Here is a 251,868-nt window from a genome sequence, read left to right as displayed (position 1 = left end):
CACAGAAGCGGTCGATGCTCAGTGTGACCCAGCAAAACCCGGCACACCCTTCCCCATCACCACCACGTTGCTGGGCCCCCGACACTGAGCACACTCCGAGGGGCAGGACCTGGGCTGTTCCCCAAAGCGCTTTCAGCTAGGGGAGGGACAGACATGTACCCCAAGGTGCCAGAATGCTGAACTCCATGCCAGAGAGAATCTGAGGGAAGGTGGCTGGGACCGAGTGGCACTCCAGGCCCGACACGCCCAGGTGAGCCCTGGCCCTCTGTGCTGGGCGCACTGTCCCTGCTGCTAGGGAATCTTCCTCTGAGCCAGAGAAGATGCTGGTGAACGAGCCCAGTCATGGAAGTGACCCAAAGTCACCGGGTCCAAGTCCAATGGAGGTCAGGTCTTTGGATCCCACACCGGGACAAGTGTCCCAGAGGAAAGGTGGGGCAGGGGTCTGTTGCAACTCTGAGAAGAGCCCTGAGCTGGAGACTCAGGGTTCCCAGGGGCCCCAGGGCAACTAGTCCAACAGTGACCTGAAGTGGGACCCCTCAGGGGTCTCCCCAAAAAGACACTGAGTGAATCTCAGCATAGAGCAACACAGAACCCGAGGTGATCGTCAAAGCACCTACTTCCTGTAGGTTGTTTCTATGTATTGTTGATTGATTGATTGAAGAACAGTTCCCTTAACAAGGGTATATGGGCGAGGTGCGGGCGAGCTGTGGCAGGGCTGCAGTCAGATGAGGCATTGTGGCCTTGCCCTCGACTGCCCTAGAGGTTGGGCAGAAAGGTGTCCTGTGTCACTCTCGGGCTTGGCAGAAGGTTGTGCAGGGCATAAGGAAGGCAGAAAAGGCTTTGGGGTTTAGAAAGAGGGAGGTGCTTGTGGGAGGGAAGGACGGTGGGTACAGGGTTGGCCTCCCCTGCAGTGAAGGTGGCATCTTGGATGGTGTTGGGGGCCTAGAGGAGTTGACACAGTTGGGAGAGAGGAGCCTGACAAGGACAGGAGGCAGAGCTGACCCAGCAGGGAAGGACATGAGTGTCTGGCCAGGGAAAGGAAGGGGGAGCTCGGATAGGTTTCTTTTTTGGTACTGGGGATTGAGCCCAGGGGTGCTCAACCACTGAGCCACACCCCAGCCCATGTTTATATTTTATTTAGAAACAAGGTCTCACTGAGTTGCAGAGACTGGATTTGAATTCATGATCCTCCTGGCTCAGCCTCCTGAGCTGCTGGGATTTTAGGCGTGCGCCGCCATGCCTGGCCCAAAGGTAGTTTGAAGAGGGGAAGGAGCTGGTGATGTGCTCAGTGGTAGAGTCCAGCAGCCTGGGGTCCTAGGTTCAATCCCCAGCATTGCAAAAGAGGATTAAAAAAGAAGGAGAAAAAAGACGGGTAGGGAGAACAAACAAGGAGAAATTCCACAAGGTTCCAAGCAACACGAGACAGGCCCGGGGAGAGCCAGGGTTCTTGGAAAGCAGACAGATTGGTGATGGTGTCCAGCCTCGTTCTGACTCAGCCCACCATGTTCTCAACAGTCAAACTGGCTCCACTCTAGAAGGGGGCAGAGGTACCCATCCAGCGGCAGAGTTGGAACCTCCTGGTTGTGGGTGAGGAACCACGTGCTGCCTGATGTGATCACCTCCTGGGTCCCTGCACTGTCTCACCATGCATGCCATTGCATCCATTTCCTGGGCTCCTGGCATGGGCCACAGTGGCCCTAGGAGCTGAGGGACACAGCTGCAAGAAAGACATGGTCCCTGCCACTGGGGAATTTGCCTTCCAGTGAGAAGACCAGGAAGAAGACACAGGTGGGTCCAACAGAACCTGGCACCGAGGGGCCACAGCAGTCCCCAGAGATGAGGAACACAGGCCTGTGCCCAAGGCCTGTGTTTACTGCCCTCCCCTGGGGGACGTCCCTCTGTGTGAGGGAATGTGCTGGTACCTCCTTGCTTCTGAAGGTGGTCAACTCCTGCCTTCTTGGGCCATGAGGTAAAGCTCTAGATGGACGTGAATCTGCCAAATGTGGTACCAGGGTAAGGGCTCACTGACAGTTAAGTGAGAAGAACAGGAGGCAGGGTGGCATGGCCAGGGTGGGGAGCTGGGGGGTCTCCTATGGAGGAGCAGAGAACTCTGGGAGGGGTGCCTGCTTTCTGACTCGGGGCATTTGGAGGAGTGACAGGCTTGAGATGTGGGAGTCAGAGGTCCATCCCCACCTGGATGGATTGGCACTGATGCCTTTAAAGGGTGGCCCAGTGGCTGATCAGAGCTGCCTCTGCTGGACTCGCAGTTCTTCCGTACTGTTTTGTTAGCTGCCACTTCTCTAAATATGACTTTAGTCCCCCATGTTATCATGGGAGATTTAGCTGCTTGTCTGTGTGAGTGTGTGTGTGTGTGTGTGTGTGTGTGTGTGTGTGTGTGTGATTTTTATTTATTTTTTTGGTATCAGGGATTGAACCAGGGTTGCTTTACCACTGAGCCACATCCCCGGCCCTTTTTATATTTTATTTAGTGACAGGGTCTCACTGAATTGCTTAGTGCCTCCCTAAGTTGCTGAGGCTGGCTTTGGACTTGCAATCCACCTGCCTCAGCCTCCCAAACTGCTGGGATTATAGTTGTGTGCCACCAGACCGGCTGGCTGCTTGTATTTTAAGACATTCTCCTCACCCTACTACTATTCTTTGCTAGCTTCGTGGTTAAAATCTCAGAGAATAGTTATTTTTAAATATTATGTATATATTCTTTTAATCATTTATAACACTAATATTCTTTTAAGATTTTTTATTATTCCACTTCTAAATAGCTTTATTGAGATATAATCAGCATAATAACTGCACTTATTTAAAATGTACAATTGGGTAACTTTCAACATATGTATACTTCTGTGAAACTTATGACAATGACATGTCCATCACCCTCCAGATCTCCTGGTATTCCGTCTGATCCCTCCTCTCACCTCTCCCTGCCTCTCCGCCCTCATTGACAAGCAATCAACCATTGATCTCCTTTCCGTCTCCATAGAGTAGTTTGCATTTCAAGAATTTTGTGTAAGACATCATAGAGTGTCAGTTCTGTTTTGTCTGCTTCTTCTACTCAGTATAATTATTTTGAGATTCGTCCACATTATTGCAGGTATCAAGAATTCATTCTCACAGATAACACACACACACACACACACACACACACACACACACACACAGAAGATAATTCATTCCTAGTAGAATGAATGGGACATCCCTTTCCTATGTTCATATATGAATACACGATGAGTGAAACCCCATATCAGGTACAACCACAAGAATGTGTGTATGACATGTCAAAATACACTCTAGTGTTATAAAAAGAAAAATAAAGAAAGAATTAATTCCTTTTTGTTGCTGGTATGTGGCATGACTATACCGTAATTGTTTACCTGTTCGCCTGTTGATGGACATCTGGATTGTTCCCAATGTTTGGAGAAGACAAAGCAACTATGAACATTCATGTACAATTCTTTGTATGTACACTTTCATTTCTCTTGGGTAGGTACATTTTTAATTTTTTTAAGAAACTGCCAAACCCTTTCTAAAGTGGCTATGCCACACTGCCACCAGTAGTGAATGAGAGCTTTGGTTAGTCTGCATCCTTACCAGTACTTCCATTTTTAAAAATTTCAGCCATTCTGATCTATGTGGAGTGGTATCTCACCAGCATTTCATTTGCATTTTCCTGATGATGATTGTGACACAAAACCCATATTCATATTTGATTAACTCTCAAAAAGCTAGAAATGGAATGGAATGTCCTCAGCCTAGTAATGAATATCTACACAAATTCTACACTCAGCAGTGTGTTTGCTGGTGAGATACTAAGTGCTTTTACTGGAGGTTGGAGCAAGGCAAGATGTCTGCTCTCTTCACCTCCTCAACATTCTGATGGCGGTTCTAGCTCATGCAATAAGACAAAAAAAGAAATCAAAGGCATCCAGATTGGGAAAGGAGAAATGAAACTGTTCACAATGATACGATCATGTATGTAAAACATGTGATGGAATCGCCAAAAAAAGCTACCAGTACTGATAATGAGTTCAATAAGTTTGCAAACTACAAGATCAATAACAAAAATGAATTGTTTCTAGTTGTCAGCAATAAGCAATCAAAAATGGAGAAAATAAAGCTAATTACAGTAGCATAGAAATGTGAAGTAGAGAGAAAACTGACATAACACAGGTAAGACCTGTACACTGAAGACTACAAAACACTGCTGAGAGAAATTAAAGAATTAAATGAGCATAAGATTATACCATATTGATAGTTTAGAAAACTCAGTATTTTCATTATTCATTTTTATATTTTATTTTTAGTTATAGGTGGACACAATATCTTTATTTTTTATGTGGTGCTGAGAATCGAACTTGGTACCTCACACATGGTAGGCAAGTGCTCTACCACTGAGCCACAACCCCAGCCCCTCATTATTAATTTTTTCAAAAAAATTGTGTATAATTAACTGGGTGTGGTAGTACATGCCTGTAATCCCAGTTGCTTGGGAGGCTGAGGCAGAAAGATGGGTAAGTTCAAGGTCAGCCCCAGGAATTTAGCAAGACCCTCTTCCAAAGTAAAAAATAAAGAGGACTGTATATAATTCCATACAACGTACCGATCCATCTTAAGTGTACAGTTCCATGAGTTTTGACAAATGCACTGGCTGTATAACAACCCCTAATTGAGATAGAAATAATTTCTAACATTTTAGAAAGTTACATTTTAATCCTTCCTATTCAATCCCTCCCCTCCCAGAAACAGCTGATTCTGCTTTGTTTTGCCTGTTCTAGAATTTCCCGTAAATGGCTACCGTCTCGTTTTAAACCGAATTTATGACCATCCTTCATTTTTTAGACTTCGCTGGTTTTCTCCTTTCAATCTTTTAGTGGTACCTGGGCTTCCTCATTTTTGAATTTTTAAAACTTTGATTCCTCTCCCTGCAGTTGATGGGTCTCCAAATGTTGTCTTTTCATAAAGCTGTGTGGGTGATACATTTCCCAAACCCATGTCTATGAGAGAATGGCATTTTATTGTCCCCACCTGTGTACTATGGCTGCACAGGATCCATGGCCGCTTCCCTGCCTGCTAGTGTCTAGGTTGCCGAGTCTGAGGTCGCCTTGACTTTTGTTTCTTGAAGGTAAGCGACCTCCTTTTTCTGTCTTTTATTTTTGACATTCAAATTCTGGCATTACCCAAGGTAGAACATGGACACATTTTAGGAAAAGGCTGGTGACTTATTGTTCCTTGTAAAACATCATGGAATAATGAGATGGAAATTTAAATGTCTTGTCTATTGGAGTGCTTGCTGCACTCCGAGGCAGTCACCTTGGGCGTTTGTGCTCTGAGGATGTTTGCCTCTGCCAAAGGACCTGGCTGCAATGATGGCAGATTCTCTTCCTCTGAGGATCTGGACTTTTGGAAACAACAGAAGACAACTTGGTGCTAAAGTCTGGTGAAGGGGGCAGGGGTGAAGGATGCGCCTTTTGTACAGGAAAGATAGTGCCTACCATGTACCCATTCTAAAACTCCGCCCAATAATTATTTAATTAATTTGGGGGCTTGGAACCCAGTTCTCATGTATGCCACGCAAGGGGTCTATCGTTACCATTGAGCTACCCAGCCTTTTTATTTTTTATTTTGAGACATGGTCTCCCTAAATTGCTGAGGCTCTCACTAAGTTGCCGAGGCTGGCCTTGAACTTGCGATCCTCCTGCTTCTGGTTCTGAGTTAATTCTTAGAGAAGAAGATGCCTTAGCATCCATGCCTCGGTACCTTTCATATGCCATTCACTGTGCCTGAAGTGCCCTTCCTGGTTGCTTGGGTTTGGACCCTCTCCATTCCCAGGGTGCAGCACCTTGTGTACTTTCTCCCTCTTCCACCAGCTGGCGAGCAATTATGAAACATTTTTTTTTTTTCTTTTGAATCTCTGGTGCCTGGCACCTGGTAGGTCTTTTCTTGTTTTGGTACCAGAGATTGAACCCAGGAGTGCTTAACCACTGAACCACATCCTCAGCCTGAGAACACTCAGGGTCACCCCAGGGGAACTGTGCTGCACGAAATAATCACACAAGAGACAGAGAGTCTTTTTCTTTGGGAACCTGTGTTGGTTCCTGTGACCTGAAGAGTCTGCAGAAAGAGAGAGAGAGAGCTGACCCCTTTTATCTAGGAGAAGCCATTCAAATGAGGCAGGGGGTCAGGTTTCAGGGGCTGAGTCTCGCTTCCTGATGTCTGCTGTCAGCAGGTTGACTGACATCTAGGAAGGCCACACCCAAGGGCAGAGCAGGAGAAGGGGACACACAGAGGCCTTTCCATGGAACATTCTATCCCACAGGGCAAAGGGCTAGTATCACCAAGGAACAGGTGAGTGTAGCTGAACCCCATGGGTGACACACCTACACCTGAAGACACGCCTTCCACTTCCAGAGCTGGGACAACCCGGAAGTCACCACGAAATGTAGTGACTGGTCAGAGCCTCTCGCTTCAGGACTGGAAGGCTTGGGTCATTCAGAGTGGCTCCCACGCCAGCCCTCGCTTTTTAAATTTTTCATTTAGAGACAGGGTCTTGCTAAGTTGTGCAGGGCCCGCTAAGTTGCTGAGACTGGCCTTGAACTTGCAATCCTACTGCCTCAACCTCCTGTGCTGTGGATCACAGGCATGTGCCACCATGCCTGCCACCTGGGCCACCTAGTAGGTCTTTTCTTTTTTTGTGGTGCTGGGGCTTGAACCCTTGTGCATGTGAGGCGAGCACTTCTACCAACTGAGCTATGTCCCCAGCCCCACCTAATAGGTCTTAATAAACGTTTCTAAAAAAACAAAACCAAAACAAAACAAAACAATAACTGAAAGTGCTGGGAAATGATGTGCTGTCTTGAGAGGTCGGCAGCCATCTGGGCGTCTCGAGTCAGGGGGTGTCTGAAGCAACAACAGGCTGTCTCCCGCTGCAGCGCTCTTTTTCCTACACCAGTGGCAAATGTTTGTCAGCTCTCAGGGGTCAAAAAAGCCCTGATTTGTAGCATTTGATAATTTCTGAGGTGTAAAAACTTCCGCGATGGCTGATTTCAGGCAACCAATGTGATGTCAACTGGCCAGCAAAATTCCTGACCCTTTAAAAATTGGCCCTTGCAAACCGGCAGAAGCTGGCTTGAGCTGACTCCAATGCACCTGTGTAAAATCCTCTAGCTATTTAGCATTTAGACGGCCCTTTTGCTGTTTATTTACTACTATTATTTTTAACATTATTATTATTATTATCATTAATAGTAATAGTAGTAGTAGGGCTTAAACCCAGGGGTGCTCTACCACTGAGCTACACCCCCAGTCCTTCTTTTTTTTTACCACTTGTATATTTTTTTTTGGGGGGAATGGTCATGCTGGGCATTGAACCCAGGGCCTTGTGCATGCAAGGCAGGCACTCTGCCAACTGAGCTATGTCCCCAGCCCTTTTTTAAAAAAAAAAATATAGGGGCTGGGGATGTGGCTCAAGCGGTAGCGCGCTCGCCTGGCATGCGTGCGGCCCGGGTTCGATCCTCAGCACCACATACCAACAAAGATGTTGTGTCCGCCGAGAACTAAGAAATAAATATTAAAAATTCTCTCTCTCTCTCCTCTCTCACTCTCTCTTAAAAAAAAAATATATATATATATATTTTGTTGTCGATGGACCTTTATTTTATTTATTTATATATGGTGCTAAGAATCAAATCCAGAGCCTCACACAAGCCAGGCAAGTGCTCTACCACTGAGCCATAACCCTAGCCCCACCCCCAAGTCCTTTTTATTTTTTATTTTGAGACAGCATCTTGCTAAGTTGCTGAGGCTGGCCTTGAACTTGTGATCCTCCTGCCTCAGTCCCAAGTCACTGGGATTACAGGTGCTTACAACCACACCCAGTCCCCCCCCCTTTTAATTTTTTAATTTGTTATTTTTAGTTATGTATGACAGTAGAGTGTATCTTGACATACATACGTGGAGTATAAATATTTGTCCTGTCCCCTTGTGACCTGATAACACGTAACTGGGAGGGAGTTCAGTAACATTTGTTATAGGGGGACCAACTGCTCTCTCTCATGGTCTAGTTTTGGGTCTAGACAGGGCCTTCTGTCTGACAGCCAAGTGAAGTGATGCATCCCCCTTTGCAATTTAGATGTTTAATCCTTTCTTTTCAGGTGAGTCCAGGGAGCGTCCAGGCAGAGGTGGGTTCCTTGGGAGCCCACAGCTCCTGGCCAGGAGGTGGGAGGTGGATCCGTGACCTACCTCCTGATCCATTATTTTGTCACCGGTGGCTTGTGGAAGGTCTGTGTAGCAACTGTGTGACACTTTCTGAGGGCTCCTTCTCTGGATATAGGACGTAATAGAATGTCAAATGTTATAACGGACCTCAGGCATCTAGCTCTAAAACTCTTGCTTGCAGACGAGAAAACCGAGTCCCAGAGAAGGAAATGGTTTGCTCTAGGTCACACAGCAATTAGTGGCAATGCCAGGATGTGGCTCCAGGCCCCTTGAACTACTTACTGCTCAGTGTTCCTCCCTGACTCTGAGAGTCACTGAGAGAGCATGCACCTGTGCCCCTAGTTAGAGGATGGCAGAGTGGTCAGCCTGAGCCTCTGGGAGCTCGGACTGTCCCCTGCTTCCTGGCCTTTTCCAGACTTCCTTGAGAAGGCCAAGCCACCTTCCTGCGCCACATGTCCTGCTTGGTGGATCAAGCCGCAGCAGGGTGAGGATGTGACAGAGTCAGTTCCCAGAAGGGAATAATTCTGGTGCTGGAGATGAGGGGGAGGGAGAGGCAGGTGCAGACTTGGACCTGCTGTTCCTCGGAGGCAAGACTGGTGTGGCAAGGTTCCTGCCCTCTACCATGGCTGCTGGCCATTTGGGCATGGACAGTGTCTGCTGAGTGGAGACATTCCCAGCAATGTCCCTCCACCACGGTGCCTCTGGGGAGTTTCCAGACACAGCTCGACCTCAGCCAATGGCCTCGCTGGCACTTTAAGGATCCTGGTGCAGGGGCTGCCTGGTCCTGCAAGATGGTTGGCAGGCCTCAGGACAGCTGGCTCGGACTGGACATTGTTCTAGCAGATCCGGGATGTTCCAGGAACAGTGCTATAAATCCTGTTGAGTATTGGCCAAATGAGCCAGGAGGGAAGGGAGCCAAGGCCTTGGATCCGTTTGGCAAAGTCATCACCAGCACCTGTCCTCTCTAAGAGAGCACCAGGGAAGGGTGGGGGGGCTCAGAACCTTGCCTGGTGGGTGGGTGGGACCTCACTGGGTTGCAGAGGACGTTGACTCAGGTCGGGTGCTCTATAGTTCACCAAGTGTTTTCCTGCATATTATTTATTCAATTCTTGCAATAGCTCCAGTCTTGTTCCCATTTTTATTTTATCTTTATTTTTATTTTTTTTTTGTTCCCATTTTTAAAGTGTAGAAACGAGGCCATTGACAGGCAGAGTGACTTTGCCCAGCACACTCTGCAGCCAGGCTTGATTCCCGTCTGTCACTCCCTGTGGGACCTTGAGCAAGTCAGGTTACCTTTCTGAACCTCGGTTCCCACCTGTGAAATGGAGATAAAGCTACTTTATTTTTTGGTACCAGGGATTGAACCTAGAGGCACTTGACCACTGAACCACATCCCAGCCCTATTTTGTACTTTATTTAGAGACAGGGTCTCACTGAGTTGCTTAGCGCCTGGCTTTTGCTGAGGCCGGCTTTGAACTCTCGATCCTCGTGCCTCAGCCTCCTGAGCCGTGGGATTACGGGTGCCACTGCTCCTGGCTCATGCTCCTTTTTGTAAAGGGTTGTGCAGGAGCACGGTGCTTGCACATATTAGGATCCCGACAACTTGAACTTAATCCTTTTTCCCTTGCCCCAAATCACACAGCCAGAGACATGATTGAACTTCGATTCCCTTTTTAGTGTTCTGTTTTTCTCACTTTACTTTTTGGCATATGTAAGACAAAGTTGAGATTTTTGGAAAAGGAATTCTATTAAGACACCGAGGGGCCTGGATGCGGTGGCGCAGGCCTGTCATCCCAGCAATTTGGGAGGTAGAAGCAGGAGGATCTCAAGTTTGCAGCCAGCTGGGTGACTTAGGGAGACCTTATTCCAAAATCAAATCAAATCGAATAAAATAAAGAAAAAGGGCTGGGGGTGTAGCTCCGTGCTAGAGCACTTGCCAACTGTGTATGAAGCCCTGGCTTTGATTCCTAGGGCTGAAGAAGAAGAAAGGAAACAAACAGACAAACAAAAACCCACCCACCCACCCACCTAACAAACAAAACAAAACAAAAAAGAAAAAAAAGAAAGAAAAGGAAAAGGTTTGAAAAGGAAACACAGAAATGTAAACCTGAATGTGTGAGCAAGGGGCAGACAGGTACAGTATGCTCGGGGTGACTTGCTCAGGGCTCACCTTCCTCTGCCCCTGTTCCTTGTCCCCTTTCAGCATGCCTGGCTGGCTCAAACTTGCAAATGCCCTAGAGGACCTGCCCAGAAAGTTGCAGCGTTTTTTTTTTTTTTTTTTTGATGTGTCCAGTTCTGGGGGTTGGAACCTAGGGGTGCTCTACCACTGAGCCACATCCCCAGCCCTTTTAATTTCTTTTTTGAGAAGGGGTCTTGCTAAGTTGCTGAGGCTGGCCTGGAACCCGTGATCCTCCTGCCTCAGTCTCCTGATTCTCAGGGATCACAGGTGTGAGCCACCACCCTGAGGTGAGGAGTTTTTACTTGACAACACTAAAAAGTGCATGCCTGGCACAAGTCAGGTGCAATTCAAGCCTTGGTCATACCTGGTTTCTCTCTGTCAATCATTTTTCATTTTTGCGACTTGTGGTCGGATTGAACTTGACCTGCTCAAAAATTACATATTCAGTTACCTTCGGTTCCTATAAGCCAAGCTGATTAGGGGTCCAATTCTCCCTTCCTTCCTTCCTTTCAATCTTCCATTCATCTACCTATCCAAACATCCATCCGTCCCCATTCCTCTGTCCATCCAGCATCCGTCACCCACTGCACATGAGTCAGGATGTGTAAGGTGAGCAAAACTGAGGCCTCACTTTGGTAAGCTCACAGATCAGCTGGGGAGATAGGCAAGAAAATACCATGGTCATATGCTGCCACTCACTAAATACAGACACACACAGACGCATGCACACACACACACAGAGACACACACACTTACACATTTTAATGTCTTCAGGGGGCGGGAGGGACGATGATGTGCAGGTGTATGGAATTGCAGAGTCTTTGGAATTGGATGTCCTGACTCCCCCAAGCCAAGCAGGTCATGGTGACATTCCCTTCCTGCAGTTGAGGGGAGACCTTGGGGGGACTAGCAGCCTCACTTCCCCATGCCCCGATTCTTCCATTTTCTCCACCATATGACACACCTGGGCTTGGTTTTCACCCTCTACTTATGTCCCAGGGAGGGCTTGACCTCTCCCAGTGGTGGCCAGGATGGATGGTGATGGTCATCTTTATGTCTTGGTACTGTGACTCCCTGGGACCCACCTTTGCTTTAAGAAGCCATGTTCCTCTTTACCTCTGTGGACCTTCTCCCTTCCCCGCAGGGTCTTGGCTTGCAGTCGGCACACCACGGACATCCCAGGAGAGAGACCTGTGAGGCCTGTTCTCACAACTAGGTGCTTGTTGTTATCTGGGGGAAGGTGTTTTTTGGGAGATATCCAGGAAGTCCCCGTTCCTGCGGCTCAGTCACCCCTAGGATGATCCTTCTGGTGCCCTGCCCTCCAGCCGTCCTGAACTGTCTGCTCCCAGTTCCTGGAAGCCACCTTTTGTACCTTGGAGAGTTCTGAGCTCTCTTCCCAGAACACTCTTGTCCTTTCTGTCCTCTTGCTCTGGCTCTCTGCATGCACGTCACTTCCTGCCCTGAATTTCTTCCTCCTCCCCCCTCCCTGGGATGAGGCGTCCTGGCTGTGGGATTCCACGGCCCCCTCCTCTGCTTCCCAGCCCGAGTGGAGGTCAGCTGACTGGCACCCCCCAGAGCTCTGGGAGGCCAGGCCCCGGGCCCTCTCGCTGCTGTGTCTCCTTGTCCTGGCCACGCTGTAGGTGGCCAGTCAGTGTCATTGCACAAGTGAACTAGAGTGTGGAGGACATGGCTCTGAAGGTGACTGGGCTCTGGAGCACACGGGTCCCCTAGCTCAGGTCCCAGATGAAGAGTGTGGTGCGGCCTCACTGAGGCCGTCCACTTTGCATTCACCTGGAGGACTAGGTAGGCGACGGGAGCCAGAGGGGCTGGTCCCAGCCCACGTCCCCCACCTCCCCTCAGTTCCCTTCTCCTCCTGCTGTCCCTCCTGCCTTTGTGGGGGCCTGCCGCGGGCCCTTCCCAATGCCGAACAGCCCCGTGCCCTGGCTGGCCGGCTGTGACTTTGCTGCATCAGTTAGTTTCTTTCCTCTGGTTTTCCTGGTTTCTCTCCGTCCCTCAAGTACCATGTCAGTTCTTCCCTCCCCTTTGTTCCTTGATGCTGTTCAAGTTGAACTCGACGCCATTGAAACTGCTTCTCGAAGGTCACAGCTTGGTTCAGTTTTCACTCAGGACCCATCTGCATGGTCTGGTCTGATGGCTCTCGCCCTCCTCCCTCCCTCCCTCCCTCCCCACTCCTCTCTCCCTCCCTCCCTCCCCACTCCTCTCTCCCTCCTCATCCCTCCCTTCTTTCCTTTTTCTTTTCTCTTCAGTACTGGGGATTGAACCCAAGGATGCTCTACCACTGAGCTATATCCCCAGCCCTTTTATTTTATTTTATTTTATTTTGTGATGGGGTCCTGCTAAATTGTTGAGGGTCTTGCCGAGTCGCTGAGGCTGGCCTCCAACTCAGATCCTCCTGCCTCAGCCTCCTGAGGAGCTGAGGCGGGCACCGGTCCCTCAGCTTCACATCCTCTTTCTTTAAAGTCGCTTTGGTTCTCCTCCCGTTTTGCTTCTGTCTTTTCTGTTTCTGACTCGTCCTCTCTTGTCCTAGAAATGCAGGTGTTCCTCAGGTCCTTGCCTGCTGTCCTTCCACTTTCCTCCTCCCTCCATGGCTCTCCTTGACATGGACGACTCTGGATTTTTCCTGTTTCTTTAAGGGACGACCCATTTGCTATTTTCAAGTCGTGTATTAGCTGTCAATGTCGTTGGCCCTGGGAAGCCTGCTCCCTCCCCGAGTGACGGGCTGAGAAGGAAGCCTCCGATTCTTGAACCCTGAAGAACTGAAAAGGGGAACGTGGTCCCTGAAAATTGGCGAGAATTATATTTTAAAAAAAATAATAGAAGTGCTGACCTTCATTCTCCTTAGACCAGGCAGTTCCTTCGTTTCAGGTAAATTGCCCAAAGGGGTCCTTTCATGACACGAGTCTGGGGTAAGCGTCTGCGGTCATGTTGGGGAGAAGGCAGCCCCAGGTCACCTGAGTGCGCTCCTTTGGTCCAGCCCCTGCTTGTGACCTCAGCTCTTGGGCAGCAGTAGAGCCGCAGCCGTGTCTTTCTGGGTGGGTCGGGGGCTGCGTGGAGAAGCAGTTCTACAATCTGTGTGATTTGGAGGACCCTGAGCTGCAGATGGCTCTTGGAGCCCCGTTGGGCCAGTAGTTTAGGGACTGTCCAGAGCAGAGGTGGAGAGGGCCACCAGTGGACCCTACAAGCATGCCCACAGCTGGTCCTGCAGGAGACGCTGAAGCCAGGGCCACCAGGACCCGGGGCAGCGCCATGAAGGAGGGCAGACAGGGAGGACTGCAGGTGGCCTACCTGAGTGGCCACGCCGTCGGTCTCCCACTGAACTGTGGGCAGCAGGACGGCAGGAGCCACGAGTGTCCACGTCCAGTTCCCTGCACCTGGCCAGTGTCTGGAGGAGTGCAGGGCCTGGGCTGCTGTCCTTGGGGCCATGGCGCAAGAGCACCCCCTGTTGTCAGGGCTGGGGTTTCCTGGAAGGGCAGATTCTCTGCGGGCGGCTGGGGCTCCTCCTCAGGGCTCAGAGACGGGTTGGACGCTGTCAGGGCTGGGGGACCGTCTCCCTCTCCTCTGGGTGGTGCTCCGTCCCTCACCCCAAGGTGGGCACAAAGGCTGGGCCAGCGCCTCCGCCCTGCACCGCTGTGCAGCTGTGGCAAGAGGCCTGGGGGCCAGACCTCTGAACATCTCAAGGAGGTAAGTAAAGGTAGAAAACTCTTCTGCCCCCTCCCTGCTCCCGTGAATGCACCTTTACAGTAACATAATGAGAAAACACGTCACACACAGTCGCTAACATATCAAGGTGGATCGAATTGAATCATCGTACATCTCCGGGTATTCTGTTGATGAGAGATGAGTGGATGAGGAGTAAAGACAGATACCATCATTAAATCATTACGCAATTTTCCATAGAATTCATTTATTTTTTTTGCCTTTATGTCGGCAGAATCACAAATTATTTGTTTTGGTCAAAATTTTCACCTAATTTAATTTGTGTGCTGGTAGTCGTAGCGATCTAAAAGGTAACAGTATACAAGGCAGTTTCCAAAAAGTACAGCTTATGAGTATTTTCTCATTAAAATGTAATTTGAAATAAAGATAAAGCATTCAAAGGCTAAAGTTTATTTCCATACATTCCGAGCAGTTTGCGGGGTGGGGGGGTGGGGGGGGTTGAGGCAAGAGGATGACAAGTTCAAGGACAGCCTTGGCCACTTAGACCCTCTTAAAATAAAACAAACAAAGGAGGGACTGGGAACATGGCTCAGGGGTGGAGCACCCCTGGTTGGAGCCCCCAGTACCAAAAACAAAGCAAAACAAAAAACCACGACCATGGTTTTTAAAAAGTCCCTCCTCTTTTAACGGTCGACCGCCATGGTCTGAATGCTTGCGTCCCTTCAGACTTCATGTGCTGAAGCCTAAGGTGATGTCATTAGAGGCAGGGCCTTGGGAGGTGAGTGGGATCAGTGACCTTGGAGAGGAGGCCTGAGGGGGCTTGTTTGTTCTCCTATGAGGCACAGGCCCCCATCAGACATGGAATCTGCCGGCACCTTAATCTTGGACTCTCCAGCCTCTAGAAAAAAGAGCAACAAATTTGTTGTTTATAAATTACCCGGTCTAAGGTATTATGTCACAGCAGTCTGAATACCCTAAGATATCTCTCTGTCTCTGTGTCTCTCTCTCTCTCTCTCTCTCTCTCTCTCTCTCTCTCCCCAGTACTTACTGGGGATCAAACCCAGGGGTGCTCTACTTCTGAGCTACACCCCTAGCCCTTTTTAAATTTTGTTTTGAGACAGAGTCTCACTAAGCGACGTAGGTTGACCTTGAACTTGTGATCCTCCTGCCTCACCTTTCAAGCAGCTGGTATCACATGTGGCCCTACCAGGTCTGGCTTTGGCTTGGTGATAACTTGGCATCGGAACTGAGGGCTGGGGCGCGGCTCGGTGGTGGAGCCCTTGCCTGGCCCGTGTGAGCCCTGGGTCCCATCCCCAGGACCAAAAAGAGAAACAGAAAACCAACTCTCCTTCGACATCACCCCAACCCCAAGAGGACTCAGGATGGAGCTTTAGGCAGTCACCTCTGGACCTCCATATTTTCACATTCAAGAGTCTTACAAATGCTTTAATATTGAAAATATCCTCAACCACCACGGCACCCGTTGGGAAGGCTCATTCAGGAGTACCTGCGCAGTCATGATTGAAACAGGAAGGAAGAACACTCAGTACAGCATGTTGTTGTGCTATCAAAAAGGATTTGACGAATTAATTAATTTGTCTTTTCTTTTACCTAAGCCCGTCTCCCCTGAAATCCTGCCTGCACTCTAAAGCACGGTTTACCTCCAGTGCTGGCTGAGCCTCAACCCACACACCTGCAGAGCATTTGGGTTTTGCGGCCTCTGTTTGGAAGACATCAGGTAAGAGAAATGGAGAAACCCAAGTCACAAAAGAGGATGTTGGGCTTCTGTGGTGGATTGTGCCAGCACAGAGCTGAGCTCCCGAGAGACTGAAGCACCTGTGCATGTGTGTGTGGGCGTGCACACATGCGTGTGTGTTGTATAACAGCTTTGTTACAACTGTAGTCATGCACCGCACAATGCACCCATTTAAAGGGAATAGTTCAGCCAGGAGCAGTGGTGCAGGGTTGGAATCCCAGCTGCTAGAGAGGCTGAGGCAGGAGGATCCCAAGGTCAATGCCAGCCTGGGTGACTTAGCGAGATCCCGTGTCAAAATTAAAAATAGAAAGGACTGGGATGTAGCTCACTGGTTGAGCACCTCTGGATTCAATCCCTAGCATCACACACACACACACACACACACAAATAGTTCAGTGGTTTTTAGTGTATTCACAGAGTTGTTCAACCATCACCACTCATTCCAGAACATTTCCATCACCTCTGCCAAAACCCTGTACCCATTAACAGTCACTTCATATTCTCTCCTCCCCTAGTCCCCTGGCAACCATGAATCTCCCTTCTGTCTGTGAATTTGCCTATTCTGGGCATTTTATGCAAACAGAACCATCATTTGTGGTCTTTTGTGATTTCTTTCTTGCATTGCATAGTGTTTACAAGGCTCCTCCATGTGTGATGGGATTTGATACTTCATTTTCTTTATTACTTCATTTTTACTTTTCTTCTTGGGGGTACTGGGGATTGAACCCAGGGGTGTTTTATCACTGAGCTAGTGATAAAATTTTATTTTGAGAAAGGGTCTTGCTAAATTGCTGAGGCCTCATGCCTCAGCCTCCAGTGTAGCTGGAATTATAGGTATGAGCCACTGTGCCTGGCTTCACTCCTTTTCATGGTTGAATAATATATCAAAGAATGGATTCATCACATTTTGCTTATCCATTCATTGACTGATAGACATCAGGGTTGTTTCCAGTTTTGAGGAATTATGAATAATGCTGCTATTAACTATTCATATATAAGTTTTGGTATGTTTTTAGTTCTCCTGGGTATCTAGGATTGGAATTGCTGGGTCACCTGCTTCTTTAACGTGTGGGTGCATGCACATGTCTCAGGGCAGGACTCTTTGGCCCTGGTTTAAGGATGGTACTGGCTTGGTCTCTTCTGTGCCGTGGGGAATGGAAAAAAAAACAGCTTTGGTCACACGGGAGCCAGGTGGCCAGAAAATGGAAGGGCTGTCACTGTGGAAGATGACCAGTCATAATCTGGACATTGAAATGAAATGTGACTGTTCTGTCTGAAGGCGCTAACAAACTGGTTACAGGGCCATTACCCTCCCGATCACCCAGGCTGAAATTTCATTCCCCGTTTTGTGAATTCTGTCTCATCAACAGGAGTGCCCACATCTGTCTCCTCCTCTCCACTCCCGGTTCCACTGTCCTCGTTCGACCTCACGTTATTTATGACTTCTCGTTTCCTCTTTATGTTTTCTGATTCAGAGCTAATGCACAGATACACAAACCCCAAACACCGCAGAAATACAGCATGAAGAAAGTGGAGTCCCCCCTCACCAAGCCCCCAGGATTGATCATCATCAAGAGTTTAGTGCATTCTCTTCTGAATTTTTTGTATACGCATTAACATTATTTGTGTTTTAAAGCCAAGACAAGACAGTCCTGTTTCTTCTGCTCATTCTGCAGTTGGTTTTCTTTCCCCTATCAAAATATATTAGACAGCTTTCCATGAAAATATATGGGGCTCTCTGCACCATTCTTTTAAAGAGCTATAGGGAGCCTATTGTGTGGCCACACAATGGTTTATATAACCAGCTCCCTATTTATGGACACTTGGGTTGTTTCCAAGTTTCTGCCATAATAAACAAAGCTGCGATGACTGTCTTTGTATACTTATCTCTTTATGCATTCTTGGGAGTTTTTCTGTAGAAAAAAAAACTCCCAGAAATGAAAGTGTTGAGTCAGAGGATACCAACATTGAATACATTAGAAACTACAGGTTGAGCATCCTTAATCTGAAAACCCCAAATTTGAAAGGCTCCAAAATCTAAGACTTTTTTTGAGGGCCAACAGGATGCCATGAGCAGAAAATTCCATACCTGACTGCACATGACAAAGTGCAGCTGAAGTCCAGCCACACTAAAAATATTACATAAAATGACCTTCAGGCCAGGTACATAGGTATATGTGAAATGTCAGTTTCGACTTGAATCCAATCTCCAACATAGCTCATTATGTATTTGCAAATATTCCAAATTTTTAAAAAATCCAAACCTGAAACACTCTGGTTCCAGGAATTTCAGATAAAGGAAACTCAAACTATGCCAAATCTCCCTCCAAAAGTCTCATGCAGCTTATCCTATCATCAGCAGTTCATGAGAATACTGGTTCCCCTGTCGGTTCAACGCTAGGTGTTGTTGGTTTTCTTTTCCAATCTCAGCGACACGTCCTCTTGCCTACTTCATTGCCTCAGCCCCCTAAAATTCCCTGTACGCCCATTTTCTCTCATTTTACACATGAATCTGTCCAATACAAAGTTCTACTTTTGACCTTGCTAATTTAAAAATCCCTTTTGATGGTTTCAGTGACACACACCTGTAATCCCAGTGACTTGGGAGGCTGATGCAGGAGGATCACAAGTTGGAGGCCAGCCTAGGCAACTTAGTGAGACCCTGTCTCAGAATAGAAGTAAGTAGGTACTGGGGAATTAGACTGATCAAGTTGAATGAATATGGCATGTATGAACAGGGGATTGTAGCTCAGGGGTAGAGAACCATTGGGTTCAATTTCAAGCACTGCATGCAACAAAACATCAAAATCCTTTTGTAAAATTGTCAATACCTGCCCAGGACACTAATTCATTCAATCAACAAATAGTGATTGACTATCAACTGCGTGACCAGCCCTGTTGTAAGCACTGGGGGTATCACATGGAATAAGAATGATAAGGCCTCTGCTGTTGTGAAGTTTAATTCTTGTAGTGAGAGATAGGCCATAAAGGAATGAAGGAGTTAAAATGATCAAACTGTTATAAGTGCTATCCTAAAAATTAATATAGGAACATGCCATGGTTACTGCAATAGGTAGGTGGCCAAGGAAAAAAATGCCTGGGTAAGAATGTGGGGGAAAGGTACCTGTATGCATTGCTGGTAGGACTGCAAATTAGTACAACCACTTTGGAAAACAGTATGGAGGTTCCTCAAAAGTCTAAGAGTGGAACTATCCTATGACCCAGCGATTCCACTCCTTGGTATTTATCCAGAAGAACGAATATCAGCATGCTATGAGGATACATGCATTGCAATATTTATAGAAATGCAGTTCACAAGAGCCAAGTCACGGAACCAGCCTATTAAGGTGCCTGTTAATAAGTGAACGGATGAAGAGAATGTGGTCCACATGCATAACGGAGCCTCACTCAGACGTCAGGAAGAATGACATGATGTCAGTGAAGTTATGTCACCTGCTGGTGAATGAATGGAACTGGAGGACATCATGCTAAGTGAAATAAGCCAGACTTAGAAAGTCAAGGGTTGAACATTTTCCCTCATATGCACTGGGGGGCAGGGGGTAGGGAGGGAGAGAGAAAAAATTTTAAAAGGAGGAATTTTGTGAAAATTGAAGGGTGACCCATAGAGTAGAAGTAGAGGAAAGGGATCCAGAGGGAGGAAGGAGGGGGATATGGGTGAGAACAAATTACGTCATGTCCATGGATGAATAGACCATGATGAATCCCACTTGTGTGTATAATTATAATGCACTAACAAAATAATAATAATAATAATAATAATAAAGCAAGCAGATCACGGGGAGGGAGAAGAGGAGGGTAGGGAAAGGTACTGGGCAATGAGATGACCAAACTGTGCTGTGTGCATGTATGAACATGGCACAATGATCCCACTATTACATATAATGCACCAATCAACAATTTTTATAAAAGTTCCTGGGAAGAAAATACTTAAACTAAGCGGTAAGAGCCAGGGCCCACCGGGTAGACAAAGGAGCAACATGTGCTGAGACCAGAAGGAGATTGCCTGCTGAGGAGCTGGGTGAAGGCAGGCTGGCTGGAGAGCCGGGGGTATAGGCCGGAGGAGAGGCCGTGGGAGAAGAGGATCAGCCAGGGTTGGGGCTTTGATTTTTTTCTTTTCTTTTGAGGCAGGGTCTTCCTATGTTGCCTAGGCTGGCCTCAAATTCACAATCCTCCTACCTCAGCCTCCTGAGTAGCTGGAATTATAGGCATGGGTTACCATGCCTGGGTTTGGGTTCGAATTCTAAGTGTGAACAGAAGTCAGGGGAGCATTTGAATCATAAAATGTGGCCTCCTTTGGGTTCACTTGTTACCTTTCATTTTCTTTTTGGTCCTGGGGATTGGATTCAGGAGCTCTTTTTATTGGAGGCAGGGTCTCCCTAAGTTGTCCCGATGCCCTTGAACTTGTAGTCCTCCTCCCTCAGCCTCCCAAGTGGCTGGGATGACAGGTGTGAGCCGCCACGCCCGGTTCTGGGTTACCTTTAAGATGACCGCTCCAGCTGGGCATGCGACATTGACTGGAACCAGGCAGGAGAGGAAGCAGGGAGGCCCACTAGGAGAGTCCATGGTGGCTCGGGCCAGGGTGAAGGCAGAACAGACAGAGAGACGTGAACACACTTTGGATGGAGCTACGAGGTCCACGGAGGTGTTACTGAGATGCGGAGGATGAGGGCGGTATGGATTTAGGGGTAGGAAATCCAGAGCTCCGTGATACTCAAGGTGAAGCTTGAAATGGTGATAAGCAGTTGCGCAGAGATGCTGTGTGGGCAGTTGGAGAGCTAACCCCGGAACGGAGGGAAACCTGGGGCGCAGTGTTATCAGCGCAGACTGCAGCCATCAGCTGGCACCTGGTGCTGAAAACCCTGGGACAGTCACCATCACCTCAGGGGAACACAGTGACGGAGATGAAAAGGGATCAGGGGACGGAGCCTGGAGTTCTTCGCCCCTGTAAAGACTGAGTGAAGGAGAAAGAGCTTACAAAGGAGGGGCCTGAGGGGGCACAGCCCAGAGTCAGAGGAAACTCAAATCTGGAGGGTGTGGAGTCAGAGAGACCTAGAGAACCACGCGGCTGAACGAGGGACCGTCAACTGGCTAGGTTGCCCAGGCTGGCTTTGAGCTGATCCTTCTGCCTGGGCCTCCCAGGTCGCTAGGATCATGGGCGTGTGCCACCGCGCCCAGTGAGGACGGGGTCTTGACGTGCTTTACTGCAGGCTTGGGGGCAGAGAGAGGAGGGGCTTCCTACTTGATCACATCGGGCTGCCCCCTGACCCCAGGCATTAGGAGCAAGGTCATTGGCCTCCTGGTGAGAGGGTGAGGTGGCGGGGAGAAGGAATCCGTGGGACCCTTCAGAAACTGAAGACACGTCCGAACCCGGGTGATGTTCCAGGGCGCACGGCTCGGAATGACTTACCGCCAGGTCTTTCCCCCGAGGGAAGCCTGCTCCTGTTCCTCTTCCACTCTCGACTCCTGTTTGCTCATTTCCTCACTGGCGTGCGCTGGGTGGGACCTGAGCCCCAGGGGCGGAAGGAGGAGGCAGGAGAGCAGACCACACAGTGGAATAGGCTCAGCGAGGTTGGGGAGCCCCAGCGCAGCCCTGGGCAGCTGCAGGAGGTGTCCCGGGGCCTGCCCTGGCAGGACCGCAGGCAGGGCCGGCTGATTTTAGGAGGCCTCCTCGTTCTATTGTTCTGGTGAGGCTGGGTGGTAGCAGAGCCAGTTTCAGGCGGTGACACGAGTGTGGGAAAGGAAACGTGGTTGCCGTGGCTGCCCGAGTGTGAGAAAGATGGAAACTGTGAGTTTTGTGAGCAGGTTTCGCCCTGGGGAGGCCCTTCCCCTGACCTCTTTCTTTTTTCATGTCCCAGCGGGGTGTGGGTTGGCAGGGCCCATCAGCTCCCACGACGGCTCCAGTACTGCCCTGGCCAGGGTGTGTGTGTGTGTGTGTGTGTGTGTGTGTGTGTCCCCGTCTGGCGCTCAGCTGATCAAAGGACAAATGCCAGCCCGTCAGAGGGACCAGGGACTCTGCTGGATTCTTTGAACTAACTGCCAGTGAGGCTACTCAGGGATTGGAGGCCCACACATTGATGGACGTGCCCAGTTCTTGCTTTTGTACCCCCGCTCTCTCGTGGTTCAAGGAGGGATTTTTAGATTTCCAGAAGGACAGAAACTCAGTGTTATCCTGATGCTTGCTGTCAGCCTGGTAGATGAAGATGGTCTCCTTGATGGTAGAGGATTGAACCCATACGTGCCTCGTCCACGCTGGGCACCTTCCTTATCACTGGGCTACATCCCAGCTGTTTATTATTTTATTTTGAGACAGGGTCACTAAATGGCCCATGCTGGCCTTGAATACTGCCCATACTGCGTTATATCGAAACAGATATAAGGGTCCAGAAAGGCCCCAAAGCCTGTATTTGATCTTGACCTCTCCAGATGTTTGCATCGTGACCTTGAGCAAACTCTCAGAGTTCAGGGTCCTCCTCTGCTCCTGAGTGAGGCCAGTCACCCCTGCCCAGTTCTCGGTACTGCCCTGATGCTCCCTGAGATTCTGCGTAAGGAAGAACTGCAGAGAGAGAAGAGAGTGCTCAGCCGCTAATGGACCCTCTCAAAGGCCGGATTTCATCTCAGCCCAAGAGGGAAGGAATTACTTTTCAAAAGAACCAGGAGTCCTTGTACTCACTTGGAGTTTTCAAGACTGTGGATTTTATCATGAAAGTCTTGTGGTCGGCTAGAGCAAGAGCCCTGGGAGGCAGCCTAGCCAGTAAAATTCCAAATGCTGCTGGTCTCCCAGGCCCCGGTGAAATGGAAGGCCCTTATAGGCTGGGGAGCCTCTCGGAAGGCGACTTGTATGATTTAGAATTCCAAAGATGACTTGACAGCTGGGTATGTTCTTTGTTACTTAATAGGTTTTCTCCAGCTAATTCCCCTGGGTTCTTTCCATTTCCTGGGCAGAAGGAATATCTTTAACATCTCCCCTTACTATCAATAAGCTGCTGCCAGGTGAAAGGCGGAAAGTGCACAGATATGCAAGAGACGGGGGACCAGAGTCAAAGGGTCTCGGTGATGTGAGCTCTAGGGGGGAGTCAGGCTGCCCTTAAGGTCACCTAGGAGCCTCGGAGGGCGTAACAGATTCAGTCCTGGTCATTCTTACCTCTCCTGTTTCCTGGTGAACTCCGACTTATAAATCAGAGCTCAAATCATTTCCCCTTTGAAACCTTTTCCAATGTCATCAAGCAAAGTTAATTGGTTCTCCTTTGTTTTCCTATATTAATAAGGATAATGTTGGTTTTAAGGAACAGAGAAAAATCAATGAAAAATTAATGTATTATCTTAGATAACTGAAAATCTGCAGAGTAATTTTACATTTTGGGCAAGGTCTGATTAGGACTCCGGCTCTGTTTCTTATAGTTCTTTTGATCCACCCTCCCCTGGCAGGTTGGCTTTCTCCTTGGGCTGGCTTCTCCGTGGAGACAATGATGGCAGCCACCAGCAACAGAGACTACATGCATCCCTGGCAAAAGGAAAGAATAGTCTCCCCAGCCATAGAGCCAAAGCCCCAAGCCTCACTGCAGCTGTACCTACTACAACTGGCTGAGAGAATCCATGTACTGATCGATTCAGATGAGCAAGATCTCCTCCTCTTGAGTCAGTTGGATTAGGCCAGGCATGATTCCACATTGGAAATGAGATGGGATCAATCTTCCCCAAACACGTGGTTGCTATTATGCACAAGTAGTTCCCAAGGGGAAATGTTTTATGGAGAAGAAGAGGGCAATTACTGATGGGTGTGAAACCACCACCTGCCACTCTACTTCCTTGGTAATAGTTACACTAAAGTTATGTGCCACAGTCTCGGCTGGGCACAGAATCACGAGCCACCACACAGCTTTGTAGATTCAAACAGCAATTCTTTATTCCCGAACTCACACCGGCCTCCACACACGCTCTGGGGCAATCCCAGTTCTCCTCCGCCCAATTCACCTACTCCATGAGGCTTTTTTTCCAATATCCCATTTGAATCTCACAAGAACTCAACGGGAACAAGCAGCAGGAACACCCTAATCCCGGCAGCAATAATCTTCAACCTCCAACTTCCCTAAAACCCCTATTGTCTTAAACTGGGAACGCCTTAAACTTGTCTTAAACCGGGAACGCCCTAAACCCAAGGAGCGGGATACTTCCTCAAACTGCAGGATACACCCTAATCCTGGATCCACCCTCATCCTTGAGCAGGGTCACCTTTCTCAAACACACATGCAATGTCAACAGCGAAATTCCAAGGCAAGTCCATTTAACATGGGGTACGCTGGCAAGGAAATTTCGATGCGTCATTCCTACTTGGCAATGGCCCTCAGCAGTTATGGGTGTGCATGTTTCACTTTCTAATTCTCAATTTTGTTCCGGTCCAATTTATCACAGGTTTTTTTTTTCTTTTTTTTTTTTGTGCTGGGGATTGAACCCAGGGCCTTGTGCATGTGAGGCAGGCACTCTACCAACTGAGCTATACTCCCAGGCTCACAGTTTCTTTTATGGATTATGCTTTTCATAGTATATCTACAAAATCTTTGTGTAGCTCAAAGTTACAAGGATTTTCACAGATGTTCCTTCCTAGAAATTTTATAGATTTAGGTTTTGCATTAAAGCCTCAGAGACATTTTGAGTTAGTTTATGTGGTGTAAAGTGTGGGTTAAAGTTATTTTTTTTGCATATATATAGTATTATTTCTTTGAAAAACTCTATTTCCCTGAATTGCTTTTATAATTTTGTTGAAAATCAGTTGTTCATATGTGCAGATCTATTTCTGGACTCTTTATTCAGTTCCATTAATCTACTTCTCTTTTTTATGTCAATACTACACTGTCTTAATTATTGTGGTTTGGTAAGTCTTGAACTCAGGTAGACCTCTGCCTTTTTTTTTTTTTAAAGAGAGAGTGATAGAGGGAGAGAGAGAGAGAGAGAATTTTTCAATATTTATTTTTTAGTTATGGGTGGACACAACATTGTTGTTTGTATGTGGTGCTGAGGATCGAACCCGGGCTGCACGCATGCCAGACGAGCGCGCTACCGCTTGAGACACATCCCCAGCCCCTGCCTTTTTTTCTTGATACTAGGGATTCAACTAAGGGGCACTGGCCACTGAGCCACATCCCTAGCCCTATTTTGTAGTCTCATTGAATTGCTTAGCACCTCACTGTTGCTGACTTTGAACTCATGATCCTCCTGCCTCAGCCTCCGAAGCCGCTGGGATTACAGGAGTGTGCCACTGCGCAGAGCTCTCTCTGCCTTTCTTTTCCAAAGTTAATTTGACTCTTCTATATCTTTTGAATTTTCACATAACCTTTTAAATCACATTGTAACTATCTACCAAAAACCCTGCTGTGGTTTTCACTTAGATTGTTTTGGATTTCTAGGTTAGTTTGGGGAGAACTGGCAACTTAAAAACATTGAGTCGCCAATCCATGAAAATGGTATGTACTTCTTCATTTATTTAGGTCCCTGATTTCTCTCAGCAACATTTTGCAGTTTTCATTGCCTGGCATGTGTTTTATCAAGCTCACCCCACTCAAGATTTCTTTTTTCTTTTCTTTTTTTTTTTTTAAGAGAGAGAGAGGGAGAGAGAGAGAGAATTTTTTTTTATATTTATTTTTTAGTTATCGGCGGACACAACATCTTTGTTTGTATGTGGTGCTGAGAATCGAACCCGGGCCACATGCATGCCAGGTGAGCGCGCTACCACTTGAGCCACATCCCCAGCCCCCCACTCTAGATTTCTGAAGCTATTGTTTATTTCAAATTTTGATTGTTAATTGCTAAGAAACAAAAATACGACTGATTTTAGTTTGTTGATCTGCTATCCCACAACTTTGCTGAACTGACATATCTCTTCTAGTATTTTTTTTCTGAGATTCCATCACATTTTTCTATGTCATCATTCATCTATGAATTTTAGAGAGTTCATTTTAGTTTTTCCAATTTTCATGCCTTTTGTTTCTTTTTGTTGTTTCATTGCATTGGCTAGAATCTTCAGTATAACATTAAATAGGTGGTAAGAGAGGATGTGCTTTGTTCCCAGTTTTAGGGGGAAAGTGCCTAGTAATTTCATCATTAAGTATGTCATTAACTGTTTTTTTAAAAATAGATGTCCTTTATCATATTGCGGAAGTTTGTTTTATTCCTAGTTTGCTGCAGGTTTAAAATTGCGAATACGTGTTAAATTTTGTTGAGTACCCTTCTATAGCTGTAGACATGATAGTATTTTTTTTCTTTTTGTTGATGAACTTATGTTTCCTTTTTGTTTGTTAATATGGTGAGTCATATCCATCGATGTTCAAATATGAAACCAACTTGCATTCTGTGGCTAAGTCCCCCTCAATCATGTCATTTTATCCTTTTTACATACTGTCAAATTATAATTGCTAAAATTTGTTTTGGAGTTTTTGTATATGTTTATGAGAGATTTTGGTTTGATTTTTTTTCTTATAACATCTTTATCTTGTTTTGGCATCAGAATGATGTTGGCCTCATTGAATAATCTGGGAATACGTCTTCCTTTTTTTACTTTTTGGAAAGGATTGTGTAGAACTGGTACTATTTCTTTCTTAAGTGCTTCAAAGAATTGACTGATGAAGTCATCTGGGGCTGGGTTTTTGTGAGAAGTTTTAAAACTACAATTCAATTCTGTTAATATCTATTGTAGTATCTATTTCTTCTTGAAATTTGGTGGGGTTCTTGGTTATTTTTTTGAGATGGGGGTCTCACCATGTTGCCTAGGCTGGCTTGAGCTCCTGGCCTCAGGAATTTGAGCTTTCCAAGGAATTTATCCCTTTCATCTAAGTCATAAAACTTATTGGCAGAGAGTTGTTTATCATATTCTTTATTATCCTTTTCTCATCTAAGACTCTACAGGGACGGCACTTGTTTCCTGATATTGATGCATTTTCTCTTTCTCTGACCAGCCAGGCTAACGATACGTCAATTTTGTTTATCTTCTTAAAGATGCAGCTTTTGATGAGACATCTTTTTTTGTTATCCCCTTTTCTATCTTATTGATTCCGACATTATTTCCTTTTGTTATGATATGGCTCTGGGATGTCCCTTTAAGGCACACTGAAGGCTTGGTCCCCGGGATAGCAGTGTTCAGGGCTGGGGCTTTGGGAAGTGACTGGATCATGAGGACGCTCGTCTCATCAGTGGATTAATTCATCATAATTTGATGGCCTAATCAGGAGGTGGTGGAAACTGAAGAAGGTGGGGCCCAGCCAGAGAAATGGGGTCAATGGGGGCGTGCCCTGGACGGTATATCTTGACCCTGGCCCCTGCCTGCACTCTGCCTGCATCCTGACTGCCATGAGCTGAGAAGCTGCCCTCTGCCACACCCTTCCACCACGGTGTTCTGTCGCAGCCCACGAGCAGGGAAATGGAGCCCGCCAGCCATGGACCGAGCCTCTGGAACCAGGAGCCAAAATAAATCTTTCCATCTCTAAGTTGTGATTCTCAGGTATTCCTTCACAACCACAGAGGGCTTGCTAACACGTCTTTCTTTCGTTTACTTAAGGCTTAATTCGCTCTCCTTTTACCTAATTTCTCAGGGTAGAAGGTGAAGTCATTTATTGGAGACATTTCAGTGCAGGCATTTGGAGCCAGATGTGTCTCCAAGTACTGCTTGGTGGCAGCTCATAAACTTGCTGTGTTTTAATTTTCATTCAATTAAAAGCACTTTCTATTTTCTCTTTTGCCTCTTTTCTTCTTTGGCTTACAGATTATTTGGAAGTGTGTTATTTAGTTTCTCAATGTTTGAGGATTTTGCAGAGATCTTTTTGTTATTGATTTTTAATTCGATTCTGCTATGGTCAAATACTTTATGGGACTTGAATCCTTGTAAATTCTTTGAGACTTGTTTGATGACCCTGAATATGGCCTGTCTTGGTGGCGTTTCTATGTGCACTAGAAAATAAAACTGTTATTGGGTGAAGGGTTCTATAAGTGTCAATTAGATCAACTTGGTGGATTGTGTTAAGGTTTCTGTACCATTGAGGATTTTTTTGTTTGTCCCTTCTAGTCTTTATTACTCCCCGCCTCACACTTTTGGGATACTTTTGGATTATTTGGAGATATATATATTTATTTTTTAATTTTTTTTTTAATTTTTATTTTTTTAAAGAGAGAGAGTGGGGGAGAGAGAGAGAGAGAGAGAGAGAGAGAGAGAGAGAGAGAGAGAGAGAGAATTTTATTTATTTTTTAGTTCTCGGTGGACACAACATCTTTGTTGGTATGTGGTGCTGAGGATCGAACCCGGGCTGCACGCATGCCAGGCGAGCGCGCTACTGCTTGAGCCACATCCCCAGCCCCAAGATATATGTATTTTTAGTTTTCGGTGGACACAACATCTTTATTTTTTTATTTTAACTGGTGCTGAGGATCGAACCCAGTGCCCCGCGCATGCCAGGTGAGCATGCTACCACTTGAGCCACATCCCCAGCCCATGGAAAGATATTTTTTAATTCTGTAATTCAAAGTGGACAGTTTTCCCCCCAGTACTTTAAAGATGCTGTTCCATCATTCCCTGGTGCATTATTTATGACAGGAAGTCTGCTGTCACGTTTTTCTTTGTTCCTCTGTATGTAATGTCTCATTGCTTTGAAGATTTCCTTCTGATCACTGGTTTTTATTAATTTTTTTTTTCTGTTCCTACCTCCCTCTTTCCTCTAGGACTTCAACCGCACGTCAGACCCCTTGAAGATCACCGGATATATTGAAATGGGTTAATAGCAAGTGAGTTAACCTGAAGACACACAAATAGAAATACAGAAGGAAAAAAAAAGACTTAGAAAATGAACCTGTAAACTCTTTTTTTTTTTTTTTTGTACCAAGGATTGAACCCAGGGGCACTTAACCACTGAGCCACATCCCCAGCCTTTTTTAGATTTTATTTAGAGACAGGGTCTCGCTGAATTGCTTAGGGCCTTGCTAGGTTGCTGAGTCTGGCTTTGAACTTGTGACCCTCCTGCCTCAGCCTCCTCAGCCCCTGTGATTACAGGCTTATCCCACCATGCCTTGCTTGAACCTGTAAACTCTTGAGAGACCATGAAACAGAACCACTCAGCCTTGCTACACCCCATTCCTGACCCAAAAAAGGCTTGATAATAAATACTTGTTGTTCAGACCACTAAGTTCTCGGGTAATTTGTAATGCAGTGATGGCTAATTCACCCTGTTTGCATTTCCCTCTAACTTCTCCATAAAGAAGTCTCCTCTTTTTAGTGACTAAGTTCTAAATTGAGAGTCATGAATACACTATTAGCTTCACTTTCTTAACTTCCATGTATTTCTATCTCACCGCAATCAGGTTTCTCTCACTCTGTTTCTCACCAGATGCAGGGACTCAGCTTTTGCAAGTGTCATTTGTGAATTCCTTGGGGCTGTTTTACAGTTCTCGTCTGGCTTGACTTCTCCACTCTCTAGGATGCTTATGATCACTTCTTCTGATGTTTGATGCTCTACTATTTTCCTACCCTACCTTGTATTTAGCATTCTTTCTTGGCCTCCTTAATTTACTATTTAATTGCTGTTTCCTCAAGCATCTATTTTCCCCGAGTTCTCACCTACCCTCCCCGGGGGGCCTCAAGTTCACAGGTAGCTTCAACCACAGGCATTACGCTATGAGAGTCTTCTTATGGCTTCCTGCCTAAGCATCGTGACTTCCATTCCTTTGTTTTTCCCTCAGTACTGATGCTAGAACCCAAGGCCTCGAGCATGCTGGGCAAGCACTCTACCACCGAGCTACAACCCCAGGCATTTTATTTTTTATTTTGAGGCAGGACCTCACTGAGTTGCCCAGAATGGTCTGGGACTTGGAATCCTCTTGCCTCGGCCTCCCCAGTAGCTGGGATTTCAGGTGTGTGCCGCAGTGCCTGCATGACTGCCGTTCTGGCGCTCTGTGTCAATAATGGTTTTGACTGCAAGTAACAGAAGAAGCAACCCAAGCTGGTTTCAGCACAAAAAGTTGTAGAGTAAGAAGATCATAGAGTCAGAGGATGGGAAGGAAGACATGTCCAGAGTTGGCTGAATCCATGACTCAGTGATGTTGCCAAGTGCCTCACTTTCCTTCATCATCTTGCTCTGCTATCTTCAAGTTTGGCTCCCTTCAGAATCTCGAGGTAGCCCCAGAGATTCCAGCATCACATACAGATCCAGAAACATCCAGCATCAAGGAGAATTTTCTCAGAAGCCTCTTACAGACTTCCCTTTCTATCTTATTAGCTATCACTTGTGCATCCTGGTCCAGTCTCTGTTAAGGAGACGGCACAGCCGGGTAGCATTAGGCCAATTAAGGTTTAGTCCCCAGGACTGGTGATGGGGTCCTCCTCCTCCAAGACACACGGTCACTGGAGGAATGAAGTGCCTGAACTAACTTTGGTTCTGTTACAAGGAGAAAGGGGGACAGTAGCTGCTGGGGAAATAAATATGTCTGTCTCCCTCCGACAATATTGTCAGACAATGGACCACGTCAATACTTTGATTAACTCCTCCAATAGCTACACAATGACTTCTTTTTTATTTTTTATTTGTTCTTGATACTAGAATGTATTCTGACACGTTATACATATATGGAGTCCAACTTCTCATCCTTTTGGTTGTACATGGTGGAGAATTACATTGGTTGTGTAATCCTGTACACACATAGGATAGTGATGTCCGTCTCATTCTACTGTCTTTCCTATTCCCCTTCCCCCTCCCTTCCCTTCATCCCCCTTTGTCTAATCCAAAGTACTTGTGTTCTTCCTTACCCACCCTCCAACTGTGAGTCAGCATCCCATACCAGAGAAAACACTGGCCTTTGGTCTTTTGGGATTGGCTTATTTCACTTAGCGTGATAGCCTCCAGTTCCATCCACTTACTGGTAAAAGCCAAGATTTCTTTATGGCTGAGTAATATTCCATTGTGTATGTATACCACATTTTCTTCATCCATTCATCTGCTGCAGGGCACCTAGGCTGGCCCCATAGTTCAGTTATGCTACACAATATCTTCTGATTCAATCCCAAGTTGCCAGGACCGCACTGTATACAGGCTTCTGTGACCTGGTCTTTATCTGCTGTCCAGCCTTCGCTCCCACTGCGCCCACTTTGCTCCTCATCCATCAGCTCCAAACTCCGTTTCCCACCCTCGTCCTGCCAACCCTTGGGAAGCTTCCTGGAGCTCCCAGGTGATCCAAGCACCCCTCTCTAAATCCTCGCGGTATCCACCCTTCTCACACACCGTCTCTCTTGGTCCTCTTGATATTGAAATTTGTGGGCATCAATTGCTTGATAATTATTTTCTGAACCAATCTGCTCCCTACCGGCCTCTCTCCTGGAGCCCCAGGCCTGCCTGACCTGTGCTCTCTGTTTGGCTCACAGACCCAGGACCTCAGCCTGTCAGTGAGTGGAGATCCTTCCTCCCTACTGATTTCCTTGTCTTGCAGAATGAATGTCCAGCAAGCTGCTCAAATCAAGAACTCGGGGACTACCTATTTTCTCTCTGAACCCCATCTTGTCACCAAGGTCTTACAATCATTTTTTTTTTCAGTTGTGGATGGACACAATATCTTTATTTGTTTATTTCTATGTGGTGCTGAGGATTAAACCCAGTGCCTCACATGTTCGAGGTGAGTGCTCTGCCACTGAGCCCCAGCCCGGCCCTGTCACCTTATCTTTAAATGCCTCCCTAATCTCCTCCTTCCTCTTTCTCTTCTCCCTGCCTCAGTCCCCCTGGATTGCTGCAGCAGCCTCCAAGTTGACTCCCGTCTCCGACCTCAGCCTCATGCTGGAGCCAGAACGGGCCTTTTCAGGTCCTGGAGACCATCCTGCTAAGGGCAATAAGCCGATCCTGAAAACCAAAGGCAGTGTTCTCTGTGACATGAGGAGGCTGACCTTCACTAAGGGGGTTCATAGGACTGGACCAGGGGGAATGAAGGGAGGGGGGTGGGAATGGGAAAGACAGTAGAAAGGACTGGACAGGACCTTCCTATCTCCGTGTAGGAGCACACGACCAGCGTGACTGACATCACGTACAACCGCAAGAACGGGAGGTTGTACTCCATGTGTGTGTGACAGGTCAAAATCCACCCCACCGTCCTGAGATCTACAACAGAACAGCAGCAACAACAGAGAGGTCACTTTCCTGCTTCAATCCTTTTGTTCTTTTTATTTTATTAAAAAAAATTTAAACAGATGCAACACTTTTTTATTCCTTTATTTTATTTGTTCACTCTTATGTGGAGCCAAGGATGGAACCCAGTGCCTTGTGCATGCTAGGGGAGCGCTCCGCTCTGCCCCAGCCCCAGCCCCTCCTTTGGTTCTTTATTCCTTATCAAACTTCTTCTTTTGATGGTGCTGGGGGTTGAACCAGGACCTGGTGCATGATGGATGGCACCTCTGCAGCCCTTAAGCTGCTTCTCTGGTTGGGAGGCCTCCCAGTCTGGCTCCGATTTACTTCTTCAGCCATGTCCCTTAGGCTCACATGCTCAGGTAACGTCAGCCCCATGGGGTTCCTTCCTATTCCTCCAAAGTAATTCCCCAAAGTTCTTCTCGGCCTTGAGTGTGCATCTCCTCACTTCTTCCCGCCGTTGGCTCAGGAATCCTTATCCTCAGGCTCAGCTGAGCAGGACCACCCCTGGGGACCCCCTCCCTCCTCGCCTCCCTGGGTTGATCTGGGTGCTCACCCCCCTCTCACAGCTCCGAGCTCTGCTCTGTGCTGCAGTCATCACCTCATGATTTGGGTGCCTTCTGTGCTCCAGTCTCTGGGAGGAGATGCTGTCGGTGTTTCTGCTGTAGTGGGAGTTGGGGTGGGGGGTGGTGACAGGAAGCACACGTGGTTTCATCAGAACTGAGACAGTGCGAGAGAGAATGGTATAGGGCATTGATGTGACACACACCAGGGCACTCATGTGAGCTGAGGAATCACGGTGCCTTTTTTTTTTTTTTTTAATGGTACCAGAGATTGAGCCCAGGGCCACTTAACCACTGAACCATATCCCCCGCCCCTCTTTTTAAATTTAGAGATAGGGTCTTTTTAAGTTGCTTAGGGCCTTGCTAACCTCCTGCCTCAGCCTCCCAGGTCGCTGGGATTGCAGGTGTGTGCCACGGAGCCCAGCCCCTGGGTGCCTTTCTTGAGGAAGTGACGTAGGGTCTCTGGGGATGGGGGGGAGTTGGTGGCCCAGCAGAGAAGAAGGTGGGGAGAGGGTGGGTGGCCTTCCAGGCCTGGAGCGGGCCCTGAGCACAGAGGGAGCTGGTGTGGCTGGCGAGCAGAAGGAGCAGGTGCTGGGAGTGGGGAAGGGTGCAAGGGGGATCGGGGAGCTGCAGGAAGGACGTAGCTTTGACACTGGGCCTGGGAGGCCAGGAGGGTTCTCTGCAGAGGAGCAGCGGAACCGGACTCACATTTTCAAAAGATGGATTTGAAGGCGCAGGCCACGTGGGAGGTGTCTGGTAGTGATACCAACTCAACTCAAGAGGTAGACAGGAAGGAGGGCAGTGCTGAGAGTGTTCCCAAGACTGGGCCATGGGTGGGGAGGAGCAGGTGCCTGGGATGTCTCCCGTCATCTGGGGGGTGGGAAAGGGGGCTCTGCCTGAGGTGGAGGATCCTGAGCCAGGGGATGGTCTTGGGGAGACTCACCGAGTCTATCTGGGACATGAAGGTGAACTCCTCAAGGGTGGACATATTCGTCTCAAAGTCTCTGGTCCAGAACAGCAGGGGCCCCAGAAGTGTTTGCAGAACAAATGACGGGAGACCACTCTGGGGTTGCTGATGTGTTGGTCGAACACCCAGCACCCAGGCCTGCTCCTTGGATGACAAGGGAAAGATCCTCTGGGTTGTTTCTAACTTAGCCCCCGTCGAAGCTCTGATGGGTTATCCCAGATGGAAGCAGAGGGGGGCATTGTGGATATTCAGTGTATGTTTGGGGGTGTGAGAGGGGAAACAGGGACCCCAGGAATTGGGAGGGACTTCTACATATCCGCTCATCACAATTCGTTAGCATTTTCTGCTCAGCTGGGGGCACGGTGTGGCTGGCTGCAATGTGGCATTTTTAACCCAAGGTCTTGGAACAATTTCCTGCCATTAGCACACAGCATCCTTAGATCTCCCCAGAGGCTTGGGCTTCCATTTTTGCAGCCAGGGAGTTTAATATACACGGAAGCCTGAGGCTCAATCACACTGCTGAGGCACCTGGGTGTAGTTCATGTATCCATCCAGCAGCTGTCATTCATCTGTCACATGCCAGGTCCTGTGCTGGGCTCTGGGTGCTGAAGGGCAACAAGACAGGCCAGGTCCCAGACCTCTTGGGCTCATTACGTTTCATATGCATACAGACGCAGTGGTGCCACTGTCACCAGAGTCCCGTGTACAGTCCACTGGCAGGATCTGGAGCATATATCCTCACTTTCACGGAAGCTGGCCAAGCTTTAGTGTTTCTGGAGGCTGTGGATGATGCTGTCACTGAGAATTTAATCTCTAACCACACCTGTGCACTTGCTGGAAATTCACAGCAGTGGTATTCATGATGGTTGGACATGGACCACCGCCCAACTACCCAGGAAGAATGAAAGGCGAAGCGCCCAGGGATTGTGATGGAACAACACAGCATTGTCTAATAAAAACAGGGGCCAGCCACCGTGGTGCACACCTGTAATCCCAGCGACTTGGAAGGCTGAGACAGGAGGATCGCTAGTTCAAAGCCAGCCTCAGGAACTTAATGAGGCCCCAAGCAACTCAGAGAGACCTGTCTCTAAATAAAAAAGAAAAATTGCTGGGGATGTGGCTCAGTGGTAGAACACCCCTAGGTTCAGTCCCCAGTACCAAAAAACAAAACAAAACAAAAACCCTAAACTTGGTAACCACTCGGTTCTGTTGGTCATATTTGTAATGAGAGTTGGACTAGGCATGAAATACCTTTTCTGCTCTGAAGTCCTGAGAGTCAATTGTCCATAGAAGTCAAGCAGTTCCCAATCTAGTCAGGAAGGTAGACTTACTTATTTACTAATTTATTCATTCAATAAATACTTATGGTGTATCCACCGTGTTCCTGGCATTGATCCAGATGCCGGGGCATGTCAACACTTAATTATAATATGCTGCAAAAAGGGCCTCGGTAGAGGTCATGAAGGTGAACTCTTCAAGGTGGACATACATATTATTCATTTCGAATTCTCTGGTCCAGAACAGCAGGGGGCATAGGGCAGGGGGAACAGCTGACCCAGTCTGGGGCTTGGGGGTCTGGCGGGACCTCCTAGAGGAGGGTCATCTGAACAGGGCCTTGAGGGATGAATAAGAGACCTGTAGGCAGCAGATAGAGGGAAATGGAGCCTATACTACTTTGGGAGTTATTTTTGGAGGTGCTTACGTGTAGAATACGGGAAGATGGAATATGTAGATTATTTATAGACTGTTGTCCTCATTCCAGCCAGAAAATCAGGATGAGGAGCTGAGTTCAGAGAGCTGAACCCATGAAATAAGAATAACGCCTTTGCGTTCTGGTTGTCTTCTTACTTGGCATTTAACTGAGAGTCACGTGGGATCAAGGCCTCTTTGAATAATGCCCCTTGACCCATCAGTGCCACCAGATGCAGGAAGGGGAAGCATCTGGATCCTGCTGGGCTAGAAAAACATGTGGGAACCCTGGATTTTCATCCTCATCCAGAGGTGACCCAGGGTGGGGGTGGATTCCAACGGGTAAATAGTAGTGTTAATGAGAGAACTTGCAAAGGGTTTTGGAGTGTCTCCTCTCTTTCCTGTTTCTTCTTTCTCTCTTTCTACCCTGCGGTTTTCTGCATTCTTCCCTCTCTTCTTGCCATTCTTTCTTTATTCCTCTTAATATATATATATGGGATTGGACCCAGGGGTGCTCAACCACTGAGCCACATACCAGCCCTGTTTATTTGAGGCGGGGCCTTGCTAAGGTCTGAAGCTGGTCTTGAACTTGCAGTCCTCCTGCCTCAGCCTCCTGAGTCCCTGGGATGATAGGCAGGTGCCACCATTTCTTCCCTGCCCCCTTGGTCTCACTTTGCGCCTCCTGCTGTCTCTTGGGGTGCTTCTCTGTTCGTTCTCCTTTTCTCCTTCCCATATCTCATGCCTACCCCAGGATCACCCTTTTGTGTCCTTCCACTTGAGGGACCCCAGCTTGTCCTTCTGGGCATTGGGAGAGGGCCGAGTTGGTGGGGTGCTCTGAGCTGAGCTCCCTCCCTTGACAAGGAGATCTTTCTAAAGAGTCTGGACTGAAAACATGGAACTACAAAAGGCTCCTTCGCCCTGGCTCTCGCACATCCCTACTTGAGCTGAGACATCTCCAGACAGATAATCATCAGGCTTCCTACAGGAAATTAAAGACCTTGGCGCCGCGCAGTTGTTCACATCACTTGCGTTGCTCGCTAAGTTTTACCGAAGGCTCTGCTTCCTTGGTATGTGATAGAACAAATCTTTAATGAGATTTCTTTTCCAAATCTCTCTAATGAAGCCAGTCGTGTGTGTCCTCCAGATAAGCTCACAATAGGGCCAGCAGGTTCCCATTTGGGTGCAAGCCGCTGCCTCACCCCTTCTTATCTGAGCTTCGAGGACACTGAGCTGGCACATATCCTCAGGGTCCATGCTGGGGAGCTGCACTGGGGACAAGAGCCCTTGCAAGATGGTGCATCCAGACCTCTGGCTGGCTGGACAGATGTGGTGGGTGCGGTGTTTGTCTGTCTAGGAGCCAGGAACACCCCCTACATTTTCTTTGAGTTCCTATCCCTACCACCCACATCCACACTCCTTCGGCTAGCACCTGCTTCAGAGGATGTAAGGCCCCCCTGACCTACTCAACATGGCGCCCTGAACTACCCAACATGGTGCCCCTACCACCCTTTGGGTTGAGTCTGAGTATGTGATTCGTTTTTGACCGGTGAGATATGAAGCAGAGTGACTTCTGGGACAGTTTTCTCTTTTATTTAAAAGAGATCCCAACAGGGCTGCTTCTCCTTGTCTCTGACTTGGAAGGGCAACGATGGGATGCTTGGATGTGCTGTGGCCACCTTGTGATCAATATCCTAAGGAGGCAGAGCAGAAAATCAGAAAGAACCGACGTCATGGTGGCAACTGCCACCAACTTAATGAGCCTTGGAACTGCTCTCCCTCTTAGGTTCTTAGAGTGGGGGATAATAAGTGTCCTTGTTTTTCAGTTCTCTTGAGTTGGGTTTTCTTTCCTGGCCATGGAAAGCATCTTAGCAGATATAGACAGGGAGGTTCAAGATGGTCCACCATTAAGGGAGGTCCGGGTTCTCTGAGAGGGGCAGGGTGGGGAAATGGGTCTTGGAGTCAGATGGCTCCATGTTGTTGTCCCACACCGTGACAAGTCATGGGCAAGTCACTTAATCTGAGTTGAAGTTTCCCTGGCTCAGAATGAGTATTGAGTACCACAAAGATATTCAGTAATTGTCAGTTCTCTCCTTCTTAGACATGTTTATCTTCTAGCTATTTTTAAAGGGACCAAGAGGTGCCAGGTGCAGAGAGCTATTTAATGACATTTCAGTGCTGGGGAAATTTTACACAGAGACCGTTTTGAGTCCTTTACCCACAGTTGCTCCAAGTACAAATCACGTCTCTAATGCCAGCGACAGCGTTGAGGGGGAGGCCAATACACCCAATTCTCAATTCTCCATGGTGATGAGGGATGTGGATAATTGAAAACAGCAGATAATCCCCGAACCTGCTTTGAGTCACTGACTTCCACCGCCTCCCCCAGTGTCACTTTTGTGGTGCAGCTGACAAACTGCCACACGGATGCACGTTTCTCTGCATCTCTCTTTTGGTGCAATCACTTGGCAAATCTTCCCTTGGCCATCCCTTCAAAGTGGCTACGGCTGGGGTGACAGAGAAGCAGCAAGGGCCTTCGACCCCTCCCCCCATGCTACACATACAGTAGCCAAGAATGGCCTGGAAGCGGCAGGACTCTGCTTGGCCTTGCCCTGGGGCTTGTTTGACCTCGGTTTCTTCCAGCTCTTTAGGAAGCCCAAGACCAGAAGGCCTGGGGGGTCCTCCAGGTGCCCATGAGCACCAACATGCTGGGCACCTCTCCTCACATGGGGTACAACTAACTTCACGTGTGATGGAAGCACATTCCCCACCGTCCCCACCTGGGTACTTTTTGGATTTGGAACTTTTGGGATCTTGATCCAAGCCCTGCTTTGGAGTCAGTGAAACACCTTCATGCAAGAGGGATGAAAACCGAGGGGAGAAGACAGTAAACTTGCACTGCGTTATGTATCCACTAGGGTGAGCGCATTGGGCCAACCACTTTGCATTACTTCATGGGGAGACCAGATTTTTTTTTTTTTTGGATTGGGGATTGAACCCAGGGCACTTAACCACTGAGCCCCATCTCCAGCTCTTTTTTATATTTTATTTAGAGACAGGATCTTACTGAGTTGTTTAGGGCCTCGCTAAGCTGCTGAGGCTGGCTTTGAACACGCTATCCTCCTGCCTCAGCCTCCCGAGCCCAGATCTTTCCATTTACAACTGACTCTGGTTTCTTGCTGTCTCTGGTGCCAGACCACACAAAAGAATTTCCCAAGTCCAAACCTGGGGTTTTTGTCTTTCAGGATATTGTCCTTTCTCTCTACAGTAGAAGTTGGATCAGCTGAGATTTCTGGTCAGAGAGCACGGAGACTTCTTTACTGGGCAGGGGACTTGATAGCTCTTTGGGCCTTTGCTGGGAGGTGCAGAGTGCCCCCGTGGCCAGATCAAGGCCCCCATTGCTGGATACAGCCATCGTGAGATATCAGGCCTCCACCCTCTTTCTTTCCCTGCCTCCTCCAGCCCTGCTGGCTGGCTCAGAGGTCCACTAATGGAGGTGACAAGAAGTGGGAAGCCACTGGCATTTCTGACCCTCCCGAGCTCACATTTTCCAGCTCCTGGGGCCACCAGGAGGCTTAATCACGGGCTTTGCAGGAGGGAAAAAAGCACTGTGCTAAGAAAAGCGGATTAGCGCACCCCAGGCCTCCCAGGAGCGCCCGCGAGGGGCCGTGGGGATTGTTGGAGCAGCAATTGGTCATAAAGTCGGCCCTGGGAACACAATTTCGGAAACAATCAGAGGAGGCAAAGTTTCCTAAATGGTAGGAAAAAAAAATTCCCCGGTTAGAATAATGGCTTTTATTTGGCACAGACGCTTTCTGAGATGCACAGCCTCATCCATTCCCATCCTGAGGTGTGACTTTCCAATGCCAGATGGGAAGCAGCCAAGGCAAGGGTGCGGGGCTCAGAGCCTGGAACTCGGGTTTGAAATCCTGGGGCAAGTTCTTAGGCCTGTGGTGTGCCAGTTTCTCTGTAAAATGGGGACAACAAGAACTACCTCACAGAGAGAGAGAAATTGGTGAATGGGAGGGGGATTTAAAAGTCTTTGATCCTTTCTTCCATATATATCCCCCCATAAGTGTGTACCTGTGTCCCCAGCCCTATTCCGATTCCTCTCTCTGACTCTCGAGGGTCTTGGGAAGGAGATGGACTTCCCTAGTCCATTCACTTCCCCCAGGGTTGACGCGGTACCAATCTAACTTTGTCCTCATGGCCATGATGACGTCACTGGGCATAGCCTGAGAGAGACACGCACAGCTTCCAGAGGGCCACCTGGCCACCGTATCTGTGCTCTGTGACTTGTAGGGCCAACAGGATTCCCTGGGTGCCCTTTCTTTAAAGGTTCCATGTGACCCTTGGCAGCTCTGGAGGGTGAAGCTCCGTGGGCCGCGTCCAGTAGTGTGTGGTCTCTGGTTGGGGTGCTTCACACTGGACCTTCCTGTCCAGTTGGATTTAAGTCTGTGGCCTCAGGGAACTTTGTGGTCTTGGTGACCTCGTCTGATGAGCAGGTGGGCGTCTGGGGGTCAGGTGAATAAGAGAATTATGATTTCATGGGGCAGAGCCCAGGGTGGGTCTCATGGTGGGGAAAAGACATTGGTCCTGATGTCGTGGAGAAGATGTTCATCGCGGGGACGGGATTAGAGGTGGTAGCTCTCTGGTCACATGGTGTGATCCTGCTGGGAGGGAACATGCTCTGGATTAATGGCGGGGAGACGAGCAGCGGTAAAAATGATCTGATTTCTTCGTGGGGACACCCAAGGGGGTCTGTGTGGGTCAGAAGCTGGGACTCATAGCTGGGTATGCAGCTCAGGTACGCTCCTGGACCCCTGGCTCTTATGTAAGAACACAATGGCTGGGACGGTCTTTCCTGCAACCCTGCTCTGCACACGGTGGCAGGGCCTCCTGGTTCCTCTTTTCCTCCCAGAATCCCGCTGAGAGACGCTGGCCACCGTGATTAAGTGTCCGAGCTGCTGGGGAGCCTGTTAAGACACTATTGCTTTTCTAATTCCGGCTGAACATTGGTCTTGTCAATCCACCTACAGAGGTCGGGCTTGTTGCTTCCAATTTCAGGTGATTTCCATCTTGTCACTCTCCTTCCTTCCTCGGCCCATCTGATCCTCCGGCTCTTGGGCTGCCTGGTACCTCCTGGGAAGCATCCTGGCCGCCTCTGAGGCTTGGCAATTAGAGTCTGGGCTCCAGCAGGGAGGGCAGCTTTGGATTATTGCTGAGGAGGGAGAGCCCGTGGCAGTGTCCATAGCAACCCTCTGGCTTTCACCTTTACGGGAGAGAAGGAGGACAGGAAGCAGGGGAGGCAAGGGATGCCTGCCTTTCTCTACCACCCGCAGCAAGGTGCTGCTCCTCGGGGCTTGGCTCCCGGGTGTGCCCTGGGAGGGGGAGGGGAGGGGGCTTCTTTCCGCATTTGACACATTTGACAGTAGTGACTTGCAGTGGAGCCAAGGCTGGGAGCTGGGCTGGGGATGCCTGTGGGTGAGACGGAGGGAGGGGAGGCTGAGGCAGGCTGTGCCATTGGATGTTCAACTGCAGCTGAGAGACCAGGGGCCAGTTGAAGGGCACACATCAAGGAGACCTGGTTGGGGATCCAGCTTTGTCCTTAACCCGTGCGAGTTTACACAGGTCACCTCCCAGGTTGCAAGGCTTATTATTTTGCAAATAAAGGTGGGCCCTGAAGCATCTCTGTGGTCCCGTCTAGCCCTTTCATTCAAAGACTTTTAAATTGATGTCTTCACCTAGAATAGACAACTAGCCTCCCTTCTTTGGTAGCAAGAACCGAAGAATCCTAAATAATAGAAAATGCTTTTGCAAAATGTTCACAAAGGCATGGATCCAGTCCCGTGGAAGGAGGCTGGACATGGAGGCTGAGGGTTTGTTTTTGTTTGGGTGGGGGTCCATGTCTCCCAAGGTGCCTCGAGGGAGAAGCTATGTTCATGTGCCACCAGCAGAGGCCGCCAAACTCCTCACAAACCCTCCACAGGTTGCTCCGCCCCAGGTGGGTGAACCCAGGGTGAGCCTCAGCCAGTGGCCAGACATTTCCAGTGGGGAGCAGGACTTGGGGCCTTCAGGGCCTTTGCTCCTGAGCTTCTGACTGGCAGCTAGCTCACGGGGCTCTGGCCCAAACTTTTGGCCGGGTCCTGTTGTTGCTGTCTACTCTGACTCCAGGACCTTGGCTGCCTTTCTGTGCCAGGGGCTATAGCTGCCCTGGTTCTGGGTTGTTCCTTGGGCAGCTCAGGGGCCTGCTTTGGGTTTGGGAATCTGTTACAGACTTTTTCTTTTTTTTTTTTCCCCTCTGGGGACCAAGGAACTGATTTCTTCAGTGAGTCTTAATTGAGAGCATGTTTTGTGACAGGCACTGTTTTAGGCACTGAGGATTCAGCAGAGAACAAAATAGACAGAAATCCTGCTGAGTCTTCAGGGGATGGGGGATCCCATCATCTCTACTGCAGCGTGAGCTGGGAGAGGACTCAACACTGACCCAGCCGGCAGATGACAGGCTGTCTCCACTGACTTGGCCTCAAGCAGACACCTTTGGGTGGCCCCAGACTCTAAGAGTGAGGCTCAGATGCTAAGCCCTCACCGGCCCAGGGTCTCCAGATTCCCTCCCTCGGTCACTGGTCCTTGCCCTTGCCCAGTCCACGGGGGCAGCACTTAACAGTTTGCAAGTCTGTGAATGACTCCACTGATTCCCTGTGAGCCCAGCAGGGCATTGTGGGGACAGAGTTGGCACCCTGTGCCCATTTTCCATGCCTTCTTCCCAGATACACTTCTTTCCAGACACGGTATCAGCACCTTTCCTCTGACCCTGACCGCCTCCAGTAAATCAGCGTTCCCATCCGGACTGACTCATCGGGCCAGAACACCAAGTTCCCACAGCAAAACCATGGAAGAGGGGCCGGAGAATCAGGTATCCTAGTTTTCACAAACCAACTGTGGAGGGGCTTGGATGATCAGGTTTAGGCTCAGAGCCATGGTCATCATGGTCACTGGCAGGAAAATGGCAGACAGAGGGTCACAGCCCTGAGCGGCCCCCGGTGTGCTGCCCGCTTGCCCACGCCATCTTCTCCCGTGTGAAGACCAGCCGGCCTTCCACAGTCTCAGGGGCAGAAGATGGACATTCTTCCGGAGCTGTTCTCCAGCTGCCACCCGCGGGCTTTCCTGGAGGATCTGCCGCAGGAGGAATATCTTCTCTGGAGGTGGATTAGCCCCGTGGCAGTGACTGAGTGGACGGGGCATGGCCTGTTTGGCTCATGGCTTGGCCTCTTGCCTCCTCTGTGATTAAGAGCAAACCTGTCACCTTCTCTGCAGTTTGATGCCGCTTCCTCAGCTGTCCAGTGGGGCTGTGAATGCCACCCTTTAGCTATGGAAACCACAGATGCACAGAGTAGACCTCATAGCACGGGGTGGGTGTCCCTCCATATGTTCCCTTTCTGGTGACACCCCGACTAAAGCAAAAGCGTTTCAGCTTTTCTCCAGCAAAATGGGGGACTATGAGGAGATCGTGTGAAGCTGGGGAATCTTCCGTCTGCCGAGGTGGCTAAGAGTTGTGGTGTGTGGCCTGGTGGCAGGTGGATGTGGGTTGTCCCATTTCACTCTTAGGGAGGGTTGGGTGGGCTTTATCTATAAAGGGCCTCACCCTAGGGTCTGGATATCCAGGGACCCAGAGAAAAGGAGCCCGAATGGGAGAGGGGGTACTTGCGTCCCTGGCATCCCTGGTGGTCAGTAGAGCAGACCAGGGTCAAGTACTCCAGGAGGAAAATGGCCAAAGTCTCACTCATGTATAAACTCACTCATTTAGTTATTCAGTGCACACTTTGGGCACAGGGTGAGCCCCGTTATGTGTGTGTGTGTGTGTGTGTGTGTGTGTGTACTTCCCTCTCACCAAGGACCTTATGGTGTAAATCAAAAGCAGGGAGAAAAGACATGTACAGATAGCACCAACACAAGGAAAATGAAAAGTGTCCCCAGGGAGATACCAAGGACCAGAAAATTAAGAAAAGGGAATGACGTGGAGCTGGGAGAGCCAACAAAGGAAGGAGGTCGGAAGGCTTCTGGGACAGAGGTGACTCTGGTGCTGCTCCTTACATCCCAGGGGCGTGGTGGCCATTGGGAAGGCCTTCCAGGGAGAAGGAAGGAGACCCTGGTTCAAGTTCAGGGCTATTAGGTGACACTGAATGCATGACTTAGACTTTCTAAACTTCAGTTGAAGGAGGTGAGGACAACAGAGCCCCCTCCCTTCCAGGCCTGCTGGGAGGTGCAGAGGAAGTGATTTATTTGAAAGTCGTTGGAGAACTATGAAGTGCTGGGCAAATACAGAGGTTTGTATCATTAGAGCAACAAAGTTCCTCAGTAAGGGCAGAACAATGGTTGAATCTGGGGGAGCCCCTATGCCGTTCAGCCCAGGGCTGTCTCTGACTTATACGTACAAGGTCTGGTGAAAGTGGGGTTGATCTTTATGACACTGTCTCCAGAAGGCCAAGGACATCTCTCCAACCACTGGCTTTTATAGAACACGCACGATTATCTGTCATTGTATCCAACATCCATCCATCTACTCGTCGTCCATCTGTCCATCCATCCTTCCATCATCCACCCATCTGCCCATTCATCATCCATCTATCCATTGGCCCACCCCTGCATTCATGAGCCATCCATCCATCCATCCATCCATCCATCCGTCCATCCATCCATCCATCCGTCCATCCATCCATCCATCCATCCATCCATCCTCTATCATCCATCCGTCCATTCCTCTAATAAACCTTTAGTGAGTGTATTCATGGCCAGGCACCCTGCTCAGTGCCAGGGATACAGAACGAAATTAGACTCCGTCTGCTCTCAAGAGGTTCACACTTGGGGGAAAGACAGCCAGATAAACTCCGAATCACCACTTTCCAGTTAGTTCTACTTTTTAGGGATAAAAACATCTATAGACCACAGATTATGGAATTTTAAAGCTGAATGATCTTGGAAATCATCTCTTCTATCTCACTTATTTTACTGACAGGGAAATTGTGCTTGTCATTTGTTGTGAAAAGTGCTGCGACCTCTTTTTATTTACCTCCAAATGAACTCTCCCCAGTTTCCAGTTCAGTCAGTACGGTGGATCTCTGTGAAGCCTCCACTGTGCACCTGGTTCTGGGGACGAGCTGCAGACACAGGCCTGAAGAAGCCATCATTCCTGCCCTCAAGGAGGTCACAATCTGGGGACAGGACACAAACGACATGAGATGTACTGCTTCTCAGAGATTGAATAGACGAGGAGAGTGAGATCCCCGACTCGGAGCTCAGGGGAGGCGTCTTAGGAAGAAGACCTTGATCCGTGTCTTTAAGGGCAAAGGGAAACGTGTTAGTGAAGATGTAGGAAGAGCACGTCGGGGGAATGGCGTGAGCGACGTGGAGATGTGGAATAGCTGGTCAGCTCCCAGAGGCTGGTGATGCCGGGTCTTCAGGAGGAGGTGGTGAGGGAAGCTGTCGGAAAGGAGGGCAGGGCCGAGGACGCCTGAGGTGGAGCTGGTCTTCCTGGGTCTGGTGGACATGTCCTTGCTTACTCTCTGGGTATTCTTGAGGTAAGAAATTCCGCCACACCCCTGACCGCCATATTTGCAGACTAGAGAGGCCTAATGCGTCCACCTTTCATTTTGGGTCAGTGTGAAGGGTCATTGCTCATCCTTCAAGGCCTGGCCGCCATCTCCATAAAGCCTCCCTTGGCTCTCCTCTGCCCTCAGTGACCTCTAGTGTCACAACCATATTTTGTGGTCTGATTTGTTGTTCTCTCTCACCCCCAGAGGCACATAACTTGTTTCTTCAGTGAGGCCATAAGCTGAGGGTTGGCTGAATCTTAAAAAATTGGGTTTCAAAACCCATGTCAAGTGCTTGGATTTGGGGGTTGGAGGGCCTGGGTTTGATCCCAGAAATGCCACTAGTTGTTAGTAAGAGGGACCAAGTTTTAAAACCTGTGAATACATCTATTTTCTCATCTATAAAATGAGCAATGACCCTAACTCACGGGTTGTTGTGATGATGCGGTTGTAGTTGGGGATCAAGGCAAGAGCAGGGGACTTCCCGACCTTGGGGACTTGGACAGGCAGCAGTGGTGGAAGACATTTGAGCGCTGTGCATTGGAAGGGCAGATCAGAAAGGCTGACCGGAGAGGCCCTGGGCTGGGGCAGCTCCCCGCTGGTTCACTGACCCGTGGGCGTTTACCGTCAGGTTTGCCTCACTGGGGCTGAGAGTCTAGACTAGTGGCTCAAGGTCACACAGTGAGCCAGGGGCACAGCTGGAACTAGACAGAGGGCAGCAGGGGAGCAAAGCCTGGTCTCTGGAAGAGGGTGGGGGGGCGCAGTCTGGATCTAGGACGGGGCTGGGAGCAGTTTGGGTGCTCTGGATCGGCTTAACAGCCATCAAGACTCAACTCCTCTCCAGGACAAAGCCAGCCCTGATTTACATGTTTGCTGGTTTCTGTGGTGAAGATAACTCCCATCACGACTGATCTCAAGACACAGATGTGACACCGCTGAACACGGAGCCGGGAAGACATGGGCACAATGATCTTTCAAGAGCCAGTCCTGGCCAGCTGCAGGACATCCTGAGGGGTTCAGGGCTACCACCTATGGCATAGCCCCCCTACTAGTGACTCACCTCTAATATTCTCCTAAACGCCATGAGTAGGGACCTTTATTACTTCTGCGTGACAGAGAGGAAGCTGAGGACCAGAGGTCATCTTGCCGTGGCTATGTAGACATCCTGTGGCAGGCAAAGGCTCCAGACTGGAAAGTCTGACTCTGGAGCCCCGTCTCTCACCATGACCTTGTCCGCCTCCTGTTTAGGATGGGGTAGATCTAACCGGGGGTGGTGGGGAGCTGCCTTGGTAATGCCCTTTCCCAGATGAACTCTGCCTTCGGCTCTGGGGAGCTTGGACTTACCAAGGCTGTTTCTCACCCCTGTCTGTGATGGCAGGGCATGCTCTCACAGGAATAGACAGGGAATAGGGTCAGGAGGCTGGCCCGGAAAGGTGAGTCTAGACAGAAGGTAGCCCATGAGGTGGAGTGGGCACAGAAATGCCAGGGGTCTGCCCCCTTAATTGATTTTTTTCACAGGCTGGAAGTTGTATCAGGTATTAAAAGCCAATACTAACAGCACGTTTCAGTTAGTAACACCATATTAATGGTGATTTATTAGGAAATCATTAAAACTAAACAAGTGATCTGGAGCCTTGAACCAAACAGGTGGCTCTGTTTGGGGATGAGAGAGAGAGACAGAAATCAAGAAGACACACAGGAGGAGGAGGGCAGGCAGGGCTCCCTGCAGGGGGAGTGGTGGAAGATATCAGGGGCTCCGCACGGCCACGGGAAAACACAGGAGACCCCAGGCGTGCATCTGTGCCCCGGTGCAATGACTCCGTGTGTGTGTGTGTGTGTGTGTGTGTGTGTGTGTGTGTGTTCGTGACCACATCACTGATAATATGATAATCAAGATTATTGTGGAAGAAAATTTTAGTTGTCCAGGTGTCTGGGGGTGTGGCTTATAGTGATATGCAGGTCTGTTTTCACGGCAGATCAGGGATTGGAGAGGTGAGCAATGATACGTGGGAGGGGCCTCTGGGCTTGTTGGGTGGAAACTCTGCCCCTTCCTGACCTGGTCACTTGCTGCTCACTATTCAAGAGAGCTGATTTCAAAGCTCACTATGTGTGTGCATCTGTGTGTGCACAGGGCAGTGTGTGTATGCCTGTGTGTTTCCGTGTGTGTGTGTGTGTGTGTGTGTGTGCGCGCGCGCCTGCATCTCTCACTCTCCCTCTTCTCCTCTAGGGAAGGAGTGAACAGAAGCCAAAGGGTGATGGGGAACCAGAAAGCAGACAGGAAGAGGCCTCCCCTCCTTTTTAATTTTTTATCCTTTGTGATGCTGGGGATCAAATCCAGGGGCTGGTACATACGAGGCAAGCACTTTACCACTCAGCTACACCTGCAGCCCAGATGTCTTCAGACCCCAGGTGTGCTTGGGGGATTCCATAACAGTGTCTTTCTCTCTAATCCCTAAGTCTGTTGCAGTTTAAAATGGAAATAAATTCAACTCTGGTCCCAACCCTTTCGAACCCCCTGTGCACACAGTGGGAGCTTAATAAATACTTGATGATGATGATTCTGAACCTGGGAAGCTAGCAGCTGTTCCCAGCTCCAACTCTCAGAGCCCCATGGGGAAAATCAGGCAGGGGGTGACCATGGGGCGTCTTCAGTCTTTCTGCCAGATCCTCTAGTGACTCCATGCCCAGCTGCTAGGGAAGAGGCTGGAGCCGTTGTGCTGTGCGCCTCACACATCCTGCTTTGGAGAAGCTGGTTCTTCCTGGACCGATTCTCTCTGGCTCGTTCTCATCTGTCCTGTGAACAATGTTTCTTGAACATCCACTTTGAGAACTGGAGTGTCAGACTGACCCAAGTTCAAAATCCTAGCGTCTTTAATTACAAGCTGAATGACATCTGGCAAGTTTCTTAATTTGTCTGTACTTGAATGTCCTCCATCCTTTCTTTCTCCCAACGGTTTCCATTTGTAAAGGGAGAATGATGACATCATTTTCATGGGGTTGATGTAGGGGTTGGAAATGACAGAGAGGGGGTGCACATACTTTCCCCGAGCTCCATCAGTGGTAGGTGAGTTTATCCACAGTAAGAGGGAGTGAATTCCCTCTGCTTCTGTGACCTTGACGTGGCTACTCAACAGCTTCGAGCATCAGTTTTCTCCTTGGTAAAATGGGGACATAATGCTCGCCTCCTTGGGTGTTGGGAGGATGTACCTGGAATAAGATGTGTGAAACAATCTGTGCCTTAATAAGTGTTTGTCTTCCTGAGCTTCTTGCCCCTCACCATGGTGACAGTGCCCCTCCTGAGGACTGTCCCTCCTTCCCACTGTCCCCGCGGGAGCTTAACAACCCTGGTCACCGTGGGTTTGCGGGCTTCGGCCATACCTGTCACTGGAAAGAGGGCGGCAGCTGCTCTGCTCCAGGGTCGTGGAGCAAAAACTACAGTTCCCAGCCCTCGCTGCTGCGCTGCGGCCCGCCGGGAGCCTAGGACTGCAGGCCCCTCCTTCGGGGCGGAGCCTGGGAGGGGGGCGGAGTTAGGAGGCGGTTGGAGAGTTGAGCCGAGCCAATGAGACCAGCTGCTAATAAGTGGGCTTGGCTTACAGTATAACAGTGGCAGGAGGAGGAAAGCGAAGCTATCGAGCCAGCCAGCGAGGAGTGCAGCTCAGCCTGGCCTCACGCGCTCCTAGAGGACCACCTCCTGAGCTAGAGTTCTTTGCCCGCTCCTTCCTTCTCCAGGCTCCCCTGCTGCCCTTCCTCACTGCCCAATACAATGCATTCTTGAGAGGCAGCGTCTGGACTCCAGGCAGCCCCAGAGAACCGAAGCAAGCCAAAGAGAGGACTGGAGCCAAGACACTCTGGTGGGGGAGCTTGGATGCCTGGCTTTCTTTGAGGACATCTTTGGAGCGAGGGTGGCTTTGGGGTGGGGGGTTGTGCTGCAGGGAATCCAGCCAGGCCCCAAGATGGACACTTCTGGGCACTTCCATGACTCGGGGGTGGGGGACCTGGATGAAGACCCCAAGTGCCCCTGTCCATCCTCTGGGGATGAGCAGCAGCAGCAGCAGCAGCAGCAGCAGCCACCGCCGCCAGCGCCCCCAGCAGCCCCCCAGCAGCCCCCAGGACCCTCGTTGCAGCCTCAGCCTCAGCCTCCGCAGATTCAGCAGCAGCAGCAGCAGCAGCAGCCACCGCATCCCCTGTCTCAGCTCGCCCAACTCCAGAGCCAGCTTGTCCACCCTGGCCTGCTGCACTCCCCTCCCACTGCTTTCAGGGCCCCCCCTTCGTCCAACTCCACGGCCATCCTCCACCCTTCCTCCAGGCAAGGCAGCCAGCTCAATCTCAATGACCACTTGCTTGGCCACTCTCCAAGTTCCACAGCCACAAGTGGGCCTGGAGGAGGTAGCCGGCACCGGCAGGCCAGCCCCCTGGTCCACCGGCGGGACAGCAACCCCTTCACAGAGATCGCCATGAGCTCCTGCAAGTACAGCGGTGGGGTCATGAAGCCCCTCAGCCGCCTCAGCGCCTCCCGGAGGAACCTCATTGAGGCCGAGCCCGAGGGCCAACCCCTCCAGCTTTTCAGCCCCAGCAACCCCCCGGAGATCGTCATCTCCTCCCGGGAGGACAATCATGCCCACCAGACCCTGCTCCATCACCCCAACGCTACCCACAACCACCAGCATGCCGGCACCACTGCCAGCGGCACCACCTTCCCCAAAGCCAACAAGCGGAAAAACCAAAACATTGGCTATAAGCTGGGACACAGGAGGGCCCTGTTTGAAAAGAGAAAGCGACTGAGTGACTATGCTCTGATTTTTGGGATGTTTGGAATTGTTGTTATGGTGATAGAGACCGAGCTGTCTTGGGGTTTGTACTCAAAGGTAGGGGCTGTGGTTTCTCTTTATACCTTGAACAAAAGGAATATGTAGGTAGTGAGAGAGAGAGAGAGAGAGAGAGAGAGAGAGAGAGAGAGAGAATGAGAGAGAAAGGTGGTGGTGGGAGAGGCATTAGCTCAGTTATATGGAACACTCTAACTTCCCATGGTTTTCCTTCTTGATCCTGGGAGAATTCATTCCTCACTTCCTTTTGGGGGGGACATCCCCATACACTGTGTCTAATTTGCAGACTCCGTGTTAGGGAGGATTAAAGAATCCCTTCTGAGAAATCGTTTTTCCTCCTGGCTCACTTGTACTAAAGCATAACCCAGCAGCTTAACGCACCAATTAATTACACTCTGCCTTGATGTGTTTGCCAGTTCCTGCGACTTCCCCTCCTCTCCTCCCCTCCCTGCTCCACTCCATTTTCCCCAGGATAAAAAAGAAATAAATGTCTGGGTGGGGGTGGGGGATTCTGTACCCACTGCCCAAGTCCCTTCTATTCTCCTTCTCTTCCCAAGTTTCTATTTCCCTCCACTTCCCCCAAGAGGCTTGGGGCAAAATAGAAAAGCACCGGGTGACCTGAGACTCCCCAGGGCATCGGGGTAAAAATACAGGCGGAGGAAACCAGCAGTCTCTTCCCTCAGGAAAGAGGACTCAGGATAAACCTGCTGCTGCCTCATAAACATCCCTTGATAAAAATGGCTACAGGTGTTACCCAGGCAGAGCAGATGGGCACCGCCTTGGCTTCAGCCTGGGGGGACCGCCTCTCCTTGGGATGGGATGACAGGCTTCCCCAGCGGTCCCCGCGAGCCAGCGCCCCCAGCTCAGCCCCGGTTCTCCCCTCCCACCCCAACTCCTTCTCCTCGGGATAAATAAAGATGAGGGCATGTGTGAGTGTGCCCGGGTGGAGACGGCAGGCACTGGCTTCAGGGGGTGCTGGCCCCACCGCTGCAGCCTCTCGGTGGAGCCCCAAGACGGAGGAAGGGGCTTCCCTTGCAGGGGGAGTGGAGATGGAGGAAGGTGGGTTTCCGTTGATGCTCTACTTGCCAGGGAGCCCTTCTGCCGTGGGCTGGAAGGCTCGGAGACCTGGGGAACCCCTGGACAAGAGTCTTTCTTTCCACGGTACCCCTCAGCCCCAATTTGTCGGGGTGTGTGTGCGCGTGTGCGTGTGTGTGAGAGACAGATACTTGTGCCTATGCCTGCTTGTCGCTTGGATTTCTCTATTTATTGTCATTTTGGGCAGGGGGTGGCTGGGCTGGCTGGCGGGTAGCTGGGAGGGGCTCAGCTGTTGGAGGATTCAAATAGAGCTTGTTTCAGGCCGGGCACAGCTGCTGCGAGACTGTCACATTCCTTGTTGAAATCCAGCCGCAAAAACCTGGGAGGTGCTGATCGGATTTCCCCCATTCCCAGCATGTCACTTTAACCAGGGGTGGGCGGGCTAGCCCACTCTGGAATCCGGTGGGGCAGACCTGTCAGGCAACCTGAATATTCACAGTATAGACTCCCAGGCAGAGAGAGGGTCTTCCCGGACCCGCCTGCTCTGTGGGGGCAGCCCCAGCCGAGGGCAGCCCTGGGAAGCTGCTCAGTCTAAATAGCTCCTGCCCCTCGGTGAGCAGAGAAGCAAGTGGGGTTTCCCCTGGAAACGCAGCTCACTTAGTCATTCCTTGACATAAGCCTCTGAGTCTGCGGGTCCCTCTGCTCACTGCTTTCTCAGAGTCACCTCTCCTGCTGGGCGCTCTGCTTCCGGAGATAGGGCTGGCAGCCACCTTGGGCCAAGCCCTGTATCCCTCCAGTCATTGGGGGGGGGGTGTCAGCAGCCTTCCTAGGGGGGAACCGATAAAGGCCCAAGGGCAGGGGCCGAGGGGAAGAGGCCACACCAGGTGACCCTTGTGGTTCGAGCTCTTAAGGAAATGGTTTTTCCCAAAGACAGTGGCCATGCTCAGGGAAAGGGGTTTCTCCAGAGCTGGGGGAGGCAGGCTGTGGGTGACTGAGGGTGAAGTGACCTGCGGTGCTTGGCTTCTTCTGTTCCTGAGTCACTGACCCTGTGACTGGTGGTGGCACAGAGAGGGCAACGGTACAGAGGGTCCTGCTTGCCTCAGCTGGTGAGGTGGCTACTTCTTGTGTACCCTTGGGCTGGAATTGGGGCAGGCAGGGCTCCTTTAACCTGCTTACCCTCTGTCCTTCCATCTGGGTCCCCATGTTTTGAGTCACCTACGGGACAACTATTTTCTGGGCGTCTTATATGTGCCAGGCCCTGTGGACCCAAATGGGGAAGGGGGGGGGATATCCCTGTCTTGCCTGGGTGCAGGTGGCATTGTGTCAAAGAATCAGATCAAGGTTGGAGTCCTAGGTCGACCTCTTCCAGGGTGTGATCTTGGATAAGTCCTGCGGCCTGGAACCCATTGCCCAGCCGTCAAGAGGGAGACTGAGTCAGAGGAGCGTCAGGCACTCAGCGAGTGCCGGGTCAATACATGGGGCCTCTTGTGATTATGGTAAGAAGAGAGACAGATTTTTAAAAAATCAATCTAACTCTGGCTCTAGAATTAGTGGGAACCAAGACTTGTTAATGGAGGGGAGAAGTTATTGGAAGGGGCTGACTGTGGCCAGAGACCACTTTTAACCATGGGTCTGTTTTGGGGGGAGGTAAGCATCTGCCCCCCAGCTTCGTGGAGGAATGGGCTCTGGGACAGGAGTGTTTGGGTTAGGGTGAAAAATCGCCATGGGAGAGCTTAGAGACACTCCAGTAGCCCTGGGGACAGAGGAGTGACACTCCATTTTGCTTCAGAGCTTGTGTGATGCTTGGCTTGGCTGGCCAGTGTGAGGCAGGAGGATGGACAGGGTGACCTGGGCACCCCAGTCAGGTTGGGTAATTTTGCATCTCTGGTGGCGGTTCCCCCTCAAAGGCCTTTAGGAGGAGGACACTTTTGTTTCCCCCAGTGATTGAAGATGTGCCTGTGCCTGGTGCCCGGGTCGCTGGGTTCTGAAGTTCTCGGCCTTTCTTTCTGGGTTTGTGGCTTTTCTGCCTGTCTTGGGCTGGTATCTGTTCTGGGGAAGGGATGCGCTACCCAGGCTTGGTCTCTTGAGGAGGAACCCGGCACGTACCCGGATTGTGTTCAGAGTCGATGCAAAGGGGAGCCAGTGTGAGTGAGGAGGTTGAGAAATCAGGACAGAATGATCCCCGGCTCCCACCCTCACAGGCCGTAGGCGATGACACTGGCAGGCGGCTCTGCTGAGCGCTGGGGTTTCCGCCTGGAGCAGGGAGGCAGGGCGCAGGTACCAGGCGGCTGTTCTTTCTGAGAGACGCCAAGATGGTCCTAATAGTCTAAAGGTACTGGGCTTCCCCTGACCTGAGCGGGGACTCTGCTTTCTTTCTTTCCTTAAATTAGTGGCTTTCCTCTCTGCAGGTTTAGGGCCAGATCCTGTTGAGAAATCTTGGTGATACTCACTATTCCTCCATCAGGGTCAGAGCAAAGAGGATTTGGGGTCCTTCTTATTGTTCTTTATTTTCTTCTAGAGCTGGTTTTCCTCCCGGGGTCCAGAGTTAAAGATGGGGCCGGCCTGCCTTCCTCCTCCTTGGGTTGTGAGCCCCCCCACCCCCTCCCCAGCTTGACGGTGGTGGGGCTGTGGCCTCTCTCCAGGGAGCCAGTCACCAGGGCTGTGGGGTGGTCTTGTGGGAGGCTGGGACACTCTGGCGCAGCAGGGGGCACTTCTCACTAATCCTGTACAACCTCAAACACTTCCCCACCCTCGATTTCAAGATTCATCTGAGTTTCCCGTCTCAGGCAGAGCCATCCTCTGCCACCCCCTGCCCCTCCTGCCTAGGCGACCAGAGTCCTGCTCCTCCTTCTTTCCAGCTGCCTCTGGCTCCTCCCTGCACCTTTGCTGGGTCTGTTGCCCAGGTAACTCAGCTGCACTCAGAGGCGTCCACGGAAGGTGCTGGCTGGCGCCCTGTCTACTCCCATGAGAAGCTGCTTTCTTACCTCTGACCTTGGAGGCCACCCAGACGGCAGGCTTCTCCTCATGCCCAGAGGAGTCAATTCCTGGCCATTCACTCTTCAAAGAGAATGGTGCCCCTTAGGCCAGGGCCGACTTGCTGCCTGTCTTTTTGCTGAATGCCCAGAGGTCAGGGAGTCCACCCCTAGCCTCCAGTTGCAATAGTCAATGGTACCCCGTTCTTTTTACTTTTTGGTGCTGGGGATCAACCCAGGGCCTTTTGCATGCTACACAGACACTTTCCCATTGAGCCGCTTCCCCAGCCCCAGTAGCGTCTCAGTCCCGGGCTCTGCCCTGCCCTGCCCTGTCTCCAAAAAGGCAGTGCAGAAGCAGGTGCTGTGGGGTGAATGACTGTTCCTGCGAGGCCCAGGTGCCCTTGGGGGTGAGCAGGTGGCTGTCAGAGCAGGTTCTAGTGTGTTTGAGAGGACCCCTTGGGGCACGGTGTCCAGGGTCCAGGCATGCTGGGGAGTGGGAATAGGACAGGTTCCTTTTCCCAGACCCTCCCTGGGGATGACCTGGAGAGTTCCAGAAGGCAGAAGACTGTGAAGGCTTTGACCACAGGCAGTAGCCTGAGAGCCAGCTGCCAAGGGACTCCAGGGCCACATTTGATTGTCACAGGTCACACTGAGTGTGTTGTCCCCGAGGAGGGCCAACGACTTCTGGCAGTGTGAAAACAGGCTCTCACCCCCCAGGATGGTGACCAACTTATTTATAATCTTTGTGGACAGTCAGCAAATGAGTCAAACGTTTGTGACCCACAGGGGGACAGCTAACTTTTTAGCTGTGCCTTCCTCTGCCTGTCACCACACTATTTATAACTGTCCTGGGGAAGGCTTCACAGTCCATCCGGGCTTCCCCTCCCCGCAGGCGGCATTATCTGGGTGTACGGGCACTGGCCTGACGGTTGGGCGTTTGTCCCCTGAACAGGCTCATTAGAAAGCTATTTGACGCCGCCTGTTTCCCTGAGTCAGCTTTCAGGAAGGGGGTGCCCTGTCTGTCCCTGAGTAGCTGCTTCGAGGCCACTAAGATCCGCTTTAAAAAGTGTTAGGCAAAGAAGAACAAAATAAGACAAAAATGCAAGTGAGCTGTGCAGGGAACCCGAGTCCTGATGGAAATGTCCAGGCCCAACCGGGAGCTGGGGTTCTGCGGCCGTCATCTGTGAAGCCTGTCTGGGGGAGAGAATAAGAAAGTGTGTGGGGGGTGGGGGGTGGGGGGTGGCTGTGTGCTGATGACATACCACTTTTCCCTGGCTCAGTGACAGGAAGACCAGGGTTCTCATTGGGAACTGTTTTTCTTCTCTTGCTTTCAGAAATCCCTAAGGGGGAGAGAAAGGAGAGTCCCCTCGTCCTCTTTAAATAATGAGGGTGGGGATTCTAGGACTGCTGTTCTCAGGAGCTGCGGGGAGGAAGGTTCTAGTGCCTTTTCTCCTGGTGAGGAGAGTCCAGAGGGGGCTAGTGGGTTTTTAGGGCTCCTTCCCCCCACCCCTGTCATTCCACCCCCAGGGGCTCAAATGGGATCTGGGAGGCAGGAGGGGAGGCGGGGCTGGGGGCAGGATGATCCTGCTGTACCTCGAGGCCCAGCCTCCACGGTGCTGGAGTGTTGCCGGGTGCCAGGAGAGAGAGGGCGAGGACCTTTGTTGAGCAGTGGATGACTGTACATCAGAAAGCCCTCGACGTAGGTGATCCTCCGGGCGTCCGTTGCCGACGAGGTCACTGGCCGGGAGCCCGGGTCCTTCTCTCTCTCAAGGTCATGCCCTTTCCCTTGCCTGCTGTGCTACTGGAGAAAGAGATTATTTTTACTTATTATTATTATTATTATTATTATGATTTTTGTGGTTCTGGGGAACCCAGGGTCTTGCATATACCAAGTCCTGTACCCTGGGCTATACCCCCAGCCTAAATTGCTTAGATTCAAATCAAGATCTAAGGGCCTGAGGCCAGAGATGCAACATGTTGAGACAGGAGGCTCTCTACCAAGAAGGCGCAGGAAGGACTGGACGTGGGAGGGGGACGTCAGTGTGGCCAACAGAAGGCAGGGGTCTTTGGGGCCGCCAGGGAGAGGGGTACCTGCAGCGTAGCCTGAGCTCAGGGTGAGGCCGTGGAGAGGCCCATGGTGGGTCCCCGAGATGTCACACTACAGGGTTTGGTGATACTGCCCTCATGGTGATACTGGACAAGCTGTGGGTAGGTGTGGGGATTACAGAGAAAACAAGAGCCTGACCTTCAAAGACCTGGTGGAGGCTCCTGCCGAGGCCCCATCCCCAAGCCTCAGTGACCGCTTTCACACACAACTCTCAGCTCTGTCCGGCTCCTTCTGCGTCCTCTTGCTCCCTCTCTAGTGCTGCCGCATGGTCACTTCCCAGGGGCTCAACATCTTACATCCTACAGGTATTTCCATGCCTGTGTCCCTCATGGTCCCCACGATGGCCTCGGGAGTCACCACAACCAATTGAATTGCACAGATGAAAAAACAGAGCTGCAGGTTTCTGGGGCTTGGTCCAGGTGGTCACAGGACCGAGTGGCTGAATGCCAGGTGCAGGACAAATGGCTCTGGAATGAGGCTCAGGTCTCCAGTGCGTGGCCAGCCGCCACCACAAACCTCTGCTGGGAACTGGAGAGGAGACTACTAGGGCTCTCTAAGCTCCTGATTCTAGAATTTTCTTCTTTACGCTGGAATCCCCTTTCCCTATCTGACTGGGCCTCATGTCAGCTGCAGTCAGTGCTGAAGAAGGGCTGCCTCTGCTCCGGGGGGCCCTGGGGAGGGCTCCCACATCCTACTTCCAGTCCCTCCCTGAGTCTGGCCTTCCATTTCTTTAGTTTAAAAATAAGAGCGGACCCCCGTTCCCTTCTCTGGGATTTTGTCATCTGAGTTCAGGTCACGGTCCATCTCAGAGATGAGCAAGCCCTGGTCCTCCAGCTCACGTTCTGGAGGAGCGTCCTGAGGGCTGGACTGGTTTGTCATCTCGGTGCTCACAAGGAGGAATACAGTAACTGAGGCCGGGGACGCTGGGCTCCCTGGGAGGTGGAGTGGTCCTGAGGGATCAGACAGCTGGAATGGGAGGGTCATGGGCAGGGGCTGATGGCTGAGTGCAGCGAACACAGCTGGTTGTGTGGGGGGCAGCCTGAAGTCCCTGCTGGGCAGTGTCCACAGGGAGGGAGAGAAGATGGAGCGCGTCTCTGGGACTAGGCCTACTCTGAGAGGCTCTGGATGGGAAGTGGATGAAATGCCCATGGCAGGGCATGAGCAGTGATGGATTGAACGTTGAGTGAGCTGTCAGGAGCTCAGGGTTAAGGGCCTGGGATCTGGGTTCAAATCCTGCCTCGGTGGTGTACAGTGGTGGGCTCTTGGGAAGTTTACTGGACCTGGATCCTGTTTCTTCAGATGGTAAAGGTGAACCCCAACACCGATGTGTAGGAAAACCCCCAGCACAGAGCAAGGTACCCAGCGAGCCCCAGTATCTGCCAGCTGTTGCTTGTATTAGTCATTAGAAGGTGCCACCTGGAGGATCAGACTGGAGAGACAGAACTGTGGGTGTCACCTGTGCATGTTCCGCAGGTTGCTGTCAAGGAGGTGTGTTATTGCTAGGAGGAAGGGTCTCTGGAAGAGGAGGGACAGGCCCTGTGTCCCATCACGTCCTTACTTCTGGTGGCAGGTTCCCCGGGCGTGTTTCTGGATGGTCTCGGGAGAGGGAAGTGGATACTTTCGGAAGGTGGGGCTGGATCTCTGACACCTTCTTGTCCCGTGGGGCCAGTTACTCTCCGCCCCGAGCTGGCCGTCTGTGGCCTGGGCATAGCTGATTGGACGTGGACATTCACCCTGGACAGGTGGAGAGAGAACAAAAATAAACCCATGGGGCCGGGCCAGAGGCTGAGAGGCCTAGAGGAAGGTCAGGGGGACGTGGGGACACAGGATGACCAGGCAGAAAGAGGCCAGGAGACAGGGCTCCAGGGAGAGGGCTGATTGGGGCCGGGAGAGGGACAGGAAGGAGGAGAGTGCTCCGTGGTCTTGATGTGTGTCAGGAGAACACGACTTTCCCTTCAGGACTCAGGAGGGTGGTTTCTAGAATTCCAAGGGCTCTTTCTGCCTCGAATACCTGCTTACAACACCAGGGCTGTGGCCATTGGTGACTTTCCCCGGCTGGTGCCCAGGGGCACCAAGGGCAGCTGTGCAGGGGAGGGGTGACCCCAGCCTGCCTGTGTGGAAGCCGTTCTCCCCCCACCAAGCCTGGTCACAAGGTAACCAGGGTTGTCGTCTGAGCAGAGCCTTGGTGACACTAAATGAACAGCATGCAAATGATGTGTGAAGTAATATGCAAATTGGCATCTGTTATTTCTGAGTCAGCTTCTTGGGCATTTTTCTTAAAGGACAAGAGTGGTGCTTTGTGTCAGATGAACAGGAGGGTGGGCTTCAGGGATCCTCCTTCAAGGGCCGCAGAGGGTGGTCCACACGGGTTGAGTTTCAGGTTATAGACGGCAAGGCCCAGAAAGGTGGGTGCCTTGCCCAGAGTTGCCCAGCAAATGGGTAGATCAGCAGACCAGATTGAGCCACCTCTACCTAGTGACCTGTAGGTGGCTCTGAACAAAAGGAGGCCCTGTGGGGAGGCAGGAAGAAATGGTACCAGGCGCTAACTCTGGCCCACTCCTTATTGCTGGGTTTCCCGAAGGCCCGTGACTCAACCTTTCTGAGCCTCAGTGTCCCCATTTATAAATGATGAGAATCTTGATCACGGCTGGGTAAGTGGCCCGCGCAATGGCTGGCGCATTCCAGGCTGCCAGCGAATGGCGGTTCCTCCACGCGCCTTCGCTGAGTTGGCACCTGCCTGCAAGCTCAGGTTCCACCAGCAGGAATTTCTGCCCGGCCTCTTCTCCTTTCGGAGATTCTTGATTTTAACAAATTGGGGCTTGGCCATTTTCTTTCTTTTCTGAATTCCAGTGGGGGAGATGTTGGCTCTCTAAATAGCTCCTGCACGTGAGACCGGGTGGTGGCCCTCTCTCCTGAGGGGAGGCTCAGGGTAGCCCTGTTGCTCCCTCTGGGTGGGACCATTGTATTTGGAGGGGTGTGGAGCCATATGGCATACGGTGGCATGACCCGGGTGGCATGACTCTGGGAGCATATCTGCTTGGTGTGGGTCATGCCTTCCCTGAACGGCCTCGCTGAGTTTGGCTGGGTAGGCAAGGCCCCTGTGGGTAAGGTGGGGCTCAGACTGTGCTTACAGGGCTCTGAGGCCCAGAGAAGCTCTGTGATTTGTCCAAGGCCACTCAGCATTGCAAGCAGCAAAGGTAGAGCAGGAACCCAAGGATTCTGTGTTTTAGTCCTTGTTTTCTTTCTTCCAACCCCGTCTCCTAAGCATCCTTGGTTCCAGGAGTGCACAAGGTCTGTGGACCAAGTACTGAGTCAGCTCTAGGGATCTCTCCTCCACCAAACGGGCTGCTCTGTGTTCCTGTAGAACTCGAGCTTCAGCACAGCCCGAGGCAGGCCTGGCAATTTAGCTGTGGAGAGTTGGGTGGCTTCTGTGTCTGGAAAGTGGGCTCTATTTCCTCCTATTAAGGGTGGAACTGGAGGGTGGCTCAGTGTAGGGTGCTTGCCTCGCATGCTCAGGGCCCTGGGCTTTCATCCCCAGGACCGGGGAAAACAAAAACAGAAACAAATTTCCTCTCGTCCCTTCTGGTTAACGATGGCCCTTGCCTTGACTGTCTCTTGCAGAGCTCCGTGGCCTTGGGGATCATTTGAGGTCCTTCACAGCCCGTGGTTCCAGGCTGGACCTGGCATGTGGTTCTGCTCCCAGGGAAGTAATGGGGCCGGGCCGGGTGGGAGGGCATTTTGGCACAAGGCGCCAGGCTGGGTCCATGCTGTCTGCCAGGGATCCTGAGATCCCTCAGGAGTGAAATGAAATTGATGCAAGCTGAGAGCGAGTCTCTGATGGAGGTTGAGTCATAAGGGGTTTCCTCGAAGCAGATGGGATCGTATATAATGCTCCTGTCCCCGGAGCTAGGGAGAACACTGCACGCTCATAAAATGGAAAATGTCCTCCAGAGTGACATGGGGTCTTTTTGTTGTTGTTGTTGAACCCAGGAATGTTTAATGTTTAACCACTGAGCCATATCCCTAGCCGCCATATATATATATATATTTTTTTTTTGGGGGGGTTGTGTTTAGACGTACATGGCAGTAGGGTGTATTTTGACATATTATACATACGTGGGGTGCAACCAATACAAGTTTAATTCCATTCTTGTGGCTGGATGTGGTGTGGGGTTCCATGGGCTGTGTATTCATGTATGAGCACAGGAGAGTTCTGCTGATTCTTCCTGCTGTCTCTCCTCTTCCCATCCCCCTCCCTTCCTCCCCGCCCCTCACCCTCCCTTGTTACGGGTTAGCATCTACATATCCGAGAGAACATTTGGCCTTTATATTCTATTTTAAGAAAGGGTCTTGCTAAGTTACTGAGGCTGGCTTTGAACTTGGAATCCCCCTGCCTCAGCTTCCTGAGCCGCTGGGATTACAGGTGTGGGCCACCAGGCCTGGTGACCTGGAATCTTATTAAGGACCGAAAAAGAGAAGAGATGGGGAGGAAAAGGAAACACATATTTATTTATTTATTTAATATATCTTTTAGTTGTTGAGACACAATGCCTTTATTCATTTATTGTTTATGTGGTGCCGAGGATCGAACGCAGTGCCTCACGCGTGCCCGGCAAGTGCTCTACCACTGAGCCCCAGCCCCAGCCCCCAGAGCAAGTATTTATTATATGCTTTTATTCAGCTCATCTCATTAAATCCTCCTGACAACACTGTGAGGTGAATATACCCACCCCCATTTGGCCGAGGACAGGCTTGAGGTTGGGAGAGGTTAGGTGACTTGCCCAGTGGCTTCCTCTTAGCTGGGAAGCAGAGGCGTTGGGATTCAAACCCAGGGCCGGGTCCCTGCTGGCTCCAGCCGCAGATGGGCTTGTGCACAGCATCTCCTGGACTGGGCTCTTTTGTCCTCAGAGTTCTCAACCCCTGTCCCCTGCCCTTTCAGCTCCCACCAGAGCTTTGGTGGACGATTTGGGCTCACGGAAGGGTGCGGGGAGGTGGAGGGGTACTGTGGATTTAATGCAGAGGTGTGTTGAGTCTCCAGGAGCCAGTGACAGGGCAGGCCGGGCGGGGGCCCAGGAAGTCTCCATGGGTGGAAGGGGTCAGCTGAGCCATCAAAAGCAGGCATTTTGGGTTCTCGTCCCAGCTCTGGTTTCTGGCTGCGCAGCCTTGTGGAGGACGCTGACCTTCGGCTCTGTCTCCAGGTCTGGCTGACGAAACGGGGACGAGGATGTTTTCTCTCTCTAGAGATCGTGTGTCCTGAAGAGTGACAGAGACAAGATGCAGGGAGGACACTTGGTCAGGGCTTGGCTGTTGGGACTGTTAGTTTCTCATCGTGTAACTCGGAAAACCCCAAATGCAGACTTCTTTCCCCAAACCTGGAGGACTAGAGTGAGACCCGCTCCTGGCCCTGCCTCCTCCAGCAGGATCATCTGGCCCTCATGCTCTGGACCCCTGGCTCCCCACCCCAATTTCATAGAGATGCTCAGGCCTTCTGTCCCCGCTGTCCATGAGCCCCTCACCAGATCCCCCACCCCTCTGTCCCCATCCCCTCTGCTTGGGTCTTGAGTTGGTAAGTGTTGGTGAGGACCTGCTCTGTGCCAGCTGCTCGGATCAGCTCTGAGCTTCAGCACTGAGCAGACCCCGGGGCTCACCGTCTGGTGGGGGAGGCAGCCCTTGACCAAGGAATGGCAGGTGTGAGTGAGCTCTATTCCTCTCTCCCCCAGGTCTAGGGTTGAGCCCGGGGGTGCTCTACCGCTGTGCTACAGCCCCGCCCTTCTTATTTTTTATTTTGAGAAGTGTCTTATGAAGTTGCCCAGGCTGGCCTTAAACTTGCTATCCTCCTGCCTCAGCCTTCCGTGTTGTTGAATCACAGGCGGGCGCTTTGACCAGCTTTGACCTGGATGGATCTGAGTCTCCGTCCTGGCTCTGTCACTTCCTGACTGTGGGCCTGCGGGAAGTGCTTCAATACTCTGATTCTCAGTGTCCTTGTGGAGGTTGCAGGGGGTTGTCATTGTAACCTGGGTGCTGGGGCTGCAGCGAGGAGTCAGTGACATGCTGCTGTCCGAGCACCTGTGATGTGGGTATGAGGTCAGCAAAGGTCAGCAAAGGTCAGCGGAGCTTGTGGGTGGAGAGAACCGCCAGGCACGGCCCAGCACACTGGTCCCTGGCCTCTGTTTTGTCATCTGGAGAATGGGAGCGATGGGCGGGAGGAGCAGGAGCTTCCGCTGGCTGTCTTTGGAAGGGCAGTGGGGGTCCCCGGAATTGGCAGCTGCGGCGTTCCTGGCTGCGGGGTCTGTTGGATGGTGGGCTGGGAGGTTTGTCTTCCGTCCCCAGGTGAAAACCTGTGAAGGCATTGTGGTAAGTGGATTTCCCCGCTCTCAGGAGACAGCTGAGAGACAGGCCTTCTGGCCAGCCGCCCTCCCTGACGCCTCCTGCCCGCGGGCCAGCCCTTGGCACGAGGCCCGCTGGTCTCCTGAACCCTCCTCGCAGCAGGGATTTAATTACTATAATGTAAGGAGCCGCGGCTCGGGGCCTTCTGGCAGAGGGGAAGCAGATTTGTCTTCTCACTGGGAGAATAAAAATCGATGGAAAGGAACGGAAATGTGCCTTCCCCTGACTTTTCTGGGACTTTTCTGGGGTGGGCTGAGAGGAGCAGGGCAGCAGGGGACACAGTGTTCAACCAGAGACGCTGGGCACCTCCACGGGCCTTCCCCGGATGGCTTGGCGAGGCTGCCTCTGTTTCCCCAACGACCCCGGCCGACAGATCAGTCGCCACATGTTGACCACCTACTATGCGCTAGGCACTGCCCTTGAAAAACTTTCAGCTGAATAGCAAGTCCAGGCATAAAAACAGATAATTTTATCCATGCAACAAATAGCTATTGAGCACTTATTGTGTGCGGGCATTTTATTCTAGGTGCTGTGGATACTAGGGAAAAAAGCACACCAGGCAAAACTCCTTGCCCTCAGGGAACCTACTACAGGAAATGACATCAGTTAATGACATATGGTGTTATGTTGTGTTAGAAGTGCTATATGGAAAATAAAGCAGCAATGAGAGGCAGTAGGTTTTGAGGGGAGGGCTGAGGGTGTGGCTCAAGGGTAAAGTGCTCGCCTGGCATGCACGGGGCGCTGGGTTCGATCCTCAGCACCACATAAAATAAAATAAAGGTGTTCACCGAAAACTGAAAAATAAATATTAAAAAATTGTTTTTGAGGGGAGAGTGGGCGTTTTATTTATTTATTTATTTTTGGTACCAGGGATTGAACCTAGGGGTGCTTAACCACTGAGCCACATCCCCAGCCCTTTTAATATTTTATTTTGAGACAGGGTCTTGCTGAGTTGCTTAGGGCCTCGATAAGTTGCTGAGGCTGGCTTTGAACTTGAAATCCTTCTGCCTCAGCTCAGCCTCCTGAGCTGCTGGGGTTACAGGTGTGTGCCACCACGCCTGACCTGGTTATTTTATTTGATGATTATTATTTTGTTTTGTAGCATTGGGGATTGTGCCTATAACTGAGCTACATCCCCAGTCCTATCTATCTATCTATATCTATCTATCTAATTTTTTAGTTGTTGATGGACTTTATTTTACATGTGGTGCTGAGAATTGAACCCGGTGCCTTACACATGCCAGGCAAGTGCTCTACGACTGAGCCACAAGCCCAGCCTGAGTCCTTTATATTTTTTATTTTGAGACAGGTACTTGTAAATAGCTGAGGCTGGCGTTGAACTTGTGATCTTCCTGCCTCAGCCTCCCGAGTCATCAGGATTATAGGCATGTGCCATAGTGCACTGAGAATGCTCAGCGAAGGCCTTACTGAGAATGTGACGTTGGTGAAAGATCTAAGGGTGATTTCCTCTTTGAGGAACAAGGAAATAGGAACAGGAAGGTCCTGGGTCAGCTGTGGTCAGGACAGCCCTGTCCAAAAGAAACAGAACGCGAACTGCATCTGTCATTTAGGTTTCCTAGTAGCCATATTTTAAGAAGAGAAATGAGAAATTAATGTTAATATATTTCATTTAACCTGATATAACCAAAATATTATAATTTCAGTGTGTAATTAATGTAAAATATTATTAATGAAATATTTTACACTTTATTTTTTATACTAAGTCTTTGAGGTTGGGTGGGTATCATGTTTGCAGCCTGTGTCAATCAATCAGACACTAAACGTTCATTGGAAATACCTAATTTGTATTTAGAATTCATTAAGTTATAGTGAAATAAACACCCAAGTTGTCAAAAACATACTCAAGAGTTTTCCAGTAAATGAATGTTGCATTTGTTTTTTAATTAAAATTTGACAACGAAATGCATGAAAGGGGCTGGGGATGTGGCTCAAGCGGTAGCGTGCTGGCCAGGCATGCGTGCGGCCCGGGTTCGATCCTCGGCACCACATACCAACAAAGATGTTGTGTCCGCCGAGAACTAAAAAATAAAAATATTAAAAATTCTCTCTCTCTCTCTCTCTCTCCTCTCTCACTCAATTCTCTTTCTCTCTCTCTCTCTCCTCTCTCACTCTCTCTTACCAAAAAAAAAAAAAAAGAAATGCATGAAAGGCCAGGTGCAGTGGCCCATGCCTGAATTCCCAGTGGCTCAGGAGGCTGAGGCAGGAGGATCTCGAGTTCAAAGCCAGCCTCAGCAACTTAGTGAGGCCCTAAGCAACTCAGCGAGACCTCATCTCTAAATAAAATATGAAAAAGGGCCGGGGATGTGGCTCAGTGGTCAAGCGCCCCTGGGTTCAATCCCCGGTATCCCCCCTCAAAAAAGAAAGAAAGAAAAAAAAGATGCATGTAAAACCCGGTTGCATGGCCACATTGCACGGCTCGGTGGACCATGTGGCCGAGTCTGTGTACCAGACAGTTCTCAGGCAGCAGGGTGGCCCGTGGGGCTGACTTGGTGAGTGACGGGTGATGACAGGAGAGGAAGCCGCAGACTCTGCAGGGCTCTGTGGACATTACGACGAATTCCGCTCTCCTCTCGGTCGGATGGGAGCAGGTGGAGGGTTGTGAGTAGAGAGGTGAGGAACCCACAGGGAGGCAAGGTCAGGGGACCCTGCGAGAAGTTGTGGTGACGGTCCCGTGGAGGGTGGTGGTGGTGCCTGGGATGTGGTGGTGGAAGTGAGGTGGTAAGATGCTTGGGTCTTCTGAATATTCGGAAAGACGAGTTTTCTGGTGAACTGGATGCATTGGGGAGGGGGAGGGGGGAGGGGGAGGGCAGATGAGGGTGAGGCCAAGGCTTCTGGCTCAAGCAACTGAAAGGAAGGAACGGAGGAGACTATGGGAGAAGCCGTTTTGGGGGAAGAGGGCATTTGCCGTTGGACCTGTCAGATTTCAGGTGTGTCCATTTCAACGTCGTGGACTGTGCCTTAGAAGTCGTGAGAGTTGACAGGGCAGGCACTTGGGGCCACGGAAGGCTTCTGCCATGGGCCTCTGCCTTCCAGAGGAAGGTTCGGAGCAACTTTTCAAACATTTCCAATAAATTATCTGTGCACATGTGGTGTTCATTCCGTGGAGGTCACTGGAAATTACTGGGTGGGTCCATATTTCAGGGTCAAATCTCCCTCTTTCCCTGATGACCCCAGAGCAGTTTGATGAATATAGATGATCAGATGATCAGAACCCCCCTCTTCCCCCCAGCATGGCTGGAAATCCTGATATTATGGAAAGTCACTGAAATAATTCAAATGTTCAGCACCTTCAACTCCCAGGGCAGCGTGTGTGTGTGTGTGTGTGTGTGTGTGTGTGTGTGTGTGTGTATGTGTGTGTGTGTGGGGGGTGAATGGTCCTGGAGGGGTGGAATGACCTCCCCAAGGACTCACAGCTGGTGGGAGGGGAGGCGTCAATGTTGGGCATCACCAGCCTCAAGGCCAACCAACTGGCCTAGTATCCAAAAGTCCTCAGAGCTCGCAGGGCTTTCAGACACTGGTCAGGGAGGCCACCATATCTGGGGAAGTGTGGGAAGGGAGCAGGAATGGCCCTTAAGGTCCTCCCTCAACCCTCCCGATATCTGATGCTGGGACCTGGGCCACCCCACGTGGGCAGCCCAGGCCTGCTGGGCATGGGCCTTCTGACCTGGGCAGCCCAGGCCTGCTGGGCATGGGCCTTCTGACCTGGGTTCAGAGCTGATCCCTGGCCCTTATTGGCCGCATGACTTTAATGATTCATCTTTGCGTCCAGTTGTCTGTTGCCTGGGGCTGAGGGCCCTGCCTTGTAGGAGTTTTGTGATGTGAATGACCTGAATCCAGTGACTTGACACTTTGTTAAAGCTGATTTCCTTTCCTGCTTGCACAAGAAGCCTAAGAAATGCCCGTGCCCCACCGCTGGAGTGGAGGGAGGGGTGCCAAGGGGACACCTGGGCCGGCCGGGGGCTGGAGAGGCTGAGAAGGAGCAGGCACAGGAGAGAAGCGAGGTCAGGGGGAGGTCGAGACCTGGGATCTATCTGGCCTTTCCTTAACTGGGACACTTTTACTCTCCAGGGAGACATGGAGCCAAGTCTGGAAACATTTACGGTTGTCACAATTAGGGGAGAGAGGTTGCAGGCATCTAGTGGGTAGAGTCCATTGAAACAAAGAATAACCCCATGTCAATGCTGTGACATTGAGAAAGCCTGCCCTAGGTGACTCATTCTCACGGGCTTGCTCTGAAGACAAAAGAGAAGATGAGCGAGGTTGCTTTATTAACTGTGACTTGCCATTCGGTTCTTCTCCTTCTGTCCCCTTTCCCAAGGGACAGCTCTGTGTGGTTGGGAACTCTGGATCAGGAGTCAGAAGATCCCAGTCTGGCGCCTCGTGCCTTGATGGAATTCTTTCCTGGTTATTAGTCTCCGTGTCTTATTTTTCCCGGTACTGGGAAGGCAAGCCGGGGGTGCTTTACCACTGAGCCATATCCTCAGCCCCTTTTATTTTTATTTTTATTTTTTTGCTTTTGAGACAGGGTCTTGCTGAGTTGTTCCAGTCTACCTCAAACTTGCAATCCCCCTGCCTCAGCCTCCCAAGTCGCTGGGATTACAAGTGTGTACCATTGTGCCCGGCCACCATGTCTTTTGTCCTGGTAGGACTCAATGGGGCTGAGGTATGGGCCACAGAGGAGCCTGGACAGGGGAAAATACCTGATGTGACAGCCAATGGGGGGCGTTGAGGTGATGAACTTTCGAGCCCAGGGCTGAACGAGAACTTTAGGAAGGGGACAGTCCTGAAATCCCACTGTGCCCCCGTGAGGCCACGAGGCTCTTCTCCTGGGCCTGCTCCATCTTGCTTCTTGTTTTGTGTTTCCTGGAACAGGTGGAGCTGAAGTCTCCATTTGGGGAAGATGGAATTTGCAGGAAAATTCAGGGCTATTATTTCTGTGCGTGTGAGTGGGAGACAGAACTGGGTGAGTGGCAGATTTCTCGGTGGGGGGAGAAGCAGCTGAGTGTGCCAGCTCAGGTGTGGCTCAGATCCTTTTGAGGTGAGTGGGCCAGGATTCCCCAGTGGTCACCTGGAGAAGCAAGTCCCCATGCTGAGCTGACAACCAGCCCCCAGGAGAAGACAGTTGCTGTTGGGGAAAGGTCTGTAGCCATGCATTGAAGATTTTAAGATATTGTCCCGGGCACATTTTCACGGATGCCCATTCTGTGCCAGGTGCTGACCCTGGAGACGTTGGGGACACCAACAGGCAGGATATAGTTGAGGGGTGTGCAGGCTGCCATAACCGAGACACGTGAGCTACAGAGGAACAATGTCGTGTTAAGAGTATGCCTGTGAATGTTAGTGTCGGGATTCTTCTCCGAGGAGGAGGGACTGGGTGTGTGAGGCCTCATGAGTGTTCGGAGCTGAAGGGACAGTAGAGGCAGAGGCCCAGGGTTGAAAAGCGCCTGGTGCTCTCAGGGAGGGACAAAGCTGGCAGGTCTTCCTAGAAGTGCTGGGAAGACAGGCTGGAAGGGGACAGGAGCCCCCATTCATGGAGGTTTTGCACACCAGGCTGAGGAGCTGCACTTCTGTCAAAAGGCACAGGATCGAGGGAAGGTATTTCAGCAGGGCCAAGTGGCGAGATCAAGCCAGGACCCGGGGATGGAGCACCGAAGGAGGAGACTGGACGTGTGTCGCTGCCTTGATCTAGAGGAGAAATGAAGGCATGGACCCAACGGGGACAATGGGAAAAGGTCACCTGGGAAAAGGGGGGCACTCTTCCCTCCCCTGGGTAACTAACTGGGTTGGCTAAGAGCGTCGACATGAGTGCTGTGGCTTGATCGCTCACGGCTCTGCTCAACATCTAGCCCTTTCTTGGAGGGTGGGAAGCAGCGAGCCGTCAGGCAGCCTGCTGGTCCCAGAGAGTGGGGTGGCATGGTGCCCACGCCAGCAGGCACCAGCCGGCACTCGCGCCCTGGCTGGGGGGTTCTCCTTCTGGAACCCATCAGTGCTGGCTCCCGGCCAGGACCGAGGGAGATGGTGAACACCCTCTTCCTGCCTGTTTTCAAAGACAGGGGAGGAGTAGATACGGGCGCAATAGCAACGGCACGTTGGAGCCGATCGGCTCGGCCGCAGCTTGGGCAGCGTCTGTGTGTGGATGGAAAAGCTGGCTGGGCTCCGTGATCCTCGGTTCTGCCTGTGGGAAGGGCCGGGGGATGCTTAGCCCACGGGGGGGGGGGTGTGAGAGTGGACCGTGGATTCGGTGAGAACACAGGCTCATAGTTCTGGACTCAGTAGTGGCTACTGTTTTTAATTGATAAGGAATAGTGGTGAACTGGGCAAGATGAGAGAGTTCATCTCCCTGGGAGCAGTTTGATGGAGGGATCCATCTTGGATGGGTTGGCTTTGAAGGGCTGGGAGCAATCCCAGGAAGACATCCAGCAGAATCCTGGGTCTACCTCAAGTCAACTTTTCAAAACAACAGTGTCCCTGCAGGCCGCTCAGGTAGCGCGGTTGGAGAGTAGGTCAGCAGGGTCAGCATGGCCACCCCAGCCGCTGGCCTTGCTTGCAGTGTTGGCACGTCCCCTGGGTCCTCAGTGCCTCCCTCTGCCATGGCATTTCCCAGACTCTGGTTGGACCTCTGCCCGGGGCTCCATCTGAGTCCTGGCCCAGCTCCGGCTCCAGAGAGGAGGCCTCTGGATTTGGCACCAGTGACCTGATATTCACCCTGGCTCTGTTCCTTCTCCCTCAGAGTGACCCGGACAGATGTGTGGGCTCTCTGAGGGGCAGTATCCTCTTACTTGGAGTGGGGATGGTGGTGCTCTGGGGTTGCCGGGATTCCAGAAGATAAGGGACATGTTGGTGCCAACAGTGCTTGGCACACAGGGACCCCTGTGACTGTTCAGTAAATGAATGAGGGCAGGCCTGGCAGGAGGGGTAGCAGGGTGGGTGGGTGTGAGGGACCCGAGAGGAGGCCCAGGGCCCGGGGATGTGTGGTGTGGGGCTTGGCGGGCGTGACTCGGTTCCGTCACTACTAACAGGGGGGCTGTATGAAGTCTGTTGCTTGCCCGTATGTGCCTGGGGGGTGGTGGTGATGGAAGGCTGGGCTTGGGGGGGGGCGCTCTAAGGCCTACGTTACAGAACAGCGATGCGTCTGGTTGGAGCACCAGCACCAGCAGCATACAGAGTACTTGAATCATCAATTCCTCCTTCAGTAAGCACAGCGAGTCCCAAAGGGCAGTCCCCCAACGCCTTGATTACCCCCAACTGTGCTTCTCAAGGAGCTTCTCAAGGCCCGGCTTCCTGGGGCTCAGCCGAGCAGCTCCTCTTCCATATTCCTGTGCTCTTTCATTTCCTGAATGTGACCCAGCTGGCTGCAGCCACCTAAGGACAGTGGGGTACCAAGGGGCAGGGGAGGGAGGACTGTGTGCTCGAGGTACAGACAAGGAGGGGGCGCGTTGTCTGTGGAGCATGTAAAAAATAAAATAAAACCGACGGGAACTCGGTCTGTTCTTCATTATCATCATGTAGCGCCACTTCTGAACAAGATGGGTGATAAAACACTGTCCTCTGGGGACAGATGCTCCCCGCTCCACCTGGGAAGGCGGCTGCTTAATGATCCTCCTGAAAAGAGCCGGGGTGGCGGTAAATATCAGCAAGGAAACGACTGGTCTGGCCCCCGTGGAGCAGGCCCAGATGATGTGGAGAAAGAGCCCATTCATGATTGGTACAGCAGCTCCCATCTGGGGCCGGGGACCAGGGAGAGGGCAGGGCCTCACTGTGAAGAGGAGCAGGTGAGGACGGGCAGAGTGGAGGTGGCGGCTGTGGGCTGGCTGAGAGGGACGTCTAGGTCACTGGATGTGGGAGAAGAGAGGGTATTCCATCTCTGCAGCGTGGACCAGAAGGAGGTGTTTGGCTCCTTTTCTGGCTGAGGCCCTTGGGGGGGGGGCAGTGCAGCGAGGCTGGGGTCCACCTTGGCCCTGTTGCATCTTCCCGTGGCCAGTGTGGTAGGCCCCGCAGGGAGAAAAGCAGAGACCTCTCGGGTTCTGGGGCACGGGAGTCCGTCTTCTGGATCTGCTCCCAGAGGTGGGTGCCCCTGGTTCCAGTTGAGGCCTTCTTGGAAGGAGGTGGCTGTCTGGGGTTCCTGAGGCTGAGCAGCCAGGCTGAGCCCCGCCCACAGGCACTTCCCAGAAACTTGTGGCTCTGTCACCATGTTGGCTGGGTGCTGGGGAGTTGGCAGGATAGAATGCAGGAATGGCAAACAGGTTTTATCTGGGTGTCAACTCGGAACAATTGGTTCCCGTCCAGTTGCCAGGAGGGCTGTGAGGAGAAGGGTGGTGAGGTGCTATCTGAGCTGCTGGGTGGGAAGAGTGCGGGAAGACTGACTGGGAAGGAGGCGAGGCCCTGGCTGTCCCTGGGGCAATGGGAGGAACGTGGAGGGACAGGGTTCAATTGAAAGGGAATGATTCTGACTTCTTTGCGCCACATTTCCTCCTCCCTTAGATGCAGGTAACAATGTTGCCTTTCCAACCTGAGAGGGTCACTGTGGGCACTGGGTATGAGAGCAGTCGGAAGCACTTTGTAAAACATTAAAACTGAAGACAATGCAAAGTGGGGGTTGGATGTGATTGAGTTGCCAAGGAACCCAAAGAGACTTCACCATATGACATCTACGTCTCTCCTTCCTCTTCCTCCCCGGGGACACTGCGTGGTCTGAGCATGCCAGGCACTCGACTGCCGTGACCTGTGACCCGGGCGCTTGATAGACTCTTGGCTAAAGTGTCCACTAAGTGTTTGGTCACGTTTCTGACATGGACTCTCTCCCCAACTTCAGATTGAAGGACTGTGTTTAACGAAGAAAGGACAGGAATCTCTCCCTCTAGAACCTTGGGTCGGGCTCTCCATTAAAGGTAGCAAAATTGCTTTATAAAGTCTAAAAGCTTGACAGGAGCACGTACTAATAATGCATGAATTATGCAAATCTGTGTGTAGTCACTTGATTTGCATAATGGAGGGGCTGGAGGAGGGGTGGGAGGGGAGAGGAGTGGGGGTGGGGCTCCCGCCCAGATCTGGGTCTACTGGGGAGCCCCACCACCCCTGGGGTGGCGCTTGCTCCCCACCTCCCTGCTGGCTGAGCCTCTCCCCACCAGGCCTGTCCTCTGTCCCTCCATGGCCACCCCTCCTGCTGCCAGTCACCCAGGCAGGCCCTGGTTTTCTGAGGAGCTGCCTTCATTAAATCTCCCAGCCGCCCCTCGGCGCAGACAGCTTTCCCGAGAAGTCCCCTGGGTTGTTATTTCTCCGTGTCTGTCTTGCTGAAGCGTTGGACTTTGTGAAGTGCCGTCTGGAGTTGTAACTATGGCCGAGTGCCTTTTTCTCGGGCTCTCTGGGAAGTGAGAGTGAGGTGGCTGGAGCAGGGGACCCCCCACCGGAGCCGCCTGGATTCTCTCTGGGTGTTTCTGACCCTGGCTTTGGAGGGGTCAGTCTCCGACTGGAAGAGGCCTCCCCTTCTGCGTTTTCCTTCCAGCCTGCGCAGCCCTTGCTCATCTCAGGGCTTTCAGATGTGATGAGGGCCGGGGTGGGGCCTGAGGGCACCTGAGACCTGAGCCCAGGGGCGCTGCCTGAAATCTTAGGATGTGGGGGGCTCTGGCTGGGGGTGCTGGGAGCCAACCAGCTGGGGAGGTCTCGCAGGCTGGGAGGGGCCAGGCAGCTGGCTTTCCCCAAAATCACTGTTACTTTCTGGATAAATCTGTATTTTGCTCAGTGGAGGGATGTCAGGGGCCGGCCCTGGCTGAGGAGTGGGCAGGTGTGGGGACCTGGTGTAGTTCCTGGAGCAGCTGAGCACAGTGTCAAGGCCCCAAACAGGCTCAGCCCAATTAACACACTTGTTAAGCACCAAGGTCACGGCCCGGGGGTCATGCAAGGGCCTGGGACCCGGGAGACATAAAAGCACTCTCATTTATTGAGCGCCTACTGTAAGTACTCAGCTCTGTGCTAAGCCAAATATATATATATATATATATTTAATTTTTTTTTAAATATTTTTTTTAATATTTATTTTTTAGTTCTCGGCGGACACAACATCTTTGTCTATATGTGGCGCTGAGGATCGAACCCGGGCCGCACGCACGCCAGGCGAGCGCACTACCGCTTGAGCCACATCCCCCGCCCCTATATTTAAATTTTTAAATGTGTTCTTTTTAGTTATACATGACAGTGGAGTATATTTTGACATATGATACATACATAGAGAGTGACTGCCCCTTCTTGGGGTTGTGCATGAAGTGGAGCTACACTGGTAATGTGTTCCCAGATGAACGTAGGAAAGTTACGTCTGATTCACTCTCCTGTCTTTCCTGTCCCCGTTTCCCTCCCTTCTCTTCATTCCTCTTTGTCTGATGGACGAACTTCTCTTCTTTTCTCTCCTCTCCTTATTGTGTGTTAGTATCCACACATCAGAGAGAACATCTGACCTTTGGTTTTATGGGATTGGCTTATTTCACTTAGCATCATAGTCTCCAGTTCCATTCACTTTTTTTTTTTTTTTTTTGTGTGTGTGTGTGTGTGTGGTGCTGAAGATTGAACCCAGAGCCTCGTGCATGCTAAGCAAACACTCTACCACTGAGCCACATCCCCAGCCCTTCAGTTCCATCCATTTAATGGCAAATGCCACAATTTCATTCTTCTTTATGGCTGAGTAATATCCCATGTGTGTATGTACCACATTTTCTTCATGCATTCATGTGTTGAAGGGCACCTAGGTTGGTCCCCTAGGTGAACTGAGTTGCTATAAGCATTGATGCTGCAGTGTCACTATAGTGTGCTGATTTTAAGTCCTTTGGGTATATGCTGAGGAGAGGGATACCTGGGTCAAATAATGGTTCCAGATTTCCTGAGGAATCTCCAGACTGCTGAGCCAGGTGTCTACGTGTGTCGTGTCATTGATGTTTATAAGAACTTCATGAAGTCACTGCTGTTATTGATCCGTTTCATAGAGCAGTAAGTCAAGGTCATGTGGCCAAGAAGTGGCAAGCGGGGCTCTTAGGATGTTCTCAAAGCCCGATCTCCTGGCTTCGATGCCTGGCACTTCTGGGGTCAGGCCTGGCCATTCCCTAGGGGCCCTCTGGTAGCAGGGGTGTGAGCAGAAGGCGAGTGTGGTGCAGAGTGACAGATGCCGGGGAGGGGACGGGGAACCAGCGGCAGGGAGCATCACTGTGTCAGCCGGAGCAGGAGCAGGATTGTGCCTGGCCCTTGGGGACTGGGAGCAGCAGGTCAGGGGCTGGTGGGCAGTGGGAGCTTTCAGGTGCTCACAGCCTCCCCTGCCTCGCTCCTGGGGACACCCGCAAGGAGGCACTGACAGACTTCCACTCTGAGCTGCTGAGGACGGCCCCAAGGCTGGACCGATGGGGGTGGCTGGTGAGGGGGTGGCCCCAGGGCCCTCCCCTAGGCTGTATGTCCGGCAGGTGTGCTGACCTACCAGTCTGACCAGATGGCCCCCAGAACCAGGGACGGTGGGCACCCGAACTGGCTGTGGACCCTTTCTGTTTGGGGTGAGGCCATCATAAGCTCTGCGGAGGAAAGGCCTGGGGGGACCCTCCTAGATTATGTCGTCCCACCCCACTGTCACATAGAGGAGGACTCTGAGACCCAGAGTGGGCAAGTGACCTGCCTCAAGTCACACAGCCAGTGAAGAAATGGACCACAGCACTTCCGGTTCAGAGTGTTCTTGCTCATCCCTGGATTCTGCCCGCGCCAGGCTCCTTGCCCTCTGGTCATCTGTCTTACATCTTACCATCTTGTGTGTGGTTCCCTTGTACCATCCCAAGGAGATGCTCTTGGGCCAGGCCTGGGCTTTGTTCTGGAGAGATCTTCAGTGGCACTGTCTGTTGAGGACGGAGCAGAACCTGCGGATCCCACAACTTCTAGGAGGCCCTTCACGGGCTCCCTGCCCCCAGGCCCAGCCTTGCACACACCCTTCTGCCTGACTCCACATCTCGCCCTGCTCACCATCAAAGGTGCCTGGAGGGGCTCTGGCTCTGGGGTCGGGTGGGGGGACAAGTACGGAGCAGACAGAGCTGAAAGACTCTGCAGAAAGGTAGACGCGAGGGGCTCCTTGCTGGAATCACAGAGGTGGGGACCAGGCCCCTGGCTCGGTGCTGACCATCTGTGGGACGTCAGGCAAGTGCCGGAACCTGCGTGCCAATTTCCTCACTAGGAGGACAGATGACATGAGCATCATTGCTCAGGGATCCCCAGGCTTTGCTTCATTTTGGAATCACCCTGGGATCTTTAAAAAAAAAAAAAAAAGGCTGTGCTTGGCTCCCAGCTGCTGGGTTCTGATTTCATCAGTTCAGGGGGCAGCCTGGATGTTGGGAGGTTTTGAAAAACTCCCCCTTGGTGATTCTAGTGTGTAGCAAAGTTTGGGAGCCAGTGTCAGGGTTTGCTGGGGATGAAGGGAGAGGTGCAGGGGCCCGGGAGAGCTTGATGTATGCAGACGGTCATCGTCCATCTCACTGCCCCTCGCTCCATGCAGGTGGGGTCTGGCCGGGGAGGGAGGGGTTCATTTTTATGCCATGATGGGTTGGTCTTGAGTGCTGACCTTCAAGTGGCTATGAGTGGTTGGTCTTTACCCAGAAAATCCCCTCCTGTTCTCTGGGCTACCCTCGGTCTTCCAGCTAGGCACCCGGGTTCTGATGAAGCTGGGGTGCTGAGAGGTGCCCTGAACACCTGGCGGGCCTCCCCCGAGGTCCCCTGAAGGCGTCTGGGGGACAAAGGTGGAGGACCCTGGTGTGCGTCTGGACTGGGCGACCTGACAGGGAGCCTGGGGGAGGGCTGTGGGGGGCAGAGGCAGAGGGGGCTCCTGTGAAACTCCCCTCCTTCCCCTTGGCACCGGGTGAGGCTCTGCGACCTGAGTGGAGGCTGGGAAGGAAGACGGCCTCCGATTCCCTAGCTGTCCCCACAGGAAGTGGTGCATCACTGGGGCTGACAGGAAGGAAACGGCCCTGCTGCAGGGAGGGAGGGAGAATCCTGGCTGGGGCTGAGGGAAAGGGGTTTGCTCTGGAAGCTGTTGGGTCCCCGGTGAGGACGGTGAGGATGCTTTCCCCTCAGGCAATTTCCGATTTCTGGGCTTCTTTTCCTTTGAATGACAAAGATTAGGTCTCACTAATGAGGAGCAGGGAAGCAGGAGGGGCCTGTGAGATTGGAGAGGTGGGAGCCCTGGGCTTTTAATCAGTCTTTCCTCCCAGCTCCCTGCTTCAGGGAACTGGAAGGTGACAAAGCATTTTGTGATCTCAGGCACCACTGTTGCCTCTCTCCACCGACTGTACCTTTTGCACAAGGCCTTTAGGATCACTAAACAATCACTTGCCAAATCCTATCCAAAGCACCCTCAGAATAGGCGCCTTTCATAAAGTCTATCACCTTTAAGCCAGCATAAACCTGTGAAATTTGTACATTTCTTCTAAAGCATCTCTACAAATTTTACCATATTGAAATCACCACCCGGTGACCTTTCAGGAAATACTAGATAAATTGCAAGAGCTAAATAGACAAACCAAATGGAGTCAGGACAATTGCCAGGGCCTTCCCGGGCAGGCTCTCTAGAGGGCCTTAGAGATCCCTGATTCCCTGCAACCCCCCCCCCCCCAGCTCTGGGACCCGCCCCTGCCCCTCGGCCCGTGACCCCACCCAGCTCCGGGCAGAGAGGAAGCAGCTCTGGTATGTGGCTCGGCACCTTGTCCGTCTGTGTTTGTCTCCAGGCTCCATCCTTCAAAACACTCCCCCCAGCCACCAGAGCTTCTAGAAGTGCTCTTGGGGGTGGTGGGGCTGCCATCCTGGGCAAGCGACAGATGGTCCTTGGCCTTGCCAACCAAGAGCTGAGCTGGGGTCTGAGCCCTGTGACCTTCCCAGTGGAGCATTCTCCGTGCCATGCCAGCGCTTGGTCCCCTGGGCGTCAGGACCCATTCTTTTGCAAGCCCGGCTCCAGCCTGGCCATGTTCTGCTGCCTGGGCACCTCCCTGCCCTGCCATTTGGTGGTGCACAGGGGGTGAACACCAAACCCGTCTTTCATGTAGGGAAAACAATGTGGGAGGCCTGTGAAATCACATCACTTGGAGCCCTCAAGGGTTCCCTGGAGACTCGCGGCTCCTTTGGGCTGTGGGAGCCCCTCACTGTCTTCCTCTGGGCACCTGCCAGGGCCCCGGAACAGTGATGGGGTGGCAGGGTGGGGGGTGGGCACGGCTGCTGCCCGAGGGCTGCTAATTGCTGTTTACTCAGTGGCCACGGTCACATGTTTGTGGGCTCATTTCATGGATAAGTGAACTTAGTCACCAGCCTGGCTACTGAGCCATCACGGTTCCGTGACCTGTGTCCAGCATCGGCAGGAGGTGCTACTCGGGTCCCCTAGGTCGCGGTTGCTGTTTTCCTGGTGAAGTTACCACCTCACCCGACCTCGGCTGTGGTCAGAGACCCCACCACCCTCCAGCACAGGGAGGGACGGAGGGAGAGCAGAAAGGAAATCAGAGGTTACAGACTACACTGCGCGGTTGTCCCCTCTGTAGTTAAATAGCGTCACGAGGCACAGGGCACTATCAAAGTGTCCCAGGTTCATTCACTCTTTAATTTGATAATTGATTCCACAAACACTAATGGAGTTGGGCACTCTGCTGGATGCCGGGGGCTGGGAGACACAGCAAGATGGCAGAGACCTGGCTCCCTCGCTCAGAGACCCCCGGATTGGTATGCAGATACCGAATGCATTAGGTTGTTCCTCACTGGGCGACTGCATCAGGTGGGGGTGGCAGCTTCGGGAGGGTGGGGCAGTGGGAGTCTTAAGAGGGAGCAGGGTCTTAAAAGTTGACTAGGAGTGTGATAGACGAGAGAGTGTGATAGGCTAGGCGTGGTCTAGCCAGCACATGCAAAGGCCCAGTGCAGAAAAGATAGAGTGCGCTTTTGAAGGATTGGGACTGGTCACTCCCCCTGGCCAGAGTCCATGTTGTGAGTGATCTGTGGGGCTGGAGAGGTGGGCAGGGCTCAGACCAGTATCTCACTTAGGGCTTCGCCTGTGTCCCAGGAGCTGTGGGGAGCTGCCGAGTGGTTTTAAGGAGTGGGGTGCGTGGTTTGGTTTTTACATTCCTTGCTGTGGAATCTACAGGTAGCAGAAGGAGGGTGAGGTCCAGGGCACGTGGTTCTAGATCCGCATCTCACAGCTAGGCGACTGAGGCCAAGCGGGCATCCGTGTCCTGACCTGTAACGTGTCCCTGCCTGACATTTTCCTGTCCCGTGGCCGCCTCCATCTTTGGCCCCACACCCCTGGTTCTGTACGCATCCGTCCACCGCTGGCCACCTGATCTCCATCTCCTGGCTGTCCCCCGCCGTCGTCAGCAGCTGGCGGCAGCTGGAGGGAGAGGTGAGTCCTCCGGGAAGAATGTGCACTCCTGACCCCTGTGGTCCACCCACAGCCCGGCAGGGACACCTTCCTTCCTCCTGTCCTCTGTCCACCGGGTGCTCTGCTGCTCACAGCCCTGGGCCAGCTGGGTCTCTTCAATGAAGCAGTCCACTCCCTGAGCTTGCCCCTCTTCCACCAGGCCCCCAAGTGACAAGAAGCAGCTGATGCAGGGTGGCCACCTGGTAGTCAGTGACATCTGTGTGGAGAGACGACAGTGCATCTGGCCGGTGGCCCTGACCCGGGTCTGGGGTGTCCTCTGTCAACCTCTGGAGGGGTTGCCTGCACTGGTTCTTCCTGCCCAGGGACCCCGGCGGCCACTCTGAGCAGCCCTTGAAAGAGCCATGGCAGGGGCACCACAGCACCATGCCTTCCCTGCTCTCCCAGCCCGCTCTGTGCGCTGGGGAGGAGCCCCGAGGGGTTGGCCGGGCTCTCTGTTTTCCTCCGTCTTTGATCACAGCTGTTATAGTTAAAGGCTTAAACAATGGGCTCTAAACAAATAAGTATCTGTTTAGTCAGTGGGATGTGGAAATTAAAGGTGACTCAGATTGCAAGGTCCCAACTCTAAGTGCTATACCTGATGATCCCGTCTGCGGTGGAGTAGTTTTGCTTGGTTCTCCTCTCCTTGGGAACACAGCATGGTATTGCCTTCACTCATTCACTCATTCATTCATTCACTCATCCACTCATCCACTCATTCTCTCATTTATTCATTCATTCACTCATTCACTCATCCACTCATCCACTCATTCTCTCATTCATTCATTCACTCATTCACTCATCCACTCATCCACTCATTCACTCATTCATCCAGCATTTACTGTGTGTGTGCCAGGTCCTGTGTAGGGGATGGGGATGGAGAGACAGATAAGACCCAGTCCCTGCAAGCTACAATCTGAGGTGAGCACTCACTGGGAGTCCAGGGGCTGCAGGATCTCAGGGGTTCTACAGTTTCATTCGGAGCTCTACTCTTCTTTTGGAGGGGAGGGTACTGGGGATTGAACCCAGAGACGCTCTACCACTGAGCTACATCTCCCATCTTTTCTACTTTTTATTTTGAAATAGGGTCTCGATAAGTTGCTGAGGGTCTCCCTGAATTCCCCAGGCTGGCCTCGAATTTGTGATCCTCCTGCCTCAGCCTCCTGAGTCACCGGGACGGCAGGGGTGTACCACTATTTCCAGCCAGAACTCTACTCTCTAGCTGGCACTCTGGAAGCCTATTCCTGGAAAACAGAAATAGTGCAAGAGGGAAGAAATGTGGGTGCGGACAGTGAGACGAGGGTGAAGGGAGGAAAGGAGAAAGGAGAGAAAAGGAACAGCAGACTCCCATGAGAGAGAGAGACTCCAGGCAGCGCCCAGTGCCCAGCGGAGACTTAGAGCCAAGGGCAGCAAGAGCTGCAATATTGCTTCACTTGAAGGTGGAACCTTCCAGCTTCTTCAGCATGCAGCTGGAGGATAGAAGACTCTGAGTCTCCATGTTTGTGTATTTTTTTATCTGGACACACTCCTCTGAAAGCCCCCCTCCCCCTTCTGTTAGTAAGTCACCTGAAACATTCGAGGTAGATAAAGGACGGGTCTGTCTGGCAAACACGTTATCTGGCGTATTTGGCCAGGTTCCTTGGGGTGCTGTCCCATATACCTGGCCATGGGGTTGTGCTAGACCACAGAGACCCGAGGGTCACATCCCAAACTCTTATGCAGGTCACACCCGCAGGTCTGTGGAGAGGACTGGGAAATGTTTTGGCAGCAGAGTGTTAGAAGAACTGGGGCTTTCCCGTGTGACCTTGGGTGATGGCTTAAATAAGTCACGCCTCAGTTTTTATGTCAGTGAGATGGGAGTGGCTCTCCCTATCTCCCAGGGATCAAATAGGAAACTGTGCATAAAAGTACTTTGTAAACAGGAAAGCCCTAAACTGACGTCCAGGACACAATGAATCAGTGGCAAGTGTATTCTGATAATCAGCCCTCTCCACGGGTACAGCCTTTTCTGTGCTGAGGAATTCAAGCCACCAAGGGTTAAAGCAGGCTGGGCCCATGACTGCGATTGTCCATCATTGATGGAATAAACCTTAAAGGAGTGACATATAATGGCAATTAATCCAGGCACTTTGACACTGACTTGCTAAAAATAGTGTCTACTAATAATTACTTTGATTTGGCAAAATGATGCCTGTCCATGAGCCCGGCTGGGGCAGGATGAGCGAAGGTCTGCTGGAGGTGATGCTGCAGCCCACCACGGTGGGGTATGGAAGCTGGGAGACGGGGGCAGAAGAGCAGGGAGGAGCCCCAGTTCCCTCAGACCTCACGTCAGCAAATGCTGTCCGTATAGGGGGATCAACTGGGACCCTTTGAGAGTATCATGTTAATAGTTACACCAGGTAACATGCACTAATGACTCCCGGGTAGCCGGGATGTCCCGTCGCCCTACTCGTGGCCTGCACTAAGCGCGTGGGAATGCTGACAGCTACAGAGCGTTCCCACATTGGTTGTCTGCTCTGCCTCATGACAGCCCTGGGATCGAGGAGTGTTGCTCTCACTTCATGGATGTTGAGACCGGTGATGCAGCCGAGTGGTTCGGCTGTAGGCCATGGCCTGGCTTTCCCAGTGGCTGACCCCAGGCAAGTAGAGGACAGAGAACCAGAATCAGGAGCGCTGCGGCTGGGGGAACAAACGGAGCTCAGAGGGGAAGAATCTGCAAAGCTGCTTGCACGGAGCGGGTGTTCACATCCGTGGACAGAATGGGATGCAGGTCTCAGCAGGGACTGTGCCCAGGGCTTGTCTGTCTTGGGCAATCAGGAGGCTGGAGCTTCAAGTCTGACTTCTCTACCTCCAAGCTCCGTGATCTCGGAAAACTATGTAAACCGCCTCATGCCTCAGTGTCCCCACTTGTCCACTGGGGACGGTGACTTGAGATCCTAAATGGAAATGGATGGATGGACTCAGGGTCTGTCATGCAGCAGGCCCTCAGCAAACCCTCGTAGAGTTTGTGTCTGGAGAGTTCCCAGAAGCAGTGCCCTTCAGCAGGGCACCAGGGACCTCCTTCTACCTTAAAACAGCTTGAAGTGGGACCAATCAAGGGGGACTGAGCTGCTGCCTTGATTTGAGGAGGCCTCAAGTTCTTGGGGGAAGGAAGGAGATAAAATAAATCCATGTAGGAACCGAGAGATTCCTGGACTCTCCCGGGCTGTGGATAGTCTGGACACGAGGCGGGGACTTCAGGTCCTGCCACCCCTCGAGGTTCTGCCCTCCCGGCCAGTGGCCCCGACCTTCTGGGCCCTCTAGTGAGCTTTCTCGGAGAGGCCCAGTGACATGGGTGGCATTGATGGTGCTCGAAACAAAAGGTAGGCAGGTTGGCAAGGGTTTGGTGCCAGAGAACCTGTGTGTGTGAGAGGAAGGTTCCAAAAGTAACCACCTCCAGCCTATTAATAGCCGTGTTTGGTCTCTACCTCTTCTATCAACACCATCCATCATATCCCAACAATTGAAGAGCCGGTGCCAAATGGTTAGGAGTTAACCACGCGAGGCTGCGCCGGGTTTCTGAAAAACAGAGTTTCCACTCCTTCTGCGGCGCTGAGCTGCCAATTGTTTCGTGCCAACTGGTTATTTTTCCAGACCATTTCCCTGTATTTATGTTTAAGCTTTTGTGTTTTTAAGCGAAAGGAAGATGGAGAACCTGGAGAAGGGGATTGTTATTTCTCCCGATTTGCCCTTGAACGAGCCACGGGAGAAATGTTCCTTTTTTTTTTTTTTCAAACCTGAAGCGAGATCCTGCAGAGGCTGGAGACAGGGGTCTTGCCCTCTCCACGAGGGTTGGGGACAGTGGCAGGAAGAAGGGGCCTTTGGGAGAAAGGCCAGCCGAGCCTTGGTAGACGAAGGGCAGGGCTCTCCCTGGGTGTGGCCTCGGGAGGGACGGAGCCCTTCTCTGGGCCTTGGGTTCCTGGTCTGTAGGATGGGGGGGTTGGATGAGCTGCCTTCCAGAGAAGTCTGGATGTGGGGGGAGGACGCACTGCCTCACGTTGGTTGGCAGGACCATGGGAATGGGGGAGAAGGGAGACGCTTCTGCCCCCAGAACACAAGAAACTCCCAGAAGCCTCCAGACAGACGGGGCTGGTCTTTATCTGGGAAACTCCAGAGCAGCCTTCAGAGACGTCTGCGGAGCCTGCCAGGCTCTCGTTCTCTCACCATATGTGATTTCTGGGGATCTTGAAATTTTCATTTGGCCCAAACATTGCCAGACTCGAGGGATGGTTCTGCCCAGAGTGGGGACGGGAGCGGGTTTGCCTCCCAGGTGGGGAGTGGTCGGTGTTCTCCACCTGGAATTCTCCCAGGCGGTCGGGAGGTACAGATGGGGCTGTGGTGTGGCTTCGGTGCCTCAGCGGCTTCTGGTGCAGACGGGTAGGAGCAGGGGTCTCGGGAGGAGAGAGGGGGTCGAGCTGGAGCGGGGTCTGTCATTTTAGCAGGCTCTGCTGTGTCATGAATACGGAGGTGTGTTCCTCTGTGGCTGTCAGGTGGTACAAATCCCCAGCCTCATTTCACTGCAGATGAACGTGGCCAGCTCCTCGTAATTAGCTGACCACAGATACTGCAGGAAAGATGGGATCCTGTGTGCATGTTGCGGGCAGATGACGGGCAGATGACTGGAGCAGGGTAGGGTGACCGTGGACCCAGGCCTGGGCCGGTCAGGCTGGGAACCTGTTGGCTGGGACTCACTGCTCTCTGCAGAGCCAGTCGATTTCCTGCTGCTTTAGTGGTTTGGGGGCCAGATAGGTTTTAATAAGAGAAAAGGAAACTGCTTCAGAGCAAGCCACCCAGCAAGCACACGCATTTGTTTTAAATAGTCTAGAACACTTAAGAAAAGGGGAACTTCTGCACTCTGGATGGAATACAGGGAGGATGACCCTGGCAAAGGGAGCAGTGGGTGGCTGCAATCTTCCGGCAGGACTGAGTCATACCTGGACAGTGGATGAGGGTCAGGGTTTGGGGACTGCACCCCAAAGCTGGCAGGAGGAGTACTGGGGCTGGGACAAGAGATCTTCTGTCTGCACCTCCGAGGTGAAGGTGTGGTGTGGGGATCTTCAGACCTGATGTGCGGTGGCAGGAATGCAGTCATCACAGCTGGAGAAGGGATTTTCTTATTTTTCTTTTTGGGACTAGGGATTGAGCCCAAGGGTGCTTAACCACTGAGCCACATTCCCAGCCCTTTTATATACATTTTTTTATTTAGGGACAGGGTCTCGATGAGTTGCTTAGGGCCTCGCTAAGTTGCCGAGGCTGGCTTTGAACTTGCGATCCTCCTGCCTCAGCCTCCTGAGCCGCTGGGATTACAGGTGTGCACCACTGTGCCGGGCAGTGGGGGTTTTCTGACACCATTGCAGCTGTGTGATTGGAGACTGGCCGAGAGCACTCGCTCCCACAAGTGGGGGAAGATGGAAGATAATCGGCCACAGATTGCTTGTTGGAGAAGGACCCAGAGTGAGCAGGTGACAGATCTGAAGGTGACTTCCAGGATAGGGATTCAGACTTTTGGAGAACAGAGGAGTTTAGCGTCTGTGGTAGGAAAGCCAGATGGGCGGGGCTGCCTGCCCCTATGACGCTGGCCTGGGAGCCCCAAGCCTGGGCTCTAAGGTTTGCTCTAAAACAGGGTGCTATCTGATGGAGGGAAAGCCAGCCTCCCTGGGCTCAGAGTCCTCGTGTAGAATGAGGGGTGGGGACTAGCTGAACTCTAAGGGGACCTCTGGGTGTGGCCTTCTATGAGATCCCTGTGTGTCTATTTGTGTGTGGGGGCTCACTTGGTGAGAAAATTGGCATAGACACCTGTGGTACCCTAGATCAGGACTTCACAGAGGCATTTGTTTGGCCAAGCACCTGAGAAAAAATCCTGCTGAGGCAGGAGGATTGCAAGTTTGAGGCCAGCCTCAGCAGTTTAGCAAGACCTTACTTATAAACAAACAAACAAATAAATCTGGGGATGTATCATCTCAGTGGTAAAGTGCTCCTGGGTCCAATTCCTAGTACCCCCCAAAAGTCAAAGCCATCCACGGTAGAACCTCTTAAGGGCTGCCTTGAGAGGAAGTGAGTTCCCAGTCTCTCTGGAGGCCATCGAGCAGAGACCGGATGATCACGTGGCAGGAACCTCACATAGGTGAGCCATTAGACGATATGGCTTTTAATTTTCTCCAACTCCAAGAGTCAGGGACTCATTGCTTCTGTGTCTGACCATCTGTTTGATGGTGTCTCAGAGCTTCGACGGCAGCCCCACCTTCTGGCCCCCACCTTAGGGCAGCTGGTGTCTCTCCCGCACATTTTGGCATCAGAAATCTTCCCTGAAAGCCTAGTGCTTCCGCCTCACCTTCAGGGATCTCAGTGAATTGTTTGGGGTCAGGGTCAAGATCCCTCATTTCCAGGACCTGGGCTGGGGTGCCTGACGGGCGTCTAGCCGAGCTCTGAGCCCTCAGGAGGGGGGAGACACAGCCCCTCCGGTTTCACATGGAGCTCACAAGTTGGAGGCTGTGGTTTGGTTTCACGTCCTGCCTAACAACCTTTGCCCGATGCCTGTTGTGTTCTGGAAGAGTCCCAGTGGGCCGGGTTTGACCACCTTAGGAGCAGGAAGCACTGAACAGCCTTTCAAAAGAGCTGGTCATGAGTATATCCACCTCCTGCCCTGAACACCGGGCCTGGCCTCGGCAAGCACGGGATGGACGTTTGGTTTGTGGACTCTTGGCCCATACTGTGAGCGGTCAGGAAAATACATCATAAGAAGTGTGCAGGAGGGAGGGAGTTCACCATGCGCCCGGTCCCCTCTGCCCAGACCTTGTAAAGAAAACCCTCTCCTTAATTGCAATTCTGTTTGTGGCCTGAAGGGGTGACCCGGGCAACTTGATATTTTGGGAGCAGTGGTCTCCCAAGTGACCTTTTCTTGCTTTCCTCAGGGTCAGTGGCACAGTGGGAGAGGCAGGGCCTGGGGAGGATCATTTCCTCCTAATTGGTGTCCTGGTCCTCACGCTGGCTGCCCTAAACATAACCAGGCCACCCTCTGCTGAGACCTGAATGTCCTTGTTATTAACTGCATGATGTCCCTCAGACCTCAGCTCCCACCTCCATCTGGAAGTGACAAAGATGAGGGCCACAGGGAAGTGCCCCAGGCCAAAGTCACTTTGTGAGTTTTATTCTGAGACCGTTGGCTCCCCTCAGTTGGTCAGCATTTCCCGTCTGTCCCCCGTGCCTCACCAGGCCTGGGCCACACTTGCAGCAATGACACAGGCCTCCAGCCCTGACCTCGGCTGTTCACTGTCCCCCCTGCCGCTAAGCCACTGAGGTTTCATGGTGACACAGTTGGGGCCTGGTGCCAGCCAGGAAGGCTGTTGCTTCCCGAATTGCCACAAGATTCCCTGCCAGACCTCAGCTGCAAGAGTGCAGGTCTTTGGGTCAGTCTTGCCTGGGCTCAAATCTAGCCTCTCCCACCTCCTTGCCCAGGGACTGTGGGCAACTGGCCAATCCTCGCTGGGCCTCGGAGCCCTTACCTGCACCCCGGGTCCATGCAGCAGTTTTGAGGAAATAACATGGTGAATGCAGTGCCTGACCCACGGCCAGTGCGTGGTCCCTGTCAGTCGTCTGATGCTGGGGACTGAACTCAGGGCCGTGCCCATGCCGGGCCAGCGCTCTCCTCTGAGCTCTGTTCCCCGCCCGTCGGTGGTTCTTGGCATCATCTCCTTTAGTTTTCATGAATTTGGATATTCAGGATAGAAGCGGTTAGCTGCTTGACACGTCTCTAAATTTTGCTCCCTTCGTTCAAATATCAACATTTAATATTTAGGGACCTACTGTGGACAGTCGTCTGAGGGGGGAGACAGGGTAGAGCAGATGGAATCTGAACCTGCCTTCGGGGTCTTGCTTTCTGACGGGAGTGCAGACAACGCACGGCGTCGGAGTGACAGTGGGCTTAGACGGTGATATGTGCTCTTGTCACCCAGCTGGGGCAGGGCCGAGAGGGCCACGGACACCAGGTGTGGTCAGCCTCAGGAAGGGCCCGGCGCCCAGCAGGGGTCAGTGGGTGTTCGGCACTAGATTTATATTTGGGGTGATGTTTAGGCAAATGGCAGCCCCCAGCTGAGATGATGGGCCTAAGAACCTCGGGCAAGGATGGTAATTGGGGAGCGCCTAAGACTGGGCCCAAGAAGCCATCTACTCCCGGGGACAGATCGGACCCCCACCTAACGCCGGTCAGCTGCTGCATAATGACACGGCTGGGTCTGATTCGAGGAGGACAGTGGATGAATTGATCTCAGCTCTTTGTCACCTGGAATATGCCTCCCGCATTCCCCAGGGGTGTGGTGGGCGAGCCCAGAACAGAAGCAAGTCAGAAGAAGAAAAGGTGGCTGTGAGGTCGCGTCCCCTCTGCAGCTCCCGGACCTGTGGTGGACATCGCATCCCCACAAGGGGCTCAGGAAGCTGGAAAATGAGCCTGGAGCCTGGACCCTGAGATTTGGATGTGGCAGTCCACTGTGGCAGGTGCTGGGAAGGAAAAAGTCCCCCGGCTCCACCTCTGCACAGCCCAGGACCCAGGGTCTGTGAGAGGAGAGCGCTCAGAGCCCTTCGCCCCGGGTCAGCCGCTGGCCTCCTGTCACTCTTGGGATGGAGGGAGACTCAGCTGCCTGTCCAGGGCCACCTCCTCTCGTCCTTGCCACATGCCAGCCAGGAGCCCAGAGGAAATGCTTGCAGATCTTCCCGGGCAGTCTGCTTCCCGGCCATTTTTGACTATTCCAGCCCTACTGGTCCTCAGGGACCCCTCCTGCCTCTTTGCTGCCCTGCACTGGGGCAGGACCCAGCCCTCAGGGAGAGGCGTGGGGTGTGATGGGAGGGGTGGTGGTGCAGAGGGCAGCCCCTGGGGTGAGCTTCTGGGAGCTCTTGCTCAAGATTGAGGCTCAGCAGGCTCAGGGTGGGGGGTGGGGAATCCTCGGCATCTTGCACTGTGTCTGGACTCACAGGGCTCCGGGGAGAGATGTGTGTGGATGAACAAGGGAATGTTTGGCCCACTGTAGACTGTCAAAGGTGTCTTTCTGAAATGCTTGGAGGTATCTTTGTAGATTGTTGAAACCATCAAATGCTGATACTGGAGGTGTATTTAGCAGCGCAGGACCCAGGACCAGCTATTTCCCGCTGGGATCTGTGTGGAAACAGAAAGGGTATTTGGCCACTGAAGAATGGGAGCATTTCTTTGCATGCAAAAAGAAGATGTTTTATTTTTTCTTTTCTTTATTTATTTTTTTCTTTTATTTTTTTAGTTGTCAATGGACCTTTATGTTATTTATTTATATGTGGTGCTGAGGATCGAACCCAGTGCCTCACACAAGCTAGGCAAGGGCTCCATCACTGAGCCACAACCCCAGCCCCATATGTTTTGGTTTTAATGTACATTATCTCACATGCAGCCTCCAACGTCTGTGGGTTGTAAGTCTCCATCTCATCTGAGGATTCCTGGTTTTCAGAGTGGCTCAGTGTCATGTAGCTAATAAGTGGCAAATACATGATTTGAATTCTGGCCTGCTGGTTTCAAATCCCATGTAAGGAAGAAATGACAAAAACCCTCTTTGGAGCCAGGCACGGTGGCACGGATCTGTAATCCCAGAGATTTGGGAAGCTGAGGCAGGAGGATTGTGAGTTCAAAGCCAGCCTCAGCAACTTAGCGAGGCCCTGAGCAACTCAGCAAGATCCTGTCTCTACATAAAATATAAAAAATGGCTGGGGATGTGGCTCAGTTGTTAATCACCCCACTGGGTTCAATCCCCAGTACAAAACAAAAACAAACACAACAACCACCACCACCCCTCTTTGGTCTCCATGGTTAAAAATAGGAGCCTCATCATGGTCTGTGGAGCAGATGGCGTCAGTGAGTTTTGTGGCTGATCTTCATATCCACAATTTCATCATGTATGGAAATGCGGGAGGGGGATTAATTTAAGAAGTAATTAATGTTTGGAATGTCCCTTTTTACCTGTGTGTGTCACGGCCCATCATGCGCAACTGTATTTCAGGGAATAGTTAGTCCCAGAGTCTTTCCCGCGGGGGACTGAGGTGTGGAAGAGTGAAGTGACTGTCCGAGGCCAGGCGTTGACCAGAGGCGGCTGCGGCCCACTGCTCCCCCTGAAGCCACGCGCAGGGCTCTCCTCTTGTTTGGGGCAGCTGGGTGCTGGCACCTCCTTCTCAGGCATGTCAGAGGGGACAACTCGGCCTGCTTGCTCCGTTCTCAGGAAGACGGGACACAGAGGGCCTGAGCCATTCCAGGCCGTGAGTGCCTCCAATAGGATTCTACTGTAGGAGCCCCGGGGAGGTGGCTGGCGGGTCCATGACCACAAATGAAATCAGGGAGCTGGACCAGGGCTAAGACTCTCGAGCCCGAGGGGGAAAGATCAGAAGCTGAGGTCACAGGAAGGGCGGTGCGGGCACAGGGCAGAGGAAGGCCCTGGCTGTGGGCTGGCGAGAGAGCCCCCGATCCAGGTCTCCCTGGAGAACAGCTACCAGGAATGTCCCTTCCCCCGCCCACACAGGAGGGACTGGCTTAATCCGTGTAGCATTAATTAGCAAGAGTGTCTAATTAGGACAACCATTGCAGAACCACAGAATTAAGCTGGTGCCGAATGTCAATCAATTTGGGAAGCTCTCCATGAAACTGAAGAAAAAGTTAGTTGACCTTATTAAACAGAAAAGATTTCTAAATCAATTATTTCCTGAACTGAATTCACAAAACATAGAGATGTCAGGAAGGTACACCGGAACTTAATTCAGTAAATAGGGATTCTAGACATTATCATCTGTTTCCCTTTGGGGAAACAGTGACAGAAATCTTGAATGGACCCCATATGCGCGCGCGCGCGCACACACACACACTCAGAGGGCATCGGCTTGGTCAGGGAAGGAGCCTACACACTCTCTTCTCAGTCAAGTCTGCAAGTAGAGTTTTCTGTTGGTTCCAAGGCTGCAAACAATAAAACATATTTAGAACTTCACAGTCTCTGGGAAGATCTACTGTAATCATTACGGTTTTGGCCTGTCTTTGGAAGCTACAAGACGGGCCAAGACAGCAATTTATATGGCTGGCTCTGCGGCAGGGGACACACTCCATCACACTCTGAACCGCCTCCAGGGAGGAAGGACTGGAGCAGATCTGAGAAGCTTCACTGCAGAAATTGGAGGGCCAGCAGAGCCTGCGGAGGCCAGCTGGGTGCTGGGGCCCTGCTCAGAGCCTGGTGGCAGATAGATCTGGGGGTAAAACCCGACTTCTTCAGATCCCGACTTTGCCATTTGTTGGCCATGCCCTTGGACAGCTTATGTAACCTCTTGGAGCCTCCGTTTCCTCCTCTGTAAAATGGGCGGATGATGCCCACTTTGCATGGTAGGCCTCTGTCACACTCCTTTATTACAGATTATTGTCATCATTGAGAAGTCACAGATCTGTAGAGCCCTGGCTCATGGTTTGGGCAGAACAAGGACCACATGGATGGGGGGCATCTCCCAGGAACATGGCTTGACCTCCCGACCTGCTAGGAGCTTCCTCTGGAGTGCCCGGGGGTGGAGCCAGACTCCTCTGGGATGACAGGGACACATTGTCTCATAAAAAACCTAGGACATCTTTCTTTTCTTTTCTTTTTTTTTTTTTGGTACCAGGGATTGAACCCAGGGATGCTTAACAACTGAGCCACATCCCCAGCCCTTTATAAAATATCTTTACTTTAGAGACAGGGTCTTGCTAAGTTGCTTAGGGCCTCACTAAGTTTCTGAGGCTAGCCTCAACTCACCATACTTCTTTCTTGGCCTCCAGAGTTACTGGGATGTCACACGGGCACCACCGTGTCTGGCAGCCTGAAGCACGTTATGTAGAAAAATCTGGTCTATGGCTAAAATCTGGGTTAGTTTTGTGACCTTGGAAAAGTCATTTCAATTCTCCAACCCTGTGTTTTTTCATTATAATTTAGTACACAGAAGGAAGATTTGAGGTAAGTGTGTAAAGGACCTATTCCGAAAGCTCTCAATAAATGTTAGGTAAAAATAAAAGTGCTATTACTAAGTGCTTCCAAGAAGCACTTTTTAAGCACCTCTCATACTCAGAGCATCAGATAGGTTAGGGAGGTTGCGCGGTGTAATGTCGTTGTTATGCTGTGAAGCCACAGAGTCACCTGAGGTGGATAGGAAACCCTCAGTTCAGCCCCAGGGCTACAAGAGGCCCCTGGCTCCACTTGGCAGGATCATATAATCTCCCGCTGTGAGTTGAGAACAGTTACTGTTAGAGCACGGAATGGGCATCCAGTAAATGAAATGCAGTCTCTCTTCCTCTATCCCCACCCCAGGATGGGCTGAGGCTCCCGGGCACTCCTACAGTCACTCAAGGCACCGAGGGCACTTGCCACACCCCCAGTCCCTTTTTAATTTTTTATTTATTAACAGGGTCTCATTAAGTTGCTTAGGGCCTCACTAAGTTGCCGAGGCTGGCTGTGAACTTTCAATCCTCCTGCCTCAGCCTCCCGAGCCTCTGGGATTACAGGTGTGTGCCACCACGTCTGGCTCCAACATTTTCTATAGAAGTGTCTTTTAGTGACTCTATAGTGTTTCATCACTGTCTGCGCTGAGATTGAATGAACCGCTTGAATATTCTTGGGCCTTTAGGAATAAACGGCTTTAAATTATGACTTCCATCAAACGGGACACAGTTCCTATGCATCCTTGAGTGTGAGGGATTATCACTGTCAGTGAAAAGAGCTGGGTCACAGGGGAGAGACGTTGACCAGTTGGCTACAGGACTCCCTCCCGGAAACATGAGTCTCTTTTTAGTCCTTAAAGGAGAGAGTCGGGGCCCAGCAGGTGTGGCAGGCGCCCCACCATGTGGTGTATGGCAGCTAATTAGCCAGGCCTGTGCTGCTACTATCGCCCAAAGAACCGTATCAATTTTAGGCTTCACTGGAGTTCAGGCAGCAAAGATGATAATTGAACATCTTAGCAAATAAAAAACATTTCTGGTCCAGCCAGACTACTTCGACATGTTTTCTCGATATGAAAAAAGGGGGAGGGCTTATTATTATTATTATTTTTTTAATTGACGTGTGATGGGGAATGCAAGGAAATCTGCAAAGTATCAAGCATCTCCATTGATCCATTGCACAGCTTGGTCCCTGCAAAGATGGAGCCGGCCCAGGAGGCTGCACTGGCTAAAACTAAGAAGCAGATGGAGTTTTGCCTTTTAATGGAAAGCCTTCAAGTTTTAGGACAAATGGAAGAGGCTTGAAGGAGAGGAGACGGTATCTGGCCCTTTTCCCTTCACCTCTTCCTCTAAAAATGATGGAAATAGACTTGGATTCTGATTCCAGTTCATTTCTGCCAACAGAAATAAATTAGAGGCGGGGATGTGCAGCTGATCCCAAACTTTTCCTGGGGTAGGCGTGATGCTCCCCAGATGCTTTCAGACCCTTTTGAGATGAAGGGGATGGTCCATTTCTGGCTGGAAGCCGGCGTGAGCTCTCCCCAGGCCGTTGCTGCGGGGAAGTTCGTGGTCACAGAGTCCAAGCATCTCTGAACTCATTTCCTGCTCTCTTGAGCCCCAGCTCTATCTGGGGGTGGAAGGGGGTACTTCCAGCATCAAGTTGGGCTTCTAGAGATCAGAACCTTCTCGAAGGCAGAACTGGGTTCTGTTGATTTGTGTTCACATTGTGCCAGCAGAGCACCTGCGCCCCTTGAGACACATGTGCTCAGGAAGTGACAGCAAGCTGCGCTTCATCAATCTGTAGAACACGGAAGAGGCTAAAGGAAAACTGGATTCTGTTTAGAAAATATTTTTGTTGTATTTTCGTTTTCATGTTTTATCATTTGCAGTGCTGGGGATCCAACTGAGGGCCCCCAGCTTGCTAGGCATGTGCTCTCTCTCTGTGCTGCACCCCCCGCCCTAGACCATCTTCTGCACGGTGCAGACTGGGGACCTTCTCCACAGCTGAACAGCCCCATGCAGGGTAGAAAGTTGGAGTTTGTATATAAGCAAGACGAGAAACTTCTGGCACATCCTACAGTGTGAAGTACACTGTTGGGTACGTAGACGGTGCTCAACAATCGAAAAGTGGCTGAAATTGTTGTAAGAGTGAACAGATGAACAAGAAGGTCACTTCATTGGTTCTAGCTATCAAGTGGGACTTGACCCCGAATCTAAGAAATAAATGGTAAGATTGACAGAGACCAGTGAGGGCTGCTTTCACTGTCTCAGCCCATAGAGGATGGGTTGAGAGCGCAGACGTGGGCATCTGAGAGTCCTAGGTCCAAGTCCCAAGCCCTCCTCTTACACCAGTGGCTGCTATATGGGACAATGCTACCTAATCCTGCAGATCTCCGTCGAGTGTGTGTGTGTGTGTGGGGGGGGTGGTCTGGGGATTGAACCCAGGGTGCTCTACGATTGAGCTACATCCCCAACCATTTTCATTATTTATTTTGAGACAGGGACTTGCTAAGTTGCCCAGGCTGGCCTTTAACTTGTGATCCTCCTGCCTCACACTCCCTGGTCACTGGGATTACAGCCTGTGCCACCACGCCCACTGTCACAGCCGCCTTTGAATGCTTCTCTGACCTGTCCACAGGGACATTGCGCTTGCTTGACCTCTCCTAGCAATTCTATAGATCCTACTTGGCAATGTATCACATCTATCTTCAAAACACCTTCCACTGAGACATATCTACACATGTCTACAGAGTGATATCAACACAAATACTCAATGTGTCATGATCAAATCAGGGTAATGAGCACTTCTTTCTCCTTAAACATTACAATTTCTATGGCTGAATTTTATACTCTTCTACTAATTTTGAAATACATCATAGATGGCTATAATCATGGTTGCCCTGCTGTGCTACGGAAAACCAGAACAGAGTACTCCTATCTCACCATGTTGTGGTCCCTTGTTGTCTTAAGCTGCTTAAAGAATGTCTCACATTTTCCCCTGTTTCCCGTTGAAGAGTGGGAATAGTGCCTGGAGGTCAAGGTCCTGATTTTGAACTCTGGCATATGGTCACTCACCCCTCTGGGCCTCCACCTGTAATTAAGGCCGTAGGCTATTGTGAGGATGCACAGGTGAAACCACTTTGTCAACTGTGGTGGAGACTGCACTGGGTCTAGTCACAGTCCCTGAGGACAGAGGCCGTTCACTTCCTAGGTGGCATGCACCTCTCAGGACTTAGAGCACTTGGAAATGCTGCCAGGACCCACTGCCACTCTTGCTTGGGGCTGTGTTCCTGTCTTCCTTTGGGACTTGGAGCCAACTGTCCTTCCAGACTCCCGATGCTCAGGAGTGCACCAAATCCTAACCCAGCTTCTCGTTTGTGGACAAAAAGTCAACAAACAGAAATGGTGGCCAGCACTTACCGAGCCAGGCTTGGTTGTGGGTTCTCTCCGTATACTTGCCCCTTTCCCCCCAATGGCCCTGTGAGGTAGGAAATGATATTTGCTCATTTTATACATGATGCCACTGGGTGCAGAGAGGTATAGAAGTGGCCTGAGGTTACTCAGCTTTAAGTGGCTGTGTTAGGATTTGGACCCAGCAGATTGGCCCAGGAAATCATGCTCCTGAGCCAAGACCCAGGTTCTCTAGGTCACCCTGCCGCTGAAAGGTGCAGTGAAGGCCATGTGGCCACCCCTCCCCAGCCCTAGCAGGAGGGACCCCCAAGGGCCTTCCCCTGCCTCAGACCCACCTCTTCTCCCATGCTCACCCCACTTCTCCCTCCGGCAGTTCGTCTGCTTCTCTTGCCTCCCTCCCCTGCCCTTGGCCCAAGCCAGGAGACAGGAGTCTTTGCCAGGACATTTTTTTTTTTTTTAGATAATTTTTTTAATATTTATTTTTTAGTTTTTGGCGGACACAACATCTTTGTATGTGGTGCTGAGGATCGAACCCGGGCCGCACGCATGCCAGGCAATCGCGCTACCACTTGAGCCACATCCCCAGCCCCTTTGCCAGGACATTTTAATTCATTCCTTAAAGAACTGTGCATTATCAGAGATGGAAAGGACTTCAGCAATCCTCTAGTTCAGTGTGTTAAGAGAAAAACAGAGACCCAAACTGGCCTGATACCGATGCCCACGCCAGATAACAGCAGCACACAAAAGAGGATTACGTTCGTAGGACTTATGAGCATGAGGCAAAGATTCTGAATAGCACATCAGCAAACAGAATGCAGGCATGTATAGCAAGCATCATGCACCAGGCCCAAGTGGAGTTCATCTGGGAAGGCAAATATGGTTTCACCCTCAGAAGCAGAGGCGCAGCTGGGCGGCTGCTGAGACTTCAGGTCCAGGCACAGTCCAAGGCTCTTTGGTGGCTCAGGCGAACTTTGTGGCCCACCCTGCTCCCGGGAGGGACTGGTGATGGTCCCTCCTCCCCTTTGTACCACTTCAGAATAAAGCGAGACGCCTTTCCTGGCCTCCCTAATTCTCTTTCCATCTCTCCTGCAGGACTCCATGTTTTCGTTGGCCCTGAAATGCCTTATCAGTCTATCCACCATCATCCTGTTGGGGTTGATCATCGCCTATCACACCCGTGAAGTCCAGGTAGGTGCCCGCCTTCCCGCCTCATGCAGGGGCCCATCCTTTTGCCTTGGTCGGGGCTGAGCCGGTCCTCCCTGCCACAGAGCTACTGGGTGCCTTTACAACGTAATGTCCAGGATCTTAGCTCTTCTCTTCTGGTTTGGACCCTGGAGGGGGAGGGCATTGTGAGGTAGCCCCATGGTTTTAGGACAATGCGATGTTATCTTCATCTGGGGGCCTCCAGGGCAGACACATGGCTTCACAATCAGGGGTCACCCTGCTCTGGACCTTCTCTGAGCATCCTGAACTGTGAGAGTCCCTTGGACTTGCTTTTTCTTTCCGATCCTTTTCTGTTTTTTTTTTTCTGAGCTTGAGCCTCTGAATGAAAACCCTCAGCCAGGCAGACTGGTCTCTGTGTGCTCTGTACTCAACACGGGCGGGGAGTCTGCATTCTAAATGTATGGACACTTCCCCTGCAGACTCCAGACTGGCAGACAGACAGACAGAAGTCCGATGTGGTCAAGCAGGCCTGTTTCTTGCAGCCCCGGAGTGACTTGGCACCCAGAAAAGTGTTGACTTGGCTGACGTGGGAAGTCCACCTGGGTTGGGAGAGTCTGAGGAGGGAACAGGGCCTGAGGCAACCTGTCATGATAATGGATCCCCACCACCCCGCCCTGCAAGCCCATCTGCTCTGCTGTGGACCCGGGCAGGCAGAAGTATCCAGATGTTCTTTCTCACGTGGATGTGAATCTGGAAACCCTCCCGGTCCTTTGGCCAGAGGAGCATAGATGGATTCACATCTGGGTGGCAGGCGAGAGATTGATGAAGACCAGAACTCAGAGTCCGAAAAACTGGGGTTGAGTCTCTGCCACGACCTCTTCTCTCAGCATGCCGCCTGCCAGCTCCGTGACCTGGTGGGGTTGGTCTGTCCCTCGGGAGCGTGAGGGTTTTATTCCAGTCTCTCTGGGCCATTCTGAGGACGGACTGAGGAGGGTGGGGAGAAAGCCAAGTGTCGTTGTTCGGCCACACTGTGCAAACCTAGGTCCTGTTGTTCTCGTGTCTTGGGGTAGAGCGGTGGCACAGAGGCAGAGGAGGTACCTCCTGGTCCTAAAGACTTGACCTGCTCCTCCCGGGGTGTCGGGGCTGCTCTGGCCACAAGGGGTGCAGAAGCTTTGACTCCATGCCTCGTTGGCCAGGCTCCTGTCTGTTGATGACCAGGGGATTCTAGATGCTGCACTCTTCAGCCTCCGGAGAGTCTTAGGTGCTTGGGCTGAAGCTGTGCTCTGCGGGTGGGAGTCCAGACCCCAAGGAGCTTCGTTTCCGGAGTCCAAACTGGACAAGTGGGTGGACTTCACCCAGACCATTGTGCAGTAGACTCCAGAAGGGAGCCAGAGGATGGGCAGGGGGGAACTGGGGCTAAGGAACCAAGATAGGACAGGATGGCCACCACGCGATCCAGGCCAGCTCCCCACCCAGAACCAGCTGTGGGATCCAGATGGTCCCTCAGCCTCCGGGAGACCTCATCTATGGGAGTCTGTGCTGTTGTATGTCACCCTGCTCTTGTGGAAGGGTGCCACAGAGGACAAAGAGAAAAGGCAAATCATCAGACTCAGTTCAACCGCGGCCAGGGAGGGGGAAGAGGAGCATGTCTGGCGTCCACTCCACACTGTGTCCTGTTGGCCGGCTGCTTCCTCCTCCTGCTTCAGGGAGTGGGCAGGACAGAGCTGGGTCCTTCCTCGGATTCTCCTGGAGTCCTTGCTCCTATTCCTGGGCCTTCAGAACTGATCCGGCCCAGCTGCCGTGGGACCTCAGCTCTGCCCTGGTGGCAGGACCGTGTTGCTGGCAAGACAGCCCCTAGTGGGCACCTTTGCCCCACCCTTAGCTCATGGTGATCTGCTCCATCCCCAACCACAGGCAGCAGATGATTCTTCTTGGGTCACTTTTCATGATTTGAAGAAACAAAGTGGCTTTGAATCCTGACTCAGACACTTAAGCTAACTGAATGACCTTGGGCTGGTGACAACTTCTCTGGGCCTCAGTTTCCCCACTTGGAGTAGGACAGTCACCTCACCCGCTCTGCTGAACTCCTACCGGGGCTGGGAGCTATGGATAGTGGGGTTTCACAAAATGGGAACTTTTGTCCCCATCCTGTCACCTCTGCCCCACTCCCTCTAGTAAGGCCTTACCGTGTGTGCCAGCCGGCCAGCTGAACGGTCACTGTGACAATTGTCCTCACAACTGGCTGGCTTCCTCCGTCCCACAGTTTTAGCCCCTAGGACCCAGCTTCTTATCTCACCTGCGCCCACCCCAGGTGATGGAAGTCACCCGCTCCCCTGTCTCTACTTTCTTTGTCACTTCTCTCTGCATCTGGATGCACCCTTTCCCGTTGGAGGCTGATGGGAAGTAAACGGGCCCAGGGTGCCGACGGGAGGGAGATCTCGCTCCTTCTATGCACCCACTGGCACAGTGTAGTTTTGTGTTGTGTCTTTCTCTTCCCCCTGCAGGGTCGATGAGATCATTAATCATTTCCAGGGACCCGGTATCTGACCAGGAGCAGGTGTTTGTAGCACATTTTTTAATGAAAGGGGGCTGGATTGAAGACATCTGGTCTGGGTTGGAGCCTGGCTCAGTGGCAGGGCACTTGCCTAGCATGCGTGGGACCTGGGTTCTATCCCCAGCGCCTAAATAAACAAATAAATAAATGAACATCATTTCCAAAGCTAGTTTTGTCATTCCTTGGCTTTTTGGTCTTGGGACTTGTTTTCCTGTCTGTTAATTAGGGGTCCTAGGTCCTACCAACTTTGTAATTCCCTGGTGTAGGTCTGGCTGCTCAGCTATTGGGGACCTGCTTCCTGAGAGTGGAGGAAAGAGCTGTCCCGAGTGTGGGTGACAGAGGGTCTTCAGAGTAGAGTGCTTGGAAACATCTTCCCCAGAAAAGACCAGCTGTGCTTGTGTGAGGCTGGCCCAGGGCAGTGGGCGGCTATTGCATCTCCTGGGGGTCATGTCAGGGGCTTTTGCTAAGAATATACTCACTACTTTCCTCATCCCAACAATTGCTCGTTATTTTAGTAGGGACTAGATGACCATGACTCCTCCTCCCCCAAACCAGCTCCAGATGGACCCCAGGCCCTGGTCCAGCACATACTTGAGGCTAGGGGTGGGGTAGTACCTTCTAGAACAGTTATTTTATTTTATTTTTTTGGTACCTGAATTGAATTCAGAGGCATTTGGCCACTGAGATTCGTCCTCAGCCCTATTTTGTATTTTGTTTAAAGACAGGGTCTCACTGAGTTGCTTAGCACTTTGCTTTTGTTGAGGCTGGCCTTGAACTTGCAACCTCCTGCCTCCGCCTCCCGAGCTGCTGGGATTACAGGCGTGCGCCACTGGTCTGTTTCTCTACTCTCTCGATCTGTCTGTGCTGCTATGACGAAAGTACCTGAGTAATTTGTAAGGAATAGAAATCTATCTCTTGTGGTTCTGGGGTCTGGGAAGTTCAACATTAAGGCATTAGTGGGCTCAGTCGTCCAGGGAGGGCTGCTTCTGCTTCCGAGTTGGTGCCCTGTTGCTGTGTCTTCATGTGGTGGAAGGCAGAAGATGGAGAGACTGAAATGCTGCCTGAGGGCCTCTTCAAAAGAGCCTTAATCCCATTCACAAGGGGAAACCCCTCATGGCCCGGCCACTTCTTAAGGACCCCACCTCTCCATCCTATCACATCGGCAACACCTGGATCTTGGACCACAGTACTCCGGGCAGGACTCCGCTAGGCTCTGTGTGTGTTCCCCTGACAAGGAGCTGACTCTTGGGGAAGGTTCTCCCATCAATCGGCAGAAAGTGACTTCAGAAAATGCACCACCCCTGTCCCCAGCTTCCTTCAAAGGCTATGAACTCTTTCTTTTTCTTTCTTTCTTTCTTTTTTTTTTTGGTGGTGCTGGGGACTGAGCCCAGGGCTTTGTGCGTGTGAGGCAAGCACTCTACCAACTGAGCTAAAGGCTAGGAACTTTTTAAAACTTTTTTCATGTGGTGCTGAGGAACGAATCTAGTGCTCACACATGCGAGGCAGGTGCTGGACCACTGAGCCCCAGCCCCAGCCGCCCCCCCCCATTCTCTCTTTTTTTCTTTTTTTGTAACACTGGGGATTGAACCCAGGGCCTTGCACGTGCTACACAAGCACTCTACCACTGAGCTGCATTCCCAGTCCTTTTTACTGGTTTTCAAGACAGGTCCTTGCTAAGTGCCCAGCCTGGGCTTGAATTTGTGACCTGCTTTCTCAGCCTCCCGAGTACCTGGGATTACAGGTGTGCACTGCCACGCCAGGCTGAAAGTCTGCCCTTCCACCGAGGGATCTGGCCTCTGGGAACTCGCCTTCCGCCCTAGGGCTGTCTCTGGAGCAGGGAAGGAAGGCACCTCGTTTCCCACATAGTGCCTCTGTCATTTGACGATGGTCCCCCTGCCCTTCTTTAGTCTCCTCCTCTCATGGAGTTCTGGAGCAGAGCTTTCAAAAACTCAGGCATCTGGTGTTCTCAGCCCTTTGTGTCCTGGAAAGAAATGAAAACACAAAACAATGTATTTTGTTTATTTACCAAAACTTTGAAGACCATGCTGTCCTTGGGGAGTCCATTCTCTCCTGTAGCTGGGCTATAACCAACAGCTTCCAGTTCAGCAGAGCTGGCTACAGGCTCATATTTTAGATGCCACTGGCACGTCTCTGGCTCAACACATAAAGCTCTGAAATCTTTATTGCTCCCCTGATCTCCTCCCTGCTCCTGCTCTTGATTACCCACAGAGCCTCATCATTCATTCAGCGTGTATTTAATAAGGGTCTACTTTGTGCAGAGCCCGGGACGGGAGCCCAACTCTCCAGGCCAGAAACCCTGAAATCACTGTGGCTTCCCCAAGGGGTGGCAACCTAGAATGACTCTGTGGCTCTGATTGATGTCTGGAGCCATCCTGGAGGGCTGGCAGGCGGCTGACAATATGAACTTTAGAGCAACCCATCTTGGACTCCGCTCACGCTGTCTGTCATATTTTGGTGGGTATAGTGTGTAAGTCACTTAATCCTCCTTAATGGGGTTAATAATAGTCCTACCTACTACAAAGGTTGCTGGGCAGATCAAACTAGATGATACATGCAAAATGCATGTGAAGAAAACAGAGACTGGGAGGGAGAGGAGGTGGGACCAGCAGTTGTGCACAGGAGAGAAGGCAACGGGGAACACATTGTGTCCTCTGTTTTAGATCCTGGGGAAGTCACTGGGCACAGCAGAGCAGTCCCTGGGAGTGACTAAGTAAGGGAAGGGGACCAAGTAAGAGGAGAGGACCAGAGGAGCATCTGGAGAGGTCACTGTGCAGAGGGAGGCGCGACTGGTCTGTTGTTAGAGACTGGAGAGACCACATGTGTCTACTGAATGTCAGCAAGAACCGGCTGAGAGGAGAGGAGACACACGGGGCATCTAGGTGGGGAAGGATGGAGTGCCCCAGGTTGAGGACCTGGGAATGTGGACTGTGGCAGAGTTCACACTGTCTAGTGCCTGGGTAGAAATTTTGTAGGTCATTAGTTTCAATTTGTGATGACACGCCACATTAAAAGTAAAATACGTCAGGCTTGGAGGTGCACTCCTGGAATTCTAGTGGTTCAGGAGGCTGAGGCAGGAGGATCGCAAGTTTAAAACCAGCCTCAACAACTTAGCAAGGCCCTAAGCAACTCAGCTAGATTGTCTCAAAATAGAAAATGAAAAAGGGCTGGGGATATGGCTCAGTGGTTGAGTGCCCCCGAGTTTGATCCCCGGTACCAAAATGAACAAATGAAATAAAAGCAAAATATGTTGATAAGAGGGGCTGTGGCTGGGGCTCAGTGGTAGCGCACTTGCCTGGCATGTGTGAGGCACTGGGTTCGATTCCCAGCACTGCATATAAATAAATAAAATAAAGGTCTATCAACAACTAAAAAACATTATTAAAAAATACGTTGATGAGATCAGCAGGTGTATCTACTCTTTTTTGGGTGTGTTGATCCCCTCAAGTTCCAAAGTAAGGCCTGGGGTTGTAGCTCAGTGGTAGAGCACTTACCTAGCATGTGTGAGGCACTGGGTTCAATCCTCAGCACCACAAAAAAATAAATAAATAAAATAAAGGTATTGTGTCCATCTACAACTAAAGTATTAAAAAAAATCCAACGTAAGTCTGCAGAAGCTTCTTCAGTTTTCTTCAGACTTGACAGAATCATGATAGTGACAAGAAATGAGCCTTCATGTCATGAATTTGAAACACAAGGGATAAAAAAAAAGAAAAGAAAAAGAAAAAAGAAAAGAAAAAGGTGGGGGAGACTTTTCATTTACTAGGTGTATAAAAGTGGATATTTTTATTAAATACCAATAGAGTTCTCAGCGGACAGGGAAATTACTTCAAATTATGGGACATAAATTATATTCAAGAGACAGCTCACATTGTAAAAATGCTCACCTGCTGGGGCCTGATTGTTCAGGAGAGCCGAGCGTCCCCCTAGGTGGATGTAATGTGCTGTCACTGAGATACGGTGTCTCCTGAGCAGGAGGTGTTACTGGTCCAGGGGCTTCGAGGTCCTTTTGCTAAACCGGCTGGTGGGTCTTCCCATCAGGGGGTGGGCAGAGCAGCTCAGGATGAATCTCGCTCGTCTCCCTCTTCCTTCTCCCTATAAAAAAAGTGGGCTCAAGTTACATCCCCAGCTTGCCTGAAAGGTGACCTGGCACTGGAACTGCAGAGTTCTGTACTGGCTTCTCTAAATTAGCAGGTTGATCCTAATATAATTTATAAAGATGATGAGCCCGGGTCATACGTTAATTTACTCGACAACCATTTATGGGAGGACTATTTTGTTCCAGGCGTCGAGAATCCAGAGCCAACTCCTTCCTGCCTTTGGAGGCTGCTCATCTTAGATCTGGATCTACTTTGACCCAGAGCCGCGAGTACCTGAACAGGAGGCGGGTGTGAGGTTCCATGTGACCATGAGGAGGGAGCGTGCGGTGCGTTCCTCCTAGAAGGGATGAGGCCAGTTCCCCAGGGAGATGGTGTGAGTCAGGGGAGAAGAGGAGGAATTGTGTTTGTCTTCCAGGGGGAGATGGAGGCTCTCTGTCCTTGCAGACACCTGGTAGACATTTCCTCAGGTCTCTCTGGCTATTGGCTGATGGATCTGAATGACCCTCGTGGAGCTCTGGAGAGCCCGAGGCCCAGGCAGACCTTTCGGCCTAGCTTGGTCCCAGAGTCATCTCCTTAACCTGGATGCGATGAGAGGGGAGCAGGAGGGAGCCAGGGTGATTCTGATCCTGTAGGGGTGTCGGGCTTGACAAGGAAATTCCAGATGGTGGCTTCCTCTGCCAAGTTTACACCGCCCTCTGCTCCCCGTTCATTAATGCTCCCTCGGAGAGTCACAGCACACAGAATGTTGGAAGTGGGGATTGCCTTCCCGGGGACTCCTGGCCTCAGCCTTCCTACCTGTCCTGCCTGTGCCTGCGGGGGCTGCAAAGAAAGGAGACAGGGAGAGGGGGTGAACAAGCTGCGCCCCGACTTGGCCCGAGCAGTCAGAGCACCGTGAGACGTGGCCGACTGTCCTTTGAAGAAGGAGGTTCAGAGGCTGGCATTTTGGCAACCACCTGGGCATTGACACACCTTGTTGAGCGCTCGGTGGTTTGGGGAGGGTTCCCACATGGATTCTCAGACCTTTTGCCTGCTAACTTCACCTCCCTGACTTTTGGGTTTTGGCCCAGAAAATTCCTCCCCCAGGAAGGGAACTCTGTGGCCTCCCCAGTCCCTGAGCAAGGTGCCCTTCTAGCGGTTGACTTAGCACCTGCCCTTACTTACCCTGTCACTGCATGTGTGACGGTGGACTGGAGGTGCTATTGCTTGGGGACCTCTCCTCCCGGAGCTCTGGCTCTACGGCCGGGGGACCATGTTGGTTCACGGGTGCCTCCCAGAGCCGAGAGACTGTCTGGCACAGACCGAGTCCTCCGTGGTGTAGGTGGAACCGACGAGTGAATGCACACAACACCTGGTGACAGGCGTCAGACTTACTGCCTTTCCTTTGGCAGAGAAAACTCATCTCCAAAAGGCCGAGACAATGACCTCAAGTCCACGGTGCTGGCTTCTGGCCCACGCTTTTCTCGCCCTAAGATGTACAGGCCCTCACAGGCTGCCCTGGGAGCTGGCCCTGCCCACTGTGGTCCTCCCTGCCACCCCCTGGCCAGCCCGCCTCAGGCCCAGCACCTGTTTGCTCAGATCTGCTATTGGCCGGGGATTGCCATGGTTACCACACAGCCTGGCAGTCTCTGGGTGACACTGTGGTTTTACTTGCTAAATATTTAAATTTTCGGGTTTAACCCTATCTGTTTCCAAGAAGGCCTCCTGCCTGGCCGCCCCTGAAGGCCCGCTGCTCCGCCTGGTGCTGGCTGCCGTGTGGGTGGGGAAGCAAGGCTGGTTTCTTGGCTGCCTGTATTTAACTTTCAGTTTTGTCGCTTGGAAATGTCACCCTGAATCATTCTGCTTGCCGACAGGGTGTGTGCAGGGTGTGTTAACAGGTGTGAGAATCCCCGCCTGGGCATGTTGAGACTTGCCCCAGCCAGGAGGGACAGTCCCACATCTCCCAAGTCAGCCCACTGGGGCGTCACTGACTCTCAGGCAAATGCCTTTGCCACAGCTTCCAGAAGCTTCCTTGGCTCTTGGAGTCCAGGATGGAGGAGGTATCCTTTGCCCTAGACCCCAGAGGCTGAAGCCAACTGGGTGTGTGTTACCTTGGAAACCACTTGGCTTTGCCTTGGGCTCTGCAAAGTGGGGGGGGGGGATGTGGTCTTGTGGCTCAAAAGTTTCCAGTGCCATTCAGATGTCACCTTCTAGACAAGGGAACCTGCCCTGCCTCAGGGGTCCCCTATTAGGGGGCCAGAGGCTTGTGCCCCGGGCGGTCTAGGATACTGAAGGCTGTGTAACTCAGGCTGCTCCCTCCAGTTGGGCTCAGTTTCATTGCCTGTGAAGTGGGCACATTGGACCAGGTGCTCTCTGGGCCTTCAGGGACTCCATGTCTGAGGGATGCTCAGTGACAAGGAAAGAAAAATGTAAGGAAAGTAGCTGAGACTTTGGGGACCAGTGACTGATATCACGTGCACTCAGGAGGTCCTTGTTGGGGACTGTCCAGGTAACTTTGTTCCTCCTATTAACAGCTTCGCTTTTCTTCTTAGAAATGGAGCTGGCCACCCCCCAACCTCCAAACGCAGCCTTAAACTTGAAATAGTAGACGATCAAAAAGACAGCTTTGGGCTCCAACATCTCAGCATTTAGGGATGACTACTTTCAAGTCTTACAAACACACCGGTCGGTCATCCTAAAACTTTCAGGACACTTAAGTAAGTGACCAATTCCTTTTGACAGTGGTGGATTCCAGCTCCCTCCTTGAATGCAGATTCTGGCTTCTCCAAAGCAATTGTTCACTTAATAGAAATGTGCATTTCTCCGAGTGTGCCAATGTGTGTGTCACGCCCTTTTCAGAATCGGTTCCCCCTATTTTTTGTACTGTTGTTACTATTTTTGATGATGATCTTTTCCCCAGTGGTAGCAAGATTTTTGTTTGTTTGTTTTGGTCCCTGGGATTGAACCCAGGGGCACTTACCCACTGAGCCACATCTGAACCCCTTTTGATATTTTATTTAGAGTCAGGGTCTCACTAAGTTGTTTTGGGTCTCACTAAGTTGCTGAGGCTGGCTTTGAACTCTCGATTCTCCTGCCTCAGCCTCCTGAGCGGCTGGATGACAGGCGTGGGCCACGGTAACTGGCAAGAGGTGGCAGTTCTTAATCAGGGCTGTTCATCTGTCCCCCAGGGCTGTGTCTGTCCTCTCACATGTTACTGAACCCCACTGAATGGGGTTCATTGACTGCACCATTGGGGTTCCATACACACTCCAGATGGAGAAACAGTGCTCAGCTGTAAGTTCAGCCAAGGCAGCGTCTTAGTCACTGCCCCTGAGGTGTCCAGGAAGGGTGCTGCATGTAGGCACACGGCAGAGCTCAATGATTCTGAAACTGGGCTAAAGGTAATTGACTCTCCAAAGGTTCAGAAAATAGGAAGGCACTGTGGAATTTTTAGGGTTAAGAGACTTGTACCTGATCGATATTGCATGGCACTAGTGAGGAAATTCAGATAATTCTCATTTCTTGCTGGGCAGGAATATGGTAAAGTGACATTTTCCTGTTTTTTTTTTTTTAAGGGAAAAGAGGGCAAAATCACTATTATTCAAATTTCCCAAATCCCTGAAACTGGATTAGGAAAAAGATCTGAACTGTCCTTGGCTTATCTTTGGTTTAAAGGATTCAATACAATTTAGTACAGCAGAGCTTTGTTTCCTCTGACCCCATCACCCACAAAAGCCATCAAGTAGAGAGTATGGGGACATTAGGCTTACGGACAGTAGACTTGGGTCCAGGTTGTGATTTTTGTCCTTTAAAATTTTTCTGAAAAAATTATGATAAGCCAGGAATGGTGGTGCACATCTGTAATCCCAGCAACTCAGGAGGCTAAGGCAGGAGGATTGCAAGTTGGAGGCCAACATCAGCAACTTAGCAAGGCCTTAAGCAACTTAGCGGGATCCTGTCTCAAAATAAAAAAAATAAGAAAGGGCTGGAAATGTAGCTCAGTGGTAGGGCACCCCTGGGTTCAATCATAGTATAGAAAAAAAAAACTTGTGGTAAAAGATACATAAAACGAACCATTTAAAAGTATACAATCAAATGTATGAAATATGATATGTCAAGAGCTTTGTAATGTTTTGAACCATTAAAAAAAAAGTAATCAGTCAGTGGTATGAAGTCTGTCTTAGTCAGCTTTTTTGCTGCTGTGACTAAAGGACCCAACCAGCACAATTATAGAGGAGGAAAAGTTTATGGGAGGGTCACGGTTCCAGTGGTCTTAGTCCTTAGAAGGCGGGCTCCATTCCTCAGGGCTCAAGGTGAGGCTGAAGGGAGAGGGTGGCGGAGGAGGCAGGGAGAGACTCCAGTCTCCAGTCCAAACACACACACACACACACACACACACACACACAGCACGCCCTCACTCCCCCACACCACGCCCTCACTCCCTCCTCCCCAACCACTCCCTCACTCCCCCTCCTCCAGCCACGCCCTCACTCCCTCCTCCAGCCACGCCCTCACTCCCTCCTCCCCAGCCACGCCCTCACTCCCCCTCCTCCAGCCACGCCCTCACTCCCCCTCCTCCAGCCACGCCCTCACTCCCCCCTCCTCCAGCCACGCCCTCACTCCCCCTCCTCCAGCCACGCCCTCGCTCCCCCTCCTCCAGCCACGCCCTCGCTCACCCTCCTCCAGCCACGCCCTCACTCCCCCCTCTTCCAGCCACGCCCTCACTCCCCCTCCTCCAGCCACGCCCTCGCTCCCCCTCCTCCAGCCATGCCCTCGCTCCTCCTCCTCCAGCCACGCCCTCGCTCCCCCTCCTCCAGCCACGCCCTCGCTCCCCCTCCTCCAGCCACGCCCTCGCTCCCCCTCCTCCAGCCACGCCCTCGCTCCCCCTCCCCAGCCACGCCCTCGCTCCCCCTCCTCCAGCCACGCCCTCGCTCCCCCTCCTCCAGCCACGCCCTCGCTCCCCCTCCTCCAGCCACGCCCTCGCTCACCCTCCTCCAGCCACGCCCTCGCTCCCCCTCCTCCAGCCACGCCCTCGCTCCCCCTCCCCAGCCACGCCCTCGCTCCCCCTCCTCCAGCCACGCCCTCGCTCCCCCTCCTCCAGCCACGCCCTCGCTCCCCCTCCCCAGCCACGCCCTCGCTCCCCCTCCTCCAGCCACGCCCTCGCTCCCCCTCCTCCAGCCACGCCCTCGCTCCCCCTCCCCAGCCACGCCCTCGCTCCCCTCCTCCAGCCACGCCCTCGCTCCCCCTCCTCCAGCCACGCCCTCGCTCCCCCTCCTCCAGCCACGCCCTCGCTCCCCCTCCCCAGCCACGCCCTCGCTCCCCCTCCTCCAGCCACGCCCTCACTCCCCCGCTCCAGCCACGCCCTCACTCCCCCCTCCTCCAGCCACGCCCTCACTCCCCCCTCCTCCAGCCACGCCCTCACTCCCCCTGCTCCAGCCACGCCCTCACTCCCCCCTCCTCCAGCCACGCCCTCGCTCCCCTCCTCCAGCCACGCCCTCACTCCCCCTGCTCCAGCCACGCCCTCACTCCCCCCTCCTCCAGCCACGCCCTCGCTCCCCCTCCTCCAGCCACGCCCTCGCTCCCCCTCCTCCAGCCACGCCCTCGCTCCCCCTCCTCCAGCCACGCCCTCGCTCCCCCTCCCCAGCCACGCCCTCGCTCCCCCTCCTCCAGCCACGCCCTCACTCCCCCGCTCCAGCCACGCCCTCACTCCCCCCTCCTCCAGCCACGCCCTCGCTCCCCTCCTCCAGCCACGCCCTCACTCCCCCCCTCCAGCCACGCCCTCACTCTCCCCTCCCCAGCCACGCCCACCACCTCAGTAACCACTCCCTCAATCCCTATGGGCGGATTAAGTCATTGACTGCGTGTAGACTCTCACAGCCAACCGTTTCTCCTTGGAACCCTCTTGCACTGTCTCATACAGGAGCTTTTGGGGGACACCTCACATCCAGACCATAACAAAGTCCATTCACAGTTTTGTGACATCACCACCACCGGCCACCTCCAGGACTGACTTTGTCCTCTTCTGTGGGGACTATGTGCCCCACCAGGCATGATGCGGGCCTGCTTCGTGCTCCTCTCCGGATCGTGCCCAGCTAGCCAGCCCTGTGTCACCCCACTCTGTCCCAGCACCTAACGTCACAGGCAAGTTCTGATTTCGAGCCCAGATCTGGAGTGTGTTTGCATTCCCAGGGACAGCTCTGTGGGTCTCTCGAGGGCCGGGGGGCACGTTCACTCTATTGCTTCAGTCATTGTTGATGACAGTCCTGTGGGGTGGCTTCTGTTATTGTCCCCACTTTATGGGTAAGACAACTGAGGCTGGAAGAAGACACATAATGTGACCAAAATCATGTGATGGGTGAGAGGCAGAGCCAGACTCAAACCCCGCTGCCAGTTCTCAAGGCTTCCTGCTGCCGAGAGAGGACGTTCTCCAGCTCTCCCTCCTACCCCTGACTCTTCGGGTGTCTGCCGCAATCTGGAAGGTGGGCTGAGTCGTGGGGACTCCCCTAGACAGGCAAAAAGAGTGGACAGATCAAGTGCAGGGACACAGCGCAACCCAGATGCCCGAGGCCCCTCTCCCAGCCACACGTCCAGAAGGGACCCTCAGCCTCTGCCGTGCCTTTTGGTGGCCTCTCTGCCCACTGGAATCCCTTCCTTACCCTGCTTTCCTGTCCTTCTCCCCTTGGTCCCAGTCTTGCTCTGAGGATGAGGTCCTGCACCTGTGGAGAGGTGGACGGTGGCCGTCTCAGGACAACATGCCTGGCCCCCAGAGCAAGGATGCGCTTCGTTTCCCCGCCTTCCCTCCCCATCACTTCGAGGCTAGGTTTTTCCTTGAAGCATGGCTGCCTGACTGAGCTTCATACCAAGTTTGTTCTCTCTTGCCTCCCTGTCCCCCTTCCCCGGGGCTGGCTCCTAGGATGGAACCCAGGGGTGCTCCACCAGTGAGCTACATCCCCACCCCTTTATTTTATTACGAGACAGGGTCTTACTAAGTCACCCACACTGACCTCGAATTTGTGATCCTCCTGCCTCAGCCTCCCAAGTGGTTGGGATTACAGGTGTGTGCCATCACCCACCCTCAGCCTATGGCTCTTCCTTCTCATGCCCAGTCTCTCCTTATCTGGAGTCACACTGTCCCTTCTAGTCTCCTATCCCTCAGTCTCAGACCTGCCACTGCCCCAAGCCAACCCCTGCCTGGGCTGAGCCAGGCTCCCCTATAAATACTGAGCTTGGGGCTGCAGAGGCCCCAGAGGTCGGGTTCCAGCAGCCTCCTCAGTTTCCCACCCGTATGCCCCATCCGAAGCCTCACGGAGCCGGACCTAGGATCTCCCTGGACCCTCCCTTTGCAGACACCTCCAACTTCCCCAGCACAGTGAGGGTGCCTGTCTCTGCCTTGACCCCACTACTCTGAACAGGATCTGCTTGGTCTATGGCCGCACAAGGAAGTAGTGCTACTGTGACCCTCACACACTGCAGTGACCTTCGCCACCTGCCCGCTTTCTTATTCATTACTGCAGCCAGAGATGGCCAGTGCTCTTGACTTCCGCAGTAGCTCTTACCTTCTTCTTTTATTTATTTATTTATTGGTACAGGGATTGAAACTTAGGGGCACTGCACCCCTGAGCCACACCCCCAACCCTATTTTGTATCTGATTTAGAGACAGTGTCTCACTGAGTTACTTGGTGCCTCCCTGTTGCTGAGGCTGGCTTTGAACTGACGATCCTCCTGCCTCAGCCTCCCGAGCAGCTGGGATTACAGTTGTGAGCCTCCTCACTGGGCTTGTTACTTCCCATTGAGTGGTGTATTTACTAACCCCTCTCCTTCTCCACGCTGCGTGGCTCCCACCTGTGCCCCACTTTGCCCATCCTTGCTTGTACAGCGGGCTTTTTAGGGTGAGAACTGCACCCTTCAGTTGCCCCCCCCCCGCCCATTGTCTCCAGCCCTTTGCTCTGGTCTGCCCCGGTCTTTGAGCCTCTCATTCCACAGCGTGAATCTGGGGCCCTCCCAGCTTCCTGTCCCCCCACACTTCACGAGCCTGGCTGTGAGAGCCTCCTCCAAATCACTGATAGGAACGCAGAACCAGAAATTGAATCTGGGGCAGTAAATTTTCTTTTGTTGGATTAAAGACAGGATTCGAGGGGGAAAAAAAGCACACAAAACTTCAAGGATTTGCAAATCTTTTATTCTAAAATTTTGTCCTCCCCCTTAAGCTGTGGTATCATGTCCCTCTACCCCCCAAACATGCTTACTCTGCCCTCATCTAACAAGTGTTTGTGGAGCCGTGCTCTGGGACAGTCATGGTGCTTGGTGCGGGGACAGAGCTGGGAATCATAACTGGCCCCTGTCTTTGTGTTGCTCGAGGTCTGTGGAATTGAAAGGCGAAGTGGCGGGCTTGGCCACAGCAAGACTGGGCTGTAGCAATGTGGCCCCAACAGCCTGCGTCACAGGACAGTGCTGATGCACAGCCACATGCCACGGTGGCTCCAATGTTCCCAATTGCTCTACCGCAACAGCTGGGCTTGTCCATGACTACTGACCTGTGACTACATTAACTGCAGCCACAAAGCAGGGATCAGTAGCCAGCCATGGTGGAGCCATCTGCCAGGTGCAGAACAGCCACCGCCTCTGAACTCCGTACCACAAGGCAGTTCTGTGGGAACATGGGACGGTCAATTTCGTCCCTGACACCTGCCTGCTGTGTTACTGCCCACGGCCCCTGCCCGCACTGCGCTCACTCTCCCAGTTCCCTGGCTGGTGCAACCTAGGCAGGGAGCTAAGTGCTCTCCAAGGTCCCTCCCAGTTCTCCATGGTGGCTCTGGCTAGAATGTGCTAGAAAACTAATTGATATGAGCACAAAGAGGAATTACCACTATTGGGTGTGCGTGTGGGATGGGGGTGGGAGGGGTGGGCAGGGTGCTATTTATCTTCCTGCGGCTGTGTTAGAAATAGCAAGTGTTCTCCACCTCCTCTGGGGCCTGGACAAAAGGTGATGAATTCCTCCATCCAGCACACAGCCATTGAAAGTCTGTTCAGAGCCAGGCACCTGGGACAACAAGGTTCCTGCCCTAAACGGGCTTGTGATCTAATGGGCTGCAAGTGCTGGTGCAGTCTGAGCTGTGGCAAGCTCTTCTGTTAGGGGGAGCTAGGACACTGCTGCGGGGCATCGGGTTAGCCCTGGGGGCTGGGCAGGGTCCTGGCAGGTGTGTGTGGGTGGGGGTTCTTTCTGGGAGGGGGTCTGCCTGAGCTGCTGTGAGGCGTGGGTCAGCCCAGGGTTTCCAGGGAATGGGAGGGGACGCAGCAAGAGGCAAGAATGAAGGGGGCTGGAGCTCTCCTGGTGAGTTGGCGCCAGAGAGATCAGGCATCCATGCTTAAAGTGGTAGCACCCCAAACTGTACGAGAAAGGGCTCAGGGCTGGTAATCTGATGGGGGATAGGAAGGAAGGGAATTTGTCTTCAAGGCTGCGTTGGCAAAACACGTGAGGTTAGATTTAAGGTGGGAATTGGGCGGAAGACGGGGCAGAGGCTGTCTGCACCACCTGGGCCAGGCCCTGACTTCCAAGTGCAAGATGGGGCTGGTGGAAAAGTTGAAAACCAGCCCTCCCCGGGGACCTTTAGGATGAAAGACAGGGGCCACCTGGGACACTTGTTTGCCCAAGCCCTGAAGTTCGAGATCTCATCGAGGGAACACGTCCCCCACCCAGGAGCCGGGCCGGTGGGGAGCCCCAGTTTGCCTTGCTCTGTCAGATCTTTTCAGGTGGTTCACAGGAGCTGCACCGATGAGACTTTTCAAGAACCTGAGGCTTTTACAATTTTATTCTTCTCTTATTGTTCCCAAACCAAGCCTGCACCTAAAAATACACGGTTTCCCAGCAGCCTTGGGGATTCAGCGTCTCCCCAGGCAGCGGGTTTACATCCCTCCTCTGCCTGCAGAATCCAACCTTGCAGGTTTGGCCAGGTGACTGGGAACTGTCACCATCCCAGAGCATCAGAGGATGGGCTCCTGTTCCCAAGGCCTGACTGTCACCTGCAGCAGCAGTGGTGGCACCCAGAGCCCACATGGGACCTCTGGGTGTGTAGTGGGCTCAAAGGGAGCGTGTCTGAGAGCCACGTAGGAGGAAGTCTGCTGCCTGTGGCTGGTAGGGGAGCAGTTCGTAGGGTCCAGGAACTGGCTGGTGCAGGCTGCCACGGGGTTGCAGAGCCACAGCTCCCCAGCAGGCAGACTTCTTGCCTCCCCTGGGTTTCTCCCAGACCTTCTGATCAGCATCACCTCAGCCTGCCCCCTCCCGCCTCCTTTCCGCGTTCTTTGGCGCTCCTCTCCTGCTTGCTTCAATCCTTCCCATCTTTCATAGCTAAACATGTGGTGTCTGTCACTGTGGGTTGACGTGGTGAGCGTGCGTGTGTGGTTTTCCAGCTGGATTGACAGGACTGAATTTTACAGCTGATACTGCTTGGCTTTGGAAAAGCAGAAAGAGAGACGGGGAGGCAATGAAGGACGGGATCTCTGAAGTAGAGAACATTCTGAGCCGGGTGTCCTTTGGGGATAAATTTAGTTCTCAGGGATGGAGCAACCTTCTAGTCTGGGGGGGAGTCCTTGGGCTCTCGTGGAGGGGAGTGGCCGCATCAGCTCTCACCTGCCTACTTGACTTCAGAGACCAGAGGAAGCCCAAGGTTTGTGAACATTATGCAGAGCTGTAATTACAGTGGCAACCCTGAGCTGACACAAGATTTATGCATCTGGCACCAGATTTCCTCCAGGCCCCCGGTCTCGTTGTTTGTAGTTCTTGAAATTTCTATATTTTTATGGCTGCCAGATCTCAAGGAGGAAATGGAGATTAATAGTCTGTACTAGCTATGTCCTCATGCTCCCAGGATTAAATCAATAACCTCTGAAATATTAATTTGCACTTTATGAAAAGAAAATGAAATATGGCATGGCATGGAATGTTCTCGATTTGGAGTCAGGGATTTGGATCTCTGCTGCTGAGATTTGACCTCAAGAGAGTCCCTGAGTTTCCCCAAATCCATTTTCTCCTCTGTCTAAAGCTGATCACACTCGTGTTGTGAGCATCTTCTTAGAGAGCCTTGCGAGCACATCACGGGGGCCTGGCATCGATGAGGGGTCCTGGGGAATGCTCACTTTGGGGTCCTTCTTGCTGAGGAGCTCAGCCCTGCAGATCCAAACCTTTTGCTCATGGCACAGTGTCTGGATCTTGCCTGCTGCTGGTAACTGTAGAGGTTCTCAACCACGTCAGACTCTTTGGATGAAGACTTGAAGCCCTTGCTGACCATGTCCATGGGCCCTTCTTAGCCGGTGGACAGAACACCCTTTGGGACCTCCACTTGACCCTTGACCTGTCCCCATGGCCCGTCTCTTCTCTTTTCTCCGAATAGACTCAGGGAGCCAGAGCATTGGTCCATGCTGTGTTGATGGCATCCTGACGGCTCTAAGGAGCCTCTTGTCTTGTCCAGCAAAGAAAGACTGGCTAGTTCCCACCAGCCGGACCCAGGTCATCAAGTCAGGCTTGCTCCTGACATATGGGGCAAAGAATCACGGAGTCACTTCAGAGTCAGGGAGTAATGTCAGAGTGGAGGACCCAGTGGACAGCTTCATTGTAGCTGTGTGGCCACACAAGGTGGCAGCTCCCTATAGTGGGGGACAGTAAAATAACAGCAACTAATAATCACAAAGCACTAAGCACAGTGTTACGTCTCGCACAGATTTTATCTTATTAAATGTTTTAGTCAGCCTTTTTCATCGCTGTGACCAAAGACCTACCGAGAACAACTTAGAGGAGGAGAACTTAATTTTGGCCCGTGGTTTCAGAGCCGACTCCATGGCGCAGGGCCTAAGTGAGGCTGAGCATCGTGGAGGGCGTGGCGGAGAGGAGCAGCTCCGGACATGGCCCCAGGAAGTGGGGAGAGCGAGCCCCCTTCATCAGGGACAAAAGGGAAACCTCAAAGGCATACCCCATGACCTCCTTCTTCCAGTCACACTCTACCTGCTTACAGTTACTGCCCAGTTAATCCGGATCAGTGGGTTAATCCACCGATCAGGCCGCACCTTTCATCATCTAATCATTTCACCTCTGAACGTTCCTGCATCATCTCACACGTGAGCTTTTAGGGAACGCCTCTTAGTTAAACCGTAACACTGACTCTTCACAATACCCCCGATTTATTTCCATTCATCTGCGTTCATTTCCTATTATTGCTGTAACGAAGGATCACAAGTTCAGTGGCTTCAAACCACCCACATTTATTATCTTACATTTTGCAGGGGCCAGAAGTTCAAAATGGATCTTACTTAGTGAAAATCAAGGTGTTACCAGGGTGGGGTTCTTTCCTGGGGGCTTTCAGGGAGAATCCATTTCCTGCTGATTTCTAGCTCCCGGAAGTGGCTTGCCCTTCCATCTTCAAAACCATCAGCGGTCAGTTAAGTTTTGCTCGTATCACATCACTCTGATGTGGCCCTCTTACCTCCCTTTTCCATATTTGAGGGCACCTGTGATTACATTCAGTAATCTTACCACCCTCCTAGATAATCCAGGAAATCTCCTGTGTTACCGCCAACTGATTAGCTTCCCAAATTCTGTCTGCATCCTAACTCCTCTCTGCTGTACAACATGCTCACAGGTTCTGGGGACTAGGCTGTGAACTTGTGGAGAACCTTGTTCTGCCTACCATAATCCCCTATTTACAGATGAAGAAACTGAGGCTTGCATATTGGGTCACCCGCCCAAGGTCATTTGACTAGGAAGTGGTAAGGGTGGAATTGAAAATGAAGTTGGAGGATTTAAGAAAGCACAGGAAGGCACACTCCCCCAGAATGGACCCAACAGCCCTCCACAGTGGGGGAAGAGGAGATGGAAGAGGTGCCCCCCATATGAATCCCCACTTTCCATCTTAGTCCAGAACGGAGACAACAGATGCTCTGGTGAATAATACTGCATAGACTGAACCAGTAGTTCTTAAATTTGGCCGTGTGGTGGAACCGCCCTGGGAGCTTTAAACAAGTGCTGGTACCCAAGTCCCACCCCTGGAGATGCTTATTTAATTGCTCTGGGGAGGCATGGAGTGCAGAGATTTTCCCAAGCTCCCAGCTGATTCTAGAGTGCAGCAGAGTATGAGAATCATGGCTCTGAACTAACCCAGGCCCCCAGCCCATGCTCTGAAAGTCAGCCATTATGTTCACAGTCTCATCACGCCATGCTTAGAACTCCCCGCTGCCACCATCTGGAACTTTGCTCTTGGGCCCTTGGCCTACATGGCTGTGTCCCTGTTTCCTCTCTCATGCCACATGGTATCACATATACAATAGGACCCTTCCGTTTGATGAGGGGGCATATTCTCTGGGTCACTTGTGCCCCTCTTGCATGGCTGTTGCAGAACTGAAACATATTAATTTCTCCTTTGCATGTGTAATATGTCTCCCGAGGGTCTCTCCTAGAAAACACGATGAACTCTATTTCAGGGAGTTTACATCAGTTCACCTCCTGAGTCGGTGCATGTAGAGGATTGCAGGTGGATTTCTGGAGCAGACTGCCCGGGTTCCAATCCCAGCCCTGACTGAACTTGGGGCAAGTTATTTTACCTCTCAGGCCTCAGTTTCCTCGAGTATAAAATAGGTCTATGAATAGCACTAACTTAGGGTGGATGTTAAGAGTAATAGTTACATCGATATACATATACGTAAAGGGATTAGAACTATCTGAGTATTTGCTAGAATTACTACTCTGACTCCTCTGGCTACTACGAGTGGCTTTGCCTCGTCCTGTGGGATTCCATCAGTTTCAACAGACACGGATTCCCTACTCCACACCACACTAGGGAAGAGCAAGACTTCTCCCGTCCTCAGTAGCTCACGGTGAAAAGTGAGGAAGAGGCAAAGAGAGGGCTGTTTAGAAAAAGGAGTTGCTCCCTGGGCAGAACATGTCCTTCCCGTCCCCTCCAGCCAAATGGCCAGGGGCTCCCTGCACACACTCTCCCTAGATCACCAGCTTGCTCAGTGTTGGCCGAGGTTGCCGGCAGCTGTGGGCGTCTGTGCCAGCTGTGGGAACAGCTGTGTGCCACCCCTGGGCTGTGTTAGACCTGGCTGGTTTCCATCTCTGCGCGGTTGAGCACACTTACAAACAGGATTTCGCACTCCTTGTTCTAACTGTAAAATCTGCTGCTCAGAGGACAGAAGCCCGTGTCCGCCTGGGGAGGATAGTGAGGAGAGTGTTCGATGGCTGGTAGGTTTTCTCATTATGAAGTAAACCAGCTGTCTCGAGGCCGACAGATGTTGCCGGGTTTGTTTAGACAGGGTGTACTGTGAGCTAATAATGACACCAGATCACCACTAACGGGGCAGTTGTCAATCCCGACCTATGGCTCAGAGGGTTTACTGCCGGAAAAATCACTTAGGCCTCTGCGGGAAGAGCTTGCTTGGTGCTGCTGAGCTTCTTGGCTGCCACCCGACAGGACCGTGGTCCACTGTTTGCAGTAGCCTGGGGCTGCCCAGATGCCCTCTGATCCTTCTCTGTGCCTTGCTGCTGGTCAGAAATGTCCTTTCTGGTTCCTGGGCTGCTGGAGTCTCTAGGATCTGTACAGGAAAGGAGAGACAGGGATGCTTGGTGGGTAGGTCCCCAGGGGATTTCTGAGTCACTTCATAAGGCCTGGCCAGAGACCAAAGCCCAGTGCTTGCAGCTGGAGCAGAGGCGACACGGTGGCAAAGAACTAGATCCCGAACAAAAGGCTCCTGGCACGGGCCTCAGTGAACCGTGGGAGAGGCCAGAGCCGTAGCTTGTCCTGCACAGCACGACAGACCCTCCCAGAGACGGGCAGGCCTTCCCTGCCAATGGTCAGAATAAGGGAAAGGCCAGCTCAGCCGGGGGGCAAGGCCAGGGAAGAGGTCTCACAGTGACGGCCGGGGGAAACCAGGCAGGAACTGCTGCCTTGCGAGGACCTGCCTCCCGACAGGGCTCCCCGCACGCCTGTGTTAGCAGGTGGCTGTGCAGAGAAATCCGGGTTTCCTGGGGTAGCATCGGATGTCTAGCCCTGGAGGGGGATTTTAGTGAGTGTATTTGTTTTTTTTCCCTGTAATATTCTAGATATTACATTTGGCCTCATATTTGTGAATATATATGTGTACTATACACGTACACACATACACACATACACACGTACACACGTACACACATATACACATACATATACACACGTGCACACGACACACGTACACACATACACACATACACACGTACACACATACACATGTACACATATACACCCATACACACGTACACACGTACACACATGTCCATCTGCAGCTGTTAGTCTTCCTAAAACAGAACATCGAGTGAGTCACTCACTGTTTGCCTACCCATTGGACCCCTGAATTGGAATTCAGGGTGCTAGAACTGGTTGGGTTCTGCAATGCCCCTGGTCCTGCCTTTGTCCACCTGCCCTGTAATCCTCAAATGCAGAATAGATCTCCCCCCTCCCCTCTCCCTGCCCCTAATAAGGTTTTCCTCCTTCCTGGCTCTGAGTGAGCTCCTGAACAGTAAGTCAGTGGCTTGTGCTCTCTATGAGGTTGGTGGGATGCGGTGCCTATTCATGCTGATAAACTCAGTAAGCTCACATTGACAACTGAGAGTCAAATGGATTGGCTATAAACCCCAGCTCTGCCTTTTCTAGCTATATGGGCTAGTTACTAAACCTCTCTGCTTCAGTTTTCTCATCCACAAGGTATTAGTGTTAGTACCCCCCTTAAGGGGTTTCCATGACCTAAAACAGTGCTCAGAAAGCCTGGCGCAGGGTTGGGATTCAATATGGTGGGCTGCCATTGTTATTTCATCTCACTCTCACACCGTGGGTGCTAATAATTATCCAATCAGGAAACAAGGATGTTGGCTGGGTGCGGTGGTGCACACCTGTAATTCCAGTGGCTCGGGAGGCAGAGGCAGGAGGATCATGAGTTCAAAGCCAGCCTCAACAAAAGCGAGGCCCTAAGCAACTCAGTGAGCCCTGTCTCTAAATAAAAAATACAAGATATGGCTGGGGATGTGGCTCAGTGGTCAAGCGCCCCTGAGTTTAATCCCTGGTATCCCCCCAAAAGAAAGAATGTGCCAGGCATACTGGTGCTCACCTGTCATCCCAGTGACTCAGAAGCCTGAGTTGGGAGGATCACAAGTTCAAGGCCAACCTGGGCCACTTAGGGAGACCCTGTCTCAAAACAAACAAACAAAATTTAAAAAGGGGTGGGGTATAGTTCAGCAGTAAAGCACTCCTGGGTTCCATCCCCAGTACCAAAAAAGAAAAAGAAAGAAAGAAACAGGATGTGAGGGCAACATCTGTCATCCCATTGATTGCCAGGGCGGATTTGGCTGATCTGGCCGGTGGGTGGCTGTCCCCTCCTCCCTCACAGCTGTCTGTGTATCCCTCCCAAAGCTGCACACTTGGCCCAAGAGGATAAACTACCCTGATAGAGAAGTTCTTTACAGGAGTAGCTGAGCTCCCCAGAGAACCTCTAGACAAGCTCTCAAGAGACAAGGGGCTGGAGATTGAGCTGTGCTGCTACTCCACTGCCCTCCTGGTGGGCCCCTCCTCTTCGAGGGCCCAGCACCCACCCAGCCCCCTGGCTTCCAGTGTGTTCTTGGGATGCCCGAGCCCTGATGTTAGCAAACGGCCCCGGGGGGCAAGCTTGTCGCACTGATTTGCACCCCCTCCCGGGGCGTCTGCATCCTGCTCCTCTCAGGAGGGAATCTTCTCCAGGTCCTGCTGCTGGGGGCTAGAGGTGCCAGCTGTGGAAACATCTGTGTCTCCACCACCTTTCCTTTTCCTCCCCCTGGATTTCTGCCACCACTGTAGCAAGCGGAGTGCACTCAAAAATAAATGGCAAAAGTTGCTTTATTTGAAGTGTAAGATATGTCACTCTCAGAAAGAGATTTTGTTCTTACTGGATAATAGATAAGAAATATGTTTCTAGTTAAAGGACTTTTTTTGGCCAGCTCTTCTCCCAGGGCGTGGAGCGGGCCTCCTTTGTCCTTTCGGCGTGGGCTGGGGAAGAATGGATGTGCCACCTCAGAGCCGCCAGCGCAGGCGCGTGGGGCGGTGACTGCTCCTTGATCTCTTTCCCTCTAGTGAATGGGTCTTACAGAAGCTGCAGAGAGATTTTCCCCTAATGATCATGGATAGAAAAGAATAAAAAGTGACTCTAGGGGTATCTCAGGACTTAAATTGTCATCTCAGAATGCAAAAGACCTTCTGAGAAAAGAGGCAGAGATTTCCACCTAACACTGAAGGGCCTCCTTTGCCTGGGGCAGGGTCTTCCCTTGCCTTTTCCCTCCCAGAATTCCAAAGAAAGGAGGCTGGAGTCCCCTGGCCAGTTGGAGCCCAGGACAGCTCAGTGGTCTTCTCAGTGCGGTGCTAGGGATGGAACCCGGGGCCTCACACGTGCTAGGCAAGCGCTCTGCCCCTGAGCTGCAGCCCCAACTCTTTCTATTTTATTTTACTAAGTTGCCCAGGCTCTGGCCTTGAACTTGCAGTCTTCCTGCCTCAGCCCCCCTGAGAAGTTGAGATTATAGGCATGGGCCACCAGAGCTAGCTCAGCGGACAGAGCCTTGATCGGTTTCTTCCTGAACGGCGTCTCCCGGTGATGCTGGGGTCTAAGGCAGAGATGCTTCCCCTGGGCATCACAATTGTGCTCAGGCAGGAGGCACGGGGTTGGTCTTCTGGGGATGGTGTTTGCTTCCCCATGGGTGCCACACCCTGGCTGGGTTAGAACCGGCTCTGGAGCTCTGTTCTGGGATTCCTTGACAAATATTGGCCCTGAGCCCGTATCTCGCCGGTGAGGATTTGGGTCAGAAAAATCCCCTGAACCAACTCTGGTTTCCGGATCTGGGTTCTGTGGTTCAGTATCCGCTCTGGAACGACGGGCCCTTTGACCAGGGCTGGGCGGCTGCCGTGGTTCCCATATCAGCACCGAGGCCCTGACTCTGGTGGAGAATCAAGGAATACCCGCTGGCTTTCGCGTGGGTGGGTGAAGGAGGAGATCGCTGCTTCTTTAGTTGGGGACATGGCTCTCAGGCTGGGGCTTTGATCTGCTGGGGCTGGGTCAGGGGGATGTGGAACAAGACCTCCTGAGTTTCACAGTGAGTTACGGCTGGGCCCCCTTCTGTAAGAACGTGGCCAACAAAACTGTCATCGACAGCACAGTGACAGCGATGACTTTAGATCTGTTTTTTTATTGCTGTAAGTGAACACCATAGACAGAGTGCGTATAAAGAAGAGAGGTTTATTTAACACACAAATCTAGAGGCCTGGAAGCCCAGGAGCGTGGCGCTGGCTTGGCATCTGGTGGGGGCCTTGTAGCTGCATCATAACAGGAGAGTGCCACATGGTGAGCGACATTCAGTCTCTTCTTATAAAGCCACCAGTGACATTGTAGGGCCCCGCCTCATGACCTTATCTAATCCTAATCTCCTCCAAATACCATAAACATGAATCAAGATTAAGTTTCAGCATGAACTTTCGGTTGACACAGTTGTACCCTAGCAGAGGCCCCTGATGCTGGGACTCTGCTGTCCCCAAACTGTTTCCCTTGCACAGACCAGTCATCCCTTTCCCACGGCTAGGCAGCCTCCTACAGGTGAAGCAGATGAGGGGCTGCCAGGCAGGGGACACGCCCAGGACTGTGCAGGCAGGAAATGGCTAGGAGGCTGCCTCCCAGCAAGGTTCAGGGATCAGGTGGTTTTATGTTCAGCTGCAGAACTAGTCTCAGTGACATTTCCTAGGTCCTGTGTTCTGCTGCCTGATCCCTTGTGGGGTAAGGTCAACATGCTGACCAGGCAGCTCCAGACCACGGCTGGCTTGCTGTCAGGCACAGGACACCAGTCTCCCTACCCCAGGACATTTGCATATTCAGGAGGGAGCAGTGAAGACTTTCCCTCAGTAGAAGCTAAGCCCTTTCATATGTCACTCTCAGGGCATTTCTACATGACCTGTGTAGGAGAGGGCACAAAAATCTCTAGAAGCTTCATTTTATGGGCTTGGAGACAGGTCAACTGGAGACTCAGACTATCCTCTTTTGGATGGTTCACAGGGACAACCTATAGAGGTGCCCCAAACGGAACATGGAGACGCCTGATACCACTGTTCATGGACTCACTGAGTGACCATGATCTTGAGTCCTTGACTAATGCTACAGTGTGACCGAATCCACTGAGCCTCAGCGTGGGCCAGGCTGACCTCTTTCCACCTTGTTCATATCATTAGTACAACATAAACACGGATCGTGGTGTGGAGCATGTTCTGTGTGCGTAGGCGTGGGGGAATCTTACATTGGTTCCACACCCAGTGCTGTGTCATTGCATGTTAATTCATACCGATGGTCTCGCCCATCTGCCTACGTGGCAAGTGGGAAAGGCGAAGGTCGACCATTAGGACCGGGATTGAGTTTTGGCAGCACCACCTCTTAGTTGTGTGACCTCAGCTAGTTAAGCCTCTGTCTCCTCATCTGCAAAGAGGGGACAGCATCGGTGCCTACTGTTGAGTTTTGTGAAGATGAACCTAGAGAGAGCTTCATGCTCCACGTGGTGGCCTAGTCGCCCCAGGGTCTGCTTGGGATGTCGACTCTGGATGGCTCTTATTACTGCACTGGACCACGCACTGCTTCCTTAGCGGTTATTTCTGGATTCGTAAAGCCCCCGTGCCCTAACTTCCACTTGGGATGAACCCCGAGGAACAGTCATGGACAAGATCCCTGAGGTTTGGACTCTACCGAGGTCTCCAGTGTGGGAGCCTCTGAGTCAGAGCCCTGACGGTGTTCCCTGCTTTCCCACTGCTGCTTTGTGGGTGTGGCCCGCACACCCTGTCCTCATCTGTGAACAGGGGCCATGGTATTGTCCAGACTGGAGGGGGGACCAGACCAGCTGGTGCATGTCGGAGCACCAGGCCTGGGCTCGGTGCATGTCGGGGTCCACCTGTTCCTCCCTCCTTCCTGCCTCCTTCTTTCCTTTCTTCTTATTTTCAAACCAGGTCTGAGCTAACACAGGAGTCCTGGTGACTCCCTGAATGCTTGATGCTGGGCAGCAAGGGCAGGGGAGTGGAGAAGTGTGGCACAGGTGGATGTTGGTTGTTTCTTCCCAGGAATGGCCCCTAGGCCTCCGGGGTTGATGCTGCGTGGCAGTGAGGCATCTGGGTGTTTCCTGTGGTCCTTTTTAGTTCATAACCCGTGTGAAGGTCAGGGTCAGAGCCAGAGATGGAGATCTCAGCAGTCAGTTCTACCATCCTCCTGACTGAACAGATGAGGAAGCCAAGGCCTAGAACGTGGAGAGACTCACCCAAGTCCACAGAGCCAGTTGCAAAGACTTGCTCCTCCTGGACACTGGGGTGCACATCTGTAATCCCAGCAGCTCGGGAGCCTGAGGCAGGGAGATCGTGAGTTCAGCAACTTAGCGCAGCCCTAAGCAACTCAGTGAGACCCTGTCTTTAAATAAAATCCAAAAAAAAAAAAAAATAAAATAAGGGGGCTGGGGATGTGGCTTAAGTGCTCCTGGGTTCAATCCCCAGTACCCCCAAACCCCAAACTAAACCCAACAAACAAAAACTCAAAAAAACTTGCTCCAGGCAGAGCTGAGACCCTACAGACACACCTTGGCTGCTTCTAGACCTTTTGGGGTCACAGTGGTCCCTCCATTCTTTCAGCCTGTGCTGTGTATTAGGCTCCGTGTTCCACACTCAGCTTCTTCAGTAAGACCAAGACTTTACATTATTCCAGGCTCAGGGGACATATTTTAGTTAGCTTTTTCCCTGCTATGACTAAAAGACCCAACCAGCACAATTACAGAGTAGGAAAAGTTCATTTGTGGGCTCATGGTTTCAGAGGTCTCAGTCCATAAGAGGCGGGCTCCATTTTCAGGGCTCAAGGCGAGCAGGACATGATGGTGGAAGAGTGTGTGTGTGGCGGGGGAGCAGCTCACGTGGTGATCAGAGAACAGAGAGAGGTCTCCACTTGCCAGATACAAATACATACTCCAGAGCCATGTCCCCAGTTCCCACCTCCTCCACCGCACCCCACCACTTCAGTTCCACTCAGTTAATCTCTATCAGGGGATTAATTCACTGATTGGGTTAAGACTCTCACAACCCAGTCATTTCTCCTCTGAACCTTCTCGCATTGTCTCACATGTGGGCTTTTGGGGGACACCTCACCTCCAAACCATAACATGTCACCTCTAGATCCGAAAGCTCAGAACCATCTCACAATGCAAAATACATTTATTTAATCCATTTCCAAGAGTCCCCATAGTCTCAACCAAGATACTCAGAGTTCAAGTCCACAGTCTTCTCTGAGGCCCAAGGCAATCTTGCATTCTGAGCTCCTGCAAAATTAAAAGCAATTTGCGGGCTGGGGATGTGGCTCAAGCGGTAGCGCGCTCGGCCTGGGTTCGATCCTCGGCACCACATACCAACAAAGATGTTGTGTCTGCCGAGAACTAAAAAATAAATATTAAAAATTCTCCCTCTCTCTCTCTCCCTCCTCTCTCACTCTCTCTTTAAAAAAACAATTAAAAGCAATTTGCAAGCATCCAATATATAAAGGTACAGCGTAAACATTTCCATTCACAAAAATAGGGGCTTAGAAAAAAGGGACGGGACCAAAGCAAGACTGAACTCCAGCTGGGCAAACAAGTCCTGTGGTTCTGTGTCGGCATCTGGAGCACACGGCCTGATGTCCTCTCCAAAGAGCTTGCCTAGCGCCACCCCTGTGGCCTTGTTGGTTCCAACCCAGGTGACCTCTCTGTTGGCTTGTCTCTGCTCAATTCCTGCAGCTTTCTTAGGACGATGTTCCCGTTACTGATATTTCTTAATCTCGGGGGTTTGCGCGGCAGCTTTGGCTTACTCCTCAAATCTCTACACTTTGCCTTCTCAGGGGTGCCCACAGGGACTCCCACCCTGCTGCTCTTTGCCTGGTCTCCCAGGCCTTCCTTTGAAATCTTGGTGGAAGCTTCCACGATCTGCTAACTCCAGCATCCTGCATTCCTGCAGAACAAGCTCCACGTGGTTGACGCCAAGGTCTGCGGCCATCTGAGCAGTAGCCCAGCCTTCAGGGACTCTATTTGCAGCAGCCTCTGAGTACCTGGGTGGCTGAGCATGTTGAAAAAACTTTCTAGGAGCCTTGTGCAAGAAGGATTCCCCACTGGTCTCGAGTTCTCAAGACAGTTTTCACTTTTACTCCAAGGAGCCTGAGATGGGTGTGGTCTTGCCAACTCCTGGAGTGCCCTCAGGCCATCTTTCTCATTGTCTCTGGGCAAAGTCTTCAGCATTTCTCTAGTGGCAGTAAAGTCTTTAACAATTGCAACTTCCTTAGCCTGAGTTTTACTCCAGCCTTTCAAGTTCAAGTTTTTGCTCTGCTTTCTGCTCCTGAATATCACAACAAACTTGGCTAAATCCACCAACAATATCCATGCTGAATTCTATGCTGTCTAGAAATTTCTTCTGCCAGATGAAGAAGTCCATCACTTTTGAAATGAAAGTCTCAGGACACAGGCAACATGCAGACAACTTCTCAGCCGGAACATAACATGAATGGCCTCTACTCCAAATTCCAATAGAGTCCTCCTTTTCTGAACCCTCTTGCGCCCTGTCTTCACTGTCCACAGTCCTAATACATTCTGGTCTTCTGAGCGCCCACCAGAATCAGCCATTAAGCTCTGTTTACCACAATCTAAAGCTTTTCCACCTTGTACTGCTACACATCTCAAAATTCCTCCCACCAATTCCAAAAAGCTCGAAAAGCTTCTGAACCACATGGTCAGGTTAGTTAAGCGATGGCCCCATTTCTTGGTACCAATTTCTGCTTGAGTCAGCTTTTTTGCTGCTGTGACTAAAAGACCCAACCAGCACAATTATAGAGGAGAATAAGTTTATGTGTGAGCCCATGGTTTCAGAAGTCTCAGTCTATAAGAGGTGGGCTCCATTCCTCAGGGCTCGAGGTGAGGCCGGACACCATGGTGGGAGAGTGGGGCAGAAGACAAAGCTCACATGATGATCAGGAAGCAGAAAGGAAGACTCCACTTGCCCGACACAAACATATACCCTAGAGCTGTGCCCCCAATTCCCCTTCCTCCAGCCACACCCACCACTTCAGTTACCACTCAGCTAATCCCTATTAGGACTTTAATTCACTGATTGGGTTAAGATCCTCACAGCCCAACCATTTCTCCTCTGAACCTTCTGACCTTGTCTCATATGTGAGCTTTTGGGGGACACCTCCAAACCATACCAGGTCACAATAATGAACAGGACAGGTCTGATCGCTGCCCTCATAGAACCTGTCCTTCCAGTCTAGCAGAGGGACAGTGTCAGGCCACAACAAAGGAGGAACCATAGAAGTCAGTGTGAGTTCAGATGGGGACAGTGAACCACCAGGGCAGTGGTGGACGGATCCATGGAAGGAGAGATGAACTGGCGTTGGGGTTTCAAGGGAGAACTCTTTCAGATGGTGATTGGGTATCGAGAGATTTATTTCTGTTAATGTTATTTCCTTTCCCCGTGGACTACAATATCATGTCCTCAGGAAATCAAGGCCCAGAGAGATTAATTAATTTGTCCAAGATCACACAGATGGTCAGTGGAGGAGCTGGGATTGGAACTCTCCTCCGCCTGACTCCAGAGCTCTGATCCTTTCCAGGAATCAGATCAACCCTGTCCTAAATGTTCATGGTGATAGGGTGACTGTTAATGTGAGCAGTAAAGGACCCAAGGCCAGGCCCGTGAGTCTGGTCTCTGTGCTTTTGCTGCCACCTGTTCTGGGGGAAGGAACCGGATGAAAAATCCACCTGGCCTCCTGACCTCTCCTTCTGGGACTGACCTCTTTAGGAATGAGGTGACACTGTCCCTAGGGGCCACCTTTCTTAGGTTACAGTTTATCCCAGGCTCCTCCTGAAGCAGGGCAGGGCACCCCATTCCATAGGCACCCTGATACACGGGAGTCGCAGCTCCCTGAAGCCTCTCTCATTTCCGGGTTCAGGATTGTTTGAATCTACCCGCTTCTTTTGAAAACCCGTTTCCCTCCTCCTGAAAGCCACCCATGCACTCCAAGAGACACATCCTGTCCTCTGGGCGCCGCCTCCTTTCCTGCCCATGATTGACAGGTGCCCTGGAGCACCTCGCCTGCCTGGGGAGCATTTGTTGTGCCTGTGGCTTGGCTGTCATGCTCACAGCTGCAGGAGCTTTGTCCTCCCCAGGACCCCAGACACATCTGACCGGCTCCTTTATGGGCAGGATCAGTACCTGGTCTTCCCAACCACAAATTTGTAACCAGCTCACTGTGAGCCCCTGCAGCCAGGTGATCTGTCACTTGGGCCCTCTCTGTGCACTTACAGTTCTCATTGAATTGAAAACTGTATCTACACATCTGTATCTGCATAAAAGCATGTCTCTGTGTTCGTGTGGGGGGATTGGGGTGTCAGGCACCGTGGGCCATACAGAGACGTGTGGAATGCCAGCTCTGCCCTCCACCTGTTCCTGGCCGGGGACAGGAGGTGACACTCCAGGGACTGTGATTCAAGGCAGACATACCACATCAAAGAGCTGCAGAGACCAGGGGAAGGGCAGGAATTCAGACACGGAGTTGAGGTCAGGGGAAGGGTCCTTGGAGGGCCAGGCTCTCCAACAGAGGTGGACCTGGCAGTAAAACTTTGAGCTCTTTTAGGTCCTTGCTGAGTGTAAACCTTCCAGGGTACTTTACAAGGCTCATACAATACTCCTGGATTGTAGGCTCCGGTCCCCTCTCATCTCCTTGGCTGGACTGTTCAGGTGGCCCCTGCCTCCCGCCCCGGCTCCCTTGTCTTCTTGAAGCCCTTCACCCCATCTCTGTAGCTGCCGAGGCGTCCGACTGCCTCACACTCTGACCTGGTCCTTGCCTGAAAATATTTTGCTGTTCCTCATTAGCCCTGGAACATGGTTTGACTCTGCAGTGTGGCATGTAGGGACCTGGGGACCTCCTGAAACTGCCCTAACTGGCTCTGCAGCCACATCTGTGCCATTCCCTCCACGAACACTGCCAGTCGCCCTACGGTCCCCGAGGCCCACAGTGCTACATCTCTGGCCCTTGTACGTGCCCCGGGTCCTTTGCCTCAAGTGCTGTCCCCTGGCTGAAAAGCCTCCCTGTCCTCCCTGTGGGTGCCTCTGCTGAGCCTCATGCACACAGCTGTCTCTGTTGTACCCTAGTGCGCAGTACATTCCTCTAAGGCCGGGCGCCTGGCACTGAGGTGGCATCAGAGGGAGCCAACACCCTGAGCACCTCTAGGAAAGTGCTGGGATCCACGAGTCCCGTGTCCCTCAGAGAACCTACCCCCAGCTTTAGACACCATTTGACCACGGGAGGGGCTCTGGGAATATCTGGCAAATGAACGATTGATACGGCTTCAGCTGTGTTCGGACGTTGACTGGGAGGTCCGGGAAGTGGGCCTCCCCCTCCCCTCGCGGTCCACAGGCGGGGACTTGGCACTGTCATCGCAGAGGTGGCTTTGTTACGTGGTCCCCGGGTGCCCTTGCAGGTTGACAGTCAGCCTACCCGTAAGTGACAGGATCCCTCCCTGGGAGGCCAGAGACGGCTCGGGGACTTCCCAGGTCACCCAGCGCAACCTGATCCCAGAACTTCGGTCTTGGTTTGGTCGATAAGTGCACAAAGTCACAGGACCATAGCGACGGGGACTGGGGGACTGTAGTCCCTCGGTTTCCCCGGGAAAGTTAAGATGTTCTTGTCACACAGGGTTCCATCAGTAGCATTTCAGAGAATGTTCTGGAAATACGAAAGTCTTAAAATGAAACTTGCCTGCCTCGGTAACTTCAGTAGAGGCTTCTTATGGACATGTCCAGCTGAGGACATGCAGCCGCAAACACTGACCATGAAGAAAGGGCCTCCCTTGTTACACAGGGTGCATGTCCTCAGGGCCTGGGTGAGAAAGAGCTCTCACGGGCAGTGAGCAAGGAGTCCCCTCCTCCTCGGAGCTGGACAGGCCCATGTGTGACGGGTCGGTGCTGTACCCACCCACAGCAGACCCCACGTGCCGTCCCAACTTTCTTCCTAGATCTGCTTGGTTTTCTCCTCCCGGGCCACCTTAGTGCCAGATGTCCCGAGCCTTCCGCACACTCTGCTTCTGTGACTCTGGCTCAACCTGGACCCCCTCTCGTGTTCCCTGTGGGACTCAGCTGAGTGATCTGATTCAGAGGACGAGCAGAGAGGCCGTAGAGACAAGGGGGACACAGTCGTCGACCCTTCAGTCCAGCCTTTCCTCCTCCCCGATGGCCCCGAGCCCCGGAGCCCCCAGTCCTCACTAACAAATCTGGTCTGGCCTGAGGGCCTCATAGTGATTTACATGGGGGCCAAAGAGGGTCTCTCCCCCCGGGCCCTGGGTTCCTTTAAGACCTGCTCTGGGAAGACAGTGGAGGCCGAAGCGGACATGGCCTCTGCCCTCAGGTTGTTGACAGTCTCAGAATAGGCCAGGTACCCGGCAGGTGAGGGCCAAGTCACTCTGAGGAGTAATACAAGGAGCCGAGGACTGGGCCAGTCAGGGGTGAAGGGGGCTGACTTAGCACAGAGAGAAGGGAAGAGCATCCTAGGCAGAGAGAACAGGGTGCCCAAAGGCCGTGTGCAGGCACACACAGGCGTGGCGCTGGGACACTAACCCTACCCTGGCCATTCCTAGAGGGATTTCCCCGCAAGTGTTTTGTGTGTTGTGTTTCTGCCTCTTTTTTTTTTCTTTCCCAACATTTTCAAGCATTTTGATTTAATATTGATTTGTTGGTTTTTCTCTTTATTAAAAGTATGACTAATGATTTATTTTGTTACTGGGAATTGAATCCAGGGGTGCTTAACCACTCAGCCACATCCCCAGTCCTTTTAAAGATTTTTAAATTTTGAAACAGGGTCTGGCTAAGTTGCTTAGGGCCTCCCTAAGTTGCTGAGGCTGGCTTTGAACTTGGAATCCTCCTGCCTCAGTCTCCCGAGCCTCTGGGATCACAGGAGTGCGCCATCATGCCCAGCGCTCATGATTTATTAATAACGAAGTTTACATGAATCACTCTTAAGAATCATAAACCTTTTATGTGGTTTCTAACTTTCCACCAGGGTCTTCCAGTCCCCAAGCCTGATGACTTTGTCTCCAGCCTCCATTGGGGTCTGCCACCCTTACTGGTTGGGACCCTTTTCCCGTCCCACCCCTCACAACCCTCCCCTTACCCGCTGTTTGCTTTAAGGTGCAGGATGAAAATTTCAGGGTGAGCTTCATCCAGACATTTGGGACCCTGCCTGGCCACGAAGTAGGGGCAGTACATAACCCAGACCTGGGCCTTCACCATGGGCAGACAGAGCCAGGCCCGCGCCAGCGACTTACCAGGCCATTCCTCTGTAGTTCTCCAACTTAGCATTCCCGGGTTTGCGCGTCTGACACCTCCCTTAGTACATGATTTATTACAGCTTTTAAACAGCCTTTTCTTTCTGGATTGAACTGTCTGAATCTATCTGGAGTGGGAAGATTGGCTTCTAGGAGTTCGCGGTAAAAATGTTTCTGAGTGCCAGGGCTGGGGTGAGACGATCCTGCTCTTGGTGCAGAATTAAAGCCCACAACCCGGACAGCGCCCTTTTATCCTGCTGGGAAGGGGAAGAGATGGGGGTGCACACTGGACAGGGCCTGGGACGCAGGGGAAAGGTGGTCTGGGTGTAGAGAACCCTTTTTTTTTTTCTGATACCTTCAGGGATAGAAAACATCAAAACATCTGCTTGGACCCCAGGCAAGAGAAGGCTCTTCCATCCAAGCCGTGGGGAAAGGACTTCAGAATCCATACAGCAATTCCCTGCCTCCTGGGGAAAGCCTCCCAGCTTCTCTCTCTCTCCCCCCGCCCTTCCTTGGGATTTTACAATCTCTCTAACCAAATTCTTCTTGCTATAGTTGGGGCCTCTTAGGGACCAGTTAAACTGGAATAAGGGATGGTTACAACAAAACATGCAAATTGTCTTTCCTTTTACAGAGAAACCCTTCCCCTGGCTATCACCCGTCTAAACTCATCAGCTCGTTATCACCATCCTGGGATTAGACTTGGTGAGGGTGGTTGCAGAAATCCTGCAAAAAATTCTCCATCTTCTGGATGGAGAGGACAAGTCCTGCAGGTTTCCTGTGGAATATTCTGGTTCCTATTGTTACCTACTGTATTTATGGCTTGGGTTCCATAAGGGCCCACTTCCTTCCGTCACTGGTGAAAGGCCATTTAGTGCAGTCCCAGTCAAAGGGAAGAGGATCTGCTTGGTTGAAGCTTGGTGGGGAGAGGGATGCAGGGAATTAACCACCCTGAGGTGCTCTGTGAGTCACCTGACCCTCTGCAGAGGGACACCCATTAGCAGCAGCATGGCCCTTTGTTCCCTTTCAAGATCCCTGGTGAGCACCACCCATTTTTACCACCACGGGGACAGGATTCATGCCTCCACCCACTCTCATTCTGAACCCCCCAGGGCTTGGCCTTTCATCCATCACAAAACAGGTGTGGCCTGCCTCTCTGGCTCGGATTTTCTTGCAATTACACGGTTTCTTTTCCTGGCCCAGTGGAGGGGTGCTTTGAAGGACAGGATATTGTGGACAGAGGAATGGGAGTCAGCTCTTGGAGTAGGTTTGGTTTTTCCAAATTCATGCCAACAGAACCCTCAAGAAGACGATGACCCGGTTCGCTTGGCCACAGAGGAACCCAACTGTCAGAGAGTCTGTGCCCCTTAACCATGGGAGAGGCACGCAGTCACCTTCAAGTTGGAGGGAGCCCCAAGTTATTTGTAAACTTAACACCAAGACTCCGTGTTTCCTTTGGAGATTCAAGAACGGGTAAGAGCCACCTATTCTTTTCCAATGGTGGCCGGACTTATTCTCAGTGCTATTGTCACTGTTGTTCTTAACCAAACTTGGGATATTGTTTAATTGTCAGTCCATAGGCATCAAACCTTCTACCGGCCAGGTGCACACCTGTAATCCCAGTGACTGGAGGCTGAGGCAGGAGAACCACAAGTTCGAGGCCAGCCTCAGCAACTTATGCCAGGCCCTGTCTCAAAATAAAAAAAATAAAAAGGACTGGAGAAGTAGCTCGGTGGTCAAGTGCTCCTGGATCAATCTGTGGCCCTGCAAAAACAAAAGACAAATCAACTTACTGGAGAGGTGCGCCCACAGCCAGGGGAGGCGGCAGAGTCACCCCCCCCCCCCCCCCCCGTGGCCACTTGGCCTATTCAGAGTCCTGGGCAGACATCTTTTGAGTCCCTACTGTGTGCCAGACCCAAGAATGGGCCAGATATGATCCTGGGCAGTGCAGTTCACTTCTTGGAGCCTTAGACTACTAATATGTAAAATGCAGGGAATGGCAACAGCGTCTCTGGGTTGTTGGGAAGACTGAAGTGACCCAGCACGGAGGTTCACAGCGTGATGCGGTGGATGGGACGGTGCCCCACCCCCAGCACACCCAGTCGTTAATCCCTGGCTATCCGGCTACGGCGATAGGGACTTTGTAAGATGCGGTTAAGGATTTGGAGATGGGGAGATTATCCTAGATCATCTGAGTGGGTTCTAAATGTGATCACAAGCATCCGTATCAAGAGGGAGCAGAGGGAGGTTTGGCTCTCACGGGGAAGTGGGTGGAGGCGGGAAGTCCGAGTTGGCAGTGGTGGGAGAAAGGCTAGGAGACCAGGACAGCAGGCACCTTCTAGAAGCTGGAAAAGGCAAGGAAATAGATTCTTTCCTAAATCCTCCAGAAGGAGTCACCCTTGCTGACTTTGACTTCAGTTCAGTGAGACTGAGTGGGACACCGGGCCTCCAAAATGACAAGACAACAAATTTGTCTTAAGTTGCTAAATGTGGTAATTTGTTACAGCAGCAACTGGAAACTCATACACACAGGTTTTGGGGTCAAACTGCCTGGGTTGGATCCAGGCTAAACCACTCATTAGTTATGTGACCTTAGCAAGTCACCTGACTTCTTTGTGCCTCAGTTTCCTAACTTTAAACAGCAGAACCCACCACATAGGGTTGTTAGGAGGAGTAAGGAGTTAATATTTGTAAATCATTGAGAACCATCTCTGGAACCTAGAAAGCATTGTACTGGTTAAATAAGTCACTAAAAAGCCCAGGACTGTGCTTGGCTCACAGAGGCTGTGGGAAGATACTGGGGTCTGCTCAGCAGTCGCTGAAGAAGGCAAGGGAGGGTGTGTGCCTTTGAAGCACAGATGCTCAAAGGGATGAGCCCTCAGTGACCTGTTGCTCCACAACTGCCTGTCTCAGTGCTTCCTGAAACATTTACAGCTATTACTCCAGGAGTCACCGCCATGTAAATTTGAGAAACTGCATTTCAAAGCAATGCTTCCTTTGGAAATCTCAGGACTTTTAATATGCTAATGAGCCTAGTGAATCTCTAGGAGGCATTTCCCAAACATTGGGCCACTAACCCCCTTTCTATAGTGCTTCTGAAAGACTCGTGTTCTGTAGAACCTCTTCAGATCCAGTCTGCAGGCCTCGGGCTGCCGTGGAGGATGCATCTTCAGACGTAGAACAAGTGGAGAGGATGCATCTTCAGACGTAGAACAAGTATCTAGTGCTTGGTGCCTGACTTCAGAACGATCTAGGAAATATTGCTGCTGCTCTGCGACGGCTGCTGTAATACACACCCCAAACAGGCAGAAGATCCACCCACATCAAGACCCAGGGCCCACCTAGCATGCTCCCTTTCTCCCTCCCCTGGTCCAGCCAATATACCACGGACACTGTGGTGCTTCAGCCGTCTGGTCCAAGCTCCGTCCAGCCCTCCCTAGCTGCCTCTCCTCCAGTTCTCAGGCTTGGGGACATCCCTAGAAGCAGCAGTGGTCTGTCAGTCAGAGGACAGATGAGGAGAGGGCTGGTGCTGGCCCTGGAAGCAGGGTCTGGCTCTTTGGGTAGGGAATTCTAGGATCCTGGACATCTAAGGGGTGGCTCACCAGGTGGGGGTGGCCCTGTAGGCTTCTGGCTTCACACGAGGTGGGGTGAGACCCGAGGAGGGATCAGGCCGAGCTCTCAAAGGGGGGGGGGCCAGAGCAAGGGTGTCTGGGTCCAGAGAGGAAGGAAGCATTGTGGACACAGACAAGGCAGTGACCCAAGACCCCAAATTGCAAACAGTGCTCATCCTTCCTCTGCCCCCAGTCACCTGATCGGTCACCTCCGTGTTTGCATCTGTGCATCTTGGGGGCACATGGCTCTAAGCTCTTGGCTTGGCAGGAACGTGCACCCCGACTCTGTTGTACCCCGCGATCCTGTGCTCTACCCGGCCTGGAGACCAAATGCACGGTGAGCCTTGGCCAGCCGCAGTCCCTTGGTGACTGTGGCCCTTCCCCAGGGCGTGGGGGGAACTGTGGAGCGTGCCTGGAGTTATCAATTGTGAGGAGGCCACCTCTTCCCACGCAGGCTGGCCTCTGCCTCGCTGGGCGAGCCAGCAGGCTGCTGACTAATGTGACTTTCAGAGCCTGCCTTGGAAATGAGCGCGGAGAGGTGGCCTGGAAGTGAGCGCCTTTGTTTCATTTTCTGTGCAGGGAACTCTTTTTCACGGGGTGGCTTAGTCAGAAGGGGCCACGGAGCTGGTAATGACATTGCCTCAGAGTGGGGAGCTTTTCCAGGGGAGCCCAGCTAGGTACACTTTCCAACAGGGCTTTATTCACAAAATCCTGGGGGTCCCTGGGGAATGGGATGCTCTCCATGGAAAATTACAGGGTAGGAAGGGACTCAGGAGATCATTTTCCCTCCAAGAATGGCCACGCTTAAAACATCTCCATTAGGTTTAGCAGTAGCTTGCCCCAGGATAGTTCTTTTGAAAGATACCTTATTAGGTTTTTAAAATTACAAAAGCAATATAGGCTCATTTTAACACAGAGGTGTGTTCTAATTGTTAAAGGAAAAAAAAATCAATAGTTCCCCTGTTCCCACCCCCACCTCCCCAAAGGAACCAGTGTTACCCATTTGGATGTTTAGCCAGAGGTAATTAACACACCTTTGCGTATGTGCCTCTACAAAAATATACCAACAGGCATACACATAGAGAGGATTTTTTGTTATTATGTACTGTTTTGCTTTTTTTTTTTTTTTAAAAAAAGAGGAATCACACTATACCCATTACACCACAATTTTCTCTTTTTACTTAACATTATAGCATGAGCATTTTCTAAGTCAATTCATATAGATCTGCCTCATTTTCAAAAGCAGGTACATAATGTTCTTCAGTACAAGTACCATAATTTATTCAACTGTGTTCCTATCGATCTGTATTCAGGCTGTTTCCAGGACTGGGGATTTTTAAAAAATTATAAATAAGCAATTATTTTAATAATGTTCTTTGATTTCTTTCTCTATGTTGTGCGTACGTTGCAAAAGACTCTTGCCTTGAAAAGGAGAAATGGTAAGCCACAAGATGTTTTCCTTAACAGTCACGCATCAAAGTTTTGATGCTTTGAACCACTTATGCACCCCTTTGGGCAACCTGGGTTTCCTGAGTGCTAGGCCTGGCCCTGTGGCCCTGTGATGACAGACCCTTCCTTTGCCCTGTGTTAGTGAGGGTGTGGACAAGCCAGTGGACAGACACCCTTTGGTGGCTCATATGGGAGCTCAGGAGGGAGTTTTTGGTCAGGGATAGATGATGAGTAGATGCGAGTTGGGGTTCAAATCCTCTCTCTACACTTCCTATGTGGCCGTTGGGAAAATCGGTTCCTCTGTAGACTAGGGAAGATAACAGTACGTTTCTTATGGTGCTGTTGTGAGCCCTAAAACAGTCCCAAATAATAGGTCCAAATAATAGACCTATTACTATGCAGTTTTATTAGATGCAGTTGGACAGGAGGAATGAGCCCCAGTGTTCTCCAACACAGTGGGGTGCCTGTAGTTGGCAATATTAGAAAGTCTACGAAGATCTAGAAGATAGGATCTCAAAGGCTCCCAACATAAAGGAGGAGAAGTAGATGGGAATGCTAATCACTCTGATTTGATCAGTACGCACTGTAGACATGTATTAAAAATGTCACACTGTACCCCATCAATATGTATCATTATTATGTGTTAATTAAAAAAAAAAGAAAATGCTTAGGACCAGGCCAGCAAGTTGGACGCACCAAGTACCCCCCCCACGAAGACATCAGGAAAATCTCCTCTGAGGGGCGACTTTTCAGCTGGTCCCCGAGGATGAATTTAGGGGCATTTTGGTCATTTATGATGGGGAGACAAACGCTCCGCCCACCACCACCACCTGGCCTTGATCTTGGCTCTTCTGCTCCCTAAGTGGATTGAACTTCCAACAACCCCTTTATTTTTAGTTGCTTGAAACACCTTCTGAGTCAGGGTTGAAAATCTCCCACCTCCCCTGACACTGGAGCTAGCATGGGGAACGTCTGGCCATCCTCCCCCCGCCGCTACGGGGGACTGGCTCTGTGACAGCAGGGACACATGGACGAGGGAGTCCCCGAGGAAGGCAGCCAGTCCTACCTGTGGGTGGAAAAGGGCCAGCCAAGACTGGAAAGGAGGGATGTTCAGTCTGGACCTCAGGAACAGGAAGGGGCTCTCTGGGGAAGAAGTGGGAAGGAGCAGAGTTTTGTGCAAGAGACGGAAACTCACTCAGAGGCCAGGAGTAACTTGGTTTGGCTGGAATGAGATGCCAGGTGTGGTGGCAGGTGATGTGGATGGAGGGATGGCTGGGATCAGGTGCGGGGCGCTTTCTGCCGTGTGCAACTAGGAGATTGGACTTGGATCTGAGCGCTCTGGGGAGCTAGGGGATGCTCTAGGAGGGGAGGGGACGGTTTGTGTTGGGCACATGCACTCTGGAGCCAGAAGACGGTGGAGTGGGGCACATGAGGGGACGTGGGTGCGGCTTGGGTTATACTCTGTCCTGCTTCAAATAGAAATGAGCACAAACCCCCACCCTGCCCAGGGAGGGCACCCAGTGTCTCTCGAGGGGTTTCTGCAGATTCTTAGAAACTAGCATTTCTCTCTTGGCAATTCCTCTGATGGCAAACCCCTGTTTCTGCTGGATTTTCCACCTCTTAGTGACCCCTTTTGATTCTGGGTCACTTCCTATTTTGTCTTTGATCCCCAAAGGATTCATGATCAAAGCTTCCATTAGCCTGCTTTTCTGGGGTGAGGAACAAGGAGAGGGGTGATGTTTCGGTGGATAACAAACAAGCTAGCACTTGATTCTTCATAGTTCTGTTCTTAAAAGTCAGGAAACCATCCTGCCTCGAGGGGGTGGTCTGCATCAACTAATTCCATGTGGGCTCCAGCCTCCCTCCTGCCGTGGACCGGCCCAAGGGGCCTCTTGGCCACTTCCTTTCTGATCCTAGAGCGCATAGCCCCGAGCCCTCAATCTCCTGTTCATTTCCAGGGCAGTAAATTAGGACCCCTGTTGTTCTCCTCTGACCGCACCCCAACCTTGCCCAGATGGAATCTCCTTCATCTAGCCAACATGCTTAGGTCTGTAGGTGGGCTCCTCATTGAAGATGGACTCTTCCCTGAGAGGGCTCCACCACCAGATCTCCATAGAGATCTCGTCATGGGGGTGCGGAGGATGAGGAGGCAGGGAGCATGATACACAGATATTCTCTCCGTGGAGATGAAAGCAATTGTCTTACTTCCCAAACAGAGACCCATCTCAACGGCTAATTTCAGTGTGGATTTCCCAGGGTGGTGCAGACACTAGGAACGAACCCCAGCACATTTTAATTGCATATTGATTCTAAGAATGACTGTCTGAAGGGTGGGTCTGACTTTTCTTTAGAACAAAACAAAACAGAGACCAAACTGGCCGGTCCCCAACAGATTGGGTTCCACTTGCCAGGCCGGCAGGTAAACAAGTCCCACGGAGTCCCCTGCAGGCCCCGGGCCATTGACAGAACCTCCCTGGGCTTTGGTTTTTCATTGGCAAAATGGACACGCTATTACTTCCCTTGGGAGGTTGCAATGAGACTAGCATGTGCCAAATCACTTGGCCTGGCCCAGAGTCTGGCTTTCAGGTATTTATGAAGCATATGGATACTTCTATGGACTGATTGTGTCCCCTCAAATTCCTGTCTCAGTGCGCCTCATCAGAAGATAGGAGCTTTAGGATGTTATTAAGCCTAAGTAAGGTCACACGGGTGGGGCACTAGTCCAATAGGACTGTGGCCTTACAAGAGGAAGATTTCCACCTCACATGGTACCCCACCGGGCTGGCACTCTAATTTCAGGCTTTCAGCCTCCAGAACTGTGAGAAAATAAATTTTGGTTATTTAAGTCACCCAGTCAGTGATATTTTTGTTATAGCAGCCAGAGCAGACTAATACAGACATACCATATCTGTGGACAAGTCTGCTGTATCTAGGGATATAGCAAGAACAAGCAGATAAGGCCTCTGTATTCATAGAGTTTACATTTTAGTGGAGGAAACAGATAATAAAAAGGTAAACCATTTAATTTCAGTAAGTGACTCCCACTGGGAAGAGAACAAGTCAGGATAGCCTATCTTCAGACAGTTGTAGCATAGTGTGCATGGCCTGGTCGGGTAGGCCTGTGACCTCCCTGCCGTTCAATACAGCTCCCCCATCACCTCCAGGGTCCCCATGACCTGGCTCCTCTCCCTTCTTGACCTCAGCAGGTACCCACCTTGGCCTTCTTCCTTCTCGGACTCTCCAAGTGCCATCCTGCCTTGGGCATTTTCCACAGGTGCCCCTCTACCTATAATGCATCCCTTTGCAAGGCTCACCCTCACCCCAAGACCCTCTCTCTGGACAGTCCAGCTCTGGCTGGACACGCTATTACTTCCAGGATGGCTCTGCCTCACCCAGGCTTTTCTCATTGTCTTTGCCCTGTCTTGTTCTCTTCCCAGTGGGAGTCACTTACTGAAATCAAACGGTTTACCTTTTTATTATCTGTTTCCTCCACTAGAATGTAAGCTCTGTGGGAACAGAGGCCATACCTCCTGGTTCTTGCTGTATCCCTAGAGCTTGGCACAGGACTGTCACGTCCTCAGAACTCAATTCCTACTGATGAATGAATGAGGGAGCTGATCAGGGCAAAGCTCACGCCTGTGCACCTAGCGGATCTTGACCTGGACCTCAAGCCCCTTGATTTCCAGCTGTTTCAGTCAGCTTTCCCACTGCTGTGACCAAAAGACCTGACAAGAACAATTAGAGGAGGAAAGTTTATCTTGGAGAGACAGAGAGGGAGGGGGAGGAGGCGGAGTGGGGGAGCGTGCGCTCTCTCGGCTCAGCAAGGAGGAAAAATAAACCCAAAGGCACACCCCAGTGACTCACCTCCTCTAGCACACCCTACCTGCCTTCAGTTACCTATCAGGAGATTAATCCGCTGATTGGGCTCAGGCTCTCATAATCCAATCATCTCGATTCTAAACCTCTTTGCCTGGTCTCACACATGAGCTGAGGGGGATACCTCCTTTCTGAACCATAACACCAGAATTATACCTCACTCCCCAGTACCACCAGAGGAAAAGCGGTCCATCCAATGGTTTTCCAACTAAAGGGTTCTGTGCAGGGGTCTGAAGGCCACTGCAGAGGTCTCTCTGAGCTGGGGGAGGAGGTGAGTGAGTTGGCCGTTGGATGTTGTTCTCTACCCTTTCAACTGGAAAGCTGAGTTTGTCTTTCCCCTATTGAGCTTATATGAAACCCTCATTAGAAGAAATGGCCCCACAGCTAGAAAACTACAAATTGAATCCAACCCTTGATGATGGGCAGTGGCAGAATATTCTATCCCCGATGGTGCCACCATCAGACATAGAGGAATTCTTGCGATGTGAGTGAAAATCTTTGCTCTCCCCAATGCCATAGCTGTACTTGCATTCTCCAAGAGCTGGGCACAGGAGAAAGGATTCGTGGTCACCCCTGGTCTCTGTCAGTCCCACGCAGATTACAGATTCAGAAGTCCCCAATGTTCTCAAGGCCACAGCAAGAGACCATGGGCAACTCTGCCAGGGGCACGTGGGAGAGCCCTGGCCTGACCACGCCAAAGAGCCACAGGGGGACATTGCACAGGGCCCAGTGCCACCTGCCTCAGTAAGTGAAGGTTGGACAGGGAGGATTTCTTCTTGGATAACACAGAACAGGCAGCACCACTCACCACCACGCCCACTTCTTTTAAAGTCCCCCCCCCTTTTTTTCTTCCTTTGCTTTCTTTTTCTTTTCTCTTATTTTCTGTTCTCTTCTTCCCTCCCCATCTTCATCTAGTTCTGTGGAGCATTTGCTTACTAGAAATTTCATGCTCAGCATAACTGCCAACCCGAAGTTCATTTTATCACTCGCAATCAGCTCCCATCCTCAGGGAAACCTAATTAGGTATTACAGGACTTCTGATGTTGTTTCCATGGCAACCCCATAGTAATGTTGTCTACACAGTGTATGTGCTCTAGGGAATCTAAATTTATTATCTATATAGCATACATTAATAACATATTTTAAGAAAATCTGTTTTTATCTGTGATGTTTTTCCTTTTACTTTTTTTCTGTATACATATATATGTATAGATATCTATATCTGTATATATATATATAGGCATACATAGATATAGATATACAGAAAAAAAATATGTATTTTTTAAATGATGGAGAATTTCCCTGATGTTTTTCCCCCACAGCGAGGGAATAGTAGAGATCACAAAAGCCTTTCCCTTTTTCTCTTCTTTAACTTGTAAAAATCCATAGTTGTGCAAGAATGGAAGTTTTTTAGGTTGGTCAGAAAATATTTAAGAAGGGTCTTCCCCCATAGCTGAGAACATTTTATTAAAAGATTTTGTTTTAAAAAGAACATAAAAGACCTCAAGCCTTCCAAAATAGCATGGGCGGGGCGAGACGGTCTACTGAACCCCATGAAACAACAACAAGTTTACGTCCCCTGAAAACAGGACAGAACAGGGAGTCCAGCTGTGCGGCCCCCTCTCAGGGGTGCTTGCCGGGACCTGAAGCCCAGCTCTGTCACCGTCACCAGGAGCTGCACAGTATCCTTGTCTCCTTGTACATGTTACCAAAGTCCTAGGCCAGAGGCCTAACTCTGGGGGCCCCAACAAACCAAATGCATCCTCTCACCCCAAAGACCCAACAGAAAGGTAAGGGTGACAAGCAGGAAAAGAATCAATCTGGCCATTTCAGAAAGGCAAAGTGAGATCCAGCATCTCAGCCCTCCCCCCCACTGGGAAGGGGCGGGGATATTGCATAACCGGGCAGTCCTGGTCACAGGTGGTCTGGCTGCCATTCTCTGAGTTCTGGTTCTTTAAGGTGAGATCTCTGTATCACGGAGGTCGGTTTCCACTTGCTGCTCAGGACGTTTGTCTACCAGGCCTGTGATCCTGGAAGGGGGCAACTCAAGTTCCAGGAGCGGGTAGCTCCTGCCCAGGGGCAGTCTGGTTGTGAGGTGGTGTGCCTGCCCCCCTCTGCTTCTGGAAAGTTCAGAACACAACTGAAGACTTCTGGGTGCCCCTGCAGGACTCCAGCACAGGACGCTGCCCATCTCGCCTCGGTCTGCAGGTGGGAAGAGACAGGTCGGGCGAATCTGGGTCTGATCAACCTGTATTAGCAGTTTCCAGATGAACACCCCTTAAAGGATGAGCCTATGTGCAGAGCCGAGCAGGCCGCAGGGTTTAAGGTCATAGAGAAGACGGATACAAAGTAGATACTGTGCAGCTTCCTAAGCTTTATCCTGCTTTTAGTTACCCTCAGGGCATCTGCAGGCCTAAATGAAGAGTCTTTGCTTTTAGCAAAAGCAGCTTCTCTAAGTCCCTGTAATACAGGACAACCTGTCCCAGACCCTGTGGCTACTCCATAGTGAACTCCAGAGATTCTGGTTGAACTGGCCTGTCTTAAGGTGACCAGCTTGCCCTTCAGAGCTGGCCTCTGGGGGGAGCTGGCGAGTGGCATCATGCTCTGGGAGAAGCTCTGGAGAGGAACAATCAGCTTGTCCTGGTGAGCAAGAGGGGCAGATGGAAGGGCTAGGCCAGCCTTATAGAAAGAGCCTGCTAGTCCAGGTGCAGTGGCCACGCCTGTAATCCCAGAGGCTCAGGAGGCTAAGGCAGGAGGATCACGAGTTCAAAGCCAGCCTCAGCAACTTCCTTTAGGACCTAAGCAACCCAGTGAGACCCTGTCTCTAAATAAAATACAAAAAAGGGCTGGGGATGTGGCTCAGTGGTTAAGCACCCCTGAGTTCAATCCCTAGTACCCTTCCAAAAAAAGTCTGCTAGGCACCATGTCCCACAGCCAAAACTCACCCTTAAATAACTGAAGTCATTTTCTTTGATACCCTTATGATCATTCAGAGATGAAGTGTCTCACTGACCTTCTGCTGGCTTCCAGCTAAACCATTTACTCCTCAAATTTCCCAACGAGTTTCACTGTTCCTGCTTCCCCATAAATTCGATTTTGCCTTTGTTCCTTAATTCCATCACCAGCGTCTACCAGCAAACTTCCTCACTTCCAGGAAAATTTCGTATGGAAAATGACTAAACAGTTTGCAGAATAACTTTTTTTAATGTTTTGAATTATTCCTTGATCTATGAAACAGTGTGACCATAGGGTACAGTTGAGGTGAGGGAAGCTGGAATGGCCCTGACCAGGATCCCCCAGTCACTTTAGAAAGACTGGCCAGCCAATGACGGCTTGACTGAGCCAGGAGACTCTGAAGGGGAAATGTTGGGCGTGGTAGGCGAATTATCCACTTCTGATGCACATGCTAAGTGAAGTGCATGAATTAATTTGGGTACATGTCAGTATTATCGGGTAGAAAAGCACCTCAAAGTTTAACGGTTCAAACCATAGGATTCTCTGGGGCAGCAACCTAGGAGCAGGGGTTCTAGGATGGCCTCACCACAGTGTCTACCAGCTGGTGCTCTCTGCAGGCTGCGGTGACAGCAAGGATGAGGTCATGTGTGTACAGCAAGCCCCACAGCACTTCTGCTGCATTACATTTACTAATTTCCTCTTGGCCAAAGTGAGGCACACGGCCAATTTCAGATTCAAGTGGTTGGGAAGGAGAACTTGCCTCTTGCTGGGTGGAGAGATCCAGTGGCAGGTACAGAAGCGAGCTAACAATGGAAGGAATCTGGGGCCATTTTGCAAGCTCCATGTCAGGTGTGTCAGCCTTAAGGTGCTGCCAAAACCCTGTCTTTCCCAAGAGGCTTTCCAACATGGTCCTCCTCTGGATTCTCGAATGCGCAAGAGCCACTCGAGATGGCGAGCTGATTTGTGGACGCGTGTTTGACTCATGTCTGTGTCTCCACAGCGTCTCATCCGCGTTGGTTCTTCCTGATGGTGATAGCAAATTGAGTCGAGAGAATGGAGGTGGTTCTCTTTTTGCTCTAATTACAAACTCCTTAAAAGCAAGTTTGGAATCACTCTGTTGTGTAAAACCTCCCTCCCAAAGCCCCGGGGATTACACTAACACACTGAAAATCCTACAAGCTCTCAGAATCCCCAGTAAAGCAGCAGAAGGATTTAGTGTAAGGGGCAAACCCAGGCCAGGTCAGGAGGACACTTGCTCTTCGTTCTGGGCCTCTGAGCTTTCTCCCCTCCAGGGATCCTCGGTGCTCCCCTCGCTGTGCTGGGTTCTGTCCATATCACCTTGGAACTTTTCCTAAATCCATCCAAGGTGAACAGTTAAGATGTTGTAGAACCAGGGCTGGGTGACGAGACCAAACCCTAGGAGAGGACCGTCCTTGAATATTCTCCCTGACCCTCTGGTCAAGTGCTACTCAAAAATCCTGATTCCAGATTAGCTCTAGAACTCTCTTTTTCTCCTCTGGGCAGACTGGACCCAGGGGTGCTCAACCACTGAACCACACCCCTGGTCCTTTTTACTTTTTGAGATGGGTTCTCTCTAAGTTGCTTAGGCCCTTGATAAATTGCTAAAGCTGGTCTTGAACTTTCAATCCTCCTGCCTCAGCCTCCCAATCCTCTGAGATTACAGGTGTGTGCCACTGTGCCTGGTAGTTCTAGAACTTTCTAAGGTTTGGAGATCACCTGGGACAGTGCCCTCCAGATTGGACCACCCTTTGGAAATTAAACAGTCTCCTTTCCCATGGCTTGAGATGAATTGTCAGGTCTTTTGTTAGTCACAGGCTTAGGAATGAATTTCTGACGGGAATTTCCATTCTGAGTGGCTAACAAGGGCCACGGGCAGCCTGTCCTGTTCTTCATATAGCACCCATCTTTTACCCCCCCCCCCTTTCACCAAAACCCAACAGACCACTCACGGTGGGCCAGGCACCATCCCAGGCAGGGGGAGGAGGTGAGATGAGCCAGGCGTGGACCCTGTCCCCAGAGGGCTCCCATGGACAGAGGACACCAGCAAGGTGGGAGGTGCCAGCGAGAGTCCACACAAGCCACAGAACTGAGGCTCCTTAGAGAAGGAGGTTCCTGGGGATCATCTAATCCATCCCCTCCTTCCTCAGAGGAGGACACTGAGCCCAAGAGAGGGAAGATTGGGGTCCAGAGTCACACGGTGATGGTTATTGATTCACCACACAAGCATCCATTGAACCCCTATTACATGTCAAGATCTGGGGTAGGCCCTGCCGGTACCACGAAGCCTTTGCCGGAACCCCTGATCCTTTGGAGTTCCAGCTGTTACTAGTAAGTCCCAATCCTGGTTACATTTTGGAGTCACCTGGGGAGATTTAAGAAAAACTCCCAATGTCAGGGCCTCACCCCCCAGAGATTCAGACGTACTTGATATAAAGTGGGCCTGGATATGGGATTTTTTATATATTTATTTTTATAGTTGTAGTTGGACACAATGCCTTTATTCCATTCATTAATTTTTATGTGGTGCTGAGGATGGAACCCAGGGCCCCGCACATGCTAGGCAAGCGCTCTACCACTGAGCCACCACCCCAGCCCGTGGGTATGGGATTTTTAAAAATGGGATTTCCAAGTGATTCAAATATACAGACAAGTTGAAAACAATAAGTCTAAGGGGAGAGACAGACAAAACCCTGAAAAAGTCAAATGAATACATAATTGAGATTTAGACGTTGCAAGGAATGAACAGGGTGCTGGGTGAGCCAGCAGGAGGGCGGTGGCTGTTATCTGTCCTCAGTTTAAGGGGAGCAAGGACAGGCTTGGAGAGCCCAGATTCCAGGGGTGAGAAAGTAGAAGGCATTGGGTGTCCTCATATGGGACAGACGTGGCTGTTCTGGAAGATCCACCAAACCTCGCCCATCAGAGGCTTCCAAGGGATGCCTGGCATCCAGCGCCCTCAGGCAGCCAGCTCAAGGGTCCCTCACTTTTCAGAGTAGTTGGCAGAGCACGATCCCACTTGTTATCTATGTTGAGGGCGCCTAGCACTGATCCCGTGAGGCAGGCAAAGTTACTACCCTGTGAGACTGATGGGCAAGCAGGCCGTGCTAAGTCCTGTGACTGGCCTAAGACAACGTGGCTGGAAACAGGTGGGAGCTCACAAGCCTCCAAATCCACTACCCCCTGGTGCCCCCCCCGCCTGCACCAGGACACCTGAGAGGCCCTGGGACCTGGACCCTCCCGCCAAGCAGGGCAGAGCCATTGTCCCCCTATCCTGCAATCAGATGGCATTCAATCCCATTCCCTATCAAGCAATCAAAGAAATCTGTTACTCATTGCTTCAGTTCCTGCCCAGAGCGAACCCAGTTACTATAGTAACCGGATGTGATTCTGTATTACAGGGTGGATGGTTTTAATTTCATATTGGAAGAGTTTGGCCAGACAGTCACGTTGCCATGGCTCGGCCTGTTGGGTGGCAGTTAGGAGCCGGGGGAACCCTTGGAGTGGCCATTAGGTCTTTCTAATTGGTGGGGGATCCTGCCTCTGGGAAAACCCGGGCTCCCCTGCCCTGGGGAAGAAGGAGGGGCATCTCCCTCTAGTGCTGTGCTGTGTATCTCCCATTCTGCGATGACAGCTTCCTGTTAAGCCCTGGCCAGGTGCTCCCATTGTGGACGTTACCTCCCCTCCACCATCCTCACCAGGGGTGACCCGGATCACACAGGCTTTTCCCCACCCTGAATCCCACCCCCACAGTAGATGGAGGGCCTTCAGCACACAGCTGTTGAGTGAAGGAGTCGATGGTCTTTCGTGGCTTATGAAGTTCATTCACAGGTGACTATGGATCTGTAGGGTCCTGGGCAGGGAGAAGGAACCAGGCTCAGCAAGGAGAGAGACCCGCCATCAGCTTGGCCTCCCTCCTGCAGCCTTCTACCCATTGGCCCTGGCTCTCCTCGGCTGAGTTGCCTGGAACAAGGGCCCCAGGCAGATACCCAAGCCCAGGAGACCCCTATTGTCACATCCCGGGACTGGATAAGTTTGCCTTGAATTCATTCAGACATGACGGAGACCCCTTGATGGATCCTGCTTCTTCTTAGAGGCCTCAGGCCTGGACAGCACAGGCTCTCTCCTGGGTCCTGGTGTCTGTGGGCAGGGCAGCGGGTGAGGGGGAAGTGGGGGTACTTGATGACTGACGCCAAAACAGAGCAGAAGGCCAGACACGGTGGCGCACGCCTGTAACCCCAGCGACTCTGCAGGCTGAGGCAGGAGGGTGTCGGTTCAAAGCCAGCCTCAGCAACTTAGGGAGGCCCTAGGTAACTAAGTGAGACCCTGTCTCAAAGTAGATACATAAAAACATACAAAGGGCTGGGGATGTGGCTCAGTGGTTAAGTCCCTGGGTTCAATCCCTGGTTATGAAGCAAGCAAACAAAGCAGAAGCTTCCTTGGGCCCAGACCCTTGAAGGAGCAATGAAGAGCCTCTTGTCCCTAATGCCCCTGGGCAGAGTGAAGGGAGGGGAGGGAGGCTTAGCTCAGTCTTTGGCCAATCCCCCACCCCCACCTCCCTCCCTCTCACTGACTCCCCCTGAGGGGAGCCTGTATTTCCAGACTAAATCAAACTTCTTTCGCCAGCCCTGCCCCAATATTATCTTTTTTAAAAACTTACTGTGCATTATAGTTATACATGACAGTGGGACTCAGTGTGACACACTCACACGTGCAGTAACTTAATTTGGTGAGTCTCTTTCTAAGCCAGCCTAATTTCACTAAGACCTTGAAGCCTGGGCAGTGCCCTTCTTCCTGGCTCACAGCCCCAGAGCACCAGCTCCCATGAGGCCACCTCCCTGCGGACGGGGAGAGTCCTGCAGGGCACCAGCTCTCTGTGGGGCAGGCAGCGTGTGGGGCTGGAGTCCCGAGCGGGTGTGCGGGTGGGTGACCTGGCACAGGCCACACCAGGGCTGCTGGGGCACTGAGTTCCAGAACAGAGAGAGAATGATGTGGTGAACAGCTACGGGGCCTCTCTGAAGTGGGGGGCACAGCTGTGTGGAGGCCTCACACCCAACACACAGTCTCAGTCCCCAAGAATCAGACCCTGGGGCACGGCGGAGCTGCATAGGGACTTCAAGGCCTTTCGTTTTATGGATGTGGAGATGGAGGCCGCAGAGAGGAAGGATGTAAAGTCCGTTTTTTTAAAAAAATATTTTTATTAGTTATTGATGGACCTTTATTTATTTATATGTGGTGCCGAGGATTGAACCCAGTGCCTCACACATGCTAGGCAAGTTCTCTACCACTGAGCCACAACCCCAGCCCCGTGAAGTCCCTTTTGCAGTCATTGAACATGGTAGGACCCAACAATGAGCCTCCTTTGAGGACAAAAGCTGAGCCTTTTGCACATTATGAACCCCAGCACCAAGCACGGGCTAGGAAACAGCAGGTGCGTAGTGAACACTTGTGTGCGTGTGCAATCTCATGAAGTGAGAGCAAGCATCTCCAGCTTTGTGGAAAGGTAGGCCTGGAAGAGAACTTAGATATACTGAGCCCAAGTCTCACTTTCTAGAAAGACTAAGACACCTACCAAAATAATAATAATAGCTAATACTAATAGCTGATAACTGCACTATTAATAGTAGGTGCTGGGTGCTAGGCAGGATTCTATGCACATTGTATATACTAATCCATTACAGCCTCAGAGTGACCTGTGTTCAGCAAATAATATCATCCCCAGATAAGAGAACTGAGGCTCAGAGAAGTTCAGTGAGGTGCACAAGATCACAGAGCACATTAGTGCTAAGATCAGGCAGCCCGCTCCAAAGTCCATGCCAGGAACACCGCACGGCACACGGAGCACAGCACTGCCAGCAGACACTTGCGGGTCCCTGCTCTGAGCGGGGAGCAGGACTCTGTGCCAGCCCTTGTGAGTTCAGTCATGCAGGAAACTTCAATTTTCATCTCTGCAGCCTCCTCCAGTAGCTTGGGGCCGGTGGGGATGTGTTTTTAATAGTAAAGAGCTGTTCTTGCTCCTTGTCACGAAGTGGCCAGTTTGGGAGTCTGGCACCTCAGACTGGAAGGGACCTTGGAAGTGTATAGCCAAAACCTGCCCAACTGTTCTCTCCTCCCAATTCCCTCTCGCAACACAGAACACTCTGCTCACCCAATTGGTGGAGTTCTTGTCCATACGACAAGCAATTCTCCCACAGACACCCTTGGGTGACCTACGGTTCAGCTCAGTTTGAACACTACCTACCTGAAGTTAGCATTACACGGCACAGGCTAAGGGCCCAGTCCTGCCATACCACCCCCACTTCAGAGCCCCCCTTGTGGTTCTGACCAATCCGCTCTAAACTCCCATGGTCTCCTCCTTAGATTTGATGAATTTGCTAGAGAAATTTACAGAGCTCAGAGGACACTGTTGCTGGTTGATGACAGAGTATATTGCAGATGAAGAACCAGATGGAAGAGATCCAGAGGGCGCTGCATGGGGGAAGGGCCCAGAGCTCCAGGCCTTTCTAAGAGGGCATCTTCCAGCTACTTCCATGGGTTTGGCAATAGGGAGGCTCTCCGGACCTGTCCTTGGGTTTTTATGGAGGTCTCATTGCATAGGTGGAACTGAATAAGTCACTGGCCACCCATGATCAGCCTAATCTCCAGCCTGGCTCTCTTGGTGGGGGGCAGGGTGAGGCAGGGAGGCCCCCCGCAGCCAGCAGTCCTCACATCTGCCTTCAATGACACTTAACACCTGGGGAATTCCCCCCTTCTTGGTGCCCGGGCTCAGGCCCAGGGTCTCAGGGATGCCAGGCAGGTGCCCTGCCTACCACCAAGCCCTTACCCAGTGCCAGGGTTTCCTTGTTGTGGGTCTAATCCAGAATGAAGAACTCTCCGGCTTTGTTTTTTGGTGGTGCAGGGGACGGACCTCAGACATGTTAGGAAGGCACTTCACTACGGAGCTCCACCCCTAGTCAATCCCAACATCCCAGGAAACCATTTCCGGAGGAGGAAAGCGAGGCCCCTATCGGAGGCCCCTATGGGAGGCCCGAGGTGCCAGGCTGACCCGTGCCCGGCAGCCGCCCGCCCGGTGAGCACTGCTGTGCCGCCCAGTGCTGGCCCCGGGAACTAACAGCTCTGTGCTCCCGCAGCTCTTCGTGATCGACAACGGCGCGGACGACTGGCGGATAGCCATGACCTACGAGCGCATCCTCTACATCAGCCTCGAGATGCTGGTGTGCGCCATCCACCCCATCCCCGGAGAGTACAAGTTCTTCTGGACGGCGCGCCTGGCCTTCTCCTACACGCCGTCGCGGGCCGAGGCCGACGTGGACATCATCCTGTCCATCCCCATGTTCCTGCGCCTGTACCTGATCGCGCGCGTCATGCTGCTGCACAGCAAGCTCTTCACGGACGCCTCCTCCCGCAGCATCGGGGCGCTCAACAAGATCAACTTCAACACGCGCTTCGTCATGAAGACACTCATGACCATCTGCCCGGGCACCGTGCTGCTCGTCTTCAGCATCTCCCTGTGGATCATCGCCGCCTGGACCGTCCGAGTCTGCGAAAGGTACTCCCAGCGTCCTGTCCACCCCACCGGGGCCCCTGAGCAGAGCCCGCCAGGTAAGGGAGGAGGAGCGGGAGGCCCAGGGTGTGCTCGGAGGAGGACTGCCCAGCCCCTCCAGGGAGCCAGTGGGCCCAGGAGGGCGCAGCTGGGCCTCCCGTGCTGGATACAGAGGCCCAGGCACCAAGGTAAGCCTGGGACACAGGAGACCCCTGACTTCCGCTCCCTGGGTACACCAATGTGTCAGGACCTTCTGGTCACATGGTTAACTCGTACTGGGTCCCACACTTGGCCTCCTTTGGTCTCTTTAATGATGCCCACCGTAGGAATGAAGCCTCTGAGCTGGTTCTCAACAGTATCCGCCTAAAACCCTCTTCATCGCCCAACCCCGCTATGTCTGCTCCCCAAGGGTCGGTCAGGCTCTGCAGGGTCAGCTTCAAGGTCATCTGTTACAAGGCAGAACCCTGCCTTCCCCCAGGGCTGCTGAGGTGGAGCCAGATTGGCGACAAGTTCCCAGCATGGTTGGCGGGCACCTTGAAGGCGGGGAAGCACTTCACTGATGGGATAGATGGGGCCGTGATTCAGAGAAGTGGCAGATGGGAGAGAAGGGGGACGTGGCCTCACAGAGATCCCAGGCTCTGCCACATCGTGCCAGTTCCCCAGAAGAGCCACCATCAGGGCTCAAGGTTAGGACCATGGCTCCCTCCCTTTGCCACCACCTTGAGGCTGCCCTCTGTGACCTCTCTCCCTTTCAAGCTGCGCCTGGATATTCTTTTTAACCTGATTGCACATATGGAGTCCAAACCTAGATTAGAAACCTGGACTCTGCCCCTAAGTTGCTGTGAGACAAAGGTCGAGTTACTTAACCTCTCCGAGCTTCAGTTTTCTCATTTAAAAGTGAGGATAAGTTGAAATAGAATAAAGATATGTTCCCAGGAGAAAAAAAAAAATGTCATGTCAGAAAGCATCTTCTCTAGTTTACACAAATCCTGGTAGTCTTCCTCAATTCATCAATGTTTTGCCATTTTATCGTCAAATCACCTCTGCACGGGGAACCTAGCCGAGATAAAACAAGGCAAAGAAGTGTGGAGAAGACTTAGCCTTGCTGTATCTCACATGGGTGCTTTGAACCCCATTTCCCACCTATTTTGAGATGTTCTGTTTGTAGATTTCTTTCAGATTTTTTTTGGCCAGTGAGACATAGTCAAATGGAGAGGATATTCTGCTGAGCAGACCGGTCTCTTTAAGGGTGGCAGGTTTAGTCTCTGAAAACCAGTGAAGTGAGAACTTTCTCACAGATAGAGCCCAGGGCCACACGATACCAGATCTTCAGACCCCTGTCCTTGTGTGGGAACTGAAATCTCAACCTGCGCTCCCAGTGGGCTCCACTGCACGCTCTGGTGACACTCTTCCTGTAGTGGAGAGACTTACCTTTCTGGGCTTCAACATTCTCATCTGTAAGTAGAGATAATAGTGCCCGCTTTGCAGGACTTATTATCAGAGCCACACTAGGTGATGTATATGAGCTGTGTATTGTCATACAGTGGTAGTAAAAATTATTAATAGGAATTGCGTAGGTTCCTGCATGACTCTTGGGAATTTCGTGGCTGTTATTTATAATTAGAACAGACCGACGCCATACAGTGGCCTGTACTCGTCCTGTTTCCTTTCTAGTTAATGGAAGTCAAGTTTTCTACAGCACTCATAACTGAATTAGTGGATCCCTTTAAGGTATTTGAAGTCTCCCGAGTTTCCCAATCACGGCTTGGCATGTATTTCAGATAAGCCAAGAGCTTGAACATGCAACAAATGAGTTTCATTGTTGATTGAAACTGTCACTTTTTTTTTTTTTTACTGGAAAGTAAACATGTTTCAAAGCATGTAGTTTGCAAAACACTCTGTTGCATTTTCCTTAATAGTGAATGGCCCTTCCTAGTTTCCAAACTCAAGCTGAGTTGAGCCTGGGCCTCCCCAACACCCCCGGCCTCTGTCTGCAAACCTGGCTCACCAGCCCCACCCCAGGACCAAGGCAAAGGCACACAGAAGCAAAGAACAAAAGCCTGGCACAGTGGTGCACGCCTATGATCCCAGGGACTTGGGAAGGCTGAGGCAGGAGGATCGAAAGCTAGAGGCCAGCCTCTGCAACTTGGTGAGATCCTGTCTCAAAATAAAAAGGGCCAAGAATGTAGCCTTGTAGTAGAGCACTCCTGAGTTCAATCCCCAGTATGGGAGAAAAAAATAAAACTCTCAAAGAACTAGCCCGAATTTATAAAGTCTTCCCTTCTCTTGTGGAAAATCCATTGGGCCAAAAAGTCTTCTACTTGGCTGTGTACATGGGAGGGGAGGACAATGTGATTGCTCCTGCTTTACCCTGTGCTACCTCTATGTCAGATGCTTCATCTGCCCCCTCCACTTGTCCTCACAACACTCTGATGGCAGAAGGACCTTGATGTCCCCATATTGGAGTCTGCTGATGTAAAATCACTGGCCAGGGTCACAGAGCCAGGAAGTGGGAAGCCTGGTATGACTGATTCCGATGGCCCTGAGCTTCACGCCTCATCAGCCCACTGGATCCTGCACTTAACGAGGGGACCGTGGCTTTGGCTCTTCTTCCAGTTCTCTTAGTGTGCGACTCTCAGGGCCATTGAAACTGACACTTGAACCCCAGTCCCCCTGCCTTGCCTGCCTCTGATGTCCGCTCCGTGTCCCTCGGGCTCCAGGGCTGGCCTCCTTGCAGTTCAAGCACACTGTGAGTAGTGGACACGTGGGGCTCTCCCGGCTGCTCCCCAGGACCCGGCCCTCACTCCCAGCCTGGGTTGGGTTGGCTTTGCCTGGGTCCTCCTAGGGCTGCCCAGGCTGAAGGCAACTGCCTGGCTCCAGGTCAAGTCCTGGGTCCGGGGTAACGGGTGTCTCTGAGCTTATCAGGGCAGTACTTCGCAGGATAAATCTGGGGTCTCTGAGAGGTGACTGGAGGACTCTGTCCCCACTCAGACTTCTCCTTCTGCTCATCCTGCTTCCTCCAGGCCCCTGTGAGCAGTTCCAATAAGCCTCCCATCCCAAACCTCAGCATCTCAAGGACTTCCCCAGGAACCTGATATGGGGAACACATGAGTGAGCACATACATTCCCCAATTAGGCAACGCTCTTCTCTTACAAAGACCAACCGATTTCTTTTAGAATCAAGTTTGAATGATCCTTGTTTTTCCCAAAGTCAGATAATAAGTAAGACTGGCAGAGACCTTGAGGCAGGAGTTATTCAACCAGAGACTGGACAGAAACTGGAAGCGTGGGGTGCTTTGAGGGACTGAAGCATCAAACTGGGGTGTGTTGGGGGGGGTATGGATGAGAGGACCTTGAGCTCTCTTGGCTTGATCTGATTATGAATCTATCACTGTTGACATCAGAGAGGGTGAGTGACTTACCCTGGGTCACAGAGCAGGATGACAGCTTCTAGCAAAACCCATGGCTGCTGATGCCCTGAGCAGGACTTGGGCACATCCTAGGTGTCCCTTGCCAGCCTGGACTTATCTCTAGTTGTGTACACACACTTCTGAAGTTGCTATGGAAATCCCTCTTCAGCAAGATGCATTTTTAAAAGACATCTCTCATATCTTGGATTGGCTTTTATGTGACAATAAAGGTTTTCCCGTCTCCCCCTGGCAGGGAGGGAGGGGAGGTGGCCTTGTGCAGAACAGCCACCCTGTCGGGAGGGTGGCGCCTGGTTGCCAGGGGGCAGTGACAACACGGGGCTTGTTTTGCTGGGACCCCAGTGAGCATTACATCACCGGCGGCTGCACACCCGGCAGTCTCTGGGATTCTCCTGGCTGCGTGCCCACCTCCCACAGGCCTCCCAGGGCTGCCAGAGGAACCTCCTCATTAAACACTGTCAAATGCCAGGCAGCCTTGCAAGGGAGAGACCAGCGGAGGCCCCGGTCCCAGTGTGATGCCGCAGGTCGGGGAAGCGGCTTCCCTGGTGCCCTGAACCACGACCTGCCACTCCCACCTGTGTCTCTGTCCCTGGAGGGGCAGCAGGCCTCCACCACCCTGATAACGTGGGCCGAGCTGTGCTTTGTAAATGACCTCCCCAGCCTCTCGAATGGATCCCTCTGGACTCTTCCCTCTTGCAGCTGCAGGATCCGCCCACAGGCTGCCTCCGTGTCTTGGGCCTTCCGGGCGGTCAGCAGGTTTGGGGGTGTAATGTTGGGAATTTTCACTGCCCCGCCACCCCGCCGAATATTGGCATTTGAATGAGGAATTTGATTCTGGAGCCCTGGGCTCTAGAGATGGAGAATAACAGCATGTTCTTCACCTCACGCACACGGAGCCCCCTCTCCCATCCTAGGGAGGATATAAAAGGGGCTTCCTCCCTCCAGCCCCCTCTGTAGACACCCACCTGCAGCGGAGAGCAAGGACACCGGGCTCCCGCCTGCCCCCGTCCTCCCATAACCTCCGGCCACCTCTGACAGGGGACTTCAGAGATGGTCTCCAGGATGGAGTACATTGACGGGGTTGATGGAAACCCGCGAGTCGAGCCCACAAACTGAGCAGGACTGAGAAGAGCCTCAGCAGAGCAGGACTGAGGATTGTGGTTCTCATGGGCCCCTTGAGTGTGCAGCTCGTGCCAGTATCCATGGGAAGAAACGATCAGACCCTCTAGTCACAGTTATTTTATCTAAAAAAAATTAAGCTTGGTTAGTATTTAATACATAGTGACACGTGTGCCTTTTATAATCTATGTATAATGGGGGATGATGCAAGCTCAAAATTTTTTTACCAGTAGGAGTCCATGATTTTAAAAGTTTGCCAACCGCCGGTTCAAGGCATCAGAGGTCTAGTTGGGGAGGATGAGAAAGTATTCACGGCGTTGGATGAAGCCGCTAGACCAGGAATCCTGCCCTCTAGTGGGGGAAAGGAAAAGTCAGACTCAGGTAGGGCAGGGGACAGGCAAGTCCATCTGTGCCAGTACTGGGTCTGGGGAGGTCACTCACAGACACAGGGGAAGAGACAGGATCCTACATGAGACCTCTGCAGCATTAAGGAAGAGGAAAATAATCTTGAAGATGTGGAAGGATGTTTAATTATGATAAACCAAAAGTAACAGGAGAAGATTTGGAGGTTTCCTAATAGTACAAGAAAATCCAGCCTCTGTGATGAGGAAGAAGAGTGCAGAGAGATGACATGAAAATGTACCTGGCTCACATAAGCAGACCTACATTGCTTTTGCAAAAAAAAGGAAATTCACATCAATGACACTGAATTTTTTAAAAATAATGTGGAATGTGGAGGACAGACCTAAAGTTCTCTCAGAAAGCAGAGGGGATGAGAGAAAGGGTGGACAGAACAGAGTTGGGGTTACACGTCCAGGTCCAGGACGACAATTAGAGTTGTTTCAGAGGATAAAACCAGAACGACTTGAGTAAAAGCATAATCAAAGATATACACAAAGAAAACTTTTCCAGGATCGGCCCAGGGGAGGGATGTGTAGGACGGTAGACGAGATCAGGCAGATCAGAAAGGTTCTCTGCTTTCCAGTGGGAAGGACAGAGAGGAAGCACATCTCTGCCCACATCCTGATATGTTCTTTTTCTGGAAAAGTTCTCAAATCATAAGGCTGACAGTTTTAGAGGCACTCAGGCAGCCCAGAACTGGCTTTTCTTCAGGAGCTCCCAATTCCAGGAGGTATTAGCAGACCTCCACAAGGTCTCAGGACGTGGACAAACCCTGTCATTGGAAGCAATAAAAGAAGACCAAAAGTCCTTCTTAAAGTTTCGTGGGCTCAGGAGGAGAACAGGCTACACCTGAGAGGGGAACCTGAAGACTGGTTGACCAAGGGAGGACCACGGTGACGATCGTGATGGAATGTCGTGAAAGAAAGATAGGTGAACAGCACAGAAACCAGGAAAAAATGAGACGAAGACTAACTTGTGCATGGTCACACAACCAAATTCTAATGTCAAAGAAAAGGATTCCGGAAGGAGCGGGTGCATGAAGTAAAAACAACCATTCAGTAGTAATTAGAGGGTTAGAAATCCTCAGATTAAAATTTTGAGAGGAGAGGGCTAGAAGGGATTAGTACACGCCTACTGAATTCACCGTCTTATGTGGTAGAGGAGAATGTTTTAAGTCCCTATCACTCATATTTAATAATTAGAGAAATATCATTGGAATCACTGTTTAAGCCTAAAGGAAAGGTTGAGTTTTAAAGGAATAACAATGAAGACAACAATCCCCTCAGCCATGTATGATTTCAAGAGATCTGTGACCCAGCTTCGTGAGGTGGGAGGGCTGTTCTGTCTCCCTCCACACCTGAGGAAGTGGAGACCCAGAGCACCTACTATGTGCAGGTCACAGAGCCGGGGCGCAGCAGAGCTGAGGTCCCAATACCCTGCTCTGGAGCCCCACGTTTTCTGGTCTCATGAACATGCCCCTTCCAAACAACATTCGAGCCCACAAAGCTAAGACAGAAAAAAATAAAGAAACAGAGGGGAAATCAGCCTGGGCCCCTTAGCAAAATCTGGTCTCAAAATTACAAAACATACAAAGGGCTGGGAATGTAGCTCCTCAGTGGGAGAGCACCCTGGGTTCAATCCCAGTACAGAAAGAAAGGAAGGAAGGAAAGATACATAGCAATCAACATAAATGAGTTTACTTCCTCAATTAAAGACAAGGTCTGGGCAGGAGCCGTGGCGTACACCTCCATCCCAGCAGTTCAGGGGGCCGAGGCAGGAGGATCCCAGTTCAAAGCCAGCCTCAGCCATTTACCCAGGCCCTAAGGAACCTGGCAAGATTCTGTCTCAAGAAAACATGAAAAGGGCTGGGGAATGTGTCTTGGTGGTTCAGTGCCCCTGGGTTCAATCCCTAATACCAAAAAAAAGAAAAAAAAGTCTCTTACTTAAATGGGATTTAAAAATAAATGTATTTTTACACTATTTATAAAAGAGATACCTCAAATCTAGAAAAAAAATGAAAGGCAAAGATTATTTGTTATATAAATGCAAATCACAGGGCAATCGAGTAAAAAAAACCTCACTTAAAAACCAAGTGTAATTCAAAGCAAAAATCATTAACTGATCGAAAGGAAACACTTAATAGGGATGAAAGTATTATGTGCAATAAGATTGAACTTTTATGCAAAAAGAAGATATTGAGAATCTGAATTACTAAATGTCTTAATTAATTAGAAATCTTGAACTTTGAAGCCCATACACACATAATATACCTCTTTTTAAGGATTTATAAAAATCAATCAACTTCTTGGCAACACATTTCAAAACATTAGAAAAATTGCTCAGGCCATATTCTCTGACTACACGCCATAAACTTTAATTAAAAGGAAACATATGGGGAGGTTTTTGAAACAATCTCCTCAGTTACAACCTCGTCAGCAAATCACTCAAAACTACCACTAAAGACTACTTAGAAAATTACCACAATGGCCATCTTACGTATCAAAACTTATGTTGTGACCAAAGTTCTACACCGATTCTGAAAAAGCTTTCCATTTAAAAAAAAAATAAAGAAGGAAAAGAAATTATATTCATTAGAATAACAAAAAAAACCCTCCAACCCTCAGGAGAGCAGATTAAATTTATAACAGAGAAAATCATAAAAAAATGAATTTTTAAAACAGAAAGAACATATAGGCTAGGGGTGTAGCTCAGAGACAGAGCACTTGCCTAGTACATGGGTTTGATCTCAGCACTGAAAAAAAATTAATTTAGACTGAATGTATAAATCCAAAAGATACCAATCTGTAATAAATGTAGCCAAATGTTGTATTAGAAACACAAACAAAATTAGAAAACTTAAAAGGAGAATGCAGATTCAGAGAATGCTTCAATAAATGAGAATAGCTCAACTCTTTGAAAAGAGGAGAAGGTTGAGGACCTTTCTCTTCTAGATATTAAAATGTATCATAAAACTGAGAATAATTTCGTGGGTGTGGAGGTGGGATGTCAGTGGAATGAATTGGACATCATGACCCTACAGACATACATGATCACACAGCCCGGGTGATTCTACATCCCGTGCAACCAGAAGAAGGAGAAGTCACACTTCATTTATGTATGAGGTGTTAAAATGCATACTACTGTCATGTATAACTACTTAGAGCACATAAATAAATGGAAAAAAAGAATAATTTTGTCCCTCTGGTGTCAATGAGAAATCAGGAATGACAGATCAGTGAAATCCAATGGATGACCCTGAAAGAAACCTAGTGTCTAGGAATCCCGCATAAGAGAGAGAAAACCAATCAGGAAGCAACAGATTATTCAATAACTGTTAATGGGGAAATTGGAAGCTGGGATCGAAAAACCGAATCAGAGTCCCACCTCTCATTAGTCACCGAAATAAATTCCAGGTGGACTGAGTCGGATGTAAGGGAAACCAAGAACAGGATCCAGAAATCAAAGTGAATATTCAATCAATCCTGGAATGAGAAAAGAACCGTGAGGCATAAAAATCCCAGAAGAGAAGAAAGATGAAAGGAAAAAAAAAAACCCCACTGTATTTGATTACATCATACATACAATTTTAGCTTTCTGTCCTCCAAAAAAAAAAATTATTTGCAAAGAAAATGTTACCTAGGAAAACTATTTGCGGCAAACGTGACAAGAGGTAACTAGCGTCTGGCAGCCTCGGAAGCCGATCAGAATTCACTTCCCCACTTAAAACCCAACAAAAAAAGACACAGAGGAAGAGATACAGAAGCCAATAAGTGAAACACACGACATGTATGGAACCCGCTGCAAGACTGCTTGTTCTCCTCCAAGACTGACAAAGGTCTAGACAGATACAACTCAGTGCTGGGGAAAGTTCTTCCTGTTGGTCGTGGGGGTGGGAAGCCGGAAGGAAATGGGCACCATCTTTCCGGAGCACCACAGTTTGTCGCAGGCGCCTTTGCAAGGTCACCACTTTAATCCACTAATCCTTCCAGGAAGCTGCTTTACCGAAATAACCAGTTCACATCCTGATTCTTCACCATGGCTGCGCCTTTATGACAGCAGTGAACCAGAAACTAAGTGAATGTCCAGGATTTAAATTATTAAATGTTACACCGCATCCATACAGTGGGTTGTTAGGCAATGATTCAAAAAATCAACCTTCCGTCACCTTCCTCATATGATGGCACATACCTGTGGTCCCAGGAACTGGGGAGGCTGAGACAGGAGAAGAGCAAGTTCAAGGCCAGCCTCGGCAGGTTGATGAGACCCTGTCTCAGAAATGCAGGGGATGTGGCTCAGTGGTAGAGCACTCTGGGTTCAAGCCCCAGTACTCCCACCAAAAGTCAACCTTTCCAAGACTATAAGATGGGGAAATAGTCACAATGCAATATTTGAAAAAGGAGCACACAAAATAGTGTTATATAAAATGTCACCAAATGGGCCTGGGGTTGTGGCTCAGTGGTAGAGCGCTTGCCTTGAAAGTGTGAGGCAATGGGTTGGATCCCCAGCACCACATAAAAATAAATAAATAAAAATAAAGATATAAAAAAGTCCCCAAATGTAAAAATATATAGATAATATTATATGCGTAGAAATGCTTGAGAAATACATTAAAAAAATCAAGTTGTTTTCTTTGTGTGATGTTATGTGTACATTTTTCATGACATTGATTGTATTTCCTACCATGAGAATGCGTATGCATACATAATTTGCATGGGGTGGGGTACTGAGGGTCACTTGACCACTGAGCCACACCCCCAGCCTTTTTTTGTATTTTATTTAGGGACAGGGTCTCCTGAGTTGCTTAGGGCCTTCTAAGTTGCTGAGGCTGGCTTTGAACTCACGATCCTCCTGCCTCAGCCTCCTGAGCTGCTGGGATTAATGTTCACCCTTAACAAAGCCTCTTTTCATTTATCACGAGAAGTCACATTTTGTAGCAACAGGGTTGGAAAGTGAAATGGAACGTCTTAGTTCCCCCTTCATTTTCCCTAAGAGCCCAGCCTTCTGAAGGGCTCCTCTTCCCATCTAGCTGTGAGTGGCCTCCGTGGACCAGGCTGTTGGGGACTCCAGCCTGGGCTGGTCCTCTTCCCTACTGGCCGCAGGACATTTATGTGAGCACCTAGAGTCGCCGGCCAGACAGTCGGGGTTCTGAGGTGAAGGGTGACCTGAGCAGTTTCCTTGGCCCTTCAGCCGCTGTGCGGGACACCTGCCGGGCTCTGGGACCCTGCAGTCCACACTCTTCTGTCCCTGGGGATTTGGCCCCAGTCTCCAGAAGCTGAGCTGGGAGGTGAGAACTGTGCTGTCCTCCTTGGCCACCGCGGGTCTGCAGGTGGCTCCCACGGCCAAGGCTGTTGCCAGGCGGCCCAGGGTGTGATAGGGACAGAGACTCCCTCCTCTAGGGGATGTGGGCCCACCTGGCAGGGAACAGGCAGGGACTGGTGGGCAGGGAAGCCCTTGGAGAGTCCCACCCGCTGTGGGTGGGCAGCCTGAGTGGCCCAGGGGTGGCCATCGCTCCTGGCTGCTCCTCCTTCCTGCCCTGGTGGGACTCCGTTCTGACCTCGTGCACAGGCTCTGCGTCCCTCCCCCTGCCCTCCACCGCCCAGTGCCTCTCTCTGTTATCTCCTTCTCCCTTCTCATCTCCAGCGTGTGCTGTTCCACCCTGAGACGTGGAGACGGTCTGTGTCTACTTTCTTCGTCCTTTTATTTCGTTACTTATAAATCAGTCATCGATTGCGTTATAATTAGGGAATGACAGCTCCTGGGAGAACCAGGAAGTGGGGGAAACAGGACATTTTCCATACAATCACAGTCTGAAGCCCCAGGTTTGGGACAGTGTGGGTGCAGAGTGGGCCCCGTGTTGCGTGGAGAACTTCTTCCGTTTTTCCAGGGGAGTCAATTCCCAGGGGACTCCAGCCTGTGTCACAGGAAACCTGGGCTCCCTCGGCTCTCTCCTGCTGGGGAGTGGCTCCTTGGGCCTGAGGGGGACCCAGCCAGGGAGGGTCCTCCGAGGTCTGCCCCTGAAATGCCGGCCTGCTGGTGTGTGGGCGAGGATGAGGTCATTTCTTAGGATGGACGCCCCAGACCCCGGGGCCTGGCGTGCACCCTCTGGTGACAGTGGAAAGGGTACCCCCCGCCCCCCAGGGGAAGACTGTGCCAAAGTCCTGTGAGGGTGGGCGTCGCGGAGGGCAGGTGAGGAAGAGGGAGCGGTTCCTGAGGCCTGCAGCCGCGGCTATTTGTGGGCCGGCGGTCAGGACAGGAAGTCCATCTGCTGCAGCTTTTCCATTTTTGACTTGGGGGTTGCTTTGTTCGCCCCTCCTGACCCCACTGTGCCCTGTGCCGCAGAGCAGGATCTCCTAGCAGCAAAGGCTGGCACCCCAGGCCACAGCTTGAGGGTGTCCGTGCGTGACTACCCCTCAGAACCCTGCGTCCCTGTCGGCCGTGGCCTTGCCCCTGCGGGTGCCCTGCGTCTCGGGCCATTCCCGGCCTCTGTTAGGAGACGTGGTGTCCCCCCATGAGAGTCGGCCCCAGTCTCCAGAGGTTGGGCCAGGAGGGAACCCGTCACTCTGCTCTGCCTGGGGGCCTGCTTGCCCACTCTGTGCCTAGGAGTCTAGGGGTGACCACCATTCCCTGGTCCTCAGGAGTCCACTGCCCCGACACACTCGGCCATTTTGTTCTCCCCAGAGGCTCCTGGGGAGCCTGCCAGCAAAGCCCTGCAGGCTCATCGGCCAGGCCCAGGCATGTGACGCAGGCCCGTGGGCCCTGACACCCTCGTAGGAGGCGCAGAGCCTGGTTAGTAAAACTCCTTCTGGAAAAGTTAGGCATGTTTCAGCTGACCCAGGGGGAGTGCCCAGCACAGCAGATCAACTACATTATAAACCAGGCGGGAACCCAGGTTCTGCTGTTGACCTTTACACATGCACTTGACCCCGTCAGAGCCGCGTGCCCCTATCAAACACCCCCGGCACAGGGCTCTTGTTGCTTTAAAAGACAACTTAATCCATTTGCAGACAGCTGTGATAACAGAGATTTCTATCTTGCTAATATTGGTTTTGATTTAACTCTGTGTAATTTCTGTCCCGGGTCCTAACACTGATTTCTGGGTCCACACAAAAGAAGTTCCAGCAACACGGCCTGGCGGGCTTGGGTCGGCTCTTACTAGCTGGTGACCATGGCCAGGAAATGGGGCAATTCAACAAGAGCCCTTTGCCCTGGGCATAGCAGTTAGCACGAGGCGAGCACCTTGGTGTGTCCTCCAGGACTGCAGGCAAGTTTTCAATCTTCCCCTCTCCAGCTGGGTCTCCCGAGGGACTGGTCAGCTGGTCAGACTCCCCCTCCTGCCTCCCTCCTCCTGGTCATCAATGTCCTCAGGCAGTGGGGGCCCCGGACAGCACCTGATGCCCCAATGTCAGATCGTCTCCGTTTTCTCAGTGTTCTTCTCCCTGAGAGCTGCCCATAGGGAGGGCAAGGTCTCCAAGACCTTGGGACTTAGGGAGTGAGACCCAGGGCACATCTCTGTGTAGGTGGACTATTCTATAACCCCCTGCAAAGGCCTCGCTTAGCCTGAGCCCTGCACAAAGCAACCTGCACCCAACCCCCTGTGGCCACCTCTGAATAGGTGCCATGCCTAGGTCAGAGTGTCCATGTGGGCACCGGGCAGGACTCCAAGTGCCAGGAGGCTCCTGTCTGTGCCCAGTGTTATCAGTGGGGCCGGGGCTGGCCTGGGATCCATTTCTCTCTGCCTTCAATTCTCTGCGATGGCTTATCAGGCTCTTGTGGATCTTTAAATGGAAATTGCCCGCAAGGAGTGTGGGATCTCTGGACCCATCCCTGATTGTCCCCGTCCCCTCTTTCCTCCCCCAGATCTGCTGGCTTGGGCTGGACATTCCCCCTCCTCTGCCATTTCCCTCATCCTGCTCGCCCGGGTAGAATGCAGCCAGTCTCACCAGAATGCACCGGTACTTCCCATGTCCCCGGGAGCCGCCCTGCTCTGCCATGATCAGCTTCTTCAATAATAATAATAACAACACACTAATGGTCACCGAGTCCTGCCGCACCAGGCACCGCGTTAGGAATTAAATATTCCTCAGTGAATAAAGCGCTGGTGATTTCCCTGTTCATGGAGCTCATGATCTGTAAGGGGAGAGAGATTCCAAACAGGAAGGAAGCAAACGTGTTCAGTTTCAAACCCAGGATGTCTACTGTGGCAGGGGAAAAGATGATCGTAAAATTCTTTATTTTTTTTAAGCAATGGAGTTGGGGAGGGATCCTGCTTAGCCAGGACCTGCTGTCTCAGGGCAGAGCTAAGGGAGAAGAATTGAGCCATTTGTAGACAAGGGGGTGGGTTTTCCCAGAGGAAGGGACAGTGGTGCAGAGTCCCCACACTGACCAGAGCTTGGTGTGTGGCCACCGGAAGGGAGAGAAGGGGGAGCATCTGAGTGGGCCTCGGACTGAGTGTTGCAGGGCTGGGAGGCCAACAATGGGGACCTTGGGGACCATGGCAACCGGTGGAGCTGGGGGACCTTGAATTTTAAATGGGACAATGACACAACCTGGTTAATCCTAAGAGTATCACTCAGTCACCTTGTGGGTAGGCTGGAAGCAAGCAAGAAAGCTACTTGACAAAGGGGGCCGTTGCGTCAGAATGAGCAGGAGAAAAACTGACTGGGGGTGACGGTGGCAGAGAGGGTCCTTGATCCGTCCTGTCCCAGGCTAAGACTCCTACCTGCGTGGTCTCGTGTGCCGACGTTTCATGCATCAAGCCTGTGATGCACTCATCACCTTGCACCTGAATTCTCTCTCTGCTTCTCTTTTTGGTCTTCTTTGTATCAGTTAGTATTAGTTTTTGGCTGTAAGAGACAGGGAACCAAAATAATAATAGCTTAAACAAAATCAAGACTTCTTTCTCATGCAAAAAAAAAAAAAAAAAAAACCCAAAAAAAAAAACAACAAAAAAAACTTCTTTCTCATAGAAAAGGGCTGTTCCAAAGCAGGTAAGGCATCATGGACTCAGGCCGCCATCTCTGACAGAAAAACAAACAAACAAACAACAACAACAACAACAAAAAAAAAAACCCCACTTCAACCAAGCCCCTTGTTGTCCTACCATTCTTGGTACATGGCTTCTTCCTCATAGTTCAAAAAGGCTGCTGGAGCTCCAGCCAGCCATCTACTAACTTCTCACCAGCATAAGAAGGTAGATGTTTTTCTGTTTAAGGACATTTCCTGGAAGTGATAATATCACTTCCATTTATAAATCTATAGGTCATTCACATGGCTGGGTAAAATGCAGTCGTTATCATTTTTAACTATTGCTCATTTCTGGTTTTTCTTTTTTACTAATAAACAAGAGAAGATGGATAATTGGGCCACAGTTTTCACTTTATTTGCCATCCTTGTGCTCGTGGCTACCTGTGCCAGCCCTCTATTGAGTGCCAAGCTTTAGATTCTTATTCTATAATTTCTCTCAAATTAATTTTCTCTGTTACCTCCCTGCACCAAATCTCTGTCATTTTACACCAGGTTACAAAATCAGCTTTTCTGACTTCCAATTATGCTACTGCTGGATACGTTCTGTTACTGCTAGGCTCCATGGCCCTCCACCAACCAAACCCAGTCAGCCCACGATAAAAGCCAGTCAGTTCAGTTGTAGTGACATCAGCGTGGCGTCTGAGTCAGAAGCCCCGGCCCGTGGCCCAGCTAGGCAGTGAGCCATGGTGTGACCTTGACAAGCCCCTCACCCTCTGTTCATGAGGTAGCTGTTGTGGCCGACCCGGCTCCTTTCTCCCCTGGGCCCCGTTGGTGTCCTGCAGGTTGGAGACGCCCTGCCCACTTCCCAGGCGGGTTTTGAAGTTTCAGTGACTGAGCAGCAGGACGGGGCAGCACTTCACAGATGAGACCTGGGACTCCGTGAGGCCTCGCGCCCTGGGATCCTGGTGGCCATGGCTGGGCTCTGGGGTCTTGGTCACATTGAAGAGTTGTGTATGGGTACAGAGGGGACTGAGAGGGGAGGGAAAGAGAAGGAAGAACGTAACCGGGGATTTAGTCGAGTTTTTTTCTTCCGTTTGGGGTGTGGGGTCATTTTACAATGTTTTTTGAGGGCATGCTTTCCAGTTTCTAGGAAAAAAAATGATGATTGTTATGATAGAAAAACAGTGATTTTTTTTTTTTAAGTGGGAAGCCATTTCCTGTTATTGGGTACAGTTGAAACAGTCCACTGGAGGCCACATGTCAGTTTTCGGGGGGTCAGTGGGGCTTGGTGACTGTCTGTACTTTTTCTGAGAAAAGAAATATCAAAGTTAACCCGGGAGACACCTGTGTTATGTTGTCAAACTCGCAGAGAAGTCAGCGCGAGCGCAGTTCACTGGATAACAGCTTCATGACGATTTCCTCAAATCTCACACACAAAATTGTTTGTACTTAGTTACCAGCCTTCTTAACTTGGCCTGTTCTTGTTTATAATTTAAATGATGGATTTTATTTAGGGAATGAATATGTCTTGAGGCTTTTCATTGTTTCAGAAAACAAACCTGAGATTTATCTAGGTATTATTATATTCATATTTATTTATAAAGTCTCCTGAGATGACCTGCCTGAGGCCAAACAATACCGAGCCGGAGGTGGGGCGAGGCTGAGCCAGGGTCTCAGGTCACCCCCACTAGGGAGGAGAGAGGGTGTGGTCACTTGCTAAGCTCTTTCCTAATGGGCACTGTCCCAGCTGACGCTCGGAGGAGTCCTTTGTAGTACTAGCTCCATTTCACAGATGGAAAATCCGAGACCCGGGGCAGTGAGGGGAGCCCCCACCCAGGCACGAGGTTGCAAGTCTGTAATCAGGTTGATCCGGTGCCCGGCTAGTAATCAGGTGGCTGGTCACCATCTTTTACCAAATCCAGGGCTCTCTGATGGCTCACCGCCTTCCAATCTCTGCCTCTTCTCCTGTGCACAGCAAAAGGAGTGAGGGGCGGGAACCATGTTCCTCCTCTAGGAAGGGGAAGCAGAGGCTTTGGGAGGGGTGGGAGCCGGAGGTGCTTTCACCTGCCCCACTCCATGAGCATCCTACTGTCCTGGGCCCTACTCTGTGGAGACCCTTCCCTCTCTGATCCCTGTGGTGCTGGGAGATCCCAGAACCCAGGGCTCTTAGGTAACGTGCAAATGGCCTGGGGCTCAGGTGAGCTGACTGATGGCTGTGGAGGCCTTGGTTTCGGAGGACAGTGGTGTTTCCTGGAAAGCCCACGAGTCGTGCCACTGCTTTAGAGGCACTTAATGAAACTCAGGCATCAGGTAAAAGCAGACTCCAGAACAAGGTAGGTGTCTACCCAAGGCATCGTCACCACACCGTCGTCATTGTCACAGCCCATCTCCAGCGGATTTGACAGAGACGAAACCCGGAGGCCTCTCCAGGCCTGTCACCAGACGCCATCCTCCAGGTCTCCTGCGCGGTCTGGCTCCTGGTCTCAGTGAGTCAGTCCCCGCATCTGTCTGCTTTGGCACCTGGTGCAGCTGCCGGCTCTCGTCCTGCTCTGTCCTTCTCTACTCCAGGGTCCAGCCCCTCTCCTTTGTCCCCTGGCCACCTCTTGCCTCCCCCCGTCTCCCGGCCTCTGGACTCTTGGAGGCAGCAGTGGACTCTTCAGGCAGCAGTGTCTGTTGCCTGGCAACATGTAACAAGCGTCTCCCCCGGTGACTGCTCCTCCAGAACAGAGCCGGGCCTGGGGACGGAGAGCACGGAGTCCAGGGGCCCCTGTGGGGTCCTGGGCAGGGGGAGACAGAGGGCCAGACGCAGGCAGATTGGCTGCCGTGGGGCCTCTGAGCGGGCCATTCTTACCTTCCCACAGTGGACTTGGCAGAGGACTTGCCCCCCCAGTTCTGTTCCAGGGTCCCTGGTGGTCAGTGGGCAGAAGTCCTACGTCAGGGGCTGTTGGAGGCGGTCACCTGCCCGAGGCTTGGCCAGCCCTGAGCCGAGGCTGGCTGTGTCCTGTCCTGTGGGCTGCCGCAGGCTTCTGTCTGCATCTGCAGTCGCCCAGTTCCCCTGGGACCGGGAGGGTGACAGGGAAAGGGGACAGAGTGTGACTCAGGAAACACCCAGCGACAGCGCTGGAAGGGTCCCTGGAGGTCACGGAGGCTCAGCTTCACACTTCACAGAGGAGGAAGCCAAGCTGCAGAGACGAGAGGCGACTTGTCCAGTTCTCCAAGGGCCACAGCAAGGTGGGGGTCTGAGCCCCAGCAGGGAGCAGACCACGCAGGGCCACGTGATGGTCCCCAGGGCTAGAAAGAGGCCGCCTGTCAAGAGAAGCACCTGGTCTTGAGACAGCTGGCCCATGGTGGCCTCCGTTCCTGATCCAAATAGCATGCCACCTCAGGGCTACGGGAGGCCCCAGGACTCGGTGACTCCGAGGGACGGGGCCGGCCCACCGGGAACTCCCGCTGGGTCAACGACTGTCCTCTGGCTTCCCTAAAATGCCAACAAAGGGGAGAGTCCCAAGCTTCTGGGCTGATGCCCGAGGAGTGTCCACTCTGTGGGAAGGACCCGAGCGAAGCCACCGTGTGCTTCCCATGATGCTGGTCCCACCAGGAGGATGTGGGGCTGCCCCTCGTGAGTCCGGCTGTGGCTGCTGGCTCCACCGTCTCCCACTGTCCGTCTGGTGTGGGCGACAGGGGAGGACCACCCAGTTCTCCAAGGACCTCAGCTGCTCGCCGCTGGAAGGGGCCCTCCCACCCACGGGCCCCCCATCGCTCGGAGGAGGACCCGGAGGCCAGAGTGACGTGGCTTAGTACCGGGGGCTTTGCCCTGTCCCCTCGGGCCCTACAGAGGAGGAGAACACTGCAGATGGCCAGCTCCACTCGTCTTGCTGTTTCTTTTCCTCCAGCAAAGAATTCCTCCGTGGCTAGGATGTCCGAGCTGAGGGCAGCCTGCCCCAGCCAGGTCCCTTTCTTCCGCTCCCAGGCTGAGGAACACCCAGGCCCCGACCGGACCCTCTGTCTAATGGCTGCCCTCTGAGAGGTTGGGGCTCGGCTGCTTCGAGAACCTGGAAATCCCTCCCACCAGGAAGCCCCTGTGGTGGGGGTGCCCGGCCCCACTCCTTTCTCCACGCAGCACTGAACCTCAGCCTAAGGGTTACTTCTGATGCATTCCAGAACTTTCCATTCAATCATGTCGGCCAAGGTCCCGGTGACTTGGCTGTGAGGGACAGCGAGGCCTGGCCAGGTCCTGAGGATCTCCCTCTGCCCTGCTCCCAGACCCGGTCACCCTTCGTTTGGCCAGAGTTTTTGGGCAGCGTGGCTTTCTGGACCCCGGCCTGAGGGAGGAGGCCAGAGTCCGAGGCAGCTGCACCCTCTGTGCGGGCTGCTTGTGGTCGGGAGCGTCCCGCAGTCCCTGGAGCCCCACAGCCATGTCCCCTGGACCAGGGTCCCTGGGTGGATGTCCTGTCCTCGGGCAGACTCTCCCCAGGTCCTCCACTCTGACCGGTCCTCTCTCCAGGATTCCCCAGGGGCTGCTTTCAGCCAGTGCACAGTTGGGGCTCCTCCTACTCACCCCGATGTGTGGGGCTCCTCCTCAGCACCCCCTCTTTCAGGAGCAGGGGAAGCCCCCCACTAGGGCTCCTGTCTCCCGTCCGGGAAGCTCTGTGCTCTGGAAGCAGAAACAAGAGAGCTAACCCCGCCTCCACCCCACCTGAACCTGCCGGGGAGATTGCTGCTCCGTGCCCTCCACAACATCACCTGCCCGGCAAGCTGCCTGCTTTACATCCTCTTCGGAGACATAACCGAAGCAGAAGAGACCCTTCCTTTCTTTGGGGCTCTAGCCAGGACCACTGACCACGCAGCCCTTCCCTCCAGGGGGCGCCATGAACACTGAAGTCTTTGTGAATGGCATTCCCTGGGACTGCACAGTGCACAACCTAGGCTTTGGAACAGGGCCACCCCAGCTCTGGATTTCTCCCCTGTGAAGCGAGTTCATTGTAATACAGACCCAGGCTCCGATACCCAAGAAAAGAAGTTCCCAGAAATCTCTCCACTCAACCTCCCTGGCATCCTGTCGTCAAGCCCAGGGATGCAAACTGGGACCGACCCAAGCTCACACTCTGCTCTGCCACTCAGTCTCTGTGCAAATTCCCTAACCTCACTGAGCCTGAGTTTCCGACTCAGGAAAAATGGCTGACAATCCCAAATCTTGTTTTTGCGAGGATTCCGTGAGATAATGCACATCAAGGTGTAACCCGAGTGGCACCTGGTTGGCGCTTGATAGATGATGATGATGGTTATCTCTTATAATACGGTTGATATCCGGTTCCGCCTACCTCGCAGAGATGGCCCCAGAAATAAAATGAGATGAGAAATACATCATTCCCGAGATCTCTGAGGAAATATTTCACCAGAATCCCAACTACTTTATTCTTGTCTCTGTCTATAAAAACTAAGCCAGGTGAGGCCTCTTGGCTTCCGAGTCACGCTCTGTGACTGATGGCGGGTGTCAGGAAGAGGCTGGGCCGAGAGGGAGGAAGATCACAGGCGGCAGACCGAGGCCCAAAGACAGCAGTGGTGACAGAAAGCAGGGCCCAAAGAGGGCGGGAGGGAGAGGCCAGGTTTACCTCACCTCCCCCGGGCCCTCATTCCCCACCGGTTCCTCCAGCAGATTGGCTGCCCTCCTCCTGGTGCCCGCCGGCCCGGGTGGCACTGCCCATGGAGGGGCACAGGCCCAGGAGCAAGTTAGACGCTGTGCTGGGAGGTGACCGGGAGACACGTGGAGCTGAAGACCCCTGTGCGGTTCCTGGGGGTCCCCTTGATCCAGCAAGGCTCGGGAGGAGGTGATTTTCTGGGTGGGAGGGGACTCTAGGGAAAGGGACCAGCGTGGGCAGCGCTGGAGTCGGGGGAGAGGGGTTGGGAGAGGCAGGAGGCAGCTGCCCTGGGGCTGGAGAGGCAGGCAGGCCCTGGACACCGTCTAAGGAGTTAGGCTAAGGCGCCTCTGTCCCCGCCAACAGTTCCCGGCCTGACTCCTGATTTCTTAACTCTGGGGATGCAGGAGAGGTCTGGTCGGACGACTGGCTTCTGTTGTCATCGTGCCCCAGGACAGAAATCACTGCCACCAGGCTGGCTGGGCCCAGCCCTCCTTATTGCGGAGGAGAGCCAGAGTGGTGCTGTCAAAGCACAAAAAGCCAGCTGTTCACCATGTCAGTCCTCCAACTCCTTGGTGTCCCGGAGGGAGAGTCTGTGGACCCCAACGTGCCTCCCCACGGAGGCCGGCTTGTCCCTCCTGCCTCCCTGCATTCTAGGCCGGGGAGCATGGGTGGATTGGGGGCAGGGAGGGTCTTGTGTTTGGAAAGGAGTTTCCTGACTGCAGTACAGAGGAGGCCTGGCCATGAGTGTCCCCAAGGATACCAGCTGGGGAGACTGTTGCGGTGATACACCAGGAGGCCGGTTCCCCAGGACAAGGGTGTGGGGACACAGAGCGAGGGCAGCTCTGTGGAGCTGGAGGACCCAGAAAGGAAGGGAAGCTGGGGACATGGAGAGGGGGCCTCGCCTCCCCGAGGCTGCCCCGACGGTGGCCAGGCTGGGACGGAGCCCCGCGCGGACTCTCGGACGGCGCCCTCTTCGCCACCCCAGACACAGCGGGAGACGTGCCTCCCTGGGAACGTGCTTCCTCCAACATATTGTTTTTCTCTCCATTTTCATGCATTTTATTAAACATTTCCAAATCAGGAAACATGGAAATATTTTTTAATAAGAAGAAAGAAAACATTACAAATTGAGAAGCTGACTCGGAGGGTTTGCCAGATGAGCCATCTGGTCCTTAATTCAATAACCATCCAGAAAGGTCGACATTGCTCGCCTCCAAGAAGAAGACGGACTGAGGAGGGGACGCAGCCGGTCTCCCTCCAAGGCTGCCTCCTTGGCTCTGTGGGGACCAAGAGGTCCCCGAGAAGGGACACTCGGCTGTGGGGAGGTGGCATCCAGCCGTGTGACACCAGCGAGTGTCAGACTCTTCCCTAGCTGGTCCAGCGTCTCCCCGGGGAAATGCTAAAGGAGACAAGGTGCCGTCACCTCTGCCAGAGAAAGCCACACCAGCCAAGCCCCGAGTTCATGGGGACAGAGCAAGCTGGCTTGTGGCTGGCATGTCACGGCTGCGAGTTGGAGCCACGGAGTTCTGCTGGTACCAGTTTCTCACCTTTCAAAAATATCTGGAGGCCTGGCACCCGGGCTGTGGGCTCCTGTGGCTGGAGATAAAGGACTAGATTCGGATTGGCCTTGAAAGAACCCCAGGCTGTCACCTGGAATTACCTGGTCTAGGGGAACCCCCTCTAAATTCAAAGCCAGCTTCTAAAAATTAGGGACCCACCCTGGAGGGTGATGTATGTCATCAAGGCATGTGACCTAGTAGATCGTGGTCAGCCCCGGGTCTCCGAAGCCTTTTATCTCATTTTTAAAATGTCTTTGAAGGATATTGTTTTTAGAAAAGAATTTATTTTTTGCTTTTATATGAATTCACCCTGCAGCGAGAATAAGCAGTGATAGCCTGGAAGTCACCCTAAGCCATTTGTTCCTCAGTTAACTGAATTTCAATAATGCTGTTTCACACACCTACAGCATCTCTCAAACGCTTCTAAGCTACGGTTCATAATGTCCTTTAAAACGGCAATTTCACCCCATTTTCCCCCCCAGGCTGGAATTACGTGGTCCTGCATGCAGGACATTTGGTGATTAGGAGCTGATGACGTGGGGGACGAGGACAAAGGCAGAACAGGGTTGGGAGTGTCACTCCTTTCGTAAGAGTATGTACCCTCCTAATCCCGGCTGCTAAGGGCTGGTCACACAGCCTGCTGGCTGGGGCCAAGAGGGACTCCGCCAGCCTGTCTGGTCCCTGCCAGGGCACAGATACCCTGCTCACTGCAGCTGCCGTTTCTAGCATCAGAAAAACAAAAGTGGAGTTGAGCGCCCATCTCTCCCCGACCTGCTGTGAGGAGTAGGGAGGTGGGAGATTCTCCCAGGCTCCCCCTCGCCTCGCTGTGAGATCGGGGTGACAACCCTTGACCCGCGGCTGCTGACCAGACTGACCAGGAGCGTTCGTGCCCGTCTTCATCCTCCCCCTAACCGTGTTGACTGGGCAGTGGGGACACGGAAGGCAACAGAACCAACAGCCTCTCCTTCTTGCCACTTGAGGTCTAGTGGAGGTTGACCTTCAATAAACTCAAAACATGAGCCAAATGGCGATCCTTGCTGAGGGCGGGGAGCCGGGGCGTGGTGGGTAGCGCCGTTACCGAGGGTGGTCAGAGCCTCCCGATGAGCCTGGGGATGAGGCCCCCCAGGAGCTGTAGGGCTCCGAGAGGACCCAGGGTTGAGGGATGCTCTTTAGGCTGGTGCAGCCCCGTGGGGACTTTGCCTTGGGATGTGACAGATTCGGGACCGTTCATCTTACCCTTCGAAAGGCCTGCTGTGGTTGCTGTAAAGAGGCCAGACAGGGCAGGGCGAGGGTGGCACAGGCAGACGCAGGGAGGTCAGTTAGGCGGCCACTGCTGAGATCCGGGTGAGAGGACAGGGGCTGGAGCGGGCCAGGGGACGAGGGGGTCTGACTCTGGAGATCGTTTGAAGGTGGAGCAGGCAGGCTCTGCTGGAGATGGGTAAGGGGCTCAGGAACAGAAGATTCAAAGGAAAACTCTTCCTCCATGAAAGTGTCCACGGCCTGCTCCCCCTTCATGGCTGTCCTTGTCACTAGGACAGAGCCTCGGGTGGGAGGCGCTCTGAGAGGCAGTCACACGCCTCTATCAGTGTCACGCATCGAAGGCTGACAGGCCCTTCCACTTTCGCTCCTCCTCGCCACAGCCTCCTGAGATGGGCAGAGCGGACACCATGACACCTGCTTCCCTGAAGAGAGGACAGTGACAGGACTTGTTCAAGGTCACGAAGCCATTAGGGTGTGAAAGGCAGTCTGTGGACTCCAGATCCTGTGTCCGCTCAGCTCTGCCAAGACGAAACATATCCACTCAAGATGGTAATCGCACACGGCCAACATTTCTTTTCTTTCTTTTTCTTTTCTTTTTTTGAACCAGGGATTGAACCCAGGGCCGCTCAACCACTGAGCCACATCCCCAGCCCTGTTTTATATTTTATTTTGAGACAGGGTCTCGCTATGTTGCTTAGGGCCTCACGAAGTTGGCCTCCTGAGTTGCTGGGATTACGGGTGTGGGCCACGCGTTTCTTTAGACCCACTCTGTTGCAGACGCTGTTTTAATTGTTTGAGGGGCACCCGTTCATGTCACCCTCCTAGGGCTCAGAGTCGGGTCATTCAAGGATTATCCTGTTTACAGGTGGGGAAACTGAGGACAAGGTCGTGCGGATACTAAGGGGCCAAACTGGACTCACAAGTGGGTGGTCTGACCTGGAGCCTGGGCGTCTAGCCTTGGCCCCAGGTGGCCTGTGGTCTTAGTGCCAGGGCGGCAGGAGCGGAGACCCAGTGTGTTGGGATTAGAGGCAGAGCCCACTTTGGTTGGGCAGGTGGTGATGGCGATTAAGTTGGGTCTTGAAGGGTCAGTTAGAAGGACCGGGGAGGACATGGCAGGATGACAGGAGCCAGAGAGGTCTACGCAGACAGCAAGCTGGCAGCACCACAACCCTGAAGAGGAGGTCGGAGTGAAGGCGTGGCCAGAGTGGGAGAAAGCCAGACAACAAGCTCTCAAGATGCCCAGACGGACAGTGTTCCAAGGAGGGAAGCACGGCAGGGCCAGAGGCCCCCAGAGATCAAGCCAGGTTCATGTCAGTTTCTCTGTTGAAGGATCTAGCAAGCACGGGGCCCCGGCTCAGTGGGCAGGGGACTGTCTGGCCAAATCTAAGATCCACTGCAAGTCGAGAACCAAGCGGTCCATTGGGTGGAGTCCTGCCGACGGCCTGGCTTGACCCCTGCTCCTTCCAACCAACCAACTAGACCCAAGACAAATGGCTAAGCCATCAGATGGCTCAGATCTATTGGGTCTTTTACAAAAAATTCACTTTCAGAAGTGTTGAGGCTTCTTTGGGAAAGGAAGAAGAAAAGGCAGTCCGCTGGCTTCACTGGGGCGTATTTTCCGTCACCCTGCTGCTGTAACAGGTCACAGCGAGTGTCAAGAAGCTGAGTTCTCATTAATAGTGAAGACTGACTCCAAGCCCAAGGAATTTGGCAGCCACTTTGACAAAAGTGAACTGTTGTGAGAACAGCTGAGGTCACTTTAGCCTGCCTCACTGAGTTAGGGCAGCAGGCCTCACCCTCCCAGGGGACAGGGACAGGCCACGTTCATTCCACAAGCATCGACTCAGCATCTGGTACGTGTTAGGTCCCAAGAAGGTACCCAGAAAAGGGTCAGGAGGACTCGTCCGTAACTTTAGGGTTAGACGAGTGGTCCAACAGGATAGAATGGAGAACCCAGGAATGGCACCCCTTCCACGTGTTATCTATAACCATGGACGGTCCATTAAGTTGACCTGGGGTCATTGGATATCCATATTAAAAAAAAAAATACATACTATACACAAAATCAATTCCAGGTGAATTAAAGACTTCAGTGAGAAAGTCAACCTTTTAAAACATTTAAAAGAAAGTTTCATACACTCAGGTAAAGAAGGACTTCTTTAAAAATCATGAAAGGCAGTAATTATAGATGAAAAGAATGATAAATTCAACCACAGTAAAATTTTAAACTTGTATTCCTTGAAAATACTATAAAGAAAATAAAAAGGCAGTGCAAACTAGAATAAGATATTTGTAACATAGACCCCAACAAAGTTCTTGTTATTTAGAATATATAAATATATAATATTTAAGAATAAATAGAAATAAGACAAAAACAAACCAATAGAAAAATGACGAGAGTCATGAATGGCTTTCTGAAGCAAAGATGCATAACAAACGTATGAAAGCACACTCGGACTTTTACAGTGAAAATGCAAAGTAAAAACATGGAGAGATGTCAGCTTATCCACTAGGTAAGCAAAAAGTTAAAATCAGATGATGGCAAAGGTTCATAAGGATGTGGAGAAAGAGGGACCCTTATCCACTGCTGAGGATGGTAATTGGTACGGACATCTTGCAAACAGTGTGACTTTTCCAAGTGAAGTTAAATGTGCACATGCCCTACGAGCCGCAAATCTACTCGTAGGTGTTTGTCTTAGAGAAACTCATCCCAGGCATGAACTATGATTAGGCATGTTTGCAGCAGTACTGCCCATTACAGGAAAAACCTAGAAAGCAATCAAATATTCCTCAATAGAAGAATGAATGAATAAGTCCTGGGATATTCATGTGATGAAATATAGTCCAGGCACGAAAATACACCATAGTCACATATGTCAACATGTATGTTGAGTGAAAAAAAATCCTACAAGAGTTCACTGTAATGGTCATCTATCGCTGCAGAATGAATTACCCCAAAGCTTAGCAGGTTAAAGCCACACACGTTTACCATCTTGTGATTGTTATGGGTCAGGAGTTTTGGTTGAATGGCTCAAGGTCTCTTGTGAGATTGCAGTCACACTGCCGCCCACGGCTGTGGTCTAATGTCAGGCTTGACTTAGTATCACTCCCAAGGTCACTGTGGTCCCTTGCTAGGTGGGCCTCTCCTCCAGCTGGCCCAGGGAGAGAATCCGAGAGAGAAACAAGTAAAAGATGACCCGAGGTGGAAGCCACAATCCTATTGTAACCTTCGGAAGCCACAGTCCATAACTTCTGCCATGTTCTATTTTTTTTTTTTAGAAACAAATTACTAGGTCCAGCCCACATTGAAAAGGAAGGGATCCCAAAAGTATGAGAATGCCTCACAAAGGGAAGGGTATATTGGAAAATTCAGAAGCTGCCTACCACATTCTTGTAGCGTGACTTCATTTTTGTGGAGTTCGGAAATAGAAAATGGAATCATGAATGATGTAGGCCATCAGAACCTGTGTGGAACATCAGGAAGAGAAGCAAACGGCAGCCGTGAGACCCAGAGAAACCATCGAGTAGGGGGAGGTGGGGGACGGGACTGGGGGGAACCTGCCGGCAGATGCCACAGGTTGGGGCCCGCGAGCTGAGCCTGTGGGTGCTGCCTTTGGTTTTCTGCTCTGTGACTTGACGAGACGTCCCGTGGCTGGCTGTGTGTCTCGCATCCTTGAGGCTGTACCTGAGTAGACTTCGCGGTTAGTCATTTTGTACTATTTACTGTCTTCCCATTTATCCTTCTCCAGGGACATCCGATTTACCTCCTTTTGCTAATTGATCTCAGTGTTTCCCTCCACGTCTCTAAATGCCAGGCTTGTGCTGCCGCCTCTGAGGCACTGGTTTGGGGCGTTACCAGGCGCTTCCCTGGTGGAAGGTGGAGTCAGCCCCCCTCCTCCCCTTCCATTCTTCCCGTCTCCTCCCCTCCCCTGCTCCCCCTCCTCCTTTCATAATTCCATCCTAATTTTGGTTAAATCAGTAATCAGTGTTTACATCACTCAGTCAACACTAATTGACTCTATTCATCGTTGAGCCTTGTAGTAAAATATGACAACTTTTCCTTTTCTGCACAACTTTTCATGTTTTCTGGAGTTGTTAATCATCATGTTTGTTCATCTGCTTAGTGTTCTATGTATCTATCACTAATTTGAATCCACGCTCTGGCAGTTATTTAAATCTCTTCTCAGGAAGTTTGGGGAGATGGGGCTGTTCATTTGGTCTCCTGGGAACCAGAGCCTTCTCTGGCTGCCCTTCACACCTGGAGCCTGGCTGTCCCCCGGGGACCTCCCACCCCAGCACCCTGAGGCTCCTCTGCCGCTGGACGCCCTCCCATGTCCTCTTCCCCCTTGCTTTACTCCTTGGACTGTTCACACAGGACTGGAGCCGTACTCTGCTGTGGCTTCCTGAGGAAGGATGTTGGGGAGGCGAACCTTCCAGAACATTCTACACCAGAAAGTGTTCCCATTCTACCCTCCCACTTAACTAATGCTTTAGCTGGCTCAGAATTCTGGTCTTCCTGGTTTGGAATTCTGATTTGGAAAAAATTTTTCTGAATTTTGAAGGCTTTCTTCCATGGCCCTCCAGCTTCCAGTGCCGTTGTGAAGTAGTCCAGAGTCATTCTGATTTCTCATTCCAGGTATCAGACCTGTCTCCCTCCCCCCTGCCCCCTGCCCCTCCCCCTCCCTCTCCCCTCCCCTCCCCCCTTCTGGAAGTCTGACAGGATCTTTTGGCCTTTGATTTAGCAACTCAGTGCTCATTCTGGGGAATTTGGGGAAATGATTTCTTTAATTATTATTTCTCTCCTTCTCTTTCTCCTCCACCTCCTTCCTTTTCCTTTAAATCCTTCTTTCTGGAACTGCTATGACTTGAGTGGGTAGACTGAGTCTGTGATTTTCTCATACCTGGTTCTCATTTTCTTTATCCCTTCACCTTTTCTCTGCCTTTGGGGAGATGCGTTCCATTTATCTTCCCGTCCTGCTAAGGAGACTGTTCTTTGTAGAGCATTCCATTCTTGTCTCATGGGTCCGGTGTCTTATTTTATCTCTCTTTGTGTTAATTATAGAATTTTTTCCCCTTAAGAGTTCCTTTCTGTGAATGATCTGCATCCTATCTAGAGTCCTTTCTCTTTGTTTGTGTTAATTGACTGCTTTGGTCTGTGTCTTTAATGTTAGAGATTTCCTCGGATGTCTGGGAATTCCTGGTTGCTTGCTTATTTTTTCAAGTAGGGGACTCCCAGCCCCACGGATCCCTCAAATCTACAAGGGATTTGAGGTAACAGAAGTAGAAGTATTTGTTTAATCCACCATCTTTGCTCAACCACACAGTCTCTTGTGTCTGTTTTATTTTGTAATGTTAGAAAGTGGAAAAAAAATGGTCCATGCCCTGAAAGATAAATGAATAACTACAGCAATTACTCTTGAGCTCAAAGAAAAACTACATCTTTTCCTCCTGACCCCTTTAAAGAAGTGGAACTATTCCTCCTCCTCCCCCCCAAAAAATTCTCTATTGCAAAAAATAGCACGAGATTAGTACGTGAATTTGTGACATGTGTAAACCACTCTAAAATTGTGAATAGGTTTAGAAACATTTTCTCCCTCCTCTCTACTCCCACAGTCCTGAATCACCAGCCCGGCTTTCTCGCTCATCACTTCCTGCTTGGTGAGTTGCATGCATGTCTTATCTCCACAATGATGCTCCAAGCCAGGGGTCAGCAGGGGGCATGTCCACCTCACCTCACCTCTGCTCAGCCCCTATCAGAGGAGAGATCACTGGAGTTTGACACTGAATGGACGGATGACCGGCTCAAGAGCTGTTTCTCCTCTCCCCAGCACACCCAGCTAGCACTAAGGGGATTTTATATGGTGAAGAAAAAAGAAGCCCCTAAGAACCTAAAGGAAATTTACAAAAAAAAAAAAAAAGTACCAAATCATAGGTCCATTTTAAAGAGAGAGATATTATCTGTTGCTTTATATTTAATCCCACTTGGATATCTAATCTCTTTGCCTCTGACTCCACTCCTGTGTGACTAGGATGATTCTCATCCCAAAGGCACCTAAGCAGACAGGGAACACTAATTTAAGCTGCAAGATTTACAAAGAAGGGGCTGTGGAGATCCACGCAGGTGGCCAGTCAATGCACAGGAGACAGGCCAGGAATCCACCCTGCTCCCCTGAGTGTGTCAGGTCCTCTAGTGCTTCCCCGTGGGCACCTACAAGCCTTCTAGGAGTCCCCCATCTGACCTCTTTAGTGTCTGACACCGCCAGAAGAATCGTCCTCAGATACCAAATGGCCCGTGCCCCTTCTTCATCAATAACCTTGTGACATTTCTTTTGTCCCTGGATCAAATCCCTCTGCAGTCTACACTTCAGGACATCTCCATGGATGCTTTGCCATTCCCCGATGGGGGTCCTCTCCCACTGCACTTGTTAATCCAGACCCCTGCCTTTTCCTGGGGATTGTTTCTCAGACTGACCACTGCCCCTCCTAATCGTGAGCCCCTCCTCTGGGCCAAGCTCCGTGCTACTGTTGCTCATGGGTTATTTTACTTCATCTTCCCATCAGCAAATAAGGAAAGTGAGTCACAGGGACATGAAGGCGCTGCCCCACAGCCACTGAGCTCCAACTGCAATGCACGCGAACCCCGCCCAAGACTGTGGACGCTCCTCCCTACTAACCCACCTGGGCCTCCGCATCCTCAGACCTGACCCCAGGCTTGTTCTTCCAGAAAATATTCTTCTGATGAACAGAGGGCCCTGGCTGTGGTTCTTATAGGCTGCTGGCTTGTAGCATGGGCTGCCGCCAAGTCTTCTCCCCCCTGTGTCCTGGCTCCCCACCCCACGCCACCACCACCCGAGTCTTACTGCATTACAGATTCTAAAGCCTGATTTTCCAGCACAGCCTGAAAGCCAGGCCTGCCACCCCTCCTCCCAGCATGCGGGATTAGGGGGATGCATGGCCCGAGAGCCTGGCAGGGTAGGCCATCAGGGCGGGGCAGGCAGCTGACTGTCAGAACTGGGATGGGGCTGACCCACAGGGGCAGGCTCAATCTGGGGGTCAGGGTTGGGCACCCCGAGCCCATGCTTCTCTAGGATAGCTAGAGGAGCAGGCGTGGGCCAGCCTGGGGAAATGAGACCCACTGAAAGCATTCAGTCAGGGGTCCTAAGGCAGCAGCAGCGAATCTGGGGAGCAAATGAGGCCAAGAGAAGGAGGCGGTAAGGCCCTCTGCCCAGCGGTGCTTTGGGCAGGGGACGGCTGGTCCTCAGCTCTCCTCAGCCATAGCAGGCGCCCTCTCCTTGTGCAGACAGAGACGAAAAGGCTAATGCCACCCCCTCGCTGCTGTTTGAGGACTCAGTTGGGGCTGCAGCTCATTGGTGATACAGGGCCGGGCCCAGGTGGTGGGGGGCTGCCGTCTCCCTCCTGAGCTTTGCACACCTCTTCCATTTGGCTACCCTGCCTCCTCGTTCCAGCTTCTCAAACGTCCTGCTGGCCACCTGCAGGCTCTCCTTCCCGGCAAGCCATGTCATCTTGCCATTCCTCTGCCAAGGAACCGAGAATTGCTTCCAAGGCCTCTAAGACCACATGCAAACTCTGCTCCTAGAATCCCAGGCCTTCCAATACCCGAACACTAGTCTCGGAAGCCCTCTACTGCCTGTTCCTGGACCCACGTGTTTTCCTCTCACTAAAACTTCTTCCTTGGTCCCCAGGACACATGCCCACACCCTTGGCCTCTCTGATGCTGAGTGGTAGAGTGAAAGGACATGGGCTCTGTCTCCGTGACTTCCTGTGTGCCCTTGGACAAGGCCCTCAGCATCTCTGTGCTTCAAGTTGCTTACCTATAAAATAAAGGATGTGAGGATCAGAGGGGTTGTGTTCAAAGTGTCAAGCACATAGTAGGTGCTCAATAAATGGTATCCATTGTGTTGTGCTCTTGATGTTCCCCAGTGGAGGCCATCCTCCACCTCCTTTCTGACTGGTAGCGCCCCTGCCTCCATCCGGGCCCATTTCCACATAAACTTGAACCTACAGAGGTCAGGAGAGGAGCCCTTGGTAATCAGAGGGCCAGACCCTGTGGGGCTCAGCAAACGCTGAGGGCAATAGTTCCTGCTGCCGCCGTCAGACCTGTCCCAAGTACTTCATGGGCGTGAATTCCTGTTGGACTCCGGGTGACTTTATTCTGTAGATGAAGGTTCCTAAATAGCTTTCTGCTCTGTCCAGCAGGTGGGCCTGGTCTCCCTGGCCCTGTCTCAACTCCCCTATCCAGTGGCCTCCAAGTGGTTGACCGGGACATTTTACTGAGGAGTGGTAGCCCTACGGGATAAAATGCAGACCACTGTGTGCCGTCCAGGCTGATCCTGTCGGAGGGCATTTGGGAAAAGGACCACCGTGCTCTTCTGTTGGGTCTGGGGCTTCCGCTGGGTCTTCTCTCTGCCGGAGCACCCTTTCCCCTGGCCTGCTTAGAGGGTCAAGCCTTTGTCCTCTGCCATGTTATAAGACGATACCGCTGACCGGGTCACCTACACACAGTGGACATTTATTTCTCACAGTTCTAGAGGCTGGAAAGTACGAGATCAAGGCAGCAGAGGGTTCAGTTGTCTGGAAAGGGCGGCTTCTGCTTCCAAGATGTCACCTGGATGCTGTGTCCCCAGGGGGACCAAGGTAGTGTCATCCCAAGGCAGAAGGCACCAGCCAGGGAAGAGGACCACTGCACAAAACCTCTTTTCCGGGAGGAGGAGCCCTGACGGCCTCATCGTCTCTTCAAGACCCTCCCCCTCCCCCCTGGCGTGGGGGAGATGATGGCAACACCTTAATTTTTGAAGGAGGACACGTGCAAACCATGGCGGGCACCTTCTCGGATTCACCCTCGTGTGTTGGGGCCAAGTTCATTAACTTCTCCCCTTTGTCCCCCAGGTGCCTCCTGCACCCACTTACTGTGCCCTTCTGTAAACGCCAACACCCTCTCCCGGGCTGAGCGCCCCCCGCCCCCCGGGGGTGGAGGAAAACCAGGGGGGGCGTGGGTGTCCAGGCGGAGGAAACAGTGACCCAGTAGGTTCTTCCCGGGGCAGGGCAGCCCCGAGACCCTGACGAGCTCCGCCAGGAAGCCTGTGCCTCTGTGGCCCCCAGCCCCCTCCCAGAGGCAGCTGGAGGAGAGCCCCGGTGCCACGGCCTCCCTCCAGACACACGGAGATGCCAGCCCTGGAACCCGTCGGCTCTCTTAGGGGACATCACTAACTGTGATTTTTCCATGGTTTTTTTTTTTTTGTTTTTTGACAGTTTGCCTTTTCAAGGGCTCGTGATTTCAGAGTGATCACATCCACAGACATTTCGCTGTCGGCCTGGAGGGGAGAATTCAGATTTTATTTCTGCCTGATTTCACCCAAAGCTAGCCTACCGACGACGCTCAGGAGATGCCGACGATGTGGGACACATGATGACAGAACACTTTGCCTCTGGGTCCTGGCTTGTGCAGCTGGGGTGGGAGGGGACCAAAGGAGGGGGTAGCTGCAGGCAGGACCTGGGGGGTCACAGCAGCAGCTCCGTGTCACCCTCACCGCTGTGTCCTCCTCAGCAAAATACCTCGTTTCCTCCCCGTCTAGGCCCCCGCGGTCTCTGCTCGGGCCGTGGCGGTCCCCCCACTAACCCCTGTCTTCCCTTCGGCAGGTACCATGACCAGCAGGACGTGACTAGTAACTTTCTGGGTGCCATGTGGCTCATCTCCATCACATTCCTTTCCATTGGCTACGGGGACATGGTGCCCCACACTTACTGTGGGAAAGGCGTCTGCCTCCTCACCGGCATCATGGTGAGTACCCTCTGCCCGTGACCCCGCCCTCACAATGGGCCACAGAGCTGACCCCTTTACTAGAACACAGAGGGGCCTTCCCAACTGGGGTAGGTGGGGGCCACCGCCAGCTGACAGGCCTACGTGCGTGGCCCCTGTGCAGAAAAAGGCCGAGGTGCCCTCTGGACAGTGTCTCCACTGCCCCCTTCCTTTGCTCAGGTAGGAATGAGCTCCTGGTTTCTGACCTCAGAATGGGCTGGGGGAAGCTGGTCACGGTTTGGACCCTCTCACTCACCTCCAGTAAGCCTCAGAGCTCCAGTGAGCTGTCCTCCTTCCTGTCCCCCAGGTGCCATAGGCTTTGGCACCATGGTGAATCAGTTGGAGCTGGAATTCACAGAAGCAGGGGTTGGGGAGAATGCACTGAACCAGCCTGAAGAGACCTGTGTCCTAGACTGTGTTGGCCACCAGCTTGGGCCCTGGTGTGGCCCTGGGGCCCTGGGTCAGCTCTTGACCTACAGAGGTGCTAGACTCTGAGTGTCAAATCCTTTCTAGCCCTGGCACCTGGCAAGACACACCCCCTCCCCGGGTGCCCAAGGCGTGCTTCTCCTGGCCAATTTGCCTTGCCAGCTTTACCCCAACCCATGCCCTGGGAGACACGTGGGTCAGGCCCATCACAGGGCCACGGTAGCATGATTCAGGGGGGAGTGAGAAGAGGGGTCTGAATTGGCACTGTGGTCCCTTGCTGTGGACCCTGGTCCAGGGGCTCACCTGTTGAACCCAGCACTCCCAGGGCAAGGTGGAGATGGAGGGCCTGCCCTGTCCTTCTTGCTGAGGCCCAAACACAACAATTTGTGAGAAAGTGCTTGGTGAATAATGAGCAGCCACTCACTTGGTCCGTGTTGGTGTCATCCTTGGTGTCCCCTCCCTCGAGAGCTCTGCATGTGCTTTGGGTGCCAGACAGGCGGCCCCAGCCTTTGACCTCCACCCTAGAGGTCAGTGGTGAGGCCCTCTTTTCAGGAGAGAAAACCAGGGCTGGAAGAGGAAGGTGCCCCTCTAAGCCAGGGAGGCCCTGGGGTGGCGGCGGGGACAGGAAGATGGACTGGACATTTAGGACTCAAGGCAGGTGCTCCAGCTCTCTGCAGGGCAGCTTGCTGTGTGCCCCTCCTGCTGCCGTGAGCGTCCTCCATCAGAGAGCCTCCTGTCTCATCCCTACCCCTGCTGCTCCCAAGAGACAGGACAGTGGCTCTTCTGTGAGCTCGGTGACTCCTTTCTGCAGTAGGAAGGGAGAACCCGGCTCTTCCTGCAGCGTCCCCGTTGACTCCTCACCTGTACCAGGGCCTGTCCCTGTTCAGCCTGGTGGCCTCGTGGGGCTGAGCGTGATGGACGGGGCAGCTGGGCTCAGGTCACTGGGGGCAGAGGAGGCCCTGGCCACGGGCACAGCTTTCTCCTCTTTCCTGACTCTAATCCAGGGCAAGCCCTCATTAGCAGGCGGCCCTGAAGAAACCATCAACGACAGGGGCTTAGCCCCGGGGCTGGGGTAAATCCTGGGTAAGTGGAAGGCTTTAGAACAAACACCTCCACGTCGGGCACAGCGCCAAGGGTCGCCAGGAAACCAGGAAAGCTTCTTCCTTGCAGAAAGGAATGAAATGCCACCTGAAGGCCAAAGCTCTCCTGAGCGCTGCTCCTGGGGAGTGGGCTTTGTGCCTCAGACCCGCTCTCTGGAAGGGCCGCTCAGAGCCAGGCTGCTAATAGGTGGACGGACCTGCGGGGAGCCTCTATTATTTTTAAATACCAGCCCTTCTTGCTCTCAGCATGGAACTGACCCAGGCTATGTCCCTGGCTCCTGTCTTCTGTTCTGACAAAGAGCAGAGGGACGACTCAGGACCCTTTGGCCTAAGTCTGCCTCTCCTTGGCAAGTGGTCTACCGTGGACTGTTCTGTCTTCCAGAACCTTCTATCTCTGCCTGGGTCCATTGCATTCCTTGGAAGGAAATGTCTGTTCCTTGGGGATTTAGGTGGGGTCAAAGTGGAAAGAACTAACAGGTGGAGGAACCCCCACCTACCTCCCAAATTAAAAACACGGGCCTTTCATCCTCTCTTTCTTGACGAAGACCACTGCATGGATGTGCACTGAATGCAGACCGAGGGAGGCTTTCCCTGCTCATCCTCAGGACTTTTCTGTTTCGTTTTGGTTTTGCAGGGGCCTTGAACCCAGGGGTGCCCTGCCCCTGAGCTCTACCTCCAGCCTTTTATTTTTTATTTTGTGTCAGGGTTTCACTATAATGCTAAGGTTGGCCTCAAACTCGTGATCTGCCTGCCTCAACCTCCCCAGGAGCTGCTCTGTGAGCATGTGTCACTGTGCCCAGCTCCTTGTCAAATGTTTTTACCCAGATTAAAATCAGGGGCTCCCTGGTGGCTTTTTCCCATCCAACGTGACTTTCCCGCTGAGTCACTCCTCGTAGGGGTTTGCCTTGCCGAGGACCCCTTCCCCCAACAGGATGTGTATCTCCGGATTATTATCGCCAGGGCCTTGACTAGAGGTAGGGCTTCCTGTTTGGTTGCCATGGAGACCACAAAGGCCAAGGCACGGCCTGCCCTGGAAGGAAACTGAAGGATTTGTGTGTGCAGGCTGTAAATGGTCTTAATCATTGTTTTCTCTTGGCAAACCCCGTAACGGTGTAATTATCAGCCATTAGGCAGGGTGTAGAATTGTCTGGACAACTTGACATGGCTGGCACAGACCTGATGTGCTCGAGACTGTTCACCCACAAAGGCAGCTATGTTGAGGTCCCGCATCTTTCTGTACAGAATCTCCAGGACGAGGGACAATGCCGGAGAGGGCAGTCGGTCAGTGTTCAGTGCCAGTAGAGGAAAGGACAACCACCTTGGGTCTTTTGGTGCTGCAGGCCTCTTGGGAGACCATAGGACCCCCAAATCTGCTTGGTGGTTACTTTGTTTCAGTAGAGCCACTTCCTAGAGCTGGCGCCCTCCGTGGACCCTTCCTGATTAAGAACAAATAGACAAACGCTCCCAGTGTGCCCTTGGGGATGCTGAGCTTCCCCCGAGGGCTTCAGGAGAGATGTCTCTGAGCTCCACAGGAGAGCATGATGAAATGGAAGGTAGCACCCACTGAGTCACTTGGGGAAGAGAACCAAAAGGGCTCAGGGAGACATCTGCTTAATGTCAGCTTTGGATGCGCCTCTGCCGAAACACCTTGGTTTCAAGCCGGTGGATGTTATTTTAGTTGTTACGTGGAATCTGTTGCAGCAACAGAATCCAACTGTAAATCCTCCCGGCTTCCCTCCTCCGTTTGTCACTTTCATTTATGTTTTATTTTATTTTGTGCTTCTTTTCGTTGAGAACGCTGCATACTTCTCCGTTGGGATGCTTGTTTTTCCAGCTTTTAAGATTTTCCAGCTGGGAATGTCTCTTGGGAACAAGAAACAGGAGGACTGGCAGGGAGGAGTCAGGCTCCAGATCTGGGTCCGAATCCATCAATGACCTCGGCACGTCATCCCTGCCAGACACCCTTTGTCCCCTCTCTCTCTCTCTGTGTCCCCTGCTCACCCATGTACTGTGGAAAGTTCTATCTGGGTAGTGGGCCCTCCCCACCCCCACCGTGGGAATTGGAGTCGGGCCCAACAGACTCAGGGAATCCAGTTGATGTCACCTGTGATCCAAGACTTGGCGCATCTGAAGGCAGACGACTGGGTCATAGATTTGTCCCCCAATCTGACCCCATGGAAGTCGGGCCAGCAACTTCTCACCTCCTGCCCCACCCCCTTCTCTCCACACATGCCCACTCTATTCATTCTGTGCACAGTAGGGCAGCAGGAGCTCTCACGTGCTACAACTAACCAGGCCCTTGGCTGTTCATCTCGTAAAGCCAAGCTGCCTCGCAGCCATGTCTCATTCCCAGGTGGCTGGCAGGGCCCTGTCAGATGGATAAGCTCATGGAAGTCAAAAGGTGGTAGGTGACCCTTAGACTGGGGGAGGAGTGGGTCCTGGGGCACTGTCTTTATTTCCTCTAAAAGTCCGAACGGGCCCTTCAGTTCTGCTTCAAGTCTTGGCTCCTTGCTCCATCCTTTCTCACGCCCACCAGCCCTGCCTCCCTCCATCTTCCGACCTTTGCTGTTAGAAGGTGGCAGGACTTATTTCCAATCTTAGTCTCCATCTCTCCTTGTACCCTCCTCCCTTCCCTCGGCTCCTTCCCTTCCTTTCTCCTCTCTTCTCATCCCTCTCTCGGTCTTCTGTCCCTCCACCGTCACCCAGAGAGGACCACTCACCTGGGTCCTGTGACTCTGCCCATCACTCACTTCCTGAAGACGGCTGGCCGCCGACTCCATCTTTACAAGGTTGACTCTTGGTGGAAACGATCATGTTCGCCATCATGATCGGTGACCTCCTTCATTACATCCAAACACTGGTTCATCTAAAAGAAAAATAAAATCACAAGCGTTCATTACTATTGATTCCAGTTGAGATTAGGGGTCAAGAAGGCAGTATCCTACAGAGAAATGTCCTCAAGAAAGTCTTGGCATCTTTTAAGTTGAGATAAATCGGCCTCTATGCAGAAATTCGTCTTTCTAGTTTGGGACAGATAATTCTTTAGGTAAGACACTTTGGCTTCTTAGGAGCCCCTTGTATTCAACCACATAGTCTGAATACAAGAGGACCACAGAGTGCTCCCCAGAGACCCTGGGAATTAGAGATGGTGGATGCTTGTTTGATGACCTTCCCGAGGTGGCATGGTAAGTAGGGATACTCTTCTTTGGGTCTTGTACCCCAGCTTTCAGGGATGATTGAAGTGAAATTTAGTGTGGACTCAGGGAGATGAAGGAGAACAGAGCCTGGGGAGAACCCTCTCCGACGGATGTTCCATTTTTAACACTATGATATATCCCTCCTTTGGGGCTTTTGGCCCCGAGTGCTTTTGGAACACCACATAAAGGCAAGACATGATACTGGGTCTGGTTGAGGGGAGAGGGAACACACATCCTCCCTGTAGGACATCTTCTTTTAAGCTATTTTTTGCTTTTGGAGGCCTGGCTAAACTGATGACAGCTACAGACCAGGCAGCCCAACTGTCCCTAGCCTCTGAAAATTGGGCACAGTCTCCTGCGAGTCACAGATGCCAAGAAAACTCAGCCGTCCCTGAACAAAGGAGGAAAACGAGGTCAGGAAAGGAAAGTTCATACAGACTCGGTGCTTTTCACTTTGCTGTGCTCAAAAGTGGGCTACCAAGGGCACCAAGAAACACTCGATTGTCTTAATGGAAACCATTGCAGGAGAGAAGTCACCAACTCCAGCCACGCTGACCCCCCACAGGAGCCAGCCTCTGTCAGCCATATGAATGGAGGGAAAGAGATAGCCAGGAGAGAGCAGGAGCTGATCTGCCCCCGGGCAGCCCTCCCAACTCTGTGCAGTGCCTTTGAACAACCTTCATGTTAGCCAGGCCTTATGGTGCACACCAGCAATCGCAGTGATTCAGGAGGCTGAGGCAAGAAGATCCCAAGTTCAAGGCTAGCCTGGGCAATTCAGTGAGACCCTGTCTCAAAAAAGAATGTCAACTACAACAACAACAACAAAAACCCCCCAAACCAGGTAGTTCTGTGATAGAGCACCCCTGGGTTCAACCCCCAGTACCCCCACCACCACCAAAAAAAATCTTGCTCATGTCTCATACATTTCATTAGATTAGACCTGATGAACCAAAATGTCACTGATGGATTTCTTTAATCCAGGGACCTCAATCTGCTAAACTGGGCTCGGTGTTTTACTGTGGAAACTGGGATTACTATTTGGCATCTCGGGGATCACATTCTGGCTTTGATAAACTCATCATCTCTTTACATAAGTGATCAGGGCAATGCCAATGTGCAGGAGAAGGCGGTGTCTCTGAGGACAGTGCTGTCTTGCCAAGGACAGGGCCGACGTCCACTGCCAGCCAGAGGACGGGGTGACGATCTTCTCCCCCACCCCCAGTGCCTGCAGGCCAACGCAGAAGCACAGGGAAGAGCATTTAAAATCCCATCCGGAGCCTGCTGGAATGTGCCATTTCTTTTTCCTGTTCATTTTTTCCCGGGCAAGTGAACACCCGGAGGATCGGGAGTGAGGAAGCCAGCCCTGCCATTCTGTGGCTCAGCCAAACCCTGCTCCTCTGCCCGTGCTCCTCCATGCTCTCGTCCAACCTGAGCAGACGAGGACCCTTATCCTGGAAACTCCTAAGGGTCTCCTGCAGGGTCACTTACACCCTGGTTGTAGGCAGACGTGTGGTCGTTTTTAAAACCTCGGCATGATGGTGAATTCATGAGCCTCCTGGTGAAAGCAAGAAAGAACCCGTGCCTTGTGCTGAGTCACTGCCTCCAGGTAGAGAGACTCAGCTGCAGAGCAGACGTGATCATTCAGTGCCCACCCGCGTTCCCTCTAGGAGACAATCTGGGGAAGCTGTATGGCCTCTTCATTTGATTATCTTCAGGAAAACCTTCAGCCACGGTGCTGTGCCATATGGTCTTCTCTCCTTCTGGGCCCACTGGGCACGCAGGAGGGCAAGAGCGCCCATGTGTGCTGAACCCTCTGTCTCCTGCTGCACTGCAAAACTAGCAAGAGACCTCTTGGTTATCCATTGGTTTAATTCCCCCAAAGCCTCAGCCCCATACAGCATTAAGGACTGGCTAGTTCTCTGAAAACTCCTTCTCCCAAGAGCTAACAAACAAGGGGCACTGCAGACTCCTTCTTGGTGGGGACATGAAGGCTCCGCAGGTTTGGGCGTCATGGGTGGCTCGGTCTTGTTCAGCCAGAGAGCTCGAGTGGGCAGGGTCTTGCACCTTGCCTTTGAATGACCCCTGGTCCTCTTGATGTCCTCCCACAGGGTGCGGGCTGCACTGCTCTCGTGGTGGCCGTGGTGGCTCGAAAGCTGGAACTCACCAAAGCGGAGAAACACGTTCACAACTTCATGATGGACACTCAGCTCACCAAACGGGTAAGATGTCACTCCTCCACGTCTTCATGGGATTCTCAATCACCAAAGTGGAAGCCAGTTCGAAAGAAGATGGTCACGTGGTATGGATGAGGGCCACACTTTGGAGTGTCGAGGGGGTCCCAGGCGCAGACAAACGACTTCCACACAGGGGACACACTGTCTGAACGCACCAGGCTCCTGTCTTCCGTTGAATCACTGTGCATGGTTCAGACAACCAAATAATCTTCCTGATAATTAGATCAATAGCATACAATGATGTCCCCGCCCCCTGGCCTAATGGTGCCAAATAAGTCACCCAGCATGATGTTTCTGTTTATGCTCAAATATTTTCATGATTCTCATTAGGAAGGGAAGTAGAGAATCTTGAAACTATATTGAAATCATATCTAAATTGAATCCTTTTGTTGTTGTTGTTGTTTTTTTAAAGAATCACTTAGAATGATCATTCCAGTGGAGCCCATATTCCTGAATATCGTTCATCAAAACGTCACAATCCAATTTTCCCCTTTTGGGTTTTCCAGATAATGTTTCTCACTTGTACCCTATGAAAGTGGTTAAGGAGGATGAAAAAACGGAAAATATGCAGAAACGGGGAGCTCATTTAGCTGCTAAAAATCTGACACCCCACTGAATTGTGAGAGAAGAGCCAGAAATGAGCCTTGCCGGGTAACAGCAGGCCCAAGGAGCCAGCAGGAGCTGTTTATTTAATGACAGCTTTTATGGAAGATTCTTTAGAACTGCAGCCTGAACCAAAGTCAGGAGGATGATTTCCTGCAAGATGCTCCCCTTCCTGAGACCAGAGAGAACCAAAATCCGGCGCTGGGGTCTCGGCTGCCCTAGCAACTCTGTCTCGGTTAGGACTCCCGTAGGGCAAGGGACCCATGAGCAAGCCCATACATCAACTGGAGGTTTTGAAAGCTGGAGAAAATATTCAGTGATTAATGTTGCAAAGCAGTAAAAAATGTGTTAGAAATAGAGACAAAGGCAGGAAGGGAGAACAAAAAGAGAGCGAGAGAGTGACTGAGCAGCAGTGGGCTCTCAGAAGGCAGGGGGTGCAGTTGCCAAGGTCTCTCGGCAGAATTATTTATGGCGTTCGATTGTTTGGTCTTTGATTACATTTATTGGATCCTCTGAAAAGCCACCGCAGATGTTAAAAGGAACAGGGACAAGCAAATATCCCTAAACTGTTGACATACAAATGGTCGTCACAAGGTACATCACAGCCCTGAGCGACCAGATGTACAAAAGAAAACCTTTTTTGATGCATTAAGATGGTGGCCATTGATGCTGTCACCATTGCAAGGCATGCTGGGTTTCACACGGAGCCCTACCACCGAGTCCCTCTCCCTCAGCCCCTCTGAGATGCACTGTCAGAGGTGTGCTTGGGACTGAGGAAATTTCTAACGTTATTGGAACAACTAAAGGCGAAGACACTTGCTTCTATTAGCCTGATACTTCTCTGTATTGAAACGACATACAGGAGTGAGGGGAGAGAGCTTTTTTGCCTCCAAGACCTTCTCAGGAGTTATTTACCAAGGAGCATCAACAGTCTCTCTGTATATTCTAGTTTGCTTTTTGAAACCGAGAATATACTTTGTATTTCATGTTATTACTTTGTCCTCTCCATTTTTTACCCAGTAAATCAGACACTAGAGGAAAATAAAGCCGAGGAAAACCAGCTCTCTCATATGCCAGGAAAATAAACAAATTTTTTTTCTGCAATATAATTGTGGAAGGAGATGAAGTTGTGCTTGCTAATTTCAATCTTTCAGAAATAATTCTCTAAAACCCTCTTCAAGTTCACTTGCTTCTTGAAAAGTAGGACTGAAAATCAAATCCTCAAATATTTATTGCTCATCCATGAGTGCAAGGTACCTTCTTAATCAAATAACATTTCACTTTTCTGAGAACACTTGAATCTGTTGAAATGTCCCTTTAATGGCTAATATCTTTTCCCAGAGAAATAAACAACACAAAAGGGAGGAGTCCTGCAGAGAATTTCAAAGCTGGCAGGACTGGGACTTCCAAAGGTTCTTTCACATAACCTTCATTGAAATGGAGGTTTGAGGTCCCTGGCCTACTCGGGTTTGAGCTCACTTCACGCTGCCAACTAGACAAGCCCATCCTGCTTCCCCTGGGGATCCCGGCCTATCCCTGGTCCTCTCCAAATGGCCTTTGCATTCAGCTGGAGTGGTCTGAGGGTCAAAGAGTTGCTAGGTCCAGCCCCTGTGTAAGATCTCAGTGAGTTCTTGGGGAAAGATCCGAGGTGGAAGGAGCCGAGAGTGACATATTGCAAACCTCTTAGGAGTGGACAATTAGTAGATTTAACAGATAAAAGCAAAATCCCTTAAAAGTGCATGTGACCTTAATTCTCCAAACATCTAAGCAAAAAGAAGAAGGGATTATTGATGAGTCATAACAATGCTCTAATTTCTCTTCTGTTAATTCATCCTCACGTCTGCCATTAGAGTGGCGCCGTTTTCACTGGTTTGCTGATGGGGATGCGAGGAGGTCTTGGGGCACAGGGGAAGGACTCGTTTCTGGTTTTCCTGCACCCATGGCCTTTCTCTTCCTTCCCTTGTATAACTCATCAAGCCTGGTGGCAACGTCATTTCTGTATTGAATGCGACCAGCTCTTCCCACACTGACTGAGCAGCATCACCGCCAGCTATTCTATAATTACCACTAACGCTAACCTCTGGGCACCAGGTGATATATAAGCAGATGACACACAGAGAGACTGTGGAGGTCCTGGAGCCCCATCTGTTCTCCCGCTCTGGCTCCTCCATGTCGCCATCTTTGTTTTATGTAATTAACACACATCACAGAGGTCACTTCCTGGTGTCTCAGGGTACACCAAGATGGGTAAGAGGGAGTCCTTGCCCTTGTACTTAACTTCTGGTGACTGACTGCCCTCAGAGAACATGGCAGGGTGGGCTGCCATGGGCACTCTTGGCTCTGCAGGTGTCATGGAAGGGAGATGCCTGTGTGTCTGCTGCTACTCTCCACTCAGACCCATGGGTGGACCTACCCCACGGTGTGCAGGACTGGTTCAGGATCCCTGTCCTTATCCTTGCTGAAGGGTTCCTTGCCCCAGAGACCTTATCCACGTACACCTCCACAAAATCAGTGAGTAAAACCAAACTTAGGACTTCCCTAAACCTAGTTCTCCCACTGACTTCCCTGCTCAGCTAATGACATAGCGATCCCTCCAGGGTCCAGACCTGAAGACCCTGAGCCAGCTCTGACTTCTCTGGGCCCCGAGCCCCAGCAGAGGACTGAACAGTTTCCAAGTCTGATTCGACCTTGCCATAGCTGCTCCTGCACAGTGGCCTCCGGGGCTCTGTCCCTGTCCTTAAATCCACCATCTTTCCAGTCTTGTACTATCACGAGAGCTCACTACCTTCTCCCAGTTGAGCCCCCTTTACCACAGCTCTCCTGCACTTTGCTTCCCTGTGGATCTCAGGCTGTGCTGGAGCTCTGAACACACCACTACCCCTCAAACACATTTCACAGCCCCCTAGTATCTGCCTAATGGTGATAAAGAAAACTTTAATTACAGTCCCTGTTAAATGTTTACCATAGTCTTGCTAGGAAAAAAAAAATGTCAGCAGGCTAATTCAAAGATTTACTCTTTTTAGGACTAAACATTGGTCATCATTGTTATACCAGATGTGGGAAGTCTGGCTAATGCACCCTCGATGGACAACCCACAGCTGGTTGGCCTATGCCTAGATTCTCTTTATGGCTTTAAAATTCACTAGTTAATTAAACAGTTATCAGGGATGCTAATTCTTCTCAAAAGAGGATTGCAAACTTCATCTCCCACAAAGGTTCTGTCCCAGACAGATGGGGCACGGTGTATCTTTGACAGCAGTTGCAAAAACACTGTGTGGTGGAGTTGGAAGGATCCTTGGGGATGATCGGGTCCAACCCAGATGAGAACACTCAGTTCCAGACAGGGAGAGGGGAGAGGGACACCTAAGCCCTGTGCAGCAAGCTGGGGCCTAGCTCCGATCCAGTTTATTCTCCAGAGGGCAACAGCTCTCCAGGCAGAACCCACAGGCTTTCCAGGACAGTCACATGGTGGTTGGGGTCCCCGGCCTGGTGGAGAGAAAAACCAGTCTGACTGCAGCTAGCTGAGCACCTCAGCAGTATTAACAGGTTATGAAATCACCCACCGTTCATTACCAGGTTGCCATGGGGAGAGCTTCAAACTCCAACTCTGAACCACAGAAGTATATCTCCTCCCTGCCTCTCCCCCTCCCTCCAGGTTCCCGTCAGTACTCGGAGGTGGAGCCCTCTCCCTCCCGGGGAGGCAAGAGTGTGGAATGCAAAGTGGGGAGGAAGGAGAGGAGGTGTAAGCAGGGTATGAAAGAGAGGGCAGCCTCAGGAAGCAGCAGGAAATCTGGGGGTGACGAGGAGGGAACAGTGGGCCCAGCAGATGGGAAGGAGGGAGAGGCCCCCCTTTCCAGTCCTGTGTGTAACGGACACCCCCAGTCACGGGTGTGGAGACGGGGCTGCCTGCAGGCGATCTCAGAGCCATGGTGACCGCTGCTCAGTTAGCTTGGGTCCAACCTGTGTAGAATGTTCTTCCCTGGGAAGTTCCTGGCCCCATGATGGACACACTAGTGGTTTCTTCCTGTGGGTCCACCAGTGGGGCTCTTGGAATTACTCTCCCAGGGCGCTCTCTGGCTGCCAAGGACATGGGTTGCCCAAGGAGAGGGCTCCTTTGACCCCCTGGTCCTTCTGCTCCGCGGGTTCTTCCTGCAACCCACAGCCCCTCTGGGTCCAAGTGGCAGGTCACCTTGGCAGAGAGGTGGCCCAAGAAATCCCTTGACTTGGAAGGGTGTGGCCAAGAGCTCAGGAAACAGATGTGCATTCTGTTGTATTTCTTTTGTTAGGGGTCGGGGAGACCAGAGGGAACGAAGTTGACGTGTATTGGAGGGAGAGTATGATAAAGCAGCCATGGACTGAGGAGCACTGTAGCCAGGCCCCGTGCTCAGTGTTGTAATTATGTTCTCATTGAATCAAAACAAACCCATTTCTCAGACTAGTAGAACTTGCAACACTCCAGCTCCTGGCCCACTGAAGCCTTTATTATCTGATACTATGTTACAGATTGCATTCTGTCTACTCCCTGACATAGACACATAGCAGTATTCTCACCACCTAGAACAGTGCCGGGCCCTCTGTGGCTGCTTATTCAGTGTTCCTTGAGGGAATGAATTTGGAAAGTGAGTTCCGGAGAGTTCAGCAATGGATCCAAGGTAGAGCAATCGGCTCAGCTACTTGTGGAGTTTTTCGGGGGGTCAATGAAACAGCGCAGATGGCAGAGCCTGGCACATAGAAGTGCTCAGTAAATGTTAGCTGTCACTGTCAATTTGCAAGACCTTAGTTGGACAATTTTCTCACCCAGGCCCACTAATCAGAGGGTTCTTCCTACAGTATGCAGCTCATGAAGCCATCCCCCATCAGAATGAAAGCATCGATTTTGTAGGGTAGAGAATTTCTGGGCTCAAAGAATACAGCCTATGTGTTTGGGGGTTGGAAGCCACATAGATGGTTTTCCAAGCACGGAGGGTCCTCCCCTTGAACCCATCCCAACCTGTCCAATCATGGCCAGCCTGAAACAATCCCAGCCAGTTTGCTGCTTCATCTCGAGCCCCGTGCTCCCTCCCGCCATGCTCCCTGCATCCTGGGAGCGTCTTTGGGGTCTGGAGTCCCTGTACACTATGAGAGCCCCCAGGGTACCCAAACTGCCATCAGGGAAGGGTGTACAGAGCCCCTCAGAGGCTCAGCATGTCCCAGGAGGGGCACACGCCCTTATCTGCTCTCCACCCAGATGATGCTCTGAGCAATCAGTCAGGTGACTTGGAGAGAGGGAGACCTGGTCACAGCAGCATCTGCTGCCTACCTGGGAAAGCATCATGCAGTTAAAAGCCTATTTCTTTTTCTTTTACAAATATTGATCTCCTTAGATTTGTGCCAGGCTATTTGCTGGCAATTAATTTCAGTCAGCACAAAGGCTTGCATTTAACACCACTTTCCTGAATAGGCAGGGGCCTCCCGTTCAAACCCACAAAGATGATATGGTTGCTTCTCAGCTGCAATGTCTTGCATTTGGGCTGAAGTTAAATGCAGGACCCAGACTCCATGTTGTGCTGTGTTGCTAAGTGAGGGCCACAATGATTAAATTAAACAAAAAACAAACTAGTGTCCTTTCCAATTCCTTGATCCTGGGAAACAGGAAATCATTTCTTTTGTGTCATGATGCAACCCAGTCAGGTCTTCCTTCAGGACACGGGAAATCCTTATGCGTCTCTTGGACCTGGTTCTTGTCTTGACTTGGCCATGAGCTAGTTGTGTGATTCTGGCCTCACATCCCATCTTCCAAACAGTTTCCTCCTGTGTGGGGTGGGGCGGTTGAGTTGGATGATAACTAATACCAGTTTGGCACTTTAGAGATGCCACATTGACTCCATTTGTCATATCATACATGGTTTTAGACCTTTTTTTTTTTTTTTGTACTGGGGATTGAACCCAGGGGAGCTTTACTACTGAGCTACACCCCCAGCCCCCACACTTCTTTAAAAATTGTGAGATAGGCTCTAAGTAGCTTAGGGCTTTTCTAAGTTGTTGAGACTGGCCTCCCACTTGTGATCCTCCTGCCTCAGCCTCCCGAGCCATTGGGATTAAGGCATGCACCACAGTGCCGGGTGGCATCAGTGTCTTTATCTATAAAGTGGGGATGATATTAGTCCCTGCCAGACAGGGTGGTGGTGAAAGCAGTGAGTTTATGCACAGGAAGTACTCAGACATTAATGATGTCCTTGGCCACACTGGCACCAGCAGCATAGCCTTGTTTGGGCCTCTTAGTGGCCCTTAAGGTAAGGACGTCTTCTTCTCATCTTATGGATAATTAGGCATTTGCTTCTAAGTTGCTCAATAATTGATGGAACCTGCAGATTTCCCCATTTCAAATGTTCCACACTGACACAGCAGACCAATGTCAGAGGCCTGTCAACTCTGACATTCCGCGGCTCTGTCAGTGTTCCAAGGGGCAACTTGAGTCTCTGGAGTCTGCTTCCTTGTAAAGCTATGGCAAGTGTTTGTTTTTTTAAGATTTTTTTAATTTGTTCGTTTTAGCTATTCATGACAGTAGAGTGTATTTTGACATATCATACATACCTGGAGTATAACGTCCCATTCTTGGGGTCGTAATGATGTGGAGCTGTACGTGATGTGGTCGCGTGTTCATATATGAACACAGGAAAGTGATGTCTGATTCATTCTACTGTCTTTCTCATCCCCCTCCCATTTCCCTGCTTTCCCTGTCTATTCCAGTGAACCTCCCCACCTCCTTCCTAATGTGAGTCAGCATCTTCATATCAGAGAGAACATTCAGCCTTTGGGTTTTGGGAATTGGCTTATTTCACTAGCATGATCGTCTCCAGTGCCATCCATTTACCGGCAGATGCCATAATTTTGTTCTTCTTTATGGCTGAGTAATATTCCTGTGGCAGGGTTTTGTCCTTTGAGACTTTCCTTAGAGGCCAAGAACCCATGGAAACTAAGAAATCACACATCAAGTCGTACCATGCCCCCTGTCCCCCAAAAGATCAGCAGTAATGTGGGCTCTACCGGGGGAAAGACCCCTCTCCAGTGCCATCTCTATCTTCCAGAAGTCCACTGTCCACTCCAGCCTGAACAGAGCCCCAGAGACCACCCTGTCCCTGCCTCCCCTCATTCCCTGGACGCCCACTGTCCGTGGCCTCTGCTCACCATCACCTGTTCTCTCTCAGGCAAGAAGGCACCAGAGGTGGGCAATTGAATCATTTAGAACCATTTCCACGTGGATTTCACTGAATGGAAAAAAGCAATATTTATGTCCCTCAGACATTTCTGAGAAGACTTAGCTGTTCTTTTAAAAACACCAATGAAAAATAGAACCCAGCCTCAGTAATAAATTCTGAAGCATGCACACACGAAAGTTATCAGGCTGCAGCGCCGTGTCTTGGAGGCATCCCCACACGTCTCGGCGTTTAACAACGTCCCATCTGTTGGTGTCAGGCTGAAGAAGCGGGACTGTGATCTCCGATTTTATGAAGATCCTGGCTGGCTGGTCACCGGGTTTCTTGAGACTGGCCTACTTGCTTCAGGGCCCCGGGCCCGTGGACCCGTGCCCGTTGGCATGGCTGACAGCAATGGAGACGGTTAATCAAGAACCTGTTTAGCTTGTGCTCAATAAGGGTTGTTTCCTCTTGCTCTCGTTACTAATTGCTGAAGATGTCTGTGTTTGGATTAAAACTTTGTTCCTTGCCATCTGGATGCCATTGATATGTCTCAGTTCCGTTGTGAGCCGGGTGATATCAGTGGTTTCCATGTCAACGGATGGCAGCGTCCTATGTGGAAACGTGTGACTGCAGAGCCCTGCGGAGGAGCCAGCTGGGGGGAGGCAGCTCCCGCTTCACACCTAAGATCTTCGCTGACTTCAGATATGGCTTTGACATTATTCCCGTTTTCTGCCAATGACATTTACATGTGAAATCGCCGTGTAAACGGTTTGGGCCACTTAGGAAAGGAAGCAGTGGGCTTATTGATACCTCCAGCTCCAGTGGGTGGGGGGGCATTTCCTCAAAGAGGCCTTTCTAAATCTCCAACCGATGGGAAATCTGTTTATTCTCTGAACCCAAGAAATGTGCCCCCCACACTCTATGGAAATCTCAGGTTGGATGTGGCACTGTGCCCGCCAGGTCAGCAATGGCACATACTTGTCCATTCGGAGGTCCCCGGGCCTCCAGGTCTCACCCCGGCTGGGCTGCCTAAATATAGCAGCAGCAGCAGCAGTTGAGAGGCAGCACTGAAATAATTAAGAAGGAAAAAAGAAACGCCTCTCAACTCCAAGCGACAGCCTACTGTGTCCAGTTCAGGGTTAATAAGAGACGAATTTTAATCACTTTATTTTCTCAGAGTTCCATGATCTTGATTAAGAAAATAGATCGCTGCGGAATTGTTTTCTTAGGAGGCCCACGATGGCAACCGACGTGAAAACACATTACGTGAACCTAGAAAAAGGAACCTGATAGCAGCCTGTTTTGTTTCTTTTGCTTCAGATCAAGAATGCTGCAGCCAATGTCCTTCGGGAAACGTGGCTGATCTATAAACACACCAAGCTGCTCAAGAAGATTGACCACGCCAAAGTCAGGAAGCACCAGAGGAAATTCCTCCAAGCGATCCACCAGTGAGTCCAGGGCAGCTCCGCCCTCAGATGCTCTGACGGGGGGGGGGGGGGGGGGGGGGGGGTGGGGTGGGGTGGGGGACCTGCAGCTCCGCTGGCATCCTCTCCTACCTCGGAGGCACACGAGACACCCGTCTGTTCCATTCCACGAACACCAGGGTGGGGACTGGCTCCAACCAGGCGTCTGTTCATTTACTGCTGCTGCCAGGCAGTGGGCAGGCTGCGGGGAGGGTGAAGGAGCAAGAGTCGCGCGCGCTCTCTCTCTCTCTCTCTCTCTCTCTCTCTCTCTCTCTCTCTCTCTCTCTCTCACACACACACACACACACACACAGTGTATTGTTGAGAAGAGGGCATTCAGAGTGAAAAATACAGCATCAGCAAGGGCTTACAAGCACAGGAATGATCTGAAAATGGGCAGAAAACTCAGGTCACGGAGACAGGAGTTTTCCTTGCTGGGGACCTGACAACCCTTTGATTCTATGGCAGTTCCCCATGCTCAAGGTCCCCGTGCTCAGATGAAATGACTCAGATGAGATGACAGAGCCGTGGAATCCACCAGCAAAGCTAAACCTTGACATGAACTTGAAACGTTTTTCTGTCCGACTCTCCCCCACAGACTGAGGAGCGTCAAGATGGAGCAGAGGAAGCTGAGTGACCAGGCCAACACCCTGGTGGACCTGTCCAAGGTGAGTGGCGGAGTCCAGAGACATCCTGGAGCTCCAAGTTGCTGTCATTTAGACTTCTCAGGTGCCTCTGGGAAGACCTGGCGATGTCCAAAGTCCACAGCGCAGGATAGAAAAGCAACAGATATTCCTCTTTGGTTACAAAATAAGCAAGATTTAAGTTTTGGACATTTGCAACCCACCTGTAGGGGTTTTTGTTTGTTTGTTTTTGGACCAGGGCTTAAACCCAGGGGCACTTACCCACCAAGCCATATCCCCAGCCCTTTTTATACATTATTCTGAGATAGGGTCTTGCTAAGTTGCTGAGGCTGGCTTTGAACTTTTCTATCTCCTGCCTCAGCCCCCTGAGCCACTGAGATTTCTGGCATGTGCCACGGCACCCAGTCATCTTCTTGACTTTTAAAGCTTGGTGTTTGTTTCTTAAATGGCTCAGGTTTGTCTAATTAGCTGACCTACTAAGTCTTTTCTGTGGGTTGTTTTAGTGGCTGCCGTTGAGGGGCTCCTAAGAAAGAGTTCAGGTCACCCAGGGGCAAAACATGTTAACGAGAACCAAATAGGTGTAATGGCCTAGGTCACACCTAAGACCTTTCCAGCTTTCTGTTATTATTGGGGACTCATTTTCCTGCATCTTCCAATCTTTACAGTCCAGTTTTTCTTGCCCCAAATTGGTGGTACATTTCCTTACTTCCCAAGATGCAATCAACAGTGAATATAAAGATTCCCCCCCCAAAAAAGAGAGCCCTCTTTTGAGAGCTCAAGGCCTTAAGGCTTGATATCACATTGCCATTCCATGTTTCAGGCACTGAACTACTGTAAATACTGTGAAGAAGCTCCCTCTTGCATTTCACCAAAGTAGAGAAAGCAAGGCCCCACGTGGGCAGAGCTGGGAGCGTTCACCATTGTATGCATATCCCTCTAACCCCCCTCCCATTGCCTTCTGATAGGAATTATATACCAAGGGTACCGCCCAGGGCCAGGCTGGCAGAACATTCCAGCAGATGTCAATTATCATAATGGAACACATTCCCTGGGAGAGCAAGAGAGACTCCCTTGGGCAAATTAACCACCTTTTTTAAAGGGGGTGCAACCAGAAATGACTGGTTGTTGGGCCACGGGCAGGCACCTTGTTCAAGAGAGGAATCAGGCCAAAGAAAGGATCTCCTGAGCCTGCGAGGGCTTCAATCAGAGAGTAAGTGACTTGGCACAGCTGGGGAGAAGTCGACAGGGCTGCGGACCTCGGGGGTGGTGTTCAGGTGGAGTGGGGGATTCCTGAGAGGCTGGGTATGGGGAGGAAGAGTACAGAACAGTGATGTGCAGGAGAGAACCGCACCCCCAGCCCAGGGGGATGTGTTGGTTAATACTCTTGGGTTCTAGGGTTAGGATTGTAACTCAGTGGTAGAGGGCTTGCCTTGCATGCATGAGGCCCTGGTTTGATCCTCAGAACCACATAAAAATAAACAAATAAAAACAAAGATATTGTGTTCATCTACAACTAAAAAAAAATTTTAAAAGTACCTTGGGTTCAAATATTAGAAACCAAACCCATTGAAACTAAGTTGAAAACTGGAAGAATTTACTCTATGGATATAAGAGCCTCAATCTAGGCAGAACCTCAAAGCAGGCATGTGGTCAGAGAGGAACTGACTAGAACCATACCTGGGAAGCTCTTGGGGGGCATCTCCTTATGCCATCTTTGTGTGTGTGTGTGTGTGTGTGTGTGTGTGTGTGTGTGTGTCTGCTGGGGATTGAACCCAGGGCCTTGTGCGTGCTAGGTAAGCACTCTACCGACTGAACTACACCTCCACCTCAGCCCAATACCATCTCTTGACTCTATCTATTCAAGTGTCTCTTTCAATTCTGTCTCTCTCTCCCATTCCACCTCCTACCTCCATGGCAGACTACAGCAGACCACCAATTCAGACAGTCTGTGTTATAGTTTTAGCCACAGGTAAAGATTAAGTAGCCTCCTATTTGTCTTAAGTCTGAATTCTCAGAAGAGATGCCGATTGGCCAGTTTGAGTCATGTGCTCACCTTGCACCCATCAACTATGGTCAGGAGGAGGATCGTGTCAGGCTAGCCTACTTTGTGAGCTTCAGGAATAGTCCAGTGAGATTCCCCAGGACGTTCCTTCTCGGAGCAGCAATGTCACCCAACTCACCTCTTTCCTGGAAGGACACACTGTGACTGATCTCCTCCAGGAATATTAGGTAAACCAGCTTCGAAGCTTGCCTTTCTGCAGTGCCACCTACAGCCACCCTACAGAGGGATGGGGCCCACGAGCAGACTGTATGTAGCACAAACCCCGTGAGTTAGAAAGATGCTCTCGTGAATTCAAAAGTTACCTGGAAAAGAGAGCCCTCAGGAAAGAGTTAAGGGGAGAATCTGCAGAGCCACGGTGTGTGTGTGTGTGTGTGTGTGTGTTGTGGATGCCCAGAAGGCCTGGGGAGGAGGTGGATCGACATCCAGCCAGTCTTTGTCTTTTCCTCCCAGGAGATGCCCAAGGTCCTGGCAGCAGCTTAGCATATTTCACATTGGTCGGTGTTTGCCCTGGCATCCTGTCACCAAGCAACGGAACAGGGGAGGACAATCTGATGCTGTGCGGACTCCCCTTTCTTTCTTTGTGCTTCACCCCCATCCCCCGACTCACCACCTTCACAGCCCTGCCCTTCAGGCCTCCCTAGATTAAAGATGGGCTGTGCGGCCTCCAAATCTTATTTCCTATATTGAATAGCTACCTTATAAGGAGACAGAGCCGGGAGGGCCTGGACCCCTTTACCCGATTGCTTTAATTTCTTCCATTGAAATGTAAAAATAATTCCTACCATCTGAAGCTCAGGTGATCAAATAAGATAATACCTGTAAAAATGCTGTGTAAACTCTAAAGGTTTTGCAAATGGTAGTGCTGATTCTGAATATAGATGAGGAAACCAGGATCTAAGAAACAAAGCAGCTGTCCCAAGGTCAGGCAGGGTGCCAGGGCTGGGGCTGAAACCCAGGGGCTTGGACTGTGAGTCCAGAGCTCATCAGGGTGCCCCAGCGGTCACAGGCATCGGCGGTTTGTATATTCTGGGAAGAAAATGCACACTGAGAAGGTTCTGTGAATGTGAATTAAGGGGGAAGTACTTTCACTTCTAAAGTCGCCCTTTCCTCTGAGGGCGTCAGGGATACAGTGTCCTGCTCTGGCAGGGGCATCGCTAACTGAGAGAAAAGCTGTCTTCATGCCACCAAGGGCAGCTCCTCCCTGTGCAGCCTGGCAAACTCCAACCGGCAAGGGTTCGCTGCATTTCCAATCCCCGCTCCCCACTCGTCTCTGGCTCATCATATTATGCCACCTTCTTTAACTGCTCTGTTTTTCTCTCCCCTTGTTTCCTACTCCTTGGGCCCTGGGGGTACCAGTGGTTTCTACATCCTTCTGGAGTAACCAGACACAAAAGGTGAAATAGGATCCGGGCATCACTGGCAGGTCGCCAGAATCCCAAAGAGCCTTAACCCCTGGGGAGGGGGGATTGTGGGAGGGGTGACACTGCCAGCCTGGCCATCTGCCATTGCTGCCACAGGAATCTTATTCCTGAACACCTGGAAGTGTGAAGACTCTTGGGAATCTTGCTCCCAAGTCAGATGTCCAGAGCCAGGACAGCATTTGTTATCTGCAGGATGAAATATGGCTGTCACGTAGACTAGATTAACATGGGGCCATGGGATAGCTGGGGAAGGAACACTGGTAACTGGTGGGGTCCTTGGAACACTGTGAGACAGTCTTGGGTGCAGAAGGGCTACTGGGGAGCAGTACCCAGGTGGAAAGACCCTTCAGGGACGTCCCCAAACAGGCAGCACCGACTGGGTCTTTGTACCTCCTCCTGGGCTGCCTGGGGAAGGGCCAGCCCTCAGATGGTGGCTCCTTTTATAAGGAAACCCAGGTTGAGAGAGGTTAAGTGGCCAGAGGTTGCCGTATTCCTGAGCTGCATTCTTGCACTTGAACCCTGGCCTGCTAATCGTAAAACTATAACAACAGCCATTTCCACTTCTGTGTCTTCTCTTTAGTCATTAAATGCCAGCAGCCACAGAAGCTGAGAGCATGGGTCTTGGTAAGAATATGGGGACAGTTTAGAGGTGCACTCCGTATAAGGGGGAAGAAAAGTGCTATTTCTTTTCCTTCGTGGGTATTTTCTATTAAAAATTTATAATTAGCTGCTGGGCACAGAGGTGCACATCTGTAATCCCAGGAAATCTGGAAGCTGAGGCAGAAAGATCTCAAGTTTGCTGCCCAGCCTGGACAACTTGGTGAGACCCTATCTCAAAATAGGAAATGAAAAGATCTGGGGATGTAGCTCAGTGGTAGAGCACCTCCGGGTTCAATCCCCAGCTCCCCAGTACAGGGACACACACACACACACAATTAATGCTCATTACTGTTGTAATAGGGAACAAATGTGCCCACCCAGCCTTCCCATCGGCTGGAAGGAACCCGTCTCTCCTCCCTTGGCCACATCAGAGACGGCTGGGGTGCAGGCCACTCCTGCTGCAAGGTGCGGGCGTCTCCCTGGTCCCATGGCCGTTCCTCGGTGCCCACGGCCATCTCCGTCTCTGGTTCTCTCTCCGCACAGATGCAGAATGTCATGTATGACTTGATCACGGAGCTCAATGACCGCAGCGAGGACCTGGAGAAGCAGATCGGCAGCCTGGAGAGTAAGCTGGAGCACCTCACAGCCAGCTTCAACTCCCTGCCCCTGCTCATCGCAGACACCCTGCGCCAGCAGCAGCAGCAGCTCCTGACCGCCATCCTGGAGGCCCGGGGCGTCAGCGTGGCCGTGGGCACCACGCACGCCCCGCTCTCCGACAGCCCGATCGGGGTCAGCTCCACCTCCTTCCCGACCCCGTACACAAGTTCAAGCAGTTGCTAAATAAAACTCCCCTCTCCGGAAGCGTTACCCATAGGTCTTAAGATGCAAATCCACTCTGTCCTGGTCGCTTTGCCATCGCGGAACTCGGAGACCAGGGAGCGGAAAGAAGAGACGGAGCTCATAGCTGACTCGGCCCACTCGTGCTTGGTTCGAAATGCCTTGAAATCTAATCTCTGTTTAGGTGCCTCTACTTGGGAGCGGGACGAGGAGAGGACAGGAAGCGACGCCTCTGGCGGGGCCCTTGCTGCAGAGTTGGTGGAGAACAGAATCCACGCTCAATCTCAGGTCTTCACGTGGGGGTGGGCGGGGCAGGTGCGCGGAGCAGCCGCCCTGAAGCCAGGCCAGAGAGGGGCCTGGGAGAGGGGTGGGGCAGGCTTGGGGATGGGTCCCTCGTGGGGACCTCGAGCATGCCTCTCTCCTTCCATCTAGAAAGCCTTGGGTGACAAAAAGTAAGAGAGCTGCCCACAACTTGCCAAAACAGACATACCTAGTTTAGACTGAAAAAAGGTTAATAGTGAGAACTGCGCGCGCGCGCGCGCGCGCACACACACACACACACACACACACACACACACAAATTAAAAGCCAGATTTTTCCATCTAACATAAATACCTATATAAGCCTGGATGTTTGCACGTGTGCGTACACACACACACACACACACACAATTTCCCACACCCCACATTCAGTCCAAGTCCTTTCTTGTTTGAACTTCACCCAAATACAAAGGTACCGGATATTGTCCCCTGCGCACAGTAGGCACTCTCTTAATGTGAGCTCAGTGGGTTTGAATATGAACACAGGGTATATTCAGCCCTGGTAGTTAGGTAGTGTTGGCCACATCCTGGGCTCCTCTGAAGACACAGGTCCCTTCCAACTCAGTGCAGGTTGCTTTGCCCTGGATACGCACTGTGCATGATTTGAAGTGGATGCCAAGCCAAAACTGTTGGCATTCTGGAGGGGTAAGCAGGCTTCTAAAAATAACAGCTTTCTTACATCCAAACAAGCTGTTCTGATGGACTACACACCCGTACGTATGTGAGGGAGGGGTCCAGAGGATTATGCATGTGTTTGCACAATGCACCGACAGATGCAACCCAATGGCATCTTGGTGGACAGAAGTATTGTCTGGAGATTTGCTGAGCTGTATTCACCCAGCAGCATGTTTCCAGCCCCTGACATTAGAAATGCAAAGGGTTAAGCACCTCACCTTTGAGCTGCTGAGCTGGGAGGGGAAGGATAGAGAGTGTCCCACATGGTCCCTTCTACCTAACCTGAAGTCACCTCAAAATGAAATATTGTGAGAACAAAGGGAGTCTTTAGGGAATCTTGTGGGTAAGGTAAGAAGAAGAGATTTGTCAGAAGCCTATGCATATTGTGCCATGTTAAATCTCGGTGCAAAAACAATTTCAATCCATCACAGATTCCAAGAGACTCTAGAAACATCAAGATGCAGTGTAGTGACAGGAACTGAATTTTTTTCTTTCATTTCTCCATAATCTGACCACACACAGTATTTGTGTCATGTTATTCATCATTTTCCTCATTCTGAGGTCCTTGACTTCTACTTGTGGGAAACTAATGATACTGTATGGAATATTTCATCTGTTTAGGGTCAAACAAAAGGGTGTTACCTGCATAGAGGGTTATCATTTGTGGCCGGGCTTTGTAACAAGTCATCTCCATTCATAAGGCCGAGCTTTGTTGTGCAAATTTTTCTTTTCATTTTTATTTTGGGTTGGGGATTGAACCCAGGGGTACTCTACCTTGAGCTACAATCTCAGCCCTTTTTATTTTTTGAGACAAGGCCTTGCTAAGTTGCTGAGACTGGCTTTGCATTTGTGATCTTCCTGTCTCCACCTCTGGAGTCACTGGGATCACAGGTGTGCATCGTGGCTCCTGGTAGTAGATTTTTCTTCTACAGCACTGGGCCTGGTCTTCTAAGGATGAGGGAATCACTAGACAGCAAGGTAGACAATTCTAGAACGAAGGCTACTCTTTCAGGAAGATCTGGGCTCTTGCTAACCTTCTTCTTTTGGGTCTTGCTATTGCTACCTTTTCCCCCCCAGTGCTGGGGAGGCAACCCAGAGCCTCATACATTCTAAGCAAATGCTCTGCCACTGAGTTAAACCTCAGGCCACTGCTGTTGTTTAAATGATCTGTCTTCTTCTTTTTTTTTTTTTGAGAGAGAGAGAGAGAGAGGGAGAGAGAGAAAGAAAATTTTTAATATTTATTTTTTAGTTTTCGGCGGATACAACATCTTTGTTGGTATGTGGTGCTGAGGATCGAACCCGGGCCACATGCATGCCAGGCGAGCTCGCTACAGCTTGAGCCACATCCCCAGCCCTGATCTGTCTTCTTAAAGGTTTATCTTGAGAATTTTCATGGGTTGTTTTGCATACTGGAGATGCTACACCTGCTATTGACTTTTTATATTTTCCACTTGTTCTTTTAACTATTGATTATCTGGAAGACTCCCACCTCTTTTTTTCTTTTCCTTTTGTTCCAAGAATGGTGCTCCTATTTTCAGTGACAGTTCCACCAAATATATAAGCAGATGTATAAACAGATGAAATAGCCACACAGTTTATTTGTGGCACTAATTCTGCTTCACAGAGTGCAGACCACTGACGGTTCAACTTAAGGGTGCCAGTCCCAATCATTTAGACTACAGCCATCAACTATGGATTCCTGCTTACCCTTCCCTCCCACTAGAACTCTGTGCTCTGTGTGTAGGTGTGTGTGTGGTGTGTGCACGTGCACATGGGTGTGTGCACACAGAGAGATTTAGTCTTCATTTCACATAAATGACTTACAGAATTCACTGCCACCCCTCTTGCCCCAAAGTGTGTGCAGACTGTCATTTATCTGAATTATCACAGGCTGTGGATAATTCTTTTTAAATCCATTATCGATGCTCTTGCTAGGTCAACCCTGAAGATGAAGTGAGCCATGGTAGTCGAGGAAGTAGTTGGAGTTATTTCCAGTAGCAGGAGCCACTGGCATCGTAGAGACACATGGGCATTGGTAGCATGACTTGACCTATTGGTAGTGCAATAGCTAGGGTGAATTTTATCTTTGGCAAAAGATACTCTTAAAAAAAAAGTGAATCTGCATGTTGATCCCTTAATAGCAAATGGGATGTGACTTCTCTGTACTAGTGCTTCAGCTTTATGTGGGGAAGTTACGACTCTGCTGCAAGTACAATCAACCCTTGAAGACCTAGGTGTTCATTATCCTGGGTGTAGCTCACCCGGATTTTCCTCCTACATCTTTTTGCTGATTCCGCGGCACCTCAGCAACACAGTCAGATGGGGGAAGGGGACCGGTGATTCTCAAGTTTTGGTCATGGAAGAGGTTTAATTATCTGCTCAAGAATGGGCTACATGTAAAAACTAATCATCACAGAAACCTCAGTCCAGTACAGAACCCATCAAATTCCGCCCCCTTCTGGAAGGCTGACCCAGGGGCAGAGCCCCTGCTATAATCTTTCCAATAATGCAGTGGCAGGTAAAAGCATCCTAATAATCCCCAGAGTATCTAGACACTTGAATTAGAAATACAGAGCCACCCCCTCATTGCTTAAGCCATATTATAGCTTCGTGTACTGAAAAGTCAGGGATGTACTGTGATACTTTAAGACCACTAATCTCAGTGGAATTTCAGGACATAGCATCAGTTGGTGAATTATACCAGACTAGAAGCTTCACTCCTCCTTAGATTGAAGTCCAAATACAAACCTGCACCTTTGGATCAAAGGCCACATATCTGTGATCATCATCAATAACCATTCTTGCCATCTTCATAATATGTCATTTCATGCCATCATATCTCTAGAAATGCTTAATATAATCCAAAAGTGCAAGAGGGGTACAGCCCTGAGTCACCATTGGTGGCCTGACATCCGTGGGGACCAGGGGCATCATAACCTCATAAATGAGGAGATGTGGAAAATGTACATGCAGGCCAGCTCTAAAGTGCTTAGTGCAAATAGTTTTATTATTAAAGGTCGAGAAGGAGTAGCATTAAAAAAATTATGGTTTTAATATATTGGGGATTTCCCCCTTAAATTTTCCATAATTTCCATGTGAATAAATCATGAAAAAGAAGAAAACTAGTGATACAAAAATCAGAATAAATAAAAACTTAAGACTGGTTCCACATCTTTGGCCAACTAATATAACCACTTCATACCTCAGTTTCTCTGTACTTACAATGAAGACAATAGTTACTATCGCTAAGTACAAAGTATTCAATAGAGGAAAACAATGAAACCATGATTGTCATCGACAACAACCCAGCCTGGCTCTAGCTAGTCCCCACTTTGATGTTGTATTTGAATGTAGTCAATAGTTACCAAAAAGTAATTATTACATAGCAAATAAGTAGCGAAACTGGCAGGGAGAAATAGCGCCTAGTTTCAGAATCCACCCCCCCCACGCCTCCTCCAGATTGTCACTTGATAGACAGTGCACCCCAAATCAGAATCAGTGTTTCATCTCAGAACCAAGGATTTTGCTACTACCATCCATCATAAAAACCCAGCCGAGACACTAATGAAGTCATTGCACTACCAGTAGGTTGCTATTCTTTTTTAAAAAATCACTGAATTTAAATCCTAAAATTTGTCTCCAGTTTTACACAGTCATTCTACTTCCCTGAAGGTTGCTAGAAGCAGGTTAAGGATCCGTTCGTGGCCATCGGGCTGTCCCTGTTGATTCCGCGGTGTTTGATTTCAGTACCTTAGACAGCTATCAGTGGCTTCCCGGCAGGCGTGGAGCAGCGCCTTCCCTCCCCCTGCAGTCTGCGGACTTGAGGACGCCCCAGACACTAGCCCTTCCTTCCTTCCCCACTGCCGCCAGAGTCAACGTTTTGGGAATGAGATCACTGTACCACTAGGAAAGGAGCCTTACGAGGGGAGCTACGTTAACTTTCTGCCTGGGGTAGTGGGAAGCTCGGGCCAGGCTGCGTGAATAGAAATGAACACTTAACTCCTGTCAGGCGAGTAATGCGTAGATTTACATTGAGATAGACCACAGCTTATTTAAGAGTACTCAGTGCAAAGGTATATAGATACATATAGATAGAGAAACAATATAACTGTGATCTTTTTGTCTTACACCATTACTGGAAACACCCAAACTCGAACTGGAGTTCCCTCTGAACAAAAACCATTGTCAAATCTTCAACGGATGACCTCCATACCTAGGTGCCAAGTGCCCCGTGACAGTGTTTACACACCTGAGAATTGTATTCTGGAAGCTGTAATCTTGGGCCTGGACAAACAAAAGAGACGTCGAGCTGGTGGAGGAAAAGCACAAAACCCAATACCAACCTGTACAGTGAGGATCCCAAAGAGATGCTGACATTTTTGGCCAAAAACAAACAAAAAAACAATAGTGACAAATCAAATCTGATTGGAACCGCCAATATCTGGGTTCTCAGAAGAAGGACAGGGAATAAACAACATTCTCTAGCTATGTCCGTTTTTGAATCCCAACCAGGACTGACGGACCTTCATCAGACGTTTTTAACGGCGCAACAACTCGATTTGGGTCCCAGACTCTCCAATCTGCGCGGCCACAAGAGAACAACAAGAGAGCATGACAGGATGTTCATGGAGGGGACATTTCCATGGCAAACTCAGAGACTGAAGTGTTTATATCCTGAATCAGACGAGCTTCAATATGAATTTGCATCTTGCCCCTGTACTGCTTGCTATTTTTTAAATGATAGGAGAAAGCATAACAGTTTATTTTAAATATGAAATATATTGCTATATTATAAAATATATTGTAACTTTCAATTAACATTTTGTATCAAACTAGTCTTCAGCAGGTCCAGTGTTAGCCTGCTCTCCCAACCACTGTTTCTGAGTACACATCATTGTTAGAGATCGCCTGACACCCAGGCCACGGGCCTGGTCCCACAACCTATGAACTGCCATATTCTCATTTTTCTAAGACCTAAGCATTAGTGACAAAAAAAAAAAATACTATTACAAACTTAGAAGGATGATTCTACCCTAAATTCTGTCAAGCCATTTCAGAAGAGATCTTAAAAGCCATCACTCCTTTAAGTAACAGCATAGAGCCAGTTTAATAAAAGTACAGATTCTTTCTATAGAAATGCAAAGGCCCCATGCTATAAATTAGGTCTCCACTTCAGCCAACCCGTTTTCCTTTGGCCATGTCAAAATTGGGCACAAGGAAGAATCCTGTTTTTCTTGTGACTCAAAAGACTCAAAATTTCTAAGCATTGTGAGTTGCTTAGTTGTTTGTGGGAAGAGTAAGACCGGGTTTGAGTCCCCCCAGGCAGGGCCCAGGGAGAGCACGTGCAGATGAGCTTTTCTGAGTTGGCAATTTCCTGAAGGGAGCGCGGTTTCCACCTGTCTGTCACCAACGTGGAGCCAGGCAGGACACCCACAGGAGGATCCAGCAAAGAGCTGGGCTCCCTGTTCTGCTCATTTACCCTTAGCTGGAGGAAATCCTTTTCGGCTAAGATGTTTTCTTTTATGGCAAAATTAAGCAACTCATGAAATCCACTCCCCTCCTGCAGCTGAGACACATGTAGAATTTCTCAGTTCCCTCTTTTGAATGACCACGTTCCTATTTCTAGATGAAAACAGATGTATTCAGTTACAGAACAAAGATTTCCTCAAATCAGTGAGCCTCCTCCAGGTGAGGGCCCTCCCTTTCAGTCATGGTTTCTGTTTAGTATTGTACAGGCGCAAACCAAATAGCATAAAGGTAGGTTTAACTTAGCTTGTGTGTCTCGACACAAATGTGGGAAATCCACACAGCTATCCAGATAGTACCAAACAACAGGTTTTCTCCTTGGGTGGGGGTGCGGGGGACTGGAATCCTCCCAACTTTCAATGTGTTTGAACTTCAATTCTCTTGTTCATCTCACTAAAACCAAGGCTTGGGCCTCCATGATGTTAGTTATTCATGGAGCGTGAAAGCAAAATCTCTAAATGCCCATTTCAATCTGCTTGAGTAGTTGAGTCCCATTTTGTACACAAGTTGTGTCTGTGTGGAGCTAAATACGCTCAGCCTCTGTGTCACTCCTCAGTTACACGCTAGGCTGAGTGCCATTAAAGCCATCAGAACTCTGGGGCACCCGCTTTAGTTTATTTACTCGCTGGGTAATGGAAATTAGCTAATTCTCAACTTTATCATTGACTGATGAAATGCACTGATGGTCATCGATTTGTTTCTTAATACTTTTCTGTTGCTAAATAGAACTATCTCTCTTGGCTTTTCCTTCTAGCACTTCCCAGACTGACAAAGACATTTCCATTTATAGAGAACAAATACATTCTGACCTTTCCCAACAAAGTTGTTACTCAAAGAAACCAACACAAATTCCAGAGTTGGGGAAAGCAGAACTCTGGACTGTAATTCAAGTACATGGCTATATGCTAATCCTCGCTACTCTGGAGTGTGGCCCATGGGTTAGCAGCAGTAGAATCACCTGTAAGCTCTTTAGAAATGCAGAATCTCAGGCCTCACATCAAACCTGCTTAAATCGGCCTTTTCACAAGATCCCCAGGTGATCTGTATGCACAGTAAACATTGAGAAGGGCTAGCTTCACCACACGGTAACAGACCAACCTCATTAATAATTAGAGAATGAAACCATTTCTTTCTCGAGCTTCATTTACCAAATGACTTGGTGATGTAAAACCCCTTTATGATCTTAAGGATAAAGACAAATGCATCTTCGAATTCCATTTGAAGTCATACAGCTTGGATGGTGTACATGAAACAGTAGAGTCAATAAGAGGCGGTCTTTTTCTAGCCTAATTTAAAGAGGGCTCACTTTATAGCCTTGAGCAACTTCAAAGCCCCTTTTAAGCTTTTTTTTTTTTTTTTTCATTTTAGCTTGTGCTAGCAAGGCCAGGAGGATATGAGGTGGAGCCTCAGGGCAGGTCCCCTGAAACAGAAGGCCCCTGGGTCTCTCTGCTAGCAGAGTGCAAAGGAAGCTGCCTTTTGTGATCTCTGTGTTCCTTCTGAAAGGAGCTCAGCACCTCACCAGTGAGAACTCTCCTCCTCTAGAGGAAACTAGCAAGGGAAATCAGTTCAACCACTGGAAACAGTCCTAATCTCTTCTAAAGCCAATTCTCTTATTTCATTGCACCAACCAAGGTGGGTAGAGAAAGATGGGAATTCTGATATTGGCGCCATAAATTGATATGTACCCAGAAACAGTTAATGTTCTAAATTAATGGCTTTAACCTGTTCATTGTAAAAAGTGCCTTGGACTTCAATCTAAAGAGGTCAGTATAAATATGTATGTGTGTGTGTGATGTGTATGTAGGCAAATATTTACATATTTATACATACATAGGTGCACACACGTATACCTGCACATTCATATATAATATATATATACATACATATATAAATGCTTCGTAATATATCATATTGCTATTCATAGCTCCATTTCTTGTCCGGTCCTATGTTTATTTGTTTAGTGAGATCTTTACATAGAGAGGTTCTATTCAGGACATCGATGTATTTTTTTGTTTGTTTTTTACTTTTTATTAAAAAGGTAAAGGATATTAAAAAAAAAAAAAAAAAAAAAGTCAAGTGCCTGAAGGTTTTGAATGGAGTTGTGGTAAAATTTTTCAGGTCACCAAGAAGAAACTAACTTTTCCTTTCAGGAACATTTTTCTGTTTCAGCAACTTTGCTTTCCCACCACCGAAGTGCATAAATAAGGGCGGGTAAAGAGCTCTTGTAACTTCCAGTAGAATCCAGGGCCTGGTCTTTGCAAGTGAGCAAGGCGTGGCTTTGTTGGTATGGTCATTGTGTTCCTTGTTGCGAGAAAGCACACTGCAATGCGGGGGTGGGGTTCAAATCAGCTTCCACAGGCAGGAGGACTGCGGAGAAGTCTCTAATGGGAACCTGTGTGTTAGAAGGCTGGCAGAGGGCCCAGGGGACTCTCCAGAGCTCTGCAGGCTCCGGCCTTTCTATAATAACGCCATTGCCTGTGTGAATTGGCCTATCTCTACCTTAGCCAAAGGTCTCCTCTCTCAATAGTGAAACAGCTTGTGATGAACCAACTGCCTCTGGTTAGAAGTTCACAAAGAGCTAGGGGTGGGGGTCACCAGGTTTCTATTGCTCTGCTCATGAACTCAAGGATGCATTGTATAGTTCTTTGAGAGAGAGAGAGAGAGAGAGAGAGAGAGAGAGAGAGAAACTGGTCTAGCTTCCTGCACCTGTGTCAGGAGCCTCCCAACACCCAGGGCCGGATCTAAGAGGAATGGCCTGGTTACAGTGGCAATCAGAAGAGACACTGCGACATTTTAGAGGGCACCAGAAAGACAACAGTGTCCAGCTGTGTCCAGGCTGCAGACACACCGTGGAATGAGGACTAAGAAGGCCTGGGAGCCAGGGGTGGGAAAGGAATTTTCCCAAGTGGATATCCCTGAACCCTCACTGCTCTCCCTGTGAGTTTTTCTGAGCACTAGATAAAAACTAATAGTAACAATAATGTAAGCCACACGTGGCAGTGCACAGCTGTGATCCCCAGTGACACTGGAAACACACAGGGAGATCATGAGTTTGAGGCCAGCCTGGGCAACTCAGCAAGACTCTGCTTCAATATAAAAAAATGACAAGGGCTGGGCGTGCATCTTGTGGCAGAGCATCCCTGGGTTCAATTCCCAGTACCACAAAACAAACAAACAAATAAAATAAGCAACCTCAGTGCTTTCAGAAAAAGAAGAAAAAAAATCTAATAGTTGGAACTTTTTCTAGGTTGGTAGATCCAAAAAATATTTTCAAAAACTTTATCTAGCTGTATTTCTACTACTGGTCATTCCAGAAAGCTGTCTTCGAAAAATTCCCAATGAATGACTCTATTTACCAACTCAGTGGTAACGAAATGATAATCATTTGTACTGAGAAACAGTAACACCTTTCATCTAAGGACCTCAAAAGTCAATCGAGGGCTGGGGATGTGGCTCAAGCGGTAGCGCGCTCGCCTGGCATGCGTGCGGCCCGGGTTCGATCCCCAGCACCACATACCAACAAAGATGTTGTGTCCGCCGAGAACTAAAAAATAAATATTAAAATTCTCTCTCTCCCTCTCTCACTCTCTCTTTAAAAAAAAAAAAAGTCAATCGAGTCATCCTGTGAGGTGGATGACAGATATTACTCCCATTATTCCCATGGGAAAGTCGGGCCCTAGACATTTGGGCAGAAAAGGACTCATTTTAATTGAAAATATAATGTGAGCCCATCTGGGGAGGGAATGAAAACTTAGAAGCTTGTGGTCTACTGTGGTCCCCCATCAGATAGGTGTGAGCCAAGGTGTGTGCTGACCGTGTGTGTTGACCAGAACACTGGGAACGTGAGTGATGGGCTGGGGTGTGGGTTGGAGGGTCTGGGTGGGAGACATTTGTGTATGTGTGAAGGGGCTCAGTTTGTGGACTTTCCCACTCCCTCTTGAACGGAAGCTGGAGATGATGGGCATTTACACACGTTATGGCATAGGCTGATGGTGTATGACGGTGTCTAATAAAAGTAAGAGGGAACCAAATTAATATAAAAAAGTCAGGAACACCAGCAGCTGATTTGCTTTCCTCTTGCCTCCTTCCTTCCCTACATCTGCAGTTGTGAAAACAGGAATTCTTTTTAAAGGGTGAAATCTTAATTTAGATCAAAAACTGAGCCCCTTGGACAGGTTGCTTTTTTAAGCCGGGCCAGGTCCACCCTGGAGTTAATAGCGGTGTTGACTTGGGAGATTGGCCCCCACGGACAGGAGGACACATGAAAGGGTTTAATACCTAACCCAGTTTTAATGACCTAGAAAGAGGGAGCCCTGCCCCTCCGTCCAACGGCTGTTCATCAGTGGGAATATCTAGTCACACTGATGTGTGATAAGGCAAATCCACAGCTGTGTTCAAATAAAGCATCCGGCAGTGAATCCATTTATCTGAGCAGAGGCTGCAAGGCTTTACTTCACGGTAGAATCCCCTCAGAAGCTTTTGAAAACACCCAAGTCAGTCTCGGGAAGCCCTGGAGATCCAGGAGGAGAATCTGCAGTGCCACCTGAGCATTTCCCTGAAGCCACCCCGGCGGTTCTAAGGGACAGCTGGAGTGAGCAGAGGGGAGGCCGCGGGTGTGCAGGCTGCCCAGAGCTCCCTGATATCAAGATTTTTATAAAGATGGTGATGTGCTCACCGCTGGGTTCCTTTTCATCTTGCCTTCTTAGTTTCAATCCTAGCCCATAAACCTGCCCTGATTTGCATTCCAGCTCCACACGCACAGGCAAGCAGCTGCCACGTTAGCCTCTGCTCAGAATTCCTGTCTCAGGCTGCAGCCTGCCTGTCTTCTGCTCTCTCCTGGCCACCTGGGAGACCGGCTCCCTTGGCTTAGCTCTGATTGAGGATTGGGGGAGGACCACACCAACATTTTTCGTTAGGAAAAAGAAAAAAAAAAGTTAAATTTAAGACTAACACATTACCTTTGCTAGCAGGTGTGACACTAAACCTAACATAAAAATAGGAAAACCAGCCATCACACCCATTTGTCTTTTCATAACTAGATCCATCCATTAAATGAAATTACGTCTCCTGTCTTAAATAAAATTTAACCCACTATTCCATCATGTATAACTGTGAATGCTGGAAAAACGGCATCAAACGCAAAGGTGGGCCCAGTACTTGGAAATGGACAATTCTGCCAAATTCAGTTTTCAGGGGACGCTGGGTAAGAGCGCCCCCTGCAGGTTAAGAGAAGTAGAGCAATCGGAGGGAAAAGGAACCACCTCCCAGCCTTCAGGGAAAGCCGTATCTGAATGCCTTTCCAGGGAAATGGAGATTGCAATAAAATTCCTTGCATGTATGTTTTTTTTTTTCAAAATGAATACAAATACTATGCATAATTATGATGCTCTAAGAAAAACAACCCTGGGGGAGGGGAGTGCTAAGGACCAGTGTGGACGAGGATAAGAAGGGCAGGCCACACCTGTTGGAAGCATTCACTCCATCTTGGCCCTCGCCTGCACCTAGGAAATGTAGGTCCAAAAGAAATCATTTGCCATAAATCAGAAGAAGAAGAACGTAGAGCCTTGCCGTGTCACATAGAGAGTGACTCTCTGACCTGGTTTGGCAAACCAACCCTGCCCAGAGTCTGTCGATGCTTTTCCTAGATTCATCCTCAGCCACTAGTCAGCTATTGATTTTGCAAATGTTAGATTAAGAAGAAAAGACCCTGCTTTCCAACACCCACTCGTTTGCATATGCACACATACCCATACCATATTCGTTCCTCACTGAAAACCAAAATGCATTATTGTGACTGGCTAAATTAATTCATCATGTATTTTCTATTCTAGAGGCGTTGATCATTTTCAAAGTTATCTGCCTTTAGTTTAAAGAGTTTAGAGAGAATACTTGCAAAGCTACGAGAACACCTACTGGCTGGGAAACATCAAATTAGATTATTAAAATGATGCAATTTTATATCCAGCATTACAGTGGATTATGCTAATGGTGGTCAAGGTTATTAATCTTCATTGCAGTCACCACTGCAAATAGCATGGGAAGATTAGCCAAAATTAACTTAATCTTTTTGCAGCTTGAATTTGAAATTTACACTTTATTTTTTCTGGGGACAAGTTACACTTAATAGCATCTCTTAAAAAGCAATCCTGTCCCCTGGAAAACCAAATGTGGGGGAAAATGCATGTAATATGTTACCGCTGCCTACGGGCAATTTTTTCTTTACTTAGGTAAAGCTGCTTTCCAAATCTGTTCTGCCTCCTACTTTCAAACACTGGGGTATCACTTAAAAGCAATCAAGAATTTCTTGAGAAATAATACATGGAGCAATGGGGCACCCACACCTCAGTCACTCATCAAGGGAAATGTCAGGTCTTCTGTATGCACCTGTAAGATGTGATTCAAGTGCCCTTTCTGCAAACACCCTCCTCACCTCCCACCACTTGGAATGAGAAGGTAGATACATAGCTCAGCCTGAACTTCAGAATTCAGAAATCCTAGCAAATTTACCCTTAGGACTTCCCAAAGAATTTTTAAAAGAATAGCAATGCAATATTTACTTGACTCACAAGTTTGAGAACATAGGAACTGCTTGGTTTTAGTTCAAAGGAGAAAGTGCATGCCAGGGGTTGACAAAACAGGGACCAAAGGAATTGGCATCATCAGTTCTCTGTGAGTCTGGGGTTAGAAAACTACAGAAGACATTTATTCATTACCTCCCCAGCATCCATCTCCCAATTCTCTGGCCAATAATGCAAAGGTTTTTTCTTTCCTGTAAATTCACCCTTCCCCTCATTCCCACTACAAATGGCTTACAGACCCACGGTGGGCCACAGCAGGCTTCAGGCAATCAGAGTAGTCATCACCCAGCTAAGGGATGAACACACCACCTGAGTCAGGCCAATGCAAACAAAGGAACCCCAGAGCCCTGGGCTTCAGTAGAGCTATCACAAAAGACCCACAGGCCCAGGAAGGTGTGGTGTAGGAATTCAGTAAGAACTGCTGCAGTTTCTGGTTTCATGGGTGGAGAGAGCAGGCTGACAGAGGGTCGTGAAACACGAGTGGGAAGCTGAGATCACTGAAGTTAGAGGGGAGAGGAGGAGGGAAATGGGAACACTCTGTGGCCTAAGAAGGTATATGGGGTCCTTGTCCCTGGTTCCTGGCACAGTGTTCCTAAGTCCCTCGCACTTCCCTGAGTGATTGGGATATCTTTTGTTCTCATATTTAGTCTTTGTCCCTGGTTCCTAACACAGAGCCGCTAAATTCCTGGGAATTTTCTGGGTAATAGGAGTATCTTTGTTCTAATGGGGTGAATTTTGCTGGGTACCTGGATATCCACAGGATGGAGGCTGGTCACCAGAAAGATCCAGCATTGATTAAGAAGCCTAGAACACTCAGTCTCACTCATTCCCCAGCCTCTGGGAAGAGGAAGAGGGGCTAGAGATTGAGTTAATAATTGATCTTGCCCACATGATGAAACTTCCATAGGGACCCCTAAACAATGGTGTTCAGAGAGCTTCCTGATTGGTGAACACCTGCACATGCCAGGAGGGTGGTGGACCTCTTCACTGAGACAGGAACTACGGCCCTTGGGACTCTTTGGGACTACTAACTGTTCATTTGTATTCTATATAATAAGTAAGCATGTTCCTGAGTTCTGTGAGCCATTCTGGACATGTGTATGTAGTATGTACCTGCAGTCCCAGCAACTCAGAAGGCTGAGGCAGGAGGATTGCCAAGTTCAAGACCATCTTGGGCAAAGTAGGAAAACCTGTCTCAAAAAAATAAATAAATAAAAGAAACAAAAGATAATTATCAAAACCTAAGGAGAAGCTGTGGAAACCCCTCATTCGTAGCTGGTTAATCAGAAGCACGGAGGCCTGGGGCTTGTGCCTGGCATCTAAAGTGGGAACGTATTGTGGGGCTGAGCCCTTAACCTAAGGGGTCCTTGCTAAATACAGATAGTTAGTATCAGAAATGAGTTAAATTGTTGAATACCTAATTGGTGTCTGGAAAATCAAAGAACTAGTTGTTGGATGGAAAGCACCTACTTGGTAACATTCCGGGAACCACCTTCTAAAGTAACTGTGATTTACATGGAAGCCATCCGGAGGTGGGTTCTCAACATACAGAGTCCTGGTAGAGAAGAAACAGACTTTTGGGCACAGGCCTCGATGTCCAGAAAAGCAAACACACCTGTCATTTTAAAAGTTTAAAGCACAAAAATTAAGAATGAACAAGAAAATTGGAGCTGTTAAAATTGAGTCTAGAGAAAACTTGACCCCCAGGGTAGAAGGAGGATGGAGAAAGAAAAGAACCACAGAATGAGGTTCTGTTAAATGAACTAACAGAGAGAGAGAGAGGGGCGGGGGGGAGGGAAAGAGAGAAGGTGATCTTGAACTTCGGTATTTCTCTTAGTCCTCTTCTGTTTGTATAACAGAATATCTGAAATTGGGTCATCTATAATGAATAGAAATGTACTGGTCTAGAGTTCTGCAGTCTGGGAAGCCCATGATCCAGGGGTGGCACCTGGTGAGGGACTTCTTGCTGGGTCATCTCACTGTGAAATTGTTAGAAATCAAACACAGGCTGCAAGCGGGCAGAGCAAGGCCAACCTCCACTTCTGGCGGAAGGGGGCGCTCTGCACCGCGGCCAGCAGGTGCGCCTGCGCAGGCAGGCAGTCCGGTGGTTGCTGTCTCTGACCTATCAGCGCTACCCTTCACCCTGATTGGAGGAGTTCAGGGTTACCTTCAATGCCATTGGCTAAATTTGAAATTAGGGCGGGCCAAACGGAAGGGCTACCATGGGATCCACCTGAAGCCGAATACTAGACTCTGAACCGGAGACGCCCGACTTAGTTTCCCACAGAAAGCAGAAGGGTAACAGAACCGGCCTGGGGCCCGGAGTATCCATTCATTCGTGGGGCGGAGCCCTAGGCCGCCCCTCCGGCCTGCCCACAGCCTTGCCGGGCCCAGGGGTCCTCCAGCGGGAGCCTGGGTGGACAAGTCCCAGCGCCGTGTTGGCTGGGGAGGAAGGAGCCTCGGAGTCAGAAATGTCGTCCACACAGCGTGACTTGGACCAGGTGACTGAGACAGAGCTCGGACTCCCAGACCGCCAGAGGGTAAACATGGGAAATAATAATCGGTTCCAAAGAAAGTAGAAAAGGGAAGAAAACACACAAAAAAGTTGGAGCCAGCAGGCCCCGGGTGCCAGCCCCGAAAGCCAGCCACCTGGAGCCTGAGGACGGTCACAGGGCCAGCCTGGGCTCGCTGGCCAGACCCTGTCTCGGGATGTGGCTCCGTGGTAGAGCATCCCTGGGTTCAAGGGCCAGTACCAAGACCTTTGGTCCATCCGTCCATCCATCCGTCCGAGATTCTTAGAGGAAGATGACTTAGCAAAATTGACTCAAGAAGGAATAGGAAAACAGAACACTCGTAAAGTCATTTTTTAAAGTACAAGTAAATGGTTCGAAAATTCCCCACAATTCTTCCCCAGTTAGCCTCCGAGGGGAAGCAGGGCCACATGTGGATTTCAGGCTTTGAGACTGAGCAGATGACCCAGCTGAGCTGGTCCAGACCCCCACCGTGGAAACAGGTGGCGACTGTGTGTTGCCATGAGTCATTAAATGTGTGGTGATTTGTTAGGCAGCAATAGAAAATGAATACAAAGGGGAACTTCCTTAATTCAATAAATGATACGATAATATATCATAAATAATATATTATAAATGATATAATAATATATACTTATAATAATAATAAATGATAGAATAAGATCTTCCTAAAGCACACATCATATGAAAGGTAAAATCAAGGTAGCTGCCATTAGCCCTCTGCAGTCATTTCCAACAGTACCATGCAGACAGAAAATCAAGTAAGAGGAAAAGGACTCAAAAAGTGGAATTTTTTTTTTTTTTTTAATTTGCAGCTGATATGATTACCTACCTGTCCACCCAAAAGCATCTAGAGAAAAATTATTAGAATTAATAAGGCAATATAGTTGCTGGATACAAATTCAGTATATAAACATTTCTATACTCTACCTGTAAAAAGCCAAAAAATGGACCTTATTAAAAAACTAGAAATGATTTATAATAGCAACAGAAAACATTAAAAAACCTAGCACTAAACTAACAAAAGGTTATTAAAGTTTTACAGAGAAAAATGCAAAATGTTATTAAAAGATTATTTTAGGGCTGGGGTTGTGTCTCAGTGGTAGAGCATTTGCTTACCATGAGTTCGATCCTCAGCATTGAAGGAGAGAGAGAGAGAGAGAGAAGAAAACCTAAATAAATGGGGAAACACCCATGTTTAGAATTGTAAGGATGTTTATTCTTCTAAACCAATCTATAAATCTAATCCAAGGCAATTCAAAATTCAAACAGGGGTACACACCTGTCTGTGTGTGTGTGTGTGTGTGTAACATGACAAACATTGTAAAATTCAAGAGGCTTTGACATTTAGGAACAAGGTGGAGGGACTTGCCTTCCTATATATCAAGAGCGTTGATCCTAAAGCTCTCAAGTTAAGGCGCTGAGGTCTTTGTGCCAGGAGAGGGAGGAACACAATGGAGAACTGACAAACAACCCAGACATTGATGGGAACTTGGTTCGTTATAGAGCTGGCCTTGCAAATCAGTTGGAAAAAAGTGGAATTTTCAGTGAATAGTGTTGGAACAATTGTTCTCTAAATTCATACCCCCAAATTAATTCTGGTTGAATTAAAAATGTAACTGTAAAGAAAAATGGGGACATGTTCAGAAGATAATGGGAACTATTTCTTAAACTAGGCTCCAAAAACTCAAATTGTAGGGGGACTGATTGACAAGTTTGAGTGTATGAGATTGAGACCTTCTGTTCCATTCCTTTAAAGTGAGGTGGTGATCCTCAAATTGGGAGATGTTTACAATTCATGCTGTAAGGATCCGGCGAATCGTTGGAGAAAGAGACCACAAGAGACCAGTTTCATGCAATGGGCAGGAGGGAGTTTATTGAAGAGGATCCTAATTCAGCGCGCTGAGGCTCAAGGCTCACTCAGGAAGGGAGAGCGGCCCAGAGTCCAGAGCAGAGGTCCAGCAGAGCTTAAGTACACTTTTTGGGGAGGGCAGGGGGGCTTTGCATACATCAGAACAAATCATCATGAGGCGCGGGAAAATTGAACAACTCTGAGACATGATTAGCACATTCATTGACGGGAACAGGTCGGGCAGGGGTGATTGGTTACTCCTAAGCGAGGTACACATTCAAACTGATTGGTTCGGGCCCTGTGACAAACTGCACAGGGCCCTAGGCTAAATGGCCAGTAGGGCGTTGTCTTAACTATCTCAGGAATTTCAGGTTCTGGGTGTAACAGAGGAACTTAATAATACCTAATCTTTTACATTTTAATTCAAGCTTTCCAGCTTAGAAACTTTACCCTTTCAATGCAACTCAAAAGTCAAACAACCCCATGGAGGAAACAGGCAAAAGAAAGGAATAGAGGCTGGGCTGGGGCTCAGCGGGAGAGGCTCAGGGAGAGACCCTGGGTTCGACCCTCAGCACCACCTAAAAATAAATAAATAAAATAAAGATTAAGATTAAAAAGAAGAAAATGCCGCAGTCTGGCTGGGCACAAAATCACGAGCCACTCAAGCAGGAACAAACTTTATTTCCAAAACTCCCACCAAGGCCATGCACTTCGGCCTTCTCTAGGGACACACCACACCAACCGGAAATCCCTCCTCCGGAAATCCCTCCTCCCGCACTTCCCCAACCAATGGGAACTCTCTGGGAATCCCAGCTCCAAAGTAGCAGGCCTAGGCGGACAGCAGGGGTCTAATCTCCAATTGAATGCACATCTTAACGTAACCATTATCATCTCAATGGCTTGCTGGCATCACCTTTCAACCAAAAATGCCACTCTGCTGTGGCTCTCAGCAAGAAAGGAATAGAAACTTCACCCAGAAGGAATCAGTAATCACCATAAATGTGAAAAGATGGCTGTCAATGGCTTGGATTTGAGGTGCCCCTGAAATTCCAATCCCTATTAATAGGGATGTTTAATGATTAGATTATGAGAGCTGTGACCTCATCAGCCCATCAAGTTTGAATGGACAGACTCAGTGTGACTTTAGGAAGCTGGGTGTGGCTGGAGGAGGTAGCTCTCCTTTCCCTCCTCAAAGTAGTTCTGGTCAGGTATTTGGGTCACAGAGAGGTAAAGCTGACTAACACAATGGCCACCTTCATTAGTGACCGAGGAAATGCAAACAAAGGCACAAGGTTCGATTTTGCACCCACCGCTGGAAAAGCAGATCATACCAAGTACTTTATGGAGACAAACTGAAACTGTCACCCACCACTAGTGGAAGTGCCACTGGAACAAGTTCCTTGGAAGACAATTTGGCGTCACTTAGATATGTTACGCAGGTGCATATCCAAAGACCCAGTGTTATTATATAAAAAAAATGAAAACCACCTGAATGAATTCAGTTCAAATACAGATAGTTAGGGCAGGTAAGGAGGCACATGCCTGTAATCAGCTTGGGAGGCTGAGGCAGAAGGATTACAAATTCAAAGCCAGCCTCAGCAACTTAGCAAGACCCTCTCTCAAAATAAAAAAAAAAAATTTACAAAAAGGCTGGGGATGTAGCTCAGAGGTTGAGAGTCCCTGGGTTCAATCCCGGGTACCAAAAAACAAACAAACAAGAACAGATAAGCTATGTACAGTCACACATTGGAATATTATGCAGCAGTGAAAATGAAATGAATAGACCACAGTCATGTGCATGAGCAGGAATGACTCTTAGCCACATAGTGTTGAGGAAAGAAACAACCCAAGGAAGAATCCATGCTGTGTGTTCCAGTTAGATGAGGTTCAAAAACAGGCAAAACTAAATAACATATTGCTTAAAGATGCATACAATGTTATGTCAGGAAGGAGGAAATACCTGGGAATTCTAAGCTCCTGACAATGTTCTAGATCTCAATTCAGGTAGACAATACCCAGATGTTCATTTCATTCTTCAACCTGTACAAAGATGTGCTTATGCACTCTTTTGTGTTCTAAAAAAGTTCTTAATAAAGCAACACCCCCAAGATGCCAAGTTCTCCCTTTGGTCTGATGCAGCTGGTGAGCCTGGAATACAGCAGAAGCATCTAAGGGAATTGGGAGACATGACCCCACACCTGGGGAAGTGGGGTAGGACTGGAAGGCCACCACTTTGGCACCATTTTTGGACATTAGGATACAAAAGCAATGCCCATAAAGTGACAAGTTCAGGTAGGGGCAGAGTTCACCTCCAAAAAACTTTGACCTTGAGCACATGGCAGAACATTCCGAGAATCAAGGCAAAGAAGACATAGGAGACCATGGTCCTTACACCTTTCCAAAGAGAAATGAGCCCTGGTACTGGGATGTGGCTCGATGGAGAGCGTTTGCCCAGCATGCACAGGGCCCTGGGTTCCATCCCCTGCACTGGATTGGGGGAGGGGGGATCCCTAAATTGAGAGCAGTCTAAGTGTTCAATACCTAGATTTTTAAAAAATATATTTATTTATTTTAGTTTTAGGTGGACACAATATCTTTATTTTACATTTATGTGGAGCGAGGATCGAACCTAGTGCCTCACCCATGTTAGGCGAGCGCTTTGTCACTGAGCCACAACCCCAGCCCCCAATACCTGTATTTTGAGTCCACCAAACCCAGATTCTTATCCTGACTTAGGTACCTACCAGCTCGTAACCATTTATGAGAAAGTCACTTAAACTCTGACTCAGTTTCACCATCTGTAAAATTGAAATAATCAGAGTCCTTTGGCTGTGAAGATGAAATGGGATACCTGATATGTGAGGTCACCTCCCCTGGGGCACGTGGCTAGCTCAGCCAGATGGGTTTGCTTAAGTCCAGGGTTCCTATTAGGGAGCTCAGTACCAAAGCCTCTTCTCATCCGATGACCTGGCTTCCAGCCTCTTCCACCCTTGGCTTCCACCAACTCCATCAGCATCATAAAGGGGGCTGGACATGCCAATGTAGTGTCCCAAGGGCTGTACTTCAGGAATGCAGCCGGGATGCAGCTCAGTTGGTAGAGAGCTTGCCTCAGGTTCAATCCCTGGGGCCACCAAAAAAAAAGAAAAGAAAGAAAGAAAGAAAGAAAAAAAAGAAACCGCAGCTGGCCTGGCTCGAATTATGCCAGAGTCTAGCGCATCACGCACCGTGATTAAAAAGAGGCTTTACTGCCTCCAAAGTACAGCTTGACAATCCTCTCAATCACCCCAGACTCCTTAGAATTGACAAATATTTCCTCCCAATCTAATTTCACAGAGATCTGCATTTCTTAAAGAACAGCGTGTGAAGGGGGAACACAGAACATTCCAGAAAATACAGAGCCCCGGGAGGCCCCGCCCCTGTTCCCCGCAGACCCTGCTCCCCCCATCCCCAGAGCAGCAGACCCTGCTCCCCCCCATCCCCAGAGCACCCGTGGCCCCCACACTCCTAACCCCCTCCACTGACCCATGGTCAATTAGGCCCCTTTGCCACCTTCGTTCGCCCCACAGCACAGTGACCTCTCCCTCCAGAACTGTGCCTTTCTACCTGTGCTGCGAGAAGGCGCTTTCTTCATTTTCTCCCCAAATAAGATCGGTTGGTGGAACAATGGCCACTCAGAGGGCCTCTGAATTCCAACAGTTTTCTCTCCTCTCTCATCATCAAAAGCACCATGAGGCTCCTGGCCACACCAATGGCCTCCTTTCCTTATTTCTGTTCATTCGTCAATCTGCAACATGTCACAATTCTTGAAATAAAAAGGATGACCACCGAGAACTCAGATTATGTCCTAACATGCCATGAAAATTCTTCAGGGGCTCTCCCTGTCTCTAGGGTAAAGTCAGATGTCTCAGCTTGATCTCTAAGCCTGTCACACAGTGGCCCCAAGCCACCTGCCCAGGTCCCTCCCCCTCCCCCTCCTCCCCTCCTCCTCCACTTCTTCTTCTTCTCTCCCCCCACACCGTCTTCCTCTCCTCATCCCTCCCTCTTTGGTCCCCTGTGTCGCACATGCACACAGCTGGGCTTTATAAACCTGATTCATCCACGGACCTTTGTTGCTGGTGGCTCTGCACATGCTGTTCCCTGGGGGGCGCTTACCTACCTGTTGCCTAGAAAGCCCCCCTGCCTCCTTTAAGACCCCGGTACAGGAGCCCTTCCCAGCTCCCTCACCCCGGCGGTAACAGCTCCCGTTATTCCCACACCCACTGGATCCCAACCTGCAAAAACGGGATCTCCTGGGAGCCCTCGAAGTCTCCACACTCCTGGGTCTTGTCCCACGTTCCACACCGACTGAATCAGAACCTCCCCAGGTGGGAATGAAGCACTTATCTTGTTCCATTCTCACTGCACCAGCTGGGGTGGCAACTGAGATGGCAGGCGCGGCAGCCAGCCACTCAGACGGAAGCCCTGCTCTGCCACCAGCCGTCTGCTCCCCTGCCCCTGAGCCAGACTCTCACCATCTCTGTGCTTCTCCGTAGGACCTGATCACAGGCTATCGCTCAGGTTTAAACAAATTAGAACAGGCATGGTGCCTGGCACAGGCCAAGTGCTCAGCACTGTCCTCACTCTGTGTTTCCAGCACCCTGTCCCATCTCTTCACCAGAGGCCAGAAGATGGCTGTCATTCATCAGCTTTTTCAGGGAGGGTCTGAGGCTCAGAGATGAAGCAACTTGGACTCACACCCAGTCTACGGGACCTCGGAGCTGGCATCATTCCAGTAAACCATGGTGGTGAACCACACTGAGATACTTGATCTCTGGGGTGGGCCATTTGACACCAGTGGTGGGCAGAATCCACGTGTTGGACAGGTGTATCCTGAACATGCAGCCCATAAACGTCGTCTAGTAGCCTCCATAAATGGTGGCTGAAACCCGCATAAGTACAGAGGCCAGAAGGAACCAGTTAAGCAACAGTGCTCTAAGAGTACGTCAGCTGCTCCTGGCCAGGCACTGTGCATACGCCGTGGTGAGAGGAAATCTCCACAGAGGTCATTTCCTAGTCAGGCACTGGCACAAGCCTGAACCTGGATCACAGGTCCAAGGCGAGCCTGAGCAACCTAGCAAGGCCCTGTCTCAAAATTAACAGAGGGGCCTGGATTCAATCCCCGATGCTGAAGAAGAAGAAATGGTACCTCCTTCACACCCCCCTGGAATCCTGGGAAAGGACGTCATTATACCCAGTGTAGAAAAGGATAGCAGGGAAGGGCTGTGTTCGTTAGTTGCTTGATTTTTCTTATTTTTGTTTTATATATTCTATTTTATGTTTTATATATATATATATATATATATATATATATATATATATATATATATGCGTGCGCGCGCGCATGTGTTATGTTATACACACACACACACACACACATATCCACTCTCTGGGTCTTTTAATATATGTCAATTCCAAATCGTCATCTATGAAAAGAGTGTCTCAGTTCAGGCTTCTATAATGAGAATGCCACAGAGTGAGCATAGTCCAGTTCATCCTACTGTCTTTTCTATTCCTATCCCCCCTCCCTTCCCTTCATTCCCCTTTGCCTAATCCAGAGTATTTCTGTTCTTCCCTCCCCTCCTTGTTGTATGTTAGCCTCTGATTATCAGAGAAAACATTCAGCCTATGATTGTTTGGAAGTGGCTTCTTTCATTTGGCATGATAGTCTCCAGTTCCATTCATTTACCAGCAAATGCCATAGTTTCATTCTTCTTTGTGGCTGAGTAATATTCCATTGTGTATATATACCACATTTTCTTTATCTTTCATCTGTTGAAGGGCAACTAGGCTGGTTTCATAGTTTAGCTATTGTGAATAGAACTGCTATAAACATTGATGTGGCAGTGTTACTATAGTATGCTGATTTTAAGTCCTTTGGGTATAGACTGAGGAGTGGGATAACTGGGTCAAATGGTGGTTCCATTCCAAGGTTTCTGAGGAGTCTCCACACTGCTTTCCAGAGTGGTGCCACCAAGTTGCTATGCTCATATATGAATACGTGACCAGTGTGACTCCACATCGTGTACAATCACAAGAATGGGAAATTATACTCCTGGTATGTATAATATGTCAAAATATATTCTATTGTCATGTATGACTGAAAAGAATGAATTTTTAAAAAAGAATGGATGGCTTAAACTCAGAAATTTGTTTCTCTTGGTTCTGGAGGCTGACAAACCCAAGATTTGGCCTTCTTCCCAGTTTGCAAATAACCTCCCTTTTGCTTTTTCCTGACATGGCAGAGAAAAAAGAGACAGAGAAAGACAGAGGGGGAGATCATCTCTTTCATCTCTTCTTACAAGGGCACTAATCCCATTCATGAGGGCTCCATCCTCTAACTCCCTCCCAAGATCCCGTCCCCAGCTACCATCACGCTGGGACCACAGCTTCAACCCGTGAGTTGGGAGGGACATGAACATTCAGTTCACAGCAGACAGATCACCAAGCAAAGTTAGTTGTTGATCTTGTTTTTATTCCAGTTTGCCTCCTTAGTGGAAACGGGAACTCCTATTTGCTGATGCTTTCTAATTAATAGAAGTTCATAATAGATTACCCTGGAGTCCATCTTTGTGAAAGCATAAAGAATATGTTTGTTTGTTCGTTTGTTTATTTGAAAGCTCGGGTATCGATGGGGGAGCACTTTCCCTTCCAGGGGACTGAGCGGCTGACCCAGGCCTCGGGGCAGCAGAAACTCAATTAATGAGGAGGACTAATTCTCTGGAGGGTGGGATTAAGGTGACTGTAGCTCCAGGGGGCTGGACAGCAGCCGTGGCCTCCACGTGGGCTAGAAATGAGCCCCAGCCCCCGTCCTAACCACCCAGCACGTCTGCTGCAGAAACCTGTCAGAGCTCAGCTGCTGGGGAAAAGAGGTCAGGGTCACTGTCAGACCTCCAACCCCCAGACCAGCACGGCACATTTTGAAAATATGAACTCTGCTGTATCTGGTGCTATAATCTGGATCAGGACTGTCCACCAAAGACCCGTGTGCTGCAGGCGTGGTCTCCATTCATGGTGCTACTGGGAAGTCGTAGAACCGTAGTGGGAGGACTGGGTCACTTGGGGTGTGCCCTTAAAGGGGGTATTGGGACGCTGGCTCCTTATTTCTCTCTTTGTTTCATGGCTCCGTGAGGTAAAAAGTCCTCCCCACCACGCACCCTGCCATGATGTCCTGAAACTCAACGGGCCCAAAGCAATAGGGCCAAGTGACCATGGAATAAAACTTCTGAAACTGTGAGCCAAAGTAAACCTTTCCTCCTTTCAAGTTGATTATCTCAGGTCACAGTGATACAAAGCTGACGAGTACATCTGCTATAAGCTTTTTAGTTTCAGGTCTTTCTTTGAGAATATTCTATTCCCCCAACGCCTCTATTTTTCCCTGTGAGCACTGTCCCCGTGGAGAGTGGAATGTTCACGTTCTAAGAGTGAAGGGGCTAAATGCCAGCCCTGGATCTCTAGCCCCTTAGTGAGCTGGGCAGCAGAAGGTGGGCTGGACAGGTCGCTGATGTTCTCAGGTCCTGGACTCCTCCGTGCCCAGTCTGGCTCCACAATTGCTTTAGTCAGCTTTTTTGTTGCTGTGACTAAAAGGTCTGACCAGAGTGATTGTAGAGGAGGGAAAGGTTATTTGAAGTCTCAATCCACAGATTGAGACAGACTCCATTCCTCAGGGCTCCAGGTGCAGCAGAGCATCATGGTGAAGGGAAGCGGTAGAGAGAAGCAGAGAGAGACTCCACTGGCCAGACAGAAACACACCCAAAGCCACACCCAATTCCCACCTCCTCCAGCCGCACCTAGCTAATCCCATCAGAGGATTAATCCACTGATTGGGTTAAGACTCTCACAACCCAATCATTCCTCCTCTGACCTCCTGGCACCGTCTCGTTGGGGACACCTCACATCCAATCCCCGACAACACTCCTATTCCCAGTGCCCGGCCAGGCAAGAACTGCTCAGGGATGGCCCTGCCCAGAGACAGAGGTGTCTTGGAAGAAGGCAAAGAAGTGATACTCAACAACCCGCAGGTCCCGGTCAGGCTCTGGGAATTCCCATCAAACAGGATGTGGCCACCAAGTTTTTCTTTGGCGAGGGCCCCTCTGGGTAGCAGAGGGCCTGTCTCTGTCTTTCCATTCTCCTCCATGTCCTGCTCCATTTCCACAAGAATTAGAACCAAATCTATCCATGCCTGTAAGAGATCAGGTATCTTACATCAAATGAGGGTGGGGTGTGGGAGGGGAGTTGGGCCAGGTTCTCAGCAATCCCAGGCTTAGGTACCAGGGGCTCAGCAGCTGCAGCACCTGCCGCCCGTCATTCCCGCGCTGACTCACTTCTGGTGAAAGCCACCAGCTTGGACTTCCTGATTTATTTCCATAGACAAACTGTGTCCTCTCTCCATGGGCAAGCTAATGGATTTTGTAATTACTTATTTAGACTTTATTTTCATGTCGTATTCTCGTTTCAAAGTTGGAGTTTGGTAATTGAAATGCCTACACCATCAACATTTCATTTCCAAAGACATTTCAGTTTTAAATGAAGAGTGCAGACCTTCCTGTCCCCCATACACAGGCACCTGTTTATTCCAGTTCTGCAGTTTTTATTACTTTTGAATCAGGGAAATTGTAAAGATGAATCGTTATTGCTCAACTCTTAAAAATTAAAAGCATCATAACGCAGAGCGTGGTGATGCGTGCCTGTAATCCCAGGAGCTCAGGAGGCTGAGACAGGAGAATTGCCAAGTCCAAAGCCAGCCTCAGCAACAGTGAGGCACTAAGCAACTCGGTGAGACCCTGTCTCTAAATAAAATGCAAAATAGGGCTGGGGATGTGGCTCAGTGTCAAGTGCCCCTGGTTCAATCCCCAGTATCAAAAAAAAACAAAACACCTTAGAAGCATCACAGTGGTGCTGGGTGTTATTGAGCCAGATGATTCAAAGAAACCTCCAAAGTACAGATTTGATTTGTGCCCTTTTTCTTACAGAAGGGTACAGTAGGTGGAGGAAAGTTTTGGAGTCAGACTGACCAGGGTTATTCAGGTTTTTGTTTGTTTGGTTTGGGGTTTTTGCAGTACTGGGCATTGAACTCAGGGCCTCATGTGTGCTGGGCAGTTGCTTGACCACCATGACATACCCCAGCCCCAAGTTTTTTTAAGTTTCTAAACCTCAACTTTGTCATCTACAGAGTGGGGACAATCATACTGTCAAAGCACTGCGAAGGATTAAATGTGATTGTTTAAAGCAGCATCAGCAACATCTAAAAACTTATACAAATAAACAGGCCCCAGCCCAGGCCCCTAAACTTTAGGGCTGGGGTCCAGCAATCTGTGTTTTAACCAGTCCCGCCAGTGATTCTGATGCCTGCTCAAGTTTGAGTACCTCTGTCTAAGTACGTAGCAAACAGCAGGGCCTCAATAGTTTCCTCTTCCTCTGTTCTCTTTATTTTTATTTTTTTAAATTTTAATTTTAATTTAATTTTTTTTTTTTTTTTTTGGTACAGGGGATTGAACCCAGGGGCACTTAACCACTGAGCCACATCCCCAGCCCATTTCATATGAGACAGGGTCTCACTGAGTTGCTTAGGATCTCACTAAGTTGCTGAAACTGGCTTTGAACTTATGATCCTCCTGCCTCAGCCTCCCAAGCCACTGGGATTACAGGTGGGCACCACTGCGTCTGGCTCTTTTCTCTTTAAGTAACATTATTACCCTTTGCATCCAACGAATTGGGCATGAAATGAGCAGGTGAGTTCAGCCTGATTGTTCACTGAAGGCAGTACAGGTCTGGACCTCCAGAGCCCAGCAGGGATGGTGCTGCAGTCTGTTAACATCACCTAGTTCACCCCGAAGATGTCGTCCTCCACCAAACCCATTATAGACAGGGTGGGAAGCTCACACGGTGTGCTCAGGGGTGGGGGCGCTGAAGCACTGTTTTCATTTTTGCAGGAAACCAGTCTCCCCAATTTCCAAGCAGAGCTGGGGCCTAGCAGGTCTGGAGTCTTGACTAAATGCTGCCATCCTGTGGGCAGAAGCGAGACACCACGCAGGACCACCGGGTCCCTCCAACCAGCACTCCCTGGGCATCTGCAGCTCAGGAGCCTGTGAGGGGCCAGGCAGGGACAGATGTGCAGGACAGCCCCGAGGAGCTCGCTACAAGAAAGTGCAGGTGAGTATGTGCCAAGTGCAGAGCCCGAGGCTCTCGGGCCTGAAAAGATATTTTAAATATACAATCTGTTTCCTGAAGACAGCAGAGAATTTGCAGAACTATTAATAAAATCTCACAGAACAACAAAAATATGAATTACTTTTAATGAGAATCTGAACATTAAGAGTGACTAAAAAGTGCTATGCAAAGGCTCCGTTTCTAATTATAGTCTCCTAATGGATAAAACATGGAACAGACTCATTTCTCTTGATGTAACAGACGCTCTGTGAGAGCTCCCATTGATAAATCGCGGTTCTCATTTATATCCGCTCATGCCCTGATTTAATATTCTGGAAGGATACTCAATTTTAACAGGAAATACCACCCTTTGAGCAAATGCAATTAACTGAATTCTACACCTAATTCAACGTTCAGAGAAGCAGACACTATTTACCGTCTGCCCAAACAAGAAATTGGTAAACAATGGAGCATGTCAAGAAGCTACAGGGGGGTATCTCTATTCTATGGAATGGGTATTGCCAATTGTAGACTTGAAAAAACAGTCAAGGAAGATCACGTGAAAAAGGCAGGAAAGCCAGCAGGAAGGCACTCCCCATGGCCAGATCTAGAATCAGGACATCAGCATAAACATGGGAATGAAATTAACCAGATGACATTATGGGCATGTTCAAGAGTGTCACCATTGTGACTGCAATGCACTAATTAAAAAGAAGTTTAAAACATTAAAAATTCATATGAGGGCTGGGGATGTGGCTCAAGCGGTAGCGGGCTCCCCTGGCATGCGTGCGGCCCGGGTTCGATCCTCAGCACCACATACCAACAAAGATGTTGTGTCCACCGAGAACTAAAAAAATAAATATTAAAAATTCTCTCTCTCTCTCTCTCTCTCTCTCTCTCTCTCTCTCTCTCCTCTCTCACTCTCTCTTTAAAAAAAATTCATATGAATAAATAAGGAAGTAAGAGTACAAGCCTTTGCACATTGAAAAAGTAGGAAGTTCGATGAAGAGATAATTTTTAACATTTTTTATCTGTTCTTTTTAGACATACATGATAGTAGAATGTATTTTGACATATTAAACATACATGGAGTGTAACTTATTCTAATTAGGATCCCATTTTTGTGGCTGAACATGATGTGGAGTCACACTGGTCATGTATTCACATGTGAACACAGGAAAGTTATGTCCGATTCATTCTACTGTCTTTCCTATTCCCATCCTCCCTCCCTTCCCTTCTTCCCCTTTGTCTAATCCAATGAGCTTCTATTCTTCCCTCCACCCCTTCTTGTGAGTCAGCATCCACGTATCACAGAGAACATTCAGCCTTTGGTTTGGGGGACTGGCTTATTTCACTTAGCGTGATGATCTCCAGTTCCATTCAGCAAAGGCCATAATTTCATTCTTCTTTATGGCTGAGTAATATTCCACAGTGTATATGTACTACAGTTTCTTTAAGGAATGTGATTTTTTTTTTTACATAGCTTTAAAATACTGCTCCACAAAGTGCTAATTACACAGGGGGAAATCACCATTATAGTGAAAAGACGTGGCAGACAATCATCTAAAACAAGGGATCAAAGTGAACATTACCAATAATGGGACAAGTGGGAATCCCGTTCCATCTGGTAACCTGATAGGGTGCCACGGGCACAGCATAACGTCCTTCCCAAAGACACATGGGCTGAGTCTACTCACAAGGGAACACGTGGACTCAAAATGAGGGACGTTGTGCAAAATAACCTGTGGCCTTTAAAAGTGCCCAGGTCATAAGTCAAGGGAAACCTGAAGAAATGTTTGTCCGAGGGAAGGAGAAGCCTGAGGACCAAGGCCACAGGTGAGAACCCTGGATTCTTGATCGTAAAGATCATGACCTGGACAGCTGGCGACACCTGAACAGGGTGTGAGGTCAGATGGCAGCTACACTTCAACATTAATTTCCTAATGTCGACGACTTAATATATAGGAGAATGTCCTTTGTAGGAATTACACATTAAAATATTTGGGGGTGCTAGGGCATCAGGTTGACAACTTATTCTCTAATGGAGTTGGGGTGGGTCTTTGTAACTGTTCTGTAAATTTGTGATTTTAAAATTATCAATAAAACCAATTTTTTGAACAAGAGTACAAACTCCAAAGTCGGATTCTTAGCATTCAGTCTCTTGACCTTAGTAGCGTACAAACTTGGGATGCTTTCTTGACTTCTCTGAGCCTTAATTTAAAAATTAAAAAAAAATTTAGATGTTAACGGACCTTTATTTTATTCATTTTTTATATGTGGTGCTGAGCATCAAGCCCAGTGCCTCATACATGCTAGGCAAGTGCTCTACCACTGAGCCACAACCCCAGCCCCTGTGCCTTAATTTTTTTTTAATTGTTGATAGATCTCTATTTTATTTATTTATTTATATGTGGTGCTGAGAATCGAACCCAGTACCTCACCCATGCCAGGCAAGTGCGCTACCGCTGAGCCACAACCCCTGTGCCTTAATTTTTATATCTGTACAATGGTTGTGACAATGTGAAGCTCCTCCGCACCCTCTGAAGGGTCAGAGAAATGAACTGGCAATTGACAGACTAAATAGGAGAAAAAGCATACAAATTTACTAATGTTCAAAAAGAGGGAGAATCACAGGATTGTGATTACTCACTAGCCCAATATGATTCAGAAATTACCAAGCCTTTTTCTGTAGAGTATGTGGGAATCAGGAGCTTAGACAACTTTAAGGGGGTCATAAATAAGTAGTAAGGGCATGAATGGCCCTGAAGACAGAAATTAGCTTGTCAAATGGTTCTCTTTGGAATCTGAATAGGCCCAAGGGATAGACATCTTGTAAGGGAAGTCCATGCAGACGGGTGGGAATGGAAGGCAGCCACAAGGTCTGGTCTTACTGCGGAGAGAGAGCCGCTCCCTGCACTTGAGGGGGAAAAACACAGTCACAGGACAGTTTGTAAGTGTGTCAGCCTGTCCAAGTGCCAGTCTTTGGGATGTTGTTTTCTGAGCCCAAATATTAATAGAATACTTACTTCATGAGAACAAAAATTACATGCCAATAGAGTAACCACAATTCCAATAGAGTAACCACAATTTACAATAATAGGAATCCCTTAATTTATCATCTAAACTAGGATACTTTTAAAAACTCAAAGGGTGTCAGTTGATTGCTAACTCTCCAAAGGAAGTCATCAAAACAGCCTGCTGGGGGCTGGGGCTAGGGCTCAGTGATAGAGTGCTTGCCTAGCACCTGTGAGACACTGGGTTTGATCCTCAGCACCACATAAAAATAAACAAACAGCTGGGCACGGCGGCCCACACCTGTAATCCCTGCGGCTCTGGAGGCTGAGACAGGATTGTGAGTTCAAAGGCAGCCTCAGCAACAGTGAGGCACTAACCAACTCAGTGAGACCCTGTCTCTAAATAAAATACAAAATAGGGCTGGGGATGTGGCTCAGTGTTTGAGTGCCTCTGAGTTCAATCCCTGGGACCCTTAGTTAGTTAATTAATGGTATTGTGTCCATCTACAACTAAAAAAAAAAAAAAAACAAACCTGCTTATCAGCAAAGCTGAATCCATTGCTTCATGCAACAAGGGAGTCCAGGACCTTAGTAGTGTCTCAGAAAGAGGAGATCGCGGCTGGGGATCTCAGCATAAGTTGTGGTTATGGTTTAGGGGCATGGTTTAGGGTGGGTCTTTCAAGGTATTTCGATGCCGGGACCTGGCAGGGGGATAACTGTGCAAACTTCAAGGAATAATACCTACTTAGGATTGGTGGATGCAGGGAGGGGAAGGTTTTGAGCCAGCCTTGGGGAGTAAGCAGCATGTGAGAAGCCAGGTGGTTAAATGGTCTCCAGCTCTGGGAAAGAAAGGGCTGGCTGTCTGATTAGGACCTGCTGAGTCTTCCTATCTTCAGACAAAAGAAGTTTGCCCTTCATCTTCCTGGAATTCAGTCCTTGTTCCTAACCTTACCGCAGTGTGTGGCTTCAGAGTCCATTTTCAGCCGACACACGCCAGGCACAAGTCAGGCATGACAGGCCTAAGTCGGGATGTTTGGTCATCCTACTACCACTAGGTAGACACTAAAGGTGCTAAAGCCATGTAGTGTGGGCATGTCATCTCCATCTCTGAGGCTCGTGGCACTTAGGAAAAACGACTACCTGAACCTCGACAAATCAAGGAAAACCTCTCAAAGGAGCCAAGCTCGTTTCTGAACAGTTAGTCGAAGCCCATCAGGTGACAAAGGAAAGGGGAAGAGCTAACAACACCTGGCTGTGGAGTTCGGGCTCTTTTTCAAGAGTGACAGCCGTCTCTGAAGGTAAGGTGGTCATTTTTGAAAATTAAAGTGAGCTGCAGTCATGGAAAGACGGATAAGGACAGAGCAATAACTGGTCATTCAGAGAGACTTGAAATAGGTAAGGACTGGCAGAAACAGAGAAGTGGGTAGATGGAAGAGAAGGACGCAGAACCTATAGGACTTAGGGTTTTGAGCAGGAAGTAGGGGGCCCGGAGAAGAAGAGGGAATTTCACTGGAATTGCAACTGACATGAGAGCGAGTCATCCTGTCCACGAACGTATTTTAGCTTTTTTTTAAGTTCTTGTCTTTAAATTGTCATTCAATAAAGTTCCATAAATTTCTTGGTCCAGGACTGAGATCTCTTTATCCCTATAAATAACTAATATTAGTTTGCTATTATAAGTGGTATCTGAAAGCCTTGATCCTGCTTCTCAAACTGATGGGCTGAAAGGTAGCTATTAACAAAATGCCTGCTTTACGCCATCCAGGGTGGCAGCCAGCTGTCAGAATAGCAAATTGAGCAGGTTCCCTGTCTCCTTTCTTCAAAGACAGCGAGACCACAGCGCCAGCCCCCACCAACGCCAAAGCCCCAAAGCCGTAATTGACTACATGGGGGCGCCCTGAGCGCCACCAACCCTCCAGGCAGACAGAGAAAAAGTGCCAAAGAGCAGAGCCCTGAGAGATGTCTCTCCAGGATGCGGACTGTGGTTTGTTAGAAGTCGACTTCTTGTTAGCAGACAATTGGGAAGCCCTTGGCTTATCCCCAAGTTTCACAGCACACAGGGAACTCATTACCTTAGATACCTAAAATCGCACCTTTATACATCCTACAAAATGCTGCTCTGGGTTTCTTAGTGTAAGGAAGCTGCCCTGTGAAATTTGCATAGAAGTGATTGAGCCTTGGACAAATGGTATGCGTGTATCCGTTCTAAGAAAGGAAGGAATTTTCCAGAAATGGTTCAGCATACTATGTGGACAATAAGGAACCTTTTTGTCACAACTTGTTTCTTTCCAAAGCCTTTTTATTTTTTTAATTAATTTATTTATTTATTAGTTGTAGTTGAACATAATACCTTTATTTTTATTTATTTTTATGTGGTTCTGAGGATCGAACCCAGGGCCTCGAACACGCTAGGCGAGCACTCTACCACTGAGCCACAGCCTCAGCCCTCCAAAGCCTTTTTCTATCCATTTCATTTGATCTTCACAATTCTATGGAGTAAGCAAGAAGGCTGTTACTGGCTTTTTTTCTTTTTTTTTTTTTAAGTTCTTGTTTTTAAATTGTCATTCAATAAAGTTCCATAAATTCAGATGTGGAAATGGAGGCTCAGGTGGTTTCAGGACTCCATCCAGGAGGCTCTCACAGAGGAGAGCCAGAATGCAAAGACCCGATGTGAGGTCACCAGGCCCTGTAGGTCACAGTCATAACTGGTTTCATCTACACTGGCTAAGTACAAGAGTGGGATAATTTGAATGCTGCATCGGAACCACTTGAACAAAGTGAGGTCATGTCAAATCTGTTATTTATCATTATTTTTCCTGTTTTGTATGAAGATTTTGGGTTTTTTCTGAAAAGTGTTTTGTGGGGGTTATTTCACATAAAAGGATATTTGGGTTCCAGATCAATCTTCCCTCTTTATTTTTCCCCTAGTAATTTAAAGAATGAATCTAAACGTAAGCTTAGGGTTTGCATTTAAAAAGATGTCTATTTCCTTTCAAAAAAAAAAAAAAGTTCAGGGATATATCCAGGTGATTGGTTAACTGGGTACACATCAGAGGTGGCTTTTAGTTTTGGAGAGAAATAAAAACTAAGTTTCCTCTAAATTGCTCTAGAAACTGAAAAGTTGTGCTCATTAAGAAACTTCAAATGAAACTAGAGACGTTATTACTTCCACCTCTGAAGGGTTTCACATCATGTTTTCTTTAAGGGTCTTTCAGAAACTAGCTCTTGTTGTTTCAAAGCAAGTTGTATCTCAAATATTCCATTCTTTCACTTTCACTTCAGTGGACTTTGTTTCTATTAGATTTAGATAAAGTTCGATATGAAGCCTGGATTAGCTCAGGCTCCCTTAGAGGCACGCACTTCGGGAGCGGTTTATCATTAGCTCCACCCTTCAAAAGCTAGGTAGGATCTGATGGGTCCATGAATCATGCCCTGAACCAATCTGGGTCGCAGAAGAATGGAGGAGGGTTCTAATTGGCTAAATCAAGGTCATGGGACCACCCTGGAGAGAGGAGCCTAATTTGAACACATTCCTCACAAGGAAGAGTGTGGCCTGAGGGGCGTGGGAGAGACCAAATCCACGCTCAATTCTGTACTTCTAAAGGGGCTCTCTGAATGGTGGAAGGAGATGGAATTTTTTTTTATGCTTCTCTCTATATGTGGAATTTTCAACTAAAACTATGTTATTTTTATTTTTTCAACAGAAAAAAAACAGCCATGAATTGTACTTTGTATTTCAAAAAGCATTATAGCACTATATAGAAAGTTAAATTGTTAAGTGAAATAAGATCAACTGTAGATATGTGATACCATTGCTGCTAAAACACTTCTGAATGACGTATAAGAAATAACTGATAATGTCTGCCCTAGACCAGGGAGAGCAGGAAAAAGGTGAGGACAGACTTTTTTCACTTTAGACCACTTATACTGTCGAATTTCTCACCATGCACAGGTATGTCTTTCATATTAAATAAACAGTATGCAAATTAAGTACATGGGGTTCAAAAGAAGGAAGGATCAATATAGTTTGGTGTTTTAGTTACCTATTGCTGTGTAGCAGATTGACCCACGACTTTTTGGTTCACCACCTTGCTGAGAAGCTGCCATCTGCTTTCTTGGTTTCATGCCACGTAGTAGCCAGGAAAGCCGCCTTCTCTGTTCTGCCATCTTGAAACCCTCCCTGCCCCACAACTTATTGGCTAAAAATAGTGCATACTGATTATCTGCTTTTTCTGTGGGTCTGGAATTCAGGCTTCAGAATAGTTCCCAAGGCTGTGAACTAGGGCATTGTGTGGTGTTGTAATCTCATCTGAAAACTCAACTGGAAAGGATCTATTTTCAAGCTCCTCCACATGATGGTTGGCAAGATTTAGTTCCTCGTTTGTTGTTACACCAAGGTCTCCCTTGATAAAGCAGCTCGTGATTTGGGGTGAGCAAGTGAAGGGCCAAGAGAGTACAGCAAGACAGAAGTCAGGGAAAGATGTCTCATTAACTTTCCTGTATTTTTAATACCTTTATTTGTTTGTTTGTTTTTTATGTGGTGCTGAGGGTCAAACCCAGGGCTTCGTACATGCCACACTGAGCCACAACCCCAGCCCCTCCTGCATTTTTTTTAAAGAAGCATATGACTAAGTCCAGCCCACACTCAGGGGCAGAGAATTGTACAAAGACATTAACTCCAGAAATAGGACCTCTGGGAGCCAGGTGGGTAGCTTCCTATGACCCCTGCAATAGCCTGCAAGGTTTCCTGGAGAAGGGTCTTAACAGGTACAGCTTGAAAGAATGAAAAATTGGACAAGATGAGAGAAAGTAGGGGAAATACAAAGGGGAGTACAGAAATAAAGAAGGCACACAGGTAGAAAAGTAAATAAGCATTTTCAGAGTAGGACTAGATGGGGAAGGTGAGCTTTCCTTGGGAGAAATGCAGCTGTGGGGATAAGTGAGGAACTGAATGCCAAACTGGGGAATGTTTATTCTCTGCAGTGACTAGCCTCATTCAATAACCTCTCCTTATTATGACTTACTGATGGCTCTGGGGTGATTATATCTGTAAGGAAAAGTTTACATCATAATGCACAAATAATATTCTCATATAAAATTAAAAATTGGTCATGTATTTATTCTAACTTCAACATATTGCCTTAATTTCATTTTTTTGAGTAAACATCACTTGTCATATAAGGAGCCCAAAGATTTTGAAAATACTTTTACCATGAATTATATTCATTCCAGTACTATCAAATTATATATTTCAGTTCCACTGTTGAGGTACCATGATGTAGTAGCACAAATAATAAGTTCAGAAGCCAGAAAGAGAATTTTAATATCACTTGAATCTACTTTTTGACTGTTTCAAGAAAGGGCATGTGGTAAAAATTGCTGTTAGGCAATGTAAGAAAAGAACACCAAAGGGTGGTTGAATATGGCAGCACAGACGTGATTGATGGCTTTAACAAGAATAGTTTTGATGAATTAGTAGAGATAGAAACTAGCCTGGGTTGCAGAATGAATGGGACTTCCATGCTGGCCACAAAAAAGATAAAGTTATCATTAAAAACATAACAGCCAGGCATAGTAGTATACACCTGTAATCCCAGAGACTCAGGAGGCTGAGGCACAAGGATTGCAAGTTGGAGGCCAGCCTGAGCAACTTAACAAGATCCTGTCTTAAAATTAAAAAAAAAAAAAAATTAAAGGGGATGGTGATGTAGCTCAGTGGTAAAGTGCCTGTTGGTTCAATCCTCAGTTCCACAAAATAATAAACAAACACAACGAAAAATCTTCCTACTAAATGTATTTCCTTTAAAAAAAAGAATAAAATCTCTTAGTATGCATAGCTAAGATGGCAGTAAAGTAAGCAAATTCCTCCAAGCCAAAATAAGTCAAAAGTATAAGTTCAGAGGGTGAATGAGCAATTAGTCCAAAGCTTTCCTCTGGGTACGTTACTAGAGGAAATAAGTCACAACTTTGGTTTCACCAACCACGCCATGACTCATCTCAATAGATGGAGACAGATCTTTACTAAAATTCAACAGCACTTCTTGGTAAAAGCCCTGAGTAAATTAGGTATAGAAGGATCAACATAATAAAGGCTAGATATGACATACCTGTAGCCAACATCATACTGAGTGGGGAGATACCGAAAACATCTCCTCTAAGATCAGGGACAAGACTCAAGTGTGCACTCTCAGCACTCTTATTCAATACAGTACTAAAAACTTTAGCCAGAGCAAGTAGGCAAGAGAAAGAAAGAAAAAAAAAAGGCATACAAATAGGAAAGGAGAAAGTGAAATTACCTGTGCTTGCTGACAATATGATTCTATAGACAGAACGAATACACTCAGTAAAGTAGCAGGATACAAAATCAACGTACAAAAACCAATAGTCTTTCTTTTTTAAAATTAAATGTAATTTTCATTTTTATCAGTGCATTATAATTGTACATAACGGTGGTATTCTTTGTTACCTATTCATACATGCACACAATGTAACCATATAATTTGGTCAATTTAATTCCCTGGTACCTCCCTTTCCCTCCCCTTCCTCTCCCCCTGTTCCACTGGACTGGCTTCCCTTTTATTTCCATGAGATTCCCCTTCACACCCCTCTCTCTCTCTCCCTCTCTCTCTCTAGCTTCCACTATGAGAGGAAACAAATGACCCTTGGCTTTCTGAGTTTGGCTTATTTGACTTAGCAATATATTCTTTAATTCCATATATTTACCAGCAAATGACATAATTTTATTCTTTTTAAAGCAAAGCTCTATAATGTATATATGCCACATTTTCTTTATCCCTTCATTCATTGATGAACACTAGGCTGGCTCCATAATTTGGCTATTGTGAATTGTGCTGCTATAAACATGGGTGTGCATGGATCACTATGATATGCTGACTTCAGTTCTTTAGGATAAGTACCAAGGAGTGGGATAGCTGGATTATAGGATTATGTGGTGGCTCCATTCCTAGTCTTTTGAGAAATTTTCATACTGAAAATCAGTAATTTTTCTTTATACCAGTAATGAACTCACTGAGAAAGAAATCAGGAACATAATCCCATTCACAATAGCCACAAAAAAAAAAATTACAAAATACTTGGGAATAAACCTAACTAAGGATGTGAAATGCCCCTAAAATGAAAATTACCAAGCACTAAGAAATTGAAGAAGATACTGAAGGTGGAAAGATCTCCTATGTTCATGGAGTGGGAGAATTAATGTTGCAAAAATATTGCCAGACTACCCAATGCAATCTACTGACTCAGTGCAATTCCCATCAAAATGACATGATATTATTCACAGAACTAGAAAAGAAAATCCTAGGGCAGGGGCTGGGGCTCAGTGGCAGAGCACTTGCCTAGCATTTGTGAGGCACTGGGTTCGATCCTCAGCAAAATGAAAATGTACAAATAAAATGAAGGCATTCTATCCATCTATAACTACAAAAAAAATTTTTTTAAAGTATTCCTAAAAAGACCTGAATATTGAAAGCAATCCTGAGGAAAAAAAGAACAAGGCTGGAGGTAGCACAAGGCCTGATTTCAAAATATACGACTGAGCCAGAGTAACAAAAACAGCATGGTATTGGCATTAAAAATAGACACACAGACCCGTGGAACAGAATAGAGAATCCATGAGTCTTCAGCCAACTGATTCTCAACAAAGGTGCCAAAAACATACACTGGAGAAAGGACAGCCTCTTCAACAAATGGTGCTGGGAAAGCTGGGTATTCACACGTAGAAGACAAACTAGACCCCTGTCTCACCCTTTGCAAAAATCAACCCGAAATGGATCAAAGATTTAAATATTGTAAGACTAAAACTCTCAAACAAGTAGAAGGCCACAGGGGAAGCACTTCAAGATATTGGCACAGGCAGAGATTTCCTGGATAGAATTCCAAAATCTCAGGGAGCAAAAGCAAGAATTGAAAAATGGGATCCCATCAAATTAAAAAGCTTCTGCACGCTTCGGTCTGCATAATGAAGTGAAGAGACAGCTTACAGATGGGAGAGAAATCTTTGCCTGCTATCTTACAGAGGATTAATATCCAGAGTATATAAAGAACTCAAAAATCTTAACAACAAAAAAGCAATGATCCAACCAAAACATGGGCAAATGACTTCAGCAGACACTTCTCAAAAGTATTACAATGAGGGGCTGGGGATGTGGCTCGAGCGGTAGCGCGTTCGCCTGGCATGCATGTGGCCCGGGTTCGATCCTCAGCACCACATACAAACAGAGATGTTGTGTCCGCTGAGAACTAAAAAATAAATATTAAAATTCTCTCTCTCCCCCCTCTCTCACTCTCTCTTAAAAAAAAGTATTACAATAATTAATAAATAGATGAAAAAAATCATTATCTTTATCAGGGAAATGCAAATCAAAATGACAATGAGATTCCATCCCAATCCAGTTAGGATGGCTATTAACAAAAATATAAAAAGAATGATAACAACTACAACAAAAAAAAATGTGGCAAAAAAGGAACACTTACACACTGTTAGTAGGAGTGTGAATTTGTATAGCCAATGGAAAACTGTAGAAACTGCCTCAAAAAAGCTAAAAACAGATCTACCTTAAGATCCAGCTTCACCTCTCCTGGTTTTACATATATATATGAAGCACTTCAAGATACTGGCACAAAGGAAATTAAGTCAGCATAGGCAAGAGTCACCTGCATACCCAGGTTTATTGCAGCACTATCCACAAGAGGCAAGATATGGAATTGGCTTAGGCGCCCATCAACAGATGAATGGATAAAGAAAATATGGTGTATATACACAATAGTGTGTTTATTCAGCCATAAAAAAAGAGTGAAATTCTGTCATTTGCAGGAAAATTAAAATGAATGTAACAGGAAGATTTTGTGCTGGGCAAAATAAGCCATTCACAGAAAGACAAGTATCGTGTGTTTTCTCTCCTGTGTAGAAACTAAACACCAAAATGATAAAAAATAAATAAAATAAAATAAAAGAGTTGAAAGTAGAAGAGGGACTTTTAGGGACTGGAAAAGAGGCTGGGGGGGAGGGAGGGGAGGAGGGCAGGAGAAGGTAGAAGGGGGCTGGACCCGTCAATGAATGATCCATGCTTGTATGGGATGTCACAATGAAGCCCATTAATTTGTACAATCAATATAAGTTTGAAGTTTCCTGCTGCACCAAAAACAAATCCTTCTCAAAGGCCAGTGCCTTGATTTGATTATATGTTCAACTATTTACTCACAGGTGCAGTTTCAATAACATGAGATCACAATAAAAATCACAAGATACACAAGAAAGAAGGCATGATAAAAACCATCAGCAAAATCAAACACAGAAAAGACTTCACCATTGAAATGACCTTATTAAAAAATATGTGATTTTTAAAAAGACTTTAACACATGAGAAAGGAACAAAAGACTCTAAAAATGATCTTGATAGGAAAAAGTACTTAACAGAAATTCTAGAAATAAAAACTAAAATCCCTGGGAGTTGAAATTTTAAAAACCTAAAAGATTGGAAATTAACAGCTTTAAATGCTCTTCATTCAAAAAAGAGAAAGGATAAAAACAATGTGATAAATCTTCAACCAAAGAAATCAAAAAAAAAATAACAACAGAATAATCATCAGGAAAATAGCAGGAAGAAAATAATAACCACGAATAGAAAAAGTGACAAGCTGGAAAACAGAACAGCAAAGCTAAAATTCAGAGTTGAGAGACTTCTGGGAAAACTTGCTGAGAGAAACAGGAGTTGAGGTGACCATGTGACTTACGTTGGCCAATATAAAGTGAGCAGAAGTGACAAGCTTCTAGCTAGAAGCTTAGGATGAGCCAGGGCATGCTTCCCCATGTTATCTGTCCCCTCTGCCCTCACCAGCAGTGTGCTAGTTACTTCCTTTTCAGCCTAAGTCCCAACGTGAGGATGATGACCATGTGGAACAAAGTCCCCTGGCTTGCTATGGACCTGCTGCATGAGAGAGAAGTCAACTTTTTCCAGTTGTTGTGTCTCAGCACTTCCTGACTGATAGAGGCACCTGGGGATATGGTTGATTTTTGATAAAGGTTCGGAGATAATTCAATGAAGAAAAATTGTCTTTTCAACAAGTGGTGCTGAGTGGATATTAACAGATTAAAAGAATGAAGCTGGACTCCCTACTTCACACTGTGAGAAACACCTGTCTAAGCCCAAAGAATGGGACAAAGATACAGAGAAGACAAAGGTACAGAGAGAGCACGACTTTTAATGACAGTCTTGCAAGATCGGGGTGTCTAGATGAGCTGGCACACCCAGAGTCCTTAGAATCAGCATGTTACACCTTAATGTGCAAGTCCCTCCTCTGGTTCCTCATTGGCTGAGTACTAGGGGTGTCCAGTCTTCCCACAGGTGCCTAGGTTTTACTGTCTCCCATTGGGTTATTTAAAGAAATGTACTTTTAGTTGTCTCCGCCCCCCTTTGTTCTCTTGCATTGGGAAAGCCTTCGGGGTGTGCAGGGGGGCGTGAGTGCATTTTAGCACTTACTGAAGTTTCTCTCTGTTGGTCAGGCCAGCCTCTTCCTCTTCACCTCCTGTTCGTCAAGAGGCTGTGAATTTGTCACAATCCAATGTCAACTGCTTTTAACTTTGCATTTTTCTCTCCCCTCCAGTTGCCTTTCTTGGGTCCCAAGTAATTTTACTTTTAAATGGACCACTGGACTCCTTATTTCTCACAACTCCATACACAAAAGCTAACTCAAAATGAATCAGAGACCTAAAATAAGAGCTAAATCCATAAAACTTTTAGAAGAAATTATAGAACCAAAAGGTCTTTGGTTAGGCAATGATTGCTTAGCTATGACAGCCAAAGAAAAAAAGGACAATAGGAAAAAAATTATAAATTAGGCTTCATCAAAAATTAAATCTTTTGAGCCCAAGAAAGTGAAAAGACAGTCCACAAATATGGAGATAATATTAGCAAATCATTTATCTCATAAGGGATTTGTATCTATAATATTAAAGAACTCTTAAAGTTTAACAATAAAGTTTAAAGATAGCGCTATTCTAAAATAATGAGCAAAGGATTTGAAGACGTTTCTCCAAAGAAGAACTATAAATGTCCAATAGTCATTACAGAAATGCAAATCACATAGTGAGGTACCACTTGACACCCACTGAGAGGGTGTAGAGGTACAACTTGACCTGACTGCAGACATCTTGAGTTGTAACCACCAAGACTGCCCCAAGTAATCCTGCCCCCCTGCACCCCCACACACACTCCACATAGTTTCCATCAGACTATAAATAAACAAAATCATAGTGTAGTATGTGGAGTCTTATGATCAGACCCTGGTCGTAACTGTACATTCTGCCTGGATAAAAGTTGCTTTTTCTCCTGACCATTACATAAGTCCCGTCTCTCTGACCCAATTCTTAAGGATCCACCAGTCTTGCTGTAACCCTCGTCCATACATCTGTCAGTGAGTCTCCAATAAGTTGTATTCTCTGCCATGCAGATCTGTCTGTCTCTTTCTTTAATCTTACAGCACCTTGCAGCTAATTCTCATACACCAGCACTAAATTGTCTAGGAACAGATGGTTATAATAAAAAAGACAATTACAAGTGTTGGCACGGATGTGGAGAAATAAGTACACTTGTGTGTTGCTGACAGGAATGTACAATGTTGCAATACTTTGGGAAATACTTTGACATTCCTCAAAATGTTAAACATAGGATTATATATATTTCAGAAATTCTACTCCTAGATTTCTGCCTCCAGAGGTATAAAAACCTGTCCATGCAAAGAAATTAAGACTTTTCCATGTAAAAATTTGTACATAAACGTTCATAGCAGGGTTATCCATAATAACCAAAAAGTGAAAACACCTAAAATTTCTATGAAAAGATGAATGGATAAAAAAATGTGGCATATCTCACAATGGAATACTGTTAAGGAATACAAAGGAATGAAATACTGATGTATACTACAGTATTGAACCTCAACATCATTTTATATCAAAGAAATCATCTTAAAAGACTTCATCTTATATGACTCCATTTATTTGAAATATGCGGAATAAGCAAACCCATAGAGACAGAAACTATATTAGTGGTCACCTAAGACAGGGAAAGGGTTGGTTTGGTGAGAATAAGGAATGACCACTAAAAAGTATGGTACTTCCTTTGGTGCCGCAGTCTGGCTGGGCACAAAATTGCGAGCCACTCAAGCAGGAACAAACTTTATTTCCAAAACTCCCGCCAATGCCACACACGCGGCCTTCTCCCGGGACACACTACACCAACAGGAAATCCCTCCTCTGGAATTCCCTCCTACCACACTTCCCCAACCAATGGGAACTCTCTGGGAGTCCCGCGAGAGCTCCAAAGTAGCAGGCCTAGGCGGACAGCAGGGGTCTAATCTCCAATTGAATGCACATCTTAACATAATCATTATCATCTCAATGGCTTGCTGGGGTCACCTTTCAACCAAAAATGCTATGCCTATGTGTCATTCCTACTTGGCTATGGCTCTCAGCATCTCCCCCTTCTATTTAATTAAACAACAAGAAATGTGGCTTAGGGACCGTGCCTGTTAGGCTGTCCAGTACTACATATGGTCCTTACCCATCATCGGATGAGCTGACCTCTAGGCATCAGCCTCCTGTCTTAGGCTGGTACCACTGCAATTGGATCATACCCATCACTGACTACCGGTCCAGCATACAGCGATACTTGTGGATAGGCCTTTGCACCAGTGTGTGTGGGGGGTGAGGTTCTTTGCCTCACCTCTGTTGGCCCCCAAATTTGGCCTTGGTGCCAGTGGGGGGTGAGGTTCTTTGCCTTACCTCTGTTGGCCCCCAAATTTTAGACCATCACTAGCAGAAGGGAGGAGGATACAGAAATGCCATGACACCAAGCCAATTGACAGCTCCTTTGGAAAAATTGTAGCACCGGTGACACCATCAGCAAAGATACTCCAACACTACCACAATTCGCTGCACCAACAGATAATTCACAATGTATACAAGTGATACATAGTCCAGGCAAGTACTGCAAGCAGTTCAAAGCAGAGGAATTTATCAATATGTCTATTTCCTCCCAAAGTAAATCGACTTCTTGATTGAGCATCACTTGTTGAGTTATTATTCATTGATACCTCAGTTTATACAGTTTACTGTGATAGCTATCGAAGAAGCTGTAGTTTGGTTTTATCTTTGTCTTCACCGGCACTGGGATGAAGATAGGAATTCTGGCAATGATGGCTAAAAAAAAAATATGTAACTGTGGGGAGCCATTCTGACATGTGATTGGGTGACTCCCGTTAAGGGCCTGAGGCGCTTTGGCTCTGTCGAAGCTTTCCCGACCCTTTCCTGATGAGAGAGCCCATCCGTGTGGGGGTGTGCCTGACCACTGACCCTGGGGACCAAATCACTGACCCTGACCTTGGAGTGCAGCCCCCCCTCAACCTTCATGGGATGGAATTCTCCCCTGAATCTCTTGTTCCCCAAATAAAAGGCTACTCCCCGGCGTGTTCACTCTCTCTCTCTCCTGCTAGCCCAGAGTAATCCTCGCTGCCCTGCTGGGCGGCTAGAGGTGGGAACCAGAGAGGTGAGCTGTCTCGGACCTAGCAATATAAATAAGGTACTGTCTGTGTGTTTTATTTCGATCTCTTCTAACTAACTTTATGCCTAGAACCTCATTAATGAAACCACTGTGCAGGCCATGTGGTAGAATTGGCGCCCAACGTGGGGCATTCTAGATTAGTTAGATTGAGTGGGAGCGTGCGCTAAAAAGATAAGGAAAAAAAATAAAGATAAAGGAAGATAAGGAATAAAAATGAAGATAAAGGAAGAGGTGACAATTGGGTCACAAAAGTACCTGGAGATATTGAAGGGAAGAAACGTTAAATTACTTAAAATGGGAAATTCTACTTCTACGGATAAGGAAATGTATCTGACTATTTTAGACAGTATAATTAATCAGAAAGGAAAACAGATAAAGAAAACTCAGTTATTACAATTCTTAAAGATTGTAGGTGAATATTGTCCTTGGTTTTGTGACCAAGAGTCTCCAAATTTACTTACTTGGGAGAAATTAAGAAAAAAGTTACAGAGAGTCTGTCTTTCTACTGAAATACCTGGAGGCATAGAAAATATACAGAAAACTTGGACAGCCCTAGAAGTTTGTCTTTTTGAATATATGGGCCAAAGTTCGTGGCCCCCTGAAGACCTTTTAAAAGGCATTCAAAGAGCTGTTAAGTCTATTCAAATGGAGAATCAGCCTGAGGCTAAGTTAATTTCCTTTCCCTTGAGCCGTTTGAAAACAAAGGCACTAGGGGCCAAGCCCCATGCGGAGGATTCAGATGGCGCGGATCAGCCCGCCTTCTCGCCGCCATCGTTCCCTCCTAGCGGGAGCCCGGGAATTCCAGGGGAGGTCGCACAGTGTGACGTCACTGACGCTGACCAAAACAGTCCGTGATTTTTACCGGGACAGGGACAGAGATCACAGACAGTTTTCTTAGGACCTTCAAAGACAGTTGAATTAGATCCTGAAACGGGGCCAGAACAAATCCCTACTGGGATTTTCGGGCCGCTTCCTGATTATACTGTAGGTTTGATTTTGGAACGTAATGAATTAAAGGGAGCCATTGAGGTAATACCTGGTGTGATAGATTCAGAATTTAAAGGACAGTTATATGTTACTGTAAAATCCAATTATGCCCTAAGGCTCACCCCAAAGGATATTTTTGCTCAATTAATATTATTGCCTTGTGTCTCAGAAAGGCACCTGCCGGTAGATTCAGTTTCTAAACCGCCAGACAGAGTATATTGGTCCCGGTTGGTACGACAAGAACGCCCTTTATTAAAACTTAGAATTAATAATAAAAATTTCCTAGGAATAATTGTCACCAACGCTTAGTCCTTGGAACACCCCTATTTTTGTTATTAAGAAAAAGTCAGGAAATTGGAGATTACTACAGGATTTAAGGGCAATAAATCAGGCAATTCAGCCTATGGGATCATTACAACCAGGACTTCCCTCCCCCACAGCCATTCCTTTAGATTATAGCTTGATGGTAATAGATTTAAAAGACTGTTTTTTCTCTATAAGGTTACATCCTGAAGATTGTGAAAGATTTGCTTTCACTGTCCCAGCAATTAATATTAAGGAACCTGTTAAAAGATATTGCTGGAAGGTACTTCCCCAGGGAATGCGTAATAGTCCTACACTGTGCCAAAAATATGTTGATCAGGCGATAGATCCCATAAGAAATAGTTTTCCTGATGCAAATATTATTCATTTTATGGATGACATATTATTGGCTCATGCTAATCCAGAGGTACTTTCAGAAATTTTTACTCAGTTAGAGACTTCGCTTACGGCAATGGGTTTATGTATAGCTCCTCAAAAAATTCAAAAAGTATCTCCTTTTCAATATCTAGGTCAGATAATTCAAGGACGTACAGTCCGTCCTCAAAATCTTCAGATAACAGTTAAGGAGTTACGTACCCTTAATGACTTTCAAAAACTATTAGGAGATATTAACTGGCTAAGACCATCCTTAAAATTAACTACTTCTGAGTTAAGTCCTTTATTTCAGATATTACAAGGAAATCCTTCTCCAACGTCTCCACGTCAACTAACTTTAGAGGCCAAAACAGCCTTAAGAAAAGTTGAGATTGCAATTAAAAATGCACAGCTTACTAGAATAGATCCTAAAGAAATAGTGTATTTATTAATATTCCCAACTGAGCATACCCCAACAGGAGCCATATGGCAAAGATTAGGAGTTATTGAGTGGATTTATTTATCCCACTCCCCTCAAAAAACATTTATTCCTTTTCATGATTCTATAGCTCAATTAGTAATTAAAGGTAGAACTAGGATTTTACAATTAATTGGATCTGAACCTGATATCATAATTATTCCATTTTCTGTTCAACAGACTAATTGGCTTTTTCAAACTTCTAGCTCATGGCAGATAGCTTTTGCAGATTTCCCTGGCCAGATAGATAGCCATTATCCTCGTGATAAGATTGTACAGTTTGCATCATTAACGTCACTTATCTTTCCAAAGATTGTACGTTCTCATCCAATAGAGGAAGCTTTATCGGTGTTCACGGATGGTTCCAACTCTGGTAAGGCAGATTTCTTAAGCCATGTTCACACAGAGGTAATACAAACTTCTTATACTTCTGCCCAAAGGGCAGAGCTTCAAGCTCTGATTTATGCCTTAGATTATTTTTCAAATTAGCCTATTAATATCTATTCTGACAGCTTATATGCAGTCGGAGTTACCAAAAATATTGAAACTTCAATTATTGGGTTTACTTCATCACAGGAGTTATTTAAATTATTTCATAATTTACAAAAGACAGTGCTAATGTGAAAGTACCCATGTTTCATAGGACACATCCGTGCCCATACTAATCTTCCTGGACCTCTAGTTTCAGGTAATGACAAAATTGATAAGTTAGTAACTTTTTGTCAACAGATGTCTTCGTATGACTGTGCACTAGCTTCCCATTCCTTGCATCATCAAAATGCTTCTAGCTTACATATAAAATTTAATATTCCCAGAGAACAAGCTCGTCAGATTATAAGCCAATGCCCTAAGTGTGTTATTCACACTCCATCTCTGCCATCAGGGGTAAATCCCCGTGGATTAAAACCAAATCAAATATGGCAAATGGATGTAACTCATATTCCTCAATTTGGTAAGCAATGTTATGTGCATGTCATAGTGGACACTTATTCTAGATTTATTTTTGCTACAGCACGTACTAAGGAAAATACTCAACATGTAATTTCTCATTGCTTAGCAGCTTTTTCTGTTTTAGGGTGTCCTATGCAGATTAAAACAGATAATGCTCCAGCTTATGTAAGCTCTTCTTTTCAACAATTTTGCCAAGAGTTTAAAATTAATCATAAAACAGGAATTCCTTATAACCCCCAACGTCAAGCCATTGTGGAACGAGTTCATTTATCTATTAAGCTTCAATTACAAAAATTAAAAAGGGGGAATAAGATTGTGACTCCCCAAAATAGCCTTAATCATGCCTTATTTGTTTTAAATTTTTTAAACTGTGACACAGAAGGTCACACTGCTGCTGAGAGGCAAATGTCTCCCTCAGTAACAGGCCCCTTAGGCAGAGTTCTGTGGAAAGATTTACAGACTGGTCAGTGGAAGGGGCCGGACCCGGTAATAACATGGGGCCAAGGGCATGCCTGTATTTTTCCAGAAGGTGCTTTCCGTCCTATTTGGGTGCCTGAACGTGCTATCAGACATGGAGGAAATAGAACCCAAATTCAAGCGACTGAGGATCAACCCGGAGGAGCCACTACCCAGAAGGAGGAGATATCGGAAAAAGATGAAGAAAAACCAGATTGAACCAGCCGAAAAGCTGATTTCGTGGAAAGATGTGAAGAAGCTAACAACCCAGGCTTCCCAAATACTTCGACGCCTAGGAAAGAACAGGACCCCAGTCTTGATGGTAGCGACAGTAATTGCCCTACTGGGCTGTCAGGTAAAAGGGAATCAAGTAGACACTTATTGGACATATTTCCCAGATCCACCCCTGGTACACCCAGCTGTGTGGACTGGAGAATCTATTCCATATTTACTAATGACTCATTCATGATGGGAGGATTTACAGATACTCATATTACTCCCAATCATGTGACTAGATTTAATTATTCTGGCTACAGTGCCCAATTACCTTTATATTGGTCACGTGATAAACATGCTGGCTATCTGAAAGTATCATTCGAAGAAAAGACAGCGATCGGTAAACCTAGACTGACAAATAATTCTATTTATGGGGACTTAAAACCTAATACTAGATCAGTAATTAAGATGGGACTTTCCCATAACAAGCCAGTCATTTCTGCAAAACCTCCACAGATACCCCACTGTCCAAATAGTTCTACAATTGAGATCGGCACCTTTCCTAAATGGATGGATTGTATAAATACCTTTCCTGTACAACATAAGGTGTCTAAAGCTAGTGGGTATATTTTAGACTGGTCTCCAAAAATTGATAAGAGACAATTACGAAGAAATTCTGCTATGACACCTGCAGGATTTGTTAGTAATATTTTGACTTATAGTGAAGGAGGTGTTCAAAAAGATATTTGGCATTTAATTGCTGCCTCAGAATATTTACATTTTACAGATAAACCTTTACCAAAATTTGTCGGCAAGAACTCTAAAGAAGGATCTTGCTATGGCTTAAGAGCCTGTGTCCAATCTCCTTATGTTTTAATTATTGGAAATGTAAAAGTTAAATGGATAAATGACAGATATATTGTTACTTGTAATAAGTGCAACCTAACTAATTGTATTTCTAGGTATAATGGAGGAAAAGGAGTGCTGATACTTCATCAGCCCTCTTTTGTTTTATTACCTGCTAATATTTCAGAGCCATGGTATGCTGATGCTGGTTTACAAGTCTTGCAGCAAATTCATGCCCAGCTAACAAGACCTAAACGTGCTATTGGAGTCATAATTGTTGGTGTCTTAGCACTGGTCTCATTTATTGCCTCAACTGTCTCTGCATCTCTGACATTGTCTCAGAATATTCAGCATGCAAAATTTCTTAATAATTTAGCTCAAAATACTTCCAAGGCTCTGCGTAATCAAGTAAATATTGATGAAAGAATTGAGACTAAATTAAATGCCTTAGAGTCAACTGTTATAAACATAGGTAATGAACTTTCAGCCTTAAAATTTAAGGAAAGGCTTAAATGCCATGCTAATTATAAGTATGTATGTGTTACAGCTGCCAAGTACAATGCTTCTCTCTGGGATTGGGAGAAAGTTAAAAACCATTTATTAGGTATTTGGCAAGATAGTAATAATAGCTTGGATATTCTGGAACTTCATCACCATATCCAAGACATTCAAAATAATAGAGCTGATTTTTCAGATCCTTCTTCTTTGGCTAACCAAATATTGAAGGAGTTAAATGGATTTAACCCTGGAAATATTCTTAAACACTCCGCTTGGTACATTATTGGATTATTCTCTTTGCTGTTAATTCTCTTTTGTATTGTAACTATAGGATGGCGAGTCTTCCAATCAAGAATCCAGGAACTCCAGAGAGTGAACCGCCGCCTCATTGTTAAGAAAATAAAGGGGGAATATGTGGGGAGCCATTCTGACACGTGATTGGGTGACTCCCGTTAAGGGCCTGAGGCGCTTTGGCTCTGTCGAAGCTTTCCCGACCCTTTCCTGATGAGAGAGCCCATCCGTGTGGGGGTGTGCCTGACCACTGACCCTGGGGACCAAATCACTGACCCTGACCTTGGAGTGCAGCCCCCCCTCAACCTTCATGGGATGGAATTCTCCCCTGAATCTCTTGTTCCCCAAATAAAAGGCTACTCCCCGGCGTGTTCACACTCTCTCTCTCCTGCTAGCCCAGAGTAATCCTCGCCGCCCTGCTGGGCGGCTAGAGGTGGGAACCAGAGAGGTGAGCCGTCTCGGACCTAGCAATATAAATAAGGTACTGTCTGTGTGTTTTATTTCGATCTCTTCTAACTAACTTTATGCCTAGAACCTCATTAATGAAACCACTGCGCAGGCCGCGTGGTAGATGTAACGTTCCAACAGGTACTAAGAAAACAATTTTCTGAACAATTTACATTATCCTGAACAGAATTATTTTTTTTTAAGAGAGTGAGAGAGGAGGGG

At 49.9% G+C, this 251,868-nt stretch overlaps 1 protein-coding gene and 1 long non-coding RNA gene across 5 annotated transcripts; one reads left to right on the top strand and one right to left on the bottom strand.

Annotated features, from left to right (window-relative positions):
- Nucleotides 1-48,401: 48,401 nt before the first annotated feature.
- Nucleotides 48,402-202,040, top strand: KCNN3 (potassium calcium-activated channel subfamily N member 3). Of its 3 annotated transcripts, none has more exons than XM_081304976.1 (9): nt 48,402-49,670; nt 94,040-94,135; nt 147,176-147,594; nt 179,617-179,758; nt 186,608-186,718; nt 195,835-195,962; nt 196,576-196,645; nt 201,248-201,493; nt 201,726-202,040. In XM_081304976.1, the coding sequence occupies exons 1-9, from the start codon at nt 48,759-48,761 to the stop codon at nt 201,876-201,878; spliced, it is 2,277 nt and encodes a 758-aa protein (XP_081161102.1). In that variant the 5' UTR covers nt 48,402-48,758; the 3' UTR covers nt 201,879-202,040. The 3 variants fall into 3 exon arrangements, with proteins under 3 accessions (XP_081161102.1, XP_081161104.1, XP_081161103.1); XM_081304978.1 differs by adding an exon at nt 175,573-175,617 and having other exon boundaries at nt 201,248-201,855; XM_081304977.1 differs by having other exon boundaries at nt 201,248-201,854.
- On the bottom strand, nt 53,006-57,890 carry LOC308655134. 2 transcript variants are annotated; one of them, XR_014023391.1, is made up of 3 exons: nt 57,199-57,890; nt 55,229-55,436; nt 53,006-54,829 (listed from the first exon to the last, which is right to left on the bottom strand). It is a non-coding gene; the product is annotated as an uncharacterized lncRNA (long non-coding RNA). The 2 variants fall into 2 exon arrangements; XR_014023392.1 differs by having other exon boundaries at nt 53,006-54,825.
- Nucleotides 202,041-251,868: the final 49,828 nt, after the last annotated feature.

Source organism: Spermophilus citellus (assembly GCF_964194105.1).
Source record: "Spermophilus citellus genome assembly, chromosome: 9".
Lineage (NCBI taxonomy): Eukaryota > Metazoa > Chordata > Mammalia > Rodentia > Sciuridae > Spermophilus > Spermophilus citellus.
The sequence above is the reverse complement of the archived record's forward strand: the minus strand, read 5'-3'. Positions and strand labels throughout refer to the sequence as shown.

What these genes read in the sequence shown, in the direction of transcription:
- KCNN3 (XM_081304976.1), top strand. Translation starts at nt 48,759, where the DNA reads ATGGACACTTCTGGGCACTTCCATGACTCGGGGGTGGGGGACCTGGAT. An exon ending in CTTGGGGTTTGTACTCAAAG is followed by an intron (nt 49,671 to 94,039) that starts GTAGGGGCTGTG and finishes TCTCTCCTGCAG; the next exon opens with GACTCCATGTTTTCGTTGGC. An exon ending in GCCTCCTCACCGGCATCATG is followed by an intron (nt 179,759 to 186,607) that starts GTGAGTACCCTC and finishes GTCCTCCCACAG; the next exon opens with GGTGCGGGCTGCACTGCTCT.